Source organism: Paramormyrops kingsleyae, chromosome 11 (assembly GCF_048594095.1).
Source record: "Paramormyrops kingsleyae isolate MSU_618 chromosome 11, PKINGS_0.4, whole genome shotgun sequence".
Classification (NCBI taxonomy): Eukaryota; Metazoa; Chordata; class Actinopteri; order Osteoglossiformes; family Mormyridae; genus Paramormyrops; species Paramormyrops kingsleyae.
In genome coordinates, this window is record NC_132807.1 from 24711341 (window position 1) to 24997110 (window position 285770).

The following is a 285770-nucleotide window of genomic DNA, read 5'->3' on the forward strand; positions in this document are numbered from 1 at the left end:
TCTCTCTTCTGTCTATTCTGTTGGTTCAGGCTTTATTCATTCAGAACTGAAGGTTTGTCTTCTGTTATGTATCTATGTGCTTATAGAGATGAAATGTGCAAATGTCGGGATAACTGGGCACAGCTGGTGCTATGCTTGTGGTAGTGGAATGTATAGCACCTCACCTGAGTTACTGCAGTTAGCCTCCAGTTTTTATAAAAACTGTAAACACTTAGTTTCCTTGAAAATAATAACAATTATGCATCCCTAGCTAGCATGCAGAGACATGCATGCTTAAATGTCCCCAAAATCCCAATCAAAAAGGCTTCACACTCATATTGTAAAAATGATTCTTTAATGTAGAACAAAATCAGAGCTCAGCTCCATAGCGACCCCTGCTCAAGCCGCCCATCATACCCAGTCCCACCAAAAGGAAGGACTGGGGGGAAAATCAACCAATAAGATCACAGTCTGCTCGGCTAAAATAAAAAAACAGGAGAGGCGAAAAACCCAGAATGTACCATCAAAACACTGCTGGGTTGGGCTTGATGACAACACCCCTCCCCCATGCATCACACATATCCATATGCATGAATACACAGGGACACACCCATCTGGTTCTCCTAGAGCAGTGTTTCCCATCCTGGTCTTCAGGGACCCCCCAGCCGGTCAACATTTTTTCTCCCTCCCAGCTCCCTGCCAGACAGTTCACATTTTTGCTCCCTCCCAGCTCCCTGCCAGACAGTTCACATTTTTGCTCCCTCCCAGCTCCCCACTAGGGACCTGCGAGGAACCAAAAACATGGACTGTCTGCGGAACCCCAAGGACCAGGTTGGGAAACGATGTCCTAGAGTCTAGATGTCCTCCAGCCTTACAGCTGCCATCAGCTCTTCCTGCTTGAGGCACAGGTCGGTTGGAGGAAGGGCCCAAAAGTCAGGACTAGCAGCCAGCCGGGGAAAACCAGCCAAGGGACAGAAAACACCAGAAAGCCCAGCGAGAGGCAGAGGAACATGCTACCAGTGCAGACAAGGGGCAAAGGAAGGTCACGGGCATTGAAATGAAACAGAGAATTCTGTAAGGCTAGAAGCAACATCAGCCAGCTTGCTTCCCTAATGACTGCCGGCCAGTGACATTATATAGCACATCTCAACGCTTTTTATATTACATCATTTGAATGGAATGTCTCAAGATATTGGTTTTTTTTTTGGACACAAAGAATAGTCATATGGGGAAGGGGAGTTTTGTATTGCCCACCCAGCAAGAACCCATTACTCTACTGAAGCCACACAAACATCAACAATCACATACAAACACTTACAACATATAAAAGATGGCACTGGAAGTTCTAAAGGGGTGCGGGAGATGCTCTGCCCGTATGGCTGCCCCCCACCCAGTCCACAAATCAAATAAGCTCGGTGAGATAGTGGAGTGGAACACTGCCAGAAACAAATACGCAGTCTACTAAACAAAGACAAAGACAGTCTATTGAACATACACAGCCATGTGGACGGACAGACTGCTTATCCCGTGTGTGCGAGGTGGCAGGAGCCCAGCTGGAAACTGCTATGTGTCTCAAGAAACTGGGACTGTGGCCAGTCCATTTCAGAGAATGGCTGCTCTCTGTATCAACCCCCATGGGACCCATCTATAATACGACACGCACCCTTCTCCATAAAAAAAAATGAGCGAGGCAGGTGCACACACGTGTAAATATATGTGTAGGGCTACTAATGGTATGAAGCGTAGCCGGCACAGCTATCCGTGGTGATATACGTTTGGCCCTGAAGGATCTTCATTAGGATGGAAAAGATATTAGGACATTGTTCAAGCAGGCCTGTGGACGATGTGTTATCTTTAGGAATGCAACTCACCATTCATGAGTTTGAGTTCATAGAGTCAAAGCCATAACTCAATATTCAGAAGGTAAAAGTAGATTTATGTTTTAGGGGATGGTACAATGACATTTAAACCACAAGTATTTAGGAAGAGACTTAAAATATGTTTATATTACAGTACATAACTGACAGACAAAATGAAAAACATTTCTGCGGAGGTTTCTGTGTGTCCTTGATCTGAGGGAGACAATTTTTTATTTGTAGGTTGCAATAGGTCAAGCTTCTAGCCTGTGCTGATGAATGGATGGAGCCCCTCATTGGCCCCATTTGATAGCCCACACACAGTCGCACCTTTATTGGTCACTGGTTTGCACAGATGTGGCACCTGCTCCTCTAACGAGGCAAGATGCACGTTGCCTAAAGAGAACCATATGCGAAAGGGAATAAAAAAACTATATAAGAGAGTCAATATGAATATGCATGAAAAGTCTGATGTAAGTATTGCTTTTTACATGATGTACTTTTCTGAAGAAGTAATTAATGGTGAGAAAAGGAGGGAGGGAGAGGAGGAGGGAGAGAGGGCGTGTCAGCTTAGGTCAGTAGCGCTGCCCACTCGTGCAAACATGCTACCCAGCACACTGACACAATGGTAGAGGAGCTACAGGACTGGCAGAAGCACAAACCGAGTGACAGATGAACAGAAAGACAGACTGAATCCACCCTCATCACGGCGCCGCCCTCGGATCCATCGCACTCTCCTGGACGCCAGAGCTGGCCGCGTCTCTTGGTGAAACAAAACAAGAAAGGAAACAAACGATGCACCTTGGATGCTACCAGGTGACTCAAAAAGCCAAAGAAAAAGAATGTCTACTATAAAAAGGACCTTTGCCATTGGGTCTTGGAGGATACAGAAGCACGTTCCCAAAACCTGCCTTTTAACAGTTCTACTCTTCTGCTTTTGCTCTACCAAGTAAATACTATTCACCTTTACCAGGCATCTAAAATCTATACAGTACTGTCCTTTTTAAAGTTTCTTTCTTTATATATATATATATATATATTTATATATATTTATACACTGTACAAAGTTGGCATAAAATAAATAAAAATACATCAAATTAGATCTTACACATCACAATCGTGTGTTGAAAGCCAGAGCAGTCTGTTAGGCAGGTGCAGCAGTGGTTTGGAGAAGGGGAGAGAGAACTAAGCCAGCTCCTTAGGTGCCACAGAATAAACACACACATATACTTTGGATATCTTTCAGGCAATTTCTCATTGATGCTTCTTCTGTTTGCTATTTATTAATATTTCTTTGAAACTGGTCAACTGATTGCTTCGCCAAATATAAAAGATTTGCGTATAAGAATCCCTGAATGTAGCAGCACATCTGAGGTGAGCTCCCATTTTCCCACATGACATTTCTTAACCTTGCCCCTGGAAAGGGACTGATGTTTCTGCTCGTGTTTGTACTGGGTGCCACTTGCTGAAACAAACAGCACTAGTGCCAAGTCCTAAAGTGAGTAGTATGTTTCCATTTAAAGCTGAATGAATTTGCACTTAAACAGCATCCCACCCCTTTCCCTGCTGTGGTGGGCGGTAGGATCAGCCAGACTATAGCCTGCATCGAAATCTGCCACCTTCCCAGCCCTCCCCTAACATTTACAAGCCCCGCCCACCGATCAGACCTTCGCCAGATCCTGGGAGGCAGCATATGGGTGACTTGAAGGAGAGGCCATAAGAACAGCCGTACAGAGCAGCCAGCCTACCTTTAAAAGCAGAATAATTTTAGAAAGAGTCACTTTGAGCAGACTGGTGTCTGGACTTTCTGTTCTGACACCAGGGCTTGGTTTTCCACACAGAATTAGACAATTTCCATATCACTAGGGAAACAAGTATTGTAGTGGATAATAAACTGAGCTATTAATCGTCTCTCGGCAGATGCAATGTTTGCATAATGATAAATATGGGCGAACTATGCTGTCTATTCAGGTGTCCAACAGAGAGATACAGAAGTACAAAAAACACAGCCCCCTTACGGCAAACAAACACTGGGACGTTATGATTCTGCTCAGTGCGGCTGGCTTAATGACTTGTGACAGTAGTGTGATGTGCGAGAGAAGTGGTGGACCTTCTCTCCCAGCACTGGACATGCTGACTGCATCTGCTAATTGTGTGTCCCGGCAGCCGCCGTCTCGCTCACACTCTTCCCATGTGAACGGGCATGTCCATGCAGGCCTCATTCCCAGGAGGGGCCGAGCTAGGCCGGAGGCCTGAGACCTTGCGGGATAAAAATCCCAGGAGGGAGGCATGGGGCTACTGAACCCAACCTGTGGTCATGGTGAGACATCCACTGTTGAAGAGCATGCCGAACAGGCGAGACCAGCCACGGGCCCACAATGGTGCCTCGCGGCGCCCCCTGGTGGACACTGGAAAAAGTAAGCAGCATCACCTGAGAAATCCCTCAGCCTCAAACACAGAGCCCTCCAGCCTCCGTAGTACCTGATCATCCTAATCAAATGTCATGGATCAAGGCATGGTTTGGGTGCCTTGGATGTACTCCTTATGAAATATTGGTCACTTTATCAATAAATATTTAGGAATAGTTGTAGATTCGGAGGTGTAGCGCTAGGTCTCTCCCCCCAGCTCCCAACCCCACGCCATCCCTAAAAAACACAAAAACATCAAATGCCCTTATTCAAGAAGGGCTTTTATAATCATCAGCACTATCACCAGGATCAGTATTGTTTTCTTCATCATTTAGAGTGACAAAACCAAAATGTAGTATACAACAAATAGTCATCGATTCCCCTCAACAATCTGTACAGAAAAAGGTCTGGTCTCTGGTCTGACCAGGAGGAAGAACACCAACTGCACACACACACACACGCGCACACACACACAGTCATATGTAAACACAACATTATTGTTATTACTCTTGTTACTGTCATTCATATTTAAATCCTTCTTATTTCAAGCGATGCTTAATTCAACCCAATGAGGGAAGAAGTCACATCTGGATGCATCGCATGCGTAAAACAATGACTGGGCTGATCTGACAGAGGTGGAGTCTGACTGGGTGGGCGAGGCCAGAGACTACATGCCTGACAGACACGTTGGCTTGCCACTGAAAACGAACCCTGCTTAACACACTGATCCTGTCCTATCTCGCATGTCCAAAAGCAGGGGTGTAGGAACCAGGGGGACAGGGGGCATGTGTACCTCCAATATTTGGCTTCATTCATCCCTCCACAAAATGTAGACTTTTACATTTAAATTATTATGTAGTGTCTCCCCCCGTATCAAAGCCTTTCCTACGCACTTGTCCATACAAGCTGTTGACTGAAGACAGGAGAGGATCGGCAGCGAGACTGAGCCTTGCAGAAGGTTAAAGACCAAACTGTGCATTAATGACCATCCAGCAGGAGAGCACCAGGTATGACAGGTGGAACTGGTATCTGCCTGGAGTGAATGACAGACTTGGGTACAGGCTGGCAGATTTGCTGCTGAAATGGAATAAGGATTAACACAAAGTTTTGGGCTGGAAATGAACAGATCGGTTATAACTGGCTGCTGTTTCAACGGTGCTTCTCATTTCCTGACTTCCTTTCTCTCTCTCCTCCTCACCTGTCGTTTTGCCATGATCTACTTTAGAAGTTACTTTTGCCAGTCATGCACGTGTGCAGAAAACACACACGCAAATAACCTGTCAACTTGATTCATGCAAACCTGAATCAAATCAATGATTTCTGTGTATCTCAGTTTAAAGGCAGCATGTCTATTCACACAAAGAGCAATCGAGGCACCAGTTACTTGGGGGTCTTGTCATTACGCAGCCAGCATGATGCAATCACCCGGAAATACCTACGCTGGATTCTGCAGTAGACAACATTAATATACCATGGTATTTCTGTGCTGTTTTACTAGCTGGGTCCTGCCCCCTTTGCATACAGTATGGAAAAGATCTTAAAAGCAAATAGACACTGATATCTATCCATATCTGTAAGTTTTCCTTCCAACTGAACTGGCCTCCCTGAAATGTCACAGGGATCAGAAACGACACATCAGTCCAAACAGCACAATTTGTAACAGATCTGCCACAGAGGCAGTATCCCTCTGCTCTGACAGGCAGCGAAAGGCTCCACCGAGCATCTGATGAGCATGGCCATCATGTGCTATCAAACCGCTCACTGACCCGACCCAGACAGTGAGCCGCATGGGAGGAGGGGGGGGGGCACATCCACTGCTGTAGGTTAGCAGGTGAGGAAAGAGATGCCTGCATAGGACAGAACTGGCTCAGCCGCAAATTTTATCTGTTCACTGCAGCTTGTTGGGTCAGTATTTAATGTGTCCAGTAGGGAAGTCGCAGGGAGACAGTGCAGGCTTCGGTTAACCAAACCTTTGACATACAGCTGCAGAACCCCTACGAGCCTCACAGACAAGACCACTAACATAGGCTATAGGACGATTAAGGAAAACCAAAAGAAACTCAAAAAGCAAGGACTCAGGCAACGACAATAGCCATGCAACATATCACTGCAAGCCTGGTACAAACACTGCACCAGAGTCCTGTCCCTTCCTACGACGAGGACCTAATTCAAGCTATAAATGCTCACTAGATAAAAATTGAGGCCAGCACAGCTCGTCATCTGGGCACAAAGCTGTTATTCAGAGTGATTTATGCAGCAGCCAGTATTTAAAGTCTGAAGCATAGTTTTCAGTACCATCTGGCAGGCGGATGTGATGCCTACCTGTCTCACTGGTGCGCGCACATGCTCAGTAATAGCCTCCGTTTCACTGCTCTCTGCACATGCTCAGTAATAGCCTCCGTTTCACTGCTCTCTGCACATGCTCAGTAATAGCCTCCGTTTCACTGCTCTCTGCACATGCTCAGTAATAGCCTCCGTTTCACTGCTCTCTGCACATGCTCAGTAATAGCCTCCGTTTCACTGCTCTCTGCACGTGCTCAGTAGCATTCCATGTTCTTCCTGATCTGTGAACATGCTCAGTAGCTCCTCCACCCACTTATGCCTGTAGGCATTTGCTCTAGCAAGAGCAGCAATGCATCCTTGTGCCGCTCTTCCATCTCGAGTCATTAAGAATCCATGGGTTCTGGGTTTGACAGTCCAGCTGTTTACTAATTATCATTTTCTATATTTGTAGTAATTTAGGTCATATTGTATTTGGTAAAGCATATAACTTTACTATTATATCAACACATATAAACAGCAAAGGCTTTGACTGCCTTTTGCGATTAGTTTTTTTCATGCACGATAACTAGTGCAGTTGTTATTTATACAATAGCCATTATTTACACCATTTTAAGTGTTGAGTGTTGCCAGTGGAAGGTCTATTGGCCCACAGAAAATAAGTTATTGATCTTTTCAGTGACAGGTGCCTCCCAAACCTGCCCACAATGCAACTGGCTTTCCCCTGGGAAGAGCACAGCTGCACCATCCCCAACGCCCCGCCACGTTCACTCCCCATCTCCGCTCCACAACAGCATTTCTGTTATATAACTGGCATTGTCACTCAGTGTCTCCTGCTCTACTTCCAGCTGTGGGAGGTGCTCAGTTTTCATTAAATGAGCCGGCCGTCCTCTGAAGCAGCACAACTGCACAAAAAACTCAGGGTGCCCTTTGTACAGCACCAGCACCAGTGTAAAGCCCTCACTAAACTAGCCGATAATAAACTTCCCCATTTTTGACACCTCTACGGCAGTGACAGAGCAGAGAGCTTACAGTTCCCCCGGCAACATGGCCACAATGCTCTGGGTGTAATAGACTTAGTGGTGCTGCCAACACAGTTAAGTCACACACATGCCATCAAGCCTTAGTCACTCTGGCAAGCATGTGGCCCGCTGGCCCTGCTGCCCTGGCATGACTCTATAAAGAGCGAGTCACTAGCTGCTTTCTGCATCTCTATAAGCAGGCCGCAGCCAAAGCCAACAGAGACAGGTCCTCCGCCCCAACAGACTCCGCCCCAACAGACTCCGCCTCCACAGGGATGCTGGCCCGCTGTAATGCCCTCCCTTAAAAATGTGTAACGATTGCATTTCAGCATCAGTCTTATTATTATTACTATTATTATTTTCCAAAAAGTGCAGCTCAAACTCAACCACAGTCCCTCACCTCTAAATGTGAGGGGATTTCGTTGAGTAAATACAAGAAAGAGGAAGAAGAAGCATGAGAAAAGATGAAGGATGCAAGGGGAGGAGTTAGATAAAAAGGGGCAGAAGAAGGAACGAGGCCAGAGGACCTCATGAGCACACTTTACACGCTTTATTTTTTTACACGCTTAGGCAGGCTCACACACGCACACACCAACACACACACGCGGGCACTCGTCAGCGCAGATCGGGGGGGGGTTGAGAGGAGTCCTCAACAGCTAAAGGGTTCCTGCAGGAGTGCGGCCCCCAGCTGCAGGTACGGAGATCACATAAACACAGGGCAACTCGAACCACTGACGCCCTCATACATACACACACAGTGTGGCTAAAAAATGGGATTTTTGCATCTAGTTATCACTGGAGTCTGGAAGAACGCTTTGATAAGTTATTTTTTATCATTTGTTTTGTATCGAGGAAAAAAACAACATGCGTTGACCATTGTTGATTTTGTTTTCCTTCCTTCTGGTATGGAACGGCCTGGAACGGCCTGGAACAGCCTGGAACGGCCTGGAACGGCCTGCTCTGTATACGTCTGTCATTCTTGTTTCATTCCAGTTCAGTTTGTTTCATCTTTTGTGTTTTTTTTTTTGATTCTACTTTGTTGGAGATACACACAGCACCTACGTCACACAAAGACGACAAGGGATCCAGAGAAGGGGAAGAGTCACCATTACTATGCCAGCGACTGGAGACAGAAAGAAAGAGATTGAAAGGGAAAGGAACCCATCAGGGCTCGCTCAGTTACGAGTCCATGTCCCATCCCTTTGTCTCCAGGTCACTCATTAGTGGCATTTGTTTTTTTGTTTTTTTGTTTGTTTTTTTTGTTTTTTTTGGGCTGTGCCATCTTCATGATACTTTTCTGTTACTTTCTGTTTGTATAGTTAAACAGAGAAAGACACAGATCTAAGGAATGTGAGCAGACATGGGAGCGTGCAAATAGAAGCCTCCCGAACACACACGCGGCGGGGTGGCGGGGAAACGGGGAGAGTAGGGGGCGATGACTCCATAAAAAGGGGACTAAATCAAACTCAGGAAGGGCATCCTTCACCAGCCAATGGTGGCAAGACATGGCAGCAGGTAGGAACAGTAACTCCAGGGACCTGAAGAGAGGCCAAAAGCAGGGTGCCTCACTGTCTTACCACCACAACGTCTTGTGGGGCAGCTGTTTACTTAAACATGATTGTAGTATTAGAGCATTTTACTGTACAAATGGTATTATTGTAAGGGGCTGCCAAGTAAATGGCAAGGATATTTTACAGAGTACAATGTACAAAACAAGATGGGGACACTGAAAAAAAAAACATACTTCCACAACAGTACAAGTACAGCCTGACGATCGGACGACTGGAAACAGCAGAACCATTGGCTGAAGGAGACCTGGAGATGATCCAAAAGACTAAAGATGAGAAGGGAGAGATGAACAAGGAGATGGGATAGAAAGAGAGGAGAGCAGAGAGTCTGAAGGATGGCTAATTGTACCCGTGTTTCGCAGCCTGACTGCGAGTCAGTCTTGTGCATAAGGACAGGGTTAGAGAAACGGGAGCAGGGCACGTAAAGGGCAATGGGGTGATGGGTCAGGGAAGAGGGGGGCATTCAGGCCTTGAGGGCATGCCACTGGGCCACTGCAGTACGTGGGTGTCCCATCATATCCTTCCAATGCTTGACCTCCGCAGGACCACTCTTCCAAGACAGGTAGATCTGATGGAGGAAAAGAAAGAAAGATTCCATAAAAAGCATCCTGCAAATACACCTAAAAAACAGGAGCCACATTTTCAGCACTTTAAGCAGAACCTGTTTCTATTGGAAAAAAAATAATAATTTTTTAGAATTTTTTGCAAATATTCTTTACTCATGACACACATATACACATGAATTCCATTAAGGGATAAACATTTAAAAATAATGCCTGTCTTTTTGTGCTATGATCTATAGTACAATTGTGCTTTAAAAAAAATCAATAAATAAGCTGCAGTTATCCAAGATTGCTGTCACTTAAGTCAGCCTTTTTCAATTGCAAAAGAAGAACTAGCAAAAGTGGAGATGTTTTATTGACTGGCTTTTCTGTATAGCATCAGTCAGCATTGGTTCCACCCCATATAAAAATGTCCATCCATCCATCCATCCATCTCCCAACTCATCCTACTAAGGATGGCAGGGAAGCCTGAAGCCTTTCCCATGCAACACAGGGAACAATTCTGGGTTACACCTTGGATGGAAAGTAATGAAATCCATCAATGTAAAATTCACCAGATTTGCATAGTTCTAGGAAAACACTCAGATCAAAGTAAATCATTGTTTAAATAATTTATGAAGTATGGCAGGTTGTGGAATGAACTTTTGCAGGACAGATGAACAAGACTGCATGATTTAATGAAAGCCAAATTCTTTTAATAATCAATAACCTAGAGAGAGGACTGTGATTCTGCCCAGGGTGTACCCTTGCATTGTGCTCTGTGCTGCCTGGTCTCCAGGCCGACTCACAACCCTGAATCCTACCAGCAGTCAGAAAAATGATAGATAGAAATCAAATTCGAACTGCACCTAACAGGTGCTTTAGTAGTCGTTATACAACAGTTGGACAAGAGGTGTTCTCAGAGTATAATTGCACTTGGACATTTCACATCAGCCGTATCACTGCACTGTATCTAAAAAGCGTTACATATGCCTCATTCCCACCAACACAGAGCTGGTGCTGGGCTGATGCTCGCAGGGGAACTTGCCCGCATTTCCACTGGTTTCAGAAATGAATGTAGGTGGAAATGAAAGTAAAGTAAGGGTTCCTGTGTATTACGTTTTGTTGAACTATTTTGATCTGTTTCGGATTTTAAGCTTTTGTAAGCTGCCAAAACCGTAAAAAAGGTTTCAGAGTATGACTGGTTGCGCCCTGTCTCTACTGCCTGCATCCACTTTTGTCACCTTAAAAGCTCCCCGTCTGTGTGTGTGTTTATTCTTGATTCTTGCTCGTTGTTTTACATTTTAAGGATCGCGCAATAAAAGAGTCTGCTAATAAATGAACTTTGCTGTCTGCCTCATGATCTCTTCAGCACTCGAGCACCATAATATTCTATTTATGAGACCTGCGGCATGGTTTTAATTTACAAGGGAAAGTTATTCCGCTAATAAGCTGCCTAGTTGTTTCACTGCTGGCACTAGTGATATTAGACTAATCTATATCTGTTATGGATTGAATTTTCCGGGTATGCGGAAGGTTTTGGACACGTCCCATTTTCGCTGACGTCAATTTTGCGGTTGTACTCCAATATATAACAATTGTGACAAAATATAACTTAGTACAAAAAATCCTTTAAGAAAGACAACAAAAGGATCAATCCTCCAGCTCCTTCAATGCCCTCAAATCTACCCTAACCCTAAATAAACCTCACTGAGGTGATCACGGGGATGGAAAACTTATTGTAGTATCTAGGTGTTTTCACTGAGGAGAGTTAAAAGAAAGGACTAGCTAGTACTTTCAACAGTACTACATACTTCTGTGCAGTACCACGTATGACCCCCTTTTGTTTCTCGAATTACTTCAAAGTTTGGCATCCCTTTTGAATTGGATCTTCAAAGATGTCTTTCTGCACACTGTTGTTGAACTGAGCTGTTGTTTTTGCATTCGTGGCCATTCTCCTCTGACCGCTCTCATTAACAAGGTGTTTTCGACAGTAGAACTGCTGCTGACTGGATGTTTTTTGTTTATTGCAATATTCTCAGTAAACTCTAGACACCGTAATAAGTACGAATCCCAGGAGGATGACTATTCCTGAAATCCGGGAACCGCCATGTGTGGCAGCATCACACCACATCTAAAATTACTTGGATCACATGGCTTAGCTGATCTAATACTTAGCCACACAGTAAGCGAACCTCGACCATGCCTTTATGCCGTACATGTGCTGTTGTAGCTATATGATTGTTTGGAGGAATAGGCTGAATGTACAGTGCCTATAGAAAATCATCACACCCTGTCATTTTTTTCCAGCTGTAATTACACATTATGACCCCCAACAGCAAAGTGAAAATAACATTTAAAAAAATTCTGAACAATTTTTATAGTTTAACTAGAAAATATGCTGTCAGAATTACAACAGTGTATTCCTCGGACAGCCCCGTCTCCCCCCTGCATCTAATCCCTACTCATCCCACACACACCCCAAATTCTACAATGTCTAAAATTACTGGATGGATCAATTGCAAATGTGAAAACTAATAAATGTTTTTATCTAAATGGTTTGAGTCTTTGTCATGACACATAACTCTGAAACTCCGAAACCTATTCCTTTATTGCACATTCCACTTACATACCAATTTGCACAATATGTCCCCACCAGTTAGGTGGTTAACTGTATTTCTTAGTGTATGTCTTGAATTAATGTTATGAATTAAGTTATGCTCACACAGGATGGAGTTAAGTGCTCAAATACTATGGGTTTTAGGGTACTTAATTTACTTTGTCAAATCTTTCAAATAATGCATAATATGCCTTCCATTCCTTATTCTGCTAGACCACCCACTTGTCCAAACAAAGTTTCAACCAAGTCTACAGTGGAAATTAGGGGTTATAGTCATCTAATACCTAATATTGTGGATGGTAATAATCAATACAAGTGTATATCATGTAGCCCATATCTTTATAACAATACATAATATGTTTCAAATTGTGGTGTGGTGATTGGCATTGTTGCCTCGTGACTCTGGGACCTGAGTTCCATGTGTGTGGAGTTTGCATGTTCTCCCCTGTGTCGCTGTACGGTTTCCCCCCACAGTCCAAGAACATGCTGAGGCTAATTTGAGTTGCCAAATTGCCCATAGGTGTGAATGGTGTGTGAGAGTGTGCCATGTGATGGGTTAGTGCCCTGCGATGGGTTAGTGCCCTGTGATTGGTTAGTGCCATGTGATGGGTTAGTGCCCTGTGATGGGTTAGTGCCCTGTGATGGGTTAGTGCCCTGGGATGGGTCAGTGCCATGTGATGGGTTAGTGCCCTGCGATTGGTTAGTGCCATGTGATGGGTTAGTGCCCTGCGATTGGTTAGTGCCCTGGGATGGGTCAGTGCCTCGTCCTGGGATGTTCTCTGTCTTGTACTCATAGGTTCTGGACACCCTTCAACCCTGAACAGGATATGTGGCTCCAGGAGATGATTGGATAGAAGACTCAGATTCCAAATTTATTCCCCTGCACTTTAAAGGACAAAAACTATTCTTTGTCGTCATTTAGTTACCATTTACATTAAAAAGCATCAGGTAGATTTTTATGAATTTATCTTTTATTTTAATTCGCCAACAACTCATTTACAACTAACATTTGTGCACTTCATAACTATACGGGGGGGCAAGTTTCACAGAATGAAAATTCTGTAGTATAACGAAAATACTGCCATGTTACTGCGCAAGCCTGCACTACACCTCTCCAAAAAAACCCTTAAAGCCCAACTTAAATTAAATTCCCCCAGTATAATTTTGGCGCGGTCCCCACAATTAGTTTCGCTGACTGGCTACCAGGCTGCTACCAATAAAACGTGCCGAGCGGGAATGCTGGCAAGGAAAGAAATTATAAACTTTATTTCAGAATATTCAGAAAATCATATCCTGACCCAAAGTCACTGACCTGTACAATACTCCTGGGAAGTTTGGAAATGCCCCCTTTCCACCTACCACTGCTGTGCCAATTTTGGGGCAATGTGTCTCAAAATTTATACAGATCCAGATCTTCACCCATGCAATGTGTGGGCAAAGTTTGGAAAATATCCAACAAATAATTTTTGACCTATCATGCACAGAATTAAGTGTCTGAGGCTGCCCTTCTCATTGCTATCACTATGTGACACTGCTTCCATTTTGCTGCAATTTGTGTCAAAGTTTGATCAGGTCTAGATCTTCACCCTTACAACATGTCTGCAAAGGTTGACAGAGAGCAGTCAAACAGTTTTTGAACAATGGCAGTAATGGGATCAAGTGTCTGAAACTGCTCTTTTTTGCTATCACTATGAGGGACTGCTTCAATTTTTGGGGCAATCTGTCTCAAAATTAAAGCATTTCCAGTTTGTCACCCAAACAATGTGTTTGCAAAATACTTTCAGAGTTACTGTTCTTTTTAAGCCGTAATAAGATCCATCAAATACGTTATGACATAAGACATTCACAAGGTCAAATGTCATCTGCTTTCACCCTTCCCTTTGTTGTCACTAAGCAACATTGCCTCAATTTTGAGGCGATTTGTTGCAAAATTTGACCATTTCCAGTCGTTCACCCATACAATGTGTCTGCAAAGTGGGAGAATGATCCTTCAAAAAATTTTTTAGTTATTATACTAACAGGCATTAAAACTGCCCTTTTCTTTGTTATCACTGTGCAGTGCTGCTTCTGTTTTGGTGCAGTCCATCTCAAAATATGATCAGTTCCACATCCTCACCCAGTGGCAAGTTTGAAAAAGACCGGTCAAATACTTTTTAAGTTCTTGTCCTTACGAGAAAGTTATCAGTCCCCAAGCCATCTGGGGGACTACAGTTAGTGAAATACCTGGTTTAGACAAATTATCACTTCCTTCCAAGTGACCTATACAAACTTGCTCAAGTATCAGATCACCCACCAGGCCGGTTGGAGTCCACCTAACATCAACTGAAGTGGTTTTTATTACTTCATAATTAAACCATCTCTTCCTCGAGGATTCCACTATTAGCAGTGCATGGCAACACAAAGAATTCAACACGGTCGGCTTCCAAAAGCACTTCAGTATAAAGTTGTGGAAAGCACAAGTTAGGAGAAGGATATAAAAAAAAGATTCAAAGGCTTTGACAATCCATCTGAATACCGTTCAGAGCATTATCAAAATGTGGAAAGCAGATGGTACCATCAGTACCTTGCCCAGATCGGGCTGACCGTCTAAACTAGATCAGGAGGATACTGATTTGGGAAGCCACCGAGTAGCCAATGGGAACTTTGAAGGACTTACAAGTCTTTAGGGCTGACATTTGTCAGTCTGTGCATTTGACAACAATCTTTGCACAAAGCTGGCTTGCATGGCAGTGTGGCAAGAAAGAAGCCTTTTCTGAAAAAGTGCCATACTGAGTGTCGTTGACACTATGCAAAAAAAAAAAAAAAAAAACTTGGAAGATTCCAATGCCATGTGGTAAAAGGTTTTATGGTCAGATGAGACTAAGGCTGAACTTTTTGGAATTAACTCCAAGTGCTATGTCTGGCGGAAAAGCAAACACAGCACACCGCCCAAAACAAACTACACCTACTGTGAAGCATGACACTGGCAACATTATGTTGTGGGGGTGTTTCTCTTCAGCAGAGACTGGGCACTTGGTCAGGATTGAAGGGAAAATGGATACTGCCAAGTGCACCCAAAATTTTGAGGAAAATATGTGGCCCTCTGCTAGACAGCAGAAGATGGGAATGTGGTTCAACTTCCAGCAGAATAATGACTCTAAACATGCCTCCAAAACAAACAATATGGTGGCTTAAGGACAGGAAAGTAAAAGTCCTTGAACGGCCAAGTCAAAGACCAGACCCAAATGTGATCTGTGGATGGACTTGGAGAGCAGTCCTTTGTCACTCACCACATGATTTGACCGAACATGAATCATTATGCAAGGAAGAACGAGCAAATATCAGAAGCTGACACACATGTCGAAATAGCTGACGACTATAATTAAAGTAAGACGTGGCTCTACTAAGTATTAAATCAGGGTACTTATCACTTTTACTGTTTTTCTGGTTTTTTGTTTCTTTTTATACATTTTCAGAACTGTTACCTTTTTTGTTACTTGAATGTTGTAAGACAAAATGTGCAAATAAAGCTGGAAAAAGATGCTTGCAATGGGTTTTGAGGTCAGACTGTACGATGAAAAACAGTCACTCTTTTAAAAGGGGTATGATGATTTTCTATAGGATTTTTTTTCCAGTATGAAAATCGCTACGACAGAATCCTCGGCTACCTTGTTGAACATTGCTCAGTGCTTTCTGCTCAGGAGTATCGTGGTGTCAAGCATCTAGAAACACTGTGGTGCAGTATTAGTACCGGTTCCTCAATATAAGCCTCAAATGCAGTGGATAAGTACCTTGCCAATAACGTCATTGCGACTGAGTCGGTCTTTGTCCATGACGGTGATGATAATGGTGGTTTCTCTGAGGACGTGGGCAGGCACATCAAAGGGAAAGGACTCGTTGAACACGGGGTTCAGGCATCGCTTCATCACCACTGTCTTCTTCTTCTCCACACGCTTATCCTTGTGCATGAGCCACACCTTCACATACGGATCTAGGGTAGGGAAGAAGTGAGTATGGCAGACAGCAAAGCTACTTCAGGAATAGCCAGGCAATGGGGTTCTACTCTAACCCTCCTCCCCTTTTGAAATCTTCTGTATTCCCACAGTGAGTGACAGGAGTGATACCTGAGGTGCCCCCGATGTCCATGGCTTTCAGATTACGGGCCTTGATAATGCTCACAGTGATGGTGTTAGCTGTAGGGTTGTAGCACAGGGACAGTAGAAGGTCCCCACGGCTTCCCTGGACAGACACACATAGAAGCTTTATGCTGTGCTCACTCAGGAGTGCTTCTAATCTGCTCATCACCCGTTTCCTCTAAACAAACCTTTATTTTTCCCATGCAAGATTTAAATGGTTTATCGCACCACAGATGAATTAATTTCAGGAACTGCATTGTTTCCATGCAAAAATAGGAAGTGCTAACAGCTAGATTGACCAAAAAAATCTTGGTTTTCTTAAGGTTTCAAAACTGTAGCATCAAAAGAGCAGTCAGGCAAAACCACACTGGGATATAAATGTGCATTATTTCTCCACAAGCCCCCATCCTTCCAGACTTACGCTCCCGTCACTGCAAGGTTTCAGGTCCTTCCAGAACGTCGGCATGTGACCCAAGTCCACCTTGTTGAGAGGGAGAGACACCTCTCCAATTGGGTCATTGCGGCTGAAGCGGTCATAGTCCAGCACCTGCAAGTAGAGGGTCCGCTGGACCACCTTTTCATATGGGAACCCTGTAAGACGGAGACATAACAGTTCAGATCCAGCAGCTAATTATCATTTGCATAAAACATAATTTTTCAAAAACAGATCTTAAAAGTAAGCAGTTCAACAACGACAAACATTTGTTTAGGAGACGTTTAATAAGTGCCCTGCAGCAGTTCATTTTTATGAAGCTACAAAGACAAACAAGACATTCATGCAAAAACCACAAGAAAAACAGAAACATACCCTAAACAAAAACAATATAGCAAGGCAATTACTGCGAGGGTCCAAATAGAGGCAGCTGAGAAAAATGAGAGGCAACTCCGTCTCCACACTGACCTTCAAACAGGAATGTTTCATTCCAGTGTGGGTTTAGGTTCTTCCTCTTCACCTTGGTCTCCAGTTTGTGTTTCTTGTCGGGAAGAAGATAGATCTTCACAAAGGGGTCAGAAGTGCCAGAAAAGTCCTTAGCGGGCAGATCCTGTCCCTTGAGGATCTTGACGGTGAGAGTAGAGTCCTGGAAGCTATAGCCCACGCTGAACTGAATACGACCCAGTTTCTCACTGATAGGGCCCTCGTGGTCATCTTCCTCTGAGCCAGGGGACAGCTGGAAGGAAATCACTGATAATGGGACACTCCACTGCACTGATGCACAGTGACAAAAACACACCTAAACTACAACAGAGCAATCAAGCAAACAGCACCACTATGTGTAAGGAATTCAACTTGAAATCTACGGATGAAGATATGTTTGTGTATTAGGATGTCATGCTCTTAAGTGAAGCCATTTGCCACACTGCTTTATAACCTAGACTTTGTCTTCTAAACCCAGATGCCGATCTAAAGCAGGAATAGCTCATTTGGAACATTGTGGCCCAGCCAAGAGCGAGTCATCATTCTGTGCGTGCTTTCTGAATTTTCTTGCAAGAGAGAGCAGGAAGCGAACTGAGATGTCTTTATGTCATTAGGCAGATTGGTGGCGTTTCATTTGTCGGCTAATGTTTTAAGAGGCAGGAGGTGCTCAGATGGCAGATAGAGTGCCTTGCCTACTCGCCCTCTCCTCCACTTTATCACTTAGCCCAGGGAGAGTGATAGCAATCCGCTTAAAAGGCTGCTATCTGATGGAGAGAGCAAGGGAGAGAGAACGAGAGAAATGCAGAAAGAGAGAGAGACCAAAGGCACGGCCCAATGTTGACTTCTTGGACTGGACCCTTATTATCCCTCCCTGGTATTCCTGCCATATTTCTTTCAGTCACTTCTACTCTCCTTGTCTATCACCCTCTCACACTTTAAAGGAATGGCAGAGGGACATAATCACCTCAAGCACCAGAACTTCCCATTCATCACTTCAATCCTTTTTAATGGTGAAGCCTTACTGGTTATGTACAACATGCATGCGCAGGGTCAATGAGGTAAGACGTCAATTTATAACTATGTCTAAGGGTTAAGCTGGGAACTAGGTGAGCTCTCACCTTAAGCATGTCAATAAATGGGTTAAGTGGTATAATGAGCAAGATTTTACCTTAGTATCAGAATGAGGTGTAAGCTACACATCAATCAATGTCTGACCTTAATAATATCAGTCTAGGTTCAAGGACGTATGTTTGGTTTTAACACTGGTTAAATCAGCCCTGAACCCCTCCCCCTCCATGCCCTCATAGCCTCATCTACACCCTTACTGTGGGTTAATCTATGGAGTGAGCAGGACTTGACATTCACTGTCAGTCAGTGGGTTAAACTGCATGTAAGGCAAGATTCAACCTCGAGAAATGTCAATCACAGTGTTGATCTGCAAAGGACGCAATATTTGATTGCGACAGTTTTAGTCTGTGGGCTGGCCTACTGTCTGACCAAGAATTGACCTTAATAATGTCAGTTTGCAAGCAGAGCTGCACACTGAATAAGATTTGACCTCAGCAACAAGGGTTTGTGGGTTCAGATGAACACTGAGCGCGAATCAGAAGTAACAATTTGAGATTTCACCTTTACAGTCTCAGTCGGCAGGTTGAGCTGTGCATTCATTGAGATTTGATCTTTGTGATGTCAGTCAGTGTGTTGAGTACTGAGTATGACTGGATCCTAATGATAATTCACATGCTGGACCACATGCTGATGCAGCAGAGGCCGAATTCCAGTATAGATACTTGCAATGCAGTTAATTCGCCCACACATATATCATGGTTACAATATACACCCACACACTCCCACAGATGACTGAACATGCACAAGCTCACATATACATGGTATTGCATAACATAAGTAAATACAATACTCATATGTCCTCCCCAAAACTTTGGAAGCTCACATGACTTCATTAAATAACATCCATCATTACTTGTTCTATGCAAGATCACAGGGATCCACAGTCTCAAAAGCAATGGGCACAAGGCAGGAAATAACCTAAGACAGGGTGGCAACCCAACAGAAGGCACTCAAACTTATGGATAACTTTACAACTTCAATTAACCTTAACATGTTTAGATGGTGAGGGGATCAGAAACTGAAACCCTGATCTCCAGCATTGTGAGGCAACCGTGCTGAGCATAGCACCACTGTGTGTTAACTCGCACTGATTAATCAACAGCTATTCAAACTTTTCACGATAAACCAGTCGTGCATCATTTGTATTAGCAAAGATACATTTTCAAGACGAGTACAAGTCAAGAAAATTGTAACAAGTCAGATTTTATTAACATCTTAAGACTTTTGTTTGATAATTCAGGTTACACTGACAGCATTTGATATAATGAGTTCAGAAGCACCATCTCTTTTTAGTGTTATTATTGTTAACCTTTTATCACGTTTTTGAGTAATTCAAGATCTCTATGATGCAACAGCAAGTCCTAATTATGTGTCTCCAGGAAACTGTGCTGTTCTAATAGAGAATACTGAAGCTCCATCTTTTTTCCCAGATAATTTTATTTTAATAAGAGATATTTGATTATATTCTGGCTGGCTTAGCAGCAGTAGGGGCAGTCAGTTACAGAGACTCAAACTCAAAGCAGCACATCACAACCTCATATTTCGGGCAGCCGATCACAGAACCTTATGCTTTGGCAAAATTCTTCAGCATCCCCATTCTGCGCTAAAGAGCCAGGGCAACGACCTATAAGCACACAGATAAGATGAATCGAGAGTATACTAGAGGTAACAATATATTTTGGTTACCTTGTTTTAAAATACTCCTTAAAGACACATTCAGTGTAGCCTCAAATTATAATACACTGTTTTGAATAAGGACTGGACTGATGCTAGATAGGTTGATTATTCATTTAACTGGCTAAAATAAACGAGGTCAAGAAAGCGGAAACTGGTCTTGGCTCTGAAAAGCAGTGCATTCCCCAGAATTTGGCCTTTTTATCCAGCTAGTTGGTCTTTGCGGACACACCTAATTTGGAGCTGTTTTAGACAGTATCATTACCTTTTCAAATGTAGTAACAAATTAGAGATCTTCAGCGTGTGTGGGTTATTCGTAATTACACTCTGCTATTCAGCTGCATGACAAAACGTGTCGTGCTCTTTCCACAGTGCCGTTCTGTTAATGATAAGGTGCATTGGCATCCAGTGTTTGCCAGCTCAGAGAGTTACCCTGGTTGTGACTCTTGGCATCCTCAGAAAGACTCTGTCATTACCCACCCACAGAATCCCGTGTCTTATGCATTGCAATGGCTGGCTGACGGCTCAGATCATTGCTGTACATGAGGAGTAGTGACCGTGTCTTACCATAAGCATCTCGCTGGTCAAAGAGTTGGCCAAGTCGGACACAGAAGAGTGGCCATCAGTACGGCGGTCAGTGTCATCGGGAGGCTGGCCCTTAGGGCTGTTGCTAGGCCTGTTGCCACTAGCCCTGTGGAGACAGACCATGGCATCACTGGATGCAGCTGGGTGAGGTGTCACATCTCAGAAGGGGACGGAGGTTGCCCAAGTGCTTCGAAAATCCCAGTGTATTCGCTATTAGAGGCCCCGTACCTGGTTAAAGCACACGAACACTCAGGTAGACACTGTGACATTGAGACTTTTCCCTGACAGCTGAACATTGAATCTGAATAAACACAGGACCTGGGCTCAAGGTATTTCTTTGATGTGACGAATCCTTTAGTATACTGATTACGAAGGTTTATTTATGATTCATTTGATTTTGTCCACTGCAAATCTAAAAAGCTCTGGGCATGTCTTGTTCACACGCACACACACACACACACACACGCACAAACAGAGACTCACACACGCACATGCACAGACATACTCTTTTGAAGTGCAGCTTCACTGAGCTTGGCCAGATCGGCGTAAGACAGTGATGATGCAGAGGGCCAGCATGGAATAGGTGCTGCTCCGGTCAAGGGGTTTCAGCATGACCCACCGTTTTACATGAGGATCCAGCGGGACCCTTTCCAAAATACCGCTACAGTGCTTCAGAGCAGCCCGGAGATGTGATAATAGTGCCGAGCTGACGGTTAGCAGGAAGGGTAACTCTGCCACCTGTCTAAGGATGATCTGGCCGCGCTCATAGCAGGTCATCAATGTCTCTGGCTCAAGCCAAACTGCAGCAATATAATAATTCAGTCAACAGATGGATGCCCGAGGAAACGATACAGAACTAATGAATGTGTGAATGGGCCGGAACCAGTCTAGTGAAGTTGAAGAGCAACATTCACACACAAGTGGACACAGGTAAGGCAGGAAGCTGTGCCCTTTTGCCCAGCCTGAGGCTATCCTGAGAAAGAGACGTAGCAGTATAGACCTCAGCAGATGGCCAAACGCAGCACAGCAACAACTGAGGTTTTTGTCTAAGCATGTATGTGTGCAAATCTGAATGCATATGAGCGTGAATGTGACTGGGTCTCTACAAACCTAGTGTTAGAACACAGTCTGCTAAAGCAACAAGACCCAACGAAAGAGAGACCGAAGTCTTTGTGAAGGAGAGGAGCAGACGTGGCACAGAACACGGCGGCATTCAAAGGCGACATCAGAATCCCTGTGAGACCACTATTCACATTGCAACCCTACGCAACAACAACCCAGATTCCGGTCCCAGTGAAGAAAGCAAAGGACACACAGTACTCCAGTGCAGACTGGTCAAGGCACGTCCAGAGGCAAGACATTGATGAGCTGTTAGGCATTGAGACACAGCCAGAAAGGAGGCAGATGAAGCATACATTCAGTGGAAGAGGCACACAGAACATACATGGAAGGTGCTGTGCAGAAGGGGGGTAAAGAATAGGGGTAACATTCGTCTGTGTTAAGAGGAGAGGCCATATGTTAATAGCATGAACAAAGTGAGGTTACAGAATCAAACAAAACGAGAGTGAGACATTGACAGACACCACTGCTTTTTATTGAGCTGCAAGAAAGAAAAAGGAGAAAGGGAAAGCCTGAAAACACAAGAGAGGCTTAGTTTGGTCAGTTTGGAGCAGATAACGGAAAGGAAAGGAAACCAACAAGGACATACACGTTACACAGAGGGGGAGGGAGCAAGTTAAACATAGATGCTCAGGGGAATTGGGGGAGGGGGGGGGATACAGGGGCAGGAGGAAAACAATAAAAAACCCCACATAAAGATTAGTGGCCAAAAAGAAACAGACAAGGAGTAAAGCGCTTCTTTAGAGCAAGAGAGATGGTAGAAGGGAGAGAGAGACAGATTAGAGAGACCCACAACCAAACGTGTATTAACACACAGGAAAAGGAGAGAGAACAGAGTGTTAGGGGGTTCATACATATGTAAGTATATATAAGAACTCTACCTAAGAGTATACTACTTCAAAAGAGGGATGCGTGTTGTATAAGACATAGGTCTTTCATACCCAGCACTCAGCATGCATTTAGGCCAGGTTTGACACCGGTGTAGAGAATCACATGCTGGTGTCAATGAAAGACCATACTACATCCAAATTTGAGAGAGTAACCTTACTATTCACTAGGCAAGTGGTGAGAAACATCAGAAAGATTGCAGTGTCACCATTTTAGGGGCAAGAGGCTGCACCCTAACATGACCGCAGCCCTTCTGCCGTATTTGTGCCCTGCAGTCTGTGTGACGTACACCGCAGTGCACTTGCATGAAAAGGTAGCTTGTATAAATTTTCAGTCAGTAGACTTACTCTGTGAGAAGGAATGCATGTATAGGGAAGGGAAGGCTCTGTCGACTGTGTCTAGCTTGTTAGTTATGAGTATCGTGAGCAGGAATCATACCTGCTTACACAGAGGTTTTGGGAACTGTTAGCGTTCTGGAGGGCTGGGACTGTGCTTTGGCATTACAGTTAATGACAGACCCCAATGTATAATGCTATAAATAAAGGAGTCTGAGAAAAGCAAGAACTAAAGACCCTCTTAGGATGAAGCCCTGCATCAGTCGCACACAGTTAATTTCAATAAGGTGTAATAAACCTAAATGTGTATCATGTGTTGTCTGTGCAGAATAGTTAAAATTTGGGGCTAAAGTTTAAAAGAGAGTGAGTGAATACTTCTACAGAAAAGTACAATAAACAACAAATAGCAAACAATGCACTCCATCTAGTAGGAAAACAAAGGTACCCAGATCAAAGAACAGACAAACAGACAGGCAGACAGACAGGCAGCAAAGGGCAAGCGAAGCAAGTAAGGCAGACAGACAAAAGAACAACTACGTGGTTACTGGTACGTTTTCTGAAGGGGAAGGGACTATGCCACAGCTGCACTTGGTTGGGTTCCACAAATACACGGGAGTCACATTCCTTTGGATCAATGTGATCTTAGCAGCCCACTAGATCCATCCACACACTGAACTGCAGGCTCATGCATGCTACCAGCACCGTGACCGTCCTGCCGTAGGAACGGACTGCTTCAGGCAAAGGAGGAGGGCAAGCAACACTACACCTCAGCACACATAATCAATCCCTGCTTTGTGCTTCATTCAGGAGGAGCCTTCATCCACCCGAAAACCCCATAAGTTGACTAGAACACGGGGAGCAGGCTGCTACAAGGCAGGCTGACAGGAAAGCATGCTAACCAGATCTGTACATGTCTGCTATCTACAAACAGGTTTAATACCTGCTAATTGATTTACAAGGATGGTGGATTTCACAACGCTTACAATAAAGCTTAGCATTTCATAATAGGTAAGGCTCAGAAGTACAAAAGCCCAAGGGCAAAACTTGTGGAAGGTCAGAGCAAAAATTCATGAATTATTAATCAAAATTGTATCTCCAGACCCAAAAGTCCTGTTGCATCCTTTTTCAGACTAAGCATCCACTGTGCAAAGGAAAATCTGGCACCAATACCGCAGCAGAAAAGTGAGCAATCTGTAAATGATGTTCAACCTGCAGGGTCGTATAGCAGCCAGCAGGGAGCAGACTGGGCAATTGTACTGACAGGAGAGCCCAATGCTCCCACAGCACCATCAAAGAAAGTGGGCTGTCGACATGGCAACGGCTCGAGAAACACAGAGAGCCAGGGATGGCTTTGGTGGGGGGGCAGGAGAAGAGGAAAGGGGAGAGGGCAGCAAACAGGCAGGCACATTAAAAACAAGGCAGACATGGCAGGATATATGACAGGTACAGGTGAGAGCCTCGCTGATAGATACACACACCCACTGATATGCGCGCACACGCACAGAGACAGACACACAGAGGCGCGGGGCAATTTGGGTTTCACCGTGACCTGTGATACTATCCTTTTTTGTTACCTGACCCAGGACGATCTGCTTGAAGAAGGGGAGGGGGGCAGACACTCCGCTTCAGGGCTGGAGAGAAACGCGAGAGAGACAGCCTCCCCCCCCACCCCAACATTCACCCTGAACCCCAGCAGCACCCAACATTCAGGCACGCACATACATACCCTTTCACCGTTATATTCACACTGCAGGTTCTTGGCCTAGCTGATCCACTACAGGGCTGCCCCACCCCAGGGCAGAGACATATTGCACAGTGGAAAACACCACAGAAGAGTACTCCTTACATAACCAGTAAAGAATGAAATAAGCCATAAGCACATCATACCATTTCACCAGCAACTCTAACTGATTCTATTATGCCTCTGTAGTCTCATTTAGCTCCAGGTTAGCCGCCCTCAGTCCTATTGTGCTGAAGGTCACACTGTAATAGGCTGTTTTATATAAGCAATCAACAGGCAGGGCTATGCTCGAGGTGTCTGCTGATTAACACAAAGGCAACTCACGTGCAACGCAAGCTTTTTTAAAATTTGGCGAGTGGTTTCCCTTCATTAGAGCTCAGTGGACACTGAGCGGAGACCCCCACAGCTCCTAACTCTGGGTCTCCCTCCACAGAGAAGCAGCCGGCCGACTGTCTGAGCGCTGATCTGTAAATGCGACGACTTCCGCTCTTTACTACGGCCAAACCCCTTTGCTTGCGATTGCCCCTCCAGGCAGGCCACTGGCTCAGGCTGAATGCTAGCGTGTACGGGGGACAACAAGCTGCTCACATCACCCCTCCCCCACCGAACAACTGCCTGCAGTCCCACTGGAGTGACTGTGAATGATTATAGTATGTTTGACAATATCGATAAAAACATTAAACCATCATGACACCCTCCTGGACTGCTACAGGTCCAGGCCAACAGGTGCAGTACTATCCAGACACTGGGATGGTAAAATCCTGATTTATCCATAAACACACCCAAAACATTCTTGCTTCTAACAATACTAGTTAGTGTGGAGATTGATCTCTCTCATTATTGCAATTTTGAACCCATTAAGAGAACTAGAAATGAGTACATACTGAGTTTACTTTTTTTCAAACTCCTCAGCTGATCAGGTCTTTTATTCTGCTTTCTTTGTCTCTTTGTCATTCCTACCCGTTCCATCTATAATTTAACTCACCCTTTCGATTAAACAGTAAACGGCAATTATATCCCTGAACTCCTAGGCCACGCTAGGGGAAGAGGAAGAAAAAACGCTCCTGAGTCATTGACTTCCTTGTAAACAGCTCTCCATTCGATTGAATCTGAGCAGAGGAGCACATACATACATAATTAAGCAAACAATGAAATGCATACAGTACCCACAAACTCAAACAATTGTGCAATCACACACAGAGGTATGTGTTAAGGTACGGAATGCATGGACACAAGGAACAGAGCACATGTACATAAGACTGTATAACATGCATAATACACTCGTGCACACACTACTCAGGAGCGCTCTGCCAGTTCAAAGTCAATGACTGTGCCACAGCAGTACAGCGTGATGTACCCAGACCACCTGGAATAGTGTGTGCAACGTGCTGAGGCTAAAGACAATGCCCCCTTCTCCCCCAATGGGAGCAGGGGCCAGTGGTAAACTCAGAAATACATGCAAAAACTGCACCACAGCCACAACTACAGGTCATTTTACCATCTAAATGAGCATCACGTATATCAGCAAGCAGGGGTCAAGATTTTTACTTGCCACACTGAGTCAATTTTCATGGTAGACATTTGATCCCAGGTCGACAGGTTGACTCATGCATTTTTAATGACCTTTCCTGTTTTTTAACCTTTTAAACAGTAATTACATGCTTTAAAAACACATATATAATGAAGTTATATGCTCAATAATTTAGTATTGTTTTGTTATATATAAATACAACAGCTGAGCTTATTTTCAAATGGTCAGTCTCTAGATTTATTCTGAATTATATGTAGATTTAATTTTTAAATATGTCAGTCTTAAATATGTCAATATTTTCCCCATGACCCTGCACAAGACAAACGGGTATAGAAAATTGATTTATAGCATAGATATATTTTGAAAGAATTCAATAAACCCTAATTAATTAGACTACTCGTACAAAAATACACAGTGGAATCACAGGACCAGGAGTGACATTTAAATAAATGGGTATAACGCAAAATATATGAGCAACATAAGTCCACTCAGTTTGGCAAGCTAGTTATCGGGATAAGACTTTCATTTCTTATGCGTTTAAAATAACCTAATATAGCATTTCCAGCGTAGGTGATTCTAGACCCTATTCAGGGTGACTTGTCACCCTCTTTTTGCCTCCCCTTTAAAAATGATTTTAAATCCATTGAGCGAATTTGTCCCGTTTTTCTTAAGAGCTGAGCCCCCCATAAGGGTCAAATACTGGAATCGCCCCTGAGTGAAGCACAGAGCTATTTTATTCGTATTCACACTTGTGTCATTAGGTACATTTTAATAACATTTCTGCAATATTAGAGATCTCATTTTTAAAGCAGATCAAGAAAACACCCTTGTTAGTACGACTGGTCATACGGCGTGAAGACAGGCCTGGGAAGAGAGAACTGAGTTCGGCTTAAAAGCTTTTTGGAACCAATGTACTTTTACATTTAGAGATGAAGCTCTCTATCCTTAGATTAAAGCTGGAGTGAAACCACAAGCACTTTCCATTAAAAACCAAAAACAACAGCATTAGTTTTATGGGGTACATTTAAAATGGTTTAAAGAGGCACCAGTTCTCTGAAGCAAACCACCCAGTGAGTATACACAGTACTACTGTATACTTTCTCCCCAGCTACCCCCAGTCTCGCTACACCTCAGTCAAAACTGTCCACCCCATAGTCTATGTGCACGCACACATATATGCTCGGGAAACGTATGACACACCCAGAACAGAGCAACTAGCTAAAAGAAAACCTAGCAATTATGCTAATTTCAAAAATAAGGGGAAGGAAAAGTTAAGTAAGCCAGGGACTAGACTGTAATAATAGCTAGAGCAGAAATATTATTTTAATAATTTTTGCTTCGATGGCTGGCATAATTTAGACCTTCCTCTGCGGACAACCAGGCTGAAAACCCCTCGTCTACACAGTTTTATTAATATCACAATATATGCATTTAGGCTTTTCTTCTTACACGTTTTCCTTGCACGGATATTGAACGGTTTCTGGCACGTGACATAACGACAGTTAGCTAATCGATATATCAAAGCAATTTACCATTTTAACTATTCCAAACGGCTCGTATTTATCAAAATGTATAACAATTAACTTTTAAACGTTTAGAAAGTTATTATAATTACTTTTTTCTTTGGACGTTTTGCGTTCTAAAACTGTAAATGTAATTCTTATTATTTATAGTAATAAAAAATGACAATAATAATAAATACATTACTGCTATTACTACTGTAAATTAGCACATTTTAAGGTATTCGTATGAAACCAATTTATTACGCTGTGTGGAAAAAAAACCAACGCACAAGGAAATGACGTAAGCTTACCTGTAACACTGGCTCGTGCAAGACAATCAGCCCTTCCACAAGCAAGTGTAGGACGACCGGTGACACAGCAAAATTGTATGTATGTATGCTCAGGATGTCCTTTGCAATGTAGCTTTAATTAGAGATTCTTTTTCCCGGTTATGCTATGCTGCGATTAGCTAATGGGTTTGTACAGAAATCATGTCTCTGCGGTAAGTAGTTTGCAACGGGGGCTGTTCTGACGGCACGTATACAACAAAGTAGACATGAAACCTCTTTTTCTCAATCTAAAAGCACTTACTTCTTAAAATTAATATGACTCATTGAAAAAAGATAAAATATAAAGTGAATTAACAAACTGAAACAGTAAGTGGATTCATTATCTATGCTAATGAGTTCTGTTTTGCGTAATTTACTACAGAGCTGCATTTTAGCTTTCATAAAAATTAATCAATTTCACGATTTTTTTTCATTGAAGGACTTATGTGTTATGAAATATCAGTATATATGTAGCTAATAACTGACTTAATATTGGAATAAATTTGTATTTTGTCAGAAGCAGTTTTCATTTCACTTAATTGTTTTTAATAAGTCTGAACAGATTGTTGGTATTTCGGCCGTCAAAATCGTATGGTTTGTGATTTTGTAAATTAACAAATAATATAGCAGAAATATACAATAAATATCTACATAACAGAAATGTGGGGCAAAGACAGTAATGTTTTGGAAATCCTGGCCGGTCCGCGAGGACTGAATTGGGAAACACTGGTCTAGATCTTTCGCCTATGCAGGATTCCATTCTGTACTGTAGCTGTCCCTTGTCATGAGAAGTGATTCTTCACTCATACTTCAAACTCCACATCATCACAATAAACAACCTTATCGCCTAACCCTGAACCCAGACGACCATCAGCATTCATGATGAGAATGGAGGGGGAAGAATGACGTGTCTAGAGTTGGGCATCTCTCATGGGACTCATTTGTCCAGCATTGCCCCAGGACAGGAGTAATTGGTTGTTTGTTTTTCTGACTGCAGTTACAAAGGGCCATAATGAAACTGCACACATGGCCAGAAACCAAAGTTGACTTCCCATGAATACTGCTATGCTAATACGGACTCTATTGCCATTCACATTTGCTAATTTACATTGGAAATTCAACATTTATTTCATTCAACTGTCCATTCTCAGTAGCCACGTCGAATTAGGTTTGCAGTGAATTGGTGCAATTGCCGCACACAAGGCATGAGGCAGGGCACACCCTGATCAGTGTGCCATCCCAGCACTGGGCAATTATGCGCAAACTCACACGCCCTCACATGGGTGCGTTGAGATTCACCAATTCACCTGCTCATTAGACTGTATGATGAAAATGGAATGCTGAGAGAACATGCACAAAAACTGAAAAATCATGTCACACGATCTCTGTACACACAGAGAGCTGGGGCCTCATTATAACTCTACATTAAGTGATACGGCATGCATTAATATTGCACAGCAAAGAAGACTGCGGGCTTGGGCTTTGTTAGGAGGGATTTTTGTTCCAGGTGTGACCCAGTAGGCGGACAGGGAAGCTCCAAACATTGGACCCAAGAAGTACCCAAGAGAATCCAATGCCATTCAGCGTGAAGCACAGTGGAGCAGTAAAGTATTCAGCTTCACAGGGGTACAGCTAGAGTTGTAGGGACAGGTTATGGGCAGATTATTGCAGTCTGTCGTACGGTCAACTTCACATGACTCAACTGATTGGTGGAAGGGATGGTGTAAACACCCCTGCCTTCAAAAACACACAACTTATTTAACAGATTAATGCAGAGTGATGTGCCAGCCCCCACCCTAGGGGACCAGTCCCGAGAGAGCGAAGGGTGTGCGTTGTGCACATGGGCAAGATGGATGGGGGAGGGCATAGATGTGTAAGGCTGATAGGAGAGCAGCGAGGGAGAAGAGGAATGGCATGAGATCAGTGACAAATGTGATGACAGATGAGACCTGTTTGGACTTTAAAAGGTGCCTCCATAAATAAGATGCCAATCTGTCATTACAGTATTACGCTTAAACACAGTGGCCCAGGCAGTCCCTTGAGCCTAGACCAATCAGAAAAGAAAAATCTGACCAACTGCCAGTGCTACAGTATAAGACTTGAATCTTAAATTCCACAAGGACAAGAAACCGCTTCCTTTTTTTTTTTCCATTATTTTCATTGCTTAGGAATAAAATGGCTGTTTTGTTAATTTCAAGTTTATTTTTTTTTCCCCTGAAACACTTTCAAAATGTTTGTTATAACTGATATGTTAATAATCTACATTTTGTTGATTAGGTCAGGGCAACTGGCTCGCTGTGTCTCTGAGATCATCCTCACTCTGAATGATTTCCAGTGAATCTGGGAGATGATATTTAGATGCACTAAACCCAAACCCAGTTTTGGTTTCTCGCCAGATCTGATTACCCCCTTGAGGGCATCTGGAAACTCTGGCACTTATTGTATTTTAGGAATCTTTTTGACTGCAGGCTGAAAGCAGGACTTTTTGTATTTTAGGAATCTGTGTGACTCCAGGCAGGAGGCTTGTTTTTTAACCCATTTCCATGCAATGCTTGGAGGACCTCTGGAAGGCTGTCTCCCAGGTGCAGGGTTTATTTCCGTACTATAAAATACTGAGGCATTGCCATTTTCGACGTTATCGAAATCAGCAATTTGCACACCTTTCATACAAATCCGTCCCACCAAGAATTCTTATCGCAGGAACCACAGTGGCCGTCTCATGCGCTACATATTACAACGGCTTTAAAATTAATTTGCCCAGTGAACTGCCTCAGCATATAAGTAGCACAAAAAAGCAAACTATCGCACCTCTGAGGAAATGAGAAGACAGTAATATATTAATAATAATGATGATAATACTAATTGTGGAAAAAGCCGTCCATTTGCACACTAATTTGTCCGCTGTGACCAACATATATTCAATATTTTGAAAGTGTAGCTGTGGCTTTAATAAATAGCAGGCTGAGACTTCTATAGGCCTAACAGGAACTATAAATATTCAAGGAATCTGAAAATTAAATCCATAATTTCATGGATAATTGAATACTAAAAGGATGAGAGGATACATAAGGGTCATTAGAAACCTTAGGAGTAACTGGCTTCAGAAAGGGCTATGAAAACTAAACACAAAAGCAAAAAGTAATGGAGGCCTTTCAATATGAATCTGAAATATACACCAAGTCCTAAAAATGGCAAGTACAAATTGTATCCTAGCCATGATGATCTCCAAAACAAACTGAAAATTATTCTGGAAATCAAAATTCTAATATTAATATTACCTTATTAAGTGAGATTAAAGTAGGGATGCACTTTTTCACACAATTAATGAAGGCTACATAATGAAGTAAATCTGTGTGTAAGGTGTGGTAAGGTCATCTACTGTTAGCTGTGGGGAGGACTAGCGGAAGGTCAGATATTCCTTCATATTAAAGCACAGAACCTTTTTCGCCATGTAAAAAAGATTCAGAACAGTCTTGGAATAAATGAAATACCTTGATTGTATTTATTGCTACATATTTTCTTTCATCATTGTCAAGTAACACAGACTTATTCTTCAGATGCTCTGTATTTCACACATGGACATATTTTCATGTCAGATATAAATCCAAGAACAATCTTAAATAAAATCTTTGATTAAGAGCTGGATCTAGATGAAGCCAAATCAATTTCTCTATTACCTTCAACTGCTGGGCTCAGTCAAAGAGCCAGAGGAGAGATAGGGGCAGGAAGTGGAACTCGAGAAGACAAACTGGAGATAAATCGTTCTTGGTCTCATTGATGCGACAGTGTAGAGAGGCCAGTGATAAATGATGGGGGGGGGGGGGTTTGTGGTTCCCGGGGGACACGCGACTCCACACACAGACCTACCCACTACGCTCGGTAAGACCCACAATTAAAGCCCACCCCATGACCGATTCCCAAGGGGCTGGCATGATGGGAGCGGTGTTTTATTGTTGGATCCACAAAATTAGCTGCTCATGGCTGCCAAGCCAAGAATCAAGCGTGGGCATTATGTCATCCATGCACCTCTGGTAGGATTGTTGGATGGGTGGAGGATGTTGCTTTGTCATCCTCTCAGCTTGCATTCGGCAGGTAATTAATTTAAAATGCCTCGAACAGACGACGTGGAAATTACTGACAGACGCTGATTGTCCAGTCCTTAGCTAATCAGCCAGTGGAACACTGGGAGCGCAAAAGTGATGATACAGTGGTTGTCTTACCTTCGTATTCTGCAAGTCACAGCTCTTAAGCTGCTGGGGAAACTGGTCCCTGCCCGCAGGAGACCTTATTTATAGACATCTGTGAAAGTGGCTCTCAAACAAAGCGGCTAACGAGAGTATAATATACGCTGCCCCAGAGGCTGGAAGGCTAGGACTGAGGGGAAGATGAGGAAGGGAAAGGAGCGAGTTGGTGAGATGTGGAGATGGAGAGAGCCAGAGGAGAGGAACACAAAGAAATGCCAGGCAACTGCCCTCAGAGAGCTGGCTGGTAAGAGAAAAGATGGTTAAAAAGCACAAAAACAAAGAGAAGGTGCACAGAGATCGATAAGGAAGCAGCAGGACAAAGGAGTAAATGAAAAGTGTCTGTGGGAAGGATGAAAAGCAACAGGCTGATGTGGCTGTGAAAGAATCCAATTAATAGCAAACATCTCTACCATTCTTAAAGCAGCCATATGGTACACAATGGCCATTCAGCCAGTGAAGGGACTCTACAGTGAGACTGTGGACCACAATCCCACTCAAATGATTAAGGAGCTCATTAACTATTAACAACTGATGGTCAAGCTGTCTAATCCCATTAGCCCTTGCTCAAGGTGTTCTTTTTTCATCACAGTTTGCCCAGGAGGGAAAAAATCAACCGTACTGGAGCCAACCACCCTCCACCCTGCATTGTCCTCACAGCCATGTTTATCTGATAGGTATTTCCCTTTTTGACCACCATAACCCTAATACACCCTCCTTAATGGCTTTCAGCATTAACCACAGCAGCCGTCAACAAGGTGCACAAGCTCCAGTGTGCCACAATATATCATCTCCTTTTCCATAATAACTATGACTGTCTTTTTCTGTATCACTTGTTTCAGCTCCTAACTCACTAAATCCTTCCTCTTTGCACACACCAATGTCCAGTATTTTCTCACCCTTTTCAGATCCACCACATTCTCTCCTTCCCTCTCGCTTCATCTCTCCCTCCTCCACTTCTGCCTCCCACCGCACTCTCACTCTCACACTCTTAGATTGGTACCTCTTGTCAGGGGGGGTTTCGTGGCTGGCCGGTGCCTCCTGCAGGTCGGGGATGTTGGCAAAGTCATCCTGCTCAGCCAGCCCGATCGCCAGCGACAGAACCACCATCTTCCCTTCGCTGTCCCATAAAGAACAAGACCAGGAAAGAGAAGCACAGAGAAGGGGCAGAGTAAGAGAGGTAAGGAGGGAGTCACAGGAGAGGATGAAAGGGAAGAGACGAGAGCGAGGAGAGGGGAGATGGGGGGGGGGGGGTCAAGGGAGGTCAAGTCACCACGAGGAGTGTAAAGGTGAATAAGGCAAAGAGGAGAGGAAAAGGAAAGTGGTAGAAGAAAATATCACACTAAACGAGGGGGTGGGGGGGTAGGAAATTGTGAGCACCAAGGGCAAAAGTCAGCAGGAACACTAGCGAGCAATGCTTCAACAAGGGAGAAATGCCCGACCCACAACAAGATGCTAAGGAGGCCTGGTTAAGGCCTCCAACTACCATGTACACATATCTATCTTTGTTTTATTCAATACATAAATAAATGTATATACATATTACCTATATTTTATAAAGAGGGAGGGAAACAGAATGAGAAACTGAAAATGAGCACATAATTTGTTTTTTTTTTATAAGACAGGAGTCAAAGGGAAACATGAAATTTTTCATGCAAAAAGAGTGAACACAAAGATTCAAACATATGAATTTGCATACAAGTGACACACATACTGCTCATGCCCACATATAAATGTCCTCTTTCACACGCATAGCGTCATGTATGCAATAACAGCCACGCATGCTTCATATCCAGATTGCCACACAGATTTCATATAGGATTCGAATCTTCAACCCTGCAGGGGCGAGGCGGACGTGCGACCCACTGATCCACTGTGACACCCATTTCTAAGCGCACAGATTTGTTTTTCATTAGGTGTATCTTCTTAAATAAAAAGCTGACTTTAAAAGGGGCATAAAACTCATAAGAATATCTTCCCAAAGTCTGTTTTTCCAGAGTTAACTGTCCTTGTGGGGACAGAGCCACACAAACTCAGAGTGTCTCAATGGTCAGGTCCATAGACTCTGTCAAGCACATACTCATGCGATCATGTCTCATCTTGTCCATACAAACACCCTTATGCTACATTTATTGCTCTCTTCTTTTCTCCCCTATACTCACCTTTCCTTTTTCTCCCCTCCTTCCTCTCGTGTTTAGATTTAATTAAGCCTCGTTAGGCATATCTGGACTAATTGTTTCTATTTAAGTGTCACAGTGTCCTGGGGAGCTTGCTGTGTCACTGTTTTCTGGGTCACAGCTTTCTATCTCTGCTCATCATCTCTAATGCAATGCCTTACAGATCAGACAGTCCTCATCCATTCATCCTCTCAAATATCATCCCCACTTCCACACTTTATAGATCATAGAGTCCATATCCAATCCTCCTCTCAAGTATAATCTCCACTTCCACAGTTTATAACTTGACAGTCCTCATCCATTCATCTTCTTAAGAATCATGTCTATTTCGAAACTCCGCAGATCCAACTGCCCCCAAATATTCTTCCTCTTTTTTTTCACAAGTTTGTTCTTCAGTACATTCTGCCCTGTCCTGGTTACTGCCTGATTCCACTTTCAGATGCCCTCACACTTTGTCACTCTGCCAAAACACAACCCATGGATCTTCTCAGTTGCCTATTCAGTTGTCCATGGATTTTCAGTCTTCCCTCTCTCTTTTTTTTTTTTATGTCCACCAGTTTCATTTGTTCAGCTCAGTGGAGCCAGTAATCTACTGGTTATCAGCCCCGCCCCTTCTGTCCACATTAATTTGCGCCCAATGGGTACTATTGGCAGAGCTGTGTTTCATCGCAGTAAGAACATGACTGTATTTAAACGCATATGGCACCTGCAGAGACATTACAAACACCATGACATAACATCGATCTGGAAGAGCAAGAAGCGCCACAGCACAAAATGGCTCGCTCCATCTTTCTGTGTAGCCTGGATCGCCTTTGAGATTTATTGAGCAATGATTCACTCTGGAGAAGTAGCAGGTCAAAATTCCAGTTAATTGACCTGAGACAACATCTGTCTACAGCCAGACTCCCAAACAGACGTTCAAGTGCATTTGGAAGTACGAATGTCTGGATTTCTTGCATAGCATCATAATTGCTTTTTCTAAAAGACACAAAATCTTTGAGTGATTAAGAAATGGATACCCAAATTACCATTGAGCCACACTGTACTGCAGTGCGCTCCTGTGCCTCATGCAAAGCTCTCTTCTCATTTTCCATTACCTACACACAAAGTGATGTCCCATTCTCAGTGGGTGCCACTGTTGGATTGCCCCACCTGGTGATTATACTGCAATTGACTGCCTACACAATCTTCCCTCCAAAATTCTGTATGTGTAGCTGACATGTGCTTCTTGGATTTGAAAGGATAGCTGCTGCCCTGGGCGTCCCTGGCATCGCACCTTTATTAATTGTCAACACAGGGAAAATTCAAATTGTTCTTTCTCAAATTATGTTTCATTAGTCAGTCAACTGAATGTCAATTAGATTATAAAATGTATTTTTGCCATATGTTGTTGCTACCCAGAATGTTATAAATTCCTGCCATAAGTAACAATTTCATTCCATTTGAAACTACATAATAGCTTCGAAATGTGTTCTTGGGCAAAACATTGTGTTCTCCAGGTTTAGGCAGCAGGCCACCTTTTCTGACATAATAAAAACAGATTGGGTAAATTATTAAACACGGGGATAGAGTATAGGCAAAAGCAGCGTGAAGTCAGAATTATGAGACTTCTTTTCAAAAGCCATGAAAGGTAGTTTAGCTAAGGGCTTAGTTTAAAAATAGTACTACCTGGAATATATGACATATATTACAATTAGTCAGTAAAAGGATTATACACCAAATTAAACACAAATAATATGCTGGTTAGAAAGCAAGGGTAGTACAGACAATAGGATTACTCTGTTTTTAGCAAAATTATATACTGTTACTTCAATGAGCAAATGGAAGAAATTAACTGACCTGCAGCTTCAAATGATAAGGGCAAAATACTTAAAGAATAATTAAAAAGGGAGTAGTGAAGTTGAATATTTGCCTTTAATTACTGTAGCTTGCGGTGTATGGCTGTGTAATTCTTTTGTATCCAATTATTCACATCCATTAAAGGTAGAGAAGGAAACGCGGAACACGGCTGTGAAAGGTATTACGAAGCTGCTGGGTGTCTAGCACTGTCATAAATTTGACATTAAAAATGTTCAGTTTTAACTCGTATTGCTTTATATGTTGCAAATGAATGTCTGCCAATAAGGAATCCTTTTCAGTGCAATCTTAGTGCTGTGTTCTCACTTTCCCTGTGTTTCTACCCTTTGTCCATCCTCTCCCTCTGTCTCTCTTTCCTGTTCTCCTGGCCCACGGTGACAATTAATCGTCCGAGCAATGATGCTACAGACAGAGGATCAATGCTGTACACAGACCAGGGTTAATGGGGATTTACTCGCAGTGCCTTGTCTCCAGTTACTAGAGGCACTGACAGTCACACAAATACACTGATACTGACATAGACACACTGATACTCACAAAGACCCATTGATATACAAATACACTGATATTCACAGACCCACTCATACTCACACAAATACACTAACGTAGACGCATTGATACTGAGAAATGTGGCAATAGGCGAATTTGTGTACTTACGTGAGTTATGCGTTGTGCTACGACATTACAACGGCTACGACATCAATTGGCAATAGAAATTTTTTAGCTCCATTACAATCATAATGTTACATGATTACCGTCATATATGCGGCCGGTCGTTGACCGAAACATCATTTTGCACCACCTGGCTGTACCTTTCCTGTATATACGTGCTAATCAGTTACAATTAGCCTTTGCAGAAAGAGCCTTTTCTATCAACATGCCTCAACATGCAAGTGTGGAAATGGACATATGCAAAGAGCAACCAGAAGGAAAGGAAAGGGCTTTTTAGGGATTAGTAACACAGACCCCTGTGCATTATTAATTTCCAGCCATGTATACTGTAGTAATGTCACTAGAACCGCCTCGCACAGTCCGAGACGTGCCGATTGAATAAACAGGCTCGGTAATTAAAGGTAATGAAGGGGCTCTCATGGACTGTAATCCGGAACCCAGCCTGCTCGGCCCCCCGATCTCCTGAGGTGTTCCTGCTGGTACAACAGATGTTAACAGCCTGGGGATCACATTTGTACAGTCACACCAGGCACAACCTCCACACGATGACCTTGCTGTGCGAAAATTCCCCAGATAATCAAACTCCTGCACTCTCTAGGGGATCCCAGAAATCCTCCAAACTGGACACATCCTAGATTCAGCTAGAGGCGTCAGAGGGGGCATGAACACCCTGGCTTATTCTGGGCGCCTGGCACTTGAATAAGTAAAATAATACATAAAATATGGACATGGGGGCTCAAGGTGACATCTAGTTAGGGGGGCCAGAATTTCTAGGCACGCCCCTGGATACAGCCACTCTTAATTAGTGCGGCATTGGCAGCCGAAGTAGGCAAGGAGATTTACATTATCCAGGTAATGATTTTGAAAAAGGAGAGGAAGCCTAAGGTTAATAAAGCAAAAAATGGCATGAATCAAGAACCACTGTTGGACATCTAGTATCTTCCTCTACACCAGTGTTTCTCAATTTGGTCCTTGAGGCTGGTTCATGTTTTTCCTTCCTCTGAGCTTCATGCTAGACAGTCCACATTTTTGCTCCCAATATAAAAACGTGGACTGTCTGTGAGTCCCCGAGGACTGGATTAGGAAACACTGCTCTGAACACCTCAGCTAGTGGGATGACGTCAGATATATATCAACAGTTGGGGTGTCATTTTTCCTAAGGGGACACAGCAGGATGTGGCAGCAAAGTTTTTCCTAAATGCATGTTTTTGCCTTTGTGAATGACCTTCTTATACTCAATAAGTATTTCACTGTATCTTTTTCCACTTCACAACTACGAATATTGAGTAACCCATCACAAAATCTGGAAATTACACTTGTAATTGCTGTCATTAATAAAAATGACACAAATATAATGCATAATGGCTTTAGAATGCATTAGATTCCACAGCGGCAGAACACTGGCAGTACCTTTTGCCGTGAGTAGGTGGCTGGGGATGGAGTAGCTGGCTGGTATCTGCTACATAAGCAACCCCCATTGGCCTATGAGGCGTCTGCAGAGTGTCACCTGCAGGCAATAAAAACGCTCCTCCTCCAATCCGTCAGTCAGTCCTGCCTGAGACAGCATGTGACATGACAGGCGAGAGATAAATGGCACAAAGATAGGTTTGGGCAATTTTTGTACTACAATGATTGCCAGCCCCATGGCTACAGAGAACCAAGTAAATTAAACCCAGCTGGCCCTAGATAAACTAATTGCCCAGCTGTGTGTGTACGGCTATTGGGGGAAACTGAGGAGTGTGTGAAAGACGTGTCTCAGGTTTTGCTTAGCGCTGTGTCTTTAAGTTCCAGGCATTTTTAATTACGGCCTATCCGTGTTGTGGGTTTGCCTTTTTAAAGAGGCCTTGTCCCAATTCTATGTTCCAGTTTTGAGCAATAAAAGTCCTTGATGTCCAGCCTCATTCTGCTGGCTTGTCATAGTCCTCCATCCCACGACCTGCCAGAAAAGCGCATACTGGGGGGGGGGGGGGGCTACGGGGCAGCCCAGGTCTGATATATAATCTGGGGCGATGCCAAAAATACACGTATCTCAGAACGGAAGAAGAGCCAGTTGCTGGCATTGCGTGACAGGCTGCCATGTGCAGGAGAGCTTTTAAAGAATGGAGGCCATTATTGCGGTGGAGGTACGATCCTGAGGATAAAATCCAGCTTTACAAAGGCCCAGCCAGAGGCTTATGTTTTCTTTATAACGTGTCAGTTTTGCAGGGTCGCAGTGGGTTTTTTTTTAAGTGCACCACTGGGCTTCCTGGCACGAGGGATCAGCTGTCTGATTGGTGCCACGCTGACAGCGTGACCCCGCCCCAAAGACACCATGTGGTATTTCGTTTGCTGATTGTCAGCTGTAATGTGCCAGATCACTATGCAAATGAAAGTGCTTTGGATCAACAAATAATAAATCCTTGCTGATTATTTTTCGCTCAGATACATACTTATTTAATCTAACATATGTGGCTTGCACATACGCATGCACTCTTCTACAATCTTCATATGTTCTCCAACATACGTGATATGATGTTTGATGGACATTTCAGCAACAAATAGACAAAGAATAAAGAAATTCAATCTACACTACAGCAGCTTCCAGGAAAATGGCCATGTTCTCGTAAAGGATTGGCCTTCTGCCATAGAAGCAGATGTATGCAGAAAGTGGTAAATCTTGTTTCACACTTAAGGATAATTGCTTATTTTATTGTTGGTGAAGGTTGTTTAGAGTGCTTTTGATGTGACGCTGAAGAAATCTGGAAGCATCACAGTTTTAATGATGAATGACATCAGTGGAGTCAGCGATCACTGACCAGCAGATCTCAGTAGATACACACAATTTTTTTGACAAAGGGACCAAAATACAAGAAACAACAGAGGTGATAAAGCGTAAGCACTCCAAAGCACACAGAAATGACTTACAGGACAAACAAAAAGAACAAGGAGATGAAGGATAGAGGAGCAGTTTTCATTCAAGTGACAAAAAGAATCAGGCAAGTGGAATAAAGAGATTCCCCATATCCTACTATAACACATAAAATAGAACATATAAGAGAGGATGCAAAGGTATGCAGACTAAACCATCTTGTTTGGGTCTGGCATGACTGGGAAGCAATTTATAAGAATATAAGTAAAAGACAGTAAAAGACAACAAATGACAGGGACGCTCCCTCAAATGCAGCATCAGGTCGTGTGCCAGTAGCGACTCAGCGAAAGGCAAGAAAACAAAAGCAGGGGTGAGCAGTGTTGGATGTGGCCTTAAATATGCAAGGTTCAGGTCTACATCCCAGGAAAGGTTGTGCCCTGGTGGGGGAACTGCTTGGATAAAATATATCCAACTGTATATCCAGGTGTTTAAGTCACTTTGAAAACAAGCTTCTGCTGGAAATACTATTAAAAAGTCGTCTTAATGGGGGTTATCCGTGTGAGCTATAAGCGGTTTTGCCATAATGACAGGTTATAATTATAATCGCTGTGCATTACAGATAACGGCACTCTTAAGCAACACACTTCTTCCCCCATTCACAAAGCTACCAAAATGCTTACTAAGTTATTCTGCTGTTTTGCAAATCTGAACTATGTGGCTAGGCTGCGTAATGAAGAACAACTCAATGTTTTCTTCATTTGTATCTAATTTATCTGCTATCATTTGCAAGTAATTCTTGGTGTGATCGCCAAGAATCTGCTGTGTTTTTGTCCAGCCTGGTTTTCTGCAGCATCTCTACCCAGCCGCTCACACAGAGCACTCAGGCGGCCGGCTCCTCGCGACTTCACTTCCCCTGGTTCAATTGTTTTGGCCAGTAGCGGCGTAACAGAGCTGCTGATCTGAGCCAATTGTTTGTTCGCGAGTGCTGCGTGCAGACAAATGGCCAGTGCGTCAGTTATGCCGGGGGAAGCGAAATATGATGGGGGACGGCCAGCGAGACGCTGAACAGAAAACAAAAGGCATAGCGGGCACAACCGGCTGATGGTGGGACAGAGGGTGGGACGAAAGTACAGCTGGTTTGGGTTAATAAACGGGACGGTGTGGTGTACAGCACAAAGAATCCATGACAGCACAGTCAGGTGGGAGGACAGGACTGGAAACGGACAGCTGAGCCCAAGAAAGGCAGAGACTTACAGGAAAGACTTCACATCCAGGCCCCTGTTCCGGATCTGTCCCATCATGTGGTCCCAGCTGCCCGGGTTGGATCGTGAGCGCCCCCCTCCAGTCCCCCTATACCGCGAAGAGCCCCCGCCGGCCGGGCTGCCCCGCACGCCCCGGGGTCCTCCCCGCAGGCCTCCGCCAGGCTGACCTGTGTGTAGCTGGCCCAGGCTTTGCGAGGTGGGGGGCAGGTCATTGAGGCTCGGCGGGGGTGGGTGCGTGAGCGGCTGCTGGAGGCTCTGCTGGCGCACCAGCGTGCGTGGCCGTGCCGCCGCTGACGACGGGATGTGCTCCAGGGTGGAGGCCGATGACAGGGAGGGGTCCCCTAAGCTGGGCGGGCAGAGGAGCAGGAAGGGGAGCGAGCGGCGGGCAGACCGCCGGTGACAGGGAGAGGGCCGGGGGAGCAGGAGGAGGGAGGGGGGAGCCAAGGGGAAGCGGCGGGGGGCGGGGCCAGGGATGGTGGGGTGGCACAGGAGGTTGGTGCATGAGGAGGAAGGATGAACAGGTGTGTGGGAGGGGGAGTCGGAGCAAGGCATGCAGAGGAGGGGGTGTGAGGGTGAGGAAGGAGGGAGCGGGAGAGATAAATGCAGGGAAGGTGGGGCGGAGGGGCAGACCAGATTGAAGAAAGGGAAAGGGTGGAATGCAGGAGGGAGGTCAGGAGAGATGGAGGGAGGAGGAAGCACAGGAGGCGAGGAAGACGGAGGGATAAGGGAAGATGGCGATGGAGGTGTGGAGCGAGAGACAGAGGGAGAAGAGGATGCAGGGACGGAAGGAGAGGAAGACGCAGGGATGGAGCGTGAGGAAGACGGAGAGTTGGAGGAAGACGCAGCAATGGAAGGGGAGGATGATGGAGGGAGGCCCAGTGATGGAGGAGAGGGTGGAGCGGGGGAGAGGAGGAGGAGGAGAGAGACAGAGAGAAGCGTGAGGCAGCAGCAGTAGCAGCCGTAGCACAAGTAGCAGTAGAAGTTACAGCCAGTCTGCGCGGCGTGCTGAACAGCATGGGTGTTGGACAGCCTCCGCGAGCAGCTCTGCATCGGCTGTGTCTGCGCAGAATGCGCATGAGTGTTGGACAGCCGCCGCAAGCCTGTCTGCATGGACTGCGTGCTGTGCCGGTGCGGGCCGTGGGCCGAGCGCGTCTGCGCAGCGTGCGTGTGACTGGAGCGTGTCTGCGCAGCATGCGTGTGACTGGAGTGCGTCTGCGCGGCACGTGGTGGCGGCGTCGCCCTCGGCTGCGTTGTCCGTGACTGCGGGGTCCTCGGCTGCATGGACCGTGGCGTCTGCGGAGCCCGAGTTGCGTGCTGCGGCCCGCGGCTGGCGCTCGGCCGTCTGTGCGCGGAGCCCTGTGTCTGCGGCGAGATGCCCATGTCTTCTGCGCTCGTGCTCTTTGCTCTCTACTTATTCCTCATTCCTCCCGCTGCCGTGTGTGTGTGTGCGCGTGTGTGTGTGCATGCCTCCTCTTCCTCCTTTTTAAATACTCTATTGTTCTCTAGAGAACATGGACCAGCCAACCAGTTTCTACCCCGCCTCTACCCAGTCCTCCGGATCCACGCCCTCTTTTTCCTTACTCCCTCTGTACTTTATCCTTCTCTGAGCAGACGTTCCTCACCTCACTTTCTGCCTCTCCTTCAAACGCTCGCCCTAATTAGTTCAAGCTCCAGTTTAGTGGTTCAGTTCTAAACGTCTGCTTGGAGCTTGTTTGGCTGTTTACTTGTGTTTCAAATATGCTGAGCTACTTCCCAGCAAGGACTCAAAATGAGGACAGCTAGTGCGGACTTATGCAACTTTTCCAGGTTCTCCAGTCAGCAGGTCATGATCTACTCTGCCACCTCGCTGCCTGCCACGTCCTGCGCCCTCTGAGTTGAGCTTCCTGTGCCCCTGTTATGTTTCCCAAGAGTCCAGTCAACACTGTGCCAGAGGCTGGGTATTCCTCTCGGTGAGAAGGCTTGCGGCGACAGTGATGGGAGCAAGGGAGGAGATGTGGACCGGGAAGAGTAGGTGATGTGAGCAAAGGAGGAGACGTGGACCGGGAAGAGGAGGAACTGGAGGGAAATGGAGTTAAGAGCTGATACACGGAGAGCGAAAGTGAGAGAGAGAGAGCCAGGCGTGAGACACACACAGGAGACAGGGACACTTATAGCAGCCTGAAAATAGAATCCAATTATAGACTGGGGGGGGGGGGATGCAGAGTGATAGATGAGAGGAGGAGAGAAAGAGGAGGGGTGAAGTAGCAAAGAGGGGAGAGAAAGTGGGGAGAGATGGGGGGGGTCACGGACTTGAGGTGTGAAACAGAGGCGTTAAACAAAGGGAGTGAAAAGCCGTGGTAACTGCCTCACTTCTGCTTCATCTGCTGCTTTGGGCTTTAACACGTCATTGGCCAGTTTTGATCATGTGGCTATGATGAACCACACCGTATTCACAAACGCCATGCCCCTCTGGATGCCCTTTTTTGCCCTCTACGGGGGACACAGCAGGGAGACGCAATCTGCATGTTTGGATATTTTTACACTTTCCGCTATTAATTCAGAATAGCATGGCACACCACCAGTAAACCAAACCTTTAAACGTGTGAGCACGGGTATTTAATGGCCTGTAATTACAAAGACTGCAGGAAACACATAAGCGTACTGATGCCAGCTTTTATTCCATTAATTGATTTTTATTCTTAGCTATAAATGTTAAAATCAGATGCTGTTGACCTCCCCATCTACCGACTAGCCTGCTAGCACACTAGCTGTGACTCCCCATAGCTCATGCCCCAGTGCTGTGGCCAACTGTAAATATAATTAGTTAATATGTTGTTCTCTTAGCGAAAGAGAATGTAATTATTTTATCATTAGTTACAAAGGAGATGAAAGTCATAGAGTACACAGCACCTTTGATGTCTGCAAGTCTTCTTTCAAGGTGTCACAGCCCTAGCAGTGGTAATAATAATAATAATAATAATAATAATACGTTGTTATTATATAACGCCCGTAATGACCATTACAGCCGCAAAACAAGGTACCGAAAAACATTGATAATTGTGGCATATCAAGAGCCACAATAAACATTTCTGACCTGCTGGAAATTTTTTGGGCCGATGTTCAGCTGACCGTATTATGTGCGTGTAATATTTCGCCAGTCCTCGTATAGTATGTGAGTAATGACGTCCTGATCCAGCGCTCCCAGGACCAGTGACAGAAATCGCACTCAGAAATTGTGGGCCACATTTTAGGTCTAAAACAACAACCCGAGAGAGGGAGAGATGTTCCTTGGTTAAAAAACATTCTTCATGAGAAGAATTTTTGTTTTATAATTTATTTTCCCAGAATGCAAGGGAAGTAGCTACCAAACACAAGGCAGCTGCAGTCCTCTACGCTCTGAAGCAGACCTGGAAAAAGCTGCTGTGCAGATCTAATCCTGCCCACACAACTATTTTTTCTGGCCCAATCATTAAATTAAATTAATAAAAAACATCAAGTAAAGGTTTATGTTGAAATCCCATAAATTGCAAATACTATTACATGAAATACGAACGAGCCTTTAAAAAAAAAAAAAGCCTTCTAGTGTAGCTTTAATCTTCTAGTGTAGCTTTCATCGGACATGAAGATAATCAAACCTGCTGACATGGTGAAGTTTGGATTTGGCCCTCCACAGGACATAATTGCCAAGGCCCTGCTCTAAAAGGACATTATTTTATACTGCCTTGTAATTCTCTTTGTTACCACAAGGGACATAATTGTTGCATAATACATCTTTACATTTATATTAAACAAAAATGTTCATGCCCTTTCAGTGGGAAAACTCAGCTTATCTTATGCACGGTCTGGCTGTTTTTAAATGATGCAGCGTTGCTGGGAGTTCTTAGTTCTAAACGCTAAAGGAGCACAAAGACCTGGACAATGTGTTCTTTGTAATTTAAGCACATCTGAGTCCCCGTGTGAATATAGAAGTAGCTGTGGAGTTCCGTCCTCAGGTTATCACAGTGTGTGTGTGTGTGTCTGTGTTTAAGCCACGGAGGTCGATGGATGCCAAGCTGTATGCCCAGCTTTCACATGGACATACAAGGGTAGATATTTGGGGGAGGGGCATTGCTTTATATGTTATAAACACGGTCATGCAGCATGCCCTCCTGTTCTAAGCCCACCATAGCCCATAGTAAATCCCTTTCACACGGCATATACAAGCAACACCCCCGTAGTCCCCACACAGACCACCCACAGACCCCACCACGACCCGCTGTGGCATCCCCAGGACCCCCTCACTCACTTGCTGGGCCTCAGGACGCCCGACTGCATGTGGCTCTGGACCGCCTGCCACCTCCCAGCTTTGCTGCCCCCCGTGACCATACTCTTGACGCTGTCGCTGCGACAGGGACCCCCCCCATCCCCGCCCCCACCTGCCGCCCCCCTCTGGCCCCCCGGCACAGCCCCACTGGGAGCGAGAGAGAGGGGAGGAGGAGGAGCAGGAGGAAAGGGAGGGACAGAGGGAGAGATGGACAGGGGCAGAGCGGTCAGTGCAGTAAAACAGCCCATAATGATCCACAGAAAGAAGCGGGGAAGGAGGCAGGGGGCGTAACCAGCAGCCTACAGCTTTCTGGTTGGCAGGAGCAGCGGTCATGTGGAATGGCGGTGCAGGGGCTCGCAGTGCCTGATCAGGTGGGAGGGCGGACTGGGATTTGTTGGAGAAGTTTGCTTTTTGTGTCTATGCTCACATTGCAATGGGGAAATGGTCACATGACCCAGTGAGCCAGAGGACACTTGAGTTGCTGCACCTGAGCAAGATGTGTTACCTGAACAAGATGCTATGTGTGACTAGTGATGTGCTATAGCTACTTATTCTGAAAATTTAATTCTGAACCATGTACAAGGTGCAGCAAAGAAACATGACACCGCACCTCAACTGTGTTTAATATAATCAGGAATCTATACTTCTTCTAATCAGTGTTACCTAACAAAACCATGTGTGTGTCATTTGTGGTAATGGTACTGTGTTGCTAACATTGGCTAATGTCTACGGTGATCCTGTGTACTTTTCTGAGCGTTAGAGTCAGGTGTAATGAGGCACAAAACCTTTCTGTGTTTGTGTATGGAAGAAGGAAGTCGGCCCGCAGCTTTGCACACCAGTGAACGCGATAGCGCAAGTCAACATCCCGAGTCAACATCCCCCTCCCACGTAGCCCAGGCCTGCAGAGTAGCCTTTTTACCTGTGCTTTGCACCAACCACACCGACCAGCACAAGAACAGTCATAAAAGAGATAAGGTCACTCCTCAGATGGACAGCTGCAGATCCCATCCTAATCTCAAGCTGAGCTCCATCGCTCCAAGGGCTACCGAGGTGAGGGGGGCAGCGTGAATGGCCACTCACAAGCGAGTAGGTTAGACGCCTCAGGCTCGCGTTAACCTCATGGGCACACACACACCTGGTGTGTAGCAGCAGTACTATCCAGGAATATGCTTTCTTGGCATCAGGATAAGGACTGCAAATACTTTACTCTGATAATTAATCTAGAGAAACCTTGATGCAATGAGACACATATTAGAATCAAGGAAGGTAGCATTAATTATATGGTCTACATAGACTCTGTTGAACGCAGCGTATGAGTCTCCAGTTGGATTATGTGAAGATCTGCAGCTATCATCTGACGCTCTCATACACAGATCCTAGGAGATACCTCCTTGCCATGTTAATCCAAGAGGTCCCCAACTTCCTTTCAAACTTCTACGAACATTTTGTGCGTGTGTTGATCTAATGCAGCCAATCAATAGCATGAAAACATACTGTAGGAGAGCTTAGCTAGAGCGCCAATTCTAAACCTCTCCTCACTACAGCATGACCAGGAAGAGACGGTTGGGTTTCCTCAACAAATCGTAGCATATTAGGATCATAAAGCAGTGAGGAAACGTCTCTGGATTAAAAAAGGCAAGGTTCTCTTATCTTGAGAGCTCCAACCAGTGTTTGACTGGTGCAACTGATGCCGAGAGGGACAGGCAGCTGAGTCGAAAGCTTGGGAGGGGACAGGTGAGTTGGAAGGGAAGGGGACGTGAGAGGCAAATCAAATCCAGCACAGGGCATACTATAACACACAGCCAAAGAGAAGGAGCGACGCCATGCCCAAATCCAACGGTCAACCCTCCATGAAAACATTGAGGGGACAGCTTAAGCAGGAGGAGGGAGTGCGCTGGGGGGGTCAAGTCCCTAATGTGTAGCTTGGTGCCTTGGAGCAATGGAGTGTGTGAGGGTTTTTGAGTTGGTGGATACGAGGGTTGCCCGTCTCCATGGTTACACCCCATGGGCTGGAGGTAAAAGTTTAGAGGTTAGGGGTCAGTGAGACTGGCAGGGCTGTAGGGAATGGGGGCATTTTTTATGCATGTGTGTGTTTCCTTGTTGTGGCACGTGTACGGAACTGACCATAAATTATTGGGGCGGTTTGGGTGTCAGAGAGAATGGACCTCCAGCTTGGGGGCAGTGCCTCTGTAGGGGGGTGTGTGTCTAGTCTACTCTGGTCTACAAATGAGGAGTCCTGTCTATATGAGAATCAATGAGGATTGCAGTATCTGGAAGAGTATGAAAACTCTGCGACTTCTACCGTTGACTGATTTTATAGGGTCTACAAGCTTTTTCATCTTGAGCTCAATGCCATTGTGCATTTTTTTTTTAAAGGAGGGCGGAACATAAAGAGAGTCAATTATGTCGTTCAACAGATAGGCACACCACTGTATTCACATGTGCTTTAGAGTTGGCTATTTAAATTTTGGACATGCAGGGTTGGACATTTTACAACCATGTTCCATAAGCACAGTTACAGTGTGTCTGCTGCCCTTTAACGATGCATAAAACTGCACCTTTTACGTAATTTTTATGCATGAGATCGTGTTAAAGCTAAACCACAGGAAGTGTACCATAGCAGAGCATAGCATGAAGGTCACATAAACATTAATTGTGCAGAAGACGTCAAACAAAACGATTATATAAATAATCAACAAGGCTAGACTTGCTTTTTCTGAGCAAAGCATAGTGGGGAGTGCATATCATATGCACATTCATATGCATGTTCCTCTAAGCGGTGAGGCACCTTTTGCGATGCTGTATTAGTGGATGCATGTTGATGGCATGGGGGGGGGGTTACACAGAGGAGACAGGGAGAGGGAGGCCCCCTTTCTTTACAGCCCTGCACAGAGAGAGGTCTCTTACCAGCCGCGACCGAGACTCACTTGAGCGTGAGGCGAGGATCTCCATAAGGGGCATAGGGAGAAATGTTTAGTACGAACTCCTTGGGTGGATAGGAGCTCCATTTCTGCTGCACTGTGCTGCTGTCATTGTTATTCCAAAAGTCTCTGTCTAGATCACTGTGGCCAGAGAGAGAGACAGGTCAGAGAAAAACAACCAATCACAGCTGAGCGCGTGGGAGGGGCTTCTGAAGCCAGAACAAGTGCTTCAGTTTATAGGGAAAATGGGAGTGTCTGGAAAACAGTGGTGGGTGTGGTCTTCTAATCCTAAAGGTCCATGTAGTCGAGGTGTGTTTATGTGGAGCGCCTGAGGACAAAAATGGTTGTTTATTGGGACTGATCTGTCAGGGGCAGTTTGGAGAGGAACAAAGGCAAATAAAGTTATATACTTTGAATCAACCCCAAGAACACCATTTTACCCCTTCAGTAATGCAGCGCTGTTCTGAGAAAGAGACAAAACGGTGGTGAAAAGGTTAGAGAACGAAAGTAAGAGTGAAAGGCTCTAAAACATAATTTGGGTTCGCTGCTTGAGTCTCGGCTGGGAACAGAGAAAGGAAGGACTTTATGGTTGCGATAGAAGCCCCAGTACAAATCTGCAGCACACTGTAATGAAAGAACACCAGGTCAACCCAGCATCAGACTGTACAAGGCAGAAGAAAGTGTCAAGGCGTTATTGCACAGGAAGTCATGTGAACCAAACACAGGATGACCAGCACTAGGCCCGCTGCTTCAGCACCACATAGAGGCCCATTAAGGAAAGGGAATTTCAATACTGCATATCCGAGGTGAAAAAAAGATTAAAGGAGCTGAAGGAAACCCAAGGCTGTTTTATTGACAAGAACACAAACAGTACAGCACCAACCTTCAACCCAGCAATTCACACATTTCACTGTTCGTCAAAATACAAATCTCTAGGCACTGGGCTTGCATCTCAGAGATAACGTTCCTTGGATGACGTTACCTCCTGAATACCTTACCGTCCTTTTGAGCAAATTGTCCAACATATTCATCTAGGTCTGTAATTAATGCAGTACATATTCCCTGAGTAGTTCTGGCTGCTAAATATAACTAAATACTAATCACAATATTTTATTTAAAGTTGTCGGTGTGTTGTATTTTTTTATTTCTTTTTTGTAATGTTGGTGACTGATCTGTCTTGTTTTGGGGGGCGGGGGTGGGGTGGCTTGCCCATGGGGAGGCAGAGAGGACCTCACCTCTCCCACCCCCTCCTGGGGAGAGTCATGGATGGCGTTGACCTGCAGCCAGAGTGCAGAAAGGGAATGTGTGTGGATGTCGCATAGCACTTCTAAATTGGCAACAGCTGCCGGCTCCCTGGCATATACTGTGGTCACGCCTCCATCTGGACAGCGGAGACCAGCTATCGATCGCTGTCTTTCCCTTGTCCAAGTCCCTCATGCCTTCTGCCCCTATCTATCACCCTACAATTTCTGGAATGTGTGAACGCTCATGCACGCCCGGGCATTCTTATAAGCACTAAGCGCACACGTTTCCACACCTGTGTCCCTGGTGTGTCACATTCTGCCTGCATTAAATCGGCAGACTGCCAATCATTAGCTGTTCATCTACAGCATGGAGTCCGTGGTGGCTGTTTGATCCAGGTTTCTTCTGTGACTTTCGAGCAGGACATTGATGGGGTGCTGGAAGCTGGCCCTTCCGACCTCCTGCCACCGGCCCTTGGTGCCCTGGGCTGATGTCCACCACAAACAAACCACCAGCAATGCTACACGCCGCACCGGACGCAGCACGCCAGCTGGGCACTCTCATGCACACCAAGCTCTCTCTCTGCACACAAAGGTCAGGGCGATCTAGGAGATGCTTCAGGACTGCATATTACTTTCTGAAATATCCTCTGCCAGGGGAATTCAGAAGTTGTGTTTGCATAAAAATTCAGCAGTGATGTTCAACAAACGTCGTAACAGCTGGAACAAAGAATGTAAAATACTGGTGTTAAAGGATCACTGCGGCTCTGCATTTTCCTGGGTGGGTGTGCGATTGTGCGTGATTTTCATAGATAGTGTACACAGATTTTGGAAGACGATCAGCTGATATGACGAGAAGGACGTCTCTTCTTCTGTCTTGGATTTCTGCTCAGCTTTCTCCAGCCCAGAGTCCTTTGACCTGGACCTCACAGCCTTGCTAAGGTGACCAAAGCTAAGGCTGGTATAGACTGAGCTGGGAGAGCACCAGTGCCCTGTCCTGTATGTCCTGTATAAGTTTCAGTGGATTCCATTCGTCCGGGTGCCGAGGTGTAGCTACGACCCCCCGCCCCCCCCCACCCTGAGCACCTACTTGATGGCTTTTTTCTCCCCCCGGCCACGAGCTGAGTCTGGCGTTCCTGCAGCCTCCACCCCGGGCTTGTTCCTCTTCCCCTGCAAGATAAGACAGCGTGGGGAGATGCAGGGCAAGCTGTTAGACCATAATACACACCCAGGAGAGAGCAGAAGGAGTAGGGTCTCCCTAACCACACCCTTAATGGGCATTCAGAAGCAGACTTCACGCCTTGTCTGCAAGGAGATGCTAGGGGTCATTCAGCCTGAACACATCCTCGGGGAAAGCGCACTAGTCAGAGGAGCTGCAGTTTGTTCAGTGCAGTGAAGTGAAAATGCAACACGTTTCCTTCGCTTAATTACAGAAGAGCCCTGAAATGACAGTCGCTCCCTTCTTCCACCTGGGCTGTTTATACAGCACTGAGCAATTGCCCTGGGAGAGTGAGCATGTCTGTGATACACTTCTTACATTTATGCCTATCTGATGCTTTTATCTAAAGCCATTTACAGTGAGTTTCACCCACCCAGTTTGCATTAAGTAATTTGTGGGCCCCTCCTACACCTTGAGTGACAACTTACAGCAGTGTTTCCCAATCTGGTCCTCGGGGACGCACAGACAGTCCATGTTTTTGCTCCCAGCTGGGAGCTAGGAGGGAGCAAAAATGTGGACTGTCTGGCAGGGAGCACGGAGGGAGCAAAAACATGAACTGGCTGTAGGTCCCTGAGGACTGGATTAGGAACCACTGACCCACATGTTACAAGCCTGTGGTCAAAAGTGAGGAGGCCCCCTGCCAGCCCCTGCAGCTCCGCTTCAGCTGTTGGTCCGCCCCCATTTTTCCACATGGACCCCCCCGGCAGCCCTTTTCACACCCCGCTGCATCCCACAAGCAGAGCGTCCAGCTTACAAATGATCACTGCATCGATGGCCTCGCCAAGAGCACTTACATCAAATCAAGTAAATAATTTGATCAATTAGGTGCTTGAAAGCCCAGTTTTGGACCAAAACCAGCATGCAGCACAACATTCCAGGAAGTAAGAGCTGACCGCATTTACATAGCTCCTTCACGGGCTGCCAATCAGCTGGCTGTGATTACCATAGGCACGCCCCTATCATTTGCATAGACACGCCCAGCTGTCAGTGTCACCGATTTAGGCGGAGCAATCTGAAAGACACTGTGCTGCCGCTGGCAGTGGAAGGTGAGAAATTTCTCATTAAGACACACAGGAGTGAAGCTAAAGGAAAGGGCAGTCACGGGATGTGAGGTCATGGATTTCCTACAGCAACTGATTGCTTTCAAATAAAATTTGAAGTCTGAACAAAAGCACCTGCAATTAGAAGCACGGTTGGATAGCAGGGAACACAGCGTGGTTTTTAACAGCCATATTGCTTAGCTGACACTTATATATTTAGCGACTGCAATTTTTAGCATTTTATACAGCTGGATATTGGAATAATTCAGTTTCAGTACTTTTAGGTTACATGCTCATATTCAGGGGTGAATTAGCTTCTCTGGGGGGGCTGTAGGTTGACATGGTTTGGGGGGCCCCTAAGGGGGGCATTTGAGCTATTTTTCTGGACCTAGAGGGAATTAAATAATATGAGAGAACATCAATAGAATGCTAATCAAAGCATGAGGTGCTAGCAGTAAAACTTAGCGCTCAGTATGGGGGCAGGAGTGCTGTCGGTTAATTCCCGATTGTGGGGAGGAGGCTATCGCACCAGCGGATTGACTGGCCAAATTTAAGGTATATTATATTATTATAGATTCTTATATTAACTTAAATGGTTTGGATTAGAAATTCAATCTAAATGTTTTGTTACAAATGAATGAATGAATGAAAGTAGAGGGTCCCTCTCTACCCCCCCTCCAAATTTCACCCCTGCTCTTATTACAATATCTGGCACAACCCTTAAAATACCAATGCACTTATATTACCCACAATTTGGTAACTGTTGAAAGTACAGCATGGGTGGTTCAGGGTGTAGCAGTATTGCCGCAAACCTACAGGGTTAGAGGTGTGAATCCCAGCCCCCTAATACACAAGACTAGGCAAACGGAACAGGCAACAGGTGAGAACAATCAGGGATGATTGTGTGTTGGGGAAGATGGTGGCACGGGAGGTAGTGCTATTGTTTGGCAACTGGAAGGTTGCAGGTTCAAGCCCTGGTTCTTCCTGACCCCATCAAAGTGTCCTTGAGCAAGACACTGAACCCCAAATTGCTCCCAGTGTGCAGGTTGGCACCTTGCATGACAGCCTCCGCCACCGGTGTGTGAATGTGTGTGTGGATGGGTGAATGTGAGGCATAAATTGTAAAGCGCTTTGAGTACTCGTAGGAGTAGAAAAGAGCTATATAAATGCAGTCCATTGACCATTTACCCTACATCTGTGTATTGTGCTGATTTCTTGGGGGTGCCCTAATTTTCTTATGCTAATTCCAGTCTCTAAATTGTGTGGGTTTGTGTAAAGCCTCATGGCGAACAGGCATCCCATCCACCATGTCCCCTGTCACGCCCAGCTCCGTCCGCTCCTAATGTGTGCCACGCCCACCTCGTTACCTCGTGTTCATCCCTGATTGTTCTCACCTGTTGCCTGTTCCGTTTGCCTAGTCTTGTGTATTTAGTCCTCGTCTGAGTCGGTCTGCCCCAGATTTGTCATTGATGTTCGCTGTCGTGCTTCCCCGGTCCTGTTGTCCGAATAAAGCCCCGTTTCGTCGACTTCCTGGCTCCTTTTCCCTGCTTTTCCGTTCACATTCAACCCGATCGTGACATCCCCTGCCATGGACCCTGTATCTTCTGAAATAAGCTTCACGCTCTCTGTGACATTTCACTGGACAAGCAGTTAGAAGATGGATGGGTAAATGGAGAGCACGTATTTCCAGTCTTCCAGTTGGGCAGTGAGAAAGCACACTTTGGGGCAGGCACTTTGACTTCATCATCAAAATTTAATTGGCCAAAACCGAATCCTAACAGAGGTGAAGAGGAGGCACGCACTGTACTGCGCATCTGTGCTGCTCGAGTGATGTTCCAGGGCAGGAAATGCACTCCTGCTCCTCCAGCAGCCCACCACATACAAACTGAAGGCATCTCGTAAAACAAGACGCACGCTTCCCCAAATAGAGAAGGAGAGACGCCGGTCCATATGTAGTCACCCACCCGGACGCGCAACGCATCACACCGACTCCCTGTGGTTCTCAGCCAGACAGAACCGACTTGATTTCTGACAGACAAGAACAAGCTATCAAGTAAGCCTCATCTATCATTTAACACCACCATAAAATCTTTAGGAAGATGGCAGGCTGGGAAAAGGAGATGGGGCAAGGATGGGTGGTGGCTGAATTGGAGATTAAAATAGGAATCCACAGAAAAGAAAATCGTAAGAGGAAGCTACGAAAATAAACATGACAGGCTGAAGGAGACAGTGGCGGTGTGTGAGTGTGTATTCTAGCCACCAGCAAGGGCTTCACGAAGGCTCTACTGGAATTTAGCTCAATTTGCTCAATTCCCTAGTCGTCACTGAGGTCTGATGTCCAGATAAAAAGTTCCCAGCAGACCCCTGTTCGCTGTCCAGGCGTTGCTTTGTGCCCTGCACCCTATACCCCATCTCCAGTTACACCTGCTAATGGCCATCTTTCCAGTACAACCACAAAGATCCATAATTTTCTATATTTTCTGTCCAGGCATCTTTCAGCAAGCATTTATGCCTTTGCTTAGGTCACACTTTGCCACAAAAGCCTATTATTGTTCTCTTTTTTTAATCGTTGATAATTGTAGCAGGAGGAAAATCTGTGCGAGTAATAAATGTTGGTTTTCACTAGAGATCGCACATATATTTTTAATTGCATTCATGATTCGACATCCTATTCAGGGTTAAGGGATCATTTGCCGGGAATAAAAATAGATCCGGGATCTAAAGTTTAGTGGAGTTTTCACTCTGTTGAGGCCAGAATTCTCACTTTTGCGCGTGAAACAGGAGCGGCAGGCTGGCCGAGGGAGCGATGAGCTGAGGGAGGGACAGAAGGAGAAACAGATGCAGGGAGACAGGCAGCATCTCAGACAGCTTAGAGTGGCAGAAGGACAAGCCGGCAAAGGGATACATGCGGGGGGCAGAAAACTGAAGGGCTCACACTCCCTCACCAGGGAGCGACAAGCTCTGTTAGTGAAAGTCACAAACTGCTTTGTTATAGTCTCTCGTAGGCCAGTGACACACAGACACAAGCTGATAGGAGGACAGACTGGGCACTGGACAACCTACTGATGCCACTCTGAGACAGAGAGAGGACAGGCTGGGTGCTGGACAATGTACCGATGCCAGTCTGAGAGGCTGGGAGCCTCCTGAAAGAGATTGTGGGTCCAGTGAATAAAAGCCCAAAGCATCCTGGGTCTCTGTGAGATAATCTACAAACAAACTTTATCAGTCTGCTTCCGATTCGCAGTACGCAACACATAATCTAAATGCAGCTTAACTGGAGCCGAATGGCCGTCAGACAGCAGTTGAAATCCGCTGTTTTAACCTAGCAGCTGGAGGAGAGGCTAAGGTCACCAAAAGTCTAACGATGCACACAGAATGTAATACCGTCACCCTTAGAGACTACTTTCATGTGTATTCTTTTTACCATATTCCTAATGTATTTTATGAATCCATTATCGTTTAGCAGCATTTTGGCCATTATAGCAATATTTTCATGTCCTCTGGATCGTGTCGATCAAGAAGTGGATAGATCCGGCCACCAGGGGTCCTGTCAGGGAACATCTCTTCCTTATCTTTGCAGTCAAAAACAATTCTGTGTGATCAACCTAAAATAAGGTCTAACAGCCACAATGCCAGATTGACACCCCACTGGGCGTATTACGCACAGAGCTACTGTAGCACTGCAGGTGAACCAGGTCCAGCACAGAAAGGGTGGGGTAACCTCCAAATAAACTAAGGAGAAAAATGGACCACATCCAGGATGGAGATGTACTCATGATGAATGCTAAGGCTGTGAAATGGATTTTCAGTCGTCGAAGACAGTCTTGGGACAAAGGAGATCCGTGGCCATTGCTTTTGCCAAGGCAACCACTGCAAAGAAAAGGGACAGAGGAGGACAGAGGAAGGGGGGGGGGGGTGCACAGAGAAAAAAAGGGCAAGGACACAGAAATGGAAACAGAAGTGACAGAAAAACATAGGAAGATGAAGATGCACAGAGAGGCAGTGACAGAACAAGGAAAATAATGACAGACGGTTAATAGTAGTAGAGGAGTGGAAAGACTGACAGGGGGCGCTAGAAGAGTGTGCCTGGGACGGCTGTGTTTGTTTGAACGAGTGAATTAGCGGGCATCGAGCCCCTCATCCTCTCCCAATGTTACCCCGCTCTCTGACTAATTAGGTAAGTGTGCTTCATTAAAATCATCAACCGGCTGCATTAGGGGTGACGGTGCTGTGGCCCGAGCAGTGGGACAGTGTGGCTCCGCGCGGGGATCTCCCGCCTCGGCCGGGGTCGGTCGCCAGGCCCGTCGGAGATGACCGCGCCTTAATAAGCCGCTTCTGTCAGCCGTGCACGGACATCCTGCCTAATTCCCCCAGAGAGCCACCATGCAGGATGCTCAGATATCACAATGCAATATGAAATAATAATAATAATAATAATAATACATCGGGCTCCTTTAACTGTCACACTCATCACCTCAGTCTACACAATTATACTCCTTATTGTTATTTACAATTCATTTTTTGAAAATGAAAATGAAATTCAGGCTAAAGGTTCAATACCCAGTACTACCAGTGTTGGTTCTATAACAATCAAAAGGTTATTTTATGCCAGACAAAGTGTCTTATGCATGACACCCGTGTGTGGATGCAACACAGAATCAGATCCAGTCCAGAATCAGACCCGGCAGAGACCCGGAGGAGCAGTAAACAGCCTCTATTCAAATGTTCGGCACTGGACATCGTGAAGGATATGTGGTCACTTCAGAGCACTCAAAGTGCCCCTGGGATGATTTTTATTTATTTGTAGGACTTTTCTAAAAAATCCGGTTAACTCCTTTAATAATGGTTCTTTACAAAATGTTGAAATCGCTAGAAATACTGAATAGATCAAAAGTCTATTCAGAATCAGTACGAAGACCTCACAAGAGAAGAATGATCTCCTGGCAGAAGTCGATTCTCATATACAGTAAGCTGTCTGCCCTAGAGACATAAGTAATGGTCAATTATGGATTAAATGTGCTTTTTATCCTCTGAAAACAGACTAAATATTTTCCACATCTCACTGCAGAATGAGGTTTGCACGGCAGGACTAATCTGAATTAATGTTTATGTGGGAGTTGACAGCACACTGAGTGTATAACAGTAAAACTGCAGGCTGCAAGTGATTAAACACGGTGTGTGTGTGTACAGTATGTGTGTAAGATGTAAAACAGCAGTATACGCTGATCAAACACGCAGCATGTATAACAGTAAAACTGCAGGTTGCAGTGACTAAACACAATATGTATGTAAGATGTAAAACAGCAGTGTACAGTGACCAAACACAGTGTGTATGACAGTAAAGTTGTAGGTTGCAGTGATTAAACATGGTGTGTGTATAAGATGTAAAACAACAATATACGGTGATCCAACAGGCAGTATATATAACAGTGAAACTGCAGGTTGCAGTGACTAAACACCATGTGTCTGTAAGATGTGAAACAACAGTGTACAGTGACCAAACACACACTGTGTATGACAGTAAAATTGTAGGTCGCAGTGACTAAACGTGGTGTGTGTATGAGATGTAAAACAGCAGTGTATGGTGACTACACATGCAGCGTGTATAACGGAAAAAATGCAGGCTCCAGTGGGCAAAGGAACACCCCAGTCCGTATGAAAGAGAGCAAAACCACTGATTTGTTTGACGTATGAAGCTGCAATTGTCTGTCTCATCTAAAATTGCACCACTAAGCAGGCTACTTAAGCCAGATATCATATGCTGTAATGAGTACCTTGAGAGCCAGGCCATTTACACACATGACCAAATGTATCAGTTGACAAACGGGCAGAAAGCTCCACGAGCCACAGGCAATCACGGAGGACGGCCAGGATATTAATAAATGAATCATTGTCAGGAGCGGCGTGATCTCAGCGAGCCGCGTAGACATGTGTGCCTCTCTGGGCAAACTAGAAGCTCCAAATGAGCTGTTTACATAACCTCAGTTCCTCTCTTCATTCGCGTCCAATTACAGCCAGAGAGCTTCGTCGGGAAGTCAGGCTAACTCCCACCCCATAGCATGAAGGTGGAAGGTGCATGTTTGGAACCACCTGCCTAATATTGTGTCGGCCCCCCACATGCCACCAAAACAGCTCTGACCCCTATTGCATGGACTCCACAAGACCTCTGAAGGTGTCCTGTTATATCTGCCACCAAGATGTTAGCAGCAGACCCTGTACGTGGGGCCTCCATAGATTGGACTTGTTTGTACAGCACATTCCACAGATGGATTAAGATCTGAGGAATCTGGAGGCCAAGTCAACACCTTGAACTCTTTCATGTTCCTCAAACCATTCCTGAACAACTTTCCTGCTGAAAGTGTTCATTGCCATCAAGGTATACCGTTGTCATGAAGGGAGTACTTGGTCTGGAACAATGTTTAGGTAGGTGGTACGTGTCAAAGCAACATCCACATGAATGCCAGGACCCAAGGTCTCCTAGCAAAACATTGCCCGTAGCATCACACGAGCTCTCCAATAGCAGGTGTCCTGTGGGATTGGACCAGACGGACCAGCCTTTGCTCCCCACACGCTTCAGTGAGCCTTGGGCACTCATGACCCTGTCACCAGTTCAGCGGTTGGCCTTCCTTGGACCAAGTACTCTTTACTGCATACTGGGAAGAGCCAACAAGACCCGCCATTTTAGAGATGCTCTGACCCAGCTGTCTAGCCATCACAATTTGGTATTTGTCAAAGTCACTTAGATCCTTACGCTTGCCCGTTTTTCCTGCATCCAACACATCAACTTCAAGAACTGACTGGTCGCTTGCTTAATATATAATGGCACCCATGACAAGTGCCATTGTAACGAGATAATCAACGTTATTTGCTCTTCACCTGTCAGTGGTTTTAATGTTATGGCTGATCGGTGTATATCCATGTTGTCCCATGACAGAACTGCAACGCAGAGAATAACACACTCACACCAGCACACAATTTGGCAACTGCAATTCAACTTATTTTTCAATGCAATTTATATTTCACGCCTTTCACAATAAAGTTGCCCCAACACACTTGACAAGGGTGTGCGTTGATCCATTATAATATTTATACAGAATTATACAGAATAATTCAAACGGTGTCTAGATGTTCTTGGGAAAATCATAGCTTGCTCACTGTTCATATGATTACGTCATTTATTTGGTAAATCATATATGTGGCATGTTTCGTGTGAAGGGCTTCCTGGCTGCACGCAGGAGCAACCCGTGCAGGTATCCCAGTGTAAGCATATGTTGTTTAGCTCTGTTTATGCTGATCGGATCTCATTCTGACAATGCAGAACCAGCATGTTGTCACGGAGAACGGGAAGACAGGGAGGGTCAGGAAGAGGAACAAGAAGCCGCTGAAGTTATGCATACGGACGAATGCTGGAAGAATAACCACGTGGGCCTTTTATTAGCCGTGAGAAACTGCCGCCGTGCTCCCATGCCGTCCTGCCTCGTCCCCTCCGGAGGCGCCCTGCCCGCTGACACAGCCCTGCACCTGCTGCCGCCGCGCCCCACGGCTGCTTCGGATCAGTGCCGCGCTCAGGTACTTATGCTTACAAAGAGCACGTGCAGAGAGAGTGGTGCCACAGCCTTTGTGAGGAATACGCAGACTCTGCTCTTACCTCAGGGGTGACTCACTGCCCCGCTCAGTTAAAAAGAAAAAGCCTTGTTAAGTGAAAGTTCAGACATTTACAGTAAATGCAGCAATCTCTCCGTGACATACCCATGCCGTATTCGCTCGACCTGAGCTCGCAGTATTTCCCCTTGCAGCATTATTAAGTGAGTGAAGGGGTGTCCACACGTGCACCACAGTCCTACAGATCAGATGGTGCCTCCTCTGATCGGCACTGTGTCATTTTCCAGTTCCCAGCAGCAGAAAAAAAAAAAAGAAAAGCCCACTTCGAAAAACCCGGGGAGGGAAATTTGGCGGTGGGTTTTAATTTTGGCTGCTCGCAGCATGCGGCGTCATCGAGTCCCCCCCCCGGGGGGGCACGTGTGCACCGCTGTTCCTGCGCTGCCGCCAGCTGATTTGTTAGAGTGAGGAGGGGGGTGCCGGAGCAGCCTTCATGCAGACCCCAGGCTGTCGGACACACAGCTGAGCCTAAATACCGACTCGTACGACATAATAGCCGGTGGCACGAGTCAGGGATAAAATGAGAATGTCTGGAATAACAAACACAAAGGTGCGTTTGATCGTGAGCCTGCCGACATTAAATGAGGGACCTGGATATGATCAGACTGCTCGAGGACGTCAGAGGTGCAGAACAGGAGGCTGAACGGCCGAGGCTGTGAACCCGACTGGCATCTTCAGCGTGGTTCACCAGGACGGTCACCGTGAGAGCATGCTGAGGACAGGGGGGGTGGGGGTGGGGTCCAGCTAGTAGCCATGCAGTGTTGGGTCATGCAGTACCCAGAGTGCAGTAATGGTGTGGCATATTCTCCCCGTGCTGCATGGACAGTTGCAAGGTTAAAACGAGCTGCACCTTTGACCTGGAAGTGCTCTGCTTCTGTCCCACTCCCAGTGGCCTCGACTCTCCTGCAACATTCCAAACATACAGTCAGGGAAGACGGCTAATGTGAACCCCGCCAGCATCCGCCACGCCCTGTCTCTCTGCCCACCAGCTCCACCTGTCCCCAAACCCCCCCCCACCACCACCACCACTGGACGCCGGAATGAACGGAAAAATCTCCACACCCCTGCAAATGGGCGTTAAAGTGCCCCGGCTTGTTACGGAAATTGCTGCTGCATAGCTAACGTCCGACTGATGGCACGGCTGCACCATCCTAGCACGCCACTAGGTCACGGCCAGCACATCCGATTACAGTGTATGCCAGTAAAGCAGGGATCCGGGGGCCACCGGGTCGAAGCGTAGAAATGCCGCAGGAACAGATGTGCCTTCGAAACGTCATGCTGAGTCGAAAACAGATTCGGTTCACAGGTGACGGCCAATTTGCGTCAGTATCGTTTGCTTTTTTTCTTGGATTCTGTAGTGAGCCAACGTAAGGCATTAGCTTTTGTGCCTGTGCAGGTAAAACTGTCATTCAGGGACACTGCATCAGCCGTGTGCATATAAAAGCTCATTGTTCAGGGTATTAATGTCTACGTACTTCTGCTGCAAAATGAGCACTAATGCTGCAGTTAGCATGACAGCGTACAGGTGCTAATGTGCCAACCCAACCTATTTGCCCGCCCCCTGGTGGTGTATGTCTGGAGTTGCACTCAGCTCCCATCTCCACCCCTCTGCTGCATCGACCCGCAGCGCTTGGCTCCTTAGAGCAGTTGACTTATGGGCTCAGAGGTCAGCCATTAATTAAGAGGGGAGTCTCCTAATCAATGGCTGACTTCTTGTATGTCTTCTTTATGGATTTGTGTGAGCATGTCTCGTGCGCACATGTGTATGCGCCCACATCTGTAGGCATTACTCAATCACCCAGCAAGCATTAAATCAACACGGCTACACGCCTAGTCCACCCGCAAACCAGAAATGTAATTCTGACACTAAGGAAATGACACATAGACCATTTTAACTTCTTTTCATGAGAGCATAAACAACTGCTTTTTCCAGTTTCTAAAAAAGAAAACGTAAAACATGTTGTATAAGTTGTGACACAAGCAAAACTTGGAACGATAGCATAAATGTGGGTGGCGGCCGGTATCTCTCTCCCAGTTTCACATCTAAGTGACCTTCGGAAGCTCATGAGGGTTCCAGGTCCATTCCGAGCGCTTGCCGTTCAGACGCCCCCCCCCCCCCCTCCTCCACACTGTCATCGGTTTGGGACCCACCTGCACACAGCTCCTGCGGGTGGTGGGGGGGAGGGGGGGGTGCCCCGCCAGCGGGCATGGAACCCCTCGAGTTTTTCGCGCAGCCGGATGACTCAGCGCTCAATTAACTAGGAGCGGAGGTGCACCCCCCTGCCCGGTATAATGAACGCCCGGCGCCCACTAATCAATCACATTTCATACCCTGTAATGAGTGCGCGCCTACGGGGGGAGACTGGAACTCTCCAGCCCCCATCTCCCTCACTGGAGACCTTGCATCTGGGACCCCAGACTGTGCAAGAGGCACCCACGAATCCCCCCTGGTGCTGTGTATGTGTGTGTGTGTGTGTGTGTGTGTGTGTGTGTGTGTGTGTGTGTGTGGTTTATGTCACGTCCCACCTGACAAGATCACATTTTCTTGGGTATCTGATTTAGACGAAGGGGGAAGGTGGGGGGAGAAGTATCTATTTGTAACAGAAGAAGAGCATTCATGGTAAAATGGCCTTTCTGTTGACATTGACAAGATGAAGAAATATCAACATCTGCTAGTGATACTTAAAGGGGAAACCTACTGAAATGTGCGCTTTGTTTTGATATTTTAATAATTAAGGAAAAGGCCACTTTCTGTTTTTTTTTCCCCAGTCCTGACGTTGGGATAATGGATACTGTAGTGGTTTCATGAAATCCCCAGTGAGTATTTCTACCTCAGTTAAACTACTGTTTACATTTCTATAGTGCCAACCGATCGTGGGAGGGAAAGGGGTGGGTAGGGATCTCGCTTAATATAAGTGCACATTTATATATTTGAGTACGGCAATTTAGGACTGTGGTTTAAAATGTTAGAGGTTTGACAGTCAGCCGAGAAAACATATAGTGGGCGCTTTCAGGTGATGTTGTGGAGCTCAGAAGTGGCATAAGTTGAGGCAGGATGACAATCTGCGTGTCCCGCTGTAACCTAAAGAGCAGGGGCTTTAGTGACGCAAGTAGGAAAGGAGCGTCTGCATCCCAGCCCAGGCTGTGCGCATGCGCAGGAGTGCGTGTACGTGCGTGTGTGTGTGTGTGTGTGTGTGCGTGTACGTGCGTGTGTATGTGACTCACCAGCTTGCGTTGGCACCAACCGCAGACTCCACACAGCGCCACCAGCCACACGGCGCACACGGTGAACGCCAGTGACACCAAGAACACGCTGAGGGACACAGAGCCTGGGGAGAAGGACAGAGACGTTCTGTGTCATTGTATACACTGTCACTGTACTGTGTTATACTGTCACTGTGCTGTGTACACTGTCACTGTGTTATACAGTCATCATGCTATATACACTGTCACTGTGCTGTGCAGACTGTCACTGTGTTGTATACACTGTCCCCATGTTATGCTGTTTCTGTGCTGTATATACTGTCACTGTGCTGTATGCATTGTCACTAGACTGTATACATTGTCACTGTGCTGTATACACTGTCCCCATGTTATACTGTCATTGTAATGTATACACTGCCACTGTGCTGTATACATTTCACTGTGTTGTATATGCTGTCACTGTTCTATATAGACTGTCATTGTGCTGTATACACTGCCCCCATGTTTTGCCGTCACTGTGCTGTATACGCTGTCACTGTGTTTTACTGTCACTGTATTGTATACACTGTCCCTGTGCTGTATATTCTGCCCCCATGTTACACTGTCACTGTGTTGTATATACTGTCTCTATGTTATACTGTCACTCTGCTGTATACACTGTCTCCATGTTACATTGTCACTCTCCTGTATATGATCAAAGTCAATGTCAAAGTGCTGTACTCTCACTGTGCTGTATATGCTGTAACCATGCTGTAAATGCTGTCACTGTGCTGTATTCACACTGTTCTGTACAAACTGTGCTCCATTGTCACTCTACTGCACCTTACATCATTGCACTGCACTCTGCAGTTTCTATCACACTGTAACTGGATTATACTCTGTGCCATAAGCCACTACAGGTATGCTGTACCAAAACTGTCACCGACGTTGATCTGTCACAGCAGTACCGTTCTGCTGTTATATTTACTGTGGGTTGGACAGTTGTTCCAAAAACACAGAGGTAGTGCAACAAGCCCAGCTGTCACTGCACATCTGAGTTACAGTGCTCCAAATGGCTTCCAGAAAGCAAGGAAATTACCACACAAACGTATAACTGTCATGTCACCATGTCGGTGACTGTCAGCCTGAGAGTGGAGAGAGAGAATTCAGGCAGAAATAAAACGGGATGGGTTGGCCGGAGAGACAAAAGGCGGAGGAGGAGACAGAAAGAGGTGTCAGAAGACACAAACAAATTATTTATGGATGTCTCTAGAAAAGAAAGAGAGGGAGGAAAAAGGGAAGACAAAAAGGAAGGCAAGACTGGCATGGTGATATGGTCCCCCCACCCCCCACGTAGGGAATCCAGAGCATCCATCTTTTTTTTTTTTCTTTTTGCTTGAAAGTCACGGGATGAGAGAGGCTGTCTATGCGCCGTTACTTCCTGGGAGAGAACAGTCATTATGCAGGAGCCCGACTCATTCAGCCACACCAGTTGTATAATTATTGGTATCCATTTGTGGCTCGCATAGTTTTTTTTCACCCCCTACTGTTTTCAACACCCCTTTGTTAATTTTTTGCGTGGCAAATCGCAGCGAGATGAGAGTTCATTATGGTGCTGATTGACGGGGTGGGAAACTGATACGATTTCTCCATTCGCTGTCTCTCATTTGCTGTGGTAGCCCCTGCACTCCTCTGAAAATGCCACTCAGATGACAAGAACAATGCTGCCACGCCACTTGACATAAGGAACAGCAGAAGGTCCTGTTCCACCTTACTGCAACACCCTTCGGCTGCTGCTCCTGTCCTCCTGGGATTAGAGGATGTGAAGGGGCAGCAGGCTTCCTGCTCATTAATGCCAACAGGTTCCCTCGTCTGTAAGGATGTGGAGCTTTCTCGCCATAGATCCTTTCCATTGGACTGGCCAGTGAGGGTGGGCTACTAGTAACACTGAAATGGGGGTGGATATGCGTGGGCTAGTGACCTGGGCTGCAGTGGTGGCCAAGGGGGCAGAAACCGGAAATTTCAAGCCTGACGAGGTGAGAATGCAAGAAGGGAGTAACCACCATGGTGCTAATGATCATTAGATGCCAAGGTACAATATGTTGGAGCTGGGCACCTGTGTTGGCCTCAACTGAGCCTCAGCCCCATCCCAGACGGGACCAGAATTCTTCAAGCGTCGCCTTGGCAACGGTATCATGCGTGCATCCCTCAAGCATGCTCAGTGTCAACCTCTCCACCACTGTCACAGAGAGCAGAGCCGTCGTTCACAGCATTTCACCACGGCGCCTCATTCATCTGTCACTGGCAGAGATGGTCAGGCCAGAGCTGGGCACTCTCCTTGACCCCCCTGGAGCTTTGGACGGGGGGCGGGGGGGTCAGTCTTCACTAATGAGGCTGATGCTCTGATGGGGTGCGTCCTGTCTCTGAGAGTGCCCTCTTTCAGGAGAGATGACAGGGTGCAGCTCCAGCAGTCAGAGGAGGAGAATCCGGGTGAAGCCATCAGCAAAAGTGGGCGGGGTCAGGACACAAAGCAATTAGGGGAAGAAAATGGGCGTGGCACAGATAAGGCCCTAAAAGGGCGATGAACCGTATGTCCGTGAAAACAAAGAGAGCCAGCAAAGCTTAATCGGGAAACCAGCAGTTATGGAGAGAACTCAAGCGTGGGGGGATTTTCAGTTTTCGTGTTTTGTCTCCAGTTATTCTATGAAGGAAATGTGTGGTCATATTGAAAAATATGAGTTTACTAAAAGAGTGAAGGAGTGGTGTGAGGAGAACCAGCAGGAAATGAGGGGCAGCCATAGACAGCAGCAGCTGGAGACCCTCGAACAAAATGAACAGCCTCTTTATTTGCGTTAATAGAGAGGAGATGTCACACAGTCTGTGGCTGCATTCCAATCCAATCACACCTCGACGCCACTAGTGAATATAGAGTATCATAAAATACATTTTGGTCAAGTGGAGTTTTCAGATCTATTCCTGTTTTGTTCCTGAAGCAGATGGTGGTGAAGAAGAGACTGCTATCTAAAGAGAAATTAAATCATCAACAGAATGAGATCATCCGAACATTATACAAATAGCATACATTTATGTAAAGGGTGATAAATACTTGGATCTTGGTTATGATTTGGAGATAAATCCAAATGAAATATTAGATACGATTCTGAGGTAAAATACAGCATAAAAAATTTAAGAACTGTGATGGCAGCTGTAATCTCATACTCATTATGAAAAAAAATCAGCAATTTGGTTTGTGTAATTGCTGGAATTTTTCCCCCGCAGACCTCAGTTGCATCACCCTGGGGTATCGCCACGCCGCCCTGGAAGCGGGCAGCCTACGACACGCTGCTTTGGATCCACACTGCTGCCAGGTCTGCCTTGCCTTCATGCAACGTCACACAGTGCAGAGCATCAGCAGAGGGGAACGACAAGCCGGCCACTGCTGGCAGCCAGCAATAGGCTGGACCTTGAGGGATCTGTCAAGTCATACTACCGAATGGCAGCTGAGACACCTTAGCCCATTAGCTTGTTCTGCCACCAGGGCTGATTCCAGGTCACGATCGATAAATGGCGCAGTTTAGATCTGGAGGTTGATCCGCCACTCAGGGCTTATTCTGTAGACCTGGCACAGTGTGTCAAAGGGTGACCTTACTCTAGAAGACAGTCCTATTATGAAGGGGCTGTCCGAAAGAGCATTTTCATTCTGAAGCATAACTGTCCACGTTCACTGTGTTCTTCCATTCCACAGCACATAGAGAGCTTTTGTCTGGCCATTTTTCTGTCTTTTCATTTCTCTTATGATTAATATACTGCAGCACACCATTTTCCAGCCAGTGAAAAAAAAAAAACATACTGTACATGCACCACCCAGCGTTTGAACTGGCACTGCTAGAATCTGCACTGTCATCAAGCTAAAGGAAGCATCCATTCAGCTAAAGATGCTCAGCAAGCTCCCGCTCTTGTCTGCAAGTGCTGACTAATGGTGTTTAACGCCAGGACAGGAGGTTCAACAGCTGAGCCTACAGGTGGGTAAGAGTGTGCGCAGAACGCAAAGCAGCCCGTTAGCGGTGGCGTAGCCTGTTAATGCCGTGGGCGACAGCATAGCCAGTTAGCGGCACCATGCAACACAACATAGCCTGTTAGCAGTAGTGGAGCCCGTTAGTAGTAGCGTGGTCAGTTAATGCCACGGGCCACAGCGTAGCCCGTTAATGGCACCACGCGATGTAGCCCATTAGCGGAAGCGCGGCCCGTTAGTGCTGCAGGTGACAACATAGCCTGTTAGCAGCACCACGCGACGTGACGTAGCCCATTAGCACCCGCACAAGCTTTCCAGGAAAGGAGGCATACTCCCGGAGGCGTCGGAGAGGGCTGTCCCAATAGGCCTGAGCAGCCCCCCCATCACATTTTTTGCAGCATTACCAAAAGGCGGATTCCGCCGGGGACACAGGAGAGCTAAATCCAGCCGTTAATTAGGAAGGCGCCGTAGGAATGACGGTGGCAGCCAGAGCTCCTGCCACTGAGGGTATGTCTCAGCAGCGTGATCAGTTCGACACCAGAGACGCTCAATCTGGGCCAGGCCGGCCGCTTTCAGCGCCTCTCTGTCCGTGTGGGAGGAAACAGCTCCATCTCCTGGGTGGCTAGCGGCCCTTCGGCCTCGCTTGCCGTGGCGGCCCAGCCTAACCCTGAGTTTAACTCCCGGCAAATCTATACAGATGGGAGCCTATTCTGTTTACTCAGATCCACCATATAAGCGGCTCTGGCTGAGCAGCAACAACAAGCATTTTTTTTAACAGATATTAAGTAACCAAAAAAAAAAAAAACCCAATTCCACACTAAATCCTCCTCTTCCTCAGTAGACAGCGGTCTATTTCATAAAGTAGCTCTTAAGTAAGGCATTAATTGTTTGTTCAGCTGAAGCCGCGTTATATGTGTGTCACACCCACTGTAGAAGATGTGGGGATGAGGCTGCCTACCAGACAGGAGACAGACTGTCTGACGTCCCCCTGTCCCACCCACAGCGCAAATCCAGAGTGTCCTCTGGAACTGTTTAATAGGCCAAGTGACCCTGGGTCCAGGCTGCTCGCATCTTCATTAGACACCAGCGATCTGTCAAGTGTCCCCGTGGAGGGGACCTGTCTCCTTTCATCACCTGGGGGACCATTTCCATGATTAGTCAGGACTATAAACTATTGGTAGACGACATCCTTGACCTCTGCAGCTTGCTCCAGTGCTGTTCCTGAACCTGCCTCTCCCGGTTATCTATTCCCCAGTAACCAGTTAATCATAATCCAATGGCAGGTTCCCTGCAGACGGGTCTCACAGCCTTGGCTGTGAAATAAAATTACCTAATAATAAAAATACAGGCTCACTGCATGCCACTGGCAAGAAGATTTGGATAAGCAGCCTCACTGCATTCCACTGCCAAGACGATTGAGATGACTGGAACAAGACTGTCACACCATGCTACACTGCAGTACACACTGCAATGGCCTACACAGTGCTACAGCTCAGCATCAGCAGCTACATCACACTATGTTGTATTACATGGCACTGCAATGTGCAGTCAGTCCAATTTTGATGCATGGGGTGGGAAGGAGTATAATTTGGGTTGCTATTTTACATCCCTCCATTTTACATATCCTTTATATGCAAGTGAAGGCTAGGCTGACTTCCCAATTTCAGCATTCTCATGTGGCATTTTAAGTGTTTCTTTTTTTACCAGCTAAAGGCTGTTTTGTCCACTGCTTGTTTGCTTATTTCAAGCTTGATAGCTTTCAAATCATGCTCCACCTGTTTATGCAGTTGGATGCAATACGAAGGATTCACATATTTTACTTTATACCCAACATGAAGGACACTGCAGAACATAAGGACCCAATCCACTTTAAGCAGAAACTTGCCACCAGCCAGGTCTGTAGTAGGCAGCAAAGCTTGGCAGCCCATCAGCCACAATCCAGTGTGCTGAAGCAGTGAGGCAACACACTCTGGGGATGGGAGAGGTGAGCATTGGCTCGACTTTCAGAAAGAAGCCTCTTTGAGAGAAGCCAGGAATAAAGCGAAGATGAGAACTACTGGGGATTCGGAGTTGGAGGGTTTGGGGAAGAGGTAAAGAAATGAAATTGAATGAGAAGCTGAGTTGGTGTTTACGGTCTAGCTATCCCCCGTCGGTGCACGCTGTTGATGCATGTCTGTCGGTTGTCTTCTTGAGTTTTTCTCTTTTTGGCAAAGGCATCCAAAAGAGAAAAGCACACTCTGCTACTGTGTCCGTGACCTGCTGTGAGGCAGAGGACATCATTCATGCAGGTAAAGTGTAGAAATGTTTTACTCTGGAAAAACATAACACAATGGAGACTGAAAGGTATTGGCAAACAAATCAAAACAAAACCTTAGGCTCATGTGAAGGAGCCAAGTTTAACATTGGATTGAATTGAATATATCATGATTCTGAGAATATGACTTAAGCCCCCAAGTCTCCCCAGCTGACCCTAGCAGTGTAATCACAGGACCAGCTAGGCTTCATTACATGATGTATCTGTTGCTACTGGGCGGCCGATGCAAAATTACTGCAAGCCTACATTGTGCTGTCATTGTACCTCCTGCTATCTGGCAATACCCTGCAACTCACTGCACCTTGATAACCTAGACTGAACCAAGAATGGTAACTGCACTGCCATGTTTTATCAATGTGTGCAGGTCCCTCTGTTGGGTGGGCTGAGAAGGCTGCCCTCGGGCAGCAACCCCGGGTTGATAACAGCGGGCTCTCACTGGGATAACTGTATGGATGTATAATACAGAAGAAATGGTCTAGGTGATGTAGGAGAAAATTAGGACTCCCTCATGTGGTTTTCAGAGGCATTTCAATTTATATTTAGTTTCATTTTGAGTATAATTTCAAGTTCATTGTCCTTGTTCTGTTGATTTTTATTCTTTACGGGCTTATAGTCTGACTTTTATGTTTGCTTTTTGCATAATAAACCATAAGAGCAAGCTCCTTCTGTGCCGCTGTCCCAGCCCTGTGGACTGCTCTACCCTGACAACATCTACATGCTAACAAAGAAAGAGATGCAATATGTAAAGTTAATTATCACAGAGGCCCTCTTTATGCTGCTCTCTGAGAATTCCTTTAATGTTTCGAGTCCAAAGTGGTTGTGGTCTGTTGCTCAAGGGCAGAACTGCGGGGTTTCATGTGGGATTGGAACCTGAAAACATACAGAAATCAAGAGACACAAAAGACACTAAAATAACTAGCCTGTTTTCTCAACATTAAGCAAAAAAGAAACGACAGAATTACTATTTGACATTAAAGGATTGATTGTAGGCGGGCATAAAATTTATGCGTTCAAATTTAATTTTAACATTGAGATAACATAACCTACAGAGTTATTACATGCTTAATAATTTATCAAAGAGAGCAATTAAAATATAATGCAGCATAGAAATGTTGAGGTAGTCTATCCGTCCCAACGGTGTTTGCTTGAAGTACATGAAATCAGAAGTGCAAATAAACAGTAAGCCTCAAAACTGGACATAATCCCGAGGATAAAACTTGCTGGTAAATCCGGATCTGGGTGCGAGATTAACAGGCTTCCGCTGGATGTGTTTACCTGTTACTCTGGCAGCGCTGGATTAGAACAGAACCCTTTTTTTAAACAACGTTTGTGTTTATTTTCTTGTTTTCCAGACAAACAAGCATAATCTGAACCTGTTAATCTCCTGGATCTGACAAATCAGGACAATATATTCACATTTATTTAACCGGCGCTTTTATCGAGAGCGACATACAAATAGAAGGCAGAGTCAGCCAGTCCCTGAAGCGATTGGAATTAAGGACCTTGCTGAAGGGACCAAGGGTGTAAATCAATCTGCCAGCCACAGGATTTGAACCACTGACCTTCCGATCACAGCGTCCTAACCCCAGAAGCCACACACTGCACTCTGGTACAGGAAAGGACTGGAAATCATATTTCCATTTTAGCATCGTAATATAAATCACGCGCCATACGCTAATCGCCGCTCGTCTGCCTTGCTGGAAAGTTGAGGGGGAAGATGAATGGCGGAGGAAATGTGGTGGTTAAAGATGGTCGTTAAAACCTAGAGCTCTGTCCCCTGGCTCCGAGTCTCCCTGGACGCAAAGCCCTGTTTTTTTTTTTCCCTCTGTTTGTTTTTTCTTTTTTTAGCAAGGCACACAGGTTCTTTTTATAATGGTCTACTGCCTTCATGTCTGGGAGGGCAACGTGCTCCGTTCCGGTGTCCAGACATCCCAGCAGACTGAGCTCAGCGGGCGCGCATTAGCTTGTGTGGAAAAACGCGCCTCATCATTTACAGGGCACTGCGGACGAGTGCCGGACTGGCATTTAGGCACAAAACAACAGCAGGCTGAGGAGCCTGGCGGAGGAGTTCGGCCGGCGCCTTGGGTCTGTAGGTTGACCCGATGGCATCTCGTGCCTTGGAGACGGCGCAGGTTATCGACGTCGCTCTTGGCTGCAGCCGCGCATGCACTTGTTACTCAAAGTGCCCAGTGCGATGAGGCTTTTCACGGAGTGACGGGGCGGGGGGGGGGGGGAGGGGGTTCAGAAGAGCGAAGGGGGAAAAAAAAAAAGTGAAGATGTCTGCTGTTTCATTAGCCGTTGCTGTTCTCCGCGCTGTGTATCTCTGCCATCAAATCCCAAGGTACGGCAGCTAATTTGGATGGGGAAATTTGTATTCGCAGTGATGGGAGCCCAAGATGACTTTACAGTACAGCTTCACCAACAACTAATAGCTGAGACAAATATGTATTTACATTCGGTGACAGGCGGCTGAGGAAAATCCATATTGTTCTACGGTGGGGGATGTCGCCTACACCTCACCATAGTGCCGCCCCCCCCCCTCCGGATGTGAATGAACCAGTTGTCTTGGCAGAGAATGAGTGTGAGGGACATGACTGATAACCAAACCTGACTGGAAATTAGATATTAGTACAGAGACGGCCTGGAATTTTGAATCAACCCAATAAAAACATATTTTATGTTGCTTTATGCTCCATATATTATATCCGTAGCAGGTGTCCTTGCCATGGGCACCTAGCAGCAGGAGCATTGTCATTGACTGTTAAAGATTCAGACTAGCCTGTTTACCTATAATGTGCCATTTGGGGAGAATCTCCAAAACCCTCCAGGGCCCAGACTAGTACTTCATACTGATGTCTCCTTGCAGAGCTATGATGCTGCTTTTTCTCTTGGAACAAGCCCCAGTACTTCAGACTCAGCTGCGTATGTGACTGACCTCTCTTCCTTCATCTCTCTTACGTCTCTCAGTGTGTCCATAAGCATCTTAGCACACACACACACACACACACACACATATCTTTGTGGGGACTCTCCAGTCATTTCTGTGGGAAAAACTCTAATCCCAACATGACAACCTTAACCCCCCCTACCCAGCCCTAACCTTAACCTCCCCCTACCCAGCCCTAACCTTAACCCCCCCCCTACCCAGCCCTAACCTTAACCATAGGTAGCCAAACAAAATACGAGACGTTTGGCATTATTAGTTTTTTGATTGCATTAACAGATCTTTGTGGGGACCTGAAAAATGGTCCCCACAACATCAAAATAAAAAGTTTTTATCATATTGTGGGGGACATTTCGTCTGTAAAATATAAATATAAATATAATATAAACCTAATCCACACACACACACATTTCTCCCACCATCACTCATTCTTTTCCAGTTTCAGTGCAACTTGATCTATGAATGAGCATAATTATCCACCTAACCAAAGCAAGGTCCTCTCCTACTGTGGCGCCCTCTGCAGTCTCATTCTCCCATGCGATGTACATGCATCCATGAGAGTAACATGCTCCCCACTCCTCAAGCAATGAAATGGTACTGAAGGAAAGTAACACGGGACATACAGGATACAAGATCAAATGTGTGAAATGCAAACTAATGTGCACACGTAATTAGCCAAACATATGCCTGCTCAACTATCTACCTATACAACATATGTCCCCGTTTGCACAGGAGCAGGCTATGATGACTGAGACAGTAATTTGACTGGCAGGCCACGGAGAAACAAACAGATTGAGTATGAAAAGAGAAAGCCCAGGTAGGCGTGTCTTTATGCAGTTCTTTAGAAATCAAAGGACCACTCCAGAGCCACTGCCCTCCTGCAACCAACCAATCAGCATGAAGCACTTAAGCAGACAATGCTCATCTATAAACTACCTCTTCTCCAAGACAAGAAAAGAATTATCAGAGGTCTAATTAAGCACCTGTTGGTTCAAATGAGGTCTTAATTGAATAACTGAAACCTGAAAAGGGAACAGAGGACACACACTATGATATGCCATTACTCTTTCTCTGTCACACACAGACACACACGCACAGGCTTATGAGGCTTATACACGAATACTGTGGAAAATTAACTCTCACTCTTCAATACAACACATCAGAGCAGAGCCAATGAGCTGCATTAATAATTGACCAGTTGATGTTTCTGTGATTGTAGACTATTCTTAAATGTCATAATAGCTCAATAACCAAATTTCCTCCTAGTCATATTCATTTCACATGCACAGGCACACATTACTGGCTCACTTGAGTCATAGGGGCATACAGTTAAATAAGGAGAAAGTGAGTGTCATTCCCTGATTACCTGGGAGCCTTCTCCATCACACAGGCTGTAAAGACAATTTTTATTACTGGTCTCCTGGGGACATGCAGTAAAACCGGAGGACACATTTACACCTTACCCTTGGGGTGGACCAGTAAAGAACAGAATGGTTCGGAGTTGACTTCTAAGACAGTAGAGTTCATAAAACGAGCCACAGGCTGAATAGGTTTTTGCACGCTGGTCTCTCTGCCTGTCGGGTAAGACCCCATTCTGTCCCGGTCACAGTGTCGCGCTGCCATTCGCTGCCCAGAGAGGATTTGTCCCTTTCCACACCCTCCTTCCTCCTCACTACTGCTACATGAAGCGGGGAACACGCAGAGGGACCAGCACACATTTAGAGCAGAGCTCACCTCTGGCTCAACACCAGGTGGCAGCGGATCTAACTACCCAGTAGGGCACAGCTGTGCTACCCCCTCACTAACACCTGCCCTGACCTGAGGCTGATCCAGCCATGCAAAAATATCTCAGCGTCCATTGCCTTGCCAACAGGATAGAGTCGTCTCTCTTCCAGCGTTATTTGTAATATTCCTTTATTAGCTGCCCAAAACGGCTCTACCGTGGTCTCTATGTCCCGCGTTAGGCCCTAAACACGCTGTCGTTTTTCGCTACGAGGGCGGCTCTGGCGAGCTCGCAAAGTGAAGTGGCGGTTGATCAGCTGGCAAATGCTGACCTTTTGCTGCTAACTATCTATCTGACTAGCTATCTGGGGAACGATTCCACGCAGAAAGGTGCCATAATAGTGACTCTACAGAACAAGGCACATCCATAGTCAGGAGCGTCTACAGCATGCTGTCGTTTCCATGGCCCTCCCGGGACAGAGCCGTACGCTCTTTATAGATATCGTTAAGTAAACAAGTTGTTTAGGACCTGGGGCCTCGGCTGGTGTGACCGTGCGGCGTGAGGGCTGTCGTCCAGGCCGTCTTCGCAGTGAGCGGGCGCGGCGCATGATCCAAACGCAAGTATGCACCATCTGCAAACCGCCTTCACGCACCCGCGCCCTCATCGTGCTACGCCCCGTGACTTCAGTCGCAAATGCTCATGAATATTCGCCCGCGGAATTAATCCGACGTGAAGCCGCGCGGAGCTGCAGTCAGTGGCTCTCTCTGCGAGGTTACGCCACACAACAAATAAGCTTAGCTGACGGAATGGGGTGCTCGTGAATGACGATTATACACATTGTAGCCGCCTTCATGGATATGGATGGTTCCAGTGGGCCGTACAGACACTCCCATTCACATCCTATCAAGCCGCTGCCTGCCAGTTACACTACCAGCTCAAATACTGAGGCTGAAAACATAGGCCCTGTTTCTGCAAGGGCCTGCAGGACAATCAATTACCTAAACAAATAAGGGATGCATCGCTAACACATACGAATGTATTTGTGTTCTATTTCAAGAGAGCCTGACTTCATCGTGAATATGGGAAACACAGCCGCCCAGAGGGAAAAACAGGAGAATATACCGCCCCCTTCCTTGGGGGTGGAGACTGCATTGTTGCGATAATGTGCGGTTGCGCTTCCATCCCCCTCACATCCTAGGCACTGTCTGGCTCAGTGGTGTTAGCAAAGCCTCTTAGCAAGGAGTATTTGAATGGTGGGACTGGTGCTGGGAAAGAGCTTAAGAACTGGTCCCTGTCATTGCTGTTCCTGCCCTATGGATTTATCCACCTCCAAAGAGCGCATGTGGTGGGGGTATGAGTATGTTCTTGAAGGCAGACACCAGAAAAGATCCATAATCCAAAGCCCACTTTGATCCAGATATTAGTTCAAGCAAACAGGCTTGAGGGGAGTGCAGTGAAACTCCATATACTTTATATATATAACCCTAATTAATGTGACCATGGATAATTATAGCCGTGTTCTGTGCAGCAGAGATGCAAAATGATAGTTAAGTGATTAGCAGGAATGACAGCTGGACCACAGGGTGACCCCTATTTCACATTCAGACTCATAAAGGACATGACTGTAACCAGAGCTGGTGCCATCCCCACATGAAACACTGCATAACTGTATATCACTGCATTATTTGCATGTGCAGATTCTTTTTATTTGCAAGGTAAACCTGTATATATATTTTATACACATTGCATTAATGTTTGATTGTGTTTAAATAAAGTTTTTCAAAATTTTACATTGCATCAAAAAAGGGTAGTGCATCGGTTTAGTGAGGACAAGCGTAGCCTTGCATCTCTGTGGTTATGGGTTTGAATCCCACTCAAGGCTCTGTGGCGTTTATATGTCCTCTTCATGTTTGTGTGGGCTTTCTTTCACAGTCCAAATATCCAGCTAGGTGAATTGTTTCTAATTTGTCATTAGTGTGTGTGAACAAATGTGTGTCCTGTGACAAACAGTTATCCCACACCAAATGCTGCTATAGCTCATTCCCTATGTTTTCCAGAACAGGCCCCAGGCTCACCACAGCCCTGTATAAACAATATGGATGGATGGAATATTGAAAAATAAATAATTGATGTACAGTGTATGAAAGGTTGGTAATTTAATAAATGTTTCATATTGATATATCAATCATGTATTCGATTAATGTATTAACATTTAGTAAGATAATATTTAGACAAATATATGCATACAGTATGTGCATGTGAAACAATTAGGATTATCATGCTATTACATTCTGATGTACATAAAATGTACAGACAGTAAATACAGACCATCATTGCACTCTAGTGGCTATGGTGTTAACTAATGCACTGGTCACAATGATGGAAGGATCATTTGACTTCCTCTGACTTCTCAGAACCTTAAGGGTACTCCTGTCAAGTGGCAGATGTGGTCTAATCCACAGAATTATCACTGTTCTGACTTATGACAGCAGCGTGATTTTTAGGGCTGTGATTTGGAGAAGATTTAGAAGCGTGGCCTATCTGATCTGTGCTGTGCCACTTTTATATGTGTCAGAATTGAACGATTTGAAAGAGCTATATTTTGTTAATAGCCTGATGGCCAACTCCTTGCAGTAAAAAAAAAAAAATCAGCTTCAGAAATATAGCATATTGAGAAATGTTAATTAAATGTTGATTAAATTCTAACATGTATGAAAAGTCAATGTAATGTATGCTGTACATACCAGTCATATAGCTAGAAACTTGAATGTAATAAAGATATAGACAGAGGTGGATATTTCAGGTCCAGAAAGTAAAAGTCAAGACCGGGATTTTGTTTCAACCAACCAGTTGAGTACTATGTGACTGAGACTCTTTATGCTCACCTGGTTGATTGAAATAAAATCCTGGTCTGGATTTTTACTTTCTGGACCTGAAATGTCCACCTCTGGATTTAGGTAAATGTGAGAAGCATTTCTTGCACTGAACATTTGTTAAATGTTGTTGACGTGTCTTATGCCAATTCACCACCAGCTGTATGTAATTATGATGAAAGGACCCTATTTGTTTCTCACCTTTAATAATTATAATGATCTAATCCAAAACATCTAATTGAATGCATGAAACACCTGCAACATATATATGCACCCATCCATTTTCCAAACCACTTATCCTTCTGGGTCAAGGGGGGTCCGGAGCCTATCCCAGAAGCTACGGGCACAAGGTGGGGAACAATGCAGGAAGGGGGGCCAGTCTATCGCAGGGCACACTCACACACGTACACCTATGGGCAATTTAGTGACATCAGCCTTAGTTCAATTACCCAGAGGAATCACCACAATGACATGGGGAAAACATGCAAACTCCACACACATGTAACCCAGGCACAGATTCAAACCCAGGTCCCACAGGTGAGAGACAACAGTGCAAACCACTGCACCACCATGCCACTCCCATATATATATATATATACACACACACACACACACACACACACACACACACACACACACACACACACACACACACACACACACACACACACACACACACACACACACACACACACACACACACACACACACACACACACACACACACATGTAGGGTAAACATATCCTTATGGGGACCGCTCATTCATTTCAATGGGAAAAATGCTAACGCTAACTATGACAACCTTAACCCCTACCCTGCCCTAACCATAACCATAAGTAACCTAATAAAATACAAGAGTTTTTGCATTTTTAGTTTCTTCATAGCAGTCACCGATTTTTATAAAATAGAGTTTTCCCTTATGGGGACCAGGAAACCGGTCCCCATAAGGGAAAAAAAACGGATATTTATCACGTTATAGGGACATTATGTCCCCATAAGGATAGGTAAACCCGCTCACACACACACACACACACACACACACACACACACACTCTGCATATATATTACATATACACATTTATTGACAGATAACTACAGACAAACCTTGAATATCCTTCTGGCCCTAGTAAAGTTAATCTAATCTAATCTAATGGAAAGATTTGCATGTTCAAAAAAACTGTGAGGATTGCCTTGCCAAAAGGCAAATAAAGAATCTTGAATATTGAATCTTGATTGAAGAGTGATCATCAGAAATCCCTCACTGTCATGTTGCTGAACTGTCACTCATCAATTTTATGATTTTTAGAGAATTTTTTCAAACCCCTTATATTAGCTGGAAAACGATCTGTCTCACTCAGATCCACCACCATTTGTTGATATCCATTCACAAGTCACCGCTGTTTTACCATTTCTAGTGGTGCCTTAATGAGTCATAAACTGCCACTAAAATGAATGGAAGACTGAACACTAGCAGGCTGTACGTTGTATTTATGCATGCACATGTGTTTATGTTTCTATGAATGTGTGTGTGCGAGTGTGTGTGTGTGTGTGTGATGTCTAGCTTGATTGGCTGCGAGTCACTCAGAGGTGATTTCTGTGTAGGCTGAGAAGTTGGGAGAGAACAGACAAGGGAAAAAAAAGGAAGAGAAGAAGGTAGAGAAGAAAAGAGAGAAAGCAGAATACAGACATGACAGATGAGGAAACTGTAGAGACAGGGACTACAAGAGAGAAGATAAAAGGCATTCTAAGGGAGAAAAAAGCAGCAGGAAGAGAGGCGTGTTACATTTCAATTAATCAAACATTTCCTATGCCAAAAATAACACTAGCAACACTACTAACAGACCGATCCTATAAGATATAACTATATTATTGATCAAGATTAGAGACTAATTGTTGAGTAGGATGACACTGATTGTAGAAATTACACAATGATGCAAAATAAATTATAGAGCACTGCCATTGAAAATTCATTGAAAATACAGATTGATACTACCGATGAAGCATCTTAGTGTTACACGGGGTTCCAACTGAAAATTTGGAAGGTATAAGTTCTGAACTGAGAAGACGTTCAGGCAGCAGGACCCAACAGCTGTTGTGCCTGGTTTTTGACATTACCACTCTGGTTAGCTCTGGGCGTGGCTGCAAGAAGTCATTGCCTTATGATCTTGGGAAGCAAAATAAATATCTGGTAAAAAAGAAGGACATGGATCCCTAAGCAGACTGGGGTTCCCTCAGGTCAACGTTCAGGAAGGGTGGGTCTAGGGGGGCCTGCAAGAGGAGCTGCGTGCAGGGTAGCCAGAAGCAGGCTGAACACGCCTTGCCCCTGGGCAACAAAGTAGAGTGAGTGGCCCTTGGGAGCTACACACAGGGGCACAGTCCCAGCTGAAAGCTCATTGGCTGGCAAATTGCCCACTCCCCTGTCACCCATTGATTCGAAACATGTCATTGGCTAATAATATGGTTGCCGCTCTATACAAATTACGGCCGCTTAAAAAATCCTAGATTTACCCCCACCTCCGGACCGCTACCAGCCAGATATAGGGGTTGATGTATATATTATGAAGCCTCTAAGCCAGGGTGGGCAATCTTATCCGTAAAGGGCTGGTGTGTGTGCAGGTTTTTGGGGTAACCTTTAGGTCAGCTGTTCAAGACCAGGTGTGAGGACTCTTCAGCCAATCAATCCTCTAATTGGTAATCTAATTATGGACCTGCAGCAAAAACCCGCATACACAGCGGCCCTTTCTGGATAAGATTGCCCATCCCTGCTCTAGGCCTTACTTGTGCTTTAACACCTGCCCCTTTATAACTGACAATGTCTGGTCCACCACCCCCCCCATACTCGTTCCTCCTTTCCCAGAATGCACTGTTCCCGGGATTTCCCCTCCATGCTGTATCACAGGGTGGGGTTCTGTGTCGTCGGTAGGGATGGCGGCATGGTGACTTAACGGGGCGTGACGCGGGGCAGGGTGGAGGGACAAAGCAGAGTCCCTTGCCCTGCAGCAAGGAAAGCTCTCTCCCTGCCTTGGCACCTCTCTCACCCCTTCGGCAGTACACACACATCGGTGCGCCCGTGCTCATTGGGCAAAAACCAGAGCAGCTAAAGCGTAAAAATGGCACAGCACAGAGCGCCCACCAAGCCAAGCGCCTTGTGATCACTAAAGGCTGGTTTTCTTCTAATCAAGTCTCCTGAGTTGGCTGTGAGTGGATTCACACTACCTGTCCTCCTACTCAAGATGAATTCATTCATTTGGATGTATTCGCCTGCATATGAAGTTCACACCAAAAGCACACTGGAAATATATAAACATCGATATATATATCTCCATGTAAATTTTACTTCATCTATTCATCCATCTTCTAAGTGCTTATCCTATTCAGAGCTGTGGGTATTTTATTTTATGTGTACCGTATATGCATATACCATTTTGTTCTATCCCTAATACATGCAATAAATCTGCAACTGCAACAAAATCAAATCTGGTGTTCATGTCTTGTTTCCAAAATTCCCTTCAGAATAATTTACAATATTATAATATATTGAATGCAATACATTTTCTTAATGTCAAAACCACTGATCTTTTTCCATTTCCACATAATGAACATTTTTAATTTGATATTTCACCAAGCATATACTTTTTCATATTGACCTCTCTCTCGATTCAGAAATGGTCTTTTGAATTGATAGGGGTAATCTCCGTTCAGTTTGAGAACATTTACTCCTAGTGAGCTCTGCTACTCATTTGTTTTCATTAGCCTTTCCACTCATTATAGACGTCCTGTGTTGATGGGACACACAGCAGCAGACACTGGAATGACAATGCAGATACAGCACGTGCCATGACTGTAACATTATACAGTATGCACTCATGACATGATCTATCACAGCACATATACAGCATGCCCTGTTGGCTGTAACACACTGTGGCTGTAACATGGTTAGTGATCGTAGCATATCCTTTGGCTGTAACACACTGTGTCTGCAACAATATTGGTGAATGTATCATGCCCTGTGGCTCTAATGCATTGTGATGTATAACACAGTCAATAATTGTAGCACAGGCTGTTATCACATGCTCTGTGGTGATTGTACCTTCTATGATTAGAACATGTTCTGTGGTATTAGCATGCTCTGTGATTATAGCATGCTCAGTAGTGTTATAAATCTATGTAATTACATGCTCAGTAGCGTTAGCATGCTCAATGGTAATAGTATGCTTTGTATTGTAAGTGTTCTATGTAATTACTTGCTCTGCTGTGTTATCGTGCTCTATGATTATGGCATGCTCTGTAGTGTTAGTGTGCTCAGTGATTATAACATGCTTTCTGGTTTCAACATGATCTGTGATTATAGGTGAATGATAAGTAAGAATGACTGAAAAATGTCATGTGGCTCTAACAAAAATATATGTATTTTACAATATTTTTTTTTCCGAATGAAAACCTTCTTGAAGCAACCATTTAAGTGTTTACAATGCATCAGTCTTTGTGCATTCCTATTTGTTTTTTACACTTATGATTAGTGGTCATACTAATGGTGGTTGTGCCACCTGCATTTTCAAGCTCAATTCAAATGAAACAGACATCTGCTTGAACACCTGCACAAATATTTGTCCTTGATATGAAGTTTATAGTTAAAAATTTAAAAACAAGTAAAGAGTTTCATCATATTACAATATTTTCATGGTTTTCCATGTGTTGACATGGAAACTGTTCAAGCCTAACCATAAGTTGAAAATGGTCATTTTTGTAACTTAACTTCGTCTAGGCATCATGAAGATCACTTGGGCTCCTCTTTATGATGTAACATCCGGTCTATTTTCTAAAATGACATTTAATAAAAGGCCTCTTTTCCCAGTTGTGCCTTTTGACATTTGAGGTAATGTAAATTTGTGGACAAATGTTTTTTTAATTATATTAATGTTTTTAAATCCACAGTGTTTTGCAATTTTTAATGTGTTTAAAGGTTTCAAACATAGGATTATGCCTAACAAATTATTTTTTTAAATTACTTAAATACCAAGTTGAATAGTTTTCTTGCTCTGCTCATTTGTTGGGACAATTGCACTACTTGACATTTTTTGGACTTGGACATGCAAAAATGTCAGAACTGCATATTATTATAACATGTTGACAATATAATAACATTAAAGAGGTTTCCTAAAATAATGTTAGGCATGCTATGTATTCATTAAAGGATTTTTAAAAATAATGCACTTGGGCACAAAAATATGTATGTTATATCAATCACACTTGTAACATGCTTTGTGATGTTAACATGCTAGTTGATTATAATATGCTCTATAATGTTAGTATGCTTTGTGATATTGACAGGCTATGTGGTGTTTGCGTGCTCTGATATTATAGCATGTTCTGTCGTGTTAGTCTGCTCTGTTATTATAGCCTGCTCTGTCGTGTTAGTGTGCCCTGTGATTATAACATGCTCTGTAGTGTTAGGGTGCCCTGTGATTATAACGTGCTCTGTAGTGTTAGCGTGTCCTGTGATTATAACATGCTCCGTAGTGTTAGCGTGCCCTGTGATTATAACATGCTCTGTAGTGTTAGCGTGTCCTGTGATTATAACATGCTCCGTAGTGTTAGGGTGCCCTGTGATTATAACATGCTCCGTAGTGTTAGGGTGCCCTGTGATTATAACATGCTCTGTAGTGTTAGCGTGCCCTGTGATTATAACATGCTCCGTAGTGTTAGCGTGCCCTGTGATTATAACATGCTCCATAGTGTTAGCGTGCCCTGTGATTATAACATGCTCCGTAGTGTTAGGGTGCTCTGTGATTATAACATGCTCCGTAGTGTTAGGGTGCTCTGTGATTATAACGTGCTCTGTAGTGTTAGCGTGCCCTGTGATTATAACATGCTCCGTAGTGTTAGCGTGCCCTGTGATTATAACATGCTCTGTAGTGTTAGCGTGTCCTGTGATTATAACATGCTCCGTAGTGTTAGCGTGCTCTGTGATTATAACATGCTCCGTAGTGTTAGGGTGCCCTGTGATTATAACGTGCCCCTTAGTGTTAGCGTGCCCTGTGATTATAACATGCTCTGTAGTGTTAGCGTGTCCTGTGATTATAACATGCTCCGTAGTGTTAGCGTGCTCTGTGATTATAACATGCTCTGTAGTGTTAGCATGCCCTGTGATTATAACATGCTCCATAGTGTTAGCGTGCCCTGTGATTATAACATGCTCCGTAGTGTTAGGGTGCTCTGTGATTATAACATGCTCCGTAGTGTTAAGGTGCTCTGTGATTATAACGTGCTCTGTAGTGTTAGCGTGCCCTGTGATTATAACATGCTCTGTAGTGTTAGCATGCCCTGTGATTATAACATGCTCCATAGTGTTAGCGTGCCCTGTGATTATAACATGCTCTGTAGTGTTAGCGTGCCCTGTGATTATAACATGCTCTGTAGTGTTAGCATGCCCTGTGATTATAACATGCTCCATAGTGTTAGCGTGCCCTGTGATTATAACATACTCCGTAGTGTTAGGGTGCTCTGTGATTATAACATGCTCCGTAGTGTTAGGGTGCTCTGTGATTATAACGTGCTCTGTAGTGTTAGCGTGCCCTGTGATTATAACATGCTCTGTAGTGTTAGCATGCCCTGTGATTATAACATGCTCCATAGTGTTAGCGTGTCCTGTGATTATAACATGCTCCGTAGTGTTAGCGTGCTCTGTGATTATAACATGCTCCGTAGTGTTAGGGTGCCCTGTGATTATAACATGCTCTGTAGTGTTAGCGTGTCCTGTGATTATAACATGCTCCGTAGTGTTAGCGTGCTCTGTGATTATAACATGCTCCGTAGTGTTAGGGTGCCCTGTGATTATAACATGCTCCGTAGTGTTAGCGTGCCCTGTGATTATAACATACTCTGTAGTGTTAGCGTGTCCTGTGATTATAACGTGCTCCTTAGTGTTAGTGTGTTCTGTTATTATAACATGCTCCGTAGTGTTAGGGTGCACTGTGATTATTACATGCTCCGTAGTGTTAGCGTGCTCTGTGATTATAACATGCTCTGTAGTGTAATACACTCAATGGCGTTAGCGTGTTCTGTATTATAGCATGCTCTGTGATTATAACATGCTTTGTAGTGTAAGCGTGCCCTGTGATTACAATATGCTCAATGGCGTTAGCATGTTCTGTATTATAGCATGCTCTGTAGTGTTAGTGTGCTCTGTGATTATAACATGCTCTGTAGTGTAAGCGTGCCCTGTGATTACAATATGCTCCGTAGTGTTAGCGTGCTCTGTGATTATAACATGCTCTGTTGTGTTAGCGTGTTCTGTATTATAGCATGCTCTGTAGTGTTAGCGTGCTCTGTGATTATAACATGCTCTGTAGTGTTAGCGTGTTCTGTATTATAGCATGCTCTGTAGTGTTAGCGTGCTCTGTGATTATAACATGCTCTGTAGTGTTAGCGTGTTCTCTATTATAGCATGCTCTGTAGTGTTAGTGTGCTCTGTGATTATAACATGCTCTGTAGTGTTAGCGTGTTCTGTATTATAGCATGCTCTGTAGTGTTAGTGTGCTCTGTGATTATAACATGCTCTGTAGTGTTAGCGTGCTCTGTGATTATAACATGCTCTGTAGTGTTAGCGTGCTCTGTGATTGTAACATGCTCTATTAGGCACATACAGACAATCAACACACCAATCCGTCAGCACTCTGTGTGCACTGACACCCCCACCCCCACTCAGACGGTGCCCGTATGGCCACTGAAATGCTCCTATGAATTATTCACTGCACTCACTTAAAAATAAACACAGCCTGCTGTCCACAACCCTGTCCTCTCTCTGTCTGTGTGTTTACTCCTCTCCAGCCACATTCGCTCACTGCAAATGCCCCCCCACCACCTTTCAAACACCTCCACCTGCTCTGACCTACTGTCCAGTCTCTCCGTCCTCTCGCCTAACTCCCCAACTCCCCCCTCACCCCTAATGCTCTCTGCAATTAAGGTGAGCGTCTTTAGACCAAGACACAATGGAAAGAGAGCAGGAGAGGGGACCAACTGTGCAGAAGAGAGAAATGTATAACAGGATGGAAAGAGAGGGGGCAGGAGATGGCTTGGGAACCAGATATTACAACAATGATGGACACACACAACCTGGTCATTACCCACAGGCCAATAAACACAACTCTGACCTGTGTGGCAACACACACACTCACACCAGTTTAATACTACTGACAAACATCTACTTATGTAAATTTGACTTATGTAAATCTGGACTTAAGTAATGCCCGCCATACACATTATTTAATGGACAGCGCTTACACAAAGCATTTGAAATACGTTAAGACCAAGTTGGCGTAGCCACACGCGACTGGCACCTGCATCTTCCCAGATAATACATGTCTTACGCCACGTATGCATCTATTTTAATTACTGTAGTGCTTTATACAAATGTAAAGAATTAATTTAATTGACTAAGCATGTCTTACAATATTTCATATGTCAGACATTTACTAGAGAATTATATTACAGGCTACCCCTAGAGACCCATTCCCTATGTCTTCCTTTAAGTCGACCCCGTAGGTAAGTTGTAACAATAATAATAGATAATAATAATACAGTAATAGTAAAAGTAACTACAAACAGTGCTGTACTGTACCTCGAGTCATCTAACCGCTCAAGCCGCAAAATGTTTTCATAAGGGTCACAAAGTAGTGTGTTCGTTTGCTATTACGAACTATTGTATTAAACTCAAATTTTTAATACAATAGGCTTTATGGGAGTTTGTTCATAAGTACATGCTGTCTGTAACTTGGACATTCGTAACCTACCTGTAATTGTGTCATTTTTTATACCTGTGTTTCCAACAAATGCCTAGGCTTGGCTAGGTTAGGCTAAGCTTGGCTAGGTTAGGCTAAGATTGGCTAGGTTAGGCTTGGCTAGGTTAGGCTAGGTTTGGTTAGGTTAGTCTAGGCTTGGCTAGACTATGTTGAATGGTGGAAAAGAAGGGGAAAACTGACATATATAACTTTTGACTTAAGTAAAGCTTGAAGAATGATCTATTTGAGTAAGTTGAGAAGTGTCTGTACTTTGCTGTGTATTTCGCCAGATATATGAATGCAAATTCAGCCACAGCTGGCCAGAGATGGCCATCCGCTCTGTGAGTGCACCAAAATCTGACAGCAACGTGATACGTGCTTATGTGGCGGTGATGCCATCGTTCCCTACGAGTGCCGGGCAGCGTGGGGGGGGCCTGTGGGGGCTCTAAGGAGCCCCCATGGACAAGGCCTTGTGTGGACCGGCCACATTGGTCCTGTTTAAAGGGTGTGTTTGCTTTTCTCTCACTCTGCTGCAGGATCCAGCACGTCTCCAAACATCCGGCCACAGGGACACACACCCTGGAACAACAAGTTGGCGTGTGCCTGCGTGTGTGTGTGCATGCGTGTGTGTGTGTGTGTGTGAGTGTGTGTGAGTGTGTGTGTGTGTATGTGTGTGTGTGTGTGTGTGTGTGTGAGTGTGTGTGTGTGTGAGTGTGTGTGTGTGTGAGTGTGTGTGTGCCAAAAGGCTGAACAAACATCCTCACCAATGAATATGCTCCTGGCCAAATATTTAAATATTCAGCTTTGTTTAAAAATGTATTTTTTTGAAACACTTTCTATTTACTGTATGTGAATTCATCATGCGTTAATGACTCTGTACAACACGAGGGTAGGCGGGGGCTGTGAGGTGTGTGATTATTTGCACATTAGCGAGCATTTTCGGGATGGAAGTGGAGAATGACTGCATAATGAATTCCTCATACCAGTAAAGTTCCAAGCACACAAACCAGTAAAGCCATGAAGTTAGCATCCGGCCCAGACTACATCCGAGTACATCCACAAGCACTGAAAATTTGTCAAACAATAAGCACATCTAACAATAGTGTCCATAGTCAGGTAACCTTTGAACTGTGATGTTCACCGCAAAGTGTCATTTAGAGAAAAACGTTTTGAAACGCATCAGGCTTAAATGCCAAGAAATGTGTCACTGGTCACAACCTTAGTGCACCTTACTGTACACACAGTGGTCAGTTTATGGGGTACACCAGCTCAGATAACACCTGTTCCTGCAAATAGCAAATCATGTGGCTGACACTGAATCCATACAGCATACACACAGGGTCAGAAGCTACAGGTACTGTATGACTACACCCTTAGAATGTAACGTGATTGTGGGTGCTATAGACGCTGCATCGCAGAATCAGCCGCCCTCCTGGGATATTCAGAAACCACTGTGTCTACATTTTACAAAGATTGGTGTGAGGAATAAAAAAAAATCCAGCCAATGGTGTTTCTGAGACCAAAAATACCCTGTTAATGAGAGAGGTCAGAGGAGAATGGCCAGACTCGTTAAAGTTAATAGAAAGGCCACAAGAACAAAAAGCACAGTTCAGTACATTAGTGGTGTGCAGAAAGACATCTCTGAAGGCACAGCTAAGATACCTTTGAAGTGGTTCTGGAGGCAAAATTGGGTCCTACCTGGTACTAGGAAGGTGCACCTACCAAAGTGTCCCCCAGTGCATATCATGACCTTGGCTGGAGAAACAATCACAGGAGTCTGCACCACTTCAGTCTGGTATAAGTCAGACCTATCTAAACCATTTTAATCCAGTATAACCCAAAGCAGCCTAACCAAAAAAAATCCAACAGAACTCAAAGCAGCCAAAAGTATGTCAGGCCACAGAATAGTTCCTGCTGTGCACAGAGATTGTGAGGTATGGATCAGTCTACATAGTATCGGGCAGTCCAACAGGGTCCATCTTCCAGGACCCTGTCTGCAAGCTCAAGCATGCATAATCGCTTAAATTCCACAGTGATCTCCCGGCTGCACCAAATTACAGTATTGGCAAAACAAAGGGCAGATGATGTGTACTGTCATCCAGAGATGACTGCTGATCAAATGGGGAGAACAAAGGGGGACCTAGATTTGTCTCCAATGGAGGGAGGGATGGAGGGCAGGAGGGAGAGAGAGAGGAGATGGAGAGGGATGTTGTCTTCACCATCCTGGATTCTCTTTCATCTTCCACCGTTTGAAGGCACGGCAGCTATAAACATACCCGACAAGACCTGGGGCACTATGTGTGTGCATGTGTGTGACACAGTATGTGAGTCTTTCTGCTGGACGTTCGAGTGCATTTGTGCTTGAATGTGGGAGTGTGTGGGGGTGTGTGTATATGTGTGGTGTGTGTCGCAGTGGGTCAGGCCTATGAAAAGAAGGTCGCCGGTTTGAATCCCATCCTCGCTAGAATGGTCACATCTGTGTTGGACTCTTGCACCAGGCCTTTAACCCCTTAAACTGCTCCAGGGATGCGGATAAATGGTCTGACCCAGTGCGGATAAATGGTCTGACCCAGTGCGGATAAATGGTCTGACCCTGCACTTAGACCCCAAGCTTTACCCTCAACTGTATGCGTATGTGCCTCAAAGGAGAAGATGGGCTGTGTGAAAAGAAGCACTGCATATGGCAAACTAAGGATCATCTCACTTTATTTTTGTGGGGGAGGCAGCGTGCTGGCCTGCCTGCTCGCCCCGCCCTGTCTCCATAGGTGTGTCACTGTACACTCTCTCCCCCCTTCCACCCCCTAAACCAGCTCCTGTCAGCAGGCGTGCATTTACTCAGCTCACTGCGTCATTGGGGCGTCATTCCCACTGCGTAAAAGTCTGCACGTCTCCCCGCTTGCCATCGCCCCCCCCCCCGGCAGGTGTAACCCGGCTTTGAGCACCCCCCCCTCCCCAACGGCCACGTCTGGCTGAGATTTAACTGCAGCGGGCAAACAAAGGCGCGCGCCAGGTGATTGTACGCGACACCGGCAAAGCCACACACCTGGTAATCCCACTCCTAACACCGCTAAAGCCGATTCCGTGCCGGTTGTGAGCACGGCAGTGGGGGGGTAAACTCGGCTCCGGCTTCCCCACCATGGCAGGAAGAATCCTTGCAAATAGCTGTCCCAATATCCATCTGCTTCCCAGTCAGCTGGGTATCCTGGGCACTGCGAGCGGGCGCCTCCTCCGGCCTCTCGGGGCTGTTTATTGGGTCCCATCAAACTCGATGGCCCGACCGGATCAGTGGACGACAGCGGCGTCTCGGCTGGTTCCACTTGTCAATCTGCGCCTAATGACCCCAATCTTCTCCGCCTGGTTACCACACACAGACACTCTCCGCCTAGCAACGCCTCTTCACCCCCCCCCAACTCTTCCTGCTACCCTCAGCCACAGGCATGCCAACTCTATGGAGACAGGGCCGGCGTGTGACTGTCTCCACGGAGACCGGTGCCCGCCGTTCGCATTAAATGTTCTTTTCTTTAGCGATTGTGGAACTCTGGGAGACCCGAGGGCTCCTGACCGGCGTCTCACCAATCCGGCCGAGTGGTACGTTTCCGGGGCAACGTATCCCACGCTCCATCGGGCAGACAGGCGCAGGGGACGGAAGTCCTGCGGTCCCAGAGACGGGCGGGCGGGCGGCAGGACTCAGGACGTGGCACGGAGGCTGTGCAATCTGTCAGGCTCGATGCGCTTCACACTGACACACGCGGACGCACTCGTGCACGCGCCTCCTGCCAAATCGCCGCACTTACACACACTCCTCCTCAAACTCGCATTTCACACTCTCACACACACTCAGCCGGATACCGGCGCACACACGGACACTCTCTGCTGCAGACGCACATGCGCACAGATACCCGCTCACACACACAATAACATCATGATACCGCATGATAATGCGTGTGCACTTTCACAGACTCTGTGAAATCTTTTCACTTTTCCATCCGCATGTAAACAAACTTCAGCGTGCCTGACACCCCTGTTGTGGGCAGATTATACTGCTGAAACCAAATCATACATAGAGCTTAAATGTTACACAAACAGCACAGACTAATACTGGGGTATTTTAGAGCGACTGTCCTCGCTGTCACTCCAGCACCCTGGGAACAGCCTAATTTACACTCCACATGGTTAGCACACATAATCCGACTTAATCTTCGCCACACACCTACACATAAATATACACTTTCGTCACTCACAATTAGTCAGAGACACACACACAGTTTCTCTTGTCTCTTTCAGTGTGGTGGGTGTAAGGGGTGGTACAGCTTCCCAAGGTGTGCTGATTAATAGATGCACCTCCTCTTTCCCTAAAACCTCCTGCTCTCCTTAGGTGTTCAACACACACCTGCCATGAGCTACCCCCTCACCTTCTCACAATTAATTCCTGAACCTTTTCCATGGACTCATCCTCATAATAGTGGCACAATTAGCAGCTTGTGCTCAGTGAGACAGAGTGACATCACAAATGTACAGACAGGACAAAGTGCCGCTAAACCAAACTGATAACGAAACGTTTTCACACTTTTATATTTTTTTAAGTTGTTAAAGTGATTGTTTGTCTTGTAGCCCTTTCTGTATAGTTGTGTCTACTGTGTGCATGTGCGTGCCTGGTGGTGGACAGGCAACCCATCTGGCATTCAACAGCCTCAGGCACTGTGTATTATGAGAAAAGTCATAGGCTTACTATGAATTAGCATTAGAAGATGGATGGATGCATGCATGTGTGGATTGTTGGATGGATGGAAATCCTCACACTTTCTCAAGTTGAACCTGTCTACCCCCCCCCCCCCCACACACACACACACACACACACACACACACTCCACACAACCATATACGGGCCTTTTCTAAAGCTCACAAACACACAACACATATATAAACACAGACATACATACACACACACCTACTCAAAGCAGTGAAGACAGGCACACAAAGTGGGTTGTAGATCTGCCTGCGATACCACGGAGGCAGTGAGCGAGTTATGTAACCGCGCTTGCACAGACTGACATGCATAGCGAGCTTCCTGTCCTGCTCTCAGATCCCTTCAGCCTACGTCACCTGCAGTCTGCTGGAGCAGCCATGACGTTTTTATTGGAACGCGCCCTGGCACACAGCACTTCAATATACCAACTTGCACAATATTAACCCACCGTGTGCACGGCTCAATGCACCATCCCCACTCCTCCGGGTTTCCTCTCCTCTCCCACTCCCTCGCTTTCTGTCTCCCTCCCTTCATCCGCATTTACCAACACCCCAGCTCCTTCCCACTCCGCCTGCAAACCCAAACAGCTCCTCTGGGTCTGTAGCTGCCACTTACGGTTCATTATCACCTGATATTAACACACATGCACACTCTGCATGAACTCCCCCCCCCCATACACACACTCCCTCTCATATACATCAGACATGCACACACACTGCAAATGCACAGATTCATACACTCACACTCGCAAACACAACTGTAGCCGCACACACACACTGTACAGACACAATGTACACATGCATCCTCTTACATACACTATACAAGCACAGACACGCATAAATATAGTGCCTCATTTACATACACAGGGTCTCACACTCAAATACATGCTCATGCACACATCTCTGAGACACGGACACATGCATAAAGGGGCTCACTGGGATGCACATGTGAAAGAATCGGACAGGCATGACGAGTTCTCTCAGGGACACGCGTAAGAGATGCGCATGGAAGCGGCCACGCACGCGGTCCTGTCTCTCCTCTGCATGACCTTGATGGGCTCTCCTGCAATCCCCTACTCCAGTGCTCCTTCCAGGGTGGAGGAGAGATGGAGGCGCCCTGGGGGGAAACTGGAAAGGCCAGCAAGCCACTACCCCGCAGGGGGGGTGCATAACTACCCAGCATGACCGCCCAGCGTGAGTGGTCAACCCTCCTGCCCCATACATCCTGCTCCATGGCGGGAAAAAAAAAAAAAACAGGTATAAAGGTGACCTCCTCTCTTCTGCCATGTTGTCTGGCTCAACATGTGACCGGTATCCCTCCTGACTGCCATCAGTGCAGCTCAGGGTAACTCGCTCATTAAAGGCAGGGATGCCGGCACATAGGGATCTTTAACCCTCTCCGTCCGCGTTCTCTCTCTCCTTCGCCTCCCTGCCGATAAGCAGTATATCAGCCCAGCACTGCTCACGCCCTGCTCCTCCCCAATGTAGATATCAACACAGAAAAATACATGGATATTGTGTTCGACAGCTATAAAATGAACCCGGGGAGGGGGGGGGGGGGCTACAGCGACAGCTCTGTAATGCATCACACCATCACGTCACATGACAGCTTCATCCTGCGGAGCTTGGTTTCCTAAAGCGACCTTTACTGTCATTAACACAGCTCATATTCCACGTTTGAGGTTCGTATGGCTCAGGCTCCACGGTGAGCCATTGCATTGTCCTTCAGTTTCTTCAAAGTCCACAGGCTGCCTATAAATTCATCCATATCTGAGGCCCATTACTTACCACACAACTCTGCTACCACCCCATGCCTCTCATTCGTCAAATAAAACACTGATAAGCAGCTCATTATGAGCCTATTACTTTGTCCTCTATGTATGTAATATTAACAGGGCCAGGGACAAAGACCGGGACGCGCCGCTTGATATTCCAATTAATGAGAAATTACTACTGACTCTTACAACTTGGACAGAGACAGCGAGAGAGAGAGAGAGAGACACTGAGGCACGCTTGGTCCAGTCCAAGTTCATGGATTCCCCGTCCATGGCCAGACTCCCACACTGGGGCACCGTAAAGGGGAGGGGGGAGTTAGGATGATTCCTAAAAAATTTGGAACATAATTGGATTGGTCTGAGTTGGGGGCCCAAAATGAGCCCCTGTTGACACCGGCATTGTTTCCTGCACTTTCCTTCAGGTTGTCCTCTCAGCCGCCTAAATCTGCCCCAACTCCTCCCAGCCACACCCCACAAGGAGAGAAGCAAGAGCTTCCCACCTCCACCTTCCCAACAAAACTAACTGGGGACCTACATGCATTTTTGCAGGCAATTTCTTTTTTACAAGGTTTCAACCGTTTTCTTTGATTGGTAACTCAGAGAGTTGTCCTAATCCTAGCTATGGGAAGAAGTTAGCATAAATCAATACCGGGCCCATCTGATAATCATGACTCGCAAATCTCATTTTATGGGAACCGGTTTTACATATTAAGGGCAATGCTAGATGATGTGTAGGTCTTTAACCAGCCAATGGGCATTTGACTAGGGCGGGGACCTCTTCTCCAATAGCAAACCCCATGGGGCCTTTGGTTCTAATCAAGCAACTTAGTATTCTGGGGTAAGCCCTTGCTCCCCCCTCCCAGTTGCCTATCAGCTAACCACACTGCACACAATTAACATTTTCCAGTAGTCTCCCCCTTAATCTCACAGGCTTCACCACCACTGTGACACAAAGGCCAGTCAACAAATGAATTTGGCATTTCCCAAACTTCCCCAGACTTGCAGCCCTTTTAAGAAATGAAGCTAGAGTGGTGGTCCAGAGGAGCTCTGCCCTCCTTTGTTAATCTGGGGACAGGTGGATCATCTCCACCAAGGTTCAAATTGGACACAGGACACTCACTCCCAAAGGATCCTCGAGATCATCGTGACCTTCGCCAAATATTGTTCCATGAAGAAAATCCAGTTTTAGATTCAGTTAGTCAGAAAACAAGCACGGCATGATCTAAATAAAGGGATCTGGGTGGTGGATGGATTCTCCTCATGAGGCCACCCAGCCCACACATGGGGCTACGTGCCACTGCAATGAAACCAAAACCTGACTCATTTCAATCCAACTGTGGAGGAACCGCACAAGACGGAAAGCAGTCCCGGATCTTGTTTTTATTCGTCATGCACAAACACATTTCCCGGCAACTGGAGATAAGAACTCATCTTCTGATTTAGTGCAGAGTTTGGACTCAAGCATCAGTGCAGCAAACAAAAGGCAATGGAAAATCAAATGATGGACAGTCAAATATCAGTCCTTTCACTATTACATGTATAAAAGAGATGCAAAGGCATTTACACAGTGGCATCAGATAAGCACATCTGGGAAATAGCTAAGGTAGTGTTTACCAATCCAGTCCTCAGGGACGCAAAGACGGTCCCAGCTCCCTGCCAGACAGTCCACAATTTTGGTCCCTCATAGGTCAGGACCTGGGAGGAGCAAAAACTTAGACTGCCTGCGGGTCCTCGAGGTCCAGATAGGGAAACAATGAGATAAGGAATTATTCATATTTTTAGGAAGAGGTGTTTGTGCCACAGCCATGGTACTGTTGGTATAACCCACATTCTACCGAGATTGAGGTCTCCACCCATTTAGGAGGAAATGTGATTGTGGGGGTTGTATTAGCCGGTTTTGACTTATTGGGGGAAGTGAGGGGTTACGACTCCCCTCCCATAATTTACAGCCATGACTGAGACCCAAACATTGTCATTGTATAAAGTTCTCCATCCATTGGTCCATCACTCACCCATACTCCTGGCTTTATCCCGTGTTACTGGGCTTTGAACTAGACTACACACGGCTGTGTCATTGATGTGCAACCATGCCAGTGGGTTTGGAACTGAGCTACGCAATCAGCCGGGTAACTGGAGCTGGATCATACTGGTTTTGGCTGAGTTCGTACCCGAATCCCATCCACTTCAAGCCTTTCTCCAGGAGAAGTGACACTCCGTGGGCTTGTGAATTACACAGCCTTGGACAGTGTCAGGTGACACAAAGGAGAGGAGACAAGAAGAGGAGAGATAAAGGCGTCATTGCTTACAGAGAGAGGCGGTGGCTTGTGGTGATGGGCAGCCTACACAGGTGCCCAGACAGGGAAGGCACACAAGGAAGGTGAGAGCTTTAATGCTCTTCCTCACTATTCAACAAAAATGGGACCCACCATTGTGTAAAAAGAGCACCATTGTATTTGCTTTTATTAGCCCACTTGTTAGAAAAACAGAATAAGGGTTACGTTTCAGATGTAAGATGATTTCGTTCATTGAAGTACACTCATACTCAGTAATGGCTAGGGCTTAAGGAAAACTTGAAGGACTAGAGTCACTTGGACTGTCAGCTATATTCATATATATATATATATATATATATATATATATATATATATATATATATATATATATATATATATGGAATATAGTCGGAGATTAATATTTAAAATTAATTTTAATTCACCATCAATGAAATTTAACTTCACCATCAATGAAATTTAACTTTGCCACGGAAACACTGTTGTGACAGTATCCTATTTAATAAATTCCTTTTCAATTCGGTCCTACCAACAGAATATTCCGAACTGTCACGCGCGGTTTTAAATTGATAAAGTCGCTGACGCTTTGCTACGGCGGAGGATTGTTTTACCGGCAATCGAGTTAGGGCAGAGATCTGGGGGTGGGTCGGGAGGGGTGGCATTTCGTCGTAATAGTACTGAGCACGTGCTTAGCCCTCCTCGTATCCCATTTGTGAAAACTGAACATTCACCTGCTCATGATCGATACCCCACCCCTATCCCTCCGCACCCACACGCACGCACTTACGCACGCTCCATCTTCCCCCGGCACTCCACCTTGAGACGCGCGGGGAATTTATAAGGAGGGCGTCATGTGCTGTGGGAACCACCAGCATGAGAGCGGAGGACACGGGCTCCGGGAGTCATGCCCCGCTCGGTTTCACACCTTCCTCTGATCGGTATGCTTAGCCATTCACCCGACCGCCACTTTCACCCCTTGATCGAACCAGGATGCACGGAACTGTTCTACGAGCAAATATGATTCGGATATGTGGAAAACGTAATAACTTCGGTGCGTTTTCTCTTTGTACGTGCTCTCGGACAGAAAAAAACCTACAGGTCCGTTTTAGGCGCATCGCATTGTTTTCGACTACGGTTTCAGCTCTGGTCCATTTAAGATAGGCTTTGCTTTCATATTTGATTATAACAGCGTGATGTGGAATCGACGGTAAATTTATGGCTCCGCTAATAACAATAACAGAGCACATCATCACATTTAGAGACAGTGCATCGTTTTCTAGTACTGATTGACCTTCCTTGTTTTTTAAGCGGTTCGCAGCACTGTATTCAATGTGATTCACACAGGTCTCATTACCGTATCATTAACACTCAATACAATCATTACCTAACATCAAAAAGAAGTAAAATCCGCCCCCTCGCCACCCCCACCCCGACTCTATAGCAGCAGGTGTTCGTCGTGTATCCTGGGCGTTTCATTGATAATTACATCCCCCTGACCTGTACCAGGGCGGAAAAAAATGAAAGGCATACAGGCAGAATTAAACAGGGGAAAGGTGAAAAAGCAGGGAAAGGGCATTTAAACCGGACTCTCCCTATGAAACGGCTATCACGCCCCTAAAACACGTGGGGGAATGACATAAATAGATGCCGCCCGCTGATCACTCCCCGTTTATGAAGTACCCCTAATACTTCCACCATGGGTCCACGTCGCGTACCCCTTCTCTAAGATGAGCATCCCTACGTGCATCCTTACAGGGACGACCTGAACATTCCAGGAAATACATACAGATGTTGTCATACATGCACATAGCTACTTGTGGCCGTGATTGCTGCTGCTTGCTATGACCTTGTGTGTTGTTCTTCTAACGAGTATGAAGACGTGACCATTGTATTGTGCACACAACCGGCACGGGACAGCAAGTAGCGACCGTTTATTTTAAATAAGAGTTCAGTTCCTTAGTATTCTTATATACTTATTATTTCGATCTTAACCATTATTGAAACCCACAAAAAATCTTCCTGGAATCTACCAATGACGTGCCTAGTGCAACAACCTACCTATACAAGACATGCACAGACAATAACATACACAGACTCCCACGTTTGCATTATTATTAATAACGGTGGCAACAGGGTCACATCAGTAATAAATAACACAGACGAGGGAAGAGAGGCGTGATTATGACTCTAACAGAATGTGTGCACTTGCAACACTGACGCCAATGACAGCTGATAATCTGTGTGGATACATATATTTAACAAATACGCGATGTCTTTCCTTATTACCTTTGCCGTTCTCCTCTTCCCTGTTCAGATACATGGTTACTGACTTTCTCTTTCGGGGTTTGGTAGTTTTAAGGTGATCCTACGTTTAACACTATTCCTCTTGACAACTCTTCCAGGTCCTTTTTGCAGTTCTTGGTGTTTATTGTCTTGTTGCTCGGCGAATGCTCGCGTGCGTGTGCGCGCGCGTGTGCTCGTGTCTCCCCCGTATTTCGATCGAGCAGGTAGTCTCTGTCTTTTCTCTCTCTCTCTCTCTCTCCCCTCCTATGTGTTCCCTCCCTCCTTTTCTCTCTCTCCACTCTCTCTCACTCGTTTCTCACTCCCTCTATAGTCAGTCGGAGAACTGGCCGCAGGGAAGTGTGAGCGGGGAGCGCTGAGGATGGAGCGGCCGGAATGACTGGAATTGCGTCCCCGGCGCCGTGTGTAGAGACGGCGGCCGTTAGTGATGCTCGCGTCCCTGAAGACGCGTAGACCAATGTGTCTTTTCTTCTAGTTGTCCTATACCCCCCTTGTGCACCCACATGCCCGTATTTATATTTGGTTTATATCTGATTATCACTATATTTTGAGAGAGTCACCACAATCATCATCTTTATCATTCGTGTTACCCCCTCCCCAAAATTACCGCGAGCAATACATTTTGAAGAATACGGTCGCCGAAGTGATTAAGGAATAGACAACGGTTAGTGGAAAATGTATTCGTCATGGAAAGATAAGGGAAACTGTTTACCTGGAATCTTAGAATTGTGCTGATGTATTTCGCAATTACAGCAGAGGATTTTTCATTATGAGGATCTTACCTTGTTAGAACTACATTTACGCTTTGTGCTTAAGCTGTATTTGGATAAATCCGCAAACAGGACTCAGTCATTTCTCTGGCAGGTACGAAGGAACAGAAGGCAGGTGCGGTAAACTAGTGACGAAACGATGGTGGTGGGGTGGAGGTTAGCAGGTGTCCACCTCCTACCGGCCACCGAGCATCACCCTCCCGACTGCGAGCGCAGTTCCGCCCCCTTCGCGCTCTTTTGCATTTGTCCCGTCAGCAGTGACGAACTCGGACAGAAATGTTGTAACCTTTCTCTATTTTCCGATGCAAGTTCAATCACTCGCACATAAGCACAGATGTACTCTCCATGCACGGCTTCTCCTTAGGGGGCAACTTAGTATTAATAGCTCAGAAGCGACTTCTAGAGGGCGGTTACGGAAATGCACCAAGCATTTTTGGTCCACCCGTCCTGCAGGTTAGTTATTAAGTAATCCTTAGTTGTAATAAATGCCCTTATGTAAAATGAATTTATCGGGAGTCAGAATACCCATCGCAAATCTTGCAAATTTATCAGTTACTTTGAAATACACTGCGCCTGTCAATACAGTGGCTCCAGTACAGGAATTTATTTTTATCTTTGCTATATATTTTAAGCTTCTCTGTAGTGTTTTGGAGCTAAAAACTAATGACGTCTAAGATCTGGGTAGATATCTTGGCGATTTAAGCGCTGAGGCCATTCTAAAGGATCTCAGCTGCTCATCTTGGTTCTCTTTTCTTGATTCTAGACTGTAATCCAACCTCCACACCTGGCGACCACACCTGCCTGGCCCAGATCTCAATGCTGGTACATGGCCAACAACAGCCAAATAAAGACTTTCTATTCTGTACACAGGATTTGATTTTTAAAGGTCCCAAAATTACTTTTAGAGATAGATTTAAAAGTAATTTAAGGTTTATAAATGACCTTTGATAATTTTCAAATTTTTACATTTCTTTGCTCTAAAAATGGAAAATATCTGATGCTCTGATACATCATGTCAGTTTTACCAAACATCAGAACTAGTTCATCACCACAGAACACTGCAGGAGCCTTCACTTGAACAATATCAAGAAATAAGTATTGTATGTCTAAGCACAAATACTTTCTTATTGTTTGCGAATAAGTGTGACAGAATATGATAATCTATTGATGAATGACGTGTTACTTTTTACGATTACTTCAATCACATTGTGAATAATGTGTCGTAATAGCTTAAGGAGTGCCTTGTTGGTGATTACTGGCTTTTTTTGTAGTAGTTGTGATAAGATCCATGTGTAAGGTGTGTGCGAGGAACTTCAGTTTGGATGCAGCAATTACTACAGGTATGGCAATAACCTAAAAGGTACTATTTGGCTGCTGTTCCAAGATGATCATCAGATGAATTTGAGCCAATTCTACCTAAAATGTATGAGTATAAGATGGGGAATCGTATAACATGCTCAGAATAAAGATCTACTCCTTAGGTTTCAGAAGATAAAACATGAGACCCTGATCAGAGTTTTCTGTTCCAGTTTGTACTAAATGTCTGAAGAAAAAAAAACACTTATCCCATCGATAGTAGCAGTACCTTTCCCACTTCTATGATTGTTATGCGCAGTTTTTAAAACAAGTCATATATTGTGATTCCCATGAGCTTCTGGTGCTAAAAAAACATTGGGAGTGAATCAGATAGCAAGATACTTAGTAGGCTGTTGTGTAAAGCTGGACGTTTCCATCTATGATCCATTCACTTGGGAATAGAAGCTCAGGAGTGCTAGTTTTCTTACTTATCAAAAGAAAATAATTATTTTGTGTACAGGGACAATAACGAGTGCCTTCATTATCTAATTTCATTAAAAAACATTTATTATGTGAAATGCAATCAGGTAAATTGAAAAAGTTTAACTTAGGCCTGGCTTGCGTGATAGCCTAACTATGCAGGAATTTCAGTTTTTCTTTCTGATTCTTACTTCTTAAGCTAAGATGTCTCCTGTCAGCTGGACTCATACATCACTCTGCTTGTGAATAAAAGTGCTATCGACATGACTTCGTAATTTGTAATAATGCAGCTCTTTCTCACCTCATTGGAGGCTCGCCTAAAGCAACAATCATTTTGTCATCGCAAGCTCATCTCAATCCCTGACCGCTAATCAGTGTGACCGCAGTGCGTGAACCTGCCGTGTAGCAGTTGGCTGTTTATGGGGGCGGTTTTTTTTCAAAAGCCGTCACACGTGCGGGTTTAACCTATGCGGACAAACAGCTGAGGCAATCGGAGCGAGGGGTGTTGTCGTCTGGCCTTTGTGGCACAGCCCCTTACGCTTCTGGGCCGAATAAGATGCATCAGACACCCCCGTGTATGGGTTTAAATAAGGTAACATATAACAAGATTTATTAGATGTTAACATAATCATCCAAAAATAACACTATCATGTTTGTAATTGTAAATACTGTATTTTATTCATAATAGGTCACATGTAAATGATAGCCGGTGTACAAAAAATAGCATTCCCCATCTCATAATACGCTCCAGCTGCCTGCCTGCTATATTTCAAGGACATGATGTCATTCTCCTTATTCTCACACGTTTGAATGCTGATGTCAGTACACAATGAAACTCCTCCCAACCATGGCAAACAGCAAATCAGCACGCTCATTCCCCCTGCACTCCACCCCCCGATACCCATCCTATTAGGACAATAATAATTAGAAACGGTATGAGCATCACACCTGCTACCTCAAGCCTGTGTTTCCTGGCTGCCAAAATGTCAAGTCGTATTACATCGGGGGGCATCTTTGTTTAAACACGGCTTGTTTGTGACTTGTATAAACGTTTCCTTCGGTGTCTGGGGAAAAACTGCCACAATTGTGACCCTGAGCGATCTCCCTTACAAGTGATGGTTGACTCAGCTTCGTTTAAGAGAACATTTAACTCGCCAGATTTGAAAGCTGAGTGTCTCTGCACTCACCTTATTCCTCTTTCTGCTCCTCTACGCGCAGTTTATCTCTCACTCTATTCCTCCAAACTCACCTCGTGCCCTTCCCTGCCCCTTTACTCCGCGCTCACCCCCCCCCCCATCTCTCCCCTTATCCCTTCACCTTCACCGCCAAGGTCTTGCTCTGTCTCACCATTTCTTAAATCTTGTCATACCAGCCTGTGGTTTTACTTTGATACGGGTGTCAGTGCTTTAATGCATCTACAGGTCCCCCATCTGTTCCCTCCACCTCACGTCTCTCCTGCATCTTTCAGCATCTTGCCTCATGTCTGCGTATGTGTGTGTGTTTCACTCTCACTCTCTGTATATGGCTCATACACACTAACCCCAGATCGTATTTGACACAGTTTGTAGCTATGCAGCTATATTCTCATAACATATAAATATTTCATCCTCTGGCACAGCTGGCGTACATTACTTCTTCACACACACACACACACACACACGTGCACGCACACATCATCAGTCAGCCAGTCTTGTGACCTCCCTGTACCTTTCTCAGACACATTCACCTTTCTGGATCTCCATAAATATCTCCATCTTTGCCTTATGAAAAAACCTGATTCCCATTGATTTTATGACCTATATACGCGTCAGCCATCTTCTCCCTCCCAGTCTGCTTCAGCTCATGCCATCAGTTCTCTCTCCTGGCCCACTGCTTCTCCCTCCCTCACACCCTCACCACCGCGCCCCCCCCCCCCCCCCCCCCGCCACAGTGAGAGAAGCTAATAATAGCCTGGATTGGAGGCTGAGGGAGAGTCTTTGGGAAGATGTGAGACATGGAGAATGAGGACAGACACACAGTACGGGGGAGAGCACTAATCGTACAGGAAATATTTGTCTGTTTATGGGTAATACGTGCAGTTTGTGTGCATTTTGATATGATTTTGACTGATGGGAGACATTCAGCTTCAGCTCCCGCATGTGTGGGATTACTGTGCCCCGTCAATCACTGCGCGGTTTAACTGAATGGGTGCCAAAGGAGTGACCAATGCAAAGTCGGCTAAGCCAGTCGTCAGTGACGACAAATAATAATCCCGCGGTTTGCCTGTTTGCCCTCCTTTTCACAGCCGTTAGTGTCATATGTGGATGCAGAAATGTTTGCTCTCTGAAATGCTGCTGAGATATACCTGAATATTTTATTTTTTGCATTCTGGGTATTGCCACGTGTTTCTGAGCTATCTGAGGAGATACGTGCATGTGAGATGTATGTAAGACGACGAGGATAAACTGGAACAGAGAGAGAAGGCAGCTCTCATTGATCCTGCTGTGCTGTCCCGGAGATATTTCATAGGACAAATACAGTGAAGTGGATACAGTCAGCTCCAGTTTACTATTAAAAGCTACACTAAAAGGTTTTTGTAAAAAGATAATAGGCAGTGTACCAGTATCCAGGCAGTCCATTTGGGTACACACCCTCATTTCCTTGATGGCGATTGAGATACTGCATATGTGCCTTATTTCCAGTTGAGCCTGTTCCTATCACTTTCCCAGGGCTGTTTGTTTTTCGTCTATAACGTACAAACTCATTGTTTGATGTGACTGAGTCCAGCTGTGTTAACTGAGGATTTTGTTTTGAGGCACAAAGCCTGAGATGTAATCCACACTCAGAGGGGAGTCCTCATCAATCAGCCCTGGCTTGCCATAGCCACACGTCTGGTCCAAGTCCCCCGAGGCTGTGACCCTAGTGCTGGCCCGGGGAGAAGGGGAACCCTGGGGAGACCACGTGCCAAGTGCTTTACCAAGCGAACTGGTCTTGTGGCTGCTCGAAATGTTCCCGGCATCTTTGTCCACACCTACACGAATGCAGTAACAGATGCACATAGGCACTTACCCTGATAGTGCCAGTGCATTTACAAATCCCCCTCCTAAGTGTGAGTGCCCCCAAGCGTAGCGGAAAATCGAAACCATCATTTTCTCGTCCTCATCCTCGAGTACCAAAATCTTTTAGAAAATGCATTTTCAATAAGGACGTGATTGACAGCCGAAACGCCTCGTGCTATCTAATTTTTTTTCAATACTGCAATTAAGACCCACACTGGAGTGAGAATGCAGTGAGCTCAGAGGGCCCTTGAGGACTGAGGCTGGGCAGATACTGCTCTTTATACTTCTGGAAGCCCCACAGCTGCTGGTGGATAATGCAGTGCAATATGGCCAAATCACTAAGCCTACATCGTCGCAATATGGCCATGCAACAGACAGGTCAGATGGAGGGATGAAACCTCAGTAGTTAGTGTTATGTTATCTCAGCTGCTCTGCGCACATACATAAATCGACATGTCGAAAGGTAAATCCCGGAAGGTCATGTGAATAGATAAATTCGGAGGCACTTTTTCATCCCGGGGGCGACGGAGAAGAGACAATCCTGACACACAGGTCACTTCCCAGCATCGCCGAAGTGACGCGTGCACAAGCGGCACCGTGCACAAATACGCCTCCCCAAGATCATCTGCCCTGCACGTGTGCGATTAGTGGCAGAGGTGGGAGGACCCCAGCAGCCAAGACGTTCGGAGCGCAAATTTGACACGCAGGCGCACATGCACGCGGGGATCGCTTGATGAGAGCACTCAGTGTCAGCACTCGACGCTGCTCTGAATTTCAGGGCAGCAATAAACTCTAGTAACCAAGTGCTCTGTGCATAGTAACCGTATTATTAGCAAAAGGCGAGATGCCATCTGCATTTCAGCTGTGTGTGAGCATAGCTCGAGGGAGGCGTAAGCTTGTAGAGAGGGGGCTGGCTGGCTGGCCGCGCAGTGCTGCTTTTTGTATGTTAAAACATCCATTTATAACAGGATGCCGAGCATCACATGACTGTAAACACAGATCTTATATTTACTAACATGCATTTCAAATAGGCTGGCGTATAATCATCACATCCAACAGGTGCTTCAGTTTAAATGCGTAGCTCTTATAATTGTCATTCAGGGAAAACAAAAGCCAACGATTAGCTTTCCTAAGAACGGTGAACAACCACGGAGCAGGTTAATTATAAGTATGGATCATTTCAACTGCAATCATTAATTCTCATTTACATCAAAGTAGTCACAGTGATATATCACAATAAGTATTATATGACCTGAGGATGGAATCCAACAACCAACTAATGCATTAATTACAGAAGTATGTTAATAAAAATAACAGGATAAAACAGGTAATTAGAAATTAACAGAATTTGTTAATTACAGGGAGGCTCAAATGTCATTATCATTACTGCCAGGCATTTGTGCATGATAATTTGGGTTATTTATTACTTTTTACATAGTTGTAATAATGACAGAGCATGGAAGGTTGCTACTAATGAAACTTTCTGAACAGCATGTCTTTATCTGGCGGCTGCCTGGCCCTCCCGCGTTCCATACATATTTCCATGTATTTATTCGCCGGACGCTTTTGTCCGAAAAGACGCGCAGGTTAGGATCGGGGGGCAGGGCCTGCCGGCATCTCTGGAGAAACTGGGGTTAAAGGCCTTGCAGACGGACCCAGCGGCGATGCGATTACGCAGCTGGCCACAGAATCTGGACCTTCCCGACATGGGCACGGATACCTCACCCCAGAAAGCTGCACACTGCCTGACCCAGCGGGCAGATGCGAAACCTGGAAGCAGTTTCCAGCACCAGTGTGTTTGATAGGTATTTAAAGAATAATACTGGCACATAAAGACCCACTACCAGCTTGAGTGAAGCTTTTGAGAATAAATAATCTTTCAGTCTGAGTAGGTCTGTACCTCAGGCCATTAGAAGTGAGTCATTTATTCCAACAGGAAGGTGGATAACATGCTGTACCTGCAGCACATAAAGACAGGGTTAGTCTTCTCCATTACAGTCTGCAGTGAGGTGTCACTGCTGAGGTAGTCTGCCTTTCGTGGTTGGCCGGCTACTAGAGGATGGAGAAGTTGATTGGCCAGGGGCCGGCAGTCTCAGTGAAAAAAATAGAATGGCCAATTACAAAAATCACTTGTTTCACTGGGTGATTTCCTCTAAGGAATTGTTATAGTTAAACCAGGTTTAAGTGGAGATCACACACAGCTGAGTGTTAAATTCTCCATGACGGCAACAAAAAAAAAAAAATCAGCGGATTGAAATTTGAGGTCAGTTGATCGCGGTCAGGTACCTCCCTCGTTTGTGTTCTGGTAATTTCCATGCCTGGCTGGCAGAAACACAGTGATTTTATTTGTTTTTTATGTTAAGCATGTGATCTGTACTCTCCTGGATGATGGAGAGAGAAAAACAAGCTCTGCTATCTGTGCAATTACACCGTATGCACTCACGACATGCTTGAAACCATTTGAATATATTATTTGTGAAATTAGGAAAATATTCTGAATAGATCTAATAAGCTTGTCACTGGAGTGTGTCTAATTCAATGGAAACATGAGGGCAATTTTAGGGTTTGGATTAAGCGTTGTATTTGCAAAAAAAAAGAGAGAGAGAAACTCAATTATGGTACAGCCGAAACTACAGATTCTTTCTGTCCGCAAACTGCTACCCTTCTAGCTTTCCTCTCCAGAGGCTTTCTGTGACAAGTCTAAATTGGTCAGAAGTGAGCATATCTGGGCTAAGGAGAGATCATTCAGGTACGGAAGCTTGGAACGATCAAAGGAGGTGTGGCCTTACAGAAACGACGTAAGCTCTGTTAGTCAGTGATCATTATACATTATGTAAAATGTTAAGTGTAATTTGTCATGTATGGAGTTGAAGGGAATGTCACATCCTGCATTTTTTGATCAAATATAGCGTATGCCTCATATTGCTACATTCAGTGGTTAACCAGTAAGCATATATATATACATTTATATAAATGTAGCCAAACGGAGGGTGGCATTTTTACTCAGCTTGGTGCGGCCGCCTCATGCTGCTGGGGTTAGAGGTATGGATTAGGGATGGGCGGGAATACCGTTCCCGCGGGAATACCGCGGGGACGGACGGGAACGGGAGTGGAAATTTAGATTTTTCACGGAAACGGGACGGGACGGTGGGAGGCCCAGACAGGGCGGGAATTGGTCTCGGCGGGAACAGTAACGGGACGGGACGCTTTCGGCTACGATGACGTTGTGTGAGTGAAAGCAGCACAGCGCATTCGACAGCTAACACTAGAATTCATGGAAAAATGAGGCTCTTCTCACGAGAGGCCCCCCCTTACTCCCCACACAAGCTGTCTGCCTCTTCTCCAGCATCATTAACACCTTTTGTTTTGCAAATGAATCACAGTCACTCTGTCAAAGTCATCCCCCAGCCTGAAGTCACTTCTTCAGATCAGGTCTGCACTAAAGAGTTTATCTAGCGGTGTGTTGTAAGGAATAGTATACATGCTTTATATATTCCATATGCATATATATACGATTTAGCACTTTTGTGTGCTCATAACTGCACATCCTGTTCCATGGACACACGTCCAGAGTAATTTGCAGTCTAACAAAAGGTTAGACTCTGGATCCTTCCTTCAGCCGCGTCTCTGCGATGTGTGTGTGAGCGAGAGTTTGCATGCTCTCCTCATTTCGCGTGGGTCTCCTCCTGTCAGTCCGGCGACATGCAGTTACGTTGGCTGGTATCTCTAAATAGCGTGCGTGTGTGATCTTTGCGTTTAATTTGCAGGTTGTTTCATCAGCATTCCTTCCTCGGGGTGTCACCGGATCCCTTGAAGAGTAATGCCGGTGGGCAAATCGGGAAGCAGGCGGCCCTGCGTGTATCAAATTAGCAGCTTCTGTAAATATATATCAAGATCTAATATCAAGTCATTAACAAATTCGTCTTCGTTTTATCCTTTTAATGAGAACTGCTCCCTGTCCCTGTGATACTGATTCATTAGAAACTTATCCTGTCTGGTTTATGTTTAGCAAGGTTTTTTCTTTTCCTTGCCCAATGTCTACAGCTACATCATGCACCCTGATCGCGGAAACGGACGGGGTAGAACAATGTGAGATGATTTTAACGAGGATAACACTAATGTGTCTGTCTGCTGCTGGTATTCGACTGTATATTCTCTTTGCGCTCTCTTATTAAATGTGTAGCTGCGGAACAAAAGCATCTCCCGTCATTTGAACGGCCAAAAATCGAATTAAAAAGCGCCACGGGCACAACTTATAGACCTAAATAACCAGAAAGTTAGATAACTATGCATTAGTCATGGTTTCCTGTGGATTATCATGACTTGCAGTGGCTGACTGAACCTGAAGCAACGTCACATTCGGGGAGTTCCAAAATAGTACGTGGATTTCTTTTGTTAGTTTGTTTCACAGAAAGAGGTGTCAGCCTGAAATATTGCATTAATCTGCAGCCTTTTTGTAAAAAAAAAAAAAAAAAAAATCTTCCCCAAAGCTAGACTTAACAATGCTATTCTGCAAGCTCTCTGTCTCCACCTGGAAACCAGCATTTCTTATACAGTATAACACAGCTGAATAGCATTCATACATGCACTGTACTGGACAATGCTATCTACATGCAGGTGAGTTTCTACCTCAGGTGAAATATTCACCGGGTGCAGATCTTCCCATTTGTTAGAACATCAGTTGCCCTTTGCATTGTAAGGCTGAATACCGTGCTCAGTTTCCCCGCGGCTAACCTCATCCAGAATGCTCAGACGACCAACCGCAATATATATAGTTCTTCTTGCTAAGTAATTCAGGAGACCCATTCTCTGAGCCACAGTGGGAACCCCCAAGCAGTTATTAAAGCCTTTAAATGTCTCCGTTTGAGGGTTTGTGGAGGTAGTGCTTCCTTCAAGGTCAGTCATGTGAAACATCTTGTTTTTGTCTCTAAAACAGCAGAGGCCTTCCACAAGACTGGTACGAGGGTACCCTCATGGTTGAGGAGCATCTGGGAGAATGACATCCAACCACCTCATGACCCTGTTCTGGATTGATGGTTAAAAGATGGATGGATGGATTGATGGATGGTTGGTTGGTTGGTTGGCCATATGGTTTCATCTAACCTACAGAAGGACAACAGTTCAGACAGTAACACATTGTTGTAGGATACACATGAAGCTTGGTGATCCGTCAGATATGGGGCATCATCCGTGTTTCCATTAATTTTGAAAAAATGAACCTAGTCAAGTGGTCTCTTCACTCTCCCAACATAAACCACAGATCGGTGGAATTAAAAGCTGGTATCAGCTTACCTCCAGGTTCTGTCCCGGAAGTGACGACATGAGTCAATCTAGATATACGATGACGATCATTACGGGGGAGAGGTCAAATACACTGTGTAACATAAGGTACAATGTCACATTTAATGACACCTCTATAGTGGCAGTGCGATCCGGTTGTTTTGGTTCTTGCTGCGTGCTGCACACTTGGTAAACGCTATCGCCCATTATGCCTGCTTTGGGAGTCTCTCTTTATTAAGGCGCTTATAGGACATAAGTATGATCGGACGTTACTTGATACAACGTAATTCGACGGATGACTGTATAAATTACCGTCTAGTAATTAGACTGCTTTCTGTACGTGAATTACCCAGCTAGATAGTTCTTAATTATGGCATTTCTGCCCCAGTGACAAATCGTATTCATTGTTGAAGGTTATTGTGATCCTAATAATGGAGAGATGATCGCTTGTGACGGCATAAGCTAAAATGGGTTGAACCAGTCAGTGACTGATGGCAATCCCCTCTTATAGTGGATAGTAAAGTGTCGTTTCTCTCATTGCTGATCATTACCGAAGAATTACTTTATTTAAAATTAGCCTTGAGATGTTTGACACATCTGACCAGATTTTTATGGCGATTTTTGGCTTTCAGTCACAGACACTTTTATTCAATTCAACTTAGCAGAGCAATTTCATGTGTTTGATCAATTCATGCAGCTAGATATTCCGTGAAGCTGTTCAAGATCGGAGCCCTTTACACGGACGCAGCTAAATTTATTTACAGCCAATGAACAAGTTAAAGGTTATGAGGAATTTAAAAAAGGTACATACATCTGATGCTTATTGCATTTTAATCTTTTGCTACTGTACATCTGACAAAATGTGCCTGAAATCCAACTTTGTTGATGCAGGTCCAAAGAAAATCATTACCCCATTGTTTTTTTTGTGAGGGAAAAAACACAAGGATTAAAAAAAATCAGGAAGCTAGAAAATTACAGAAACATTTACTAGGAGAAGAAATTAAAAGCACACTAAGCCAGATTTTTAGTTCACCTCTTGGGTCTTGCCTCAGTAGGTGCTGTTCTACTTGGCAGCCTTGCAGTTTTCTAGTCTGTGGATTGTCCGTCTGCACTACAGCCTCGCCGCTCCGACGCCGCCCTGCCCTGACAGCCGTTAGTAAGTGGCCATTAGCCATTTGCAGCCATTCGGCCCACGTCGGACAGGACGTGCATCAGTTCCAGCAGCACCAGTATTTATGACCCGTTTCATCGAGCGCCGTTGGTGTGAAACCAGCTGGCGGGAAATCTGTGTGCTCTGCATCCAGCCAATGCACCCCCCTGCTGGACAAACAGTGGTGATACAACGGATTTCTGGCAGGAAAAGCCACACCTGGATGGAACAATGACCTCCAGACTAACCTTACTGAACTGCCAGGGGGTGGAAGAGTCCTGGGGGTGGGGTGTGGCTCAGCGGGTTAGGAGTGTGTGCATATGATCAGAAGGTCAGCAGTTCAAATCTCAGGGTCAGCAGTGATTTCACCATTGGGCTCCTGAGCAACGCCCCTAACCCCCAATTGCTCCAAGCACTGGCTGATCCTCCTTTCCAAAAAAAGAATGTACATCACTTTGGATAAAAGCATCTGCTGAATGAATAAAATGTGGAAAAACTGCAGAAGCAGGACAATAACTAGGAGCCCTTCTGATGAAATGTATGTTCAGTATCAGTAGCAAGTAGCAGATCTTAGAATCAAGAGCACTGTTATGGTTGTGCAGGTGATGGTTAGAGGAAGGTCAGGCTATTTTAAAGCTTGGTTTAGAGATGTAAGTAAATGACAAGCAGTTATGGTTGACTGACTTCAACTGGGTGCAGCTGATCTGACAGGAAAAGAATGGAGTTACTTCATTATGAACAGAAACCAGAAATTATTTAAGTACAGCAGAAATGGGGGCACCGAGGGGCAAATCTGAATTTCTAAGCACCCCAGAACTGTGATAATTAGGTGAGGTGTGGTGAACCTGCATGAAAATTATGTGGGACAGCGCGGCAAGCGAGGATGTGGAACGACCGAGAGAGGGTCACAACCTATTGGCTGAGAGAGGGATGGAAAGGATGAGATCCAGCGGGCGGGGAAGCAGGTGAGAAGGTGCCCCTCATGTCTACATGCGTGTCACCTGAGCACCATCCGTCTTACGCTGGGATGTGACAGGAGAGGCTGTAAGGGGGGAGTCTGAAGGATGAAGAGGGATTAGGGAGGCATGAGGAGGTAAAGAGTTACTGGGCTTGTTGAAGCCTGAGAGGATTTTAGTTCAGCAGTAGTTGTTTGAAGAGAGCATGGGGGTAGGAGTAGGATTAGAGCCCGAGATTCTTCAAGGTCAACTGGATTCTAGAATTTTCGATTTGAATGATCTTTTTCTATTTCTGAATATATAAAGGAGGAGAGCCAGAGGCTGAGTCGGCTTAGGCTGCATTAACAGTTTGAGGTATAGATGGGGTGGGGGGGGACAAGAAAAGATGAAAGAAAGGAAGGAAGTGATGTCCAGGGTACTGCTAAAGAGTGACTAGGCCTGAAGAAGCACAGAAGGCAGTGAAAAGTAAAAAGGTTCATGAATGAGGCGTTTTCTCCGAGATCAGCCCTGTAGTGGACGATTCAGGGTCTGTGTAAGACTTCTTTTTGGACATGCGACAAGAAATGATGGAAGGACTGGGGGTAAAAGAGCGAAAGCTTGACCAAAGTTGTGGCTTCTTGATGAAGCTGGAATGACCATGATGAAATTGAGGATCCTCGACAAGCAAGTCTTTTACATATTGGAACTGAACTTGATATGTAACTTCTTATAGCATATCTTGATCATGGTCGTACGGCGGCCTGGAGACTTAGTGCTCTAGGCTAGACTACACCCTAGTCGGGATGCCTGGGCACCTCCACACACGCATTAACCCTCATACACTGTGAGCACATATATAGATGCCAGTTGGTCTTTCTGTCTTTGACCTGCAGGAGGAAAAACACGGGGGAACATGCAAATTCCACAAAGAGCAGCGGGGGGATTCAAACCCCCAAGTGGAGTTGATATCCAAATGAATATTCCTTTTCTGTGCCTGCTTCAGTACGTCCCCAAAAATTCAGAGTAGAATTTGTTCATCATTAGGTACTGTCTGCTGTTTCCAAATTCGCTGTTTAGTGTGGACTAATATTTGTTTTCTGAAAAATTTGACCCTCTGACATCACCAGGAGACATTTCTGCTTTGACTTGTATTGGAAATATTTTGGGAGCAATTTGTTTGCTATAGAGTCAGTATCTTCCTGATCTGAATGACAGGCTGCAGCATATAAACTGTGTTTGGCCTCATTAAACCACATTCATATTTTATGTTATCTCTCTCCTTTCTTTCCTTACTGGATTCTAATCCTTAGTTTCCCACACATTACTGGTGTTATGAAAAGGTGACAAAGTTTAGATAATGGATAATGTTCACTGTTAGTTTTTATGGAACTGCCAATTACCTGAATTGAAAATGTGAACGGTTCTTTTATAGCAGCATATGAAACTCATTTCCTGCACGTTTTCTCTTGCATTCAAAAAACGTGCAATAAAAATGTGAATTTGTTTTCATGTTCTTGATGTTTACTTGACTATGATTCATGGCATTTGTGGCTAGAATTCACTTTAAAGGCAGTAACGGCAAGATCAAAAACATTTAAATGCCTTTAGTTTGGATTTATTTAAATGAACTGAATAGCACTTGAACACACAAAAGATAAAAAACACAAAGCAAGAGGACTTTAGAGAGACGTAAAGCAATCATCAGACACACTTATCAGAGTGAGATTCTCGACACGCCAGTAATGACTTATAGGGTTATTACATGCATTACTGCATCTTTACAAAGGTGTGGTTGCTGCTTTTGTAAAATGACGATGACAGAGTGAGGAAGTGATCTCCAGAACATTCTGCCTCACCTCTATTTACAGTCATGTTTATTTTTGAATGTTGATTTTTGACATGTGAACAGAATGTTGACATTCTGCATCTGGCAATTTTGGTGAAACTTGATATCAATCGTTTCTGCCCAACATCATGAGTTTTTTTTCTAATTTCCATAGTTTCTATATTTACTTTTAGCTCATGCAACATGATTGCACTCTGTTTTTTTTTTCCCAAAGGCGATCAGGAGAGGTGCTAGAAATTCTGCCCCCCCTGACAAAATGTCACCTTGGCCCCCACAGTAGAAATTCTTGAGTAGGAGGGGTTTCATCCATCCATTTTCTGTAACCCCTTCTCCAGCGTCACCGGGGGTCCAGAGCCAATCACGGAAGCGACGGGCAGAAGGCAAGGAACATCCCAGGATGGGATGCCAACCTGTTGTAGTGCACACTCACACACTATTAACTCACACATGCACACCTACGGGCAGTTTGGTAACTCCAATTCTCCATAGCCTGTTTTTGGACTATGGGGGGAAACCAAAGTACTCCAAGGAAACCTCTGGGGGTCTATCACAGCAGACCTTTCTGAGCAGGTGTACAAAGCATGTACTACAACATTATTTGTATCCTATCAAGTTAAGTGTTACCAAGTGACAGTGTCCGTGGGTGTGTAGGGTGAGTGCCCTGCGGTGGGTTGGTGCCCCATCCTGGGTTATTCCCTGCCTTATGTTTCTTTCGTCCAGGACAGGCCAAGCAGGTATAGAAAGTGGATGGATAGAAACGTAGCCTCATTACTAGCTATGTGGCAACTGTTGCCCTACAGATCTGCGATGATGTGATCTTTACATTCAAGACCCTGATCTCAACAGTAACCCGGTTGCCCCGTGTCTGCATGCAGAGGAGAGCAGGCCGTGCTGCTGATCTTCTGAAAGGCTTCAGATCTGGTTTGGCACTGCATCATACCATCTTTATCTTTGCAAGATAAATCTTCAGATTCTTAAATATAACAGGGGTCCTGTTTGCATTTGTCACATTTAATAATATGATGCACATACATTTTGCATATGTGAGCATTTCCCAATAAAATTAATGTTCTCTTACATTAAAATATGTTGATTGGCTAAGGACCAAACACCTAACTTCCCCATATTTAATGAAAACACCTTTGGTACATGGATGTGTTTTTGGGTAAATTTGTACCAACTCTGAAGACTAAACTTTATTGCTTATATTCCTCAGTCTCTCTCAAGCTTCTCAGGGATTGCTTATGGATTGCAGTTTTCTTCCACTTATTCTCAAAATCCATGAAGTCAGAACTAAGCCATTCAAGGGCATCTGCCTCCTTATTCTTAAGACTCTCCGTGGGTCAGTGTTTTGCTGGATGCTGCAGTTTTTACCCCAGTTTTGAATGTCTAGTTGAATGTGCAGACGTGGTTCTCCTGTAGCGTTTGCCCGTACCCGTGTCAGTGTGGCTTTCCTCCAGCGCTAACCCATCTCCTGAGTCGCTGCTGTTGAGAATCACTCTCAGAATACACCCCAACGCCCCCACACGCATTGGCTGTAGGGATCGTGTTCACGGACTGATGCGGTGCATTGGATGCTCGACAAAGATAATTCATGGCGTTTTGACCAAAACGTTGCAATTTGGTCCCAGCTGACCGGAACACTTGACACATCCCTGCAGAATCCACTCAAGTGTTTCTGTTGCTGACACCATATGGACTCTGAGGAATCCTAATTTTAGCAATATCCTCCATCGTCGCTCCCTGCTGATTCAGGCTTCCTTCTTAGCATCCCGGATACTGTTGACCGATGCACATTTTCTTGCATCTCAGCCATTGGACTCCGGAGCTCGTTCAGAATTGTATCTGGCCTCACAGTGGCGTCCCCCCCCCCCCTTGCCAGGCTGCTTAGTTTGGACAAGCTGATCTAGGCGAAGCCTGTGTTGCGCGACGCGCTACACTTCCAGATGATTCAGTGGGCCGTGCTCACATAATCAGACACTTTCATATTTTTTTCTGCCCTTGTCCCGATTCTTACTTCTCAATAACTTTATCCCTGACCTGCTTTTAAAGCTTCCTCGTATTCGTCATCAACCCTTTGCTTGATATTCACTCTCTGATCAAGTCAATCTCATGCAGTGAGATGGTTGTAATTTCAAAATCGTAAAACTTCCTTCTGAAACACCGGTACTACACACAAAGAGGCCACTCAAATAATTATGTGGCTCCTTAAAGGTAATTTTGTTTACATTAACAAATGTTTCCCCAGCAAATGGTTTTGAATGCCTTGTTATTTTCATTCATGTTACTTAAATTTACTTTGTGGTCTTTTGATTTGAAAGTATGGATTTGGTTTTATGTAAAACAAACATTAACTCCTATTTCAAAGCAATTTATTTCAAATGCTGCAAACTTTAAAGAAATTAAATCTAGCAGTTGTATATGGGGCCTAAACACTTCCACAATTTAAGTACAAATAGCACTTCGCTAATCCATCCATCCATCCATCAATTTTCTACACCTGCTTGCCCTATGTAGGGTCGCAGGGGTCCAGCGCCGATCCTGGAAGCCATGGGCACAAGGCAGGGAACAACCCAGGATGGGGCGCCAACCCATCGCGACACTTTGCAAATATTTAAGGAAATACAGACATATCAACTGCTGATCCGTTTGGCGTCCTGGTGATGCAGAGCATGTTGCAGGTTGCATGCGATGTAAGGTAGGGTGCACCCAGAAAGACTCTCATAAGCACACATACACAGATTTACGGCGAAATTTAAAGCCTGGTTCTGTGCATGTGATTTTGCATGTTCTCTTCACAGTTAAAAAACCCATTAATTTGTTGAGCTGATTTTCCTGTATTTTCCTTCGTGTGTTTGTGTGCCCGGCAATGGATTACCATCCCTTCTACACCTTATATTTCCTATAACAGGCTCCCAGCAATCCTGCATTAGATAAGGCATAATGGGAAAATGGATGGATGCATAGGGAAGATGATGGCCATCAGGAACATTTCGTCTTCCCTTCCTACAGCTTATATGTGTGCATCTCTCTTTAACAGCATTGCGTTAAACACCAGAGGCAGCAGTTTCACTATTGTTGCCGTAGCAATATGCTGGGCTAGAAGGATTCGAAATAAGCATAAATAAATGAATAACAATGGCATGCTTTTATGAAAGTATTGTCTCACAGGTATTAGCAACCACTGGAAAGCTTCTGATGCCCCCTATAGGTGGTTTAAATTCCTTTTACATTAAATTCCAATACAAACAGCCGAAACAGGATCTACATTTCTGTTATGAAAGAAAATGATGTGAAAGAGATTATTGTTAAACTGTGCTTCATGGTAGCTTCATGAATAGCCAATCTGGGCGGAGATATTTGACCAAAGAAATTAATTTTTAACGAAATGGTTCCTTTTTCGTTTATTATCTCGCTGATTAGTCAATGCTTTCATCAAAAGCAAGTTGCTCATTTCGCAATTTTCGGATTACTCCTTAATCTGACTGAGTGTTATTCTCAGTAACAAATGCTCTTTGTGACAGAGAGAGCTGCTGGGAAAAAACTCCCCAGCCTTTGAAGGTGTCTGGCGTGCGTCCTGATTTGTGAAGCATTGCTTTACCGGGCTGCATTGTTATATGATCTATTCCCCTTTATTTTATTGCCTCCTCTTTCAATGGGATTTAAACAGAGTGGCAGCCTTTGAACCAAAGGCCTTCTTACAACATTGTTTTCCGCTTTTAACGTGATTTTGACTAAATTGCATCTTAAGCCCACGGACCGTTTTAAAGTGGTTTGATATTCAACACTCACTGAAGCACTTAGCATAACCTACAAAAAGAGGCATTACTTGAAACTGCAGGCAAGAGCAGAGGAAAAGTCGAAAAATGACATCAATTATAAATTTCTACTTGTCTGTTTCTTTTAAAAGTAAAATTGGACTTTTTGCATGTTTTTGTTCACTAGAAATCAAGGTAGCCCCAGAGATGCCTGTATCTCTAACATGGTAAATCAGCAACACAAAAAGCAATAAAATGACCTTGACATATTTTTTTTTTCATTTCCTCCAAGAAAATAATTGCCATAGTTAAATCTGAGTAGGCTACTTCTTACACAATGGGATTTAAAAGAGCTTTAAAGAGGTCACTGAAAACGTCTATGAGCTGTAATGAATCACACCCAGGAAGATGATGGGAATATATGACCTTGGAATTGATCCATTTGTTTTTTTTTCCTTCTAGAACCATTTCCAGCCATTCATGCTGAAGTGAAATGTTACACAGTTGCAAATTGAAAACACGCTGTTTGAAAAGACAAGATGCTAGCGGAATGTGAAAGCAGCGTTGAAGCGAGGTAAATAATGATCTCTCAGACAAACGAAGCAGGGTGACACAGCAGCAGTGAAGATAAAGGGGATAAACGACCTTGGGGTGAAGTTACAGAGCGTCTCAGCTGAACACATCTGGCTGTGTATGCAGCCCAGCTACATCTAGAGGCCTTGAGGTAGGGCCACGTCACCATCGTACATAATCTGTTGTAGCCAATGGCGAATATGTTCTGTTTCACAGTGGACTGTCCAATTGCCTGATCTGCAGCACTGCAGCCTATCAAGCTTGCAGCCCATGTAAGCTGGATGCTTCATGTACAATTTCATTAAGACGTCCTCCGGTTCTTCATTTTTTTTGCATGAGTGTATTGTATATACAGTATCTCTCAAGCATTATAGGAGATTGAGTTACAAAGAAGATGGACAGAGTTCGGAAGCATCTTGAAAAACTTTGAAAACAGGTTACATAAAAAATTGCCCCACGACACAGAATTTCCGATTCTTAAAAGGCAGGAATGGCCGATGAGTCGTCATATTGACAGCAAGGCGATGACTTAAAAATAACTCACAGAAAGCTGGTGATTCATTCCACAAGCACAAGCAGAATCTTCTGTAAAACATTAAAACCTAGACATAACTTTGGGTTCTGATAAAAGAAATATTTCAAACGTGTTATCTCTGGAGTTTTGGATGATAAAGTCAGCCCCCAGAAGTATGATACATTTAACCTCAATAAAGTTGTCTCTGTGCAGAATACTTATGTAAGTTTAAAAGCTTTACAACTCAACAAAATAATTTCCATTCCCTCTTGAGTGTGTGGCTCTTTTTTGATTCACCATTTTGTAATATTTTAGAAATGGATTCGTGGCCCCGGGGGGGGTATGATTACCTGGGCCAAATTTAGGGGGGTGGAACCCTACTGTACCTACAGCATAAAATGTTGTAATAAATGCTTCTGTAACAACTCGGGGGCCCCAGCTTAGCCCATGCTGATTGATTTGCCTACTTCATATGGCTGGTTAAGTTAGACGCCTCAATGTCAATATTTGTCAGAGACATATTTCGTTCAAATTTCGACAGATCTGGCTCATGAAATGTGGCACAGTAGAACCTAACAGGTGACATATGCTCAGGTATCCATCACATCAACAATGTTCTGCAAAGACTGTCAGAATTAACTGCGAAACAAGTCGTGCAGTTAAATACATCTTGAAATAATGAACCTCAAAGTAAATACGGAACCATAATCACATCCGCTATGTAATTATATGGACAGTAAAACTAAAAGCCACTAAGAGACCATTCGGGGGGACCGGACACCTGCTTCTTCTTGTTCTAATGGAGACCAGGCTGCAGCACTGGGTCGAAACAGTAATTTATCACCATGTGGTGAGGATACCAGGAAGTGAGAACCTGAGAGGCTGGGGAACCATTTAATGGTTTGGGGTGGCCAGTTTCAAGGCCAGGGGAATCGCATTTATCCTAGGAGTGAAATAAGAGGACACTCAGGCAGGGACACATAATCATTTCATTTAATTGGACATCAATCTGTGTCAAAGGAACAGCACTGTTAGTCTGTTTCATTTGAATTCATCACATGGTCACGATGACATCACAATGCAGTGCTTCCGTTTCTCTTTCACACATACACACACACACACACATACAAACTCACGTACATACACATAACTGTTCTGCAACACCCCCCTCCCTCCATCAGACATGAGGGGCCACTGTGTTTCTAAAGTGCTCCGATGCACGATTCCTCTTGGAGGAAGGTAGAGGGGGAGCAGAGGGACCGGAAGCTGAAGCCCCGTCTAGTGTACGACTGCTTAGGTGTGCCGCTTTTGGTCTTGCGTACAAAGTATTCCAGACGTCTCGGATAAGCTGCTCCCTCAACGCAGAACATTGAGCGGATGATGAGCGTTACCCGGGCAACATCTAATCAAAACTAATCAACAATATTCATACTACCCTAATATTGGATACATTCTCCCATCTAACTTATCATTTATAAATACGTAGGTATTACATAGAGATTTATGTAGAATATATATACATAAATAGTCTATAGAAAAAGCGCCAGGATTGAATGACTATTTCACTTCCGTAAACCCAAAAAAACGTCACCGTTTTACATTCTGTAAAAGTAGCATCTACAACTACAAGCTGTAAACTAGTGCCTGTTTCATCCCTACATATCCTGCTTTGTTGTGTGCTGTCCCTGCATGGGGATGATTGTTTTGCAGGCTGAAAGGGGATCACCTTCAGTGACGCTTCTGTGCTCGTCTCTCACACTTGTCCTTGTGCTTTTCCTACAGCAATATCTATTGTTTCTGAATTTTTGTTGGGGTGTTTTTGGTGTTTAGGTCCTCCGTAAGAGGGAGTGAAATTGGGGGGTGGGGCAAAGATGGGTAGGGATGGGTGGGTGGGGCTTGTGTGCCCCACCCCCTGCAAGACCCCTCCCCACCAAAGCTAAACATGGAGCACGGATTAGTACGGCACCAAACCAACACACGCATAAAAACACATGAAAACACAGCCGGTCACCACAACATCTTCACATATTCTGTTCACATTCACAGAGCAGGAAACAAATCGACATGTCATCACACTTAAAGGGTATGCCCTAACATCTAAGGAGCTCTAATAAGAATATCAATAACGATATTGACAATGCTAATATGAGATGAGCCTGCAGATGGAATATTCATAAATGCCATAACAGTATAACTGGGGTCACTGGGAGGTCACGGGAAATTCAGCCGTTTTCCCTGTCTTAATCCTGACTGGTCCCAACTTAGCCTTGCATACTAGATGATTGACATGAGCACCTCCCCTGTTTGGTCAGCATGCTCTTGGGGAGGAGGAGTCTAAAAAGGACACACCCACATGTCAGGTGACGGGAACAGTGCTGGAGCTGCACACAGCACCCCCCCCCCCCCCCCATGGCTTATACTCAATGCATCTGAAATTGCACCCAAAGAGACATTATACAAATAGGTAATCAAGCAAAAATGCCACTTAATCATGTATGATTAGATATACGGAACCTACGCCTTATTGTACTGGCTATCATTTGTGTGGATTTGCAAACTGGTCACATGATGGGTGTCTGGCATGAGGATTTGGCTCCAGTGCCCGAGTTACTGGGGAAGCCTTGTAGCGACTCCTAATCGCCAAAACTGTGGCAGCCCCACCCTCCAGCCCTAACCCCCTCAATGGCAGCGGTGAGACTCGGGGGGGGGGGGTTCTTTCGGGATTTAGGGAATTGCTTTTAATGTTCCACCTGCCTTCTTACACAGTACGTGGTAAGGAATCACTGTCCCCATCGATTTCTGCTGTTACAAGGCGCAACAGCAAGTACCGAGTCGGGATCTGGGAGAGGTAGCTGTGCAAATAAGCTACACATTCAAAATAACAACAACAAGAGGACACAGCTAAAAATCTGTGTCATCTCTGCACATATACACTATATGTGGACACGCAGATAGACCCAATAAGGTGATACATACAAATATATAGAGATATTAAGAAAAACAAGAGATCGATATATAGACAAGCTGATTCTGCTCCACGACATGATAGCATATTGCCAAATTGCACTTCATGATCACAATGCAGTCGTGACGTTAAAATGCGACACATCCCAAGCCAGCAGCGTCGTTTAGCTCCAGCTAGGTCTACATGTACCGACATCCAGACAGGCGGACAAACTCACAATGTCGATTTCTGGCTCTGGTCCCATTACATATAAGTTAGCTCCTTCAAAGGGTTTAAACCTGCCTGGTCTGCCTACTGATAACTGCACTTAAACAGGCGCAACAAAGGGAAAAAAAATCCATCCAATCAGAAAAGCAGATTCTGTCACAGCTACTTAGTGTGGGTGGTACTGGCATGCCTGTAAAGCAGCAAGGGAGGTGTCATCAATCAATTAAGTAACGATTATCTCCACCACCAGGGGGCAGACTATCTGACTTGCAAGTCTCCCTTACCAAATTTCTTGACTCCTGAGGAGATTTCTTGCAAAAGTAAAGCCGTCGGCTCAAGCTGTGGTTCAGTGCTTCTTCTGTTCGCAGCCTCCTAGAACTTGTCCTGTTTGGTTCTCACATAATAAGCCTAACAAGAAAAACTTGAACCCTGAAGCTGCCTGCTTTCTCATCGCTGGACCCAGTGCCCATGTAGTACGATCATATAGACGTCCCACATTAAAGTCTCACTTGTGTTCCCATCTCCCCAACATACTTTTTCCGAGAGGGAAACAAATTTCCCAGAGTTCGGGGACGCTATAATGAGCAAGGTCCTCTGCAAGGCTAGCGGACGACTCCTACAAGTCGAGCCAGCCGCCCGCCTACAGCGCATGCTAGGTTGCATCGTGGATTGCATTCTGCCCAGATTCCTTTGCATGGCTGGTTCATAGGCCTGCTGAGTTTAAGTACCTGTTGCATTTAATGATCTGATTCCCGCAAAAAGTGAACAGAAATGCACCGTTATGCTGCCGTTTTTCAGCCTGACCGACCTGAGTGCTTCGATGGTTTAACGCTTCCGTCTGCAGAAACTGGGTGTTTTACAGAAACTGAGATGGTTGCCTGTGTGGGGCAGCATTTGATCACGTGGCAGTTTTGATAATATCACATTGATTAATTAGATGAATAAGGTGATTGAGGTGGGGGCATTACAGTGACATTACAGGCTGGCAGGCACGCTAGCCAATCAGAAGCCACCCCTGTCTCCCCCACCCAATGCAGCTTGGCAAACAAATTTCCCACATACACTCGCTCCAAAAAAGCACAACATTCAATAATACACTATTACACAGATCTCAGCTGGTCTTCAATGTGCTGGGACCCCAAGTAAGCCCCCCCCCCCCCCATTCCACTGCGGTAGGGGCCCCAGCTGGTGCATTGCATGATGGGAAGGGGGAGAGGAGGGGGTTAATTGCCCCGTTTTGGAAGGAAGCTGAGGATGAACTCCCCTACACCCAGGAAGTAGACCACCTGAGCGATGCCAAACAGGGGGGCGATGACGAGGGCTCGGCAATACGCCCCCTTCAGGAAGGCAGTGGGACCCTCCCGTTGAAGGATCTTTCTGTGGAGTGGAGAAAAGTGCATGAGGTGGTCTGCTTGTGTCACCTTTACTATCATCCTTTTTTTAAAAAGCAACACTGCCCCCTTCTGTCTATCATTTATACTTCACAGCAGTGTTTCCCAACCCAGTCCTCGGGGACCAACAGACAGTCCACATTTTTGCTCCATCCCTGCTTCCGGCCAAACAGTCCACATTTTCACTCCCCTGTAGGAAACTCTCTTGTAACTGCCTATGTCCGTGTTTCCCAACCCGGTCCTCAGGGACCTCGAGGCAGTCCACATTCTTGCTCCTTGCAAAAATGTCTGGCAGGGAGCAAAAACCTGGACCTGGTCTGGGGGTCCCCAAACACTGTATACACTGAATACAGTTTGTATAGTTACTTATGTATGAAAAGGTAGATTAGAAAACCAGGTCATTAAAACAAACACTGAATCAACAGGTACATTTTAGAGCCGTGTTTATTACATAGAGTGCTATGGAAAATATGCAGAAAAACAATAAAATAGGAGATAATTAGCAGCCGCACACAGCAGTGTGTTAACATCAGAGTCGGTGCTGTTTGTGGAGCACAAGGTTTTAGTGAGAAGGTAGATATGTCTTGTAGGTTTACCTGATGCAGTCTGTCACCCCAGAGTACGTGTCCTCCTCACTCCCGCGCGTTAGAGACTGCAGTCTGGTCTTTATTACTGTAACAGCAAGTAATCACACTCATACACAATTTTTCACTGTAACAGTGAATACAGATTCACATACACAGACCAGTCTGGTCTTTATCACTTTACAAAGTTCAAAATCATTAACGTGCACAGTAGGAGCACAAATATTCAATAAATGAAACATATACATGGAGTATTACATACACACACAGACATACAGTAAAACACACATATTCATGCTGCTAAAAATGCTTGTACACACACCTATGCATATGCACAGACAACACATACATCAATTCACATACAGTTCAATGACCATTTTTGCACACATTTATGGGTTTTGGGGCCCCCTGTTGGCCACACATAGTTACTACAATGGGGGGCAGATTCCCCCCCCCCCCCCCCCCAACTCACCATCCACAGGGTTGACAGCCACAGCAGCCGTGCTGCCTGCAATGCAGCCTGAGATGAAGGACACGTAGAAGGGAGCAGGACCCTCAGCACCACGCTTGCCCAGGTCATTCAGGTTGGCAAAGAGAGGGAAATAGATGACGGAAAAGGGCACATCCCTGGGGCAGAGGGGGAGAGGGAGGCTGTCACACGGACACGGCCAGATGCCGTCCAATCACAGACATTCACCCTGACCAATGACCTGATCCATCTGAACGTAAATATGACCAAACAGACCAGGACTGCCCTCTTGAGGCCAAAGTGTGCTCACACACTGCAAACTTCAGCATTTAACAAATATCATTTCTACCTGCTATAGCAGCTACGCAGTTATTTATAGCACAATTTTTTTCCTTCTAATTCTGTTTTTAATCTGTTTAGCCACCTGAGCATAAAATATACAGAGCTCACAGAAAGTCTTGGGCCGCTTGTTTAACTCTTGCAAATTTTGCAGATTTGTTGGTTTCATAAAAGGCAATGTTTTAGATGTCTGCACATGTCTTCCACACAGACATTTTCTTTTTATAAAGCGTCATAATTTTTTGACTGACTCATTCAGTTCCAAAGGGATACTGAACACAAATGTTTGGTGTTTTATGTTATTGCAAAGGTGTTACTAATTAAAAAGCACCCAATGAGACCACTTGTCAATGAACTTTTTAACTCAGAACAGCTCTTCCAGAACTGTAATTTGGATTTCAGTTTATTACTACTTGAAATTAATGTCTTACTTAAATCTACTGGTTGTTTCTAATGTGATATACATATATTTTTTATAAACAAAGGAATAAAGTAATGATTTTTGCTGTAAAACCAATAAATTTGGAATATTTTTACTGAATTAAGCAAGCATCCCCAGACATTCTGTGAGTACTGTATAATAATAAAATATATTAATAAATATATACAAATTTAAATTCAGCCATCCACCTTCCATGACTATTCTTCCTAATTTATTATTATTATTATTATTATTATTATTATTATTATTATTATTATTATTATTATTATTATTGTTGTTCTTGTTGTTCAGAAGGACTCTGCACTGGAAAGGCAGCTATGCACAAACGAATGAATGGATGCACAGGTGACTGGAAAATGAAATAGATTTTAGTTACACTACACTCTTTTAATACTTAATCTGAAGTGAAATGCTTCCTAGTTCACAAAGTAATCCTCCGACTGAGCGCAAGTAGAGACGTCCTCCCGGTGATCTGTGTCTCGCCCTTCAGTAAATAAGCGTATTGGATTTCCGTTAAGTGAGGCTATTGATCTGAGCATTCCTCTGGAGTGTTCATACACATTTGACGCTCGCCTAACATGCCTTTTGATTTATATGACTCCTTAACTTGCATGTGCTGATCCGCATGTTCCCCTAGCATTGGTGCGCTAAACGACATCTGTCACTAGCATGTGTTTGGATCTGCATGTTCCAGTAGCGTGACTGCTAATCTATATGTGTCACTAGTGTGTGTACTGATCTGTGTACTCTCCAAGTAAGTGTGTGCTAATCTATGTGTATCACTAGTGTGTGTGCACATTGCATACTGGTGTGTGCACTCAGCGCATGTTCGAATAGCATGTGTGCTGGTCTGCATGTTCCCCTAGTGTGTGCGCTGATCCGCATGTTCCCGTGTGTGTGCTGATCCGCATGTTCCCCTAGTGTGTGCGCTGATCCGCATGTTCCCCTAGTGTTTGCTGATCCACATGTTCCCCTAGTGTGTGTGCTGATCCGCATGTTCCCCTAGTGTGTGCTGATCCACATGTTCCCCTAGTGTGTGCGCTGATCCGCATGTTCCCCTAGTGTGTGCGCTGATCCGCATGTTCCCCTAGTGTGTGCGCTGATCCGCATGTTCCCCTAGTGTGTGCTGATCCACATGTTCCCCTAGTGTGTGTGCTGATCCGCATGTTCCCCTAGTGTGTGTGCTGATCCGCATGTTCCCCTAGTGTGTGCTGATCCGCATGTTCCCGTATGTGTGCTGATCCGCATGTTCCCCTAGTGTGTGTGCTGATCCGCATGTTCCCCTAGTGTGTGTGCTGATCCGCATGTTCCCATGTGTGTGCTGATCCGCATGTTCCCGTGTGTGTGCTGATCCGCATGTTCCCCTAGTGTGTGTGCTGATCCGCATGTTCCCTTAGCGTGTGTGCTGATCCGCATGTTCCCGTGTGTGTGCTGATCCGCATGTTCCCCTAGTGTGTGTGCTGATCCGCATGTTCCCTTAGCGTGTGTGCTGATCCGCATGTTCCCATGTGTGTGTGTGTACTGCACAGTGGAGTGTACCTGAGCAGTGTGGCTCCCAGCCCTTTGTAGAGTCCTGCGATGCCTTTACTCCTCAGCAGATCGCGGGTCAGCTGCATAGCTGTGGGAGACTTGGCTCCCACGGACTTCCCCGCTGCCTCGGGCATTAACTTCCTCTGGGCCTCTAAGGAGAGCGACATTACATGTATGACATCATCAGCATGATGTAATCACATTAGGCTGAAGAGCCCACAATGCCCCAGGTGAATGAGTCTGACACAGAAAATGATGGAGACAGGCCAACAGATGGATAGACAAAGTCACTCACAAAAAAGACCTTCAGGGGTTAGGGGTAAACCAGAGGGGACACAGACAAGATAAGGGTGAAAAACGGATAAGACAGACAAAAACAAACTCAGATATCTATGTGCAAATAAACATTTCGTTACTAAGATACAGTGTCCCTGTCTAAGAGAGAACGACAGAATGGCAATGAGACAACGGCACTAAAAATAAACATACATAATGTTGACCACACGAGGGCAGCATTTATACATTTATGTAACCTAACACTTTTGTGTCCTTGAAAATTCCCTATTTTTTTCAATTCCTCACCGAGTCGTCCAGCGTCTTGCAGCTGAATCTTCAGCATCTCCATAGGAGTAGTAACAATGACCTTTAACCACAGACAGCGACACAACGTTACCAAGTATCCAGAACAAACAAGCAACGCTGGACTTGGCAGCCAAAGCAAACAATTCACAAGGACATCACAAGGCAGAGCAAACCCAGAGAAAATTCTTTCACTGCTTTAACACAAATATTCAGCAGAACAGTGCTATATTATTCTGCAAGGTTTTATTAAGGCTATAATTGTTATTCGAGGATGACCACAATGTGTACTGCTCTGCATGTATATCCATAAAGAGGACAGTTGTGTATTCTGTAAATGAAGAGAGATCAGCTCTGCATTGGGTTAAACAGAACCAAGCTCTAAATTGTGCACATGGGAAGACAAGCTGCACATTAAGAGAGATCTGCCCTATACAGTGTAAATGAAGAGAGATCGGCCCTACACTGTGTAAAGATGGAGACTGGCCCTACATTGTTGAATGAAGTGAGATCAGCACTACATTAAGAGAGATAAGTTTTACACTGTGTATATAATGAAGCCACCCCTAAACTGTGCACATGCAGAGATTATTTCTACGTTAAGAGAGAGATCAGCTCTCTCTTAGGTAAACCCTAAATTCTGTTAAAAGTGAGGAGTTCAGTCCAACATTAAGAGAGATTGACTCTACATTAAGCAAGATCAGCTGTAAGCTGTGTATATATAGAAGCCAGCCCTACACTGGGCTCATGAGGGGAGATCAGATCTGTACCATGCACAGAGAGAGGGAACAGCCCTACCTGACATGTCCCGGCCCCACATCCAGCCAGCATCTCTTTTAGGAGGGTGAGCTTCTGACTGAGAGGAAAAGGGAGACAGTGATTATTTAATAAATACACTTCAAGCATGTTATTTATGGTAGATGAGCCAGCTTCTGACCCCAAAGGAGTTGGCACCAAGATAAGAAGCGCCGAGCATCTGTGTGGAATTTCCCAATTAATTTTGACATAATACGTCTGGTTCCATTCAGACAGTGTGAAATATCCCTCATATTACTACTGTAAAATGTAATTTAATATTTAATTAAATATACTGCTCCTTCTAACCGAGAAGCACACCCTGAACATGAAGATGGCTTTTTATAGATTCTCTCCTGAATTCTGCAAAGTATTTGCTTCCTGCATGACTAAATAAACTACAAAATCCAGCATGTTCCCATGCTGTCGAGCATGCAGGTTGACATTTCTGCAGTGCCCAGTGTCACTGGCCACCCTCCTGCTTCCAGATCAAATCTCTCTTAGCAACACAGGTCAGTGACTCTGCTAATGACTCTACTCCTCATCTGAGCCACTTTCAGTACCAGCAAAGACCCCAGTGAAATCCACTGGACATCCACACTGTCCGTCCGCCTTGATCAAAGACCACTCTGTATAGCACCTTTAACGTCTGTCGTCTCCTACAGCAGGCTTGCAGTCTGCAGTGTTTCTGCCGTCACAGCAATGAGTTCATCTATCATCAAGCGAGAGCCTTTCTGCAAATCAGAAATAACCATGGGTGTTACGTGTGACCCATCATGCCTATTCTCACTATTTTTTACACAGCAATTATTCTTGTGAAGAAAAAAATAACTTGTCCTTAATTTCTTGTACAGCACAGTAGCCTTTTAGTTTGCTGCAGCCGCTCGACAGCATTATAATCTTTAATCCTTCCAGTTTCCATACTTTGTGTTTTTTTCTATAACACTGAATCACATGCTGTCTTCACTGCTGGTCAGATTTTTCATCAGATTAATATTCAGCTGGGGTCATATGATCCCTACTGGCAATACTAATACTACAATGTTTCCAGATTAAAAACCAGAACGGTTCCAAAATCCATCCATCCAATGTGATGACGGAGCCATGCCAGTGAAGCAGGGCATACAGGGAGCAGCAGGGGGGGCAACACTGCTCCAACAGCACCCAGCTGCCAGTAATTACTGTCAGCTAAACCCAGGCTCTCCCTGGGGTTTAAGGCGCACTCTTACGCTAAGGTAAGGGTGATAAGAGGACTCTGCTGCTATTGCCTACGTCAGTGTTTCCCACCCCGGTCCTTCGGGGACCCCCAGACAGTTCATGTTTTTGCTCCCTCCCAGCTCGCTGTCAGACAGTTCACGTTTTTGCTCCATGGTAGGGAGTTGGGAGGGAGCAAAAGCGTGAACTGTCTGGGGGTCCCCAAAGACCGGGTTCACCGGCTTACGTAACTATGGTCTCCTAAACCAGATGCAGGATCTGACCACTGCCCATCTGTCTGGCTCAACCCACAAGGTCCTGCACAAATACGACACAAACCTCACAGATTTCCTGCATGTCATACCATCTTTCAGCCACTTTTTCACTACAGTGCTGCAGTGTTCCCCAGAATAAACAGGGCACACCCTGGATGGAATGCCATACTGAACGCCATTGAACTGAATGTGTAGCTCCTGGCCATTTATTTTGGTGTTTGAGTGATGCTTAGGAACATCCGATCTATTTACTCAGGAAGACCGACAGATCTATGTCCTTGGGCTAGGTAATTCTGTACTCAAGGATGACAGGCAGGCGCTATGGCTTTGAGGCAGATATATATTTTTTTGAACCTGTCCATCTTGACTTGTCAAAGACACCTTAACGATATTCACTGAATCAGAATTTTATTCATATGAAGATGAAGCTGTGATGGCTTCCTCCCAGGCACACTTGCATGTACGCACAAATAAACGTTCTGGCCACCTGCCACCTCCCAGCAGGTCTGCCTGGGGCCTGGACTCATTAAGCAAGCCACGCCCCAGGTGTACTAATGAAGCGACACAGACGAAACTCTGCAACAGTAACCAGGGCAACCAAGCCGAAGTCATCTTTGAGCAGGTAGCCCAATGGGGCCATGTCCCAAAATAAGTTAGCATTGTCTTATTTTAGCTTTTGTTGATGGTGCATAAAATGCATGAGCGCCTCGCGTTAGCACTGCAGGTTCCCCGCGATTGATCACCCCTGAGTCACACACGCCTCAGCCCGCCACATAGCCCAGGCTGCACCCAAACAGTCTGTCATCCACATATGTCATCAAAACGCAGGAATAACTGTCAGGAATCTCCCCCAGAAGCCTAGCTGTCTGCCCCTACTACACTTTTGCTAAGCTGCTACACAAACACAGCTGCCCAACAGACAGTGTATACTGAGCTTTGAATCATATTAATAATTCACAAGCCGGTCAGGTCAAAACAATCAATAATTTAACTACCCGGAGCTTTTAGTAGTCATGGCGACACTGAATGGAGCTGAACAATGTAACACAAAGTACAATCCTACATGTCGTGTTGATATTTGTAACCTGACGCTATTATGATGCAGCTGACGTGTTGCTTTTGTGCATTAGAAACATTAACGTCAAACTGCCGACATTTATATTTAGTTCTACATTTATTTATTTCACCAATGCTTTTGTCCGACGCGACATACAAGCAAAAATACATTAGAAGCTTGATACATGTGATCTCCACTGGGAAACACAATCAAAAGCGTTTTTATGTTTGTATACGACATATTTTAGGAATCAACACCAGAACTGTTTTCCAACATAATTAACCCAAAATTATAACTGCACATGCTTAACAGTTTAATTATTGAATGGGGGTGAGTGGAAATTGACTGTGGTATATTCCTGATATTGATATCCAGGAGTGATTGATCTATGTTCTCAGAAATGACTGATCTGTATACTTTTTCTAGTATAATTGGTTCTTTAGCCATTGCTCAGCCCCAGACTACTGGTTGGTAGATTGTGGCTGCTGCCATTACTAACTGGCAACTGGAGGGCTATAGTACATAAGCACTACTCTAACTGGCAGTGGTGTGAGTCTCAGGGCCACACACACACATACACATACAGTGAGTCTTAGTCAAATCTAAGTCTTAGTGAGTCAAACAAAATGATGTTTAAATGATCTTCATGCTGGTGTGAAACTATGATGTTATGCCTGTCATTTGTCAAAGTGTGTTAGCTTAGCCATTTCAAAACCTCTGCTAAAATCACCCCAGGATTTGCATCAACCATCCAATATGCCTATGTAGTTTTTTGACTTGGCCACTAACACACTTCATATAGCTAATCAATAGTTCAAGAGTTATTTAGCTAATTAAGATAATTGATTAACTGAGCCGTTGGTAAAATTTAACAAATACATGGAACGGCTGAGGTTTGGGAACTGAAGCGGTGTTCATCTAACCATCCAACTAGATATCAGTGAATTTTTGTAGGAGAAGAAATTCTTGTTAGATTTTTATTGTATTGCTGTTAACTTGCATTGACAGTAATTTAAATTGTGTTTCTTTTTCTAAGCAAATATACATTTACTACCCAGATAAATATCTTAAAACATTTTCTTTGATTGCGAAGGGTTGGTGCCCCATCCTGGGTTATTCCCTGCATTGCCCCCATAGCTTCCAGGATAGGCTCTGGACCCCCCGCGACCCGGCATAGGATAAGCAGGTACAGAAAATGGATGCATTGATACCTCAGACATTTGCACAGTGCTGCATGTAAATAGCGTGTCTGTGTGTAAGCCAGCGTGTATAAACATGTGAGCCAGTGAGATCTGGTTTGTTTGGGCCCATCGGTGTGTAAATCCCACGGTGTTGCTCACCCATCCTTGGAGAGGTGGTGTCTGAAAAAGTCATTTGCAGCCAGTTTGATGGCCTTCTCCGGCGTCACCAGGGTTAAGTTCACTGCTGCCCCTGAAAGACAGCGAGCATTGCTGGGTCTCTGAAGAAAGCGGACAATAGCGCTTCTCGCCTTTTGGTGCCGGTCCCTGGCCCCTTACCTCTGTACATCCCAAAATAGCCCTCCGATCGGATGGTCTTGATAAGGCAGTCTGACCTGCAAGGCAGGCACAAACAGGGGCGACATGGTTGGACAGATGGACCGAATGACGTTGCTCGACAAATCAAATGTAAGAAATGCCTTGTGGGCAGGTACTGCTTGCTGTCCCTGAATCTGCTGGCTCTACTGAATGACAAGAAAAACGAGGGCAAATGAAGGTGACAGCCAGAGACGAATCTACGCTTCATTTACAGGGGGTGCAGTGTAAGAGAGCCCAACCAGCCGTCCAGATAAAAAAGTAAGTACATTTGCAACAAATTATTACACATTGATATGACTAACACAAGCTACATTTCAAATCTAACTGTCTAATACGATTTTATTGCACTTAACAAGTTCTAATAGCATTTTCATCTGACCAGTAGGGGGTGCAATTGCATCCTGTGCACCCTCGGTAAAATCACCCATGGTTACAGCCAATACAGTTAGTGTGTGATGCAGTTAGATGCTGTAACAGGGGCCATAGTGTGTGTCATTTACTAGGCAGACAGCCTGACTAAAATAACAGACGCATTACTGAAGCTTGTCACACATGAGCACAACCCTAAGCAAAGCAGAATACAACAAAAAACAGTTAAACCACAGAGCAGAGGCACACTGGTATCGCCATAGTGATCAAAGTCTGAGTGTGCGGCTGCTTTGAACTTGAAGTGTGGTGATAAACCCTCAAGGTGCTTCTGGGTTTGTCAAGTCTGAGGCTTTTAGAGGCGGCCGGCTGCCTGTTAAAACTCATCTGCACATGCAACCGTGGGGCATCGAAGGGGAGACCGTACATACATGCTGGAATAGAGGCGTGACCCATTCTGCTGGTTCTGGAGGCGGGTCTTGGCCAGGTCTATGGGAAACACACAGGTCACCCCGATCAGCCCTGCAATGCCCCCATTGATCAACTTGGCAGGCAAACTGGAGGACAAGAGAGACAGAGTTCAAGCACATCCTGCTCAACGTCAGTGCAGAGTAGCAGTGTTACCCTGCTTCATACCATGTTTATCATGTAACATATTTAGCATTTTTGCCCAAATAAATAAATAAATAAATTACTATCCACATATACTGAACTTGGAATTTTACCCTGTTAAATACCATTACCTAGTGATGGCTAAATGAAGCTTCATGAACCATTTGCTGTATTTTTTGACCCCACTAGATTCCACTCCTTGTTTGCTTTGGTTTATGTTTTGAGCCCTTTCTGAAGAGAGAGCACCATCTAGTGGAGCCAGAAAATACAGCAAGTGGTTCATGAAGTTTAATTTGCCATCACCATCATTACCCATGACCAACAACTTTCTGTCACTATAACATACTATTCCCACCTAATTTACTTCATTAATTGTAATTTATCATTTAAAGCGCTGCTTCGGCTGGGGTAGTGACACTGATATTTTAGCTATTAGCTTTTAAAAAATTGGACATGAACAGTTACAAAACTGTCAGATCCTTTGATATAACGTTACAGAAGCTTGACTCCTGACCGTCAATGAGCTGTGTAATGAGCTACTATAAAATAAATAAACCTGACACACACTATTATGTTTAAATCAGCACAGTCTGGTATTAATAAGGGCTAAATCCATCCCTCCATCCATTTTCTACCCCCACATTTCTTGCGCACCGACCCATCACAGGGCGCACACACCATTCACACACACGTTTACGTAAGGGGCACATTGCCGTATCTCACATCCGCAGTTTCGCTTATTTGTGCGCCCATGGCCATGAACAATTAAACGGGAATGTTTCGGAAGCTTGCGGAACGAACACAGAAACTCGCAGATGCGTGAGCCAAGGACAATGCAGATAATGATTTGGATCACAAAAAATCATATAATATATAAATATTCGTAATACATGATATTTGTTAGTGTAAGTGCACACTGTATCTTTAATATTGAAAGTCTAGGCTTGGGGCGTGGCACGTATCTCGGCAACCAGCCAAACTCACATGTCAGTCGTCTTTGTGACAGTGGAATCTCATGTTTCTCGCAGTGATGTTTAAACTTTTCAGTGCCTTTAATTTTGCACTTTTAATAATGGGTCCAAAACCTAGTACTCCCAGTGCATTCAGTACTAACTTTTTACATAAAGGGGCATAATTTAAATGGGTTGCATATTATATTAAAAGATTTTGATAGGTAATGAAAAAGTAATTTGACATGCAACGTGTACAGTACTGTACTTCATGTTTAGAAATGAATAATATATAGACATTTTATGTTATCGTTCAGGCTAGCAGACTTATGGGTAGAGGTTAGAGGTGCCCAAGTATTAATTGCGAATTGTCACATTCTCAGGGACCTGACACCCCTAACCATCTTATGAAGGGGTTACGGTGTAGTTATTCTTTAATTTGTTATAGCTTGTGTGTGGGTTTCTAGATACTTGTTGAGTTGGTCTATTTAGGATGTTTTTAATTCTCTAGCCCTAATATAAAAACGCACGGCTAGGCCCTGGACAGGGGCCCAGCGGCTAATCGCGCAGCCGACTGTCTGCAGCCCAGCCTGCGAGGCTGGTTTCACCTTCACGCGGGCCTCCCGCCCCTCAGTCTCACTGCCAGGCGGTCAGGGACTCCCCGCCAACCGAACACGACGACAGATTCTCAGGCGAAAATAAAGTGGAGCATCTCTGACATGGCCTGGGCGTGTGTCCAGCGGCTAGTGCCGGCGTGAACATGGCTAGATGATCGAAGCCTGCGTGATTATGGTGACGGATGGTACCTCCATCAGGGCCTGTTTCATTCTGGCTAAATCTAAACAGCTTTAAAGTCCTTCTTTAAAATCCATCCATCCAACCATTTAAATGAAAATGTCAAACTGGATAAATGCACATATCTCTTACACTTAATTTTCCGGCTAATTAATACTAATTAATTAAAAACGCCTCCCCTGACAGTTCGCACTTACCTTATCTGCTTGTCAGCCATTTATACTGGACCCCTTTCAGCGCGTCAGTGTGCTGGGCCGTGTACTGCGTCTCTTGATAAGCGTGTCTCGCAACACTTTGGTAGTACCTGAGTCAGTCAGGCCGCTTATCGGTCAATCGGCCCCGGAGTGTGATTAAGTGCCTTTAAGGTTGTCTGTTTGGTCTGAGTGTCAGTCGGTTTGTCTGTTAACGTGCCGCATCAGTCTGCTTGTGCCGGGCCGCCGGTCAGAGCCGTTCCTGAAAGAGAAAGACAGAGAAACCAGACTGATTCACTGTCGCGTTTCCTGCCACTGAACGGTTGCCGGGTTTTGACAACGGCCTCTCTCCCGACCCTCCTGGCATTTCTCTGACCAACCCCTCCCCATCCTGCATATTTTCCAAACCCCAAATCTGTCACTGAGGCGTCCATCTGGTGCCACAGGAGAACTAAGCACTGAAGCATTAGGTTGTAGCACCAATGCTCTAGCAAAACACTCCGTCTCTCTAAGCAAATGCAGGATTTCACCACATTATGTAAGCTAATAACAGCGTCCATACATCTCTCTGTGTTATACAGTGTGAATTTCAACATCCAATTTATCCACCTGAATATTAGTAAAAAATAACCAGGCGTTAACCGCTACGTGAGCATAATACAAACCTGAAGCTTGGTGACCATTGACTTTGCTATGCTAATGCATCTTTGAAAAAATACAGTTCTAAATACTAGATGATTTAATATTATACTCTATTTCATGTTGACAAAAATGTGTTTCTGTTTAGACTGGTTTAATCCTAATACATTATAATCCATGTATGTTTCTTCTGGGTTTAGCTTAATAATCAGCAGAGCATATGTACTAGATATTCTAGCCTACTAGAGTACCTACTTCTCACTTAGAATGAGCACAAGCACAGACACGACCATCATTGGGTTTCTTTGCCACTTGTGGCGATGCTCTCGAGTCTGTGCTACATACATCTGCGCGGCAGTTTGGCATGCAGCGCCTGGTGTACATTAGAGTCCTTGAGCAGAAAAGGGTCTTTCCTGTTTCCTGTATTTTCCACCCCTCTCTGCACCAATCACAGCGTTGCCAGTCCACCTCTCCGCCTCCCCCTGTATATTCACACCAGTGTTGACACTGGCTTAGCGTTTCCTCGCCTGATAACAAGTTTATTTTTCCTCGTTACTTAGGTCAGTGTGCACAGTTGTGGTCGTATTTCCTCACACACGTCATATCGAGTGAGAAAAGTGCAGCCACCTCATCCCTTGGCCCATATGTTCCACCTGCTTCTTCATTTTATTTGCCGGCCGGTTCCCGCTTGACTATACAGACTCTGTAAAGCTCGATGTGTATCGAAAGAGAAATGAAGCAGCAGACAATGCAGTAACCAACTTAATTGTGCTTGCACTCCATCAAGGCCACTCCGGACAACAATTGTAACTAACAATAATACTAATAATAAGCATAATCCATCCCCCCATCTTGCATAGCCAATGACCCACGTGCAGGGTCGCGACAAGCCTGGAGCTACTCCCAGGAAGCACATGGGACGAGGCAGGGAGACTCGCTGGATAGGATGGCGTCGCGGAGCTCAATTCACACACTATGAGCAGGCCTGACTCCAACTTTGAATTGTTGGGTGGACCGCTGATCATCTAGAGGGGCCGGGGTTAAAGCTTGAGGGCCAGATTTTATAGCTTTGGCTGTTTCACTCTTCCCACGGCTGGCAAGTGGGCCAAGCTTATGATTGGATAGAAGCTAGGCCTGACATCAACCAATTTAGAGATAAAAATTCACCTAACCATGACGGTATGAGACCACAGTGCTACCCGCTGAGCTAAAGAGCAATGTTGATAATCATCATCATCATCATCACTCCCCAATACCGCAACATGTCAGTCTGTCATTCCGTGTGGCTTTCAGAACCAGAGCCTGATGGGGAACACTCTTAATCATCGTGATGGCACATGCCAAACAGTGACAAACTGCAATAGCAAAACGGAACAGTGGTCGATCATCGAAGCTCTCTGACACAGAGGGACAGACACTTAACGGTATGGTTGCTAAGCAGCACAACATTACAGCCTGAGAAATTACTAAAAAGAACCAAATCAGCATCTCTGTGACCCAGTTTCCACAAAATCTGTAGCATTGTCAGATTCACAAAGCCCAAATTCATACAAAAACCCCTTCGATCTAAGGCAAACACAAAGCAAGAAATATCCTGCCATAACAACAAAACCTGGAGCCCTGAGCGTCTGAAAAAGTATTATTGTCTGATGAGTCATCTTTCACACTTGCTACATCCAGATGGATTTACACTTTAAGAAAGCCAAACGATACCTTCAATTGACAATATCTTTTCGTAAGGTTGGCCATCTTGCGGGAATCATTATGTCTGATGACTGTTCTGGTACTTTAATTGCTGAATAATATGAGGTCATTTTACAGATCCTTTATGGAAATTTTTGAAGCACAGAATGCAACGTAGATTTTCACATCCTTCATCCTTCAAACAACTGGAGGCTTTTCTTCTTGAAAAGTGGTCCAATATCCCTCTACACACAGTTCAGGACTGCAGTCTGAGATGGACTGAAAACGGTTCTCAAGATAAAATGTCGCCCTACTCCTTCTTAACATCTCATTTTTGTGTTTCTATTATATGTAATTCTTGTGTTGCACTTCTGCTCCTTTGTTGTGTAGTTGTTATGTAGGTCCTGCTCCAGTACTGCTTACACTTGTACCTGGCCATTCACTGGAAGCTCAGCCTAGCTGTACCTGGCCGTTCACTGGAAGCTCAGCCTAGCTGTACCTGGCCGTTCACTGGAAGCTCAGTCTAGCTGCACTTGTGCCTAAATGACTCCTTGACAGCTGGATGTTTGTAATGCGGTATTTGCCTCAACTTGTACGTTGCTTTGGACAAAAGCATCTGCTAAATATAATAAATGTAAATATGTTTTCCACTACCTAGAAATTGATGTTTTCGTGATTTACAAGCATTGTACCCTCAACACATTAGGCCTGATTGAGCTATTAATTGAATAAGCACACAGTTCAGATCATATTAACAGTGCTGGGAAAAAAACAGTATTAGTCAATGAATACAAACGATATGTTTTTATTTCTTCATTTTCACATTGTTGTGAATAATTTATCTAATCAACAGTGATTATACACTTAGTTACTCTGCACCAAAATACATTAATACCCATTTAACAACCGTAAGGAAACAAATTTTTGATTCTTTTTTTCACTCTTCAGCAATTCTCAACAGATTCAGAGCTGAATAGTTTAATAAAACAGTTTTACAAAAAAATGGGCCCAACCAATAAGGTGGGCTTGCAAAATCCCGGGATCACCGGCATTCCACACCTGCACCTATTCAGCCAACACAGAAGTGCTAAAGCCTCCAGAAACCCCACAGCCCCAAGCAGAATTAGTCCCCACAGGTGCCTCTGTGCCACCAACATGCAAGACAGGAAGTCACATCTGCAGAACAGGCACAGTACTCTGTCCATTGTTCATCTTCAAAATGAATACACAGTATTTAAACACAACAAATTTAAAGAGTTTAAATCAATCCCTGTTTCATAATACTTCTATTATCAAAATAACTGAGCCTCATTCCAGTCGAGCCCTTATCGGCTGGCTCACCCACTCCGATATCCGCCTATTGTGCTGATGTTTGAGTCTGTACAGGGGTTGTGGACTCGCAATTCAGGTAGACCAGCCGACAACAACGGCAGGAGGAGCCATAGATTTCCTACAGAAACCCAGAAACATGCCAGCAGAGGTGTGTGCTATCTCTGTCCCAAGTGCCGCTCAACAACCAGAAACTCAGCAATGTAAAGTCTACACGATTTATAGGGGATCGCCGAAGAACCAACACTAGCTGGGCATTATGACCATAGAAAGCTGTCCAGTGAATAGTACAGTATTCTAGAATTAAGACCCGATATCCTGTAATGGGGTGGTCCAGCATTAGCACTGTCACCTCACACCTCTGGGATCTGGGTTCGAGTCTCTGCCAGGGTTCCATGTGTGTGGAGTTTGCTTGTTCTCCCCATGTGGTCGTGGGGTTTCCTCTGGTTTCTGCCCCCCCCAAAAATCCAAAAACATGCTGAGGCTAACTGAAGTTACCAAAATGTCTGTAGGTGTGTGAGTGCCCTCTGCAATAGGCTGGCGCCCCCTTCTGGGCTGTTCCCTGCCTTGCACCAATAACCTCTGGACTCCCTGCAACCCTGACTGGGACAAGCAGTTTCAGAAGATGGATGGATGGACCCTATAATGACGTACCCAAAGGCTCAAAGACACCATAACAACAATCTCTGCTCACAAACCGACTTTGATAACAAACCCAGTTTAACCTTCATTCAGGAAGCGATCTTTGAACTGTCCATGATTAGGAGTGAGGATCTCATCCACCAATCAGCAGACATTTACCTACAAAACAACTCCCCCTTGCCCCCCCAACCCCCTGCCCGCGGCTGTAGTCCTGCTAACATCCACTTTCCCCGTTTCATTCTCCACGGCAAACAAAGCTGCAAATGGTGTAAAATTAGACCGAGTGTTAACACCACTGCCATCTTCTCCCTGCAATTAGCAGCCTCCACCTACCCACAATGCCCTGCTTGTCTTCCGCCCACTGGGGACTCTCAGCCAAATCCAGCCAATGGATAATACCTCCCTACTGATGTATATCCGAACAGGAACGGCAGCAAAAACACACACGACCCCAACACATGCAAACTCAGCTGGCTGTTGCCTGGCCTCTCTTGTTCCTGTTATTAGGGAGCTTTTCTGTGTGTGTGTGGGGGGGGGGGGATTCTTTAACAAGAACCATGCTTTATGTGTGACCATGCATGAGGGAAAGTAAGACGACCAGGAAGTGGAGCGAGGAGGAGAAGAGAGGCAGGGGCAAGGGTCTTAATGAGAGACAGCTCATTTCTTGTTTGAAGACAGACAGGAGTAATGGAGTGAATAGGGAATGAGTGTACGCCGTGAGTGTGTGGCTGATTAAAAGTACGCTGTCTCCACCGTAGCCTTAAACCAGCCTGAGCAGGGCATGAGTTTTAAGCTTCAGAGATGAGTTTTGCTACAGCAGACAGAGAAAAGCAAGGCAGAAAGAGGGATGACAATTGGAGGATAGTTTTCTTTCTCATTTCCTCATTTTCACTTTCTTTTTTCAGCAACCCTTCTCTAACATTGAGTAGGACTGAGTGTGTAACATTGTGCTTACATGTGTGTACCTGTATTTACACATGCATTCACCACTTCATGCGTGCGAATGGCTGCCTCAGTGTGCCGCTGCACATGCTTGTTTATGAATGTGTCTCTGAGTGTGTCTGTTTATGAATGAGTGTCTATGTATAAATGTAAGTCTCTGAATGTATCTGAGTATCACTGTCACATCTTTATTGACTATTTTGTACACATCGTTACGCATTACCACCTGGGCAGTTGCTATCTCAATTTTGTTGTGCTGTCACGAGCAATGACAAAAAAGATCTGAATCTTGGTTCTTGACCGTGGAGGTGTCTCTGGTAACTGCCTCTAAACCGAGTACAACCAGCAGTCTCTAATCTGACTCTCTCAAACAGGGGTAATGAGGTACCGGAGTGACAGGTACCATAGTGACATATAACTTTGTGCCATGAAGCTTTAGCCAAAAACAAACCAAGTGTGACCTCTGAAACCAAGAGAGATCCAGGCCCACGGACTCTGAACCAGTTCAGGTGTTCAGCCAACCTCACTAACACGTCCATGCAATCCAGCCTAGAGCCCTCACAGAAGCTCAGTGTTAAAGTCTGGCTCTACTGATAGAGCAGGAACAGAGAGCGGCATTGTGGGATGGGTCGAGAGAGCAAGGTCCAGGGCAAATCTGCTCATGCTGCCCCTTCGCTCCCACTGGAATGAGGTTAAAACTCTAATCCCAACCCTTTCTGGTTCCATTTCATTCTGGGGTCTTGACCTTTGTGCATCTCTCTGTCTCCATGGCATTTTTGATGTGTTATATCCAGGGATCTCAGCGAAAAAGGGGGTTCAATCAACCTTGCTCAATAAAATTTTAAGCCTAGTTTCTTACGGGATGGGATTTGTCAAGTTTTTTTTCATGTCTGGACTGAAATATAATATACAATTTAATCCATAATGCGTGACCGACCCCCCGACCCCACTCAACAACTATACCATCTCGTCAAGTGTGTCACACTCTACTGCAGTGTTTCTGACCCACCCTCGGCAACCCTCAGACAGTCCACGTTTTTGCTATCGGGAGCTGGGAGGGAGCAAAAACGTGAGGGTCCCTGAGGACTGGGTTGAGAGACACTGCCTTGCTGTGGTACTCACTGGCTGAGTCACACACCACATCAGGCCCTGCTGTGTCATACATCGCAGTGCGGTACTCACTGGCTGAGTGACACACCACATCAGGCCCTGCTGTGTCATACATCGCAGTGCGGTACCCACTGGCTGAGTGACACACCACGTCAGGCCCTGCTGTGTCATACATTGCAGTGTGTTACTCACTGGCTGAGTGACATTCTACATCAGGCCCTTCTGTGTCATACATCGCAGTGTGGTACTCACTGGCTGAGTGACACCACGTCAGGCCCTGCTGTGTCATACATCGCAATGTGGTACTCACTGGCTGAGTGACACACCACATCAGGCCCTGCTGTGTCATACATCGCAGTGCGGTACCCACTGGCTGAGTGACACACCACGTCAGGCCCTGCTGTGTCATACACCGCAGTGTGGTACTCACTGGCTGAGTGACACACCACGTCAGGCCCTGCTGTGTCATACATCGCAGTGTGGTACTCACTGGCTGAGTGACACACCACGTCAGGCCCTGCTGTGTCATACATCGCAGTGCGGTACCCACTGGCTGAGTGACACACCACGTCAGGCCCTGCTGTGTCATAGGGCGCTTTTCCACCGCACAAAGTACGGTACTTTCGGTACGGTACTTTCGGTACTTTCGCTTTTCCATTGACTTCCGGTCGAGTACCAGTACCGAAATCTCGAGTACCAAAAGTGCCAAACCAGTTGGGGTACTTCTTTGGTACTTCGGTACTTTGGGGTGGGACTTGCAAACGTATTTGCTGTCGATTGGTTATGCAAATAGCCTGCTGCTGAAACACAAAATACAACCGCCATCTTTTGAAACACACATAGCGATCACAGCGAGAAACAAAACAAAAAGCAGTAGAAACAAAAATATAAAAAAGTAAAATTGAAGGATGGACAAACGAGGAAACACAGGCTTTAATCGCCATATGGTCGGATGAACAGATCCAGTGGTATTTGGATGGCACGACTCGAAATAAAAAAGTTTTTGCCGTTCCGGGCAATTCAGTTTCCCTATGTTTCCCCTGTCGCGCGCTGATTTGTACACGGTTTCGCTGTAAACAAGCCATATATTAATTTTAAAACATCACATGCCCTTTCTATGTTTTTTTGTTTTTACAGATAATAAATGAAATTACTTATTTCGCTCGATAGAGATATTTCTTGATGAAAACGGTATAGTATTGCTTATAAGACTATATTATGCGTGACGATCTACTGTATTCACATGTAATAATGTACCTGAGTGATTTTCAGACATTTCACATAAATCTTTGCTTTAATATTAGGGGAAACATTATTTCCTGATAGACAGGACAAACATAGGGAAACTGAATTGCCGGGAACACCGTAATACCAAGCCGCTTGGAAGAAATGGGGCACACGCGAAACACCGAACAATGCCGCTTGAAAATCAAAAAACAATTAAATAATTTGTTTGCTTTCAAAAGACTGAATTAGCAGTAAGCTAACTCTTACTGCTTTGATCGGCTTAGCCAAAGTAAGTGTACCTACGTAAACGTAATTGATGGCAGCATGATTTGGATTTTACTAAATCTTATACTGTGATAGAAGCTGACATAACAATAAACCGCATTTTCCAGCCTCAACTGTTAGTTTTAATTTTGTGCTGTCAGTCAGGGGCGGTCACTGATGATGTCATTTGGCACCGGTACCATTTTTTACGCCAGTGGAAAACCGACATGAAAGAAGTACCAAACTTTCGGCACTTCATGGAAGTACCGAAAGTACCAAAAGTACGGTACCTGGTGCGGTGGAAAAACGCCCATACACCGCAGTGTGGTACTCACTGACTGAGTGACACACCACGTCAGGCCCTGCTGTGTCATACATCGCAGTGTGGTACTCACTGGCTGAGTGACACACCACGTCAGGCCCTGCTGTGTCATACATCGCAGTGTGGTACTCACTGGCTGAGTGACACACCACGTCAGGCCCTGCTGTGTCATACATCGCAGTGTGGTACTCACTGGCTGAGTGACAGTCTACATCAGGCCCTTCTGTGTCATACATCGCAGTGTGGTACTCACTGGCTGAGTGACACACCACGTCAGGCCCTGCTGTGTCATACATCGCAGTGTGGTACTCACTGGCTGAGTGACACCACGTCAGGCCCTGCTGTGTCATACATCGCAGTGTGGTACTCACTGGCTGAGTGACACACCACGTCAGGCCCTGCTGTGTCATACATCGCAGTGTGGTACTCACTGGCTGAGTGACATTCTACATCAGGCCCTTCTGTGTCATACATCGCAGTGTGGTACTCACTGGCTGAGTGACACACCACGTCAGGCCCTGCTGTGTCATACATCGCAGTGTGGTACTCACTGGCTGAGTGACACCACGTCAGGCCCTGCTGTGTCATACATCGCAGTGTGGTACTCACTGGCTGAGTGACACACCACGTCAGGCCCTGCTGTGTCATACATTGCAGTGTGGTACTCACTGACTTCCAAACTCAGAATGTGTTAACTGACTCCAGTCTTCAAAAGCTCAGTGACTCAGGCTGAATAAGAACATAGGCAAGTCAAGGAATTAAAACAGAAAAATGACGGACCATTTATAAAGAAGCACATTCCTATCAAAATTCAAACACAAGTGCTAATAGAACTTCCATTTCATTTCTGTGTCAACTACCAAAAGGAAATTCTATGGCATGCCTGAACTCTCATTTTTTCATTAGATAAGATTAAATATAAATTCACACTGGACGTTCACCACCAAATGAGAAATAAGAGTTCATCGTTCTATATGGGTTAACTGTACCAAAATTAAATCAAAAAAGTACCACAGCACTGGCTTTCTGTTCCTTGCTAAGAGTGAACTAACCCAAAAATGCCTGATCCTCTGTCTTCATTCCAACTTCCTGCTCTGACTTATGTTCCTCCAATGGAAATGTTCCGTTCACTGCAGGTGGGTTTTAAGGGCAGCAAATGGGAGTCTCTTGTCAAAGTCCAGGGTGATGCACATTTTTCCAGAAGCCTACTTGCATATTTTACTGTTTCCCGTAGGGTAACAGGCTTGAAATGCAATACTTGTTCTGTCCACAAGGGGCACTTCTGACACCCATTACCCATCCTTTCCTCCCCTGCCCATACGTGCGGGAAGATGTTTTAAGCTCAGGGTGCTGAAAGTCGGAATTGACCATTGATTGTTTATTGCTGGCGGTTCTGTAGTCCATTTGCAGAAGTAATCATAAAGTTGCCTCTGAAACATTGTGAGATTACATAATGCTATGGGTCTCTTCAACCAAAACTATATGCATGGGCAAGCTGCCCACAGCATCCTGATACTGCATTACCACCGACAACCAGAGGGGGCGCTGAAGCACCCTCAGCAACCCCACTTCCAAGGCTATGGCCCCTGGCAGAACCCTTGTCGGACACATCTCTTTAAACATGGGACAGCATTTCTCTACTGCCCCTCTCAAACTAAGAATGCTAAACAGCCAGTGAGACTAGCTGTGAGAGTCACTGCCTGAGGGGGCCTTCGAGATCTCCCCAGAGCCCTCAGTTCTGCAGCAAACCCCTGAGCTGCTGACTCCCAGCAAAAACTACCGATTGTTAACTAACTCCCATCTCTGACCAATCCCCAACGCACACTCAAATGCACATATAACTTGTACAGCATACACATATAGACACACTGGGTTTACATCAACAAAACAGCACCCCCTAAACTGGGAGGAAGCATGACGTGTAGAAAATGACGATACATACTGTACCTGTGTGTAACAGCAGACTCCTCTCCTCTGATTGGTTATCCATGGAAGGGGAGTGGCTAGGCTTTTGCACACTCAGAATCCATAACATGTGTCTGTGGGCCTATGTCTTTGAGTGTGTGCCAGTGTGGGAGATAAGCAGAGGTCCTCCTTCCAGTGACCCACTGTACTGCAGTGCACTGTAACTTTAACAGGCATCCTGCTCAGAAAATGGGCAGCACCTCAAATGCTGAGTGAGAGGCTTTGCATCAAAGGGAAATAAAACAATCAATCAAAAACTTTCAAAACAATAAATAATTTGACACATGCTGAGCTGTACTATATACTCTGCTGTACAGTGCTGGTATCATACCAAGGTCACTGTCTGCATTTAGTAATATACTGCAATGTACAACTGCCCTGCATAGTACATCATACTGCAGGTTAGGAGACAATACTGTACTATAGTATAAAATTAAAATAAATTCTATTGATCCTGGGGAAAATTCATGCAAGATAGACATGACCCAGGTGGTGATCAAGCGTGTGTGTGTGTGTGTGTGTGTGTGTGCGTGTGACCAAATGTCCCCCTCAATGTAAAAGAATCATGTTATTTTGACGTTGTGGGGTTAGGACTGGGTAGGGGTTAAGGTCGTCATGTGGGGATTAGAGTTTTCCCCATAGAAATGAATGGAGGGTCCCCACAAAGATATAATTACAAACCTGTGTGTGTGTGTGTGCGTGTATGTTCTCCGAAGACTGAATTGAGGCAGAGAGAAGCTGGAGCAGAGAGGATGTACACTGATAGCCTTTGTCAATGTCGCACCCTGGGAAAGAGGAGAGCACAGGAACCTGAGCCACTGACAGGGCAGGTCTGCCGAGGCCCCCGGGGGCTGGGGAGGGGCGCTTTAAGGTGACCGACTCTCTGCCTGAAGCTGGGGATTTTTTATGTGATGCCTCAAAGAAAAACATTTACACTAACGTTCTCATGAAGAACTGTAAGATAATCACTGTTTCTAGATCTTCCAAAATTCTAATATTACTATTATTATTTTGTATCCCTTTTACATAAAGGAAATGTTATATGCATAACATTTATATGTGACATAATAGATCAAAACCAGCTGATTTCTGTTTTTGGTCTGTATGTCGTGGGGCCATTAAGCATCAAAAGAGGCAAAGTAACTGCAGGGACATGTTGGTCAGTTCATGGACCGAATTTTAATGAAATTAAAAAATTGACGTGTATCACTTGTTTTGAGCCAAGCTGCATTTCTGACATGTGATTGTATCCAGTGCAGTTATCAGTCTCCTGCCTTCTCCTAGGAAGATGCCAAGCATGTATAAGACACTGGAGAGGACTGTACCACAGTCCGGTCGGGTGGGGGGAGTCAACATTGGATTAAAATGGTTCAAAAAGGTTCAGTTTAGAATGGTAAGATTTAACTCTTAATCGTTTAATCCTGCAGAACTTACTCAACATGTTAGCATAAGCGGACTGTACTAACACTTCCCCCATTTTTCAAAGATCACAAATTGCCTTCTAAAGCTTGCAGCTAGATTGTTAAGCTATTCAAACAGCACTCCGTCACTATAGGACGGTACGGTCACCGCGGATCACCCCACGGAGACATGATAGCACCGGTGATGTCACAGCAACACCCAACGCCTGGTACTGCTTCCGCTGCTCCCAAACATGTTCCCTCTGCAATCCCGAAAGCTGATGGGGTGAAACCGGGCAAACTTGTGAGTTCATGAAAAGTCTCCTTGAAAGAGGCGGACAATCGCGCATTCGGTGCCGAGTATGGAAACAGATCAAGGCAAACGTTTACAAGAGCCTCTTATGCTTATAGAATTCAATGACAACTCCAGCACTGTGTGAGTTTTCCTGTGATTCGGGGTTGAGGAATACCGGCCAAAGGCCAATCGATGGAGGCAGCAAAAAGTGCAGCTTTCCAGTTCAAACTGAAACGGAAAGGAGAGATGAAAAGGGGGAAGTATTGTCACATGAAGAAGTTTCTCTCGCTTCTTCTCAAGGTTTTCGCTTCTTACAAAGAGTGTCCCACAGTCTTCTATCTCACTTGTTCCCTCTCAGTCCTCTCTCTTGCTCAAGATGATATTTTATATAGAAAATGCATACTATAATGCAACAAATTACCATTTTATTTCAATGAGGCATTTTTACAAACCAGTTCATACTACTGTGGTCACACTTGAGACACTTCAGTTGAAGGGCGTGTGCCCACGTGCCTGGACCTCCACTCCTGATAACCCAGAGCACAAAGCTCACTCATTTGCTCATTTACACTCTTCACTCATTCACTAGGCTGGCCTCCATTAATTCCCACAGCTGATCTCTTCATTCATTCAGCAGGCCGATCTCATTCATCCGTGCAGCTGGTAGCACTTTGCTTAAGAACAGGACTCTCCTTAGGATTTGAATGCAGGGCTTCCTGGTCACAAGCAAACCTCCATGATCTCAAGCCCGCGGTGCAGCCTACCCCCCCCAATCGCTGGCCTAATCCCCGCTCTGTAACCCGACTGAAGACAGTGCTGACCGTCACCATCTTGCTGGAAGCCACTAACGTCCACATCGTAGTTAAACAAGCTTCGAAGTCTTACGCTGCCTTTGCTTTCAGCAAACAAACAGACCCCTAAGCACATTTAACAGGACATGGAATAACAAGCAAAGCACCACAGCACTTAACAGAGTGGGACAACAGAATTACTGATTATCCCGGGGTGGGGGGTATTTCATCAGCTTCCCGTAAGTACTTATCCAGTAAAGCGAATTTAATTGACATGGACCTTCTAGTGAAAGAAATGAATTCAGGTAGAAAATGTTGCCCGTTAGAAAGAGCTCAGGCAGCAAAACACTCAGTTTTTCGGTTCAATTTTCCACTTAATGGCTCTACATGACCTGTGAACGCAAGCAGAGTAATATGGTAATAACAGTAATGAGAAAAAGACAACAGAAACATTAAAAGAGCAAAGATAAGGTGACCTTCGAGCCCCATTCGTGGCTAATAAATGGCTAGTCAGCGATCGTGGCAGGAAGCATAGCCTGGGAAGGAAGAATTGAGCCATCGCACACATGGGACAGGATGCCAGTCCCTCACAGGGTGCCCCCCCCCCCCAACACGCGTTCATGCTAAGGCTACGTCAGAGACAGCACAGGGACAACAAGTCACATGTCACTAAAAGGCAACAAACAGTGGGAGAATGAGCAGACTCTGCTAACAGAAGCAAGGATGCATTCGAGCGCAGAACCCTGGAAGGGGTGATGCTACCTGCCAAACTACCAAGCCACAAAAAACATGCACCCCTCCCCGAAAGATAAAGAACTGCATTCGAAGCCCCCAAACCGGGAAATCTGAAGCCACCAATTAATCGAGCATTTTTACCGATGCCTCTATTTTTAGTGATTAATTTCCTAAAGTTTTGCATGTGTAATTTAGTTAATATTTAACATATCACAATCTAATACAATGCAGTTTATGTTCCAAACTGTTCTCACGGGGTCAACTGCCTGACTCCAATGCACTTCAGCACGAACAAATCTTGAATAGCAGAGAACATGAACACATCAGTGTCATAATTGGTATTTATTAACCAACAAAAAGACTGAAGTGCCTGGGCACCTTATCACCTCAAATAGAAATACGACACCATTTACAAACAAGAATTTTTAGGACTGTAATGTACAACAACAATATACGTGTTCCACAGCGGGATACAGTGGTAGCAGGCTGGTAGCATTTTTGCGTCACACATCTTGCTGGGGGTTTGAATATTATCCCCATTCTCTTCGTATGGAGTATAAATGTTGCTCCCCCCTCCCCATGTCCTGCAGGTTTCCTCCTGCAGTCCAAAGACATGGCACTTTAGTGCGTAAATGCATTGTGATGGGTTGGCATCCTGCACAAATGTACTTTGCTGCGTCGGATAAACTCCCCCGCCCCTCAACGCTGTCCGGGCTAAGTCGTTGGGTGAACAGATTTTAATGCATAGCGCGTGCATTACCAGATGCGAGCTGTCAAAGGTGCAGATTTACCCCTTGGCCCTTCTCTCGCGAGCGTCCGCGCACGCGCAGGCAGGGACGCGCTCACCACCTACTCTTCCAAAGCATTATTAATTCACTATCATTATCACCGATGCACGCAGGGGTAGGCTTGCATTGACACAAACGCACGTCGGCCCCCGAAACACGGACGCCCCCGGACGATGCGTGATCCACAGCAGACACACGCTGGCTCCTACGACTCGTTAATCCGAGGATAAAAAAAAACACAACTAGCTACTAGCTCGTCGGCTAGCATCTCCTTTAAACCATTTTGAATATATGCTATGCCAAATAAAAAATAAGATGCCGTGACTATAATATTCTTGTTATGCTGACAATAGTGATGTAACGTGATTTACCAAACCCGGTTCATCCTGTAATGCATTAGTATACGTTTTCAAATCCACCATCAATCATTAAAATAAAACATACGCTGCTACAGTCCAGCTACATAGTTACACGTATTAATACATGACATTTAAAATATGGCTGGTAGATGGTAATATAAACGTTCAAAAAGGTGCAATGACAGTTGTCCCTCTATTCCTATGTGCAATCATATTTCGACACATAACGGGAAGCGAATCGCTGTTCCTCCGCGATCAGCGCTCCGTTTTCGCATTTGTCATCAGTGAAAAACATATTTTTTAATTCTCAATATTGCTGATGTAAAATGATATGTCCACATGCACATCGTGATGCTTTTATATATATATAAAATATTATTTCAAGTTCTGCTTCTGCATGTTTATTGACAGACAATGACAAAGGAATAACAATAATACACTTATAATATTCCCATACCGTGCCTTGTCCTCTTTGCAGAGTTGGACACCCTTTGCTTTTATCGAGATCGCTAGTTGTCTTTCGCTCCCCTTAGTTCTGCCGGTGTTACTAGCAGTTGTGTCCCAGTGTGTAAAAGAGAGAGAGAAGGAGAGATTATGGTGGGGGGGAGAGAGAGATTGAGAGAGAGAGAGAGAGAGAGAGGGAGGGAGGGAGAGAGAGAGAACGGGACACAGGAAGGATAGGAATATGGAAATGGATGAAGAATGTAATGACTCGCAATGCAGGAGAAGACGGGAAAACGAGGTCATCTGGTGGCTGGAGCGTGTCATTGCAGGCACAATATCCGCGGCACCGGGGACAGTGTGTGTGTGTGTGTGTGTCTGTGAGTATTGTGCGCGCATGTGTGTGGGGAGGGGAGGAGGGGGGCAATAAAGCAGCGTCGTTTTGCTGGCTGTTGTATATTATATGACCTTGAAATGAACAAAGATAAAAATGGCACCATAAATGAAGTTCCTAACTTAGAAAATGTAGTTTATATTCAAATTTTATGCGGACGGCTGTTTTTTTTTCTTGGAGATACTCTCATTTGTTGACCTATTTCGCCACCCAGTGTAAAGTACAACGGTAGTAAAATGGACTGTGAAATTTGTTGAGTGTGCTATAGTGCGTCTGAAATAACGTTTCAGTGAACACTGTCAGCAGTCCTGGGGGTGATGATGTGTCCTTTATGTGCTCTATACGCAGATTATAGAGAACCTAACAAACAATTAGATACACAGCTACAGATCAGTTCATCAGAAAGCAGGGATAAGTTACCAAATTGTGTGTTTTACAGGTAAGGTGTGTGTCATTTGTATACTATAATATGAATGGAGTCAGGTTAATCCAAATAACTACAATTTCATTGATTTTTCCAGATTAAGATTTTAATAAATTGGACACATGTTATACATCCAAATATCTGCGTATGTCTGTGTGAAAATGTGTGTTTCTGGATGTGTGTACATTGCCGTTAGGTCTGTATGTATTTATGTGTATGTGTGCATGTTCTTGTGCTGTTTGTTCAGCGCGTGTGTGTGATGTTAGTGTGTGCGTACAGGCATGAGTGTGCATTTTGCTCGAGGTGACTCTGTGGGTGCACTTTACTCTACTTGTGAACATTTATGCACGTGTGTGTGCAGTGCACACATTGCGCTTTAATTTTAATCCCCTGCAGTGTCCCAGATGCCTCAATGATGACTCACCAGCATGACTACAAACCACCCCATAAGTCAGCAGTCCAGCCCCCCCCCCCCCCCCTCCCAGTACGTCCCTCCTCCCATCAGGTTGGACCATCTCCTCCTTTTGCTCCATCCCCCCATCCACTGTTTTCCAGGCTTCTGTTCATTCTCTTGATTTTGTGGTCTTTCTATTGGATCACCACTTCTGTCATCTGGAAATTAACACAAATGTTTATCTTACAAACACTACAAAGCAACATATAAATGACCTATTTCAAGGTCAAACCAATGGATAAGAAAATTTAACCAAAAACCAACAAGCAAATTAAATCAATAGCCGAAGTTGTACTACTATTAGCAATGCAGTGAAACTCTCCTTTTTGTAACCCGTCATTTTCAACCCCACTGCGGTGATATAACATCCCTGGGCAGTTAGGGGGGGGGGAAAGGGGCCTCTGTCTTACATCCACACCCTCTAGTCATTACTTCACACCCCCAGGAATGAGGAGCAGCTGAATTTTTCAACTGAGAATTATGCTGCTGTCACATCTTTCTGCTACATTCCTCATGATGGATAAAATCAACACTTCTCCTGTGTATATTAAAAATGAAAGACCAACTCTTCATCAGGCCTTAACTACCTTTATAAAACAATTTATATGTTATATATACAATATAGTGTGTTAATTTGTAATCAGGCCAACCTACAACCTTGTGGCCCAATTCATTCTGTTTCCTCCATAGCAGTGTCTCCCGACCTGGTGCTCAGGGACCCCCAAATAGTGCACGTTATGCCCCCTCCCAGACTGAGCTCAGGGAGGGAGAAAAAGCGTGGACTGTCTGGGGGTTCCTGAGCACCGGATTGGGAAACACTGCTGTACAGAAACGTTACCATTAAAACAACCAATGATCAGAACTTTACTTTTCTCACCTGTAGCAATTCAGCTTAACCATTTACTATATTCCAAACCAAGAAAAATCATGCAAAATCTTTGTCATCGCACTTAATGCATTAAAGCTGTATTCTGAGAAAAGATGTTGCCAGAAAAAGATGGAATAATTGAGTAAGTGATAAAATGACTGGCTTTCACACAGAGCGAAAACTCTCACCCTGCAGTTCAAATATTCAAATAGTCTATTCAGTTGCTGATCAGTCGTGGGAATGGAACCATTCGTCTACCTTCCATGCCGCTTGTCTTCAACTAGGTCAAGGTGGGATATGGAAATGCTTATAAATAACTTGTCTGCAACCCTTATAGGACAATAAAATGTAGATATTGGGCATCAACTCTGCAGTTTACTAGGTATTGTGACTTGAGGATGGTCTTTATATCATGCACCAGAATCAGACTGGACTTTGCGGGATGAGGTTGGATTTGAAATTGTGAGACAGTATTATATTGAAGAAGAAACATACAATTTCATTTACAGTATTTTTCACGCAGCCTATTTATGAGTGTTCAGGTATGTTTAAGGTTGCTAACCCCTAGATTTGGCCTGGGCAATTATTTTCTGTGGAGGGTCAACTATGAGCTTCAGTATGACAATAATGGTCATTTTATGTCCCATGGAAGTGGCAATAGAATCATTTTTGGGGGAGACTCATTTTTGCATGCAGGTTTGGAAGCAATTGTATTTGTGATTATTCTTGAGACTTAAACACAAAACTTTATTCTTATTTTATTCCATTTTAATGATTGGCCAGCAAAGATCGACCCGGGCCAGCAAAAATAGCTCCAATGACTAGATATGGCCCACAGGCTGGCTTTTGCCCAGGTCGGCCCTAAATTAACTGTGGAGTGGTGAAATATGGATACTGGTGGGTCACCGCCACACACAAACCTACAGACAGGAACAGCTAAAGTAAAACAGAATGTTTATACATGCCGTACCGATGTCTACAGAATGATCTGGACTATTTCTGGTCATGATGAATGTTTCAGGATGAGTCCTGGCTGTTCTTTGTGTTACACCATCTGTCGGTGTTCATCTGGTGTTTTTTTTATCAGATTCTAACAGCTAAACTTAAAGTACAGTTAAACTATTGCCATTCTGCATAAAAGTAGTTGCTTTTACATGGGAAAACTAAAACTTGGATTAAAATTAAAATAGTATGACTACATAAACCTTATAACTATAAAGAGTAGTTTTTTGTAAAACAATAAACATTTGCTTTAGAGAGACACTACATAGGACAATACAGGTTTGTCTTGGAAGGACACTAGCATCAGCAAGTGAGATACATGCTATGAGGGGGTCCAACACAAGCTGAGCATGAAGATCCCAGCCTTCAATTCCAGGACATTTCATAATTAGCTTTGCTTTATTGGATTTCAATGAAATCTGATGTAGCAATTAATGAGTATAAGCTACAGCTTCTTTCTAGTCACATTCCTAGATTTGCTAATTCATAATTAGAAGTGCATTAACATTTCATTGCTTTAAATTATTAATCATGGTGTGTGGAATCTTCACATCTCACGGGTTCAGAAATACTTGCCCAAGTGGACTGTGATGTAGCTGGGCCAAACATCACAGCCATCAATGTAGAATATATAAACTAAGATGGCATGAAAAAAATAGCTACTCAACACAGTCCCTCCCATTGCATCCCCTGCCCATGTATCAATCCCCCCAATTCAAAATGCATCACGATTGCATGGTGCACACAGTCACACAGACAAAAAGACTCGTGCTGCGGGTGGATGGCCAACACCAGTGTGCAAATATGTGCTAATACAGCCACAGAAAAAATTAAGAGACTGCAGCACAATTTATTATTTCACTCATTTCTCAATTTATGGGAGTGTGGCTGTGAATAATATATATTTTTTGCAAACTGCAGCCTGGTTCTTCTCTGTTTCTCATTAATGAAAGGTTTCTTCCTTGCTTTATGGGACTGCAGTCCTGCTTCTAGCAGCCTGATACGAACTGTCCTAGCAGTGCACTTCACACCTGCACTTAATGTTCCCCATTCCTTTTGAAGGTCACTTGATGTCATCCTTCGATTCATGAGAGACTGTCGGATAAGTTAACAGACGTCTCTGGCATTAGAATGTCGCTTCCGCCTTTTACCTGCCTGGTTTCTGCTTGTTCCCAGTGTCTCCTGCTTCACCGTATTTTTGTGTACTGTTGTCTTAGAAATTTTTAACCTGAAAGCATCTTGCCGTGCAGCGTAGCCTTCTGCCAGAAGGACCATAATTAAACCAGGATTTTAAAAATGTAGATTTGTTTAAAAATATAGAGTGCTCTCTTGATTGTTTCCATGGCTGTTTATGCTACATGTGCCTGTGTGTGTTTGGTAGAGAGGACTGGAGTCACAGGCAGCCACACTAACATACAGTAGAAATGTTCCTGCATCACCTCGCATCCCTGTCTTCACACCTAGAGTGCTTCTGCTCATCTGCCAGATGCTCTGGGGAATTGAACAGTCTTAAAATTTGCATTTGGTGCAGCATATTTGTATATCAAATTTACACTAATGTCTTTTATACAATTTTTCCACCACTAGGAAAAATAAAGAAGCTGAAAAGGAGTAAATACTTTATATATTTAAAGAAACAGAGACCAGTCTTCAAAATTAGAGGTTATCGGTAAGTCTTAGTACCCAGAGATTAATTACATGAAGAAAAAAAACTGCATAATACCCCAGCATAAACAGTAAACGTGTGCATATAGTCACCGATGCCGATGGCCGCTAGCATTCATCAGCATGACAGAGCATCGCTGATAACATCACTGACTTTCTTTCCCATGGTGAGTTTGTCAGGCCTTTTATGAAAATGATACATTTCTTATCTTTATATCTCCATGGTTAGCAGATTCTGGAAAGATTTTGCCAAAAAAAAGCATGTAACTCAAAATAACAACATCAGTATTTCAAAGTCAACAGAAAAAGACCTACTGCAGCTGCAGGCGGTGCTGCATTTTGTAACACTGCAGGACACCTGGAGGTGCGAGTCGCTACTGCAGGACAAGGGGCCAGTAAACAGCTCGACTAGGGAACACTCACCAGATTTTACGATTTTTGAAAATAGTTAAATAGGAATACAGGAATTTTTCTGAGCTTTTCAGTGTGTATTTGTGGTAATGCGAGGTAGTTATGTGGTTAAGGCTAGATGTCACGCACAGGCTGTTTTAAATTTATAGAATGTACATAAATAAAAACGTGTCATTTGCCTTTGTCATTGATTCATATCTAAAATGGTTGCAAATATATTTTTATAAATTTATTGTTGTCAGAACTTGAGGTAATGTATACAGACCTATTAAACATCTAGACTACTTCAAGACTACCTTGAAAAAAAATTGTCTGATTTACATTTACATTTTTTTTACTAAGATAAATACTTAAGATGAACACATGTTCATTTAATTATTTTTAATGCTAGCAAAGAGAATAGTTTTAATGCTTCATATTAAATATTATATATTAAGAAGAAGTAAAATGTGAAAACATTAAGAAATAGGAGAACAATAAAATATTGTCTCTATGGTATTTCACTACACTACAGCTGTCTAACACCATGAAACTAACACCAGTGCACATAATGCACAAACAAGACACTGCTAGTAAAATGAATGAATACACGTCACAATACAAACAATATCAGAAACCGATATCGCCTTAGGAGAGACAGGACCTGCCCATCACTACTCCTGCTCATACGTCATTTTTCCCACTGTACCTAGCAATCTTCCGCCTCTTCATCAGCCAATAGGAAATCGGTTTTGATTTTCTGGCCAGCCCACCAAATGTACATTTCCGCTTCCGTCCGCCATTACCTTCCTTTCCGCTTCTCTGAATTTTGAGGCGTGCACGCAAAAACCTTCTCTCTCCCAAGTGAGTGTCCAGTTTAAATTAGAATCTCAGTTTTTAGTGTTTGTTTTTCGCAACCCCTTTGTGAAAATATGTAGGACCCCTAGGCCGTTTTTTTCTGGAAAATTGAGGTTTAAAAATATATATTTGAATTGCCGATAACAAGCAGATCTACCCTCACTGATCGAACACGTGGATTTTGAATAAAGATCGATCTATACAGATACGTATGAATCTCTGCTTTAACGACGACTACATGAATACATACTAGTATTTACCCTAATGTTATCTATAAAATTACGTGCACGATGTTATGAGAAAATGTTTATGTTCGGTCTATCGAACTTGAGCGGTAATGTATGTGTTGAATATTCATTGGTTCATCAATAATGAAGGGTCAGTAGGCTGTTATTTTCTGGTTCCCATGTGTATTGAATGTTATGCTGCTGTCCAGTTTTTAAAACTTCTGTTCATATGTCACACTCCATATGGTCTCTTCAGCATGCGTTACGTTGCTGCGTACCTTCTGGCTGCCCTCGGCGGCAATGATAACCCCCAAGCAAAAGACATCAAGAAGATCCTGGACAGCGTGGGCATTGAGGCTGACGACACGCGGCTGGACAAGGTATGAATTGCATTTTTCACATTAGGGCAGACATACCTTGACAAAGCACACATAAAATAATTTAATTGAGTCAGTTAGACATTTGGCCCAGTGCTGCTTGACGTGACTTTATCCCCGCTCTTGTAGAACATCAGAAACTGTAATTCACACCATATTTTAATCCTCTGTATTAAAACGTGAATGTTTGATTATATGTATATATTTTTTTCAGTCTGTGTACGTTCAGACTTAAAAATCAACACTGTGGTGTTCATCAAGAAAATGTAAAAAAAAAGTATCTTATTGTCAGCTTCAGATAGTGTGTGGAGACCCACACTCTGTCATAGCTGAAGTATTCTTAGTGTTCTTGGTACAAATGAAAATTGTCACAAATAGAATATAAACACTAAGACACAGCCATTATATAAACAAGACATGACAAAACAACATTTATGTTGTGACATAAAACGACATGTTAATGCGTTACTCCATTTGTTGAAATTTTAATGGGCATTTGCTACCAATATGATGAATTTTAAGCAGTGCTCAATTTGTCTGTTGACCAACCCTAGTGATTTTGTTGTAATAATCATATTAGTACTCAATGAAGGATATAATTCAGTGGATTTCAGCCTGGTTGACCAAGGAATAGGAGAATGTCATATTGTTCTCTCTTGATGATGCTGCTATGCTTTTGGATATTTAACCATCTCTGTGCCTCCTTCCAGGTCATCTCTGAACTTAACGGCAAGAAGGTAAACGACATCATTAACCAAGGTGAGACTCTCTTGATTTTAGTGTACATTATAAACCCAGCTATGCATTAAATATCAGAGTGATCCAGAAAAAAAAACATGTTTATCTTCTGTTAATTCTCTGGCAGTGGTGGAATTAACAAACGTTAAAGAACTGAACCAGTGTTTCAAAAATTCTTTAGACCTGATTTGTTTAAAATAATAAAACTCTTTTACGCTTGCTTCAATAAATACAAGAAGTGCTTGATTTAATAACCAGAGGTCTGCCGGATATACACAGTCAAAAACAGAGGTCCTGGAACGTGTTCCGGCAAGATCCGGCACAAATTAAGCACTGGATGCACCCAATACATTAGTGCCAGTGTTGTGGATGTAATGCAGCAAAAAACGGACAGTCTCTCTGTGGTTAAACGCTTGTAGGTATATTTATGTCTATTTCCTGTTCCAGGCTACGGGAAGCTGGCCAGCATGCCTGCCGGAGGCGCCGTCGCCGTGGCGAGCTCTGCTGCTCCTGGAGCAGGAGGGGCCGCCGCTGCCCCAGCTGCCGGTGAGAATGCAAGATCACTGTATTGCGCTGCTGCTTTGCTGCACTTCTGTCGTACTGCGCAGGAGACGTGCGCAGCAGCTGTAATATGAAATGTGTGGACCTAATCTGAAATTTTTGCATTTAATCTGGTGTAGATTGCAAATGTCGCTATGTGATGGAAATATCGGGAAATGTTTTGTTTTTGTAATAAGCACTCATAAGGTTCACTGTCACAAACGTATATACAGCCCTTTCCCTGTGTGTAATTTGCTGTACAGAGAGACATTTTGGATGTCATTGCAACTAAAGACAAGTATAATAGTGCATGTTCCCAAAAGAAGGTCTAGTTAGGTGTAGTTAGGTAGGGGTATCTGTCCACGGGCACTGTTGTGCCAGGCTGTGGAACGCTGCGGCTTTTGTGGAGGGCTTAGTTAATTTCCAAACACAAGCTATACATTTTGTTTTTCTTGTGACTCCTCGCGTTCAGATGTTCTCCTCACATCTGAAAAAACATTAACAGTATTTCATGGAATCGCTGCATGATTTGTGAAATTTTTGTACAGTCATGGACATGGAAAGTTTTAGAACCCCTATGGCACTGTATGGTTAGAACCTTGATTGCTGTTCTGGGGAATGGCCACCAGGTGGCATCAGGTGATGTCAGAAATCTAGCATAAAGGACTTCGTCCCACACCAAGAGAACAGTTTATAGTCGTTAAGCTTATTCTGCCATTATATAAGCAGTGGTAGACGTAAGGATAACAGAAGGCATTAATGATCGTCTCTCTCTCCCACTACAGTGGAGGAGAAGAAGAAGGAAGAAAAGGAAGAATCTGAGGAATCAGATGGTGACATGGGATTCGGCCTGTTTGACTAAGACTGTCTCAGGTCCAAATAAACAAACTCTTCTTACACATGTGGCCCAGGTGTGATCTCTCACTTTGGTGCAGACGGGGTGGCTCCTGGTCTTCACTTTCCTCTTCTGTTCACTAATGGTGCTTAGCAGAGAGCTTTCCTCTGTATGTACACCAAGTCATAGCAGAGCAGAGCTGTTCTTCGTGGGAAGACTGGGTGTTATCAATTGGCTCTCATTGTGGGGGGCACTCTTGTCAACAACATTGTCCCACAAGTACATAGTAACTCATTCATAGATGCCAGGTATAAAGTATAAGTTCTTACCTGTCAATCTGTTACTGCATGCATTTACAGGTGAACCGTTATGAACTCATAATGTACGTTCTACATTGTATCACATTGTTTCAGTTTTCAATTAGCATTACCAGTAAAGGAAAATGACTTGCAGTTCTTTGTTTTATATTAAGCATTGCAGTAGATATATATATATACATAAGTAAATCACTTGTTTTAGTTATAAAAGTGGTCTTCCTTGGTTGTTTTCCTGCGGTGTGCGCTGTGACCTTTGCAATTCCCAGGAAACATTAGACTCTTTATAGCACTAAAGATTCATGGGGATCGTAATTTAAAATGACTGGGAGTAAACAGTGCGCAGTTTTATCTAGGTAGAAATTGAGTGAGGTGTATGACACATGCAATTCAAACGGGCAATGTTAGCGTAACAGTTTTGTTTACCATGCATGCAAAACAATATTCCTTAAATTCATATTAAATTGTTATGATGTCTCCAGCTTTTAATAAGCTACCACAAGGCAAACGGAAAACAAAAATAATGGCAACTTATTTTCAATTAAATTCCAGAATTGGGCTGGGCAGGACTGCATTATTCACCTGCACATCTTCTGGCATCGCTGGACTAGATCAGCTGTCCAACACTTCATTTGAAACATTGGAAAATTCCAATAAAGTAAACTTGTGAGAAAAGAGCAGGAATATGTTCTGGAATGGTTTCATCTACATGTTGTATTCTACTGTCAGTCAGTCAATTGTCAGTGTTTTAATTAGTGAATTCCTAGTATGTTGGTGCTGGAAGAAGTTTTGACATCAGGGGCCCGTATCACAAAGCAGGATTTCTTGCTTAGCCAGATTTAAGGTAGTCTGGGCTAAATGTAGGTCAACAAAAATAAAATCCATTTAAACTGGGTTACCTTAAAACTCATAGCAAGATACAAGCCCCGGTTCTTATGTTTTTTGTTTTCCTTATTAGCAGTCTGTGCTGCAGTTTTTTTCCATCTCAGCGTTGAAGTTATATGTTTCCTGCCTCACTTTCAGGTAGCTCTGAACAAATGCTTCCGGCACATAATTAAAAGACAAGTCAAATTCACTTACGATGGGAGGAATCTTTCCCTGTGTTTTAAAACACAAATTTTTATTCAGTCCAGAGCCAGCGTCAATTCGGAAAGTTCCTCCATCAGTCAGTGTGTGCCTGAAGACATTTGCTCACTAAAGCCCCGAAACTTCCAGGATTTAAAAAGTACTGTCCGTGAATTATTAGTCTGCCAAAATGGAAATGATTGTGAAAGCAATGATCGGAAAAAAAAGCAACCTGATCACAGCTCTCTCCATATAAACACATTTGAACTTTATTCAGAAAGGTTATGAGGTTTTCAGAAAATTGTTTACCACCATTGAACACATGCCGTTAGATGCTAAGCAGTTTGTGTGTGTAGGGTGGGCGGGTAAGGAGATGACTTATAACAGTGGTCACATGAGGGAATGGACCAGATAAACACTATCCTGACCTTAAGCCCTTAGGAAGAATCGATTTGATTCTGTCTTCATGGCTTCCTGTCCCGATAAGGTGTTCCTGTTTTTGCCTCTAACCAATGGAACTTTCACCTGTACTGGAGCAGGCAAGGGCTTGAGACTAGGATGACTGTTTCGACCAGTACATCAAGGTTACATTACGACAACAGCACACTTCAAGTCCATGTGTTGGAATTTTCTGAAACTCCCTGATTCCAGTTTTTCCATGTTTATGGATAATTATTATTGCCCTCCAGTCTAACGTTCTGAGTACACAGTGCAAATGTCAAACATGAAGCCTGTACACTTTATCAATATCGCTCTCCTAGGACTGAAGAAGTTTGGTAATTCCTTTGTTTACCTATTTGTCAAGGAGCAAACATCTTCTCCTGATGATGTGAAGGCTGATGATTCATGTCGCAGTGCACTTATAGTTACGATAGGATCCAGTGGTTGTGTACCCCCCAGTATTTAATTTGGCTTAATTCAAACAGACCTTTGCGTATTAATTATGGAGTTGTGCCCCCCTCCCCAATATCAAACTCTCTCCTATGCCCTTGATAGTCCTTACCCTAAAATCCATCCATCTTCCATAACCGCTCATCCAGTATAGCAGGGCTATTCAACTCATGGTCCTCAAGGGCTGAACCCTGCTGATTCTCCAGCCTTCCTTTATCTGTGAGCCAGGTGTGAAGCCTCTGACCAATCAGAATCAGTAATTATTAAACTAACTACCTGGGAGAACTGAAAACAAGGCCTGGATTTGGAATCGAGGGCTTGAGTTGAATAGCCCTGCAGTATAGGTTTGCAGTGAAACTGGAGCCTATCCCAAAATGCACAGGCCATGAGTTATCCAGGGTGGGATTCTAGCCCACTACAGGGCAGTCATACACACTGGGCAATTTAAAATTAACACGTCATTGGATGGCACAAAGAAATCGATACATCACCAGGGGAACTATGCAACGTCATAAACACAGCAAGGGTGACAAGTTATCCCACATTAGGGTACCACCCCTACTCTTTCAAAAGATACCCAGGGATCTTTTATGGCCTCAGCGAGCCAGGACATCAGTTTTACATCTCATCCAAAGGACAGCACCATGTTTACAGCTCAGTGTCCCCATACTGCACTGGGGCACTGGGATCCACACAGACCACAGGATGGGCTAACCTATTGGCCAACCCCGCACCTCTTCCAGCAGCAACCCAGCTGGTCTCCCATCTAAGTACTGGCCAGGCCCAAGCCGGCTTAGAGTCAGATGGATTACCTAATCTGAACCGCAGGTGGCATGACTGCTGACAGTGCAGTGCTGCCACTGCAGTGCTGCCACTGCACAAACCTACCTTGAATATATGCACCTGCTAAGCTACTGAATGTAGCCACTAAAGTAAGTTAATCTACTACCATGGCATTAATTTCTTGGTTTTTCTCCAAAAATCTTCTGGGACTATGTGGTGTACCTTTCCATTTCCGTTTATCGACATTTATGCCAGTGCCTGTCTCACTCTACAGTTAACAATGTTGCCAAAAATGATGTCATTATTAAGGATTTGGTGTATTTTAACCTCTGATCTTCACCACCCGCCAGTTATAAATGCGTGAGTGTTTTTCTAAGGCCACAACACTGACCGTGTAAAAGATTGCTGTGTGTACGTATATCACTGGCGCTATGAAGATCCCGATAAGGAGGTATTGCTTGTAACTTTAGTGAGTCATTATGGTTATCTATCCACGAACTCGGGACTGCTTCTGAATGGAGTTTCATTTTGAACAGCACAAATGCAATTCTGACAGCTTCACCATTAGTAGATCTTCAATGAAACACAAAGCCAAATTCAATTTTTGCTTTATTTTATTTGTGTCCATGTATTTTGGTCACAAAGCTATCTCTGATTAACCAAGCAGGTATAAGTGGATGAATATGGTCCTAGTAGATCAATATGTGACATGCAAACATCCTGTATTGATTCTTCTGTTTTCAATGAGCAAGCTACACTTGAATGAGAGCTACAGCTACATTTGATAAAAATGATCGATTATGAGCAAAACGCCCTTTGGTTTTCTTTGCATCAAGCAGTTAGCAATGATGTAAACTCATCTTTATCTGCAAGTGTCCCATTCTGGTCACATTATCTGCCAGACTGAGGGCAAAAGGGCCACAAGAAAAGGAATTATGTGATTTGTGCTCTCTGAAACATCTTTTTCTTACATTTTCTGTTGAGAATACTCCAGTTTGAAGTATTACAATTTACAAATGCAAGGATATTCATCAGCAACACATTTCTGAATGAAACAGGGGGGGAAAAATCATGATAAACTCATGTTTCAGGCTGAATGCTCAATGCTCTCTTCAGAGTAAAACAAGCTAACTTCTAACATCAAATGTTTAGCGATGCTATATGCGTGGACCCCCCCCCCCCCCCCCATACCGCCCTGCCCCACCACCTCCCTGAGGTACAAGGTCACCCATGCACTTTAGACAGATTTACCCTTATGTATTGTTTACCATGATCTATGCTGCCGCACTGGGAATCATTTCACAATCTTACACACATATTCAAGGAATATGCACACTGCCAGGGCTTGTAGCTCCTGGAAAAGGCTGTTTGCCCAGGTTCTAGTTGATGGTTGCACACACATGCACCACAGTAATCAACACAATTATTCTGTCTGTGAATTCATGCAGAATGGCATCATTTGAATGGTGGCGTGAATGAACCCATAATAATCACTCTAATACGAAATGACATTTTGGGTGTAACTCAGCCAAGTGCCCCGGGCTGTCTGTACTTGAGTTGAAGATTCAGTAAGAACTGGCAACAAGCTTTGGATGATCTGCACATATTTTGTTTTTCAGGTGCATATTCATTATTTTTGTACTGTTTACAGCAGAATTTAGCCAAGTACATGCTGTGCAGTCACTCATTGCCACTCCCAATACTGGACAGGGGTCGTGTTCCCTATTACTATGAATGAACAGGGCAATTGTAATGGAATCAGTCATGGGACACTCTCCAACATCCAGCTGAGGTTTGCAATTTAAATCTGCAACAGTCTGCCTCTGGGAAATGTACGACCAAAATGTCAAATATAGGCCCCACAGTTTCACAATGTTTTCCTCAGAAACAAGTAGGAGTACAGGACATGGCTGGCGTTTTGAAAAATCCACCTTTCTAGGAAAATCTGAATCCTTTTAAGACAGTCCCTCTGTGAATGTGTATCTCTCTGACTTAATAAATAAAACAAGTTTTAAAAATTATGTTTATTTCCAGTGTCCTCTTACTTGGAAGATATTTTCGCACTCACATGCTGTTTGTCCTAGTAGTACAGCTTTACTGTACAGCTTCGTGTGGTATTGCTCTCAATATATTAAATGTCAACACCGTTTGTTGATTTCTGTTTTCCGTAAGTGGTGACTGCTATCCGTTAATTACATAGGCCTTAAGAGAATGCGATAAATATTTAACCGTAATTTCTGCAGTTTTAGTTTGGGAAAGATTTAACTTCCATTAGCTTAATTAATAAAAAAAAATCTGTTCAAAGTTACCGAAATTACTATTTGCTTGTATGTTATCATAAATACAAGAAATTACAGGGTTCCTGTATCAGTGACAGTATACAGGACAACACGTGGGAACAATGACTTACGAATTTTTCAGTGCAGAATCACAGTGTTTGTTTATGACATTATTAAATTCTCATAAGACCAAAAACCCTTGGAATTATACCCAGTTCCTCTGCGGTTATTACATTCTGGAGTAAATGTCAAATAATAGCAATCACCTAAGTATTTTCCTATCTTGCCCTGGGGCGGATAGGGCGGCGATCTCAGCGACTGAATTGTTTGGGCGTTATTTACGTTGTTTCATTGGCTGAGAGTTCCGCATTCTCGGATTTTTATTGGTCACTGCCTTTCAATGTCCCGCCCTCGCTGCGCGAGGGACTCTGGAGAGGGCAATGACAAAACAGCTGGAAGAAGTGAAATAAACAAGGCGGTGACTGATCGGCAAATATATACGGGCGCCGACAGACAACATTGACAGAGCAAATGTAAAAAGAAAGGAGCTAAAGGGAAAAAACGTGAAAGTGAAGGGGACTTGTCTTCTGAATTTAGCAACTGTGTCGCTGGGAACTATATAAACGGAAGGAGTCCTACAGTGAGTACAGGAAGATCAGCAACATGAGTTTGATGTATAAACTGCGGTATACATATATGGCGACTGTTTCCTTTATCTAGATAAGTAGATTAGAGTGAGTTTTTAAAAAACCGGCCGACGGAAATCGAGGCTAATAGCTTTTCGTTTTCACGGGTGTCTTTGTGTCTGGTGTGATTTGACGAAGTTCTGCGCCAGCCTCGGTTTGCCCGTACTGAGGCGAAGCCGCGCCAGTGTGCGTCGCTGCCTCCAGCGTCGGCTTTCAGCATGTTTCCCCTCGACTCTCCCTGGAATATTTCGTTCGCCGGCTGTGGCTTCCTGGGCATCTATCATGTCGGCGTTGCGAGCTGTCTGCAGGAGCACGCACCCTTCCTAGTAGAGAATGCCCGGCACATCTACGGAGCGTCGGCGGGAGCCCTCACTGCGTCCGCCCTGGTCACCGGGACATGCTTGGGTACGTATGAGGCCCCCTTGCGCTACCCAACCTGCCTTGCGTTGGCGTGTAATCCGTGAACGAATAATCTACGTATTTTTAAAGCTAATAATAATTGAGGTATGATGAGCATGACTCATGATCATTGATGCGCACCGTTCCTCTGTCATAGCTCTCCCTAACTGGCATCCGCTGTCATCCCGGAACAGCTGAATACATTTCAAAGTGCTCAGCGTGTCCTGAGCAGTGTTTCCACCTGACTAGCATCGTCCTGTAAAACCAAAATAATGAATCTGATTACCTTCGATGATCTTGCCAGCCATGCCTGTTCGTTTTACTTCCTCTTTTGTTTAATATTATTTTGAAGAATGCAGACCTGTCGGTTTTTGAGCAAAGTCAATGTCTTGTAGAATGCTGGATGCCCAAAACCGTTTTTTTCTTTTTGCCTGTGTGTCTTTTCCTCTCTAATCTATTCGTTTTGTTGATGGAGGCCTTATAACTAACTATAATCTCGGACAATGCTGTCTTTTCAGGAGAAGCTGGGGCGAACATCATTGATGTTGCCAAAGAAGCCCGAAAGCGATTTTTGGGGCCCATGCATCCCTCCTTCAACCTGGTGAAGATCATGCGGAAGTTGCTGTACAGATCACTGCCTCCAGATTGCCACTCTCGTGCAACTGGAAGGTTAGGCATCTCCTTGACCCGTGTGTCAGATGGAGAGAATGTTTTGGTGTCCCAGTTCAACAGCAAGGAGGAGTTGGTCCAGGTGAGAGCATCGCACTTTTTGATCAAAGGTCCGCATCAGGTTCTTGTTCAAAATCATAGATCCGGATCAATTTTCAATAACAAAATAGCATTTCATGGAATTTAAAGAATTAAGAATAACTCAATATAGACATCAATATATAACGTATATATGACATCTCTGTCATTGGGGAGGGGGGGGGGGTTATAATGAGTTGTGTGTGTACGAAGTTTGGTGGACTATTTTTGTATTTCAAACCACATTAAGCCTTTTTGTACGTTAACCATATTGATTCAAATGCGCATTATCGGCTGAATCCAGATTAACTTTGGTCTGCATCCAGACCACGGACTTTGAGAATCCCCGGCACAGGGGGTCCGCACTCGGCACAAGCAGGGCTCAGCTGGCCTCTGTGCAAACATGAACAATGGAGATGAATTGCAAATTGCATTAAGATCTCTACAAGAGCATAATACTCGTGTGACATCACAGACAGTTACCCAGGCAAAATTCTGATATTCAGCATTTCATACAACCTGTCTCATTCGTAATGACATTTCTCCCATATTCAATGAAGACATTAGCCGGTTTTTATTAGGTGATATGCAAGTAATATATACTCATCTGGAAGTCAACTTTGTTGACAATTTATTGAAATTATAACATAATGATGTGTTTTTAAAAACAATCTCCTAGTTTTTGCCTGCAATGGATGATTGTTGTTGTCTGTATAAGTTACTGAAGTTGTCTGTGCTTCAGAGACTTGGCATAATTCCTGTACTATGACATAATCACTGGGAAATTTTAGAGGTTTTTGGGCTTTGTACAGATATAATGGGACTCTGACACACTGTGATTAAGACACACAGTCGTCTGTAACATGGATGATGCTCAGGCTTAAACCTGCGTACTGACACTGATACAGCAAAAATCACATGTAGTGTTACACTGTCACTGTTATTCACTGGGATACACTTTGGCACTCTGAAGCACTCAGACACTCGCTGTCAACGGTACATTTTTATTAACAAATACCGAATCCCACACATGCGTTTCCCAGTGGGGTCTGTGCTCTGCTCATAATATGTTCCATCACATTGTCCAGCATTATGCACTTTTTATGACCTACACACTTCCCTTTGATCCGTGTCAGCTGGACATGTTCATCGTCGACATTGCTAACACACACATCCTACACAACTGAGGGGAATGTTGGATAAATTGAACATTGTATATGTCATTTACTAGAATATCACTGTTTATGATCAGAGGTGCATCATTTTATTTTTGGTGGCTGTACCATATTGATATCCAAGACCAGAAGCTCTAAACAACAACAATTATAATAAAACTGTCAGTGCTTATATTGTACTTACTGTATCTGCCAAATCACCCATTAGTGTTCTTTGCATTGTGTGCTGTGACCTTGAAGTTCGTCCCTATCGCTGTTAGTAATATCTCAGTAATCGGTGGCTTGTCCTCTTGTGTCGTGTGGTATTTGCCTCTGGCCGGCGTTTGATGCTCTCACTGCCCCCTCTACCTAGGCGTGTGTCTGCAGTGCCTATATCCCTGTGTACTGTGGCCTCATCCCCCCCACGCTACAGGGAGTGGTAAGTATCTCGTCTGCTTATACTCGCCAGCTGTACTGCTGCACAGTGTCCTGACTGTCAGTGTTTTATTTTTTCATGTGAAATGTGTATTTTTTTTAAGAGACTATTTGACTTGACTAGTTGATGGGGGGGGGGGGTGGTCAGTTCAGAGTCTCTGGTTGAAAATGAATCTTCGAGCTGGAGGATTCGGAAAGTCTTGGGCAAACAAAGCATGAGTGGTTAATTGTAAGCTGTGCCTGCATGTCCTAATGATGCTGTGGTAACACGCTCAGTTTATAGAGTTACTGTAATGTTTGTTGCTGGTGGCTCAGTCGCTGGTACTGTACCCTCCGGCCCCAGCACCTCTGGCTGTACCTCAGGAGTATGTGTATCCTCTCTATGCTTGCGTGGATTTCCTTTGTGTAACCCGAGTCTCACTGAACAGTCTAAAAGCCTGTGATTAAGTGAAGTGAAGTGATGGCTCTCAATTGTGGAGTAAGTTTGGGCTTATGCCCTAGGAGGGAGCAGCCTCCGGGTTCACTGCTGCTGAGTACTGGACACTGGATGGATAAACTGTAATGTTACATGGCTGCAGTTTTCGCAGTACAGCCTAGAGCACTGTTTCTCAACTGGGACCAGTTCAGTGGATCGTGAAATTTCAATGCCACCCAACCCGGTTAACAAATTTCGTGAGACTAGTCCAGAATTTGAAGAATTTGGGTTGTGACTTAGTGACCAAGGGGGAAATGTGGGTTCTGGGGCTAAATCAGTACCACTGAACCACTGCCCTAGAGCTTTCTGCATGGCAGTAGTTATCGCGGCACCCCCTAGAGTTTGTCGTGCTGATTTTTCAGGCCATGTTTTGAAGAACAGATAGGCTCTCAATATTAGTATGTGCATTATCGGTGTTCGTCTGAATGTCACCCTGACCAGCAGCTGGCCATCCAAACACATGCCAATTATTCTGCTCTCTGAATATTTAACATCTTTCCTCATCATTCTTATCATTCTGTGCCCCTCCCGTTTTCCCTCCCACCTCCCCTGCTGTTTACCTATCCCCGCCCTTTATTTTCCCCTCCTTACTTTTCGTCTTCGCTGTACAGTTTGATCACTTTTGGACTTGGCTAGCCTAGTGCACGCTCCCTCTCCCTCTCTCTTCTTCTTGGCTTTCTGAGCCCAGCTGTGTGACCTTTCATCTGGTTCTCTGTTTCTCTGCATTGTTGCCATCTCCTCGTTCCCGGGAGGATGCATTTTGCAGGCCGTGTTCCCAGGGTTTGGTCGCTGGGTACGCGTGGACACAATGACCCACACAAACACGCACATGCCTGCACGCACACGCTGACCAGAATCTGGTGACATATGAACTTTTTTAAACCTCATAAACATACCCAGAGTGTTCAGGAAGGCATCATATGACTATAATAGAGACGATGTGATTTAGCTGTTTGGGAAATGCAGAGCGAAAACGTAGAGTCACAGTGATGAAATGGTGTGATTCCGGTCTCTAATGACGTGCCTCTTATACTTGAGATGTGTAGTGTATCACTTTTGTATTGTAAATAATGACAGGAGCATTTTCATGTTTGTTTCCTGTTGCATCAGTCTGGTGACAGTGTGTATGTGTGTGAACGGCAGCATACCCATTCGTGTTATTCACTGTACAGTGTCCCCTGGGCTTAACGCGATTTCCTTTAACACATGTGCGGCATGTGGCAAAAAACCAAAACCACCTGATCGTGGTGCCACCATAGATGTTTAGTTAAATGTGTGTGATAATGTACCTTATGTTATACAGTATATTTGACCTTTTCCTTGTAATAATCTAGATACGTCCAGACTCACGTCCTCACTTTCGGGACGAAACCCAGACGTAAATCTATGGATACCTGTATAAGAAGCAAAACAAAATGTCACCTTGGTGGCAACTTCTGGAGTAAAAAATGAAAAGGAAAGCATCTGGGCAGGGTTCCCGTCCCCCGAGGGGGTGGTGACAGTGACGTAGGAACCGTGACAGTGAACTTTGCCAAGCAAACTGTGAGGGGAGGGGCCTTGGCCCCAGTGTAACTGCAGGGAGTTACAGAGACATACTGTCCACAATAAAAATACACCAGTGTCGGAATGGGAGGCACGTGCTCGGTTGTGGTGCGTGCGTGTTCACGTGTGTGTGCGTGCAGACACCGCCATGACAGGCGACCAGCTGGCCCTGCTGCCCAAGGTCATTCCGATCCCTCACCGCCCTCTGATTAAACCCAGATCTTCCAGGCTGATCTCAGAGTTAATCCTGCTGTTCATGCGCACTGGCGCTGATTGGCGTGTCAGGCTTTTATTAGACCTATTTATATCAACATCCTTTAGTTTATTCTTACTGCCGAAGAAATCATGACATATCCCCTTTTTTATACATGATCACAGTAGTAGTTTGGGGGAAATGAGAGGCCCCGTTGCATGCTGGGAAAGCAGAAGCAGGGCATAAGACTCGGCATAAGACTCACTGTTGCTCCCTCGGCTCATTTTGGTTCTGCTGCAGTGAGGGGGGGCAGGAGGCAGGGGGCAGTATGAAGTAGGACAAGGCATTTCCAGTCAAGTTAAGAAATGGTAAAAATGAGGGTTATTTGTCATTTGTACAGAGAAGGTTGGAATGCTGCCACTGCCATCACAGTGCTATAAGTAACGAGAAGGGACGTTGCAAAAGGGGCACTTCAGGAGTAAGGACAAAGTACAAATTACAGTACAGCAGTATAGCTGCAGATAAACAGCCAGTAAACCGTAAGTATAGCTGTAACAGTAACGTAAACAGTATCCAGTAATAGATATCAAGTAATTAAAGGAAAGTAAAGAAGAAGAGCAGCTTAACAGGTAACGTGCAGGGCAGTATTCTCACGTTTGATGTGTTTAAGAAGTAGAAGCCCTAAGGGTAGAGACTGTAGGGCCGGTTTGTATTTTGATTCTACAGTATCTCCTCCCAGATTCATGCAGAGAAAGCCAGTCTGTGTTCTGCTTTGCATCTCTCAGTGCTCATGCCCTCTTTCAACAGCAGGAGGCGCACCTGTGGTCTTGTTCTTGTTTCATGCTCAGAGAATCCGAAATGACCTTCCTGTCTGTCTGATTCAACATCTCCATACCAGACTGCGATGCCACTAGTGATGTCTGAGTCCTATTGCTGTTCTCTCGAGTCTTTAGCGTTGCCAATGTTTGCTGTAGTATCACTTATCCGCGCATCAGATTAACCCTATCGCACCCCCCCCCCCCAACCCCCTGTCCCTCAGCGATACGTAGACGGAGGCATCTCAGACAACCTGCCGCAGTATGAGCTGAAGAACACCATCACGGTGTCGCCCTTCTCCGGCGAGAGCGACATCTGTCCCCGCGACAGCTCCACCAACCTGCACGAGCTACGCTTCACCAACACCAGCATCCAGTTCACGCTAACCAACCTATACCGGGTGTCCCGCGCGCTCTTCCCGCCCGACCCGCTGGTATGTCACACGCGGGACCCGTGCAGGACGTTGTGAGGATGTGCGAGTTTGTGTGTGTCTCTGGTAACCGCTTTGCGCATGCGTTTGCTCTGGATTCATAGGTGATGAAGGCCATGTGTAAACAGGGGTATCGCGATGCCCTGCACTTCATCAAGAAGAACGGTGAGAGTTCTCAGCCCCTAAAGGCCTTCTTACATGTGTTAAAGAGCTGGAGTTAAATTACATGTTCCTTTAGATAAGCCTGCTCAGCCCTTGCATGGCTGGATGTTAAGAAGCAAGGAAAAAACTGGAATAGCTTTTTCTCTTCTAGTGCTGACACCTAGTGGCCCACGTTTAATATGGCAGGCTTACCACTGTGTGTGACACACCCGGCCCATGCGTCACTGTAATTGAATTTGCAGTGGACGCCTGCAGGTTAGATCCACCCAATGGACAGCTGCCACATTACATACTTCAGAAAGGAGGATTTTTTTTCCCTCCCCAGTGGGGTTGTTTTTCAGAATGCCTGAACTTAATCACTCTTGTCCTTCCTATTCAATAGTTATAGTTATTTTGAGTCATCCGAAGCCTGTAGAGTAGAAATGGCAGCTCCCAAAAATGATCTTTGGTGGGAGCAAGAAAATCAATAAGTTGAGAAATAAGATTTATTGGTGAGGATAGTTTGTATTAATATTATTATTAATGTGGTTAGATCTGTGCAGAGAATTGAGTCTAATTTCAGTCTGTACTGCATCTTCTCACTTCACAAGCACCAGGAGCTGTGCTCACTTGTGAGAGTTAATAATGGCTGTAGGTTTTATGAGATCATAACCACACTGCATGTGCCCAGCTTGACGTCTGTGTCCTGTGCACTGTGTGCAGTGCGTATCTCGGCTGAACCTGTGCCGGTTCCTCTTTCTGGAGCACAGGCCTGCTGCAGTTCCGTGGACCCCATCGAGCCCTCCTCAACATAGGCGATGGGGTGGAGGAGGAGGAGGAGGAGGAGGAGGAGGAAGAATATGAGGATGAGGAGGGTGATGAGGATGAGGGGGCCCGGGAGGGCGAGCAACATAAGAGGCAGCCAGCTGTGTTCAGCAACAGCGCCAGTGAAGAAGACCACATTTTTGAGCACCTTCCCCCAAGGCTACACCAAGGTGGGTGGAGGAAGAGCGTAGGCACTGCACAGAGGGGGGGGGGGGGTGGAGAAATCAGAGTACAGCACACCATATACATGCTGCTTATCTCCTCAGCTGAATGTCTTATTTAACCAAAAGTAACTTAAATATTTACATCCACGCTCATTTAATGGTCATCAAAGCATATAAAATGCAGTAAAATCATGTTTCCATTCGTAAAGAGTCAACACAAATATTAATGAAGGTAAGCAAAGACTCTTTGCTGCCCCCTGTAGCTCTAGTGGAGGCCTGCAAGGAGAGGAGGAGCCGCTTCCAGTCTCTGAGCAACCTGCTGCCCATCAGGATGGCTTCGGCCATGTTAATTCCCTACACCCTGCCGCTGGAGTCGGCCATGTCTATGACTGTCAGGTGGGTGTGAGTTTCTCACTGTAGCCCCCCTCCCCCCACCCACCCAGTTCCCACTGACTGGCCACCTGCTCCACAATCTGCCCAATCTGATGGAAGGACAGTGCTTGAGTGTGCAATACAGGCATGTGCGTGTGGTGTGTTTGTCTGTGAGCTTATAGCTTTTCTCTCTCTTTGTCTTTCTCTCAGATTGCTGGAATGGTTGCCAGATGTGCAGGAGGATGTAGGCTGGATGAGGGACCAGACAGCGAAGCTGCTGCAGTGTGTCCTGCGTCAGGCAAAGAAAAGCATGTCCCAGCAGGTGTCTGCACGGTGAGAATAGGCGCCGCAGTCGAGGGGCTGTCTAGCTGTGCTGCATTATAAGAGGCCAGCAGGCCAATCACCATGATTCGCAAAGTTACTGTCCCAAGCCGACCTTTTCTTCTCCCATAAGCCCCCAGAGCTGGAAACGAGCTGCGACTCCAGTGGCAGACTCCCCTGTCCTATGTTAATCCCTCCTCTCTCTCTCTCTGTCTCAGGCTCCCCTGTCCTGTGTTAATCCCTCCTCTCTCTCTCTCTGTCTCAGGCTCCCCTGTCCTGTGTTAATCCCTCCTCTCTCTCTCTCTGTCTCAGGCTCCCCTATCCTGTGTTAATCCCTCCTCTCTCTCTCTCTGTCTCAGGCTCCCCTATCCTGTGTTAATCCCTCCTCTCTCTCTCTCTGTCTCAGGCTCCCCTGTCCTGTGTTAATCCCTCCTCTCTCTCTCTCTGTCTCAGGCTCCCCTATCCTGTGTTAATCCCTCCTCTCTCTCTCTCTGTCTCAGGCTCCCCTGTCCTGTGTTAATCCCTCCTCTCTCTCTCTCTCTGTCTCAGGCTCCCCTATCCTGTGTTAATCCCTCCTCTTTCTCTCTCTGTCTCAGGCTCCCCTGTCCTGTGTTAATCCCTCCTCTTTCTCTCTCTGTCTCAGGCTCCCCTGTCCTGTGTTAATCCCTCCTCTTTCTCTCTCTGTCTCAGGCTCCCCTATCCTGTGTTAATCCTTCCTCTCTCTCTCTCTCTCTCTGTCTCAGGCTCCCCTGTCCTGTGTTAATCCCTCCTCTCTCTCTCTCTGTCTCAGGCTCCCCTGTCCTGTGTTAATCCCTCCTCTCTCTCTCTCTGTCTCAGGCTCCCCTATCCTGTGTTAATCCCTCCTCTCTCTCTCTCTGTCTCAGGCTCCCCTATATTGTGTTAATCCCTCCTCTCTCTCTCTCTGTGTCAGGCTCCCCTATCCTGTGTTAATCCCTCCTCTCTCTCTCTCTGTCTCAGGCTCTTCTGCTCCAGGTTAATCCCTCTCCCTGTTTTTCTTTTATCCTCAGACTTTCCTACCATATGCAGCTGCGTCGTTCTCAGTCCTTGCCTGCCTCTCCCAGCGGTGTACTTCCGCGCTGGATGAGTGGGGGCAGCTCCACAGTACTGGACCTCTTTCTGCGTTTGGACCAGTACCAGCGTCAGCTGCTGCCGGGCCTCTTCTGCGTCAACATGGATGTTCAGGCCTCCATGTACTCCCAGGCCTGGGGGGGCAGGGACAGGGCGTCTCTGCCAGATCTGCCAGAGGAAGGGCTGGTGATGCGTCCTATGAGCCCCACCCCGCCCACGCCACCCCCATCCCCGTCTCTGCAGCACAAAGAAGGCACCGTCCAGCCCTAGGGCATACCATGGCCTATGATGCCAGACACCAGTCTGTGCCCATGTGACTGAACAAGTCTTCAGAACAATCCTACCTTACAAACGGCCTTGGCCTGCACTGAAGGAATGACATTTACCCATGCTGGGGCTTTTAAAATCTAATCCTCATTGTGACCTTTGACCCTTCTGCTCATTTGAGCTTTTTAAGCCATTCACGCCCCTCCTCCCACCCCAAACCGAGGAGATGGACTTAATATTTATTCTTCTGTATTCCAACAAACAACCAAAAGAACGTAAACCACCTGTAGGTGTTGGCACAGACGGGCACTGTCGTGTGCCCGCAGAATGACTGCTCTGTACTGCAGAGAAGCCGAGCCGAACGTTCCTGAGATTCAGCAGGGACTCCTCACTCAGAGGTGCCTGACAGCAGCCAAAGTGCCTGTACTGATCAAAGCCCTACAGAAGGCAATGAGAGGATATGGACACAGTGACTTGGGGGGCGGGGATCTGCATCTGTATCTGTCTTATTGGAATCCACAGCCCAGCCACTGAAACCACAGGCCACATGAACCCTATGTTGGGATTTAACGGTCTACGAATGCAGTGTCTTAGTATTATGTACAAAGCGCACTTTGTGTGTGTGTGTTACAGCATGATGAGTGTGACAGTATGAGGTTCACCCATCCTGTATACGAGGATCACAGAATGGATGATCAGCGTGTCAGATCACCATGAGGAGCTGTGTACACAGGCTCTAAGCAGTGTGTGTCCCCCCCCCCATGGCCATCCTCAGAACTCCTTGACGATGATAAGTACAGTACTGACTTACTGTACAGCGTCTCAATAATTAATCACAACAGTTTGGCTGTTTTAAGAACTTTGCGTCTGTCCGTGAGACCAAATGCATTTTAATGTTTTTTTTTTTTTTTATGGATGGTGCAAAAACCTCCAGCCGCTGCTTGTTCTGTTTCGCAAAATAAGAAATGAAGTCGATTTGGTTGCTAATTTCAATGTGAATTAACGGCACAGTTGCTTTTCACTTTTAAGCTTAAAGTCAGTGTAAGGGAAAGGGAGCCCCCTTGTGGCCCTTTTTAATTTTCATTGACTTTTTTAAAAGCCATTTTTTGTATGGACATGGAGCTCCTAGAAGACTGATGTTTCGTTTCTTACATATGAAAAAAATGTTTTTAATTACAATGACTCTTGTCCAGTCGGATTAGTGCTTGTGGGGTGGGGCTCCTGAGAAATCCCTCAGGTGCTCGTTTGGAGCCGCGTGACAGAGCCAGGCTTACCGTGACACAGCTGAAGAGGAAAAGCCGTCTGGACGAAGCCATTTAGCTTGTTGTTGGAGGATGCCCTGAGCAAAGCCTCAATCTGCACTGCATTCATTTTAACTGAATATTAAGTTAAAAACTTAATTGTGTTATGCTTTGTTTTTCCTCACGCCATTATTCAGAAACCGACTTGTGTTATATATCTGTAAATAAAAAATGGGTTTCTAATTATATTAATATTCATCTCTGGTAGCGTGTGGTTATTTCGGTCTGGATCATGCGTTATCTGTCCAATGAGTGTTTCGTGATTTTGCGTGGGATGCGCTTTGCGAGAGTCGGCCGTGGAGCCCCGTGCATGTGCGCGGCGCGCGCCAGGTTCCGGTGTTCAGCGCTCGCACCGCCAGGGGGCAGAGTTCACCTCGTCGGCCCGCCTCTCTCATCCTCTCCCCGGATCATGAGCTGAGTCTTCCCGGGAGAAACTTGAGGAAGATGGCGGCGGACGATCGCTCCCGGTCCGAAGCTGCGAAGCAGCGACGGCAGGACCAACTCCAGCGGTGGCTGGGATCCGAAACCGACAGAACCGGGACGGAGCTGCGGGATCGGCCGTCGACGAGCGGAGGGCGTCGGGCCCGGGTGTGCTTTGCCCAGGGTGCTGTGTTTATGGCCGCTTGCTCCGCCGGAGACCGGGAAGAAGTGTCAGAGCTGCTGAAGCAGGGAGCCGATATAAACCACGCGAATGTGGACGGACTGACGGCACTGCACCAGGTAAGTGCGGGATAAGTGGCGACCGTGTCGAGCCGGGAGTGACAGCCCGGGCGATCGTACATCTGTCGGTCAAGTAGGATCCAACAGGTCCGGGTTCATGACGAAGTGACACACGGGGGACAAATGCGAACTACCAGACTGCAAAAAGTTATATGCGGGCAGGTTAGCGGTCGGGCAGCGGGTCTCTAATCCGAATTAGACATTTACTTTGATTTATACCAGGTGAGCTGGGAGAAAAGGGACTGATTCCGCTTTTTTCGGGGAGGGCGTTTCGCCCGGAGCTCAGCTTCCAGGCTTCATAACAAAGGAAGAAACGTCTCAAAGCGGATTTGGCATCGCAGCCCAGCTCCCGATCCCATCCCCAGCCCGGTATCTGGAGGCGAGCCCTCGTAGTGACACACTTTACCCCCCTGGGTTTTCCCAGTCGGGAGTGACATGGCCAGTGACACCCAGCAGTAAATGAAGCGGGCAGATGTGGGGTAATTAAAAGTAACGATATTGAGTGACATGGAAGTGTGTGGTAGTGGGCTCGTTTGCGCCGGTTTGTGCATGCGTTATTTCCCCCCTCGAAGTGGAAGTGGCAGTCCGCAGTGGGGTCACCTCGCTCCCCCATCAGATCCTCCCCGCTCCCGTCGAAAGCCCCCCTTTTCTGCCCTCTAGTCGGCGTTTAATCACAGAGGGGGCGTAAAACTTTTTCTCTTTTTTTATAGAAGACTACTGAAGTTATGGAAAGGGTCTTTAAAGCCGAATGGTATTATAAATTATCGGTATTTTTAAAAGAGTTATAAAACTAATTAAGTGCTATATAAATGTTCTGTATTCTTAATCTTTAGCACACAATAAACATTTCTTATTAGTAAATAATATGGTAATATTGTATATCTTCAACATAGCTAGTATAATGTAATTTTAATGCTTAGGCATGTTATATGTATTTGTGTGTTGGGCATGCAGCTAGGTTTTGTATGACAGGTGTCTGTTTTTCAGTAATGGCTTCATGGCCTAATTTTCAACTTTATTTAAGTGCTTGGTAGCTGCCTGGGGTACAGTTCTGCAAACAAACAGGCCTCAGAGCACATCATTTGCACAAAGAGCACTTCCTCTCTCACTCCGTCTCCTGAGATCTACCAGAAATAACCCTCAGTTTGACCTTAACCCTAAATCTCAACAGGGAGGACCGTGTGTGTGTGTGTGTGTCCATTTCTGGGGTCGTATTCTGTCTTTTTTTTTTCTCCCCCTCTTTCTTCGTCTCTTACTCTCACTCCTGTTGTGAGCCTGTTGCCAGGCAACCCAAATTAAATATACACTCTGCAAATTTTCCATCCCATCCATCCAAATTGTCTCTCTGCCTTGTTCTCTCTATCCCGCTCTCCTCCGCTCCGTGGCCTGTCCCGTTCCCTCTCTTCCGTGCCCTTCGCGTGGCCCTGCTCCCGCCCACCCGGCTGCCAAACACAAGGCGGTCCGGCGGAAAAGGAGCGGAAAAAAAATATGGCCGACTGCCGAAGCCAGCGTCTGAGTCACAGGCCCCAAGGAGAACTGGTGGGCCCTGCTCGTGCTCATAATGCAGCTTTTCATGAGCTTTTCCACTCACCCGTCCGGTCCCACTCTTTCGACCCCCCAAGGCAGTGCACCGGGGGAAAGGGGGGCAGTCCTTTTGGAAACAGCCCCCTTGTTAGAGCAGAACAGTCTTCAGTGGACCATCCCTTGTGCTCTGACCTAAAGGCTGACCTAACAGAACTGAGCTTTGGTTTTAGGCTGGTGCCTCTGTGAAACACTGGGGTTATGCCTGCCTGTCTTTCTGCTTTTTTGTTTGGGTGGAAGTATGTTAGGTCTTTATTATGGCCTTCAGGGCTGTTACTAACAGCAAAGCAGGATGAGTTGATGCACTAGCTACAACTGAGTGGTAATTAGACTCTTACTTTTGGTGAAATGGCAGTTCAGTTCTGAGAATCAATCACTTCTCGATTCGATAAAGACTAATCCTGAACCTGTCTGATACATAGGGTGGAGTGTGTGCTCTGAGCAGTTTTTTGGGGGGTGACACGGAGTTAACACTGTCGCAAATGGCATTCCTTCAAAGGGACAGTCCCCTAATCCACCTCTGCACCTATAGAGAGGGGCTCCAGTACCTTTTCTGGGGAGGGTTTCCCTGGATGGGTGCATCACCAATTGCACTGCACACTGGGTCTGCCTTCAGCTCCACTCATTCATTACAAAATAGCTGATAGAGAACTTACAACTATTACATAGTCAGTTATAAACAACAAGCCTTGGATATATTAGTTTCAGTCTTTTTTTTGTCATATGTGTGTTAACACAGGGTCAACATTACAATGAAATGTGTTGGACGAGAGGATAAGCAGGAAACAAGTCTCTAAGCAGTGGAGGATACTATAAAATAAAATTAAGAATTAAAACATTAAAGAGTCATAAATAAGGGAACGTCTGCGCTTGTGTACTGTATGCGGGGGGTGGTGCAAGCACCAGTGTTCACTTAGAAGGCAAAAACTTTTTAGAAATATCTTTACTGGTTTGTTTTACCTATGTTTACCTGAGCAAGTCCTTTGCTAAAGCTTTCTTCATGATTTCTTCATTCCTCTACTGGCCTGACACCTCTTTACATTCTCTGAATGTTTTTAATGTTGCATTTCTGGTCATTTAATAGTCTTATTAGGTTCATGCTCTGTTAGAAGTTGTGGTTTAGCTCCGCTTGCACTCATACTTGGGAATTCATTGGAAGCTCAGCCTAGTTGCACTTATGCCTAATTGATTCTTTAACTGCCTCTCTTGTTTGTAACTTTGGACAGAAGTCTCTGCAAAATATGGAAAATGTAAATTAAGACATTAGCTAGAGCAAAAAGCAGGAAACGCACCTGCTGCAAAAGGATCTGGTTTGGCCTTCACAGGATAGCGGTAATTCTGCTGGTTCCCAGTTCCCATCCCCAGCTTGGTTCCCCAGTACGATCTGCTTCTCCTACTTCTCTGTTCATGTTAAAGCACTCCATAATACCTCTCCTTGCTGAACATCTGATCGAAGATCTCCGTACTGTCTTCTCCAAGGCCTCAGCTTAATTAGGGTTTATGATTGTGTGTCGCTCTTTCTGCCCCCCGCAGGCCTGCATTGATGATAATATAGATATGGTGCAGTTCCTGGTGGAGAACGGGAGTGAGGTCAATCGAGGGGACAATGAGGGCTGGACCCCCCTCCATGCCGCCGCCTCCTGCGGATTCATCCCGATCGCTAAGTAGGTGTCACTCTGCTATGCGTGTGAGCGCCTTTGCACTCAGTTTGTGTGTATTTTCTGGACACCCTTGTGTGTTTGCACTGACTGGTGGGTGTTTTATGTGTTTTCACCAGGTCCTTCTGGAAATGTGAATATTTGTGCCTGTGTTTATTCTCGAGTAGACCTGTGTGCCAGCGTTAGAAGGCTCTAGGTCGCTTTTTGACACGCATGTGGAAACTTCTCTGTGACTGCTGTTGTTGCAGGTTCTTGATTGACCACGGCGCACTGGTAGGGGCCGTGAATAGTGAGGGAGAGCTACCTCTGGATGTGGCCACAGAAGATGCAATGGAGAGACTCTTGAAAGCAGAGATAAAGAAGCAGGGTAAGAATGTCCATCAGCACCTGACCACGCCCCCCCCTGACCATTTTATTCTGATTGGCTGAAGTGCTAGAGGCGGGAACGTTGGCTGAGCTGGTCATTGGCCAGTTAATAACTGGGTACAACAGAGAGAGGCGGGGCAATGTGTGCACCAGGCATTTTTTGTCCCCATGAGTTTTGGAGCCACAGCCTTCAGTTATGGAGGACAGAGTCGCATTAAAAGAGATCCTTTTCTGATGTATCTGCAGCTTAAAGCAAATGCATTAGGGATGATGTAACACGCTCTTGCGGCCTGTCAGGGGTGGACATGGAGAACGCCAGGCGTGAGGAGGAGAGGGTGATGCTGCGGGACGCCATGGCGATCTCGGCTGGGCGTGGCACCTTGACCCCCCACTCCATCACGGGAGCCACTGCCCTTCATGTGGCGGCAGCCAAGGGCTACATGGAGGTCATGAAGTGAGTCGGGGGGGGGGGGGGGGACGGCATCGCAAAACAGCACAAGCCTTTATGTTCTACACATTTATTCCATTTGTTTTTTGACGACTATAATAAACACATAGTTTCAGCTGCTTCCAGAAACTGGCACTTTTATGCTAATTTATGCTAATTTAGCTTGTCTGAAAGAATGTGGAATATGGATTATGCTTTTTTCCAATTTTACATAGTACACAAGAAAAATCCCATCACCTTCTTTCTTGTAGATAACTGGGGACCAGAGCAGGTATTCACTGGCTAGCTACTCCTACATCTGCTTGTTTTAACTGGCTTGCTCTTGTTAGCTAAACGGCTAACGGCACCAAGTGCGCACATTAGCTTGTGTCTGTAGCCAGCCGGCTACAGTGACTATGTGGCTCGCTAAAGAACATTTCATGATTTGATGATGTCTTCATGGTCAGCGATTCATGCAGCCTTAATATATTGCATCATTTTGGCATTAGACCTCTTTTGTATATTGTGGTTTTGTACTAATGCCCAGTCAGGTAGGCCGAGTGTTCAGGTTACAGTAAATGTTAATGTAGACAAGATCTGGTAATTGGGAAGAATTCCTTTGAATGCACATTTAGTTAACATTGCCGATATGTTTAATTTTTATTTTCTATATACATATGCAGGATACCACATACATTTCTTAAGGGGGTGTGGAGTTGTACTGAACTTCCACTGAAAACTAATGGATGACTGTCTTTCGCTTTCTCTGACTGTGAGATCCAACCAGCTTAATTTGAGAGGCATATCAGGCCTGCAATCTAAACCACCGCAGTGAAGGTAGCACAGGAAATATCGCCAAACCACTGACAAGAGTTTCAGTTGGGCACTGGATTATCTTTAAGCTTTTAGCCAAGTTTAAAAAAAGTAATGTCATGCAGTGTCTTGTTACAGTGTCATACCTGTTCCTGCCCAGATGGGCTTTTTCTGTCATTACACAGGGAAATATGGCTTTCAGTGTATCTTTGTTGTTTTTGGGATTCTTTTTGCTTCCTCTTGTGGGTTTTGGGGAAGTTCATCCAGCTGTCATTCTCTTGTAACCTGCCTACTGTAGCCTAATCAGTATCGGTAACCCAGTGCCCTACCTGTATCCTGTATGGCTAACTAGGCTGTTCGTACAGTTGAAGACTCGGGGGGGGGGGGGTTTCTGGCCGTTAGCTACCTCGTTCATTAACTGCATAAGTGGCAAGAGTAATGAACGTAATGAATACAACTGGCAATACGCAGGTGGATGTGGCATGAATCAGTTACAGAAATGCATTATTGCTAAATTAAGCGAATAATTAGCGGGCTTGCTAATTACTAGCTTTTATGTATTTTTTACGTTTGTTTTAAAATAGTCATGCCATGTCTAAGCAAGCAGCCAAACATTAAAATAAGAATCCATTGTCTGTTTGTGTTTCTGTAGTGAACGACTGGTTTTACGTGCTAAAGTTTTGCTCCTTCAGCATACTTGTGTTTTTCGTCTGATTTGACCTAATTTAATATTCTGTTCTGTTTTATAGTTGCTCCTAACAACATGAAGTCATAAACATAACTGTGTAGTAATTTACTGAATCTTGGTAACTTTGGCAAAAGTTATAAATGGCTGAGAACCATTTATAACGCTGCCTTGTGAGCAGCAGTCTACACACAAGGATCGCTGTGTTATTCTCGTGAGTTTGTTCTAAAATGTGTAGTGTTGGTCATCTTTTATGTCAGTAAACACGCCAATGCAGTGATTGGAATCCAGGCTTGCTCGCCTAACCCACTTTTCATTGGCTAAACCGTTTGGTGGCGAAACCCAATGGCGGTGACTGTTGACTCCTCCCCACTCAGGTTGCTGTTCCAGTGCGGGCTGGATGTGGACTGCAAGGACTGCGATGGGTGGACGCCACTGCATGCCGCTGCACACTGGGGTCAGGAAGAGGCCTGCAGCCTGCTGGCGGACAACATGTGTGACATGGGAGCAGTCAACAACGTGGTGAGGGGGAAAATCCCTGTCCCACACTGCCTTCCATAGCCCCACACTGTCCCACAACGTTCCACACCACCCCCACTTATAAGTGGTATTTGGTTTGCTCCGAACAGCCAGCCATACCAATTAACCTTCCTAAAATTTCATTGCCTTCCTGTATATTAACTTCAGGCATCCATGCTTGCATTTGAGGAGGGTTTTAATTAGCAGCCGCAGGCTGTTGCCTTTATGTCTGTGAGTTTTATTGTGTCCAGCTTTTCTACAAATACTTGTGACTCTCATCCTGTTCTGGAAGCCACTGACTTGAACTGGCGATTTGTGAACCTTCTCACTAATCCCGAACAGATATGCTTATTGTATTTCGGGTTAGCGGTCTTTGGAGTTATGGTTCAGAATGCAGCAGAATGCGGCATTAACTGTACTGCCGTAAGAGTGAAAAACTGGGCAATATGACAAATGACACTGACATTATTATACAGATTAAGACTGGATTTTTGTCTCTAAAGTGGTTTGTGTGTCACTGCTCTGTGAAAGAAATCCTTTATGACAGAACATAATCAGGGCCTTCATTACGTTGTCATGTTAGCTAGACCCAGAACTGGTTAGGAGGGTTTGGTTTAACTTGAAACAGTCTATCACATGCAGCAACATACACACACACACACACACACACACACACACACACACACACATGCACACAGGCTGAGAGAGGCGGATTCAAGGAGCCACATTCTGCCTCTCTGTTTCAGGGCCAGACTCCCCTGGATGTCACGGATGAGAATTTGGTGGACACCCTGGAGGAACTCCAGAAGAAACAGAATGTTGTGAGTGCATCCGTCCATCTGCATGCCTGTCCATCGGTCTGTCTGTCCCTCTATCACTTTCAGTCCCCCTTTGTCCTCCTGGAAGTCCCTATGTCAGAAATTTGGTTTGATTTCTACCCTGTCTATTTGTTTTCCCATGTCCAAAATTTTTCCTCTCGCCCCGAATCTCTTATTCTCTCTTTTACTCTCTTTATCCCTCTGTCACTTCGGCTCTATCACCCTTAGATGCGAAGTGAACGACAGAAAGCCTCCCAGCCGCCCATCATCGAGACCAGCTCGCCTGTCTCTACGGCAGCCACGCGGCCGCGCAGGTGGGCCTGAGGGTGTCTCTGTAGCCGGGTCCTGGGGCGCGGTGTGTGTCACCACCTCACCGGGTGTCTTGTTTGCTATGGGAACGTGGCACCAGATCACCATCGTGGCAGTACACCCAGCACTGCGGTGCCCCCTGGGATAATCTCAGCCATCGAGGCCGATCGGAACCGATTGATTAAACACGGAAAGAAATGAGACTCACACAATCACTGTGAAAGCGGGCACGGTCACCACGGAGACAGTGGGTTACTGACACAGGATAGTGAGTTATAGATCACTATGGCAACAAGGAGGTACAGACTGTTTTTAGAGATGTGGTACACCACCTCAAGTAATTGCTTTTAAGAAATATCATTTAATACATGTGGTAGTATCATTTAATCCGGTGACTGTTAAATTGCAGACTTGTGGTGGTGTCTGTACCACCATGACTGTGTCTCCCTGTGTCTGCTTGCTCACTAATTGGCTGTACCTTGTGTGTCGCCTTCACTGTTTGGCCCCTGCATGCTGTCCGTCATCACTTCGGCACCCGCCTCCCCTCCCCTCCCCGCCCCAGGACCTCAATTTCTCGTATGAGCAGCAAAGAGAAGATCAGCCTGCATGAACGGGAGCGGCACCCGCCGCCGCCGCTGCAGAACACCCCCAATGAGGATGAGGAGGAAGAGATCCAGGCTGGTCCCCAGGGGCCTTCTGGGGCTTCCAGCAGCTCCAGCTCGGAGGAGGACAGCGAATCAGAAAGTGACGCCGAATCAGGTGACCCCTTCCCCTTTCCCATTACGTTTGTGTCATTCCAGGATCTGCCTCATCTCCAACTAGTAAAAAAAACATATGCAGATATATAAAGTGTTACCTTCTAATGGCGTAAAGGTTCTGAAACCGAGACCAAAACAGTGATTCAAATGTTTACGATCTTGTGTCGCAATTCAGGAAGATCTGCCCCCCCCCAGCCCTGCAGGATTAGCCTGTTGAGCTCTCAGTTACATTACTTATGTTACTAAACTCATTTTTCATTTCCCAATTAATACTATAACAGATCTAAATCATGAAATATTTATTCTATTTAAAGTAAGGGCAAGCTGTATGTTTTGTAAATTTTACACCTATTTTTTTTTTTTACATCTGACTGTGTGTCACATGACTCTTTTGGTCCAATCATGATCAAGTGATAGCGCCTGCGACAAAAGGTAGACTAGTTTCATTATCTCGAGATGGATAATAACCCTGAGACTGCAGAGTACCCAGAGTACCAGAGTACCCAGAGTACCAGAGTACCCAGACACATTCAGGTCAGCAGTGTGTGAACATCGCAGTTATACAGTGGAGTATAGTATTTTATTTTTTAATTAATTTTTGTTTACATAGTTATTTTTTGTTAAGGTAATCTACCATGTTCTTTAGTGTGCTTCTGTTTAATGTTCCATCACTGGTGATTAATAAAACCCAGATCTTTTTTCCCCGTTTTTCTTTTCTTATTCCCCACCCCCTCAAAAAAAAAAACAAAACGAAAAAAACAAGGTATGAACCAGATCGGGAATCATTACCCCCCCCATTTCCTTGATTATTATATTCCGCAGGGGTTGCGCCATTTACCCTGTATCACCTCATGTTTTCTTTGGCTTTCCTTACTGATTTTTTTTATTTAAGTCTCCCAGTAGTAGCGCTGTCAGCTGAAAACTGCACATAAAAATCCAAAAATTATTTATTTAGCTCGGCAATTCCACGGATTTAATTGACCTGCATGAAGCCTTGTTGTGTTGTGGCGACTTCTCAATGCTTAGTGTGATCACTTCTCAATGCTTAGTGTGATCACTTCTCAGTGCTTAGTGTGGTCACTTCTCAATGCTTAGTGTGATCACTTCTCAGTGCTTAGTGTGATCACTTCTCAATGCTTAGTGTGATCACTTCTCAGTGCTTAGTGTGATCACTTCTCAATGCTTAGTGTGATCACTTCTCAGTGCTTAGTGTGATCACTTCTCAATGCTTAGTGTGATCACTTCTCAGTGCTTAGTGTGATCACTTCTCAGTGCTTAGTGTGGTCACTTCTCAATGCTTAGTGTGATCACTTCTCAGTGCTTAGTGTGGTCACTTCTCAGTGCTGTGTATGCAGTTCCTCAAACTTTATATAAAGTCCTCCACACCACTCAAACACATGCACAGACCCAGGTGTGTCCCAATTAACGTAATTCTTTATTAACTTCAGTCCATGCCACGGTGACTTAAGGGCTAATGCGGTCCCCGGTATAACCCCTAAATGATTATGGTATGTATTATGTTGTCATAAATACTCCTCTTCAATGATTGGCAGCCAAATTGCATGGAGTCTTTGTGTTCATTGTAAGCATATTCATTAAATGATTTGTAACCCGATTCATTCAGCTGTCGAGGCCAATTAAAATCTTGCCTGGAACAAAAACCAGCACACGCTGGGATCCGATGCTATTTGTCATGAGGCTTTAGCTCTGCCTGCCTTGGTTTTGCCTCCAATAGCGGCTTTTAGGAAACTAACCATGCAGGTCGCAATGTCAACACCTGAAGAACATCCAGTTGGCTTTAGGTCTTGAATGGATAGTCAGGTGACTTGGATAATGTTCTTGACAGCTGCGTTGTCAGGTGGACATGTGCAGCACCGACGGGTCTGGGTGTGGGTTGCTGTAGCGGCCCGGAGCAGGGAATGCGTGTTTGTTGTCTGTCAGTTCAGGACTGATCTCAGGAGCAGATTCCCTCTCCGGTCGTGACGGTTGCTGGCTCGCTATGTGGCAAAACCTGTTGCTCGGCTGCATCAGACGGCAGATATGCGAGGGCCCTGAGCGCCGCCCGCGAAGGCTGACGTACCGCTCTGTTTGCTGCCTGGCACAGAGAAAGCGAAAACCCGCGAGATCATCAACAACAAGCGGAACACCTCGGCCCTCTCTGCGGTCTCCACGGCAGCCAGCGCCACGGCAACCCAGAGTAAAAAGGTGGGCGTGGCTCATTGTGTGTGTGTGTGTGTGTGTGTGGGGGGTGGGGGGGGCAGTGACTGTGCACATACTATTGTGCTGATACGTGCAAGTAATTTGTTTTTTGGGGGTGCACCAAGTCTGCTGTTATGATGGCTGTGCATCTAACTGTCATTTTCTGAAGAGAGGAATGCAGCATTTTGTATAGGCGGAATTGGGGAGTATATGTGGCCCCACCCTTTTGGTGGGTTGGTGGCGCGACTTAAACATACTTTAATGATATTGTTTTTGAACATGCAGATAAGAGTTATGGGTAAAACCAGAAGTTGTTTTCCAATCCAGGCAGATCCTGGGAAGCCCCCTGTGGCAGAGGCCCCGGGCTCCTGGAGGACATCCCTGCGCAAATCGGACAGCTCCGTGGCGCTGGGTGGGGGCACCGAGCCCAGTCGCCAGAGCAGCAACCCTGAGTGGACCCCCCAGACGATGACCCGCTCAGCGTCCAGTCCCAGGCTCAGCTCCGAGTCCGACGCCAAGGTACCGCGGCCTGACCCACACACAAACGTGAGCTCCTGTATATCCTCTAATATGCTTCGCATACTGTCACACAGCTGATTATACCTGGGAAACGTGTGCGGTTACCCCAGTCTAAGCACTTTTGGTGAGCTTTTCTGGGCTCAGAGGAGTGTCTTCTAAATCACTCCTGTGCTCGTCTTGCATAGCGACACACATGAAGTCAAACGTTTTAATACCACAGTTCTTTGCACACTCTAATACTCATAGACACCAGCAATCTTTTGTATACTTTTGGACAGATACTCGGTGGCTCACTGATATTCACACACACTGGTGACACTCAGACACACTCGGACCAGGCCTCACAGACGTCGATTCTGCCGTCGGACACAGAAATTCCTTCTTCCAGTCTTCTCTTTCTCCCTGTACCAGTCTGTATCCCTTGCAGCTCTGGCACAAGAATACCACTGTGTTCCGTGAAAACTAACGACAAGAAATTGAAACTGACAAAATCTAAGTTGAAGATCAGGTGGTCTGTGATGGGTGGTCATTCCTGTCTCTACCTCTGTGTGGCTCAGGAGACCAGGCTGGCCCGGGTCCCCCCCACTCCTTCCCGCCGGCTTTTCAGCATTACGGACAACAACCCTCCCAGCGACACCTCCAGCAGGTTGGCATCCATTGTTCTGGCTGCGCTCACCTGTGCCCACAATGCATTAGCTAGCAGTCATTTCCACTGAAGCACCACTTGGTGACAAACACGTGTGTTTAGGGCTTGGTCGTCTGCTTCACCAATTTTTTGTCTCTCCCAGTGGCATAACTCGTAGCTCCTCCTACACACGCCGCTTCAACAGCCAATCAGCGAGCGATTTAACGGGCCCCGCCCCTGGCTTGCCGCGCAGGTTTGTCGGTTGGCTGCCGTGAATGGCTCTGCATGCACGCACATGTCTTCATATGTACTCGTTTATCTCTGTTACTCCAATGCTGTTTTTTTGGGGGAATAAATTTGCTAAACTCGCACAGTTTGACATCTCAAAGGAATTTCTCTTTCATACAGCTCATCTTATGGAAAAAAACTAGATGACCCCACGGTGACCTCTGTAACCACAGGATACACTTCTGGGCTCAATCGCCTCAACAGCCTGGTCGCCCAGAGGTTTGTCCCTCTGTCTCTTTGTCTGTCTTGGTACGGCATATATGTTTGTGGTAGTTATTTTAAGTACATACTGAAATCCTTTTATTGCACTTTTTGGAAAAAGCTTAACACCTATATCCACGGCTCCCCAGACTTGCTCAGGAACAGGCAGACAAAAGGGACACGTTTTCAACAACAACCTCAAATGCGGCGAACTTGGCAACTGCAGAGCAGGAGACCAAACAGCGGCGCAAGTGAGTATGGGGGGGGCAGCATCTTGGGGGCGGAGCCAGCAGGGCCGAATTTGGAATTTGGAAGACTTTTCAGGTCCTTGTATGGTTTAACCCCCACCTGCTTCCCTCCAGGTCCTATCTGACTCCCGTGAGGGATGAGGAGGCTGAAGCGCAGAGGAAGGCACGCTCCAGGCATGCCCGGCAGTCCCGCAGGTCAACTCAGGTCAGCGCTGGAGGCTAAGGCTGTCATTCGGGGAGTCATTCAGGGTGCCTGTCTGTCATTCAGGGTGCCCGTCTGTCATTCGGGGTGCCCGTCTGTCATTCAGGGTGCCTGTCTGTCATTCAGGGTGCCCGTCTGTCATTCAGGGTGCCTGTCTGTCATTCGGGGTGCCCGTCTGTCATTCGGGGTGCCCGTCTGTCATTCGGGGTGCCCGTCTGTCATTCGGGGTGCCCGTCTGTCATTCGGGGTGCCTGTCTGTCATTCAGGATCTCATTGGGAGTGTCAGGGTGCTTCTCTGTTATTTAAGGAGCTTGTCTGTCATTCAAAGTGTCATACAGGGTAGCTGTCTGTCATTCAGAGTGTCATTCATGGTGCCTGTCTGTCATTCAAAGAGCCTGTCTGTCTTCAGCGTGTGAATGAGTATTAATGGGGACACATCCACCAGTGATGTAGCCCAGTTCCTTTTTTTCACACAGGGTGTGACACTAACCGACTTACAGGAAGCCGAGAAGACAATCAAGACAGAGCAAAAGGAACGAGAGAAAAAAAAGGAGGAGGATGAGAGGGATACGAAGCAGAAGAAGGCAGATGAGGGGGTCAGAGCCCATGATAAATAACACTGATCCAGCATATTACTGTTTAATGCTGCCAGTCATAGTGCGCATCCACAGATGGCAGCGGATCGTGCTGGGGCGCTGAATGATGATGTCATGTTGGTGATGATGTCATGTTGGTGATGATGTCATGTTGGTGATGATGCCCTGCCACTGTGTAGGAAGTGAGCTGGAGGTCCCGCATCGCCAACCTCCAGAAGTCAGACCTGCTGGGCCTCACCACCCCCGCCGGTGCCCCTCGCCCCCACACGGCAGACGGAAGAGGTACGCCTCCAGCGCCCCCCCCTCCCCTACCCCCATCCTTTCCCAGTGGTAACAAGCTTTTCTGGAGTTCGCACGTCACATGGTGATGGGGACGTGCAGTGAGCACAGCCTGCCGTGCGCAGTGGGACGCTGAGGACGGCCCCACGTGCTCGATAATTTGAAATGAATAAACTGGGTCAACAAATCAGAAATAAGACATTTAAAGAAGCTCAGTTCCAGTTTCCGCTCAAGCCTTTATCGTTGTGGAGTGAGACACAGTCGATTGCAATCTTTAATACTAATTAAGATTACTTAAATTTCCAGATGTAAAACAATTTAAAATTACCATTGACTAAATGTTTAGTCAATGGTACTAATAAGTGCATTTTTGTGTCATAAATGTGAAAATAATGTCTTTAGGTACCAATGTGTACAGCAAATGTGTAGTAACTATGGAATGAGTGGGTTAATGCACCCCAAGCTGTGCATTACACTCTTTTAAACGTGGAAACACTTCAGATTCCCAGGAAGGCGGCACCAGCCTGGAGGACCGGCTGAACAGGGAGAGAAGGACTCGGGTTCGACGGAGGGCGGCGCAGCGGACCGGAGAGGTGAGGAGGAAGGACGCGGCTCGATGTGGTGCCCTACGTGTCACCTGTTAGGCAGCCTGACTCACTGCCGTCCACTGTGTGCCGGCAGAGCGATGACAATGAACTCAGTGCAGAAGAGGAGGGGGGGAGCAGAGGCTCGGATTCCCAGTCACAGGTGTGTATGTCTGTTGGTCCCTGTGTGTTAATCTGTGGGCTGGGGGGGGAAGGGTGGGGAGCACAGAGTGACAGATTTTAATTCTTCACATTTTTTTTACAGGCTGGCCGGAACAGCAGCAGGTATGGGTCCAGTCCGTCTCCTCCTGCAGCCAGTTGGATTTCCCTGCTTCTTCCACTGTCATTTCGCTCCCTTCTTCTCTTTAGGGCTTAAGGGATTCATGTCCTTCTCTTTGCACCTGCAGGTCTGATGGGCCTTTGAATGACATCATCAGTCGTGGTTCCGAAACGAAGGACTATAAGCGGGTGCGTACACACCTGGGAGTCGCAGTGTCTGTGTATGTGGGTGCATGTATGTGTAAGCTCACCCCTGCTTTCTCACACCTTGCTCTTCCAGTTGTTTGAGGAAGTGTCTTTGGAGAACAGCCAGCTGCAGTCTCAGCTGCAGGACACGCAGCGGACCGTGTCCCAAACCCGGGCCGATCTGGATAAAGCCACTCAGGTACCTGCATACACCTCACATCCCTGAACCAGCCTGGCTTCATGCAGAATGTCGTATTTACCTTCTCCCATTGCACTGTCTGTCACAGCTCTGTCATCTTCTTCCTGTAACTGCCCTGATTCATGTTGTTGTTGCAGAGACAAGAGCGCTTTAGTGACTGCTCCGCCCTCCTGGAGCTGGAGAAGAAGGTAAGTTTGTCCCCATTGGCTCTGGGCTCGTCCTCGAACCGTTCTGCCTCTCCCCAACCTGAGCCACAGGGATGCAGGACGCTGACCCTCGTCCCTGTTCCTCTGCAGGAGCGGAGACTTTTGGAGCGACGTGTGGCAGAGTTGGAGGAGGAGCTGAAGGTAGGGATGACTTGAGATGGGAAAAGCGACTGAGAGCAGCAGAAGCAGGGCGTAGCTTGAACGTAATCAGACAAGCAGCCCGGTCTGAAGGTGCCCAGAAGCGTACAGCTCTGGGTCAGGGTGCGGGACATGTCGAATGGGGGTCGAATTCCGGGGGGTGTGACGTTGCGACCTGAAGCTGGGTCAGGGGTGTGTATGCAGAGCAAACCCAGCTGTATAAATAGGTTACATAGCTGACGAGGGAAAATATTCGCAAAGGAAGAAAAGCATAAACAGCAGGCCCCTTGACCCTGCTTCCTGGAGCCCTCTCTCCTCTTTTAATCTTCTCTCCTTTTTTTCCAAGTTACATCCCCATTCTCCATTGCTCTCTTCCCTTTGCTCATCTTTCTGTTCTATTCCATCTTGCTTTTTTTTCTCTAACTTGCTTCTCTCTCAGTAATGTGGCCGCGATATTCATTGAGGTGATATGTTTGTATGTCATGCTCCTTGGCTCATGTTAATAAGAGAGTCTTTTATGGGGGCGACACGAAAGCACCCTCCCAAAAGATGGATCTTCAGCAGTGTGTGTGTGTGTGTGTGTGTGTGTGTGTTCTCCCACTATTAGGTGCTGGGGGACCTGAGAGCCGATAACCAGCGTCTGAAGGATGAGAACGGGGCCCTGATCCGCGTCATCAGCAAGCTGTCAAAATAGAGGGAAAGCCAAGGGGGTCACAGGGAGAGCAAATAGTAATGCTCTCTTCTGTCCACATCCCTTCGGCCAGAAGTGAACTGCCCATTCTGTTCCGCCCACTCCCCTCTCCACGCCCCTTTAATCAGTTATGAATTGTCCACTCCCCTCTCCACGCCCCTTTAATCAGTTATGAATTGGCCACTCCCCTCTCCACGCACCTTTAATCAGTTATGAATTGTCCACTCCCCTCTCCACGCCCCTTTAATCAGTTATGAATTGGCCACTCCCCTCTCCACGCCCCTGTAATCAGTTATGAATTGGCCACTTCCCTCTCCACGCCCATTTAATTAGTTATGAATTGGCCACTCCCCTCTCCTTGCCCATTTAATCAGTTATGAATTGGCCACTCCCCTCTCCACGCCCCTGTAATCAGTTATAAATTGGCCACTCCCCTCTCCACACCCATTTAATCAGTTATGAATTGTCCACTCCCCTCTCCACACCCATTTAATCAGTTATGAATTGGCCACTCCCCTCTCCACGCCCCTGTAATCAGTTATGAATTGTCCACTCTCCTCTCCACGCCCCTGTAATCAGTTATGAATTGGCCACACCCCTCTCCACACCCATTTAATCAGTTATGAATTGTCCACTCCCCTCTCCACGCCCCTGTAATCAGTTATGAATTGGCCACTCCCCTCTCCACGCCTATTTAATCAGTTATAAATTGTCCACGCCCCTGTAGTCAGTTATGTATTGCCCACTCTCCTCTTAAAAACCCATCAGTGAGTCATGTCCCACCCATTCCTCTTTCCACACCACTTACTCAGCCATATTCCAGTCACTCACCAGTTGATACTCCTTCACTAATGCTCTGTTAACCTGTCCATACCCCTTCTGCCCACTAATCAGCCCTCATTATCTCCAATATGACCCACCCACCATATCCTCCCAGCCCATCATTGCACAAGCCATTGTATCCACCCTTCTCCCATTTTATCCTACACTGTCAGCCTGCTTCCCTCTGCTTACATCCCTTCAAGTGCCAAAGAGAGAAGACAGTGAAAAGAATGTCACCCCTTTATGCTTCGCTAAGAAGGTTTCCACCACTCAGCCTTGCAGCTCCTAACCAGCTTGTCCACAGGTCCCACACTTCCTTGTAGGATCAGATCCTCCAGCCCAGCGTGCTTGTCAGTAAAGGGAAAATGAAGACCAAACATACTGGGACGGAGATAAGCAGCTGGACACTCAGTAGCCCACGTACACAAAGATTTGTGTGCTCACAGACATTTTAAAGCACACTCACAGAAAGATACTCATTTAATATCCATGTACCCTGAGCAACATGCATCAACAACGATAGACCTTTCCAACCCCATGACACACCTCCAGACACACTCCAGGCGTTCTGTCCGACCACAGGCATCGTCTGCACGACTTCCTGAAGGCTATCACATAGATCTGCATGCACCTTAGTGCCATGATGTTCTTGCTGCGCACATCTGAGCACATTGGCGTTCCAGTCCACAGCTGGTCAAAGCAACATTCGGCACACCTGCCTGAACACAGACTTGTCTGTCCAACACAGCATTGTTACCCCACCATCATTCCAAATGCACATCATTCCTGAGGTTGGTGCACTGAACACGCCTGTCAGACACTCACCACACACAAGCTTTCCTCGCAAACATCTGACCATGGACACCGGCCTACCTGGAGCACCCCTGCAGCTTCTGCAGCTCCATGTTACCCCCTGTTCTCCCATACCTTCTAGAATGCACCTGGAAAGTCAACCACTCCCACCTGCTACCACAGAAAGGGCTGGCAGAGTAGCCCCCTCCCACTTCCCCAGATGCAGAAGGACAAAGGTTATTGCACAATATACAAATAGCTGTTTTGTGAAACACTAATATGCAATGTAGTTTTATTATTATTGTTATTATGATAATGAATATTGTTATAATGTTGTTTTTGTTTTGTTTTACACAAATGTTGGTTCTCTTCACTCCCACCAGAGAAATTGTAGTATGTGTATAAAAATGCCTTCATTTGAAACGATAACCCATGTGAAGTGAAAGTAACTTTATTACCCTTCCCCATTCTCCAAGTTAGGTTTTCTAATATATTGAACCAGCGTCAGCACTTGATAATAAAGCTATGAGTGTTTGTATCCTGGGAACGCCTTTCTTTGGTGGAGGTGGTGGGAGACCGTGTGGGTCGGTCCCAACTCTGTGAGGCCTGATTGATATCTCATCGCTGATGGTACAAGCCGTTATAAAGGAAATGACTTGGTAACAAGGTGGAATGTTTCCTCAGTGGATAAGGTCACACTTCCAGAGCTGTAGGTTTGAAACTAGTCCGCACTTAATCTGGGTGATAATCTGACTGAATATTGCCTTGTGCTTGGGTGTGTGTGGTGTCCATCTTGCATGAGCAGACTTTGTAATACAGATGGGCCTTGCCAGCTCAACATCATTGAAATATCATTTAGATAATTTTAATGACTTCCATAAAATCTACATACCTCATGAGACATTCATTAACTATAAGCACACTTAAGATGGATACCTTGCTAAACTAATGTATGTAAAGTGAGAGTTCTTGCATTGATTTTCTTTTGATTCAGGAAAGTGACATTTTCTTACTAAGTTATTTCTCAGCTTATGGGTTTGAACAGAAGCTGTTTGTTGCATTTAAACTCCAGTGCTGTTCAGTACCTGAATATCGGTTATATATCAGGTAAGCGAACCATTCAAGATCCCAGTTACTTTGGCCTAATTGGGTTTTGAAAGTTCTGCCTTGTGCCCTTTAAATAATGCCCTTTAATAGTGGATCATTACATAACATAATGGCTCTTAGTACTCGAAGTGAAGTTTTGGTGTCTTCTAACCACATGTTCTGGTCAGGGTCACCTGGAGGACAAGACTAGGGTACAACCTGGACAGGATGCCAGTCCATCGCAGGGAACATTCATGCACCACTTACGTACAATAATATACAATGGGCAGATGTAACTTCTGGTCACCATGCCAAAAATACAACACCAAGCCTCAGAAGGGTGTCCAGAACCTGGAGGAATATGCAATGTCCATCAGCAATAGAGTTCAAGTTATAAAAATTGATGGAAGATGAGACATTTGGCACCAAGTGGGAGAAAAAAAAGAGTCTGTAAGATCAACATACAGTCCTTAGGCCAAGCAAATTTCAACATAAAAGGTGGATCAGATACCTCACACTTTATCCTAGAGGAGAAAAAGGAGAAAGCGGAAGTTAACAGGGGCAGAGCAAGAGCTGGAAAAGCCAAGTCAGAGAAAAGTATGTGGAAGCTAACAAGGATGTGAAAAATAGCTAGCAAGTGAAACTAAACTGACAAAGTGGCAGAAGAAGCCAAACCAGCAGCAAGAAATGGAAACACAAAGGAGCCGTATGATACCAGCCAGAAACCACGAGAATACATTACGTCAGAAAGAAGAAGAATGGAGGTCTTGGTCGTGGGAGATGAACAAATATACAGTTAGGTGGAATATTTTGAGGAACTTCTGAATAGACTAACAGAATGAAATCCACCTGAGAACTACACTCTATAGCCAAAAGTACGAGGACACGGGTTCGTCCAACATTTCATGATGAAACCAACAGTATTAATATGAAGTTAGTTGGTCCATTGACAATCATAGCCTGTGTTCTGGGAAAGCTTCCCATCAGGCGCTGTTCAGTGTGAGTATTGATGTAGGACGACCACTGCACAGCTGACATTTGGCCTTCATGATCACTTACTGTTGACCGGGGCAGCCCTAGCAGGGCAGAAATGTTGCGAAAAGACTTGTTGGATGTATGGCATTATATAATGGTGCCAAATGATAAGTCACTTATCTCTTCTGTAAAATTGTCCATTCTGCAATGAATGTTTACAGCAGGATATTGCGTGACTGTGCTTAATTACACACTTGCGTCACCAATGGGCGTGGCTTAATTAGTAGAGGTGTCCCCATGCGTTAAGCCAAACAGTGTACCTTGCTAAATGAGAACTACAGAAGGATCACACTTTTGTCCACACCAGGAAAGTTGTTCAACAGAATCATCAACAGAATGAAAGGCTGAATCGACATTCACACAAACAGGTGAAATGCAGAAAATGAATGTGGATCTGCTGACGTAGATCTGGGGAGGCACTTCAACCAGAGCAGTATGTCCTGTGCTGTGCTGTGCTGTGCTGCCAGGCTGCCCTAGATGTGAAATCTAGACCAGCCTATTTAATGCTTAAATGGAGTGAAAGCCTGCTCGCATGGTAGGTATTCAGCACCACATGTGGGTGACTGGTTTCTAGGGCAGTATGTAGAGCAGCAGCATCTAAGCCTGGTCCTGCAGGGCCAGAGTATCTGTGCAGCTTTAGTTCCAATTGAGTTTTGAGCTGGAAGCTATTTTTCCATCAAACTGAACAAATTGGTTTCGATTTAAAGATCATAAAGGTCAGCATACTATGGGCTCCTGATGGTTTTGGTATAAAATTGGTTCATTTAACTGAAATCTTAATCCTCTACATCATGGGCAATCTTATCCACAAAGGGTCGGTGTGTATGCAGGTTTCTGGGATAACCTTTAGGTCAGCTGCTCAAACACAGGTGTGAAGACTCTTCAGCCAATCAGTCCTCTAATTAGTAATCTAATGAGGGAGTTGCAGCAAAAACCCGCACACACAGCGGCCCTTTCTGGATACGACTGGCCACCCCTGCTCTACATCAAAAGCTGTCTGATGCATATTTTGGATGCCTGTTTAACAATAGCTTCATCTTCTTCAACATTCCCTGGCACTCCCAAGCCAGTCGCAGATGTAGTCCCTTCAGCATGCTCTGGGTTTGCCCCAGGGCTGCGGCCCAGTGGGACGTGCCCAGAACAGCTGCCCTGGGATCTGACCCAGTGACATCCTTATGAATTGCCTGAATGTCCTTAGATGGCTCCTGTCGAGTTGAAGGAGCAGCAGACCCTCAAGGTCCCTCTGGATCTCCGAGCTCTTGAGAGAACTCAGCAACCCTGCAGAGAAACCTAAATTCAGCTGCTTGTGTCTGTGACCTTTTTCAGTCGGTCATTACCTACAGCTCATGAGCGTAAGCGCAAACAGGGACCTAGACTGACCAGAAAAATGTGAGCTTCATCTGACAATGAAGCTTCCACTCTAGCCACCAACCCAATCATGCACAAGGTATATAGCCTCACTCAGGTACTTATTAGTCACCTTCACTAAGGGAAGATCCCCCACCACCAGCTCAAAGGGGGAATCCCCTCTTTTATGAGTCAGTACCATAGCGCTGGATTTTGAGGTGCTGATTCCCAACTACTCAAGTGCATACTGGAGGCTCTGGCTGGATGTGGCCAAGACCGCAACACCATCTGCATGTAGCAGGGATATCACCTCTTGTCTTCCATATCAGGCACCCTTCCAGCCACTGCTGTGCTGACACCCACTTTAAATGACTTTGTGCCATTTTTACAGACACAACTCATAACTATATTCATACAGGGAGCCAATGGCGCATAGTAGCAGCCCTGGCATCCCATATTCCTGTGGTACTTGCCTCAGTTTGTGCCAGTCACATGGCCATATGGCTTCTCCAGGTAGCCTGGGTTGACCTGCTCTTATGAATCCTCACACAACTGTGAAAATCGGTCACCACTCCTGTTTGCAGGTAAGGACTCATTCTACCTGCCTTCCATGCAAAATAGAAGAGACCCCAATAGTGCCTTGTGCATTCAACAGCACTGGACAGATGTAATCTACATCAGCCCCCACCCCAAGGAAATGTACAGATCATGTATGTTTGGGAACTGCTCTACATGAGTTGGAAAAGATTTTCTACTTCCCCCTCTAGGGGTTTCTCGAGATGACGTCCATTTGTGCCCAAGTTTATTTTTATAAATCCCTTACTATATATTTCTTTTTATATCCGAGGGAACAAACAAGCCTTGACATTTTCTGATGTATTGATAGCATGATGATATCCTGTTTTTCAGCCTTGGTCACTGAAGTCCCTGCCAGACACACATTGCAGCTCTTGCCTGTTTGCTCAAAGTTGTCTTGTCTGGCAGCCATTTTGGCTCCTATATATGCCCATCCTTATAAACATAAGCACAGAGAAAGACTGCAGGTGCCTGTCGTGCTTCAGATGCCAGTTATAAGTGTGTGTGATGATACACACACAGTCCAGACTCATCCTTTCACAGCAGTGCTGCCCGTTGGTGTTTGACAGATGACTGCAGTCTGGCTGCATTTCCTTTACTTTATACCTTTTAATTTCGATGCGTGAGCCTATAAGTGAGAATTACCGGCTGCTCTGATCTTTCTTCATCTGTATGTGTGCTATTTTTCTGATTCATAAAAAGATTAAAATGGTGAAAATCACTGCAGCTCAGTAAACATTTACTTTTTAATTTATTCAGCAGATACTTTTTCATCTAAAGTATGGCTGTTTAAATCACGGTCCTCAAAGGCTGAGAGCTGCTGGTTTCCCAGCATTCCTTTACCTGTGAGCCAGATGTGAAGCCTCTATCCAATCAGAATCAGAAATTATTAAACTAACTACCAGGGAGAACTGAAAACAAGGCCTGGATTTGGAATTCAGGTCCAGATTTGAAGAGCACTGATCTAAAGCAATGTATAGCTGAACAAGCAGGGTCAGTCAATCCCTGGAGCAATTAGGGCAGTGGTTCTCAGTCCTGTTCATGGTGCCCCCCCCTTGCCAGAATGTTTTCATTCCAACCCACACTGCTTTCAATCTGCCACATTCATTATTAGCCTGTTAAGGACCATATGAACCTTATTAAGATTTGAATGAAAACATTCTGGTGGGAGCTGGATTGAGAACTACTGAATTAGGATTAATGACCAAGCTCGACAGCCAAGCAGTGAAGTCACTGCCAGTCACAGGATTTCAACCACTGACCTTCTGATCACGGACATGAAGGGCTAACCTAGAGCCACACCATCACAACCACCAGCCACTGGCAATCAGTGCTTCATTTAACCCAATGAGAGTTAATGAAGGGGACAATGGGTAGTGGGTTAGACCCTTCTGTGACTGGCAGAGTGCCATGTTATTATTCATCATGCCTTGAAGTTCTGTTAGATGTAATAACCTTGCTGGTGGGGTTTACTGCTACTAAGCTTGGATTCTCAAGATTCAGAGTTTCATTCTACACAGTCCCAGAGATCAACCAAATGTATTAGTTTCGGAATGTACTTCACTTTACACTTCAGCTGCTGTATTATACCCAAAACAAATTTCTTAAAGGGATGAACAATGTCAAGTCCCTCTATATGTTTGGTTTAACTTGAATTGTGCACATTCACTCAGCTAAAAGCTAGCAAATGGGGAATTAAGATCTCACCAGGGACAAAAACCAGCATACTCTCTGGCCTTCGGGGCCTGGATCTGCCAGCCCCTGAGGTAAAACATCCCTTGTGTTGTTTCAGAATGGGACAGAGCTACCCCCATCTTCCAGGACACATACAGAACATGTACATGAAGTAACTACTGTATATGGAATGGAAAAGACGCTACTATGTGCTCTTAGGGGGTGTCTGAAAACATGAGGCACCTTTTATGCATTACTCTATCTTTTAGAACTTCCTTTAGATTTTTTTTTTTTTTTTTACCTGAGCGATGGTACTGAACAGCTCTTGACTTTTGTTGATGTGTTTATTTGTGCCATGAATCTACTTCCGTTTTCCAGACTTAGACACTGAAACTGCTGCCAAAATGCAGATATTCCCAGTACAATCAGTGCTGTTTCATCTGGCCACCATTTTGGCTCTTATGCACACTGGCTAAACAAAAACGGCGGGACAGAGGCTTCGCAAATTGGCTGTAAGAGTGTAACAGAATCTTCTCCCCCATTTCATATGCCCTGGTGTAGAGGCCATTAATTCATTTTAACTTATAATAATTTGTGTTGGCTTGTATTAAACCAAGAAAGTTTTATGAAGTTTATTCAATTCTGCAGTTCAGTTAAACTTATAATGGAATTTAGCATGCATTGTTTAGTGTGAATTCATTATTGCCTGAATGTGTCCCTCTTCAGGAACAGTGGGAATAAATTCTATTTAAGAAGGTGTGACGACGTGAGCCAGGAGGAGCAGATGGGTGTGAGGGACAGCATGACATTGACAAAGTGATAAGTTAAAGTACAGGAACAACAACAATGCATTTTTATTTTATTTTCCAACATCAGTCAGACAATTGGATCATATTCCCAATGAAGCAGTAAAAGTGGGGAAAGTTTAATTGGAAATGAAAACAAGAAGACAAATAAATGTTTGTTTTTATCACTACGCCTGTGGCCTGAACTACGAAGCGGGTTACTGGCTTATCAGGGTAACTTGTCAGATTTAAGGTACCACAGTTTAAATGGACTTCATATTCGTTCACTTACATTTTGCCCAGACTACCTTACATCCGACTAGTTACCCCGATAAGCCAGTAACCCCGCTTCGTAGTACAGGTCCCTGGTGACAGCAAAACCCAGAGGGGTTACACCTGTGGGTTTTAAAGCCTCAATTGTCCACTCAGTAGTCGCTACCTGATACCCGAGGGAATATGGGTTCTGTTATTTTTTTAGGCACCTTAGGGCAACCATTTTGGCAAATGCATGCTATAAAAATGAAATTAATATATGAAAACAGAATTCTGCTTGAGCTCTGAATGCGTGTTTCTACCTATACCAAATGTGTGCAGTGAATTGAGTCTAAATTGTGCTTCATGTGTGGCTGAGCGATGGAATGTTCCAGAAAAGGAAGACTGGCCTGTACGAAAAACATGCATGTGTTTCAAAAAGCATTCATCACTTACATACATCACTTGTGATGGTGCATTTTGGCATCCAGGGTTACAGGACACGTAGATCCCAGCCAGTGCTGGGACATCAGTAAGCTCTGGATCCTTCAGGTTCTGCAGTCCTCTCCTGCTTCCCGTGGCTACTGAATCTTGAGATTCTGTCATCTTAAGATTGGCCACCCCTGATGTAAATAATATGCATAAAATATGGCCAGTTATAAGAGCTCCCAGTTATAAGATAGGGAACAACATTTACCACATTGCCAAGTTAAAATGCTGGTGCTTTTAACTTTTAAACTCTTCCAGGTACCTCTGATGGTAGAGAACTGTCTGCTACTGCGTTAGATGTTAGATGTAACACCTAACACCTCCTCCTGCTTCTCCCTGGTCCTCTGAATTATTGATTTTCCTAACTCTCTGCACCTGCGGGTTGGTTCTGTGACCAAATATTTGCGGTTTCAGTGTTGAAAGATGAAATCCGCCTTTGTAGCCAAGAGGAAGGTAGTTAACCTAATTTCTTCTGTTGAATGTCACTCAGCAATGAATGGGCAAAGAGTGTAAATCTAATCGATGTTGACTGTGAGTGTGTGATGTAATGTGTCCCTCTCTGTTCTCTGCCCCTGGCTGCACCTTCCTGTCTCAGTCTGCCTCAGTCCTCATAGTTCTGGTGTTTGCAGGGAGAGGAAGCAACAGCTGGAATAATGTCCCAGGACAGATGGTCCTAAAACGAGAGAGCATGGGGGAGGAGAGGCCAGATATACGCAGCCAGACTGAGGGGGAGACAGCCGAAGGGGTGGAGTCTGCTGAAATGCTATTGAAATGGCATTTCTGAGTTGTCGTGGCTACAGGCCCATAACTGACTAATCATTGCTGGCCTCATCTCTGTGGCAAATGCCATGCATGTGGCTGATCTTATTGTTATGAGTCTTATTTAGTTGTTCAAGCTAATTTTATAGTTTGCAATTTAAATTAACATACTTAAATGGGTATTCAAGTGTAAAACTATATATATATATATCATACTTACATCTATTGTTACTCTTATTTAACAGAAGTTCTTCATAAGTTTATAAATCCACCGGTTAGGAACTTACAAATATATACCTCTTTGGCTGTAACCAGAGGCTCTTATTTGAATTCCTCGACAGTCAGTTTGGTACTGAACAATCTGACGAAGTGGCAGAGGGCCCTTCCATGGACCTGCCCGAAAGTCCCAGACTGTGTGGGATATAGTGCTGGACTGCAAGCAGCCTACATCCTGCCCGCCACCTAATAAGGCAGGCCAAGCCACCCTCTCTGGAAATATCTCCTAGGTCTGAGAAAGACTGAGGGAAAGTGAGTGAGAGAGGAGCAGACGGATTGCAGCCTTATAAGGGCAAACCAGATGAAGGCATCAGCCTTTTCCCATGGTTTTAGCCGCTCCAATTCTGGCAAGATGCCAGGGGCCCAAAGCTAGTGATGCGTGCCATCTCGTGGTGAAGTTCAGTATTACAGCGCGCGGTGGCTTTTTTTTTTTTTTTTTCTTTTTTTTTTTTTTTTTTATCCGTTACGTATCGTACACCTCATACTTCACCATGTAAACAGTTCCTCGAAACAGTTCCTCCTACAAGTCCGTCTGTAACTACAAGCTGCCCTTTGTTTTAGTCACTTTTGAGACACCTGGTCGTGCTTTCCTTGTCGAGGTATCCTGCTCAGGGACATTTTTCAGCCTGATAAATCCGGTCCGTGTGTTTGGACCGCGGCCCGCCCGAGGCTGACCGCCCACTCCGCCTCTTTAAAAGCCATTTTCCCGCGACATCTGATATATCGACGGGAAGCTGGACGAGGCCGCGCTCCGGCGCTTTGGTTAGGCAGGAAAAGGCAGAAGCTCTGCGTTTCACACGAATTTCTGACGAAGAAAAGGTGTGACACTACTTTTATTCTTATCCTCTAAATGTTTTTAAACAATCATTATTTTCCGCATTTTAAGTAAAAACTCTGACTACTTTCTCATGCAATTGTGTCACGTTTTTGTTTTGTTTTTTATGCGAACTTGACAATAACGACTCGGTCTATGATTAAATACAGTTGGAAGTACTCAAATAAGAGCAGAAGCTTTTTATTTAATGTTTTATTAACGTGGATAAATCCCCTCAATTATCTGTACGCTAGTGTCATGTTCAGTAACATTATATATAATGTCTAATAGTGTTCAACCCGCTGATTTTATTTCTGTAATCTGTATCATGCTATGAAAGCACATTTGGGCTAAAATGGAGTGCAAAACAAACGTGTTTATTGTTCTAATCTTGAATCCAATACTTTATCAAATACCGTTTTTTTTTTATTGTTTAATATGACACTAATTAAGAGGGATAATTATTTTCAAGCTTATCATTTGTATCACTCACAATGTGTTTATCGTTATTTACTACAGCAGCTTTGCATAATATTCAGTTATAATAAGATTACTTTATCTTCTGCATATTTAATTATTATGTTGTATAAGTAGCCAGCGTGGAACCAGCATAGTCCAAATACGTCAGATGCCCTTTGCTTTCTAATGTATTTAATATTTTAAGAGGCATGAGTCAGTGTATCTGTTGTTATGCCTGCTAATGATTAATGAGCTCTTATTTATAGCATTGTTTACCGACAGTAACCATTCCAGAATGAGCCGGAAGGATCCTGACCCTTACATCTTCACATCTGATTCATTGCCACTTGATGAACGCTTCCTGCCCCCGCTGGCTAATGGGCTCTTGGGCTGGAGGGTCTTCAATGGCATCATGCACATGGGAGGGGTCTACAATGGGCAGCTAGGGCAGTGTCATCGCGCAGACATTCCTTGCCCCCTGGCTGCTACCCTTCACCTGAAGGAGCCTAGTGAACACACATTCACCCTGGATACCCGCAAAGGTACAGTCCTACTACCCCACTAATTGTCCCTGTGCTGTTCCTGTTGTTATTGTACTGTACTTCCTTTCATTGTGCTGCAGGGGGCGGTGTTTGGCACTGCAGGTTAGGACTCTGATTTGGCAGGTCATCGGTTCCAATACTATGGCTAGCAGAGTGATTTCACCACTGGGCCCTTCACCAAGGCCCTTAACCCCAGTTGCCCCAAAGACACTGTATGACCCTGCTCTCTGACCCTTACATGTTCGTCACTTCAGATGAAGGAATCTGCTAAATAAGTGCATGTGGATGCATCAGTCTGCTGCACCCTTTGTCACATGGTTCCTTAGATCCATGTACTGTGTACTTTGTTACTCCGCTGTACCTCCTGTCCCTGTGCTGTGTACTTTGTTACTCCGCTGTACCTCCTGTCCCTGTGCTGTGTACTTTGTTACTCCGCTGTACCTCCTGTCCCTGTGCTGTGTACTTTGTTACTCTCCTGTACTCGCTGTCCCAGTACCTGTGCTGCTTGAAGCCCTCAGAGTGCTTTTCCGCTGTGACAAAATGAAATAGGCTTGCTAAGTGGGCACGCCCCCCCCAGAAGATGGTGACCTCTTATGTTGCCTGATGGGTTGACCAAACACCAGTCCCTCCAGGACGTTGCGATGTTGCAAAACAGTTGCAACTATTTTTGTAAATTCATTTGTTCTTGCAATGACATAAATAAAAAATGAAAACAAAAAATAAAGCCTCAAAACATCGCAACTTTCACCGCAACATTTTTGAAAAGCTGCCACAAAATCAAGCATTTTAAGCCGCAACAATCAAAAAAGACGCCCGCAACATCCTGGAGGGACTGAGACACTGCCCTGTGCTGGTCCTGTAGTATCTGTCACTCTACATTTCCTGTCCCTCTTTCCCAGGTGTGTTCACTCACTCAGTGCGGACGGCCCATGTGTCGGCCACACAGTCCCTCTATGCCCACCGATACCACCCCCACATGCTGGTGATGGAGGTGCTTATGGAGCGTCTAGACACCACACAGGAGCCCCTCACATTGGAGCTGGACAACTCCTTCACGCCCCATAGCAACGACATCACTTTCCAGGCCGAACCCGATTATAAGGGTGGGAGGTGAGGAAAAAGCAACATCTCGACACGCCAGAAGTTTGCCAGATCGGATATAAACTCTAATATGTGTCTAAGATAATCACTTATAGACTTGTAGACATGAAGTGTAATATCAGTGATTGAATTTGCATAGAACAGGGGTGACCAAACTTTTTGAAACTAAGAGCTACTTCACGGGTACTGAGCCACACGAAGGGCTGCCAGTTTGAAACGCCTCCTAAACTTATCTAAACTTCATGTATAATAAACATGTTTTAAATGCTTTTTTTTAAGATTTTGTCATTTTCAAATCTATATAAATGGAAATGTAATTAAAGAAGAATCACTAAGCAACAGGATAAAAATAAATTTTAGACGCTGCTTACTGGTGAGTTGTGCTATTTTTAGAACAGGTCCGTGGGCGACTCGTGGTCCTTAGGGGCGTCCTGGTGCCCGCGGGCATCCTGTTGGTGACCCCTGGCATAGTGTATTACTTTAATAGTAATGTGTTTTTTGCTCAGGTGCATCAAAGGAAACACCCTTACACCCGAGGTCTCAGGGGGGGCACTCTTCAGTGTGCACCTCATCTGGACTCCTGTGCCGGGCACCCTGACCCTGCTGTCTAGTCAAACCCAGTCCCGCTGGGTTTTCTTCACCGTCGTGGCAGATAGCACCGGGAGCGCCAAGGCATTTTTCGACACTGGCCTACAGCTGATTGCAGAAGGGGATCTCTTCCCCTCTCACTGCCGGGCCTGGGCGGAGCTCTGGGCAGGATGTGGGGTGGAGATATCGGGCCCTGCCGCTATGAGCCGTGCTCTGGTTGGCTGCCTGTTCTACCTGCTTAGCGCCTTTCCCTTCCTACGTGATGCTCCCCCCGAGTTTGGGGGAGTGAGTCCTGGGGGGCTGTCCAATGGAAGAGAGGGACAGGACTACTGGGGTCATGTATTCTGGGACGAGGTGAGGAGATGGATGAGCAGTAGCTGGAAGCTGTATTCGCATGTTGGAATCATACTGAGGGGTATTAGATGTCAGTTAAATGTAGGTGATTTGCCACATACACACGTAGCAGTTTGTAACACTTTCCTGTTATTTCACAGGACACTTGGATGTACCCCAACATCGCTCTATTCTACCCACCTTTGGCGAAGGCTGTGTTGGAATATCGAGTGCGAACATTAGAGGGCGCCAAAGAAAATGCAAAGCAGCAAGGCTACAAGGTTCTCGTATTTTTGAAAAGGGTCCAGCTGCAGACGCCTGTAGAGTGAAGCTCCACCGGAAATACGTCACCTCAGCTCTGTGTTACAGCGAATAACCCCTAACCCTAACCCTAACCCTAACCCTAACCCTAACCCGAGCTCCACTTTACGTCCTTGAAGATCACGTGTTTCCTCTGGAGGTGCCGTATTTCGGGTGGAGCTCCACTATACAGGCGCCTGCAGCTGGACCCTCTCGATATTTTTATTCATCTGCTGCTGGTATACATCCCATGACTACATGCTGAAGTGTATGTGCACTTGTGTGTGTGCAATATGTGATGTATATATTCACACTGGTGTGTGTTCTGTGTATGCAGTATATGGGTTGTGCATCAGTGCACTTTCTGTGTGTTGTCTCTGTGCTTTACATTATCATAGGGTGCAGGTGCTGAGCATTATGTACGTATGTGTGTGTGTGTGTGTGTGTGTGTGTGCACAGGGGTTGAAGTTCCCATGGGAGAGTGCGGTCACCGGAAGGGAGGTTTGTCCCGAGGACATCTATGGCGAACAAGAGATCCACATTAATGGGGATGTCATCTTGGCCTTCCAGATGTACCTTCACCTCACGCAGGTAGAGTGTCTGAGGCATGACTTCATGCCTCTCTCGAAATCCCCCCCTGATCTGACACCAGTATAGACATCAGAGGAGGGGGTACAGCAGGTAGTACTTCCTCTGTTCTTGAGAATAAAAAAAAATCAAACCAGTAAAAAAACACATTTTCTTTTTTTGGAAAAAGGGAGTATTCATAGTTTTCATATGACACCACATCCTTTTAGGAGTGCCCACCTGGAGGGCAAAAGAAGGCTTTATTCCTGCCAACCCAGGAAACAAACCTGGGTTGTGTTATCCCATCTGAGATTGTGTATTTGTGCTTATATTAGTCATGCCTCCATCCCTGGGGAGGGAATGAAGGAATGGCACCTATCAAAACGCGCTTTCACACCAAAGTTCAGGATCCTAGTTCCTGGTTCCGAGTTCCTGGACTGTCTAGACCGGGAACTTTTGTAGCTCCTGATGACTTTTGTGTGTGTCGCTTTCCCACTGCACAGCAGGAACTGGGACCTTTACGTTAAATAAGCATGGGAGACGGAAAGGCTGTAGGTTAAACTTTACACACAATTTCATATGAAACTACACCACCACTCCAAAACAATGGAGGATGAATAAGTCATTTTGTTAGTTATTGGGAGTATCAGTCACAATTAAAACGGGACACAGCCTTCTATTTTATTTATATGCACCACGATGTTTAAAATTCATTATTATATCTGGTCAGCAGATCAGTATTTAGTTTTCCATAGAATAAAACACAATGTAACATTATTCCGCTAATGCTAATGCGTTGGCAAGTTTCATCGCCTGCACTAATGATATTAAACGAAAAAGTATCCGTTATCGATCAAATTTTCAAATGTAGAAATATGGAAAGGCAAGCAAGAAAGATATTAATTAATGCATTTAATGTAATTTATTGGACATAAACATATATATATCTGTCTGTACTTTTCAAGCACACATATTGAGATTCACCCCAGGTCTCCGAGCCAGTCACATGACTGAAAACTATGAATATTAACATGATATCTTCTAACGTGCTTAGTCGTTTTTTTTTTTTTGTCACCACTAGTAGACCCCTGTCCAAAAAGCCGTCATACGTACATCATTCTTGTCCGATCTGAAACACTGTTAGCAAAATACCGTTAGCAATTGATCCACCTCTTCATCTTTTCTCCTGTCCCCCTGTACTTTGCTGTAATGGGTGCCAGGACCTGGCCATGTTCCAGGAAGGCCAGGGCAGTGAAGTGGTTTGGGGCATTGCTGATTACTGGGTCTCCCGGGTAACCTGGAGTGCGGAAGAGAACTGCTACTACATCAACGGTGAGGTGTAACTTTCATCATAGAAACCTCATTAAATGACAAAACAGACACATTAAAATGCTATTTGGCAACACAGTCTCATATGATAGTAAAATGGGATGTTTGAGTGTGACATGAGAGCATTGTGACATGATATATTTCAAGCATTATGTCATTGAAGATATGTCATCATAGTCTTTCATCACAGTAGAGTGATGTCACAGATGGTAGCACTGTTTTCTCACATCTCCAGGGCTGGGTTTTTTTTCCCTCCATGTAAAGCCCATTTAACAGGTACAGTTTGCTCCATCAAACCAAAGACATGCATTTAGGTGCATCTCTAAATGTGTGTGTGTGTGTGTGTGTGTGTGTGTGTGTGGGTGGGGTGAAACTTGTTACTTTTTAGCTCGTGGGGACATTTTTCAGGTGCCCCACAATATAAACCTTAATTTTATAAACATATGTGTGTGCTTATTTGTTTGTGTGTAAGCCCTGCAATGGATTTGCATCTCACCCAATGATGTTCTGCTGGCCTGTTCTATCTGGGAAAGGTTCCAGTTCCCCTGAAATACACTCTAGGATTCTAGGTTGGAAAAAGGATGGATGGATGGATGGATGGATGCTTTGACAACATGATATGATAATAAATCCATCACAAGTTTACCGTTACACATATTACATCCATGTCAAGATATAAACACACATTTTGATTTGAGAAATCCTTTGAAATCCTGACCGAATATTCCTTTCATAGCTGTCTTGTATGTTGGATGGGTTTCATAAGGTAGGAACTCCACCCTCATTCATGATGGTTGCAGTCTATGCAAATTTTTATGCAACAGAAATTCTTGTAATATACTAGGTTTCACACCCACCCAGTACAAACATTGCTCACAACTTTAGTTTGCAAAATCTGTTTAAGATGTATATTTATAAAGGCACATCTTCCTGTGTTTCACAGATTATCAGAAGTGAGGGTTTTACTTTTTCTTCTTTATAAAGCATAACGGATTATGTAAGGTTGACACACAAGCCCACACACCCTGCTATAAGGTGATAGGTTGTTTGAAGTATGGTGTACTGTATGTAGTACATTAACTCATGTGCTTTTTGTTTGTACTTTTTGAGCACCATATATCCGCTCACTATACTAACCAAAATTTGCCAGCATCTGTGCACCTGTGCATGTTGTGTGCAATGTTTAGTGTGTGTGCATGCGGCTTGAGTCAAGGTTTTGTTGTGTGTGACATTTCATTCCGTGTGAACGCGTGTCAGGGGTCATGCCTCCTGACGAATACTACCGCAATGTTGACAACTCCGTCTACACAAACACTGTGGCCAAGCTCAGGTGAGTCTGCAACACTCACGCCAAAAGCTAATGTATAGGGATAAGGGCAGAGAAATACTCATGATTGTGTTTTCAATTTATTTTTTATGATTTTCTGATGTGGTTCTGAGATTGCAAATATTGCATGGTTTTCTTGATTTATTTGTGATTGTCGCCTTCTCCCTCATTCAATATGTTTTTTGATCAATGTTGGTGTACCGTAAAATCCAGTGGTGGGTAATAGTCCTGGGCCATTGGTGGAGCCTGTTGAATATGACCTGTCAGCTCTGTAGTTGACTTGCACTCCTCTTCCTTTTTACTCCCCCAGCCTCCAGTTTGCAGTGGACCTGGCCGGCCAGATTGGGTACCCTGCCCCACCAGAGTGGAAGTGCATTGCTGACACCCTTAAAATCCCTTTTGACTCAGAAGCCAAGTACCATCCAGAATTTGATGGCTACAAAAAGGGCAAGTGTTCCATTCCTACTCCACCCTCATCTTTAATTCTTCTCTTGGCTTCTATCTACCTACAGTACACTTGCATGTCTGCAGGAGGTACATATAGGCTGTGTTTTGCAATTAGGCTCAGGGTTAGTAAGCGCTAAACTCTTGGATTTTAAGGCAGGACATGTCCTATTTTCTCTGAGTCATCTTCTGTGATTTATCTCACCCAGGAAGCCCTGTAAAGCAGGCAGATGTGGTGCTGCTAGGCTATCCTTTGGGTCTACCCATGACTCCCGAGGTTCGGAGGAATGACCTGGACGTATATGAACCTGTGACAGACCCCAATGGCCCAGCAATGACATGGGTGAGGATCCCGGACTGCACAGCCTCAGGAAATTAGCCAGTCATTACTACCAACAACAAAGGCGACTCTAGCATATCATGCTGTGCTAATTGGTTCAGCATAATTCACTGTACTAAAGTTACATTTTCCCAAATGAGATCTTAAAGAGAATTTTCTAAATTTTTTCTAAACTTTTGAAAGAAGCAGTGGACCTGAACCACATGGTAACCTCCACACCACTTGGCCATTACTGCAAACTCAACTGCAATTCCTGCTGTACAGTATTTCATATAAATGGTGAATTGTGACAGGGATGCATTGAGAAATGTGTCGTAAGGCGATTTCATCGTTGTGAAAACATCATGGGGTGTACTTCAACAACCCTAGATGGTATAGCCTACTGCACACGTAGGTATAGCCTAAATAACAATAAGCAGTACAGTATAGTAAATACAGTTAAAAACTGGTAACATAATTGCTTATTATCATTATCAAGTATTATGTATTGTACATAATTCTATGTCCTATACTTTTATATGACTGGCAGCACAGTAGGGTTGTTTACACCAGCATCGCCAAAAAACATGACTAATGCATTGCACTGTGACGTGACGTCATAGGGATTGTAACTAGGTGATAGGAGTATTTCAGCTCCATTATAATCATATGGGACCATCAAAGTATATGTGGTCCGTGGTTGACCAAAATGTAATTTTGTATTGCATGATTTTATTGTATCACTGTTTGTTGTGAAACTGTATGTTGTATAGCTGAAGAGTAATACAGTACGCAAGGGTGATCAATAATCTTTATGTTTCTAATGATGTATGAATTTAAATCGGAGGATTAAAGTGACTAAACGCCTTGTGGATTTCCGGTCTCAGTGTTGATTAGACTGTTTCCCGCTCCTTTGACAGAGCATGTTTGCTGTGGGCTGGTTGGAGCTGGGTGAGGCAAAGAAGGCACAGGAACAGCTCAGTAAATGCTTCAGCAACATCCAGGAACCTTTTCAGGTTGGGTCAGGGGTTAGAGGTCAAAGGTGTGGCTTCTGTCACGTCACTGAAAGCACACATTTTAATTTTAACTAATTGTTTTCTAAGTACCTCAAGGCTGTGTGAAAGAAAATTTTAAACAAAACTAAGCGTAACTATATCCATGATAATGTGATTGTGATTTTTTTTTTTCTTCAGCACCATTTTTGTTTATTAAATTTGGAAGTCGTTCTGTCCGTAGGTGTGGAGCGAATGTGCCGATGGATCTGGAGCAGTCAACTTCCTTACCGGAATGGGAGGCTTCCTGCAGACGGTACTATTTGGATATACAGGCTTCAGGTCAGTTTGTACCTGACCTATGCATTTTGTTTACTCGCTTAATTCATAATAATGGTTGCTATGTGTGCAGTTCACTTCAAAGACTTTTTTTTTGCAGAAAAATCCAATAATAATGTATCGGATATTTTATAAATTAGCCCAACGAGGCTTTTAGAGTGGCATGAACATCGAAGTTCATTGTATTACCATACGAGTTGGTTCTGCCTGCATTCCTGTCTAATTAGTTTTAAGAGTGGATATAGCAAGTTCAGTGTGTGCTGTAGTATTATGGTAGTTGCATTTGTCTAGCTTGAACATATATATATTTTTAGCTCTTACTTTGAGTTGTATCACCTCTGTGTTTAGGGTGCGGGAAAAAAGTCTCTACTTTTCCCCCTTGCTTCCTGATGGCATCACTGAGCTCCGTGTCCGTGGAGTGAGTTACCTAGGTAACAAGATGGACTGGGAGATAAAGTCACAGGAAGTGTGTGTGACTGTAAGGGAAGGCAACAAGACCTCAGGAAAAGCTGAATGCTGCCCTCTGGAAGTTGTACTGAAAACTTCAGGGAGAAAAATCCCATTGAAACCAGGTAACTTGCATTACACTTTACCAGTGTGCTAACTTCATAATATTTACGACAAGCCATATCAAAAATGGGAATTTTTATTAACGTGAATGGAAAATTATTTTCTTGCTTTTTTGACTTGATTTTAAAACTGTCTGGCTTTCATTTTGTCAGGACAGGCAGTGATAATCCCTTGTCAGCCTGGGGAGATACAAAAGCAACAATAATCTGCTGCTGACATTTGTAAAACCACCCCACGACGTCCACAAAAATATCGGACCAGAAAAGATTTGCCTTAAAATGCTGCCTTAAGAAGGACTGCAAGTTTTGCAGGGATAGTAAACTACTTTCACGATATTGAAATTTAAGGAATTCACTCTACCCTTTTCTTCAGTGTGAAGTTGATTTAGAAGTTACTTCAGGTCATTCTATGTCTCACAAAATCACAAAAACTTGTTTTGCTTCATGGTTGAATCCTGTACGTTATGGAGAATCTGTGAATACTTTCTGTAAACAAATTATACATGCACAGCTGAGAGAACTGAATAAAACTGATTACGTAAGACTGAGTTATAAAATACATATTGGTAGTTGGTAGACTTTGCCCAAAAATGAGAAATATACCTTTGAGCGCAAGATTCTGAAAAATAATTAATATATCACCATAATTGTTACTGTTTAAGATTACAATGTTAGCAAAACTAATCATGTTCTTTATAATGTACTAAACATGCAATTATTACTTTTTAAAAACTTGAATAAAAAAATATACTCATTATCCTAAAATTTTGCGACTGTGAGACATTGCACAATATACAAAATAGTGACATAATTTATGAACTTTAGGTGACCGGTATTATAAAGTCTGATGGCAGATGGAATGAAGGACCTGCGGAAGCGTTCCTTCTTGCATGTTGGATGCAGTAGTCTGTTACTGAAGGAGCTTCGTAATGTCCTCACTGTGTCATGCAGGGGGTCTGACCATAATGGATGTAAATTTGGCCAACATCCTCCTCTCAGCCACCTCCTCAGTGGAGTCCAAAGAGCAGCCCAGGACAGAGCCAGCACTCCTGACCAGTTTGTTCAGTCTCTTCCTGTCCCTTCCTGAGCTCCCGCACCCCCAGCAGACCACCGCCAAGAATATAACAGATGCTACCATAGTGTGGAAAAAGGACCTTAGTAGTGTCCTTCACACACCAAAGGACCTCAGCCTTCTCAGCAGGTGGAGACGGCTTTGCCTCTTCTTGTACAGGGCGTCTGTGTTGTGTGACCAGTCCAGTTTGTTGTTTATGTGAACACCCAGATATTTGTACACAGACACAACCTCTACCTGCACTCCCAGAATGTCCACTGGTGTAGATGGAGTCACCTTGTGGCCGAAGTCAATTACCATGTCCTTTGTCTTACTGGTGTTTATCAGGAGATGATTTGAAAGGGGTTTGAAACTGAAAGGGGTCCAGCTCACTGCCCACAAAGTGTCGAATGTGATTGAGTACATCTTCTCCAGGCAATTCATCAGATGGGACGTCAAGGCTACTGGCCTGAAGTGACTGGGCTCCCTGGGGTACGCAGTCTTGGGGACAGGAACCACACAGGAGGTCTTCCACATGGTGGGGACTCTCTCCAGACTGAGATTGAGGTTGAAAATGTGCAGAATGACCCTGCAGAGTTGATCAGCACAGTCGCTGAGAAGTCTGGAACTGATACCATCAGGGCCCATTGCCCGTTGTGTGTAATTTACTTAGACTGGATTCTCTTGAGTCCATAATCTTTTGCTTCTGTAACAAATTTACTTTTAATCTTATGATTAGTCAACAGACTTGAATGCTCTGCCAGGAATTGAGATTGTGCAGCACAGCAATGGTGATGCAAGGCCTTGATTCATAAAAACAGAAAGTCGTTTAATTCATCACATATAAAAGTGTGATCCAAAAACCAACTGATATAAAAGGTCCTTAGGGAGCAATTAATGCATGATGGCTCATCTAAATTCCAGACATCCCAACCTGCAAAAACTCATTTCAGGGAGGTGCCCCCAAGAAGTTAAATAAAAGCCCGCCCGCACTGAAATCTGATTGGCTTATTTTGCTAAGTAAACCAATCAGGATGCTGTCTGTCTAGCACGGGCTACATGAACAGTCACACACGCAGGGATCCACACATATGCACGTTCTCTCGCTATCATTTCCTCGTGCGCGCGCTTCTCTCAAGTGCGCGACGGACACGCTCTTGTCTCTCGTGCATGCCCTTGTTTGCTTGCTGTAGTTTCCGGGATGTTCAATTCGCGGGCATCAGGGAGCCGCTGTATGCGGGAGACTCCCGGAATTTAGGAGTGTGCAAACTGGTTAACAATCCATGTTTTCCATTATAAGTTAAAACCTTTTAAACGTATGAGATTATTCAGTTACAAGTCTTAACTGAAATTTAATATATAAAATGCATTCGTGTTAGTCATAGTTTATGAACAAAACTGCCCTTGTTAAACTGTTAACGGCATATATTTAAGTAAAACACTGTTCTAAAACGGACGATTATTTTACATAATTTGATTCATAAATACTTTTCATGTATGAAATACAATGTCCTTTTCAAAAGGATGGTTTTTCAATTTTATTTACTTCGAATGGGGATGTATGGGTAAGATACGGAGTAGTATAAAAACATTACCGCCTGGCCAGCGAACCTATGAAAAGAATCGTAGGAGATACAACGCGGGGGAAAGATTGGTTTATTTGAATCTGACTGAGGAATGGATAGTCCAATCAGGGATGAGGACCATTGCCCTCCTCTTCCGTGTTCCCCTTCATCTTCTGTACAATTGGTCGCAGGCGCCATGTACCGCCTACAAGTCTTCCGTTGAGAGGGCCAATGGCGTACATATTTCAGACGTCACTCAGAAATCTCTCGGCTATTGGTTCTTTTGAGTATTTAAACTGTAAAATTGATCATAGGAACGGAGTTCTATGGTCGTGTGGAATTGGCTTGGCCGTTGCATGGAGGGAGTAAAATAAAATAAAAAAAGTTTGAGTTAGTATTTTTGGATTTATAAAGCGAAGGGATTTTCATCGGAAAGCCTTTTGTATTTATAACCCAAAAAGGATTTTTTAAGGTACACGTAAAGCTATTTTACCGATTTTAATTAGGCCTATGTAACGCAGTAGTGACATGTCCGGGTTTGTCTTGTAACTTTTGTGCAGTTGTTATCTTATTTTTTCTGCTATGACATAGTAAATGTAATGGAATTAATCTGCAGTGCTAATATCGAGTTACGATGCTATTTACGGAGATATCGGTACTGATTTGCGTGGTCTTTCCGGAAACTATTCAAAATATGGACTGTTGACCATTATGTCGTCTGCACAGCTCTTTTGATTGTGAATCAATCAGAATTCGTACTCGGGTGTACAGTTCGTTGTCTGACCAGTGCGATATTTTGATCTCTTTCACGATTTCCTTTTGTCCTCATAGCTTTGTACAAGTTAACAAACACATCGTTTCAGTGTCTTTTTTTTTTGCCAGGGATTTTGTCTCGACAAGTTCTTACGTTTTTAATCTGGTCTGGTGTTTAGTTGGTGATTCTGCTTGTCCAAGTATGTCCGCATCATAAGATGGCTACTTTTGCAGAGGTCTATTCTGCACTTTAAGGAAACCAGTTCTATTTACTCTCTAAAAAGTGGTCGATCTTCCAGTTAATTTGATTGTGGCTGAGTGGTATTACGTGGAACACGAAGCTGTAATTTGTGAGGAAGATCTCGAATTTGTAGGGCTTATTGTTCATAAACACCACTGAACACGTGAATGCGAAGCAAGTGCGTATTGTTATTACTACCGATAAGAGACGGTGTGGTAAACATTGATTCCGCGCACGTGAAATAGTTTCCTCTCGGTATTTTTTGCATGTCGTAATTTTAAGATGAAATTTCTTCTTGAATACAAACTAGTGTTGATGAACTTGTGTATTGTGACGGACTTGTGAAAACTGATGCATCGTTGTATTTCCACTGCTCATTGGTGTCGTCTGTCCACCACAGGCTGCAGCCATGAACTCCCTGCTCTCCACCATGCACTCCCTCCGGGAGTTGTTTGATACAAAGATGAAGGAGTTTGCTGATGAAGTGGACAAGGTCCACATGGTGTGGCTGGATGAAATACAAGAAGAGGCTGTCCGCATGTTCTCCAGGTGGGTAGTGCATCTGATCTTGGGGTTTCATGGGAGTGGAGCAGTGAGACTTGTAGTGTTGAAATTGGCACTGCAGGTTTTGATCTTTTTTTTTTTTCTGTCCATTAGTGACTTCAGCGCAGAACCCGAACTCATGCCAAAGACTCCATCGCAAAAGAAGAGTAACCGTAGGAAGCGGGTTTCGGTGGGCCGTACAGACAACCGTGGCAAGAGACGGTGAGTGACTGCTTTGTTGGTACAGTACACAAAATTAACAGGTACAGACCTTGGAATGGGGTTGGGGTTAGGTGTAAGGAAGAGTGTGTGTGTGTGTGTGTGTGTGTGTGTGTGTGTGTGTGTGTGTGTGTGGCGGGGATATTAGTTACAAACACAATTAGGAACAGTTGTGATGTTTCAATAACCTAGAATGTTTGTACATTATAAAAACAAATATAATACACTTAATTTTAAAGAAGTGATGTACTTTCTTAAAAATGAATGACTTGTATTTGAGGGCTGGGTTTGGCGCGAATAGCATGATTAGGTGTAAGCTACCATGTAGCAAGGAAATGAGGAAACTCCTTTGTCAGCTTCTAACGCTGACCTTGTTCTCCATATGTCTTCCCTTAGTTTCTCCAGAGGCGCACGCAGTAACCTGCGTTCCTCCACTCACGTGGCGCAGACGCTTGAGCTGATCGCAGAGAATGTGACCGTCATGGGAGCGGGCACCGCCCCAGACGTGGAAGCAGAGCAGCCCAAGCGCAACACCCGCCGTAACAGGCAGCGGCAGGTTTCCATGGAAACGGAGGTGGTGGATGACGCCTCCAGCAAGGGAAGCTCTCAGGAGTCGGGGAAGGAAGCCCCCATGCAGCCTGGTGTGCAGCATGCCGCTGATCCCCAGGAGCCGGAGGCTGGGGCAGAGCTGGAGTCAGTCAGCTCCATCCCACAGCCCCTACCGCCTGCCGCGTCTCCCCCTCAGCTAGTGGTCACCATTTCCTCTGCTGAGCGGAATTCTGCGGATCTCCTGCTGGCACAGGAAGTGTCCGACAGCCAGGTGGCTTCCAAGATGCCCCCCAGTGCGGCTCAGGAGAGCGGCTCCCACGCGGCGGCGTCACGCCGCTCCTCCACCCGCCGGGTCTCCGTACGCTGCTCCCTGAGCGGCCTGCGCCGCAGCATGACCCAACAGGCCGTGCGCCGCGCGTCCCGCCGTTCATTCCTCAAGAAGAAGGCACGCCTGAGTAGCTCCAGTGGTGAGTCACCCCCCACCAAACCTTACAGTGCTTGTATGTTAAATTCATGGTATACTTGATTCTAATATATTAATGAACTTTATAAACTACATTGGTTGTGTTTGCATTGTGTTTTTCACAATCAGGGGAGGTGTTTTTGGACACCGATGGAGAAGCAGCAGATCAGATGGATGGGTAAGTAGTGGGGCTCAACTGATACCAAAGTTATTTCAATATAGATGCCAGCTTCGGTACCTCAGTATTGATATGGAAAAACACTGCAATTTAAATATGTTGCTTTGAAATACCAGCCTATTTGTGAAGTAGGCTACAGTAATAGTGTATACTGTTAATTTGAATGGCAACAGTATTGTAGCATGCCGTAATAATTTATTAGTGTTTAGTGCGTCTTGTCACAATATATCTATAATGCATACAAATACAGCAGTAGTGTGTTCACATGAAATTTCAGTTGCACTTGATGTTCCTAGTTCACATTATTTCTGAAACCTCTGATAATACAATAGTGTTGAGTTTGTGTGTCATTTAGCTTACTTTTTGCCACTGGAAACGATATGAACAACCTCATGTAGGCTAAACATGACTTTCAGCCGACACGTGACGTAATGACCACTAGATAACAGACAAAACACAATAGTGATGTAATCTTGCACACCTTTATATAAGTTGGGGTGAGCAAAAGCCGGACGGTTCACCAGGTTACACGTGTTGCAGCCTTGTAGCAGCCTGGGGCTTTCAGGTCTGCAGGTTCAACCTCTTCGTTTGGTTTAAATCCAAAATTAATGCCGTATCTCACTTCCTCTGCCTGGTTTATCAGCTAGAGGCTGACAGTGGGCAACAGTGGTTTTTGTTTAGCTACTTACCTCTGCACAAGATGTGTGAAATGATTGTGACCCTCTTTGCAAAACACAGATTTGTTGCATTCACTGCATGTTGAGACTCCTTAAATATTGAAATTTGCAAAATGATAGAATCGTAATTTAATTTTTGGTATTGCAATACAATAGCAGCTTTTAACAGTCTAAGTAATAATGCAGTTGTGAGCAAGTCCATGATTTTTATTTTCGCGAATGGCTTTTGTTTGGACAAATCAGAAGTGGCTTCTTGTACTGGCATGTGAAATGGGTAAAGGTGGGGTACGTTAACCCAAATCAGGTGCTGTTGGTGCTGCTTCTGAAATCATAATTTGAATATTTATCGAATGATGTAACTCTGTCTTGTGTAACAGTGTGCTGACTGAGGAACCAGTCGAGGCAGTGGTGGAGCCAGAAGTTAAGGTAAGACTGTCTCAGATGTTGGGGAGATGCCTTCTGCCCAACATCAGGCCTGATGTACGTATGTCTGTGTTCAGGTGGTGGTAGAAGAGGAAAAGGCTGGAGAAGATATCCGCCGTTTCACACGCTCCATGGCCCAGACCAACACTCCGCTGGGCCCCCCAGCCCCACCCTCTGCCATTCAGAAAGTCTGTACATCTGGTTCAGGTGATGATGCCGTTTTCCCATCTGCCTATAGAGTCTTCTGTGTTGTAGTAATGCTGGTGCATGATCACACATGTGGACTTTCCTCTACAGATGATGACAGTGGAAAGAAGCTCCTAGCAACCATCTCAAGTCTCAGGTAAGCTTGCCCCACGGACCTGTAAATGCCTTTACCCTGGTCTGTTCCCTTGTTTTGATTACTTGCTCTGTAAAAGTGAAACCACTAAATGATGCATTCAGTTTAAGGATCAAATTGTGACTGAACTGGGGCCTGTATCATGAAACTGGTGTAGAAAAGTCAGGCTTGGGACAGAGTATTTATTCAGTCGTTAAACATGCTTATCTGAGAGAAACTATATTGTAACTATCAGCAATCTGCGTTGAGCCATATCCTCTTAATGAAAACAAGATTGCATCCAGAGCGCAAGCATATAAGTGTGCCATGTGCAACAATCAGCCAATCACACAAGCATGGATCACAGCAGGGTTTTCCCCATTCATCACTAGTAACTGTAAGAGCAACAGTCACTGACCGTGAAGTGCATGAGTGAACATTCAAATATTGAAGTTTACCTCTAGTCTGGAGAACCTGTAATTTACCTGTAATCTGGTGAGATTTGTCGTCCTGATGCTGGCTTTTCAGTACTACATGGACCTTTTGTGTAATAAACGTGTCGGACTTCAATCTGCAAAAAGCACCACCACTTCAGTGCCTATTGCTTTCATGACTTACCAAAACAATAGCATGTGGCCTGCTCCACTAACTGAATTTAATAAACATAAAGATATGCTGAATTGCTACTGATCATTAACTTTTGGGTGTCACAATGCGCATCTCAATATTTTAGGCACACTACTAACCTGCTTGCCAAATTGTTGGCATAAGTAAATGTCCATATAGTATTATTGCACCTGCCCATTTAATCGTGATTACATCACAACGTGATCGCGACAGCCCTAGTCCAAGCAGTATTTGATATCTGTGAGCCCGTAACACAACCTGCAGTGGACCAAGTTAGGCTTGTAGCATGAGTTAGTGGAGTGGTGTATCCCACTAAGAAGTAAATCCGCATCATTATATCGGAAAGTCAGTTACCTGTACTTATCCTCAAAGTTAGCCAGCTAAGCCAGGAATCTTTTGTGATACAGTTCTATGGGGGAGACAAGAGACTTTATGGTGTCAGTGTGTGTTTGCGCTATGGGTTTGTCTCAGCCTGCCCTGTCTATGGCTACTTCTAGCACCAAGCGCCTGGGCTCCAGCACAGAGGACCTTGCTACCCCAAGAAAGAAGCCCTCTCCCCCAAACAAGAGCCAGAGTGTAAGTCTGCTTGTATTTACTAACCAACAGGTTTTTTGTTTTGATTTATGGGTGTTCAACATGGAGGTATACAGTGAAGTTATGTTTGAGGGCCCCATCACGTCTAAAATTGGGGAAACGTCAGTATAATTTGGTTTACTCAAAGTGAAACTCATTGAAGGTGAAACCCCACCCCCCTCCACACTTGGAAGTAAAAGTATGGGAGGGGGGGAGGCCTCACTGCCATCTGGTTTTTAGTTCATAAGTGATCATTCATTACTGGTAAAGGGGCCCTACCCTGGTCTATTAATTGGGGCATCCTTGCTTTAGGAAATGTTTAATAGCTTCCATAATCAGTTTGTAATATGGTATCTGCCACTCTGTTATGAAAACCGCAGAGTGTAATGTAATGCCCTGTGATATAATTCAGCTGGTCTGTCTTCAGAGATCTATGGAGATGTTTTGGGTGTAAAACATTGCATCTGACTTTCCAGGTCATTAAGCCCAATATGAAGTCATTCCTGCACACAGTACAGAAGAACCAGATTCTGATGTCAACCCCTGGGTCCATGGGTAGAAATGCTATCATGAAGTCTTTCATCAAACACTCGACTCCCCTCAGAGTAGATCTGAAGGTCAGTCACCTATGTCTGCCGCCGTTTAATGTACTCTGCTAATTTTCGGTGCAGGTTTCTCAGAATGTGGTTAATGGTGCGCTTCTCAATCCTAGTCCTGGGCACACTTTGTGCTGTGTTTTGGAAGTTCATGTGCAACAGAGGCTTGATCACTATGAGATTTGAATGTCTCCCTTGTGCTAGGAGATACTGGGGTTAATCACGTGTATAAGTTGGTATCAGTCTGAGGTACGATGTTCATTTACCTCAATTCTTGAATTTTTATGGTTAAGTGACTGGATGTGTAAGGCGCTTTCACATTGAAGTTCTGGATCCTGTTTAAAAGCTCCTGAGCTGTCTCACCTAGCGGCTTGTAGTTCCTGATCACTTGTGTTGTATTCACACTGCCCAACACCCTGGGACCTTTATGCTAAATAAGTGCTGGAGGTAGAAAAAGCTTGTATTGCCAAACTTCCCACACAATTTCACACGAATCTACACCACCACCCCAAAACAATGGAAGATGAACAAGTCCTTTTTCTTTTTTTTTGGGGTGGAGGGGGTCCATCACGATGAAAATGGGACAGCCTTTTATTTGTATTTTATTTATACAGTCTGCAACATGTTTATAATTAAGTCTGACCAGCAGATTGATCTTTCCTTTTCCAAATTACAATGTAATGTTACCCCATTAAACACTGGCAAGTTTCACCACCGGTGCTGGTGATGAGACAGAAGTGTGTTGGTTATAGATCAAATTTTCCAACAAATGAGGGGACAGAAGTAGAATTTATATTTATTTTTTGTTCCACTACTTTCCCACATACCTTCCAAGCGAACACCAGTGCTTGTGGTAAACCAGTCAGCAAGTTTATCACTATGTACTGTCCCAGTAGCTTGTGTTTAAGTGATAAGTATCTAGTCTGGAGTAAGGACTAAAGGCTTCCGGAACTACCTCTGTGGAACTTTGCTTGATTGTAGTTCCTGCTGTGTGAACCTGAGGGGTTCCAGGAAAAAGGTTCTGGTTCCTGTGGTGTGAAAAGGCCTACGGTTCTGCTTTTCAGTGTGGGGTGGCATGTTTTTCCATTGTTGGATGCCTTTTGCTTTTGGAACAGAACTTATGGGCTGAATGAGCTGAACTGCTGTATTATGAACATGGAAGGTTGCTGTCTTGTACAAGAATAAATTCTAGTATGGTGGTATCGTCTGATACTCTTGCCAAAACTGACTTGCAATATAACTTGTTTGCAAAACGTAAGACTGTTTCCAAATACTGTTTGCTATGCAGCGTGTGTTTCAATTTTAGAAGTTTTTATTCTGTTTGAGGAGATGTTCCGTTTTACTATATATTTATAGTATGCCATGAAAACCATGCTTTTAATAGTGTGGGAGTTGTGATGTGGAGCTAGATTTGCTTCTTGAAGCATGTTGGTCAGTTCAAATGAAAGTTGTGCCACATCTGCCATGGAAGACCAGTTGTCACTCAAGGTGCCATTTGTGTGCTTATGTCCTGTGTTCTTCTGGAACATGCCTTGGGTTCATGTGTTTGCAAAACCTAAACTGTGCCTAGACCATTTACAAATACATTATTTATGCGGTCTCCTTCCTCTTGTCTCTCCACCCTCCCCCAGCCAGCCTCCGGTTTGGTCGTAAGTATTCCAGGCCGGTGTGTCCTGCTCACACTGCACCAGTTAATGCTGACCTGCTTTTTTTTTTGGCCTGTGGCACCTTCCACTGTCTGTCCCATTTGTATTGTCACTAACTTGGTGTAGTGGGACGTTGCTGTCACATTCACTGGTGGATAGTGGGCTTTGGTCTTTTCCCCATTATCATCCCTAGATTTCTGTGGATCCGTTGCTCCCATTCCATCCATATCCAACGGAACTCAAAGCAATGCTGTCTACTGGGGGGGGGGGGGGTAAATATTGAGCCCCAAGGCAATCGGTTACAATTGTTTAGGGAACGATTCAGTGCATCTTTAATTTCTAGCTTAATTCATTAATTTGATTGAGTTTACCTATTTTTTTTTTTATTTTTTTTTTACTGAAATTTCACAAATGAGCTTACTTGCCAATTATCAATGGATTACACCAAAAGTAGAATCTCAAAACATTAAAAGCGCAACACAAATGAATAACAAAGGTCTACTGCTAAACTCTAAGGGTGGGAAAAAAACAAATGCCTAAAGGAAGTGCTACCTGACTGGCCTATGAGATGCTGTTTGGCTCATTTAATACAAAGCGTGAGCTACCTGGTCAGCTGCCGTCACCTGGGTCATGAATTTGCTCTCTAATAGTCCAGATGCCTTCTGCGCTACACAATGGCCGAGTTTCCAAAAAGCGTCATAGCGCAAAAAAATCACCACAATGGCGCGAAGATCAGGTAGTGCTTTCTTTATGAAAATGTAACCAACCCCCCCACTACCAGCACCACTTTGCGTGTCGACCTGCGGCACATCTGTGCGAGAACACGCAGCCCGCAATTAGCATCTTAATGAGGATTTTGCCCAAACAAGTTGATCATAACCAGTTCTAACATAGATTTCATGCATTTGAATCGCTACCTTAACCAATTCATCATATGTTGTTTCATCTTTATGCCCCTACTATCTACTGACCAGCTGCGTCAGTTTGCAAAGAATATGCAGATTGGCCCTTTGGAATAAATAAAATGAGCCATTCTCTACATCAGGGGTGTCAAACTGCAGTCCTGGAGAGCCGCAGCCCTGTGTAGTTTAGTTCTTTCCCTGATGATTCAGCTCAACAGCTATGTGCTAATTAGCACGAGAAGTTGAATCGGGTGTGTTAAACGAGGGGAAACCCAAAAATGTGCAGGGCTCTGGCCCCCCAGGACTGGAGTCTGACACCTGTGCTCTACATCGTCATTTGGTATTGCTCTATGGCTAATTCCATACAAAAGACTGAGCACATTTGGCTGTTGTGGATGCACATGTCGGGGAGGTATCTACACACTGACAGTTGGTAAGCATGTTGCAGTGGTCGGTCTGTGCTTGAGTACAGGGAGGGGGTTGATCTGCGTATGGGATTGACATGGGGAAATGTTAGTTTTAATAGCACAAATGCTATAGAGTGGTTCAGTATGCATATTGTACATTATTTTGTTGGTAGGCAGGATTTTACTCCAGTTTAATTTTTCTGTGCTAGCAGGGAAAGCTGTATTATCAGGCCAGCAGGAGTTTGGAAATTGACTTGAACATCTGCAAAAGTCAAAGGAACAACTGTATGAGCTAATACTCAGTGTCTGGTCTGTCAATAACTTGAGTTGACCCTGTGCATTGAGTGACCAGATCTGACTTGTCTCCATGCCTGTGTGTCTTTTCCCCCAGGAGCGAGAGCGATTGCGTTTAGAAGCTCTGAAGAAGAAGCAGGAGCAGGAGTTGGAGAGGAAGAAAAAGTTGGAGGAAGAAAAGAAGCGGAAGCAGGAGGAGATGAAAAGGTTGGACTACCACTCCTGGCAACTTAATGTTCTGGCTGACGGCCGTTCCTCCCGCTGCTCCGAGCCATGGCACGTGGGATTTTAGGTTGTCAGAGATCATCTGGGTTGTCTTCACTCGGGTTTCATGAGGCAGCAGGGCTGCTCTTACGATCCCTGAATTTTGCGAGGCCCAACACCACATGCTCTGAAGGCTGGTGGGTTCTGTGTCCACTGAGGATAAAATGAGGATATAGACCTTCATTTTGCCATGGAAGGTGCATTCCAGTTAACTAGTGACCGGTGTGCCAGGTTTTTCTTAACTGCCATAAGAACATTTTAGATGTTTAAATTGTGGTGATGTATTTCTCTAGGAAGAGAGATGAGCGCCTGAGAAAGGTGGTTGAGGCCCGAGTGAAAGAAGAGCAGAGAGAGGAAGAGAAGAAGAAGAAAATAGAGCAGAAGATGGCCCAAATAGATGAAAAGAATGACAAGGTGAGATAAATAGGGCTGTTTGCTTCTGTCGTGCCTTCCAGTAGGGGAAGCCTTGCATGTGTACGGATTAAACATGTCGTCTAGCCCAAAGGGTGCTTCTTAGACTTCAGTGTTGTCCTATTCTTTTACTTTTAAGGTCTGTGATCTTATGTTACTACTATTTGAGACACTAACTTGGTTCGTTGCCTGACGACCGTTCCTCCCGCTGCTCCGAGCCATGGCACGTGGGATTTTAGGTTGTCAGAGATCATCTGGGTTGTCTTCACTCGGGTTTCATGAGGCGGCAGGGCTGCTCTTATGATCCCTGAATTTTGCGAGGCCCAACATGTTTGAAGAGCAACTTGCTGATTGCTGACTGTTCACATTGTTGAATGGAGGATTCACTAAAATAATGAAACTCTACTTAATCCAAAAAGGAATGGATGTATACTGTTGCACTGGCTCTTTGAGAGAAGTCGCACTTAAGCCGAACTCCATTCAGTAGTTCTGCAAAAACTGCATAGACTGACCTGAATGAGAGCCACAGTTAAGGTTTTGGGTTGAAATTCCAAACAATTAATGGCATTAAATCATGAATATGTACTGGCTGCTTATGGATCTGAAAGTTCACCACTGAAAGCTCTGGTGATCTACCGCAGATGAGGGTGGAGCGAATTGCGGAGGAGAAGGCCAAGAAAAAGGTGGCCTCCAAGCGCCAAGAGGAGCTGGAGCTGAGGAAGAAGCTCCAAGAGGAGGAAGCTGCCAAGAAAAAGATGCAGCAGGTGAGGAGATGGGCTTGTCCGGCCTGTGGTGCCCTGTTCTAATGGAGGGAGAAGTGCTGACTGGGCCTCCTGTGAATGGTGGCTCAGGAGGAGGAGAAAAGGCAGCAGGAGCTCCAGGCCAAGCGGCGAGCTGAGGAGGAGCAGGAGCGAGCCCGCAAGCTCGCAGAGGCACGACGGGCTCAGGAGCTGCGGAGGGAGCAGGAGCGTCAGCGGGAGCTGGAGAGGGAGCGGGAACGAGAGAAGGAGCGACTGCGCCAGCAGCAGGCAGCTGCTGAAAGGTGCCACAAAGACGAGCCTCTGCCTTTAAATACTGCAGAGTAGAGCCATGCAGAAGTATGTAGCCAGAGATTCTTCACCTGGCTCCTGCACACAAACCCAGTGCCCTTGAGCTTATCTCCAGCCATCGTCCACAGGGAAAGGATAGAGCGGGAAAAAGCAGACGCCCTGCGGCGGGAGCTGGAGCTGGCTGCCCGCGAGAAGGAGCGCAAGGAGGCGGAGGAGAGGAGGCGGAAGGTCTGCCCTCTCGCAGCGTGCCCCTGATGTGCCCTTTGAGATGCTCTGAGCCTTTGGGTTGTAATTCTTAATGTCTCCAACAGGAGGCGCAGGAAAGACAGAAGGCTGAGGAGGAAAAGGCAGCATTACAGAAGCAAGCTGCTGCCGCCAAGAGCAGGGAAGAGCTACAGGTGGGGCGTGTGCTCATGTGCAGGCTGTTTGCTCACATGTCTGATCCTTCTGCGATCTTTGAAATCCAGTCCAACCACTGTATAGCAATTATTTCCTCCTTATGCTGGACTTGTTCTCCAGAAACGCGACGATGTTGGCCAATAAATGTTTATAATTCAGAAACGTCGACTGTTTGTTGGTAGGAGTATGAGTCCAGAGTATGGTTAGTTTTAGTTGTTTCTTTTAAGTGCTTGCACCCCTGTGTGATAGAAGGTGTATTTCATCGTCTCCCCCATATTCCTCTCCCACAGCAATCGCTGATAAAAACACCAGTTGGCAAAAGCACCGTCCTCAATGTGACTGTGGAGGTATGGTGCCCACTATCGTTACTATAGCGACTTGCTCCATAGCGCCAGCTGCCCGTGGTGTTTAAGCCCTGGCATGCTCTGAAATGTTTCATCATAGGAAGGGGCTTAAGTGTTATAATGGAAAAGAATCTTAAGTGATGTGGATCAGAGTTGGGACCGACGGCTGATCTGAGGTTGTTAATCCACAGTATTCCCCTCAGTCATATGAGATCACCCCAAAGGGTGGAAATAAGCCAGTTGTTAGCAGCAACCCTGAAGATTATGGGATGGATCAGAACAGCGATGACTCTACTGATGATGAGTCAGCTCCTCGGAAACCCATCCCATCCTGGGCTGAGGGTGAGTTTCCCAGCTTTTCGCCTCTTGATTTTGCTCTGCAGTAACATCGACAGTTTTTTCCAGTGCGGAAGCCAAGAAGGGTGATTTGCCCGATCGTGCTGTAGAAATGCACTTCAGCTGTGATGCCTGGTGGGTCACAGGACTTAAAATAGAGAAGCAGCAAACTGGTAGCAATTGAAGGCTGTTAGCGGGAAGTCTGAGTACAATTCACAGCTGTGCCAGGCTCATTCTCTGATCTTCACTTGAAATGCTTGACTGATTTAGAGAACAAAGAAAGTAATTGTTTCCCTCTAGCTTAAATTTTTGGAAATTCCGAATTCACAAAGCCACGTAGAAGCTCACTACTTTTTACATTCTGTTCTGCCTTATCTTCCTGTAGACTACGCACTGTGTGGTATGCAAGATGAGTGTAGCTTAAATGGGTGGATTTCATTAAGTGTCTATTTTGCCTTCTTGAAAGGCCCTTAAACACATCTCCTCTTTGTTTATGCATTGGGGCAGGAATTCATCACAGGCTACATGGTATGATGGCATTAAGGATTTCATACGCATCACACTTTCATGTGATCAGAAGAGATGCGATAAACAGGACTGGACAATTAGTCTTACCCTCGCCTGCTATAATTTGTGTGCTTACCTAGTTCACCTCCCTCTTTCAGGGCGGCAGCTACAGCAGGCCATGATGCAGCAGTACTTCAACCCCGTGGATGTGGACTCCTACTTCGGAGAGATCGAGGATCCACAGCTAGAGCGGATATTTTACAAGAGCAAGCCCCGATATTTTAAACGTACCAGCTCTGCTGTCTGGCATTCACCTCCTCGGGGTGGAGCGACAGCCTTTTAAACTCTTCTGTTTGCACTGTCTGGTCTTTTTGTTGTTGTTTCGTCCTACTTCAGCTCTTATCTTGGTTTTCAGTTTTGTAACTCAAAAGTTTTTGTGTTTTAGATGGGGGCAGAATATAGTTTTTCTTTCTGAAATGTTAAATTTTTCTCATAATAAAATGTTATGAAACATGGAGTTATCCTGTGCTCTTGGTAAAATTTTCTACCTGTATAAATCAGGCTTCTTGCTTCCAAATTCCAAGTTCATTCTACCATGACAGTTGTGTCAACAGGAAGTGGCCAGTCTGCCAGAATCAGTACACTGAGGCCTGCCCCATCCCCCCCCACTCACCATTTGAGTTGGAACTTCAACTGGTTCCCTGACTTAATGGAAAAGCACATGTGTAAATATTTGCATTAAGATCACTTGCTGGGTGCCAGATTAATTTCTGATCTACTGGTTTTAAGTACTTGCTTAGACATTGACAAGCTAATGTCTTCAAATGTACAGCCAGGAACTCGACTGCTGAATGTGGAGTACTGAGTTCGGGTGGTTTCTTTGTCTCTCTGTGTTAGTTTTAAAAAAAAATAAAAATTTGCACTGCTGTGATTTTCAAGCCATATCCAGTCCAGGGGATTTACAACATGAGTTGGTGTCTGTTTGGGTTGAAACTGGTATCAGTGAGGAAGTAGGTTTTGTGTGACTATCGATGCCTTTCATTCTGGACAACTTCCAGTTTTTGCTTATGTGGTTTGGTCTGTTTTGTTTATAGCCCGTTTGAATTCTCATGTGCACCAGGGATTTCAGACCTGCCTGACATGTTCTTATTGCCTTTCACCTCTTTTGAGAAGCAGGAACTGCCACTTTTCAAGGGGCTTGTTCTCAGCCCACACTCACTGTAGCCCCCTGCAGGTAATAGTACCTACAGTAACAGCATATTTAGTATCCCTGACTTGAATCCCAGATGACGAATATACCCTCAGATGGAGGTGAATAAGAGGCGCCTAGTTTTGAGAGCACATGGTTCAGAAGTTGGCTTCATTGAATGTATATACAAAGAAGTTGGATTAGGTCGCAAATTTTAAAAGCTATTTATAGCTTCGTCTTGAGTTTTGATAGCATTGTTTCTGAAACGCAGCACTACTGTCCCTTTGCTTTATAGATGCTGTAACAAAAGCCTTTAATTGTAGCAAACCAAACCTGATTTCAAATATTCAATTCACTTAAGTGGACTGGCAGCTTGGGGATTATGTAATGTATGTGACTTGTATTTTTCACTCTTACATTTCCGCAACATCTCTATATGTGACTCAACCATCATATGTCCGGAATCACTGCATGTCCGTATGAAATCGAATGGCTCACTGCTCTAGTTATGGAATCTTCCAGACCACACTTCTGCTTTTTTTTTTTTTTATTTTTTTGTCTTTTGTGTTTATGACCCTCACACTGGTTGTATTTGGGAGCCAGTGGTATACAGTGGTAGCCCTAATGGAAACTGACAAAAAGACAGCAAAGGTTTACATGAAAATTGAATTGGTGTAAAAAAAAAAACAAAAGAAAAAAAACGCAGCGTAAAATGAAACTCTGTACTGGAGGTCCTTAAAAGGGTTCCAGATCCCGACCACTCAGTCATGCCTCTCTTAAGCTTCCTTTTTATAAAAAAAAAAAAAAAAAACTAATTGCTCGCCAACAGCTTCGGTGAGTCTATACCTCTAGATGCGGTTGTTGTTGCCAAAGTTACACATTTCCATATGGGCCAGGGGCTTCCATAGCTCGGCTGCCTATTGTTACCCATCTAACTATCCCTAAGGTTCCCTCTGTAAGTGAACAAAGAAAAAACACTGGGCTGTAGGGACTAACTGCAATTTTGTGTTTAAAAAATAAGCTCTTTTGGGACCTACCTGCCCCACTGAGTGTCTTGCTCATGCTTGGGAACAAGCCCACCGTCACACATTTCCTGACTGCTCACAGGTCGCTGACCGGCTATAATGCACACACACGACACGTTCCATTTGCACATGTTAAAAGAACTCTCATTAAAAGAGCACACAATTTAATCAAAATGTAGGCTAACGTAAGGGCAGCCCCACCACCAAAATGCAACATCCTTCATCAAATTCCTGCTATAATGTTCTCTTTTTCATTTTTCTGTCCTTTTCTGAGCACCTGACGTTTTCCCAAATATGTTTTTAACAAATTATTCCAGCAGATTATTTAAAGGTTAGATGGCCCTTTGGGAGCCTTATTGACTCAGGGCCTTGGGGCGACTGTTGGATCCTCAGGATAAGAGGACGAACACGGCAGTATGTTTTGAATACATGAGCTTGCGTCCGCTCCAAGCTGATAATGCAGGATCTCAGAAGCAGCTGCTTGAAACTTAGATTCTTCACGACACAGACAGCCCAACCAATAGGGTTTTCCAAAAACATATCAAGTTCTTGAAACCAATCAAATTGATTTTTTTTCCCATTCTGCTATTTGTGCTTGGCCTAAAACAATTTATAAAAATATTTTCCTTCTGTTCCTGTTCTGAGACTGTTCCTTCTGAGGTCTCTCAAAGACAGTTTTCATTGGTACCCCCATTACAATTTAAATCCAGTCTGGTCTTGGGATGAATATGCATTCTAAGATTTTTTTATATCAAAATGTAATATTTGTGTCTTTTTCTGACTCTGTAAGATCCATTCTTACTCAGTTTGATCAGATTTGACATGCATCTGATAGGAATTTTTTGCATATTTAAGGTATAAAACAGGATTTATCAAGATATCATAAAACCAGGCCAACCTATACTTTAACATAGTCTGAGGTGAATATTTTACAGGTGAATTACATAGAATTTTATTAGAACAGAAAATTAACAAGACTACTGCAGAAAAATAAAAACATGGGCACAATGATAGCCATTCAAACTGTAATTACAATCAGATACTGTTGTTTGTCAGTGTTTGGCTGCAGTCAGCCAACTTCAAGCGTTTAATGTTTTCTTTTGATTGGATACAACTGTCTATGATGTTCAACAACTTGCAGCGAAGCTGCTCTCTGGACTTGGTTAGTGGTGATACATGTGGCAAAGTCAGTGATGAGTTTGATTCCACGCTCAGCTGTATCGTTGACGACTTTCACTGAATGAACAAACGTTTTGGCTGTGTAGGAATCATCATCAGAATGCCACTGGTCAATGGGTAAGTTCAGCCGACTGCTGCTGCTCTTCAGTGCCCGAAACAGGGTGTGAGATACTTGTCCTATTAATTTGGCCAGACATTGTGTCAAACCTGGGAACACTGGCCTTCTGAGTCAAAGATTTTCCAGAGCTGATGTTCTCAGAAGTTTGGCTGCGATATCCTGCTTTATTCTATTTGTGGCCAATGGATGGCTGCTACAGTGTAAACGGTACAATCGCTTGTATGAGGCATCATCGGTCGATGCTTAGCCTGTCCTGGACTTGCAACTTTTCTCAGAAATGATGGCATGCTGCAGTATTGATGAAGAAGTGGCGAGCACTGTGCTGGCCTAGCTAAGCAACCATCATTACAACAGTAAAATGATGGTTCAGTTTGGTTGGTTTCAAGAACTTTATGTTTTTTTGGACAATCCTACCCAACTTCAGCTATTCAGGCAAAATATGGAAACTTCTAAACAAATGAAAGTCATAGTTACGTAATATATAGTTTATGGTTAAGGGTTTTTTTTGTTTTTATTCTCTAAGAATTTTCATATATATATAGGTACATTTTATCATTCCTGTAATTTCTGAAATGGGGGGGAGGGGGACTGGCCAAATTAATCAGCACTGAATCTCTTCAACTCAAGGAGAGGCAGGGTTGGCTCACATGATAAACATAATCTTTGACCTTCCAGTAATGTTGTAACCGCCCACAACGTATGTGTCACTGTAATTACTGAGACATCATCCAGCATTTACAAACCCATAACTCACATGGGTTCCTCACATGGCAGGAATTATCCACTGTTGCTTAAACTATGTACTTCACATTGACCTTTACCCTCTTTATAAGCGAACAAAAAAAAACCTGAAACAATTTCATCGAACCCATCATACTAAAGTCAGATTTTTACCGTATGTACGTGATCAAAAATGAATAATTTCAACATGTAAATATGAATTTCATATTCCATTGTTTGGCACAGAAGCTGGGTGGTTAGCATGACTGTGTATTTTTACTGTCTAGTGAGTATGTGTCCAGTGTCTTGGTTGAAGCTGGATACTCTGCTTACTACTCGATCATAATTCAAAAACATGTGACCTGGTGTCTCTGCATTTCTCAAGGTGTGATTCTGTGCCTGAGTGTCCTGCAACAGACTGACATCTCATCCATTCTGTCTATCTGCCCTGTACGTGTTTCCCACCGCGTTGGATAAATGTTTATGGGAAATGGATGGATGAAGCGATGATGCTGGCAGCAAACATCAATATAAAAACAATTTCCCCACGGGGATCAATAAAGTATCAATTATTATTAATTATTATTATAAATAAGCTGACTATAAAGAAACACTTTCTGCTTTGTCTTTTGTAAGCAATTAGGTAATCATCTCCAAGTAGTTTAATACAACCGTTCATTAGTATAACCCATTTACAACAGTATTGTATTTGCGACCCTTACTGTATCCTTAAATCTATTGTGTAAAGCATAGAACTTAACGCAGCGAACAAGGAGGCAAGAAATCGTGGTCATCGCAACATATATGGTGTAATACATGTGCGTCAAGGATTGAATAGTCATAACAACAGGATGTTCTATGCTGATGGATCTTCACTTTTTTAAAGGAATTACAGGATTGTTTCGTATGACAAGTCCGCTACGTGATCTTTCTCATTTCCACTTTTTAGAAAGAAGTCTTAGCTGAAACAGTAGTTCTACGGTTGTTTGTACAATGTGAATAACAAATGTATTCGTTCACAAAGGGAGTTAAAATAATCTGGGTCTACCCTCATAGACCTGAATCTAAACATTTACATATATGTCAATGTGGTGTAAAGCAGAGAAAAATAGACACTAGGCCATGTTTTTCCACGCACATCTCTCGGCGAGAGCCTGGTGACACTGTACTACTGACAATTACTGGTTCGTATGAAATGCAAGGTTTTAATGCAGGGTGTTTAAGATTAATAAAAATTCAACCTTACACCCACATAACAGTAAAAATGTCGACGTTCAGTTCGCTGCTGGTGAATTAGTGACGTCATCCTTCATCCTCTGCGCATCGATTGGCTGATGAGGGCCAGGTTCACCACGCCCCTTTTCAAGTGCGTGACGCAATTAGTATTTATGGGTACGTACCGCGCGCTTTGCCACATGCTCCCACCTTTGTAGGTAGAGAAGGTTACCTGCTTCAACAGTGCTTGAACGGCAACCGGCCTACCAGCAAATTTGTACAACCTTCAGTCCACATTTTGACATCATCAAATAAATCAGACTCCCTACGTTCTTCAGGACCTGCCGTCAGTGCTATCCAGCAAGTAACGGTAAGTACGATCACTGCTTATCACTGAATTTAATTTTGCATTTAAGGTGGAAGCTGGGGTCTTATTACGTTTATCATAAACATTTTAAGATTCTGACGCATTTCATGTGTATATTTAACGCTACGGTATATGGCTATAGTGTGCGGTGAACGGGGAGTCCGGATTCTCGGTTTTTATGACCTGTTGGCGGTGCCGCGGCTTTGGGCCGGTGACCTTCGGCAGTCTTGCAGTGCGGAGGCAGCACAGCCATGTTGGCTAACGGTGGCTAAAGCGCTGCCTAAATATTTCAGTGTTGTTACCGGTTTTCTGTCCGTCGGTCTGAACCGGTTTTAGTTTGTAGATGTTACCAGTGAAGCTGAAAGTGAGCAGTGATGATGCAGTGACGGCTATGCTAAGTATTAGGGCTCAAGCAACGTTACCTGCTGAATCCCTATTTTATTGTCGCTGTTGCTCTTTTGATTACGTTAAAACGTTTAATCATTGTCGTGTTCGCATGAAATATTATTTTTTTTAATCCGAATATTCACGTTGCTTCCTCCCCCCCCCCCCCCCCTCCTCCAGCAGAAGCAGTTCGGGTTTTCCCAGACTCCATGTTCCTTATCAAATGACGCACGTTTTCCAATGGAGATTTACCAAAATAAAAAATTAGCCGAGAGCCCGAAGCTAATTTCGCATATCGAGATCTCGGCGTTTGTTTTAATCGTGGTTTCGAGTTTCGAAAACGGTTGATATCTGATGTCTGGACCCCGTTGTCCGGGCTTTTTACTTAATGCGCTGAGTTGCCTGTTTGACGATGTTTACAGTATAGTCTATTAAATATGCTTTGCTTATCAGCATTGCACGGCGCACAAAAATAACCAATTGTCATTGAACTACACTAACAGTAATGAAATCAAATCCATGTGGTATCTGGAAGGCCATATGCTTGGGGTTAATCCCTTAGTTTATAAGCCGTTCATAAAACGTATTTATAAAGTCGATTCCGAGATACGGTCGTATGTAATGGATACAGGGCAAACGTAGGTATTTCCGCGGTGTTTACTATACGTTGTCGCTGTTAACTGCTTCGCACTTTATTTTACGGTGTGTTCTGTGTTTCGGCTCAAAGTACCGCGGTGCTGTTGACTTTCGGCCGAACGGTGTTCCCGTTTGCTGAACCAGATACGGCGGCAATGAGCGTATACCTTTATGTATTTTTACAACGAGTTAAATGCAGATATCTGACTGGGCGTGGGAAGACATTCTGCATTCATGAGTATCTACGCTGTTCTGTAACCCTAAACTAAATGCGAGTAATTTAAGTTGTATGCTATGGCGAGTGTGACTGGCTCAATGTTGGGTTTTGAAGCGTAAATACAGCTTAATCATGGTCTCAGCCTCAAACTGGGTATTTTATGTAGCCAATACTAGGGTTGTAAAAATTCTGGAGGTTAGATTATTCATAGTTTGCTTTCTTTGCCGAATCCGTGGGCTGGCATAGTTGTCCTTGAAGGTTTCCAGAAATTTTCGCCCCCTTTGCCACCTTGTTTTAATTGTGGTTTTCCCTTTGTGTTCACAGCAATGGCATCCCAAGTGAGGCACAACTTCCACCAGGACTGCGAAGCAGCCATTAACCGGCAGATCAACATGGAGCTCTACGCCTCCTATGTTTACCTGTCCATGGTGAGAAAGGGCGTCGAAATGGGAAATTCGTTTATAACAATTCAGTTGATTTTTAACGAGAAATAAAGGGAGGTCTGATGTACCGCACTGCCCCCATAATGACCATCGTGACCACTTTTGCTTCTCTCCACTAGGCCTACTATTTCGACCGAGACGACCAGGCCCTGCACAACTTCGCCAAGTTCTTCCGCAAGCAGTCCCACGAGGAGCGGGAGCATGCGGAGAAGCTGATGAAGTTGCAGAATCAGAGAGGCGGCCGTATCTTCCTGCAGGACATCAAGGTATGATCTTAAGGCCTGTTCACGGAGTCACGGAGGTGTGCGAGGACACCGTGGATGCTGGTGCCCTGGCTTTTTAGATATCGCTCCCAAAGGGAGGGTTAGTCTGTCGACCCACAGTTGCACATTCCTGTGCTCCTACTGTTTTGCCCATTGAGAGAACATAGAGTCCTGTCAGGGCTCAACTGACAGTACAAGGAGGAGAAGCTGGTGAGAAAAGGTGGAAGTTTTATCTTCCTCCGACACCAGGCAATGGCCAGGGGGGTGGTGAACTCCCTGTGTAACAGTGTGTGTGTGCTCATCTGCTGATAACGGCAATGTGCTGTCTGCAGCATTCTGTGTGACAGTAATATGGGTGTGTTTGCAGAAACCAGAGAGGGATGAGTGGGGTAGCGGTGTGGAGGCTCTGGAGTGTGCTTTACAGCTGGAGAAGACTGTGAACCAGTCCCTGCTGGATATGCACAAGCTGTCGACGGAGCACAATGATCCTCACGTAAGTCTGCGGCCCACGACTCCACAAGGGTGAGCCGTCATGTTTTAAGTTGTCCCTATTCTTGTGTGTTTACATTTTCAAATGTCTCCACAGATGTGTGACTTCATTGAGACACACTACCTGGATGAGCAGGTGAAGTCCATCAAGGAATTGGGGGATTGGGTCACCAACCTGCGTCGCATGGGCGCCCCACAGAACGGCATGGCGGAGTACCTGTTCGACAAGCATACGCTGGGAGAGGAGAGCAGTTAGATCGTCACGCTCGCTTCTGCATGTTTTACCTAATGGCTGCGTGCGTGTCCGTGCGCAGCGTCCTTAGCACGGCTCTGCTTAGGTGCCAGCTTGCCCTCAGCCTCCCACATTGTACCTTCCAAAGCTCTCATAAGCCATAGTGCTCCGCTTTGTATTCTATGTATTACTGGTTGCTCACTTGTCAAAAGAAACTCAAATAAATGAAACTCTTGTTTCTGAGCTTTTCAGTGTGTTTGGTGTCATTTCAAACTGGATGAGCTTGTTTTTGGATTGATATGTAAACTTCAGCGTTACTGTCATGTTGACCACTAATGGTTGTGTATTGTGCACTTGAGTATGTGGGCCTTCACCTTCCAGAAGATATGGATGTTCAGTGGTGTTCTGCAGGTGTTGGGACTTGCTGGATCCTCATCTTTTATTTCCACTTAACTGATTCACATGTACACACTGCAGATGAGACACTCCCAGTTTGCTGAGCTTTAGAACGGTGTAATAACAGTTCGTCCTTTCTGGGACAGAACACTTGGAAGATTACAAAACTATGGTTCTAGGACAAACCTTAGTTTATCTTCAGCTGGTAATACGTTGTAGGCAGTGGTTTAAGAGCATTGCATCTTAGAGCTGTTCAAAACACAAATCCCTATATACGCTACTACACCTCTGGGCAGGTCTGCAGCTTTTGTATGTATTGTAAAATTTCTTTCTTAGGGCGAGCGGAAGATTCAATCAAATCATTGGGCTAGGGGTACACCTACTACTGCAACCTATTCAGTTCCTTATTTTTGTTCCCTTCCACCAGTTGGTCTTACCCTCTCCCCATTTCCAGCCAGCATGTCTAGAAGGTCCTGGTGAACCAATGGCTTCCCTGAGTCCTTGGGTGATACTTGCTGATTGGCTGCTGGTTGAACACAAGCAGAAGGTGGCGATACAGGGTTTACATTATTGGCAAGACCGTTACTGGTGGTGCTGCTAGCACAGTTAAAGTTTCCTTGGCTGCAGATATTGCCATGGCTACCAGCGGTGGAGGAGGAACTGTTGATTGTATTGATGCTGCCAGAACTTATGTTGCAGTTTGGGACAGGGACACGAAATGGTGTGAATGAAAAGAACTGTTCTCCCGGTGTGTTAGGGGGACCGGGATGTGTGTCAGAGGGGGGAATAGGGTCCAGGGAGCAGTGAGGGGGTGGAGGTTGTCGTAGCTGAGTAGGCCTAATCTTGGGTAGAGGGAGAGGAAGCGGACATGGCTCAAGCACAGGATCTGGGAAGGAAAAGGTGGGACCAGTGGAAGGTTCCCCTTGCTCACTCAGCCATGGGAAGGCAGATGATGGAGGTGGATGAATGCTTGGTGTGTCAGGAGGCAACAGCTGGGAGCCCAACAAGGTGGGTGCGAGTGAGCTGGAGCTGTGGTCCCAGTCGGTCTGAGGCCTCCGGGGGGGTCGTGGGCGGGGAACAGCTGGCGGCACACAATGGATGGGCGTTTGAGGACAGCTGTAGAAGCCGGGTCGCTCATGCAACAGCATAGAGGAGAATCTGTACTCTAGGTTCTGCTCAAGGGGAGGGTCAGGGCAAGCGTGGCCTGGGGCCAGGGGCCTCTCCGGGTGCAGATAGAGGGGAAAGCACCCCAGTGGGGCCCCAGGCCTGCGACGCAGTAGAGACATTCTTGAGGAGGTGGAGGAGCGAGAAAAGCTCTGATGCTGAACCCCCAGTAGCCGCCCCAAGCCTCCTAGCAGAGGTGTGGAGTGGTTGGCCGCCTCATGCTCTTTGATCTGCTGCAGGTTAGACTGAAACTCCATTTCCTCCTTGGGAACACTGCAGGGGCCAGTATTTCTGTTAGTGTCCTTGTTACTCCATGTCTTATACTTGCTGCTGAAATGTTCTAATCTATTTCAAAGTCTTTCAATACTCATGGCCTTAGTGTCCACCTACAATACCTTATATCCAGTGCAGACCCCATGAATGATGGCTTGCGGTGTTCCGCACTGGCAGTGGTGTAGGGGGCTTGAGGTTCTGACTCGTTCCAGTACTTATCCTTCTCCAAGACAGGCACACTGTCGTACATTTCATCCACAGACAACAGCGACACCTGAGAAGTGTAAAGCGGAAGTATATTTAACGTATTTAACGGAGCAGAATATACAACTGGGAGGACTTTGTGCTTAGCTTAACTCTGTCCAGTTCTAGGTTATGCAAATAAAGCAAAGCTGTTGAAGAAAGTTACGCATGCATCAGTCTTGAAGGAAGAAGGGTAAAAACAACACATAACCTGTAGATTTCGATCAACCAGCCAGTTGGTCTCAAAATCATCATCATCCTCACCGAATGGATTAATTAGCTGTTCAGCAACCTGAGAAAGGAGTACAGGAGTCAAATCACCATCCTATTTTCTGTCACGAGCTATATGCATGAAAGCAAGTGTAGAAACAGGTGCAAAAGAATGGGGAACCAACATTTAGAAAAGGAGCCCCTGAAACCTGTTCTCACTATTTCAATTTCCTGCATTAATGCAACTACTAAACCATCATAAATGAAAGACGTTACAGCGTGGGATTCTGGGATATTGTTAGACCTGATGTGTGAGGTAACAGTGTCAAAAGTTCAGTGTACTTATTCCTTATTAGCCAAAGAATAAAGCATTTAGAGTGCTTTGAAAAGGGCTATCCACCATTACTGTGGTGGATAGCCCTATTCACTGTGGTGGATAGCCCAGTCCCTGTGCCAGATAAGTTGTTAGTTATTATCGACCATTATGCTCACCTTCAGCCAGCCAGCATAAAAGAAAAACTGAAGCAGGGTGAAGACCGGCAGGTACAAGTCCAGGTCATGGCCAGGGTAGCCCTGTGCAGGGTCCAGGAACTGGCGGCCAATCAGGCAAGCCAGGAAGAAACTATAGACGGCCACTGTCACCACCTGGCAATGTGACAGGTCTAGACGCAGTTATCCAGCTAGCAGAGACGCATCATTAACGCTAAGAGAGGGGAAGAGCTGTCCCTGACAATCTGTTATTATACTGTAGCAAATGCTTCATAAGCCGAATGACAACTGCTCTAAAAACACTGTTTAGCTGTCTGAGAAAGACAGAGGTGAGACTTAGGCTTCTATTCCTCATTGCAATGAGAGGGAGGAGACGCAACACTGTCTACAGGGTGTTCTATGTTAAAGTCATAATAAGGGTTACAGAACAGTGGGGGTCAAGTCTGGGCTTGACAGGGTGTGTTACCATTTCTGGGAGTTATTATCCTTGGTCGAGATGTTTACAGAATGCATATCTTCAGTAAAGAGGGTGGCCGTACCTGCGTGTAAACCAGGGGCAGACTGATCCAATCATAACTGTACAGCTTCATGCACTGTGTACGGAGGGTGTTCAGCTCCTGAGTCACATAAAACATACGCATTACACAGTAGCCATGCAGTTACACACGTCCGCATACAGTCTTTCTCTGTCGTACGGAAGCACACACGGGAACCCACATTGAGGATAGCGCTTAACGCCACGTCGTTGTTGATGCGGCCTTCACTGCGGGACCTGAGGGCCAGGCTGACAAACCACATGCAAGGCACCCAGAATTTGCTGTGGGGCGAGGGCACGGCCTCCAGCTGCCTTAGTTCCTCAGCTGTCATCAGGCCTTTGTGGGAAGACATGAAAAGACCTGGAGCAGGCAATCATCCTCTCGACAGAACCAGTTTATTTATGCTGAGACACCATTAAACTGACAGCCACACACCCAAATCACCACTGCAATAATCACTGGGTCTGCGTGATAATAATCATTATGCTACATTGGTCATCGTTTGTGGTCCAGGCAACCTTGAAATACTTTGCACTTCAGGAAAGACTTTTAGGATAAAGATTGCAGTGCCACTGCTGTCAGGTTAACAACACTTATCTATGGTACTGCCCTGTACGACGAGTGTAACCTTTGAAACACTAACAAAACGAAGGACCTTTGTTTGGTACAATAAAGTTTGAGGCAACTATGAAGTTATATGCTATATGCTCCCCTTAGAGTTGCTGAGGTCACATGTTGTCGTCTTTTACCCAGAAAGCCGCTGCTTATTGGGACGGACCTTACAGCTACAGTTAGACGGACCCATTAGCAAAGTCCAGTGAAGCAGTCTCCGACGTGCCGGTATCGTAAAGGACTAGACAGGATGGGTGTTACTCTTTGATGCTTGTGCTGCGTTCCAGTGTTTCAGAACCCAGTCCTCAGGGAACCTCAGACTGTTTGTGTTTTTCCAAAAATGTGGATTGACTGGGAGGGAGCGAAAACGTGGATTGACTGGGAGGGAGTGAAAACGTGGACTAGCTGGGGATCCCTCAGAACCGGGTTGGGAAAAGCTGCTATAGACCCTGGTGAGCAGTGCAGCTGAATCCTACAGTATGTCGTACCTGCCTGCACCAGGTGCTCCATGGTAGGGAACCTCTTGTAGACAGCAGTGCTGACGGAACGGTAGATGAGCACGCCAGACAGGTTGGCGTAACGCATGAGGGTGCGCCGGACGAGCCGGGCTGCATCATCCGCCCCCCGCACATGCCCTCCCACCAGCGCCCCCAAGCGGTCGGGCCAGGGAACGCTCTCGAACTGTCCCCACCAGCGCGTGACCACCAGGGTGACGTAGAACCCTGCCCGCAAAAGGCACCCAAGCAAACAGCAGACAACGGCAAACATTTCCTTCTTCAGTGGGATACAACATACCCATTAATCAGAACCCCTGCAGTGACGCAGTGGGAAGAGGCCATTAAGTTAACTGCAGTGGTTGTTATACCTCATGTTTTCTGCTTAAAGTAGAGAAAAAAACTGGTATAATAATCAGGCAGCTTAACAAAGAGTTTTAGATAAGGATCAGTGGCAAACTGAACAAAACTCAAAACTGAAGTGTCAAATGGGAAGTAGGGAGATATTCTTCTCGTTACATGAGCGTTATAGGTGATTTTAATGAGGGTGCAACTGCTCCATCTACTGGTTACATCAGAATGCATATTAAGTTTAGTAATTGAATTATACACATATTGAAACGTTATATTTGAAAATGTAGCTTGTGTTACTCATACCAATGTGTAATAACAGTTTATTGAATATGAATTTGCTTCTTTTAAGAAAAACAATTTTATTTATCTGGATGAATGACTGGTTGGATTCCCTCACCTTGCACCCCCTGCGAGAAAAGCCTGGAGTTGCCAGTGATGAACATTATTTGTTTTTGATTTACTATAAGTGCCACTGAGTTTATATATAATTCAAGCATAAATTACAAATAGCAGAAGAGTGCTCACCCAGTACAAAGGACACAGGGATGAGTTCTGCATAGTGGTTGCAGTAGAGGGTAAGCTTCTCAAACATTCGCTTCTCCTCATCCCTCAGTAAGAACCTGGAATGACCGGCCCAGTTAGCTGTCATCCATCATTTGCTCCAGGGTCCCAGGTGAGACAGTGCAAAGCCTAACTGGAGCAATGTTCAGCCGGACCCAAGTGTGGGGCCTGACCTTGCAAAACCACCATTCAATCACTCAAGGGTCCCTTTCTGTGCCGTTTTCTGTCCTCAGTCGACAGTGCGGATAGAAGAGCAATACAGGCCACAGATATTTTGGAATCAAGAAGTTTTAGGTGATAACGGCGACGGCCTCTACTGGGGCAGCAGTACATTTCTCAGTATCACATTCAGCTGTATGATGTTTTTAAGCTTCATGCTACGTTTGGCGTCTGGCTACATGAGCCGGTGTCAGTGTGCTGTGAGGGAATGACGCCCTATAGCTGTGCAAAGCTTCACCTTACACCCTTCCTCACAAGACAGGCTTTCCAGATAAATGGTTCAAGATGGATGAATGGATAACTGGTTATACTAGGGTGACCAGATAATCCATGTCAGGGAGGACACTATGGGCTACTTCGGGTTTTACAAACTACTTTCAAACTGAAAGGCTCCTGTGCTCGGCTAATTAGTTCAGCTCTTCCTGTGCTTTGACTGGTTTGTTTCCTTGAGTGAAAGACTCATCCAGCTGTTTCACATTAGCATTAGTGACACATGCATGATTATAGGAGACTGACCAATCAGCACACAGCAAGAACTCAGCGCTCAAGTGAAATTCAGGTCCGTTTCATTGAAATGGTAATTTACAATTCCTGTCCTAGCTCAGAGTGTCCTCCCTGACATGGATTATCTGGTCACCCAAGGTTATACTGAAAAAATAATATTAGGTAAACTGTCGGGCAACTTCTAAACAACAAAGTAATATAATTCTGATGTTAAAATATTGGCATTTGATGCCATATTAGGTTAAATAGCTGACTTCATCGAATAACTACGACCAACAGACAGATGCTACAGATCCTCAGGCTTCCAGAAAAAAATGCCAGTATAGTATTGACTGAGGAAATATAATCTCCCAAAAAGTAGGAAAAATCTATGGAATGTTCTGTGAGTTTGAACACACTGTATTGTAGCATCCACACAAACCCCTATCATTTCCCACTGCTCTCTTTGGCACCTAGATTGTTCCTGATTGGGGGTGGGTGAGGGCATGCTCCTCACCTGTAAATGATGCTAAGAAAGGAGTACAGAGCGGTAAAGATGATCAGCTCCCTGTATAGAAGCTTGTAGATGCTGCCCCTCCATCGTAGTAGCAGGCGGGAGAAGGTTCCCAAGCCAGCGTCTGCCACCCTGCGTGAGTAGGTCACCGTCATTGCTGCCCCCTAGTGGACACAATAATTGGTTGCGCCACCACTTCAATCCCACCTGACGGGGAAAGAAAACATGTCGCTGTAATATATCGTTAGATCCTTGATGACAAACACACCATTGACTGTCGGGTGTTCACGCATTTCATCTTTGTAGATATACTGAGACAAAATTAAGGGTAAAATGCAATGGTATAGAAAGAGAAATTGAGAAGTAGACAAAAGAAATGGAGATGTAGAATGATGAACGCCAAGCATTTTTAAATACCAAGCATTTTGCAGCGTATAAACTTTTATACTCACTGTGCCCTGGAGAGTGTCACCACAGTGTTCAGTAGGTACAGGTGAGAGGCAGAGTGTGGGACAGAGATGGAGTACAAAGAGACTCCCACCCTTCCAGTCACTTGATGTGTTAATCGCTTTAAGCAACAAAACACCATTGTGAAGTGTTAATCTGAGCAAATCACAAGGCAAACGTATACCACACGCAACACATGCTGTATTTTGCGAGCCTAAGTCACTTCCCTTCAGTTACAAGACAACACCGTTCGTCGTGTACGATAATGTCAATTTTCCTATGACAAGAAAAGCCTGTTGTAAGAGGCGTTGGTGGGACATAAATGATGAATGTCATAGCCCACATGCAAAGCACAAGGTGCAAATGTCCTATGTTTATTATTATTATTATTATTAGTATAGTAGTAGTATTATAAACTTTTCTGTTTTTCTTATAATTCAAAAACCAAATCATTCGGTTTCCATTGTTAATCCTTAAAGGAATCTGAAGTAATCATTTCCAGTAGCTTACTTAAGCACTTAGTGAAACGTTGACTTACTCCTGCCTATCGGGTGTAGAAAATGCGTCACGGTGGGTGGTACTTTGCAAGGTGTATGTGATAATTAACTATAACTTTTGTGACCAGGGACTAAGACAGGTTCCAAAAACCGCGTCTGCTTGCACTATTTATACAACAACAGCGCTTTCCCCACATCTTAAAGTGTAATAAACATTTTCGCTAAGGCATTCTTTGGGATCTGGAACAAAAGGCTGATGCGTTAATTTCCGTAGTTTTGAGACGCCAGTTTTCTAAAGTGTCTTAGCCGGTAAGTACTTTCTAACACACTTTCTCTTAACTCTCAGTTTAACAGCTGGGTTTTTCCACACCTTATTCTTGCTACGTCAAGGGCTGTTTCAAGTTCATTTTCTCGTGTATAGGCTTACTGTAAACAAATGTATACAATATGAAAACATTTAATATGAATTTCAACATTAAAATTGATTTCAACACATCGCACTGAGACGCCTGGTCTGCTCATTTAAACTGATAAGAAAATACACAGAAATGACAGTCTACGAGTTTACTACTTTCGATAATCTTCCATTTTGGTTTACCAAGGAAATTATTTCAAACTGGTAACAAAAGAATTACAGTTTTCTTGGAAGGAATTTTACAGTTTTGAAACCGACTAAAATCTGCTTGTCTGCCTTTTTTAGTTCTGCCTTAATATGACTGTCAGGTCAAAGTTTACTAAGTTTCTTCATGCGTGAATGAAAGCGGAGTTTTGCATAGGATTACACAAAAAATAAAGTACCTGTTAAAAACCAATATTCATTTGTTCTTTGCAAGATTTACTTACAAAAATTAAATTGCAATGTCATTAGTTATCAACATATTTGATTTTAAATATTTCTATAGGATATTGGCAAAGAAACAAGTAGGCCTACCTTGATTGGAGGGTGAAGAAAATAACAGGTGTGCAGGCCTCCTACAGCCGTGGGGGGGCAGCACGGAAGCACAGGGCCTCTGCCAGAGGGTGTCACAGCTCTGGCACCCTTGTGACAGAAATGGATGCCTTTGAGGGGATCCACTCTGTCCAGCTATCTCCCTCCCTCAAGCCAGCCGTTTCATCTGGCCCAGGGTACGAGGTCCTGGTGACGGGAAACTCGGGCATAGCTGTGTACTCGTCGCCAACCTTCTTTGGCCAGCTGAACACCTCAGGACCTCAAGCAGAGGAATCCCGCCCAAGTACTCAGGAAGAGGGATGTGCAGTGGGAAGGTAAAGAGGGGCCTTTGTGGTGGTGATCTTTAAAATCTAATAACTGTGCATAACATCTGATATAATTATTTCTGTCAATTGATTGTTACATTTTACAATAGGATTCTAACTTCATCTGGCTACCGAATTAAACATTAACCGTAGTATTAATGAATTCTTTTTTGCAAATGTTCCAATATTAAATGGCTCCTTATGCAGACTTATACAATAGAGAGACTAATAGCTTATATTAAATGTCTTTTGGCAAATTGCATACTGTCCATCTATTGAAACAATACTATCGTATCTGTAAACCTCCTAAGGTAGTATCTGTTAGATGGTGCCATTCCATGTTCATGTAACCTAAGCCAGTCTGAGCAGGAGCTGCGGAAATCCACCCTCTATATCCATGCGTCTCATCAGTCATCATCCAGCCCATTATCCAGGATTGGATCATGAGGGTATTTATGTATTTAGAGAGAAATGGAAAAAATACTGATAAGATGTCACCTTGAACCCCTTGTTACGGTTCACACCTTCAATCTGTAGATATAATCAGGGTGGGGGGTGGAGTGATCTCCCATGATTGATTTTCCCCAAGCGGGGCCCTCATGCTACACTACCCATGACCCTTTGATGCCCCTGAAAGGTTTCCTAACATTCATGATTGAGGATAACATCTCTCCATATGTTTTCCAACTAATTATATAGCACAATTATATAGAACGAGTTGTGAATGGAGAATATCCCAGCATATGGCAGGAGGCAGGGGGGAGTCCTGGCTGGGTTTTCATTATCAGTGACAACATATGATCTACCAAATAAAAATGTCGTACGTGATTATTCAGGGACTTGGAATGCTTAACATGGTTATTTTGGTAGTGTTTTGCAAGCGTTTAAAGCTACCTAAAATGATCCCCATCATATTTCAGAATTACAAGTAGAGTATTTAAAAGCAGACTATATTAAACTTAATTACGGTACATATCCACCATTATGTCTCACCAGGATTTGGATAAATGTTATGAAGGTATCACAGCGGAGATGGACGAGTTAGCGTACAAAGTACATTAACGCAGTGATTTGTGCCCAGATTCCCATGGACAAAATGTTTGATCGCATCCGCTATCACAAGGCACCGTCCGTGTTAACGGTGCGTCTTATTTCATTACCCTATGACGGCATTTCTTGAAGTGCCTTAGGTCTTAAATAGTTGTCGTGCTTTTAAGAGGAGGAATTAGAATTTCTGTTGCAAGGGAGTGGAGTTTGGTCACGTGTTTCCTGAATGGAATGAAAGAATTTTTAGGATGTTTTATCATGTGACCAACGGCAGCTTTCGAGACGTTTATTTCTGCCGGAGTCTTAATGCAGAAGGAAACTGCGTCTTGAAAACCTCGTATTAGACCCAGTTTGTTCATTTACATGAGAGAGAAATTTGTCGGTTACCATTAAGCAGTCGTGGTTCGCGACTTGATTATTAGCCAGATAGCTATACACATTGTAGAAGTGTGTTGGAATATATACGTTTGCTTTGGACTGTGCTTTTTTCTTTTTTGTTGCTTTTAAACGCACCCCACGGTGCATTTTCAGTGATGGTGGTGATGGATTAAAAAATTATATAAAACGTAGATAGAGAACAGTCTCCGGACGGATGTAGCCGCGGTGGCCGCGGCTTGAACTGTTTTATCGGACGGCGAGGAGGGTAAGGGTGGAGAAAGCTTCCAAATAAAGACGAGGAACCGGATTTTCAGCCTGTTTCTTGCAAAAAAGTTATTTGATCGTTACCATTTGGTGTAAACTGATAGTTTAAAAATATGACGCACTATTGAAAAGCGTCTGAATTCGGCTCGTTTTCTCCTTAAAGGCTGGTTTTGTCGCTGTCTGCTTTACGGTAACGTCCCGGGGAATAAGCGGTTTTTGACGCCAGAAAGAATGCAGATGTCGGGGGTTTGCCGCTGTGCCGGTGCCGTGCGCAGCACAGGGTGGGGGTGTCCTCTGGGTGTCAGATACCTAGTATTTGATTCAATTACATTTTTAATGTTTGACCAATTGATAATGGTAACGGACAGGGCAGCAAAGGGGAGAAGTTTGTCAAACTGCATGACGCTTACTGTACGTGTTTCCAGGCGCATAACTTTGGGTTGAGCACTGGGGGAGTTGAGGTCTCCACCCATTTAAAGGGGTCCAGGGGGCTGTATTGGCTGGTTTTGATTATGGGGGGATTTACGCCCATGTGTTTTTCAGTACTTGTTATGATGGACAGAATTGAAAGTTTTCGGTTACCTTGGCAACACATAGATGGTATACTTGAAATTGTGAAGGTGTGTGCATTGGATAATTATCTATTCCTGTTTTTTTTTTTCTAAAATGCTTGTCCCTCCTATTAACAACAAAAGGTTGATAGATCTGGAGCCAGAGTCGGAGCCGGGGACAGGCCCAAGCCGCACAGGCACTGGGCAGGCTGTGTCGATGCCGCTGGCCGAGCGGGGGGCCGATGGCGGGAAGCGGGAGCAGTACAACCTGTCCCGCTTGAGGAGCTCCTCCTTGGAGATTAAGGAGAAGGGCTCGGAGTTCCTGAAGGAGCAGCTGGACACTGCCCAAAGGGTACGGCGTGCATCCTGAATATGCACTAATGTCTCACTGTGCACTGTTTATCCTCAGATACTAATTGTGGGCTTGTGTGCCGTTTAAAGATGGTGATGCTTTGGGTCTTTTCTGTCTGCCAGCTGGCTACTGCTTGTCAGTTGGGCTGGGCCGACGGACGGTCAGTGTCACTGCAGCCCGGAGACTGATCCGCTGATCTTTCTGCGATTTCTGCTTACCCAGGAGTTGCAGCTGAAGGACAAGGAATGCGAGCGCCTGTCTCGGGTTCGAGACCAGCTGGAGCAGGAGCTGGAAGAGCTGACAGCCAGCCTGTTTGAGGTGGGACACTGTAGCACCCTGTCATTCATTGTACCCAAGTCCTTTACTCCATAGTCGTCACCTCATTATCACAGTACTGTGTTACAGCTTATGCTAAAGTACATCGTTCTTCTTAGCTTAGCTCATCACTGTGTAACTATGTTCCACTGTTTATTAGCTATTTTACCTGTTACACTTTAACTCCCAAGGAGCACCATTCATTGTGTCTTCTACTAACTTTGTTCATACCCACTAATTTGTCTTAGATATTTTTTGAAAAATATATTTTATGGTTCTTTTCCTTTGTCTGTGGCCTATACGTAGGTGCCGGAGACCAGGGGGCCGCATGGCGTACTCGGGGATTTCACGTACGCGGCCGGTGATCTGTTTTATCTTGTTACTCCCCCCCCCCTCCCCCCCAGGAAGCCCACAAGATGGTGCGTGAAGCCAACGTTAAGCAGGCAGCTGCGGAGAAGCAGCTGAAGGAAGCACAGGGCAAGGTGAGTGCCCCCACACCCCCACCCACGGTCTGCCCAGCTGCCAGCCACTGTGGATCAGGCGTTAGCAGATAATTAGCAGTCTTACGTAATTGGGCCATAGCTAACATTTTAGAAGTTCATTTGCATTTCAACTAAAGATAAATCACATTTATATTAGGACCGTAATTCTAACAGATTTTCATCCATTGCAGCCCCAAATTATTACGATCACCTTCTGTTTCTGCTTTGAACCGTGACTTGTTTCCCTCTCTCAGATTGATGTTCTCCAGGCGGAGGTGACTGCTTTGAAGACTCTGGTACTTACCTCAACCCCCTCCTCACCCAACCGCCAGATGCACCCCCAGCTAATGTCCCCAGGGTTGGGGAGCAAAAGGGGAACTCCCCGCAGAGGGGGGGGGCACTTTCGCAACAAGAGTGCCAGTGGGTCACTGGCTTTGGATGTTCCGTCCCCGGACCGGACCACCACACCTACAAACCCTGTGTTCCAGGAGGGTCGTGAGGTAAGAGCCATACACACACACACACCGTACTGTGCAAAAGTCTAAGGCAGTCAAAAAAATGATGTTTAAATGATCTTCATGTAGGTGTAAAACTGGTATTATGCCTGTCAAAGTGTGTTAGTTTAGCTATTTCAAAACATCTCCTAAAATCAGCCCAGTATTTGCAGCCACCATCCAATATGCCCGTATATATTTTGACACTTTCACTAGCAAATCAAGTTTGGCTAATTGGTACCTCATTGAGTTAATTAGTAGGTTAGTTGGTTTATTGAGCCGGTGGTGAAGTTTAAGAAATACAAACAATGACTGAGGTGCCCCCAAGGAGAGGTTTGGGAACTGAAGCGGTGTTCATCTAACCATCCAGCAAAATTTCAGTAACTTTTTGGGGAACAGAAGAAATTATTTTCAGTTTTTGTCACTTTTCATTTGCATATATTCTAATGTTGAATTATGTTTGTCATTTAAAAAAAACACTTACTACCCTGATAAATAGATTTACACATTTTCTTTGCCTGCCTAAGACTTTTGCACAGTACTGTACATAAAAGTATATATACTTGCACATGCATTAAAGTTCATCTATGTATATTTTTGCTGTTTGGGCTTCCCTTCTGTCAGGACGGAGCATGTACACGACTAAACCTACGGTCAAATATAGCTGGAACCAAAAAAATCACACCAGCTACCACAATTAAACTGAACTAACACAAAGCATTATTGGTTGGTTGGTTGTAATGTTGTGCAGTAATGACTGTTAGACGGCAACAGGACCCTGACCACGAATCATTATAGAGCTTCATAACATACTTATTTCTCCATAGTTGATTTTCCACCCTTGTTTTTCCACCTTTTACGGCTTGGCTGCTTTTCCAAAGGATTAGCCGTGTCTCTGCCCATTGATTTGAGTAATTTCTGGTGTAATTACAGTTTCAGAGGCTTTTATCATCATAAGCATTTTTTTCGGGTGATATCCTTTTTTGTGCTTTATGAGATTCACATCCCATCCTTTTTACTCATGCTTTTAAACTCCTGTAAAGACAAGAGCTTCTCTCAGTGGTATCTAAATCTCTCATACCTCTCAGTGGTTTTTCTGGCTCTCTCCTTTATCCTTCTCATATTGCTCTGCCTACGTCACTCTCCTCTCTTTCCCTTTCTCGATGTACACCCCCTTTTGTTCTTCTGACTTTGCCAGTGGAAGTACTTTGACAGTATGTCAGTATGACCTAAACAGCCTCTCGGGGGGGGGGGGGGGGGGGGGCACACCAGGGAACAGCAGTGGCAAATTTCAGCCAGAAGGCGTGCTGTGGCAAATTTGGAGCGATCAGCACTGGAGGGACCATCTTAGCTGCTTGCTAAAGCTTTTTTTCTTATATAGTTTGCCATTTATTTTGTTATATTGGCATCTGTGTTTTTTGTTGTGCATTATTGTTCTTGTGTATGTATGTTAATATAAGACCATTATAAGGAAGAGATGCCAAAAATCTGAACTTGTATTACTTAAGTATGCATTAAAAATTACACTTTTCAAATTCAAAATTACTAGAGTGGTAAATATTTGAAATGTATTTATTGTTTATTAGCTGTGAATTTCATTTCACTTCAAACCATTAAAGTAAAATAAAGACATCAGGTTTCAAAGTATCCTCTTCAATAACAAAACGGCAACATTCGGTCATATACACTGACACATTAACTTCAGCTCATCCCTGTACCCAGCCTGAAGGCCCCAGTTTCCGATTTCATGTGAAATCTTTTTGTAGTGCTCTCACTTTGTCATTTGAAAGTAAAATGACCATTTATTCAAGGTTTGGAACTCTGGTTTGGAAAGTTTGTCACGTAGATTGTGAAATTTATAACAGCTGGCATATACATTAAAGGTTGTCATGGTAACGCTGCCCCCCCCCCACCTCCATCCCCAGATAGACTCCTCTCTGTATGCAGAGTTTCTGACTTGGCGGGAGGCGCCGAGTCTGAACTGCACCTCTGCCTTCTTGAGCCGCGTTTATAAAGAGGACATCAGGCCCTGCTTGTCATTTACCTGCTCTGAGGTCTGTGCTCTCTGCTGTGTGTGTGTGTGTGTGTGTGACTGAAGGAGTCTGCAGGGATTAAGTGTCTTCATGAAAAGCATGAAGGTGTGGAGGTTAGCCTGCTTGAAGGTGTCTAGGTGGCACAAGAAGATGGAGGTAAAACGAAGTTGGATTATGAAGTTGGATTATTAATAATAATAATAATAATAATTTACACTTTTATTAATCCCCGTGGGGAAATTCTTTTTATGCCTCCCTCAACTTGGTTAAACAGTACTTTATTAAATTGCCGTAATTAATCTAATTGTAGCCAAATGCTGGAAGTTAATCTAGCAAATAGACCTTCAATTCCACATTTTGATGTAGCAATTACCAAAAATGTGACAGTTTTAGCTGCAGGCATGTGTCCACCTCATACAGAGGAGAGTAAATTGTTTTGGTTTAAAATTGGGGTGTGTTTCTGACACTGCATTTTTGCTTTAGTATCCATTGAAGTTATTGGAATGAAACCCCGTGCCGCCCACAGCCTATAGGCAAGAGGGACGAGTCACCCTCCAACAAAGCGGAAATCTGGTTGTGTGTAGCTGAGGAGGCCTCTTCTCCCGTAGCTCTCTCAGGCGGTCCAGGCGGCCGTGGAGAACAATTCTCTGACCATAGAGCCGGTGGCCGCAGCTGCCCTTCCTGTGGTGAAGGCGTCGGCTTCGGAGCGCAGCGGACCCAAGTGAGTCAGTCACAGCACCCAGGTGCCTTAAATAACCAGGCTTTTCCCTGTTATCTATTTATGGAAAATCGGTGATAATGAATCCAAAATATTTCAATCGACGTTTCTGCTTCATCCTTCTCTTTCCGCCTTCTTGATTTGATCTGATCTGATCTGATTTTAACTTTCAGTGGCTGGCGTGCGGCAGTGGAGACGTAAGTGATTATGGGAACCACCCGTTTACTGAATGAGATGTTTAAACCGCTCTTGGACCGCTCTGTCCTGCTTAAGTAAAGTATAATGCTGTGTCACTTTGTTTCCATCCCGTGTTTGTCAATGTTGGTTCCCAGCGAAGACCTGAAACGCTGAAATTGCTGTTAAAATTGACCATGAAATACCAAGTACTGCAACTAGATAACAATTAACGCATAAACCAGAAGCTTTCCGGATGCTCCAAAGTGAGCAAGTAGTGTAAACAACATGCTGCTGGCTAGTGTTTGTGGGAGGTGTGTGTGAGCGTGTTCCCATGGCGACCGCCTCGCCCTTGTGCCTGTGTGCTCACTCCTAACAATGTGGCCGGGTCTAGTCTGGTGCTGTGCGAGTGGGGATGGTCGGCACTGATGTTCTTTATTTTTCCCCCTTGGGGCGATTTGACAGATGTGTTACTGTCCAGGTTATTGCATGCTGTGGCCTCGCATGCCCATATGCTGCCCTGTCTGTCGTCTTCTGAAACATTTAGAGTGGAAACCCAGAGATACTTACTGCAGCTTCTCTTCTGGCCTTTCAGGAAATGTGCCCTTACTGGTATTTCTCGAGTCTGCCAGCATCGAATCAAACTAGGGGACAAAGGAATGTACTACTACATTTCGCCCTCCAGCCGCGCGCGGGTAAGACCCGTCCATGTGTCCCATTCGTCCCACTGTACTGTCCTCATTTCCAGTTACTGTCCTGTAACTGTAATTCTGTTCATTCCTTCTGCCTTTTAGATCACGGCTGTGTGCAATTTCTTCACCTACATCCGCTACATTCAGCAGGGCCTGGTCAGACAGGGTGGTAAGTGTGATAACCTGAGCGCTAGGCTACATGATGCATCATGGGGAGAGACTAACACTGACCAATCAGATATGCTGAGCGCTAGGCTAAATGATGCATCATGGGGAGAGACTAACACCGACCAATCAGATATGCGGAGCGCTAGGCCAAATGAGACATCCTTCCTTATATAGGACTAGCACTGACCAATCGAATCAACGCAGTGGATATGCTGATGGCTGCATGTCCTGCTGTGTCCTTTTCATAGCTGAGCAGACCTTCTGGGAGGTGATGCGTCTGCGGCGGGAGATGGCCGCGGCCAGGCTGGGCTACTTCACCGCTGACGAGAGTTAGAAGATGCCTGTTCCGGGCGGATGAGCAGCACAGTTGAGGGAGTCCCGCCGATAAGGCTCCACTGATCCCAGTTCAGAGCTCAGCAGGCTGTGCCAGGTGCTCACCTGCTGATCACAGAACAGAGATCAGCCAAGGGGACGGGTTGTGGGAGGTGTTAGAGTAAAAGCCGTGGGGGCGACGGGGTTTGCATGATGCCCCCTGTCTGTATCAGCCTGCCATGGGCTGAAATGCCACCATCTGTGCCTTCGTTTGTGCCCCATAAATGACAACTAGCCCGTGTATCATATGGCTATGCAGGATGTGCCCGGTCTGCGTGCCCGGTCTCCGTGGGGATCTCCGATCATTAGGGGAGCTCTTCAGTACCACTGGGGCGCTGGACAGGATGCAGGTGAACGTTTGTTTAAACTGCGTATCCCAGGCCAGGTACAGCTTTCTATAACGGCCATTTGGGTTTTGCACTTAGAGACAGAGCCATTCCGTGGGTCATCAAACACCATGCTGCATATGAAATGGCCATTATCCAGCATTGCATGATTAGTATAGTGGTCTAGCAGTCTTTACATTGGACAATATGTATGTACAAGTTACGTATTCATATTAGAGAAACATATTTCCTTATGCTGGACAAGTTATCTTTTGTTTTAGTTTCCTGCTCCCCCTCAAAGCCGATCCTGTAGTTATAAACAGTAAAACAAGCTACTTGTGTATGATGTTTTTTTTCTCTTTTTTTTTTATTTTGTTCATTCTGTCTGAAACTGTTTACTAGCAGAAGGTCTCTGCCAGTCCATATCTACTGACTCCATGGTTCCAGTCTGTTTAATTCAATGCGGGGTTGAATGTGGAAATGCGCAACATAATTTAGTTACACAGAGAGGGATGGATGGATGGATGGATGGCAGGCACGGCAGGCACGCATGCATGCACCAGGGGTGAAACTGAAGAATTTTTGCTACTAGCCAACTGGGCTGGATCAGTAAAAAAAACAAAATACTACCCCATATAAATTTTCAAGCATAAAGAGCAACCCAAAGCCATCTCGCCTTACAATAACTTTTTACACATGATAATTTATTATTTTCATATTTAATTTCCATAAACAATTTACTCATTCAGAACACCACATGGTCGGTAAACAGCCAATCCCTATCAGTCATCCAGCTATCCAAAAACTTATACATCCTGTTTTTTTTTTTTTTAAGCCAAAATGTCCATTTCAGCAATTCTTAGATCTAGCTTGTCAGTACTACAGATCTATTAAAAATCTTCGCTCGTACTATTCTCCTATTGGGTTAATACAAAGTATAAGAAGTTTAAAATGAATGCTAACACATTAACTTTGACGGCCATACATGCAATTTTTTACAAGCCAACGGAATAGTGTTCAGTTTTTTTGTACTCACCCTTAGTTTGAATTGCTTACCTTTACTTGCTTTAATATTTAGAATGTCTCGGTTTAATAATTACTGTCGGAAATGTCACTACAGTGCTGCAATGTTTAAAGTCTTGCTTAATATATACCCATTAAAATGTCCTTCATTTGACAATGGAAAAGTCAAAATGACGACAATGGGGAAAAATGACTTAATGTATGATAAATGCAACCAAAGTATAAAATATGACAACAAAAAATAAAAGCTATACAATGTTAACTTTCTAATCAAGTGTAGCATTACTCAAATGGATAAATAAATACACATTCATATAAAGAACCAGTTACGTTTGGACGTACGTTTTAGCTGTTATTCACTTCATAGTAAAAGGTCTATAGGCAATGAAGTAATACATATGAAATATTGCAATAATCAACAGAACAGAATCTCATGTTAGATTCTTCAAAGTAGCCCCTTTGCTTTGATGATACCTTTTCTGACTCTTGGGATATGTCCAGGTCATCTGTCACAGCACTCCATCTCTTTCCTTGTTAACCTTGAGGTGCGCTTAAGGTCATTATCTTGTTGAAATACGATCATCTAGGTGTGCTCATACTTTTGACTGGTGCTAGGTTAGGGATGTTCAAAGTATCTTAAACTAAGGATTCACCTACAACTAACGTATGCTCACATAAGTCACTCAGAAACAAGGATTGCTCTGAACAGACTGCGGCATCAAATATTTTAGTGTTTTTTTGGGGGGGATGATATTACTGGAATTTTGTCAATTTAAAACATCTCTGGATATCCAGCAGTTGCTCTACAGATCCCGTGGGGGCTCCTGGGCTACAATTTGAAATCCACTGTTCTGGATGATAGTCTTTTACATGGAAGAGTTGGTTAATAAAGGCTTACAGGTAAAATCTCATGATTGATTTGAGGTTTAAGGTTAAGCACAATCACACGTTACAGCCTGTTGACTGATTGTAGAGCTCTGGTGAAACACTAACGCTTGGTCAGTGATAGCCGCTGGTGTCACATGCCCTCCGTGGGGGTGTGATCTCCCTTGTTCCCCGTGGGCCACAGGCTGCTGCTCTGACAACATCCACCGAAAACAGGCTCAAAGTTCTTCATGAAAGACCTAGAGAATGCATAACCCATATTGTAATTTCAAGTACGGTCTTTTATGTAACCCTAAGTTTTATGCTGACTCGTCTTAAAAACATTGTATCTTAGAAATTTGACCACAAATGATATGAAAACAAAATATTTCCCATCTCTGGCAGGACAAGCTGAATCAGTCATAGCCTACCTTCTGTAGCATGTGACCATCAACAGTGTCACCAAAATGGCCACAACCACAGTTACCAGGGCAACCACTAGGGTCTGGACAGATGGCGCCTCAGGGCTCGCTATCTCTGAGAGACACAGACAGGAAGTAGGGATGGTATGCTTGGGCAGAGTGTAAGAAGTACGATTTGGTTGTGTTGGCGGCTACACAGAGATGCTTTATAGCGGATGCTGTGTCTCCTGTGCCGTGGCAGGACTGCTGTGTCCTTACCTGTGCAAGTGTAAGAGCCTGGTGTGTTGACACACTGCGCTTTGACTGGGCAGGGTGGCGCTTCCTGGGCACATTCATCTACATCTGAATCACAGGGTTGATGAATATCAGATTGTTTGCTTAGACAAAGCAACACATTTTAAAACAACAGGGTCAGACAGTCCCTGTTAAGCGTCTCATTCAGGGACCCAACGGTGACCCTGGGGAGCCAAACACGGCCCCCAAACTGATACCCAGACATAACATCAAACATGATTATATCACTCCCCTCAGCAACCGTTTAGTCTGCAGGAAAAGTTACCTTATAAATCATTTAAATTTGTTCCTGACAAACGGAGATTAAACTGCCTTTAATGGCTCACTTCCACCAAATTACATCCTCTAATACTTCCTCAGAGGCATTGCTTGGTAGGTATACATAAAGTTGTATGATGGTGCAACTTAATTTAGCTTTAGCGTAAGAGTAAATACGGTTGTTTGTTATACCACATTGTACTGTATGAGGTTATATACATATAGCTAGACTATATTGCTCCAGTAAATATTCATTCAGAAATTAATTTTACTTTGAGCATGCTGAATAAAGTAATAACATTTTCACTTGCCGGCGTTTTTTGACAAATTACTAATATATCTAGTTCTGAGGATTGATTTCAAGGTTATTGTCCCCTTTAGAGTACGATCCCAGTTTACAGGTGTTTTTTTTGAGTGCTTTACCTTGACAAGTAGGAGGAAGCTGACTCCATTGGTTCACGCTGGGGTCACATGTGATGGAGGATGGCCCAATAAGGGCATAGCCTGGCTGACACTGGTACATCTGGACGGAGCCACAGAGCAGAGAGAAGCCAAACTGCAGTCTGGGAATGGAACCACACCTGGGGTCTGGCAGAAAAGAGAGGGATGAGTGGATGGATGTGAAGAATGAGAGGATGAAGGGAAGTAGAAACATTGAAGCAGCTAGCAGAGAGTGGATTAGCAGAAGAGAATAAACTGTAGAGGAGCGTTCTTCAAATCTGGCCCTCAATTCCAAATCCAGCCCTTGTTTTCAGTTTGCCTGGGTAATTAGTTTAATAGCTACTGATTCTTATTGGCCAGAGGCTTCACACCTGGCTGACAGGTAAAGGGAGGCTGTAAAATCAGCAGCACTCAGACCCTGAGGACCGTGATTTGAATAGCTCTGCTGTACAGTTTGTGCTTCATCTCCTAGTGTTCCAGTCACCCAGACCTGTGTCAGGCTCCCTCCAGGCTGAGAGATTCAGGGAGGGGATGCGGGGGTGCGAGCAGGGCACCATGTCTCCAGCATGGGCAGTGTGGGCAAAGGGATCGAGGGGCACATGGCCGAGCCCAGTGTTGTCACAGATGATACGGGACAGTGACACCCTTTGGAGCTCTGCTCTCTGGGCACCAGTGAAAACCTCCTCTCTCTCCCACCAGAACCTGTCAGGGGAAAAAAAAATCAGCTCAACAATACTGACCAAAGGTAATTTTACTGAGGATGCAGGGGTGCAATTGCATCCCCTACTGGTCAGGTGAAAAAAGCTATTAATGAATTAATTAAATTATATTGCAAAGTTAATTTTGAAACTGTGGCTTGTGTTAGTTATATCAATGTGTAATAATAATGTATTGTAAATGTATTTACTATTTACTGTTTTTCTTTTACAAATTCATTTGGATGAATGACTGGTTAGGCTCACTCATTTTGCTGGTAGCAAAGTCTGAGAAGAATCTGTGAAACGTCATTTTGGTCAGAATCTGAAAAGTGTGTGATTTTAGAGAAAGAGAATACAGAGACTGCATGGGGTTGTTGGGTCTGTCCAGACCCTAGTGGTTGCCCTGGTAACTGTGGTTGTGGCCATTTTGGTGATACTGTTGATGGGTAGAGAAGCTTGTGTTTCATGCCATTGTCCTTTTGGATTATGGTTCTCCCTGTGGCTCTCCACTGGGTTCCCCAGTTCCTTCCAATAGTTCAAAGACATGCAGTTTACCGCCAGGGTGAACGAATCACTTGTACCCTGTACTGCCTAGGGTGCAGATGAAGATGCAGACACAGACAGGGGCCCCATAAAGGAGGGGGGAGTTAGGATGATTCCAAGGGCCCCAGAGTGACGGGAGCCCGAAAAAATTTGGAATATTGGTCTGGGTTGGGGGCCTAATACCTCTACTGGCCCCCCTGGATTCGTACCGGTCTCCGTCTCTAAGGGCGCGAAACTGCTTTCCCAGAAGGCAGCTGAGGAGGGGTCCCACACGGCCCCCAGGGAGGGGGGGCTCCGAGATGGCTCCCACCCACAGGTCAATGTTGTGTGGGGTCCCGTACAGGTGCAGGAGCTTCTGTGCCAGCTTGGCACTGCCCAGCATGCCCGCCAGCTCAGTGACGGTAGCCGGGACAGACAGGTCACACAGACGCCTCCATGCGCTGTAACCTGGCAGGAAGAGGAGGCGCGGCGTGAACGCGTGTGACCGCCTCACAGATTAAAGCCGCACAGAGATCCACAGCGTGAATCAGAGATGCTGGAAGGGGTCGAGCTACCGGGCAGGCCGTGGTCCCGCCCCCGCTGCAGGTTGAGCGCCCCCAGGTCCAGTGGTAGCCCCCCCTGGGCCTGGAACAGCCGCTCTGTCAGCTCCTCCACCATCATCTGACCCGGCGTCTGCAGCTTGGCTGGGTAGAGCAGCAAGCCTCTGAGCACAGGGTCTATACCTCCTGTAGAAGGGGGCAAAAGGGCAGGGGGGTGGGATTGGTGACTGAGTTAGGATGTTACTGGGGATATTCTTTGTGGTACAAACCCGGAGACTCTTTGTTACACTTAGTACTCACAATATGGACTAAAATGTTCTGTTCTTTGTTCTTTTAAAGACAGTCAAATCTGGCCTAGTCAGAAGTCAATGCTGTTTTGTTACAGCTTCAAGAACAACTCATTCTTTGCAGAGCACTTTCACACATAAACAGCAGAGGGTGCAATAGTGTGCATTTTCTGTGCCTTCCTCTCCTCTGCGGCAGTTCACCTGGAGATTAGCTGCTGATCTGTTTTCAAGGGTTAAATCATTGGCAACCTGTTCTTCATTACCAGGACATGGCAGTTAAATCGAAAAAATCTGCGCTTCCCAGCCTGGTTTCCCAACATTTTTGCTTCCTCTCAACTCCGTGCAAGACCACATTTCTGTCGACCGGGAGCTAGAAGGGAGCAGAATTGTAGACTGTCTGTCAGGGAGCTGAGAGGAAGCAAAAACATGGACTGACTGGGGGTCTCTGAGGACCAGGGTGGGAAACACTGAACTAAGAGGGTGAAGTTAGCTGACGGTTGTTTGATGTTTTTCTTCTGTCTACACAGTTGAGAACTTCCAAACCACAAATGGAATGATTCTTCTGTGACTCACTGTCTCCTTCTCCGGTCTGGTACAGTTCCCAGACTTTCACTCAACATTATTAATGAATCCCAGACACCAAATACCTCCTTGTTTATTCTTGATTGTTCAACGTCTAGCATTTATGTTAATTGTTTTCGCTAAAGTTAATCATTGACTAGAACCATGCTCCTGTTTATGCTTTTTCGTGATGTCATTGTTTTCTGAGGGGAAAACCCTGCTGACCATCTACAGAAGGAAAATGAGCAAAGCAGTGACCAATCTGGAAGCAGATCCACAAAAAAAGGAGAATTGTAACCTAAAATCTCACAATTATTCCTTTTCACTCCAGCAAATATGAATATATTAATCTACTGGCAGCAGCCTATATCCTTGTCTGGAGCACTGGATGAAGGGAAAGTGAATAAAATACAGTGCAGTCCAAGATAATTTTTGTTTTCGTCTTTAATTTTTAATTCCCTTTCATTCTAAGCTCATCTCTGTTTTCATATCTGACCTTTTATTATAGTACAATAGTTTGTTTTTTTGTTTCCAGTTACGATACTCTGAATCGCTAGAACATCCACATGGATCGATGGGCAGATTTGCTTGTGTAGATGAATTAGTGGGGAAAAAAAAACTACCTTCTTGCACGACCCTCCAGGAGGCAAAAAGTGAGAGGTGCAGGGGCAGATCGGGGTGGTGGGAGCTGGGGCGGTAGCCGGGGTCTAGCCTATTCACCACGGGGTGCACAGTCACATGGGCGAAGCGGAAGGCTGCTGTGGCGAAGGCGTTGGCGACGCTGGGGTCCGTGTCAGGCTGGTAACTCTGGTAGGGTGGGAGAAGCTCCAGATGGGCCTTCTGCCCAAGCACACGGGGCAGGTAGTGGTCCCATGTCAACACCTGGACAGAAGGTGTTGGAGAACACACAGGAGTGATTATACCATTATGTTACATCACATTATACTATACTATACTCAGTAGTGGAGGAAGTACTGAAACTTAGTACTTAAGTAAAAGTACAAATATTCTGCAAAATATGTACTCAAGTAAAAGTAGAAGTGCTACATCAACAATCTTACTTAAGTGAAAGTACTATAAGTACTTACTTTTAAAATTTACTTTAATGTATTTTTTTAAGTAAAAGTACTCACACAATGGTTTGTCTCAACGTCTGGGGTGTGACATTTTGTAAAAGAATAGTAGATATTAGGGATGCTCCGATCAGGATTTTTGCCACCGATACCAAGTACCGATTTTTTTGTCATGGTGATCGGCCGATACCAAAGCCGATTCTGATCCAGACCGGCGATGACATGACTGCGGCGCCAAAACATTTACGTCCCCACTCATCGTGTACGTCCTCACGCATTGACGTCATCAATTGTGATCGGTTCCTAAGATCGGCCAAGTTTAACGAGTACCGATCGAGTCATAAAATGTGATTATCGGCCGATACCGATCTTCGGCCGATCGATCGGAGCATCCCTAGTAGATATATTGACTTAGGCCTCTACTGATGTCATTGCTCGTAAAAATTACAAGCAACTATACAGAATATGTGTATTGGAAAGTTTGGTGTGCTTATTGTGCGTGCACTCTGCAATACTGTGTGTACCCTAACTTAGAATTATGTGGATGACAAGTTATCTATACTATAGGTATTACCCACTAATATACCATTAAGATAAACCAGTCAGGACATGATATATCTTTAAATCATTTATGTACTTGCAAAACTATTCAACAAATCTCTTAAGAGCCGATGTTGGCTCTTGGTCCATGTTGAATGTCTCGTCTACTTGAAATCAAGCCAGTCTACCAGCTCCTGCTGCTAATTGACGCGCGCTCTGCCCTCATTGGAGCTAATTATAAAGCCACCTGATTGGTAGGAAATGGCAAATAACGCCAGAACGCAATAAGCTAAATATTCCTTCATGCAAGATTTTGAGGAAGTTGTGCTCATAAAATGTAACGACTAACGATATAAATTGTAGAAATGTAGTGCAGTAGAAAGTACAGATAATTGCCGCAAAATGTAATGGAGTAAAATAAAAAGTATGCATTATTATTTTTACTTAAGTAAAGTACAGATACGTAAAAATGTACTTAAGTCCAGTAACGAAGTACAAATACTTTGTTACATTCCACCACTGACTATACTATACTATACTTTATTATTTGATCTGTGATCCAGAAGAGTTGTGCCCTCAACTTCTCCAACAAATAATTGACGAGGAACAAAGACAACTCAGAAGACCACAAGTGAACAATTGAACTACTTCACTGGCCACATAGATATGGACAGGACAGGACGGATGGAGAGGACAGAGAGAGGAAGAGAAAGGGAAAGGGGAGGGACCTGATGGACTGCACCCAGGATCTTGCGTGCCTCCTGGTACAGTGTCTCAGGACTCCAATGGGGGTTGAGGAGGTGCAGCTCCTGGGCCAGTCGGTTGTGCTCCCTCAGGAACAGGGTGTGGAGTGCAATCATTCCTAAGTGCTCATTGGCCCGTGAGTCTCCTAAGTGGCCACAGGGAGGCAATGTAGTCGAGGTAACAACTGGCAACAATCAGATCTTAGTTGGGAGCATATTTCATCTAAGGAAAATTAATTTCCTTTATATCGTTATCCATAGAACCTTCCGGATTTGTACCTACAAGGAGAGGCTTAGAAGGTCTTAACACATGTCTCCTTGTTCACTGTGTTGGACCTGGATCTGCATACACCTGCCATGTCGCACTCAGGTGACCACATTCCCATACCTGCCTGGAAGCAAGACGTAAAGTTGCTCAGGTCTGCAGAAGGTTCCAGATCAGTGGAGTGGAGCCCTTGGCGTGGGCCGCATGGGTCTGGGCGGGAAGGCTGGCGTGGCAGGTATGGCATGTAGGCAAGTCCCTGGTCAGAGTGCAGGAGGTTGTGGGCCAGCAGGCCGAAGGGGCTGGAGTGGTTACGGAGTGCAGAGGCCAGGGGGCCCGTGCTACCGTACACCATGCTGGCATCCACGAAGGAGGTGATGGCATTGAGCTGCTCGCGGTGGCACAGCGGCAGCACCTGGCAGCTGGGGGCTGAGCGGAAAAAGGGCATGCAGCTTTGGGCAGAAGCACGGGGGTCTGAGGATGGGATCTAAGACGGGAGAATAAAGCCATAAAAAAGACGCTTGTATCCGGACATGAATGATAATGGTACATTCCGGTCCAGTTATCGCTTGAAATGACCTAGTTTGAGTTTTAATACTTGAACTAAATTTGTGATTAACTTGACCCTTGTATGTATCAAATTTTATAAGAGATATAAAAACCCAGGCAGGGCTGGACTGAGTTTAAAAATTGGCCTTGGACTTCCAAATATAAATTTTGTCCCCCACTATAAATTTTGCTGGCCCACATACGCATTAGTGACGGCCACAACGATGCTTCATGAACCATTTGCTTTATTTTCTGACCACTGGATGGATAGCTTAGTTTAGGGCAGGGGTGTCAAACTGCAGTCCTGGGGGGCCGGAGCCCTGTGTAGCTTAGTTCTTTCCCTGTTCCATCACAAATGATTCAGCTCAAGAGCTTTGTGGTAATTAGTACAAGGAGTTGAATCAGGTGTGTTAAATGAGGGTGAACCAAAAACTGTGTAGGGCTCCGGCCCTCCAGGACTGGAGTTTGAGACCCCTGCTTTAGGGGCATGCTTTGAGCCTTTTTTGAACAGAGAGCACCATCTAGTGGGGTCAGAAAGTACAGCAGATGGTTAATGAAGTGTCATTTTGGCCATTATTAATACACATCTGCCCACCGGGAAAAGGCTTGGAATGCCAGATAGCCAGACCAGCCCTGAATTGATAATGTTAAATGACTGGAAGAGCAGCGTTTTCAACTAGACGCAGGGGAATGAGAGAGTGACAGAGGTCATAGAATCAAAGGAAGAGAAAGGTAGGAAAAATGAGAATGGGATGCAGACGAGACCTGTATGGGGAAGCATGGGGTGTCGCGGCTGCAGGTGTGGGTGCAGTCGACTCCCGTGTGGAAGGCTGCTTTGCTTGGCGTCTGAGGGGTCAGGACCAGGTCATGATCAATCCACTGGCCCCATTCCACCAGCAGGTGGGACAGCGAGGAGTCTAATGATATGTCTTCATTTTGGGTGTACAGGATCTGCTGTGACACGGCACGGACCTTGGGAAAGAGAGGCAACGGTAAATTCTGTTAGGGTAAATTCCATGTAGGGTTAGCACTTTCAATCCGACGGAATAAGCGACGCCACCCCCTAAGTCCCTGCCAATAAAATTTTCTAAGCAACGGGTGTGTGTGTGTGTGTGTGTGTTGGGGGGGGGGGGGGGGGGGGGGGGGGGTGGGAAATCGCATAGTCTATGTTAATTGTTTTAGTCCGGATTAAAAAAATATGGGACAGATTGCATCCTGTATTGGCTCAAAACGGGACAGTATTTTATTTTTAAATATGAGACGATGCCATTATATATGGGATGGATGGCAGTTCTAATGTTTAGCGCTGATACTACACAGATGATGGGAGTGGATAATATATTTCCAAAGTGGATGGCTTTCATCATTTTTTCCTCACAGGCAGGGTGTGGATGGCCATACAGTATGAGCCCTGGGTACATCTACAACTACTGTGGGTACTGTAGCTACATGCTAACATGACTACTAGAACTACTGTGGCTAAATGCTAACATGGCTACTGATAGAAATACTGCTACAGGTGGGAAAAAGGTGATGACCCTTTACTAAGGAGGGTTTACTAAAGAAGCTGAACAAAATGGGGAAAGCACAAAATAAAGAGGCACAAGGGGTTAAAAACAAACAGGGAAAACAAGAACAAACTACGAGTAACACAACTGGAAAGCAGGGCAGGAACAGAACTAGGAGAACCAGCAGAGTAACACAAAATAATCACACAATGACTCACTAAGGAAAAGAACACAGGCAGGCACTTAAATACAGACAACCGGGCTAATGAGGGGGCAGGTGTGGCACATGACGCAAAACAACCAATCAGCAAGGACACAGGACAAGAGGCAACAGGCAGAACAATTAACAAGTACTGGCACAGATAATTGGGCAACAGGTGGAACTAATTACAAAGACAATCACTGGACTAAGAAGTTTAACAAACTATAAAAAGTAATCTGAGACTAGGAAACCTGAGCAAAGTAGAATAATTACAAAATCACAAAGGTACAAAACAGAAACCAAAACAACACAAGAAACACCAGAAACAACAAAAATTCAAATAAGCAAAACATATCAGGTGAGGCTGGTTTTAAGCCTCAAACCCATAACCTGCAGGTTTAGTCTCGGAGCCACATGCTCAGCCCACTGCACTATGTAACAATCCCAGGAGCAAACAAAACACAAGGGCTGATGGAAGCCACAGGGAGGAGGACAGGATGGCCAGTAACACCTGCTGGCCAAACGGGGAGGAAACGCGAAGGATAGGGCTGCCCTTATACTGTCAGGGGTATAGCTGCGACTGACAATTCTCTTGGCACTATTGCTGATACTACAGCAAGCGTGAAGAGATGTCAGAAAGCAGACATAGTATAATGTTAGTTAGTGGCTGCATTGCTTAGTGTAACAGGTGCAGGAGAATGAGCAAAGCTGTCAGCCATCTAACGACCCACTGTCCTTATATAACTCGTAATACAGTATACATACATAATGTATATGTGATAGACAGCTACATTATCGAGGAACACCCAAACTGACTTGCGTCCGATGGTCCCGGTCCAAAATGTGAACGCAAGTCTGTATATTATGCTGTATATTATAGATCAGTGTTTTTAAAACCAGTCCTCAGGGACCCCCAGACTGTTCACATTTTCTCTTTTCTCCCAATTCCCTGGGAGTTAGGAGAGAGCAAAAATGTGGACTGTCTAGGGCAGGGTTATTCAACTCACGGTCCTCGAGGTCCGAGCACTGCTGGTTTTCCAGCCTTCCTTTACCTGTCAGTCAGGTGTGAAGCCTCTGACCAATCAGAATCAGTAATTATTAAACAACTACCTGGGAGAACTGAAAACACGGCCTGGATTTGGAATCGAGGTCCAGAGTTGAAGAACCCTGGTCCAGGGGTTAGTTGGAGAAACACTGATAGGTGACCTATAGCAGGGATACGGGGACCCATGCTATATATGCTACGCTGGGCTAGTACTCACCGGGGGGAGGGTGAAATTATGGTAACCATACTGGAGATCCCAGCCTCGAGGAACCGCCCTCCCATCCTGGTACTGTGGCGGCAGCCAGCGGGTGTAAGCGGTGTTGGCTGCCCCCCACAGGGGGTGCTGTCTGAGGGAAATAGAGACATGGCCTTAGAGTATTGATGAGGGCCTCAGTGACGCAGCAGACTTTCTGTTAGCGTGGCGGCACACACCTGTTGTTACATTCCCCGCCGATGGTGCGATAGCGGTTTGACAAGCAGTCCGTCTGGCAGAGGGGGGGGCGCAGCTCGGCGGAGCAGCCTGTGGCGTGCAGCAGCTCATCCATGTCCTCCCCGCTCAGCAGCTCTGGGGACAGCAGGCCTGTCACACCACATCCTCCCAACAACCATTCTCACATGTCAGCACATAGTTCAGCAGACGGGTGACAGTTTGGTGATTGTGTTTGGGAAGTTTCCTGGTCTATGAGTCTCGTTCAGTGACGTTAACACCCAAAGTGAGCATCATCTGGGATCTCAGTACCAGTGAAGTTGTGCTGGGTCATGCTGTGGGTGTAGACCATCTCTCTGATTAATTCCACCGTGGTGTCCAGCAGCTCTGCTGCCCGCACGTGGGTTCTGGTCCGTGGCCCCGCGTGTTTGAACTGGGACAACAGGTCACTGGGGCTGACGGAGCCCTCTGACAGGAGAATCTTCACCCTGGGCCACACAGAGAACAACACCAATAACAAGCAAATAACAGATCACATGACACAAGTGACACATAACAGAATATCCAGAATTTCTTCAGCGCCCTTTATTGTTCAACGTTAGACAAGCTAGTTCAGATAAGAATGTTTGTGTGAGAAAGTTGGGATAAGCAAACAGAACCATTTGTCATGCAGACTTGGCAGCGAGAAGCATGTTGATTTAGACTGCTTTCCGTCTTTGGGGTTGGACAGGGACTAGGTAGGGTTATGCTGATGCTGAAAGTGGAAACATGAGCCAGGGTACAGGAATAAGGCAGCGGAGAAAACAAAGAAGCACGGAGCTCCTGTGTCACAGCGGAATATAGAAACGACTGAAGTGGGAAGAGTGCAGATGCTGTGGTGATATGGTAACTTGGGGCAAAAGAAAATAGATATTACAGAAAAGAGGAGACAGGTGAAAGTGATCAATACAAATAACCACAGTTACCCGTGTCTCATTCTCATGCTTCCCCAGCTCACAGTATTGCCATGGCAATTATAAACTTCATCTCCTTTGCATTTTATAGGTCCTATAAAAATTCCTGGTCCTACTAAAAGAATAGTTGTACGACAAAAAGACAATATTCTATTTATTTAATTGATCCACATTTTTTATTCAGATTCTGTACACAAGGTATGTCTTTTTTTACAGTAGAACATAGCACAGTTTTATGTATGGGCTGATTTATTTTTTGCCAATTAAGTAATCTGTGCTCGAGGCAGGGATTACAGCCCTAACACTCACCTCTCCCTAGTACGGGCGTATGCGGCATTGGTTAGCTCAGTGGCTTTCCTAAGAGCTTCCTGTAAGAACTTTGAGCCAGGATAAACGCCCCCTGCTGGGCACACAATGCACAACGCTTGTACACAGAACACCATGGAGCACTATCACTTTATACATATGGCAAATTGTGCACTTAAATTTCTTCTAAACTTTGTCAGCTATATACCATTTAGCCAAACACACTATCACGATGATGCTGTTATTACTACATCTAACTTTTATAAAGATTAATCCTTTTTAAGAAAAACAGAGAATACCTGAGGCATTCTGGGATTTGGAATGGCGTATAGCGGCAGGTAGTTGGGGGATGACCAATGAGAAAGCCAGAGCAAATAAGGAAGAAGGTAGCTGAAAAAAAGGACTGACATGCTATACCACAAATACATCATCAGGCTGAAAATACATCAGTAAAGAGACATGCTGCCAAAAGACCTGCGACTGAAGCTAAGCAATGCAATATTTAATTTACAGATAATTTAATAAATCCAGTGACTTAATGCAGTGCTGTCAGTAGCACAAATGACAGTTATTAGTTCATAGCATTTGCTCATTAACCGTTAGTTCAAAACATCGCCGTGTTTGACAATTTGGTTAATTATTAATCCAAAGCATTTAGTTAACCTTTTTGGTCCCAATCTATTAAAGAGGTTGGACTAATAAGATACTGAGTCTTACCATACTGAGTCTCTTTCTGCCAGCTTCTTCGTCTCTCAAGAAAATTAACTGAGAATTTTGCAATCCAGAAGCAAAAGATTTTTTCATACCAGAATGACTGTAAAGCTGTGTTTTAGTGCGATTTATGCCGTATGGTGGGATCCCTTAATAATGAGTGAAATGTATGTCTGTGTGCGAGTGTGTTTTCTATACATATATAGCTATGTGTTTGCCTTTAACAGTATGTCTGTCGCTTTGCATCGGTGAGAATATCTGCCTGTGTGTCAGGAGGGGAGTTCCGCGGTGCTCGCACGTCGACGCTAGTGCGAGACCTCTAGCCCCCCTGAGCATCTGTGTCTCCCGGTCAAGGGATCGGCTTTTGTACCTTGGCAGGGCTCACAGGTATGTGCAGAATCTACATCTCTGTCTGTGGTGACAAGTGTCTCACATCAAAACAGCAGTCGCCCCCCCCCTTCCCCATGGCCTTTCATTTACAGACCCCCTCTCTCCTACCCTCCATGGAGAATGTGTGTCTTCACTGTCACTGTTTCATCAACAAATCTCTCTCATCATTTCTCCCAGTAAGCAGGTTAACCACTGAACATTCAGCTAACTTGCCCTACGCCTTTTCCTTCCACGCTAAATCTTTAAATCGTTCTTACTCTGCAAAATGTAACTAGAACCTGTAATTCGGCAGGAATGATAGGTGATGGGAGTTCATTGTGCCACACTCTAGATCGTACTTTAGGCTTCCACTGGAAACTTCAAATACTGTCCCTAACCTTCAGGATTCAGGCAGCGGAGAAGAGTTCTGGCAGCTGGTCTGTTTAGCAAAGGGTGCATTTCCTGTTTCTCTCAGCATTGTTTCTGATAATCTGAGTAGCTGAAGTGGCTGCGATTTGATCTCGGTTGTAAAGTTGCATGAAAATTAAGGCAGTAGGTGAAAATTGGCGTAATGAGTGGGAGGACTGAAAGCATGACATCATAGTTCAGCCTGCTCTCACCTGCAAGCTGGGCCGCTCCGTATGCTCATGCCAGAACTGGAGATCTGATCGTCTGTCCGCCAGGGCTTTGAACATCGGTAGCAGGTGGGCAAGAGTGGAGTAAAGAGAACACAGAGGGCTCAAGAAGGAGGGCGAATCGCAGAAGGATGTATGGTTGAGAAATGGTCTTACTCTCTACATTACAGATAGTATTAAAGGGAGGGGTTGAGGGTAGTAGGGATTTACTTTGACTTTCATTGACCTTGACCTCTTCTTCTCATTCTCCCTCTGCCACCTGTTTGAAGTTCCAGGTGTGCAGTACATTTTAGACACCTGTTTGGACCGATGCAATCAAAACAGAGTTATGACAGGGGAATGGATAAAAGCAAGTTTATGTCTGTACAGTGTATCCACATATAGATAACTAATAATTATGTACCTGATGAGTGTCAAATATTTTTCTGCCCATTTTTTTTACACCATATTCTGATATTGAGACAGAAATGTACAAACCTTAAAAAAAACCAACTGTTAAAAACCTAATAATTTTTTTCGATTTTCAAATCAATGTGAATATAACTGAAAAGAAACCACACAGAGGTGCCTCTCAAACCTGTTGTGCTTTCAAAAAAGAAATTGTTTCTCTACATCTAATTAAGAATGCTTTACCCTCTCTATAAATGAATGTGTTGTAGTTTGATATTTCTTAATTAATTTCATGCAGCATTTTTAAGCTTGCGCTACACTGCTCTCAACCGTGTAACACGTCTAGTTTGTTTGTGTCAGGCTGTTGATTATTTTGGGCCATATAAGGATGTACTCCAAAGGTACAACCTCCCCTTGCAGTCTTTTGTATGATCAATCAAGATGACGTCACACAATGAGCTGTCATGGTCGGCATGAAGCAGCACAGGCACAAGGCAGAGGAACCCGACGTGTCCATCATCCACGCGCACAATCGGACATAAGCACGCACTAGGGGTCATTTAGTGATACTAATTAGATTAGTCCAACCAGATCATATATTTTGTGATATGTACTCATTTCTGAGTAGAAGAGGCTGTACACAATCAAAGTAGAGAATGTAGATATAGTACATTGTAGATAAGAATGGAAAATGTTTATTTAAAATAACGCATGATCTCAGTTATATGGTCAACTTCTTTTCCAGCTGCAAGATTTAGTAGCTTTTCTCTGATGTAATATTTTATTGAAAACTCTCTTCTTTTGTGCCGTAACTTTATATTGGATACATAGTGAAAACTAAAAGTGAAAGACTTTCATAGCAAGGTCACTGCAGTGCAATATCACTTCAAATGACTCATTTATTCTGCTGATATAAGGGATCTCTTACTGCCAGCACATTTCCCGAAAGTGATCTGAAATTCCTGCAAAAGGAACTGGACTTTGTCCTGTGTATATTTCTGGGCCTTATATGCATGCTTCCATGCACCACTGTGCCTTGTGACCACAATTCACCAACCTGCATGTTTTTGGACTGTCAGGGAAAACCCACACAAACAGAGCAGGGATGGGATTCGAACCTCCAACCCTTTGGTTGCATTGCAGTCTTCTCTTCTACTTAAATCAATAAAACATGCATGCATTGGACTGTATATATTACTGCCTCTTAAAACTCCTCTGAGTCAGGCAAGATTAGATCTGCAGCGGATTTAGGGTTCAGACTGACGGCCCCAGGAAGAGAAGCAACAGGACAGTACAGAAACTCTGCAATAAGTCTAAAAATAGTGCAAGACGTAGTGTGAACTCATACAAAACAGTATAAAACAATACAGATGGCAAAATAACTCGACTGTTCTAGCAACTGAGTATAGTTGCGTAACAGGGTATAACTGAACAACAGTGGATTTTCCATTGAGTCGTTCCAGGGTTTCCTCCTGCAGGATTTTACATGGCCATACCCAACCCGGATAGCTTGGCCCGTTTTACCTTTTGCTTGATTCGCCAAATGGAGGGAAATTCCGTCCCTGTGGATATAAAAGAAAACCCCAGGTCCGGACCAGGCATATTCTCTCCAGTTTCTCCTGCTGCTCATCAGAGTGGACTGGCAGAATAGCTTGCAGGCATCAGGTGAGTATAGAGCCTCCGATATGCATACAAGACATGGTAGAACAAGCGACCCTCCATAAGAAAATCATAAAAAGCTGTATTTATTAAGCAGGTTGTCATTTAAGGCTTTCATACTCACTGCATTTCTTACTTCTTACAGCTACTGACTGAAATTCTGAAGGCCTTAAAAAATGAAGTTGATACTGGCAGGACTGGTTCTGGTTCTGGTTCTGGTGGTGGGAGCCCAGGCCCAGTTGTACAAATTACCCGGGCAAGCCTTCCAGGGTAAAATGTTTCCTTATTTTCAATCTCCTATTGATTATTGTTTTATCGTCTTCATTGTGCAGGTAGCAGCTTTAACCCAAATGGTTTAGCATCATCATAGTAAGAGCAAAAACTATCGGGGGATCGGACTGAATGCCTAACAAAGGCACGGATGTGGTTACTTTGAAACCAGAAAGAAATACACTTTGTCAAGATCTGTATTGTTTATTGGTATCTCTGTCTCATTCAAGGTTCGCATGACATGTGGCGAGCTTATAGAGACATGAAGAAAGCTAACACTATCGGCGCTGACAAATACTTCCACGCTCGGGGCAACTATGACGCTGCCAATAGGGGTCCTGGGGGGAGGTGGGCAGCTAAAGTCATCAGGTAGGGCAATATCTGCTGTGTCTCCATGACGATAGTGTTGCCCTTAACAAACGATTCAGCCTGATCCAGACTTTGATTAGCATTTGACAGAAGACATTTTTCTGAAGTGGGAAAAATAAGAGAACAGTTCCCCTCTTCAGATCTGTTCATACAACCTTCATAATACGACCACTCAGCCACCTGCTGATCAAAGTCAGGTCCGGTTACTGGATGTGTCGTAAAGTTTGGGCCTAAAACCAACCTCCATCTTCTCTCTCCTCCACTTTCAGCAATGCCCGTGAGAGGATACAAAGAATCGATTGGCGTGGGGAAAATGACGAAGAAGCAGACCAGGAGGCCAATCGCTGGGGACGAAATGGGGGAGACCCAAACGTCTACAGGCCTAGAGGACTCGACAGCAAGTACTGAGCCCCACAGAATTTTACGTCTGCTAAGAAAGCCTGTGCTTTGCTTTGCATGAACTGATCTGGACACACTTTCATGAGGATGATAACATTTTCACTAGACTAAAAATGCACACTGCATATATGTATTAACCTTGCTGCCTATTCATTTCCTTATCAAGCATCTAATATATCATGAGAAATAATGATGGACAGAGCCATGTAATAACTTTTGTGCCTTGTGTCAAAATTAAGAACAAACAAATAAACATGCTCTGAAATAACTAGTCTCCATGTCTCTTGTAATCTTTCTTGCTTTAGAAGGAAGAATTCAATTTAAAAGATGATTACTATATTATGCATAGTTATGTAAAGTTATATTTGAAAGTGGATTCAATTCTAGAAGATGATTAGGCACCCCTCACTTACATACAAGCAACAGTGTAATCAATTCTGAATGAAGGGCCTTATCGAAGTGTGTGAGAAAACATTTATAATACAAAATAAAGTGAAGTCAGCTGATAAATAACTCAAACTCACCTAATTAGCAACAGATTCTCACTTCCAACATTGACTGTCCAAGGCAACATTCCATCCCTTAACCACATTGCCATCTAGTGCACATTTCCTGGTACTGCCAGTAGATGAAGCATTTGAAGAAAGCATCATGCTTTGCTTTGGGACTGTGTGGAAGCCTGTGGCAAAATGAAATGTGGGTGGACTGAAGAATGAATTCTACTATAAATCAAAAATATTAGACTGCAATACTTTAAATCCAGTGGAAAAACTAAATAATGCAAACCAACAATCCTGTACTTACAGAAACGAAACAAAAATTTAGGTCACTGAATGGTCTTCACAGTCGTCAGGTATGAATATTGTTGAAATTCGTTAACTGCATTGCATGTATAAATGCATACTGTAATGCATACTGTAAAACAACCACCATATCAGTTTTTGTGTGTGAACCCCTTCGACCAACAAAGTGCTGTCTATCGTGTTTTGTCATTGCATTCAAAATAAGTTCATTTTTATTGCAAATTTCAAAAAGTTAATTTTGACCAAAATCAAGCGGCTGCCTTCCTCTATCTTACAAAGACACACGCGACTGGGAGGATGTAGTCACTTCCAGTAACGGCTTTGAGACCTTGCCAGATCTGTATGCAAATTTAAATGCAGAGGTGACCAAACCTTGGTGCCAGTTGGCAGAATACTTGAGAATACCTGCAGGTGCATTTAGGGGTTTTCCCATAATTACTCAGTCTCTGTGCTGTACAGACTGTCAGCGGCACCACATGCCTATTTTCAGATCCCTAACAGTTTTACTTCCTGTAATTTCAGTTCAAATCCATTGCTCTGGCCTGTGACTAAGGAAGTTCCACAGTAGTTTATGCCATTGAGGAAATGAAGATATTTTTTGATAGAGATATAAATGCTGCAATGGGCTGGTACCCCATCCTGCATTGTTCCCTTGCCTTGCGCCCCTAGCCTCTGGGAGAGGCTCCGGATCCCCCCCGTGACCCTGAATATGACAAGCGGGTAGAGAAAACGGATGGATGGATGAAGTGTGACTGTGTGAGACCAGACATCAGTCAAAGAAAGTTCCAGCCACCTCTTAATTTAGAAGGATACAGTAATTTATAAAGACTTGCAGTCTTCAGGTAAAAGTGTGCTGACATTCTGACCTGCGTTACATCACTCAAATTGTTCATTATCTCAACACTGTGAAAAAACACATAAATGTATTGGCTGTGGATCTCAGTGTTATGATCCAAATATGCTCTATACCTAAAAAAATTATGTGAGTATATTTGTCACTAAATTTCAAGGTAACAGGTAAAGCTTACAGACTTTACATCTCAGCTCAAGAAAACAAGACAAAACATTAACGTATGATGCACCACATCACAGTCTCATATACAAATCTGACACCCCCATCAAAACCATAAAACTTTGGACACACTACAGAGAAAAATTAAAAAAGGAAAATATGTTATTAACAAAAGCATGTATCTGACCATCTATAATAAATTCTTTGTAATGCAATAGCCCAATTTTTGTAGCACACATTACATGAATATATTCATAGGGTAAATGTTATATCTCTATTAATAAAAGGCTAAATTATCTAGTCAGTTTCATACCTAAATAAGCCATGTAAGCAAATTGTTAATGTACTGCAGATGTTTTACTTAAATGTTAGGCGAGCTAACACGGGCATGTTAAGAACCAAGTGGTAACAGCATGCTACTGTATGTTACTGATACAACGATTAACTTATTGTGGGGGCCCTAACCTGACAGCAGCATGTACACTCAGGTGCTGCTGAGTTAACTAATCCAGGGGTCTCTAACTTAACCTGAGGGGTACTGACCAGTGACTCCAAAACAGGCAACTAAAGCTATTTGTTGAGCCGAAAGAGAAATGAGAGACACAAAAAAAATGATGCAAAATCAGTAATCCTGTAATCAGCATGCAGGGTGTCGGAGGTGAAGTTTGTCAGGTGGGGGGAAGTTTATCTGTGAGATTATTCCCAAGGTGGGGTGCAGCCCTGATTTCTGGAGCCATAGGCTGTAGTACAAGTTACTGGTGTGAAATTCACATGAGAACCAGGTCTATTTTCATGTTAACATGGAACATAGTTATGGACATTGCCATCATCTACATACTGGATTAACCAGTTCGGTTTTAAATCATCCTCACATGCATCACGAAACGGAAAGCAGGTAATAGCACAACCAGTCTAACATGCCCACCTAGTTCGTAAAATTCCACCATTTTCCACAGAGATGGGGGAAATGACCAAATCCACCAAAACAATCCAGGCACATAAGCTATATAAAAAGCATGTGGCAGTTTGTAAGCCTGCATCAAACACAGACAATCTTCACACTGCAATCAGAACTCAGGTGCTCCATCAAATTAGGGTCGGGATCAGTCTAGTCGGCAAGTCAAAAACAACTATTTTTTTTCAGCTAAATTCACCAGCTCATTCCATGTGCTTCATCCGTAATGCTTATGAAATTTTGGACTTTCCCCAGAAAAGTTCTTCCGTTGTTGCCTTATATGGGACTTGCAAACCTGGACCAGCCTACCTGGAAGAAAACCCTGGTTTCGCGGATATAAGAAAAGCTACAGGTCTCAGATCAGGTATCTCCTACACAGAGCATTTGACTGCACTGACAGAGAATCCTGCAAGCACTGGGTGAGTAAAGAACCTCTTGTATAGACTAGGGCTGTCAATTGATTAAAAAAGTAACTAATTAATCACACAATTTGAAATAAATTAATCATGATTAAAAACATGATTAAAGACTAAAGCTTGTTATAATGTATATTTAAATGTAAAATCAACTGCCAAATTAATGTAGAATAATTACAAAGTATATTTCAGATATAACCATGTCGTAGGTCATGAATGACGAGTACAAAAAAATGTCTATTGCAATCATTAATGATTTATATGGTTGCCCCATAATGCACTGTACAATGATGTCATAAATCTCATTGTGTTATTTTTAATTAATCGCATTTGATGGGTTAAGAAGTTCATTTTGACAGCCCTATTATAGACACGACAGGTAGCATCAGGTGAGTAATGACCCTCTGTAATGAAATAGTGAAAACTCTACACGTTTAACAGGTAACCGTTTAAGGTTGAAACATTACAAATTAAATATTTCGCAGCTGTAACCGTTCCTAAACAAATTATTGTGCAAAAGTTAGACAATACTGATATTTTAGTTACATTTGGAAGACGCTATTAATTAATATCATTACTACCTTTCTTATACTTTTGACTCAAATTCTAAAGAAGAAAAATGAAGCTGGTACTGGTTGGACTGGTTCTAGTTCTGGTGGTGGGAGCCCAAGCCCAATGGTACAAATTTTCCAGAAAAGCAGTAAGATTCACCAAAGAAGTCATCCAGGGTAAAAATGCTTCTTTATTTTAACTCTACTCTTCCATGTTGTTTTATTGTGTTCATTCTGCGGATAGCAGCTTTACCACAAATGGTTTACGGTCATAGCGAGAGCAGAGCAAAAACTACCAAGGAATCAGACTGAATGCTTAAAGGCATGGATGTGGTTACCTTGAAACCAGAAAGAAATACACTTTGCCAAGATCTGTATTGTTTATTGGTGTCTCTGTCTCATTCAAGGTTCGCGTGACATGTGGCGAGCTTATTCAGACATGAAGGAGGCCAACTGGAAGGACTCTGGCAAATACTTCCACAGTCGGGGCAACTATGACGCTGCCAGGAGGGGTCCTGGGGGGAGGTGGGCAGCTGAAGTCCTCAGGCAGGACATTATCTGTGGTCTCCATGACGATTACTGAATGCTTATCATCCAAGGCTCCCTTTGTAATCGTACTGTTCCAGACATTCAGGTCATTAATGTAGAGTTAATTCAGTGACCAGTGACTCATGCCAATCAGACTATGTGGCAGAGGGTAGTTGCAACAGTGTTGCCTCTTCTGAGACCTGACCTTACAAATTAATTTAATTGGTTTACTTGCTTCACCACCAAAAGCATAGTAGACAAAAGCAGTAAAAACTGATAAATGTATATTGTAGTATCTGTGTATAACTCTTATTTCCATCTCTCTGCCCACAGTGAGGTTCTGCAGTCATTCCTGGGCAGTAGTGGGCGTGGTCACAAAGACACTGCAGCAGCCCAGAGAGCCAGTGAGTGGGCCCACAATGGGGGCGACCCAAAGCACTACAGATCTAAAGCCCTCCCCACAAAGTACTGAGGTGCAGAGCTCAGCAAAACCCTACAACTCCCAGCATTCCCTGCCACCTGACCGAACCCTTCTTTGCATTCTGAAACAAACTGTACCGGTCATTCATTTGACTGCTTATTAAAACCATACGGTTATCTTTTCTGCAACGTCTGTCTAATGTACACTAAATCCTCAAATATATTCCAGGATTTCTGTAGGAGTGTGTGCGCTTTTTAAATTTGTATGTGGTGTCCAGTATATATACACTAGAACATAAGAAATTTACAAACGAGAGGAGGCCCATCAAGCTCGTTTGGGAAGAACTTAACTAATAGCTCAGGAGATAGCTAGTGGCCAAAATTGTAGAATCACTTAGCATTTTTGGTATTACTGTGTAAAAATTATTACATGAATATTGGCGGTAATGTTTACAAACAATCAAAGAATGCTGCGCAATAAAATAAGTAACTGGAGTAATTGGAATAAAGTTTCAGTCTCTAAAAACCGGGAGGATTTACACAATATTCACCACTAGTGTAGATTTGACTTCCATGGTTTGGTATCGAGTGAGACCAAGAAAGCACTTGTTAACAAGGACCGAAGGGGTTTAATGAGGAATAGACATTAAGATGCACATTTAGTAACAGAACGCATCTGCCAAAGCAGTTCGTGTGTTTCACTCCAAAACTCATGGGCCAAACTCCAGGTAAACAAACTAAAAACAATGTGCAGGACAGTGCAGGACTTTTAAAACGACAACTAGAGCAACATCACTACTGTAAAGTGTACCTTTCTGATCAAGGTTAAAACCTTTGAAGAAATTCAATATTAATACTGTAGCTTTTCAATAGACCTCTATAATAAACATTAAATAATTATTTATAGTTACATAATTTAAATATGATGGCTCATCCTCTGTTCAGTAGGCCATTACTGGACAGCCCTTCTTTGAGGATTGGTCTTGACATCGCCCCCCAAAGAGGAAGGAATAGTGCAGACTCTTTTCCCATTCTGGAGGGAGGGGTCAGGCCTGTTGGGACCAGAGGAATCGGTCACAGCGCTCCAGCATGGTGCGTATCAGGGCCCTGTTAAGGGAAAGATGGGAGACACTCACAGTTCGGTGCAACAACAGACACATGCGGGCGTTCAGTACCAGGGTCACATAGATATACGGTACAAAGACAAGCTGCAAGCAGGTCATGCACAGGCAAGGGCACATGGCCATCCGTTACTTTAATTCTGAGGTCTTTGATGACATATTAATGGAATCTTGACAGTAGGTGTATGATATCTGATGATGATGCCTCTCCTGAAGAGTCAACATAAAAAGGTAGAACATAAAGGACCATCCTAACTATGTTTTAGGCTACGTTCACACTGCCAGCCACATCGTTCAATTCCGATTTTTTTGCTCAGATCGGATTTGTCTATCTTGACGGTTCACATTCATAAGTACAAGTGACCTGTATCTGACTGTAATGTGAACGCATTGGTCCTCCGAAACGTCACGCATGCGCACATTAATACGTTTTTACGCGGGTAAAAAGCTGGTCGTAAAATTGCCACGTTGTGCGACCATGACCGCTGCGCTGATTCGAGTCTTTTGCCTCTTTAAACTTTGACTTCAGGCTCTTTATTTTTTGTTGGCATTGTAGCCATGTTTGTGTCCGCGCTGTGCCATTTCTTTGGCAATTATTTCAAATACTACTCTATTACGATAGGTTCCTTCCAGTTTAGCTTGAACAGATTAATTTCCCCAAATTTCAATTAAATCCCCACCTTCTCCATCCTTCAACTGGCTGTTATCGCAGCTCTCCTCCATTTTTACCTTCCCGCGCTGCCGGTGCAGGCTGATGATGTCAGCGCATGCGTATAAGCAAAAAGCCACATGAATTTCAATCTGAGCGTCACATTCAGGTTGCATGGCCGCGAATCGGATACGTATGAGATTTAGTACCACATGTGAAAGTGACACAAATCCGATTTGAAAAGATCAGATTTGCGTGTCCACACAGCCCTGAAAAAATCAGATCTGTGTCACATTAAGGCAAAAAATCCGATTTGAGTCACTTCAGCATGGCAGTGTGAACGTAGCCTTAGTGAGGAAACCCAGATTAACCTGCAGAGTACAAATTTAGGTCCTTTGCTTTTACAGCTGCATACTTTTTTACATACTTTTTTATTAGGTCACCTATTTCAACTATAACTGACCACAGGCTATTAATAGTCATTGAGTTACTTTAAGGATTACTGGCTTGCAAGTCATTGTTTTGTGTGGTAAACTTGATTTTCAAAGCTGCAGTCTTATAAGTTAAAGAGGAATTTATGACTGTTGATTTATGACTGTCGCAGGCGTTGAGGATTCCAAAACAATCAATGAGGCCCAGAATGCGAGTGGCCAGATGATGAGCACGGCCTCTCACCTCTGTCTCTTCTCTGCGATCCTCAGGAGTTCGCACACCACGGTGGAGTGCGGGCCCAGATCCACACGCACCCCCCAGCTCTGCAGCACGTCCAGGGCGCGGTCCGGCCCCACCACCCGGGCCAGCTGCAGCGTCAGGCTCTCGGGGGTGATGCGGCTGCTCTGGTCGCAGGAGCCGTTGGATAAGCCGCCATCATGGGCGCTTCGCGGGCCGGAATCGGGCTCTGAAGCGTCGCAGCAGCTCTGCGAAAGCTGGATGAGGAGCTTCCATTCGTCTAGAGTCTCAGGCATTAGTCCTGATAGCCAGTGGGGCAAAGAGGAAAAGTAAAAAAGTTCAGCATGAGACATATCAGTGTCCATAAGCGGGTGTTCACACCCCCCCGCGGTTTGAGGGGCGGGATAGCCCCACCCCTGACACCGAGTGCCGACCCTCACCGCTCTTCTCCTGCAGCAGACTCATGTCATCCAGCCGGCAGACGGTGGCAAATGCCTGGGGTCTGTGACGCAGCTCGCAGCATAGAGTCAGGTAACCCAGCCAGTATCTGCAGAATGAACACCCTGTTAGCATGGGACTACTGAGTGCCAGGAGCGCAGTCCTTACGTCTCTCCTCCTGGCAGCTTCCCCTGAATCCAACAGGTCCAGTAGATCACTTTTACATTTATTTATTACAACATACAAGTGGGGTCAGAGAACAGGGAGAGCCAGCATCCCTTAAGCACTTGGCATTAAGGGCTTTGTTCAAAGACTCTCAGCAGTGATATGATGGAGCTGCCAGTGATGGGATTTGAACCAAAAACCTTCTGGACAAAGGACCAATCCCTAATCCACTATACAGTTGTACATGACCCTAGTAGATTCTAGGGGTGCAGCGGTACAGGTATCCCACTGTACAGTTTTTGGGCCACGGTTTCGGTACATGTTGTGCGTAAAGAGAAAGTTTTTTCTCCTAAAATTATATCTTTATTTTGCTTGTCAGTAAAAACTGCATTTCACAGTGAACAAATTCCAGTATCACTGCTGTACTGAATAATATAACACCTTTCTTTCAAGTTAACAGTTACAAAACACAACACTTTCAAATGGTAAACTGCCTCTTATTCATGTATAAAATATAAAATTTAAACATACAAAATGTAAACAAAAAACACTTTCAAAAATGTTAAAGTGCCTCAGCCTTGACTACTGGTATACATAATACAGTATACAGTATTATACAGTAGCATAAAAAGAGAAGTAAACAATTTCAACAGAAAAAGTGCTGGCATATGCAATCTGGAGGAAACATAAATTCAGAAATAGCTAGTGCTTTGCCCATTTTAAATAAACATAAGAATAGTTCCGGATAGGCTACATTCGGGATGTAAAGTGCGATATCAATTAGCCAATATGGGCACGACCTGTTTATTCCTCTGCTATTGTGAGATTCTTCTGTAAGAAGATGAGCCTGTCAGCACTGTCAGCTGCAAGGCGAGACCACTGCAGGGGTTATGTTCTTGTGTTTATCTGAAGTGGCACGGTAGGTCTGTCCAAATGCATTTTCCATACAACTGTTGTTTTGCTGCGGTTAGCTTTTCGAGTCGCCCGACTGTCCTGTGTTCAGGAAGCGTTATATCAGGATGCTTACGCTGGAGATGCTCAGTCATATTGCTTGTGTTTCCTTTTGAGTATGGAACATGTTTCAAGCAACGTTTGCAGGCAGTGAAATTTCTGTTAGCTGTTGTCACTCCCTCGTCCACGTATTCAACAGTGAAACCTCCCCACACCGGAGATTTGAATGAAGCCGGTGCTTCTTCGAAATATTTTCCCTCAGCTCCTCCGCTACTGCTGGCCAGGCCTGTTTGTTCTCTTTTTTCCCACGTCTGTGTGCGAGCTGCACTTCCAGCTCAGCTCCAGTTACAACAGTGTGGGAGGGGGCGAGCGGGTGGGGGCCCATCGGTGGTTGGACATTAACTCGTGGGGAGGACTTTCGCCCATTGGCGCAGTAGCCTGTTAAGCAGTAAGCACCTATTTCAAAATGAATCGCAAAACCGAAATCCCACGGCCCATAAGGGCGTATTAGACGGTGCAGGGCGGACCGAACAGTTGAGTATTTTACCGAGTACCGTTGCATCCCTAGTAGATACTGTTGTGCATTATTGTCAAGATACTCTCACCCATGGGTTTTACACAACTCGGCCATCTTCTGCTTAGAAGCAAAATCAGCTGGCAGGCGAATGAGAAGGGAGAGGAGACGGCCATATCCCCAGGTGAAGAGGTGCGACAGCCACCTGGAGTAGAGAGCGGAGGAATCATAGTCCATATGCATGCGGACTCTGCAGAGACACACAAAGCTGCATGTGACAGTGCAGTACCTAGGCTGTCCTTCTGGGGTTACTGTGTCTGCTAGGTGAGGGGCATCATGGGATAGCGCAAGCTCAAGCCAATCCTGCCGTAGCGACTCAGGCTGAAGAAGGGAACCTAAGAACGAAAGTCTGGAAAAAGAACATAGGAGGAGGCAGAAAATCTTCAATTAGAAGACAGAATTCTCCTAAAAGACTTTATCAGGCTCCACTTAGACTAGTATGAACATTAATGACTTACACCTTTTTCAAAATGCTCAGAAGCGATTGTATGTAATACAGATGTATTGACTAAGAGGTTTTGTGGAAGCTTTGACCTTCTGAAGACCTTGCCCATACCTTTGCTCCTCAGCCTGCGAATGGACCAAGTTATCCAGATATGCAAGGAAGTGGCTCTTCTGAGCCATAGCCATGACATCACAGGGGATGACTTTGGGGTAGAACTGGACGAAGGAGCGTACTGCTGCCTCCCCATGCTTCTCGTACAGCCTGGGGTGGGGGGGGGTGCAGCATGTGACGACAGAGCAAAGGGACCCTGGACAGGAGGAGACATGGAGCGGGAGGGAGGGCCATACCTCTGCAGGTGGGCAAGCAGCGAGGAGGACGTCCAGGGCTGCAGTTCCCTTAGGCTCTTCAGGGACCTCAGGAGGACTCCCTTCTCGATCACCTCCACCACCGCGCTGGAGCCCGTCAGCGCTGCGTCACATACACAGACGCAGAACCAAAATGCAGTGGAGTAAGTCACATGACCCAAACAGGCAAGGAGGGGGTGGGGTTGCAGAGGGGCAAACAACCCTGCTGATCCCAACTCTACATCAAATGTCCAAACCTTTTATACATCAATTTTGGTTAAAATATTATAATTTATAATAAGAAATATTTATTATTAATTATATTTTGCCGATCAATCCACCAGCATGACACCCCCCTCCCCCCAGATATTACCAACAGCACCCCCACCCTGATCGGTAACTGTTACCGCTGGGACCCCATGCTTTGATTAGCATATTATTGACGTTCCATCGTTGATGTCTCATAAATTATCATAAATCCATCGTTTTCCCTCTTTTTTTACAGATCCAAAGAATATCTTCAAAGGCACCCTCAGGGGGCCCCTACCCATGTTAGCCAAGGGCCCCCAGAGAAGTTAGTCCGCCCCTGATATAAAGTATTTTTTTAGCTTGATGTCATCTGTTCCTGGTGTAGAAATAAAGGAACCCCCTGCCTAGGGGGGCAGTTTACATCTGCAAGGTAAATGCAAAGGCCTGCAGAACAGGGTCAAAGGTCAAAGCGCCAGTAGTCAGGTTTGGGCTCACCCTGCAGGCCTGCCATGTAGGCCTTCCACACCGCCGGCTGGTCCCGGTAGCGCAGCAGGCAGCACCGTCGCGTCCGCTCGGGGTCCAGTAGAAAGAAGTACCGTCGGAGAAACACGCAAGGGCCCATGGGCTCCTCCGCTCGAACCCGCTCCTGTAGAGCGTTACCATGGAAACAGCCGAGGTCCAGGCAGAGAGAGGCCAGCTGGGTGAGGTCGGCCTGCAGGTCAGACGGTATGGGCCTAGGAGGCTTCACACGTACTGGTTCTTGCTGGGTTGCGTTCACTTCAGTGTCTTCCATCAGTGTCGCCCCCAGCTTGGACTCCGCGCCAACCTGCTGCCCCTCCTCAGCCGGCGCCAGCATCCCCTCCGGCTCCTTGACTTCCCCGATCCCAACAGCGCTTTCCTCTACCTGGCATCCTGGGGGCTCTGGCCCCCGGGCGTCTTTCTCAGGGTGATGTACCTCAGAGGGATACTGTCCAGCCAGAGGGATCGCCTCTGGGCCCAGAATTTGTTCCAGCACTGAAAGCCACTGCCACAGAACCTCCCGCAGACAAGCCGGGTCCAGGAGAAGAAGCGGATCTTGAATCAGGATCCTAAAGTGCCGAAGGAACAGAATACAAGTATGTGGCACAGTCTCACATTCCAGAAACCACACATACAAACCCTGATGACTGAAGGAATTATAAGAGACGGTTAGCATGTAGCTGCTATTTAGGACCTGTGCTATACACCTTGATAGAGGCCTTCAAACACAGTTAGTTTATATTCCTGTTCAATACTCACACTGCTTTCTGAGTTGCTCCTCTCAGCTCTTCCCAATCAGTGTCTGAACTGGGTCGATCAGCGTCAGATCTGCACGACGAACAGAGATCAACGTGCCAGTCAAATTGATCTGTTCTCCAGTGCCACCTACTGGGAGTTGTGCTAGCTGGCATTTCTAAATTACACTTTGGGTATGATTGAGAGCATAGTGCCGGTCTATGATGAGCTGTGGGTCCCCCATGTGATCCTGACCAGGAGATGTGGTTACACCATGGATGGATGGATTGGTGTAATTTTCCCACTGTGTTAAATATGGCAGACGGCGGTTTACTGCCAGTATGCAGGTACAAGGGGGGGGTGAAAAAAAGAGAAACAAAAATGACAACCAGTGGGGAAGTTCTCTCTGGCGAGGCAATTCCCACCTTTAGAGCAACTCAAAGTGAAAGACGGGTTAGTAACCTGTAACCTTGTTGCCCTGAGTAGACCAATCCGGATAATTTGTTATATTTCTTATATATTTGTTATCATGATAGATTGTGTATTCATGGGAATATTTATGGGGCCTGAATGAAAAAACTAAGGCTATAAATTCTGAGATGCATGTTTATTTGCCAATAAAAACATTATCTTAGTCAGAAATGTACTTACTGAAAAAGATACAACCCCCTAATACTGTCACCAGCACAAGTTTCTCTTAAATTGTGAAGATTTCCGAGAAAGACCCGAAATAGGACTGGTACCATCCCAGAACTCACAGGCGGTCCAGTTCTTCTGGAAACGATGCCATTTCAGCCGTGATGTCATTTTGCCCTACTTCTCTCTGATCGGGACGGGGCCAAAGGTCAGAGTTCATCTGGAGGGTGTTTATCCTCTCAGAGGTCTTCTTTACAAAGCTGGAAACACTGAGAATGAAAGAGCAAAAAAAGAAACATCAAAAATCACGTCCAAATAAAACAAAGGAAATCATCAGTTTGTGATCTTTCTTCCATCGCTCTCTCTAGCACTTAATTTAGTATCACATACAGCACCACTATAAATGTGCCACAGCAATATAAACAGCAGTTATGGTCCCAACATGGCGATTTTCCTAATTCGTGTCTCGCGAACGAAAAACAAGTAAAAGAAAGCTACAAATCAGCATCACGATCAATGTTCCAAGCAGACCGATTCACTGGCACCTGCACCCTGACCGTCTTGGGATAGGAAAAATATCAAAGACACAGACATCAAGAAGAAAAAAAACAACAGGAAACGGTCAGAGACCGAGCCAAGCCTGAACACTTAAATGACGCACGACGAAAGTATCATAAAGCAAAGAGTCACCTGTCATTAGAAGACGCAGATTGTGAAACTCCGCACGCACTGAACCGCAGAACAACTTACATGATCATTCACTTGAGCGATTCATCCTAATGTTATGTGAATCCACTGCCCTACCTACTAACCAGTGCTGGGTGACAAGCTCACAACACGACCCTAATTTACTCGTGCTCAGGTTCCTCGATGCTTCTGAACAGGACTGAGACGTGAAGGACAGACACGGGTTGCTGGCCAGCCCCAGGCAGGAAGTGTCTGGTTATAGACGCGAGCTGTAAGCCCTCCCAAAAAGAACAACAAAAAAAGCAACAAAGCCTTTTTTTTTTTTTTTACTTGTATCAGTTTCACTTCTCTTTCTAAAAGCTGAGTTTCACTTAAAATGGGAACTGGGAAAACTTATCTGGTGTACGGGGGACTCCACATGACCAGCTGTTTGAAAGATATGCCATTTTCACTTCTCAAAGTGACATCCTAATAATACTCTGGAACTCATTAACGTCCTCGATGTTTAAAACTTCAATTCATCTGTGCCCATGAGCATCAGAAATCAGATTTCTGATCTTGTTTTTTTTGCCTTTATAGATTGAATATATCTTGACTCATTTTCATTTGACACACAAACGTAGGGACTTCTTGACCTCTCCAACCTCTTCAATGACTATGCTGGTTGCTTGAATAAATACTTGTGCAGAACCCAATACAAGCTATGTGTCGACGACAATGATTTGACATTCGCGCTGCTTTTGATTGGTCAGCTCTTGGACCATGCTGTCTTTAACCGCACAGTGACCACTTGAAACCAATGAGCATGGTTGATGCAAGGATGTCTGGTGGCCAGGGCGGGGTGGGGGCACTCACCTGTCTCGAACAGCCTGCAGAGCCACGCGGGGGGGTTTGGGGCGGAATGAGAGGGGTAGGTGAAACTGAAGGCCGGACTCGGAGCGTTCGGGCTCTGTGCGCTCGCTGGGCGGGGGATCGGAGGTGGCTGAAGCGGGGGTGGGTGGCGATCGTGGGGGGCCAGAGTTTGCAGAGCAGGATGGGGTGAAGCAGAGAAATGACACGGAGGTGGATGACAGGATATGACACAAACAAATCAAAGGGCGGAGTCCAAAAGCACCTCAGCCAGTAATACACAAGAATCACACGGCTGAATGGGCAACAAAGGAACACGCATGGAGATGTCATGGGCATGTCGGACAGTGTAAGGAAAGCACTAATCGTCTGTCTGCTCTTTTACTTCCGTGGCTGGGATGTAGGGGAGTGGCTGAATAATTTCATAGAAGTTCTTCAAGAGTGATGTCACACAAAAACTTCAACTGTCAAACCACTTTAATAAGACAGTGTTTGCGAGAAATAGACTTTATAAGAAATTAAGTCAGAAATATATAAAACATTTTTAAAATAGTGCCTTTATTTGTAAAAAAAAAATTCCCTTTTTGAGGTGCCCTTCATTCCACAGAAATCTGTAGTGGACCAGAGGGGAAGCAGCAACCACTGAGCCAGGTCAAAGGTCACAGCCCTTACCAGGCTCCACAGGCTCCTCCTCATGCACAAAGCTAAACTCCTTCAGCCGCTCCTCCTCGAGCATTGACTGGCTGACCAGGGAACTGGTTTCCTCATCTGACTGGCTTCCTCTTCGACTGATCACCCTGTAGATACCGCAGTCCAGCACATTGAAGCTCTCCTGCATTACCAATTGATGTTCAAAAAAATCACTTAAAAGGGATATTAGTCAATATGTCCAACAAAATGTAAATATATTTACTACATGTTTTGAACAGCAATAAAATTTATGTAATAGGTAAATGCTATAAGCTTTTGCAGACTTTACACAGCAAATTCGCATTTGAATGTCAGGGACTAATCAAAGTAAAAAAATAATTCTATAATTAGTTTGTGATTGTTTGTTGAAGTTTTACAACGTAGTCTGCAATTGCTTGTTCATTTTAATAGCTCCATGATTATCCTGCATTACAAAATCACTCTCATCACCAAAGGCACAAACTCACAGTCACATTCTGTGAGGTCAGTACTGTGAGACTCACATGTGAAGATATGCTGCTTCTGCGGCTGCTGGAGGCAGAGTCCAGGGGCTCCAGTTTGGGGATCATGTCCTCTAGTTGGCTGAGAAGGTCTTGCTGGGTGCTGGGGTTGAGCTGTGAACGCAGGTACTCCAGGCGGTCAATGGGAAGTGACTTCCGGGCCTTTTGGGGGGGGGGGGGGGTGAATTGAATATTTAGCAACATAAATTGACCAAGAAGGCACTCTAGCGGTAGGTAAATTAACCAAGTCCATTTTAAGCAACTGGACCAACTAAATGATTTTCCTGTAACACTTTACTTAAGGCCATGTTGTTAGTAATTTATATACACATTCATAATGCATTATATTGCATTCATAGAGCACTATAAACATGGCTATAACTATTTATTAAAAGGCATAACACATTATAGCCATGTGATCATTATAGTTTATTATGCAGACATTACTTTTGACGGTACGCTCTGCAGGGTACCTCTGAGATGAGGTCTTTGCGGACGTGAATTCACTGTGGTGCGGGGGACTTACCCTGCAGGGGGCGATGGCGTGCTGGAACATGCAGCAGACAGAGGCGGCCAGGGACCAGGCTTCCCTGCGTATCAGCCTGTCCACACAGCGCTCCGCAGACAGCAGGCTCAAGTGGGACAGGCGTCCATCGGCATGGAGACAGAAAAGCTCACTGCGGAAAACTGCAACCTCAATCAGGTCTGAAGGTCGGGGGGGCAGACACAGCGATTAGGGCACCGTAGGGAGGTAAACAGCAGTGATATAGCACTGAAATGACCGGGGCGGTGGCCAGTTGGACAGCTTTGCACCTTTAATTTCAGTCCAGAGCAGGACCTGGTCGCACTGAGGCACGAAGATGTAGATCGCCGACTCAGTCCAGGTCAGCAGGTTCTGATCACTGCATAAAAACAACACCAGAGGTTTGAATGAAGAATGCCAGGCATGAGGGGAAGGCAGAGCAGGGGAAGGCAGAGCAGGGGAAGGCAGAGCAGGGGAAGGCAGAGCAGGGGAAGCAGAGCAGGGGAGGCAGAGCAGGGGAGGCAGAGCAGGGGAGGCAGAGCAGGGGAGGCAGAGCAGGGGAGGCAGAGCAGGGGAAGGCCAGTCACACACAACGTATTTAAGCAAGATAGCATGTAATAAGATAAAGCTTTATTCATCAGGGAAATTACCGTTCCAAAGCATAGCTCTCACCGTGAAGATTAAAACAACAAACAGAGCTTCAAAGCACCAAAAATAAAGAACATAATATAATACAAGGAAGCAATAATAGGATATAAAATAAAGCATACACAGGTGCGAAAACAGAAGAGGTATGTAAAAAAAGTAGCTAAAGTGGGGTGTGCATATACACGGTGCAAAATACGGAATATATGTGTACAAGAGTGCAAAAGACTATTGTAACTAATACTATTACGAGTAGTGTCTAAAAGTGACAAGATAAGCATTGAAAGACCAGTGCTCCCAGTACTTAATGTAGGCAGATGTTGTGATGACCGATAATAATTACAAATAACACACATTAATAACACACTCAAAGGGCAGGGGGGTATCATTCGGTGACTGACAGACAGCAGGGTCTGCAGACAGTGTGCTGGTGCCATGGTACCTGAGGTATAGCAGCCTGGGGAAAGCCATGGACTGGGGGCCTCTTGGAGCAGCGTGAAACTGCGGCTCACACCTGCAGGGGGCGATATGATCAGTGGCAGAGACGCAAACGTGTGCAGATGCACAGGTGTGACTGTGGGAGGAGCTACCTGCAGGATATGAGGGGCATAGGAGGGCAGGCGAGGAGCTGCTTGAACTGGTGCGTGCTGAGCACCTCGCCGCTGAAGTTGGCCTCCCACACCCGGGAGCCCGGCCGCGCGCAGTACAAGAGGGGCGGCGTGCCGACTGGCGAGCCGCGTGCCGGGGGGAAGAAGCAGGCCCCATATTCCCCGTCCCGCTCCTTGTTCCCCACTTTCCAGAACTTCTCCCTACACAGGAAGAAAAGAAAAAAGTCATTCACTAACAGCCCTTGGTATGTCAGAGCTAGACAAGAGCGCTGAGTATTTCATGTTGTTCTTCAAATATTTTTTACAGTACACAGCAGTACTTTTGGAGACTCATATGGTGTTGGAATGTGTTTGCCCCCTTGCTGCCTATTTTTTGGTACAGGCGGAGCTCCCACCCCCCCCCCCACCATAATGGTTTGGTCCACAGAGTCCCGCCCACCTCTCTGTGTCGCACAAGTAGCAGCGGCTGAGTGAGGAAACCAGAAGACGGCCATCCTGGTAGCCCAGCTGCACCACTCTCGAGTCCAGGGTGGTGATGGTCTGGATGGGAAAGATGACGAACGCCGAGCCCTGCAGACATATACCCTGGTTACCACGACGAACGCCGCGGGGGACATGGGCGGGGGTGTCACCGAATTCACTGCTAGTACTGACACTTGATTACATCAAGCCACACAGGGAACACTGTGGACAACAAGCCTTATCACCAGAGTAACTACGTGTGGTCTAAACAAAAATTCCAAAGACAGACTTTTAATTTATGATGCTTTAATCCAAAGCGATTTACAGTAGGGGGGTTACAATTTGTGTAAGTGCACTCCCTGGGATTCAAACCATTAGGTGCAATGCTCCACTTGTTCAGTAACAGGAGCTAACTAAACAATTAAGTATGCATAAATTTAGAATCAAGGTTCAAAATTCAAAAAGCCTTAGTTGTCAAAATATCACCACAGTTATACATTACAGGTAAAAGCAGAGTTTCT

General features: G+C 44.8%; 14 protein-coding genes and 2 non-coding genes across 33 annotated transcripts in view; 11 read left to right on the forward strand and 5 right to left on the reverse strand.

Annotated features, from left to right (window-relative positions):
- Nucleotides 1–315: 315 nt before the first annotated feature.
- syt7b (synaptotagmin VIIb) lies at nt 316–96805 on the reverse strand. 3 transcript variants are annotated; one of them, XM_072718307.1, is made up of 13 exons: nt 96486–96805; nt 62783–62886; nt 50730–50809; nt 48405–48539; nt 45460–45624; nt 41188–41541; nt 33383–33499; nt 20676–20799; nt 17292–17559; nt 16812–16981; nt 16379–16493; nt 16046–16245; nt 316–9681 (listed from the first exon to the last, which is right to left on the reverse strand). In XM_072718307.1, exons 1-13 carry the CDS (start codon nt 96517–96519, stop codon nt 9577–9579), a joined length of 1971 nt encoding a protein of 656 aa, XP_072574408.1. In that variant the 5' UTR covers nt 96520–96805; the 3' UTR covers nt 316–9576. The 3 variants fall into 3 exon arrangements, with proteins under 3 accessions (XP_072574408.1, XP_072574409.1, XP_072574410.1); XM_072718308.1 differs by lacking the exon at nt 45460–45624 and having other exon boundaries at nt 96486–96803; XM_072718309.1 differs by lacking the exons at nt 45460–45624; nt 48405–48539 and having other exon boundaries at nt 96486–96802.
- Nucleotides 96806–117117: 20312 nt separating this feature from the next.
- On the reverse strand, nt 117118–147572 carry slc25a22a (solute carrier family 25 member 22a). Of its 2 annotated transcripts, none has more exons than XM_023819716.2 (11): nt 147386–147572; nt 132444–132699; nt 130321–130378; nt 129485–129540; nt 129308–129398; nt 125445–125502; nt 124650–124710; nt 124077–124218; nt 121760–121914; nt 121300–121375; nt 117118–120689 (listed from the first exon to the last, which is right to left on the reverse strand). In XM_023819716.2, coding segments are annotated over exons 3-11 (795 nt in total). In that variant the 5' UTR covers nt 130323–130378; nt 132444–132699; nt 147386–147572; the 3' UTR covers nt 117118–120535. The 2 variants fall into 2 exon arrangements, with proteins under 2 accessions (XP_023675484.1, XP_023675483.1); XM_023819715.2 differs by having other exon boundaries at nt 130321–130446; nt 147386–147569.
- A 5767-nt stretch (nt 147573–153339) lies between these two features.
- Nucleotides 153340–156205, forward strand: rplp2b (ribosomal protein, large P2 b). The gene is made up of 5 exons (XM_023819625.2): nt 153340–153430; nt 153908–154031; nt 154739–154787; nt 155214–155312; nt 156092–156205. The coding sequence occupies exons 2-5, from the start codon at nt 153909–153911 to the stop codon at nt 156166–156168; spliced, it is 348 nt and encodes a 115-aa protein (XP_023675393.1). The 5' UTR covers nt 153340–153430; nt 153908; the 3' UTR covers nt 156169–156205.
- A 5695-nt stretch (nt 156206–161900) lies between these two features.
- pnpla2 (patatin-like phospholipase domain containing 2) lies at nt 161901–173028 on the forward strand. The gene is made up of 9 exons (XM_023819703.1): nt 161901–162564; nt 163077–163309; nt 164833–164898; nt 168144–168353; nt 168455–168515; nt 169262–169486; nt 169744–169876; nt 170063–170185; nt 171202–173028. Exons 1-9 carry the CDS (start codon nt 162378–162380, stop codon nt 171530–171532), a joined length of 1569 nt encoding a protein of 522 aa, XP_023675471.1. The 5' UTR covers nt 161901–162377; the 3' UTR covers nt 171533–173028.
- Nucleotides 173029–173196: 168 nt separating this feature from the next.
- Nucleotides 173197–191076, forward strand: LOC111848009 (protein phosphatase 1 regulatory subunit 12A). Of its 5 annotated transcripts, none has more exons than XM_072718319.1 (25): nt 173197–173550; nt 176665–176795; nt 177038–177156; nt 177453–177609; nt 179458–179602; nt 180346–180420; nt 180646–180731; nt 181289–181485; nt 183589–183689; nt 184011–184229; nt 184760–184848; nt 184991–185080; nt 185236–185334; nt 185466–185567; nt 185679–185769; nt 186243–186362; nt 186542–186644; nt 187143–187234; nt 187323–187388; nt 187491–187510; nt 187633–187693; nt 187785–187889; nt 188027–188077; nt 188186–188236; nt 188841–191076. In XM_072718319.1, exons 1-25 carry the CDS (start codon nt 173275–173277, stop codon nt 188925–188927), a joined length of 2733 nt encoding a protein of 910 aa, XP_072574420.1. In that variant the 5' UTR covers nt 173197–173274; the 3' UTR covers nt 188928–191076. The 5 variants fall into 5 exon arrangements, with proteins under 5 accessions (XP_072574420.1, XP_072574422.1, XP_072574421.1 ...); XM_072718321.1 differs by having other exon boundaries at nt 184011–184202; XM_072718320.1 differs by having other exon boundaries at nt 181313–181485.
- An 8218-nt stretch (nt 191077–199294) lies between these two features.
- On the forward strand, nt 199295–209605 carry pgghg (protein-glucosylgalactosylhydroxylysine glucosidase). 2 transcript variants are annotated; one of them, XM_072718324.1, is made up of 14 exons: nt 199295–199636; nt 200373–200632; nt 201532–201742; nt 202240–202675; nt 202816–202935; nt 203414–203545; nt 204742–204853; nt 206108–206180; nt 206488–206628; nt 206835–206964; nt 207861–207956; nt 208177–208274; nt 208620–208843; nt 208994–209605. In XM_072718324.1, the coding sequence occupies exons 2-14, from the start codon at nt 200386–200388 to the stop codon at nt 209044–209046; spliced, it is 2073 nt and encodes a 690-aa protein (XP_072574425.1). In that variant the 5' UTR covers nt 199295–199636; nt 200373–200385; the 3' UTR covers nt 209047–209605. The 2 variants fall into 2 exon arrangements, with proteins under 2 accessions (XP_072574425.1, XP_072574426.1); XM_072718325.1 differs by lacking the exon at nt 208994–209605 and having other exon boundaries at nt 207861–207982; nt 208620–208832.
- Nucleotides 209606–211738: 2133 nt separating this feature from the next.
- On the forward strand, nt 211739–224693 carry incenp (inner centromere protein). Of its 2 annotated transcripts, XM_023819726.2 has the most exons (20): nt 211739–211928; nt 212851–212999; nt 213108–213215; nt 213609–214228; nt 214354–214402; nt 215457–215505; nt 215580–215709; nt 215800–215845; nt 216946–217024; nt 217498–217638; nt 219249–219266; nt 220964–221073; nt 221424–221544; nt 222183–222305; nt 222393–222583; nt 222719–222818; nt 222902–222988; nt 223280–223336; nt 223525–223675; nt 224335–224693. In XM_023819726.2, the coding sequence occupies exons 2-20, from the start codon at nt 212860–212862 to the stop codon at nt 224517–224519; spliced, it is 2505 nt and encodes an 834-aa protein (XP_023675494.1). In that variant the 5' UTR covers nt 211739–211928; nt 212851–212859; the 3' UTR covers nt 224520–224693. The 2 variants fall into 2 exon arrangements, with proteins under 2 accessions (XP_023675494.1, XP_023675495.1); XM_023819727.2 differs by lacking the exon at nt 219249–219266 and having other exon boundaries at nt 211740–211928.
- Nucleotides 221110–221251, forward strand: LOC111848038 (small nucleolar RNA SNORA79). Its single transcript, XR_002839211.1, has one exon. It is a non-coding gene; the product is annotated as a small nucleolar RNA SNORA79 (small nucleolar RNA).
- LOC111848037 (small nucleolar RNA SNORA79) lies at nt 221732–221873 on the forward strand. The gene has a single exon (XR_002839210.1). It is a non-coding gene; the product is annotated as a small nucleolar RNA SNORA79 (small nucleolar RNA).
- Nucleotides 224694–229797: 5104 nt separating the features above from the next.
- Nucleotides 229798–232896, forward strand: fth1b (ferritin, heavy polypeptide 1b). Its single transcript, XM_023819725.2, has 5 exons — nt 229798–229992; nt 231551–231654; nt 231789–231935; nt 232300–232425; nt 232519–232896. Exons 2-5 carry the CDS (start codon nt 231553–231555, stop codon nt 232675–232677), a joined length of 534 nt encoding a protein of 177 aa, XP_023675493.1. The 5' UTR covers nt 229798–229992; nt 231551–231552; the 3' UTR covers nt 232678–232896.
- A 259-nt stretch (nt 232897–233155) lies between these two features.
- On the reverse strand, nt 233156–239772 carry best1 (bestrophin 1). The gene is made up of 10 exons (XM_023819702.2): nt 239654–239772; nt 239205–239408; nt 237950–238044; nt 237065–237298; nt 236146–236300; nt 235968–236045; nt 235432–235584; nt 234941–235021; nt 234609–234760; nt 233156–234486 (listed from the first exon to the last, which is right to left on the reverse strand). Exons 2-10 carry the CDS (start codon nt 239354–239356, stop codon nt 233454–233456), a joined length of 2133 nt encoding a protein of 710 aa, XP_023675470.2. The 5' UTR covers nt 239357–239408; nt 239654–239772; the 3' UTR covers nt 233156–233453.
- Nucleotides 239773–240253: 481 nt separating this feature from the next.
- On the forward strand, nt 240254–250097 carry rab3il1 (RAB3A interacting protein (rabin3)-like 1). Of its 9 annotated transcripts, none has more exons than XM_023819672.2 (12): nt 240255–240454; nt 241048–241408; nt 243784–243991; nt 244214–244309; nt 244711–244788; nt 245043–245288; nt 247208–247336; nt 247842–248036; nt 248207–248230; nt 248803–248902; nt 249002–249068; nt 249316–250097. In XM_023819672.2, exons 2-12 carry the CDS (start codon nt 241197–241199, stop codon nt 249317–249319), a joined length of 1359 nt encoding a protein of 452 aa, XP_023675440.2. In that variant the 5' UTR covers nt 240255–240454; nt 241048–241196; the 3' UTR covers nt 249320–250097. The 9 variants fall into 9 exon arrangements, with proteins under 9 accessions (XP_023675442.2, XP_023675444.2, XP_023675440.2 ...); XM_023819670.2 differs by having other exon boundaries at nt 240257–240454; nt 247924–248036; XM_023819678.2 differs by having other exon boundaries at nt 240259–240454; nt 241270–241408; nt 247924–248036.
- Nucleotides 250098–250465: 368 nt separating this feature from the next.
- Nucleotides 250466–265078, reverse strand: epx (eosinophil peroxidase). Its single transcript, XM_072718425.1, has 17 exons — nt 265004–265078; nt 263603–263693; nt 263307–263400; nt 262357–262532; nt 262050–262182; nt 261835–261964; nt 259628–259834; nt 258440–258800; nt 258037–258197; nt 256319–256577; nt 254863–255033; nt 254518–254755; nt 253558–253769; nt 253050–253214; nt 252333–252416; nt 252084–252189; nt 250466–251912 (listed from the first exon to the last, which is right to left on the reverse strand). The coding sequence occupies exons 1-17, from the start codon at nt 265076–265078 to the stop codon at nt 251807–251809; spliced, it is 2769 nt and encodes a 922-aa protein (XP_072574526.1). The 3' UTR covers nt 250466–251806.
- A 1849-nt stretch (nt 265079–266927) lies between these two features.
- On the forward strand, nt 266928–268376 carry saa (serum amyloid A). The gene is made up of 4 exons (XM_072718327.1): nt 266928–267073; nt 267213–267337; nt 267568–267706; nt 267976–268376. The coding sequence occupies exons 2-4, from the start codon at nt 267244–267246 to the stop codon at nt 268112–268114; spliced, it is 372 nt and encodes a 123-aa protein (XP_072574428.1). The 5' UTR covers nt 266928–267073; nt 267213–267243; the 3' UTR covers nt 268115–268376.
- Nucleotides 268377–271666: 3290 nt separating this feature from the next.
- Nucleotides 271667–273050, forward strand: LOC111848015 (serum amyloid A-5 protein-like). Its single transcript, XM_072718328.1, has 4 exons — nt 271667–271680; nt 271904–272019; nt 272250–272367; nt 272704–273050. Exons 2-4 carry the CDS (start codon nt 271911–271913, stop codon nt 272840–272842), a joined length of 366 nt encoding a protein of 121 aa, XP_072574429.1. The 5' UTR covers nt 271667–271680; nt 271904–271910; the 3' UTR covers nt 272843–273050.
- A 346-nt stretch (nt 273051–273396) lies between these two features.
- The window catches only part of hps5 (HPS5 biogenesis of lysosomal organelles complex 2 subunit 2), a 17746-nt gene continuing 5372 nt past the window's right edge, over nt 273397–285770 (reverse strand). Inside the window, exons 6-23 of the mRNA XM_023819667.2 lie at nt 285227–285357; nt 284770–284988; nt 284622–284693; nt 283825–283913; nt 283538–283716; nt 283015–283173; nt 282494–282653; nt 281828–281954; nt 280408–280554; nt 279674–279742; nt 278891–279483; nt 278150–278270; nt 277914–278063; nt 277587–277706; nt 277389–277502; nt 275670–275776; nt 275236–275530; nt 273397–273897 (exon numbers count right to left, since the gene is read on the reverse strand). Coding sequence (XP_023675435.2) covers nt 273837–273897; nt 275236–275530; nt 275670–275776; nt 277389–277502; nt 277587–277706; nt 277914–278063; nt 278150–278270; nt 278891–279483; nt 279674–279742; nt 280408–280554; nt 281828–281954; nt 282494–282653; nt 283015–283173; nt 283538–283716; nt 283825–283913; nt 284622–284693; nt 284770–284988; nt 285227–285357 — 2913 coding nt within the window. The 3' untranslated portion in view covers nt 273397–273836. The remainder of the gene's footprint in view (nt 273898–275235; nt 275531–275669; nt 275777–277388; nt 277503–277586; nt 277707–277913; nt 278064–278149; nt 278271–278890; nt 279484–279673; nt 279743–280407; nt 280555–281827; nt 281955–282493; nt 282654–283014; nt 283174–283537; nt 283717–283824; nt 283914–284621; nt 284694–284769; nt 284989–285226; nt 285358–285770) is intronic.

Excerpts from the sequence above, each read along its gene's own strand:
- syt7b (XM_072718307.1), bottom strand. The coding sequence starts at position 96,519 with ATGTATCTGAACAGGGAAGAGGAGAACGGCAAAG. Across the intron at positions 48,540-50,729 it reads GGGGAGAAAAAAGCCATCAA|TGATCTAGACAGAGACTTTT; the intron begins GTAGGTGCTCAG and ends CTCTGGCCACAG. Across the intron at positions 16,494-16,811 it reads AACCTTGCAGTGACGGGAGC|GGAAGCCGTGGGGACCTTCT; the intron begins GTAAGTCTGGAA and ends GTGTCTGTCCAG.
- slc25a22a (XM_023819715.2), bottom strand. The coding sequence starts at position 132,463 with ATGGCTGACAAGCAGATAAG. Across the intron at positions 129,399-129,484 it reads CTATTTTGGGATGTACAGAG|GGGCAGCAGTGAACTTAACC; the intron begins GTAAGGGGCCAG and ends GCTGTCTTTCAG. Across the intron at positions 124,219-124,649 it reads GCAAGACGCTGGACGACTCG|AGGCCCAGAGGAAGTTAATG; the intron begins GTGAGGAATTGA and ends CGCTCTCCTTAG.
- rplp2b (XM_023819625.2), top strand. The coding sequence starts at position 153,909 with ATGCGTTACGTTGCTGCGTACCTTCTGGCTGCCCTCGGCGGCAATGAT. Across the intron at positions 154,032-154,738 it reads ACGACACGCGGCTGGACAAG|GTCATCTCTGAACTTAACGG; the intron begins GTATGAATTGCA and ends GCCTCCTTCCAG. Across the intron at positions 155,313-156,091 it reads CGCCGCTGCCCCAGCTGCCG|TGGAGGAGAAGAAGAAGGAA; the intron begins GTGAGAATGCAA and ends CTCCCACTACAG.
- pnpla2 (XM_023819703.1), top strand. The coding sequence starts at position 162,378 with ATGTTTCCCCTCGACTCTCCCTGGAATATTTCGTTCGCCGGCTGTGGC. Across the intron at positions 163,310-164,832 it reads GCAAGGAGGAGTTGGTCCAG|GCGTGTGTCTGCAGTGCCTA; the intron begins GTGAGAGCATCG and ends CCCTCTACCTAG. Across the intron at positions 168,516-169,261 it reads GCACTTCATCAAGAAGAACG|GCCTGCTGCAGTTCCGTGGA; the intron begins GTGAGAGTTCTC and ends TCTGGAGCACAG.
- LOC111848009 (XM_072718319.1), top strand. The coding sequence starts at position 173,275 with ATGGCGGCGGACGATCGCTCCCGGTCCGAAGCTGCGAAGCAGCGACGG. Across the intron at positions 180,421-180,645 it reads TCCAGAAGAAACAGAATGTT|ATGCGAAGTGAACGACAGAA; the intron begins GTGAGTGCATCC and ends TATCACCCTTAG. Across the intron at positions 185,770-186,242 it reads AGTCCCGCAGGTCAACTCAG|GGTGTGACACTAACCGACTT; the intron begins GTCAGCGCTGGA and ends TTTTTCACACAG.
- pgghg (XM_072718324.1), top strand. The coding sequence starts at position 200,386 with ATGAGCCGGAAGGATCCTGACCCTTACATCTTCACATCTGATTCATTG. Across the intron at positions 200,633-201,531 it reads CACCCTGGATACCCGCAAAG|GTGTGTTCACTCACTCAGTG; the intron begins GTACAGTCCTAC and ends CCTCTTTCCCAG. Across the intron at positions 204,854-206,107 it reads GAACTGCTACTACATCAACG|GGGTCATGCCTCCTGACGAA; the intron begins GTGAGGTGTAAC and ends AACGCGTGTCAG.
- incenp (XM_023819726.2), top strand. The coding sequence starts at position 212,860 with ATGAACTCCCTGCTCTCCACCATGCACTCCCTCCGGGAGTTGTTTGAT. Across the intron at positions 213,216-213,608 it reads GACAACCGTGGCAAGAGACG|TTTCTCCAGAGGCGCACGCA; the intron begins GTGAGTGACTGC and ends GTCTTCCCTTAG. Across the intron at positions 221,074-221,423 it reads AAGCAGGAGGAGATGAAAAG|GAAGAGAGATGAGCGCCTGA; the intron begins GTTGGACTACCA and ends GTATTTCTCTAG.
- fth1b (XM_023819725.2), top strand. The coding sequence starts at position 231,553 with ATGGCATCCCAAGTGAGGCACAACTTCCACCAGGACTGCGAAGCAGCC. Across the intron at positions 231,655-231,788 it reads CCTATGTTTACCTGTCCATG|GCCTACTATTTCGACCGAGA; the intron begins GTGAGAAAGGGC and ends TCTCTCCACTAG. Across the intron at positions 232,426-232,518 it reads CGGAGCACAATGATCCTCAC|ATGTGTGACTTCATTGAGAC; the intron begins GTAAGTCTGCGG and ends ATGTCTCCACAG.
- best1 (XM_023819702.2), bottom strand. The coding sequence starts at position 239,356 with ATGACGGTGACCTACTCACGCAGGGTGGCAGACGCTGGCTTGGGAACC. Across the intron at positions 236,046-236,145 it reads CGTTAAGCGCTATCCTCAAT|GAGCTGAACACCCTCCGTAC; the intron begins GTGGGTTCCCGT and ends TATGTGACTCAG. Across the intron at positions 234,487-234,608 it reads GGGTCTGCACTGGATATAAG|TGTTCCCAAGGAGGAAATGG; the intron begins GTATTGTAGGTG and ends TGGCCCCTGCAG.
- rab3il1 (XM_023819672.2), top strand. The coding sequence starts at position 241,197 with ATGGATGCCTTTGAGGGGATCCACTCTGTCCAGCTATCTCCCTCCCTC. Across the intron at positions 243,992-244,213 it reads AGCTGGACACTGCCCAAAGG|GAGTTGCAGCTGAAGGACAA; the intron begins GTACGGCGTGCA and ends CTGCTTACCCAG. Across the intron at positions 248,903-249,001 it reads CGCCCTCCAGCCGCGCGCGG|ATCACGGCTGTGTGCAATTT; the intron begins GTAAGACCCGTC and ends TCTGCCTTTTAG.
- epx (XM_072718425.1), bottom strand. The coding sequence starts at position 265,078 with ATGTTCAAAGCCCTGGCGGACAGACGATCAGATCTCCAGTTCTGGCAT. Across the intron at positions 263,694-265,003 it reads CGGAGCGGCCCAGCTTGCAG|CTACCTTCTTCCTTATTTGC; the intron begins GTGAGAGCAGGC and ends CCTTTTTTTCAG. Across the intron at positions 255,034-256,318 it reads CTGGAGGGTCGTGCAAGAAG|GAGGTATAGACCCTGTGCTC; the intron begins GTAGTTTTTTTT and ends CCCCTTCTACAG.
- saa (XM_072718327.1), top strand. The coding sequence starts at position 267,244 with ATGAAGTTGATACTGGCAGGACTGGTTCTGGTTCTGGTTCTGGTGGTG. Across the intron at positions 267,338-267,567 it reads ACCCGGGCAAGCCTTCCAGG|GTTCGCATGACATGTGGCGA; the intron begins GTAAAATGTTTC and ends GTCTCATTCAAG. Across the intron at positions 267,707-267,975 it reads TGGGCAGCTAAAGTCATCAG|CAATGCCCGTGAGAGGATAC; the intron begins GTAGGGCAATAT and ends CTCCACTTTCAG.
- LOC111848015 (XM_072718328.1), top strand. The coding sequence starts at position 271,911 with ATGAAGCTGGTACTGGTTGGACTGGTTCTAGTTCTGGTGGTGGGAGCC. Across the intron at positions 272,020-272,249 it reads CACCAAAGAAGTCATCCAGG|GTTCGCGTGACATGTGGCGA; the intron begins GTAAAAATGCTT and ends GTCTCATTCAAG. Across the intron at positions 272,368-272,703 it reads AGGAGGGGTCCTGGGGGGAG|TGAGGTTCTGCAGTCATTCC; the intron begins GTGGGCAGCTGA and ends CTCTGCCCACAG.